Source organism: Electrophorus electricus, chromosome 17, assembly GCF_013358815.1.
Source record: "Electrophorus electricus isolate fEleEle1 chromosome 17, fEleEle1.pri, whole genome shotgun sequence".
Taxonomy (NCBI): Eukaryota; Metazoa; Chordata; class Actinopteri; order Gymnotiformes; family Gymnotidae; genus Electrophorus; species Electrophorus electricus.
The window spans coordinates 2,787,725-3,075,498 of NC_049551.1; the positions used below are offsets into that span (position 1 = coordinate 2,787,725).

Here is a 287,774-nt window from a genome sequence, read left to right on the forward strand (position 1 = left end):
ACAATGGATCTCTAATCATATTAAGGCCAGTAATGCTGAAATCTGATAGAGACCATGACAATCAGTCCTCGTTTTCATCTTTTCCTGAGCTCTGCTGGAGAATTGCAGATGGGCAACTTCTGAACTGCACCACAGTCTCCTGGGTAAATGGTTGTCTTTGTAGGCTTTTAATTACATTTTAAAAAATACATTAGTTCTTTAATGACACTATAAATATTGGCATCAATATTCCTCTGACATGTGTCGTGTTTTAATATTGAATACATTTTTAAATATTCTCAAAGTGGTAAGATACAAAGCCTATATAGAGAGTATCTCTGTCCTGGTCATGGAACAGCCCTGCCTTGTTCATATTTGAGCTCTTCTTCCCACAACACACCCAACATATTAGCTACATCGCTTAATGACTAAGAAACACTGGATTACATTATAGTAGCAAACAAAACATAAGAAAATTCATCATTGTTCAAAGACTAAAACAAACCCTTTCTGTGAATATTCTGCTTAATGGGTCACAGTCATTTTTTTATTATAGAAACTTTGTACAGTATATCCTGTTGACCAACGACATGTTCAAACCTTCTTAATGATTAGTCCTTCCTATCGTCTACTTTCTATGCCTATTGTTATATTGTTCATTTGTACAGTACTTTTGTTTCATTAATTCAGAAGCCATCTTGGGGTCAAACTCTAAATGTATTGTGTGGGTGTCTCATGCTGACTCATATCCCAGATTACAGATGTCCATGTTTTGTGCTTTTTTCATTGAGAGAGAAAGCAAAGATGAGCTAGGTTTTCCTTGAGAAAGAAAGCTAGGTTGAACGACGTTTTTCTTGGTGTATCATAAATAACTCAGCAGTGAACCCCCCCTCCTCCCCCTTCTCTTTTAAATCCTGTTAGGGGGAGCTTGTAGAAATTGGCACACTGCATTATACACTGATAAATAAAACATTGCCTGCCATTCTTGTAACAATGTATCACTGTATTGAGTAAAGTTTGATAGAATGAGTGATAAGCAGGAAAACATTTCTTCATAACTTTAAGCAGTACAGTGATGTATTAAAAACAGTGACCACAGTGGAGCCTTGTAAGCTGTGCCGAGCAGTTAGCCCTCTCTGCAATATCTGTTACACCATCTTCCACCTGTTTGCTCCCCCCCTCGTTTTAATCCGTCAAGGTGTTTCATTTACGCCTGTGGTGGAGGACTGTTTACAGAGCCTGGAGTAGGACCGCATCCACCTACTGCTTACTCACTGCCTCCAAACCCAATATGTTGGCAAGATGAAAACTGAAGTGGAATTAACTTGAGGCAAAGGAGGCCTTCAGCAGTCACAGGGTTGATTAAGAGTTCACTTATCATAGATAAGATACGCTAACGGATGATTCTGCCAGGCCGGACCGCAGACATCCATTAGGAGTGTTAACATCGGAGTCAGCCCTGCTCTTCAGCACGGTTAGCTCTTTTAATTAAACGTGGAGGATGTTCCGGGCGTATTTATTGCAGTGACTGGCACTGGAAACAGTGGGCTGTCATTGCTGTGCTCAACACTTTCCAGGAAAAAAGGAGGATAGATATATGCTCCAAACGTTTATTTCTGCCAGTCTTTCTCTCTCATAAGATTATGTAACCATGGGAACAACCATTTTACATAGAATAAAGTTTCACTATTATGATCACACTATAAGATATTTGATTATATATCACTTCCATTGGCCCAAGATTGCTTTAAAAGATAGGAACTGCATAAAAAATGATTATAGGTATATAAAAGTATATATTTCTGTGTGACTCTTTTAGATATTGGTCTTGCTTGTGCCATCTACCACAGGCCTGGAAGTTTGAGGGTGCGCAGAATATTTGCTGTTACTCGGATTAAATTCTTCTGGACTGAGAAAGATGTCATTTCTAGGATCTGTTCGAGTCACTCTTCAATCTTAGGGCTCACTCACAGCCCCAGGTACACCTACTACCACTGGGACAACCTTGATGTTAACCTTCCAGATTTCCTCACTATTAATTTTGTTCAGGTGTTGCAGGGTAAGTTTTGCTCATTCTTCTCTGATAAATTGCTCAAACTCTGCAAGATTTGAGTGTCAGCAGACAGCAGGCAGCTGACAATTTTGAGGTCCTGCAACAGTTATTAAGGTTGGGGTTCAGGTTGTGACCCTCAGTAGGCCACCCACAGATACAGCTTCTTCTTTTTAAGCTGTTCCAAGACTACACAGTGTGCTTTAAGTCACTGAAATGTGAACTTCCTTTCTGGAAGAAATGTTTTTATACAGATTATTTCTCTATTCCCTGACATTCATTTCCCCATCATTCCTGACCAGATTGTCTCGCTGCTGCTGAAAGTCATCCAGATAACATGATGCTACTACCACATTTTACACTGATGATGGTGTTTCATCGCTGATATGAAGTGTTAGATTGACACCACACACACTGCTTAGTATTCAAGACAGAAAGTTCTACTTGTCAGGGTTTCCCAGGGTTTCTTTCCCCTCCATGGTGTCTGCACTGTTTCTGTAGCTATGTGCCTCTTGTTTCTGCTTCGGTTCCTTTCTTCACACATTTGTCCTGCCGCTCACCTGTAATTTATCCCCTGCCCTAATACATCTTTTTAGCAGCTCTTCTTTCCCTGTGTCTGTGTACTACTTCCCAATTTTCTTTTGACATATGCCTGTGTCAGCTGTATTTTGTGTGCATTCTACTGTTATCTTCGATGGTGTGCTTGTTTGTTTTGGGTGTTCTTAGTGTAAGTGTACCTAGAAGTGTATGTAACCATGGGAACAAGTGTTAAGGGTGGCTTTTTATTTGTCCAAAGGCTGTTTTTTGTTTGTGTTCTTTTTGTGTCAGTACCTTGCTCTTCTATTCAAATGAGGATATGGACTTAAATAAAAGATTCTCACATGTATGTACCTCATCCTCATTTATGTTACTATCCCACTACTCCCATCTCACCACAAGACATCCTATGGAATATCTTTAAACTTATCATTCTGTAAATTCTTTAGAGCATGCTTTTTTTTTAAACAATGGCTTCTTTTTTTCTACTCTTACACTAAAAGACAGTTTGCAGTGCTCTTTCAATTCTTAAAGCACCTTGCAAATTGTTAATGCAGGAACACATACTCAGGTTTTAAATGGAGCTACTGACTTCTTTAGCTCAGTTGGAGTAGTAGAAGATGCTACTGTAGCAGCTCTAACAAGTGTCTTGACCTTGAGATGGTCTTGAATCTTTCAACAGATCTGTGTTTCTGTGTGATCATACCAGTCTTTTCAAACACTGCTTAATTTGCATTTCAGTTTGTGTGGTAGCTTGTATAACATACTGTGGTGCCGAAGGTACTTGACCTGTAATTAGAAGGTTGCTGGTTCAAGCCCCACCACTACTAAGTTGTGACTGTTGGGCCCCTGAGCAAGGCCCTTAATCCTCAATTGCTCAAGTTGTATTCAGTCATAATTGTAAGTTGCTTTGGATAAAAGTGTCTGCTAAATGCTGTAAATGTACTGTGGAGTCTTGCAAGATGGGCGATTTATCCTCATGAAGTAACTGAAAACAGATGATACAGCTATTGTTCATAGCAGATACGGCCATCTGCAAACTGAGTTAATCTCAATGCTTTTATTGATGAAATGGATTGGGCACTTTCTTTTGACATTGTTTTATGGAGGATTTGTTGAAAAAGGTGTAGTATATATATATATATATCTGTCCAGAAGATTGCCAGCCTCGGAACAGCTAAGACAATATGCAGGACCCGCAAGCTCCCAGGACTCTGGTAGAGGACCCGAGCTTGAAGGCAAAAGAGACTGCCCGAAGGAAAAAATCTAGAGATTCAAATTTGTATACAAGGTTTCCAGAGAAAAACCTTGCAGGACATTATATACATACATATATCCATGGCAGTAAACAGTGCTCAAATGCTATTTCATCTGGTTTAAATACTCTCAATAGAAGGCCAATAACCTATTCACACTGAGTTACCAGTGCGAATATGTAAATGATAGCATTGTAAATGATAGCAATGTATTTCATCACACATGTGTGAATGCATGGATATTTGCATGTGAACACATTAGTAAATGTCAAATGCTACCATTAAACTCTACAGCAGTGTATAAACTTCTCAAATCTGCCTGGCTGTTATTACATAACCTGCTAAAATGGACCTGGCTATTATCACTGCTGCACTACAATGCTGTGTTGTTTTCAGGCTGGATTTGTGATGGTATCGGATCAGTTTCCTCAAAAATGTATATACCAATATCTGATACAACATTTTTGCTGATATCGACCCAATTCTGACTCTGGGAAATGGATCGGTGCCATCTCTAATATAAATATTTCATTTTTAAATATCATGGTTATTGTCATCAAACACACACACACACGCACACAACTGCAGCCGAACACCACGCTGGTCCCATAATGAACATGTTTGGCAGTACAACATGGGCTATAATAGCAGACAACCAGTTCACGTGCTGTTGCTGTCTAAGGGAAATGGAAAGGCGAGACTCCAGTGAGCAAAGAGTGCAAAAATTGGATCACTGAGCAGTGGAAAACATCACCTGGTCAGAGGGGTCCAGATGTCTTGCACCATATTGATGGGTCAGAATTTAGCACAAGCAGCATGACTCAAAGAGCCCTTCTTGTCAGGTGTCAACAGTTCAGGAGAGTGAAGGTGGACTAATGGTGTGGGGAAGGTTTTCTTGGCACACCCTAGATCTTCTGATACCTTGACTGGACATTCAGATAGTAGAGCTGTCTCAGTACTGTGCAAAAGTCTTAGGCCACAATTAGATTTGTTGTTATAGCAATGGTATAAATACCATATCATTTCTCAGTATTTTTAACAAAATGCAAAACCCAGAACACAGAAAAAAACTGCTTCTATTGGCTACAGTGGCAAGTATTTACACTTATTATACTTGAGCAAAAGCAGGAACCTGGCTCTGCTAAACCTAAGTGGACTGGAACCTGAATAGAATGGTACCAGAAGATTACTTCAGAAAAATTCAGGACAGTCTTCACAAAAGAGTTCAAATTGTGCTTAGTGCCAAGGGAGGTCATACTGAATAATTTTGCCTGTATAAACCAAAAATTGTGGGTATTAAAAAATGTTGTGTACATATTTCATGTATTTGTTTGATAAACGAAACTACTCCTCTACTTGCATCAAATGTCCCTTGGTGTTAACCTTTCTCTCTGTTTCCTCCTTCAGTCCCTGGTATTTTTCCAACTTTTTGTATTCCTTCCCTTGGATGTTTCCATCACTTGGAATTTCCACATCTAAGACCTCTGCTGATTTCTGCATTTGGTCTGCAGGCATGTGGGAACATGTTTTAAGCATGTTGGCTGCCATCTGGGTGTGGAAGCTTGCATTTTTGGTATAAAGGTGCAAGCCAGAAAGTCTAGGTACAAGCTACATAAATTACCAGACACATAGAACCAAATACATAGAACTATAAATATAACTGTTAAAAAAATTAAAGAAACTAAATAAAAAATATACATCCAAGCAACCATGCAGGAAAAACCTTTGCTACTTTTTGCTACTTAAAATCAAGAACTGTGAACATTAATGTGTTTCAGTTTGGTCTTCAGCTAAAAATTAGTTTAATGAAACAGCAATATTTAATGTATCAGTCCTATTTTGATTGACTTTTGAAAATGTGTGAAAAATGATCAGTTATGTATAACTTATTTATTAAATGTAAAACTTTAAGGTTTTGTTTTACCAATACTGCTCTGTGAAGGATTCACAGTTTGCCAAGGGTGCGTGGTAACCATGTCATCTCTTGATGCTGCTGGCATCATTTACTTTTCTTTACTGTATCTATATGGCTAGATGGTTTAAGGAACAACTTCACTGGGAAGCTGCACATGCATGTTGGCAATGGAAATGGAGAACAGGTAAGTCATTAACTGAGATTTGAAAGATGTAAAAGTAGAACAGTCTCTGAGAATACTAGAGGATGGCAAACCTGTGCCACAGGACTAAATGCCATGCTACCCATAGAAGAAAGCCTAGTATGAGATACAGAGAGTTACTGCCAGAAGATCTAAGAGTGCAAGAAATATTATAAAGATGAAGGGCTTCATAAAGTTCAGCAGGAGCAAGATCGTGTAAAGCTTTGAATGTGAAAAAAAGGATTTTGTATTTAATACAGGAAGAGAGAGATAACCATCAGTTAACCAAATAACCATCATCATCATTGTAGCTGATGAACAGGAGAAAATCTCTTTGTGTCAGTTCTGTAGCAGCAGAGTTTTGAATGTATGTTGAAATATTTGCCAGATACACGTGAGCTGATGAAGGCATTGACCAGAGTTTTAGCATCACTGATATTCAGAAAAGGGCAAAGATGGGCAATATTGCAGAGATGAAAGAAGGCTTAAAAGTTTCACAGTGAGACCTTCAATTATAATATAAAAACTGGACAGATTGGAGACTTTAGATATGGGGGTTACTACCATAATCCCAGTTTATCTTTGTTTAATTTAAGATAAATCTCACTACTCCAGAGTTAACACTAAGATAAATCTCACTACTCCCATGTACCAGAGTGCTATTAGTAGAAGCACTGGGGATGGCAGTGGAATTGGCACTTAGATATAACTGAATGTCTGCACAACTGCACAACTAAGACCATGGTTATGGATAATTTGACCATTGGGCAATGTTTAAATAATAAACAGGAGGGGGCCAAGAACTGATCCTTGAGGCACACCTTTTGGCTTTTGTTACCTAAGGAGAAAAACTGCTTTCTGTCAGAAAGATAAGACCTAAACCAATCTAATGCAACTGCTTTAATACCAATAGAAAATAGACAGAAAATCAGTACATTGTGATTAAAAGTATCGATAGCCAAACTTAAGTCAAGTAGGAAGGGAATATTTAGCTGTAAATAATCAATAGACAGTAAAAGGTCATTCACAACTCTCAGAGGAGCATTTTCAGTACTGTGCAGAGTGAAAAGGCTCATAGACACTATTTTCAATGAGGAAACTTTCAAGTTGGATGGCCACCACTTTTCAAATAATCTATGAAAGGGAGTATGGATCTACTACTAGGATGGGTCAAGGCTGGGTTTCTTCAAAAATAGGTGAAACATCTATAAGCTACAATCAGAAGGAACAAAACTAGAAGACAGACTTATTTTTATCAATAGAGCAATTGGAGTAGAGATGGCATGCGCACAGGCCTTGAGAAAAGAGCTAAGGGCAGGGCCTAGCTAACATGAGCTCAGAGGCAGAAACAGTATCTGTGCTGTGAATGTCATGGCCTTATTGTGAGAGCTAATACTGCATGTGCAGCATTAAGGGCATATCTATAAACAAGTGTGTGATGACTGTACATTTGCACATGTACAGTAAAATTGCACGTGAACAGTAAATTTGCACATGTACCGTGAGGCCAGTTCAAGCATCTACATTTTTGTATAGAGTAGATAATCTGCATTAGTTGATAGGAAAAATGAATCAGTCCAAAATGACTGCAAATGGAAAACAAAATGTAGACCAGAGACATTCATCATCATGATTATTTATTGACCTATATTCAAAGACAGAAATCTGCAAACAATTGAAAAATGTTGAAGCACCATGTATCAAACTAAGCCACACTAGCCAAGCACCAGTTTTCCACACCTACCAGGCCAGTTTGAGTGCATTGAAGCAGCTAAGCAACCTACACAACAAACTAGCAATTACAGCTTAGCAAAAGAGTAAAAGCTCAATAAGAACGCATGCAATCACAAAAGATTCAGACAGACAGGAGAGTGCTCAGGCAGGTAAATAATCTGCAGAGAAGATCGAAGACAAGCGGATGGTATGTTTCTTGCCAACCCACATCCAGGACAGAAACACTCCAAAATCAATTAAACTCCACTAGTGCAGAAAACAAAAGAAGTTCAAAAAAGAAACTGCCAATGATGAGAAAAAGATGGAAAACATACACGCTCAGCATTCCCTCAAACCAGAAGTGACAGTTTTGCCAGCATTTCAATCAGTGAGTACAATCAGAATGACAAAAAAAGTATACAAGCAAACCCAGTTAATGATGATGCATATATGCAGGCATTTAGATTTAATAAGGGCCTTCAAAATAAAGGTCTTGCAACAATGACAGGCTCTACTGCAAGTCCCTATGCGAATCAACTTATCTAATTACCAGGATCGTATCAGCTATATAATCCTACCATCAGGAGAAATTATCCCAGATATATACAGAATAATAGGCTGAAAGGGTTAATTGTCAAAATGGCCACCAGTTCAGTGGTGGTTTTCAGATTACTTATTTGAGAAACCTAGGATAGCATTTACACTAAAGAGAAACATCGTCTACAAGTAACTCGATGTATCTGTGGTTATGTACAAAATGCCAGGCATGGGTGGTCATCCCATTTATTCTTGATTATGATTAGGTTACTCAACCCAGTTTGGGCTAATGTAACACACTAGCTAACATTCCAAGTACAGATATAGATATATGTTCAAGGTGGACTGTACCGTCCTGGATTGAACAGTGTGTGATTCTAAAAGCAAAAGAAGTACTCTAGTACACAAAAACTATGAATAGTTAAGTACCAATGAGTTACACTTCTCATTATTATGCATCCATGAACACAAACTTAGGCTAATGCTAATGTAGCAGTTAGATGCTAACATACTAATGCTAACTAGCTGTAAAGTGAGCATTGACTGTGGTCCTAAAATGAAAGTCAAGAATGACAAAGTTTACTTAGATACACCTCGATATATATGTACAAACAACCAAAAGGATAAACAAAGGGAAATGGCGGCATTGGGCCGCACTCTGAGCTAGCTACGTATCAAGGTCAAAGTAGTCCGTTCTCCAAATAAAATGTTTACTAATGTGTCTGATCAAAAAAATTAAAAACTAATGAGAACATATGGTACAAGGTGGCCCTTGTAACACGATAGTTAATCAGCTAAGCAGATTCACACAGGGTGACCTGAGGTATCCAGATTCTGCCATTAATACAAGACTTTTATTCTGATTGACCTTATTACATCTAAATGTCTTTTTATATGCACACACACACCACACACACACCACGCACACACACACACACACACACACACACAAAATAAATATATATATATATATATATATATTATTGGCAGTGACCACAATACACACTTCTGCACTGAGGAATGATGAAGCCACTAAGGAAACACTGTGGAGCATGTACATACTAAATAATAAAGCACCCAAAACAGAACCTTGCAGGACACTTTCTGTGGCATCAGTAGGAACTGCAATGCTGCCTGTCCATGAGACGTGATTTAAACCACTGGAGTACCACAGATGCTGAGACAAAACTGGAGATGTGACAGTAGGATATAGTGACCTCAGATCCAGAAAAAGGTAGAAGAATAATGAGAGTAGCGTCTGAGGAATTCAGTTTCTGTACAATTAATGTGATCGATGGCTCGACTAGAAAGGCTCTAACCGATTATTAGCGGACATTAAATGTTTGTAATTGGGAAGCTTCTAGCTTTTCTAGTGCCTTAGAGAGGAGTGGAAAAGAAATATGATTCTGTGTTAACAGATGCTGGTAGAGTCAGGAGTGGGTTATTTAAGGATAGATGTAACAACTACAGTACTCAGAGAACGAGGAAAATGATCAGAAGCATGTGAACAGTTTGTTATGTGGGAGATAGGAGCAGCAAGGACAGACAGACTTTTTATTTTAGAAGTGATGTATGTGCTTGTGAAAGTTTTGGATTTTGTGATGAGTTCATATATGTGTGCTAGGTCAGCAGGAGCAAAACTGCGAAAAGGAACATCAGTGGAGTAAATGCAGGTGAATACAAAGTCAGTGTGAGATGTGTTCACATAGATGAGTGCATCTTTTTTTTTAATAAAAATCTGTTGAAAGCCTTCAAACAAGTTGATGAACAAGACAGTGTGAAAGATGGAAGCTGGAGAAGCTAGCTTATGGTTCTGAAATGTTATTGGGTTGATTCGTACCTTCTTGTATGTTAGAAAGGTAGGCTGACCTGGAGGTGTTATTGGTGTCTCTATTTTTAAACTTTCTGTCAAACGTATTCAAGAAATAGTAAAATAAATCAAGGTTATATTTGTGGAGCACAGATGCAGCAAGTATGCCAGCTGGTGATGTGGAGGTAACGGAGGTTGTTTGCTGATGTCACACTGAGGCTATGTTCTGATGTGTCCCCCAGACTAGTAGCTGTTACACACTTGTTCTTGGGCCTCTGAAGACCCAATTAGGTCAGTTAGTCAGAAATGAACTTACAGGAGATTGATACTTAAAATCAAAATACTCCTCTAACTGGGGCTGAGGTATACCTCCACTGAAAATACATGAGGATTTGTTGCAATTAAATCTGTATTAGGCATGCTAAATGTCAAGAAAAGGCCAACTGAAAGTGAAAGAACTGCAAAACCAAAATGATGTTGCCAAATGCATTTATTTTGCTGTACCTGAACTTGGTTCTGGAAAGAAATTAAAAATCATGCCATCTTTAATTCATCATGACAGCACTTCATCAGGATCAGAATATTTTACAGTGGAACGCTCTTAAGAGTTTGAACGCATAATAAATTAAAAACGCATAGAAGAAGTCTCTGAGTGGTGGAAGGAGTGATAAAAGAGAGGACCAGATGCAGAAAAAGCTTCCATCTTACATGAATACCACTTAGTGCCAAAGTTAATAGTGTTTACGGTAAGAGGCAGGCATCTCAATCACTTAGGTAGGCTTTCTCCACAGTGAAGTGCTCAAGCAATGCCCCTCTGTCTTCCTCTCTGGAAAGATAAGAAGCAAGAAAAGAGGAAAAAAAACAGGAAAACAAAAGAGACAGTAAGCATATTGGGTAAAGAGACAGTAAGTATATTGGGTAAAGAGACAGTAAGCATATTGGGTAAAGTATTACTGCAATTATCTCACTTCCAATACCAGAAGAAGTTCTTTACAGAATTATAACTGTCATAAGTATCTTAAGAATCATAAATCATAAGTATCATAAGTTCAGTAATTAAAATCCACTTGCATTTGTACTTGCATTAAAATACAGCTAAATTGCCTAACAAAATTATAAGATACAAGACTGACATTTTTGTAAAAACAAATCCCACTGAAAACTGAAAAATACTATCTGCACATGGAATGTTGGTGTGTCTGCTGTGCAAACAGAATTAGTATTTAGCTGAGTAACTAATTTGTGAGTCATAGGTGATCTCCATTTGATGTTCACTCAAGTGTTTAAAATATTAGGGTCTAGAGTTGGCTAGGTCTCCAAAATTACAGTTGCTCTCATAATTATAGTGGAACAAGTCTTCTATAGTGTAAGAGAGGGCTCACGGAAGTACAAAAAAATGTACTTGTGCAAATTATTGTGCAGAATTATCAGTAAGGCCTCACGCCATCAAACAACATTATAGTATTACTGCCAGTCCGTATGGTATATGTGTCTGCAGACGTGCATTTGTTGTAAGGAAAGGGGAAGTATGAATGACAGTGCTGCACCATCCACAACAAAGTTTGTCTTCGGAAAGTGAGGAAAGTTGGCGTGTGCCGACAGAAGAGGGAACAGACTTCACTTAATGTTCTCTGCCATTAAACTGGAGTTCTCTCTTCTGGATCCAGTGAGTGGAAAATTCTCAATTATCCTGATATGATTACCCACCCCTGCACATCCTTAACAATTACACCATGCCTGTCTTCGTGAATGACCCGCCATATTCATAATGACACATCAACTTCCTCAAGCCTGGGACTACTGCTCACATGGGGTTGAGCAGACCACAGTGGATTTTATATTATATTATTGCTGCATTTTGTCCGGTACTAGGCCCTCAATTTTATCTCTACAATATAGACGAGCTTAATAAGGGCTTTGATAACTATTTGATTAATTGAATCAGGTATGTTAGAAGAGAACAGAGTTCCATGCAGTGTCACAGAAGTCAGACTGAGAGTAACTGCACTAGCAGAATCCACTCCTCTACATGGAGAAGAACAAAGATTGTAAACCACAGATGCATAATCAACAGTAGAGAAAGAAAAGTGAAACCAGAAGGCTGTACCTGCTATAACAGATAGTAAGTAGGATGCTCAGCACCTCTGTAGAAATTAACAAGATGCACTGCACCTCTTCAGTAATTAGACATGTGCTCAACTTCTGTAGTAATTAGTGAGATGCACTGCACCGCTGTAGTAATTTGTAAGATGCATTACACCTCTTCAGTAATTAGACATGCACTCCACTTCTGTACTAATTATTGAGATGCACTGCACCTCTGCAGTAATTAGCGAGATGCACAACACCTCTGTAGTAAATAGCAGGAAGCACTGAACCTCTGAAGTAATTAGCGAGATGCAATGTACCTCCGTAGTAATCAGTAGGATGTAATGCACCTCTGTGGTAATTAGCGAGATGCACTGCACCTCTGTAGTAATTAGCAGGATGCACTGCACCTCTGTAGTAATTAGCAGGATGCACTGCACCTTTGTAGTAATTAGCGACATGCACAACACCTCTGTAGTAATTAGCAGGATGCACTGCACCTCTGTAGTAATTAGCAGGATGCACTGCACTTCTGTAGTAATTAGCAGGATGCACTGCACCTTTGTAGTAATTAGCGACATGCACAACACCTCTGTAGTAAATAGCAGGATGCACTGCACCTTTGTAGTAATTAGCGACATGCACAACACCTCTGTAGTAATTAGCAGGATGCACTGCACTTCTGTAGTAATTAGCAGGATGCACTGCACCTTTGTAGTAATTAGCGACATGCACAACACCTCTGTAGTAAATAGCAGGATGCACTGCACCTCTGTAGTAATTAGCAGGATGCACTGCACCTTTGTAGTAATTAGCAGGATGCACTGCACCTCTGTAGTAATTAGCAGGATGCGCTGCACCTCTGTAGTAATTAGTAAGACGCTATGCACCTCTGAGCAAATGAGCTCTCATTGTGGACTACTCATTAATCACCTTGGTTAAGGTCAGAGGGGTCTGTGTCTGGTCCTGTGGGCGAACATATATCCTCAAACCATGTCAATAAGCAATGGTTCACAATTTATATTCATTCCTCCTGTGCTCAAACTGGCTCATCTGTGCAGTCACACAATGGAGAACTTAGCAGGCTGTCATTTAAATGCTCACTTATGCATGTTACACTGATACTCTATGTTCATTCCACACTCTGGGCATAACGATTCTCTCAGCAGAGTTCTGATACTCCAGTCTGAGGAACAATTATAATACTGAGTTTAACTCAAAATGGATGGTGCAAAATTCACCACAGCGTGGAACACTGTAAAGATTATGTTGATTTAGGGCTCAGCTTTAGAATCTTTACTTTCCTCTCTTTTCTTGTCTCTCATTCCTAACACAGCCATAAATTCCTCATCAGTATTGATCTGTTGTCTTTTTTCCTAAGTGTATGTGGGAAGAGTAAAAGTTTCCATTTAGTTCTTCAACTGTGTTTGTCCATTTCGTGAGTAGCCTTTTCTTTTCCTCCCTGTCATAATAGCTGTCATTTGGTGTGACGTTCCTGAAGGAAGTCACTCTCATGAGTTCCTTCAGCTCCTGCTCAGGCTTCAATTAGGCAACCCCGTGCAGAACTTATAAGCATTCCTGCGCTTGGAATGGTCTCAGGGCTGATGTCCAGGACTGGGCCTTTTTACCGGGGAGGTGCATCTGCCGGGCACTTAAGGGAATTACAGGAGAAGCAGACTCGATGAGGGCATCCGTTCGTTTAGAACAGAAAAGCACTGCTCATGTCATTAAAAGCACCTCAATTAAATGAGCACTTTAATGGCCCACAGAGCCACAGCAGGGAACACTCAGAGACTTACAGTGCACAGGATGATAATCCTGGTATTTTGTATTATGGTTCACTAGTTCTTGTTACTCATTTTAGATATCAAATCAGTCCCCCAGATAAGGGATCATTCATATAAAAGAGGTGCAGGATGTAGGCTTTCTCCATCACTCTGCTTCATCAGCATTACGTCCACGAGGTTCAAAGTGGGCTGTCGGCTCCATCTGATAGAGCTGTGTGAACTAGCATGCTCCCCTACCTTTTTCTGTATCGCTGGCATGGCTGTGTGTATGTTCAGTAGCCATGGAGGGAGCTTAATTGGCTTGTGAATAGATTCCTCATTACAAAACGCAGCAGGGGAAACCTCTACTCATGGCCTCTTCTTAACACATCAATCTACCTGATTAACAGAGCTAATAAGAGCTTGCCATGGTTCAGCCTGTCAGCAGTGGGGTGTCTCCACTCCTTCAATTATAGCAGACAGCAGTGGGATACAGGAAGCCTAAATAATCAAAAAGGTTTGAAATCACCTCACTTCATAAGCCCAAGACCAGAAAAAAAACAGGTTTTGCCTCATGTCACAAACATTTTATGTTTATAGAATGGGGGGGGGGGGGGGGGGGGGGGGGCAACGGAAATGAACATAGGTGAATGGATCTTTATAAACAATCACACACAGATAGGGCATGATATTAATGCCATTAATTCTTTCATTTCAATTCATTTCCTGTATTTGTTGAGGAATGTGTGCACAGTGTCCCCAAGATACTATAAAGAAAGACAGGACATTTACCAAAATCTCTTAGAAAAGCCTTTATGGAGCAGCTGCAGTGTCTGCATTCGGTTCGTTTGCTTTAACCTGAGAACTCAGGGGGAATGACTGATCGCATGTGACAACAAATCTTCTTGAAAATTCTTGAAAAGGGCAGCAGCCACATTAATGTTAGGACAGGAGCTCTAGCCTTAGTGGAGACACAATGCGATAAAGACAAGGTGTAGGAGGCATTTGAAATCACTGAAAATCAATGGAACTTGAAAGGCATATCAGAGTGCTCTACAGCTCTGTGGCTCATGGCACTGATATATCAGCGATGCCCCTTCTTCTCTTCCCACACCTCCCCATTAGGGCCGCTGCACCTGCAGGGTTGGGCCCCTCTACGCCCCATACTGTAATCCTAAATATGGACGGGCGCTCTGCTTCATAGACAGATGCCCAGAGCAACGTCATCCTATTGGTGCTGTAGGACTATGTGAATCTTCTTTTGTTTCTTTTTCTTTTCCAGGAGTTATTTCAGTGAGCAGGAACACGATGGATGTTGTTTGAAAAAGCCCCACAAGCAAACCTGGGACACATAGAGCATCTGGAGTGAAAGCAGGAGAATACTGGTATCCATCCGTAGGCCATGGTCCGTCTGCATTAGCTCAGCCTTCAGCGTTTCAGCACGCACAAAGCACATTCAGATCAAAGGTCATGAGCAACTCACTTTTACTTCACAACCCCTTTCTCCATACATGCCAAACTTCCTGACCCCTCTCATCTTTCCCACTGCTCCATAAAAAGCCTTTGTCTCAGACGTACAGCCTGGGCTAAGTCAGTAGCTGTTTCACTGAGTTGCAAATGCATTGGTGCGCAGTGGTGTGGGAGAGATGCAGTGGTGTGGAGTTGATGTAGTTCTGGCCTCTGTGTGCAGCAAATGGCACAGGAATGGCACCACCCGACCCCCACAGGCTACGTCCATTAGCAGTAATGTACTAATGTACTCCAGCGGTCTGCTAGCCTACCCAGAGAGCTGCCCCCACCCCAACACTTTGCCCTTCCTCTTTACACTGACTTACTGAGCTTCCTTCATCCCTCTTTCCATCAGACTCTCAAAGGAAGAGATGAAGGTCTTCCTTTTTGCTATGCAGAAAGAGATGAGGCAAACAGAGAGAGAAGGAAAGAGAGAGAAAGAGACAGAGGGAGAGAGAGAAAGAAAGACGGGCAGAGTGTTAAACAACACTTTTTTCAAACAATACGTTTAATAGACAGCAATACCTTAATATTCGATTTTTTTTTCCAACCAAGTTTTAAAAATGATAGAAATCGCAATCCATATCAGAGGAAATTCCAGTTTTGGCCTGACCTTAAAACATTGATTGTTTGAGACTTCTTCTCTATGATAATAATAACCAAAAATAAAAATGATTGGCAAAAACCTAATTAAGGACACCAAAATCGAACTTTGAATCTTATATAAAAAAAGACTGAGTCTGTAACAATGAGTAAAACAATGAAAGACTTTGCCTTTGAAAACAAAAGGACACTCATCACAGGATTTAAAATGGACACGAAAGCATTAAGAACAATTACACCATGCACATATCTACTGCAAATTCCCAGTAGACTTTGTCAATGATGGCTTGTAGAGTGCTGTTCAGCTCAGGTTTAACCTCACAGTTGAGTCCAAAGTGCACCCACTAGGGAGTATCTACCAGGCCTGACAGCTTGGCCTGGTTATGCACTTTAGCCAAAATATATGTCCTTTACATTAAATTAATCAAAATGGCCACCTTTTAAATTGCCAAGGGCCAATATACAATCACTGGCCACTTTATTAAGTCACCATGCTAGTACCAGGTTGGACCCCCTTTTGCCTTCAGAACAGCCTTAATTCTTCATAGCCTATATTCAACAAGATGCCAGAACCATTCCTCAGAGATTTTGGTGCATATTGACATGACAGCATCATGCAGTTGCTGCAGATTTATCAGCTACACACGCATAATGCAAATCTCCAGTTCCACCACATGCCAAAGGTGCTCTACTGGATTTAGATCTGGTGACTGTGGAGGCCATTTGAGGATAGTGCACTCATTATCACATGCAAGAAACCAGACTGAGATTATTTGAGCTTTATAAAATGGCATGTTATCCTGCTGGAGGTAGCCATCAGAAAATGGGAACACTGTGGTCATAAAGCGATGGACATGGTCAGTTACAAAACTCAGGTAGACTGTGGTGTTTAAATGCTCAATTGGTATTAAGGGGCCCAAAGTTTGCCAAGAAAATATCCCACCTGCAGCCTGAACAGTTGATAAAAGGAAGGATGGATCCAAGCTTTCATGTTCTCTATGCTAAATTATGACCCTACCATCCATATGGCGCAGAGGAAATTGAGACTCATCAGACCAGGTAACATTTTTCCAAACTTCTATTGTCCAATTTTGGTGAGTCCATGCAAATTGTAGCCTGAGTTGCTTGTTATTAGCTGACAGGACTGGAACCCCGGTGTGGTGTTCAATGCAACAGATAATATGGAAAAGGACCCAGTGTCTCCAATCCAGTAAACAGCAATAAATAAAAAAAAAAAACACTGAATAATCAATTTCAGAAAGTAAATTAATCAATACGTCTAGGTCTACAAAAGGCTATCTATTACCTTAGTCTAGGTAATAGTGGTTGGTTAAATCATCAGACCTCAAAGGAAGATTTGATCATTTGGGAACACTTGATGCACTTTCACAATGCTATACAAAACCCTTGTATTCAATTACATGAAGATGGCTATTTTCAAAGAAGAAACAAAAATAAAATGTTTCAGGCCTGATCATGGTTAGGGTATGTAAAACATTTAACCTGAAAAAAGCTTAATGTGGCTTAATGTACTAAATCAACAACCTAGGAACACCAAACTTCTCTCAGTTATTACTGCTCATAGGTACTCTCTACTACTGAAATGACAAATGTATGTACCAAAATTGTTTAGTTGTTGAAAGGTTTTGTGATGCAGAGAGAAAGTTTAAGTTGTTGCTGAATTATTATGACAAATTTTGTTTGTCTGCTCTCCTGAAGATGTGCTCAAATATCTAAACTTTGCAGTTGTATGCTAGGAGCAGTCTCATTGTATATTTATTATCTGTTGCTGACTGTTCTGTCCATCCATTCATTCCTATGGACAAAGGCATCTTTGAATGACTGGTGTATGAAGAATGTATGTTTATTTAGTCTCAGAAGCACAAGTATATTCTTTAGTTATAGGCTAAAGGTTTGGTGGTTCTGGCTCTGGGCAGTGAATAAATATATATCTTGAGAGTGTATAAAAAAAGGATAATAAATGAAGAAAAGAATGCTGGCATTGTCAAGCCATCTTAAGGATGATGGTAATTATTTTTCTTTTAGTGCTATTTTTGTCATTTTAATGATATTTCAATATTATTGCTAATGAATGACCATGGATTGATACACTACAATCATAGCCATTTCTCTTTTGTGGGACATTTACCACATCTGTATCTCTCGAGCCAGAAGCCTAAAGGTCTTCTGCAGCTGAGCTATACATGCAGTTCACAACTTTCGTGAGTCTTAGTGCAGCAGTTTTTACTGTTTCGCAACTGTGGAGAGAATTGAGAACAAAAGATTTCCCTGAAATTTACAATAGCAAGAAGCCAGTGACAACCAGTGCCTGAAATGTCTGTTGAAAGGTATTGACTTTGTCATAATTTAGAATCCGTTGTGCCACACAAAATTGCAAGATTGGATAAAAGTCCTCAACTGCTACCTGCTGGTAAATGTACATAGGCACACACAAACTAGACTCTGACACTTTTTCTTGCTGAATGAAAGCAGCAATGGCCTGCTCAATAGTTTCTCCCTCTAACCATGTCTTTGGAGACAAGCATTGGCTTCTGGGAGAGACGTTTGACCAGTCGGGGTTAATAGCATTGGCAATCATCCAAAGAGTAAAGGAAGAATCTGTTTTGATTAATTTGGATGCTTGTAGTGGTACTGCATATGGAGTAGCTTCATCTGGACACCCAGTATAAGAAGTTTAGAACTATAGGTTGTGATAGTATCTCAGGCAGAGCGGCTATATCAGGATACTGAATGTTCTTTGTAGTCCTTATTTTTAGAATCTGATGGGATTGGTGGAATGTTTGCCATGAGACCATCAGACATTGATGAGAGGAAGGAATCAGGAACTGGAGTGACCAAATAATCAAAATCCTTGGTTTGTGGCTTCTTTTGGCCAGATTTCTCACTTCCTCCTCCTCTCTTCCACAGGACTGAAAGGCTTTACATTGGCTTTATGGTAAAATGCAATCCAGTAGCCATTTCTACTAAAAGCATGTGATTGCATTTACCAGAGCTAGGACAGGTGCATTTTGCACCAATTGAGATATTTCACACTACGTCAACATTTTTATTTCAGGGGCTTTTTACCATAAACACTTTCAAGGAAGCCTTTAAAACTCACTAGACTCATCTCGATAACTGTCTTGGTCAAATATACCTGTGAGTTTAGACGTTTGGTGTTCTGAACTGGGCATGGTTTATTTTTGATAATGAATTTCATTTGATTGATTATATCCTTCTTCAAAGCAATACTGGCAGTGTCCTTGATAACATACAGTGGTGTGAAATAGTGTTTGCCCCCTTCCTGTTAAAACATAAATTAACTGGTTTATCACATCTTTGGAAAGCTTAGTTGAATGTCTCTAGCCACACCCAGGCCTGATTACTGCCACTCCTGTTCTCAATCAAGAAATCGCTTAAATAGGACCTGCCTGACAAAGTGAAGTAAACCAAAAGATTCTCAAAAGCTAGACATCATGCTGTGATCCAAAGAAATTCAGTAACAAATGAGATACAAAGTAATTGAGATCTATCAGTCTTGAAAAGGTTATAAAGCCATTTCTAAAGCTTTGGAACTCCTGCGAACCACAGTGAGAGCCATTATCCACAAATGGTGAAAATATGAAACAGTGGTAAACCTTCCTAGGAGTGGCTGGCCGACCAAAATTACCCCAAGAGCGCAGCGACGACTCATCCAAGAGGTCACAAAAGACCCCACAACAACATCCAAAGAACTGCAGGCCTCATTTGCCTCAGTTAAGGTCAGTAGTTCATGTCTCCACCATAAGAAAGAGACTGGGCAAAAATGGCCTGCATGGCAGAGTTCCAAGATGGAAACCACTGCTGAACATAAAGGCTCATCTCAGTTTTATCAGAAAACATCTTGATAATCTCCAAGATTTTTGGGAAAATACTCTGTGGACTGTTAAGACAAAAGGTTAACTTTTTGGAAGGTGTATGTCCCGTTACATCTGGTGTAAAAGTAACACAGCATTTCAGAAAAGGAACAACATACCAACAGTAAATATGGTGGTGGTAGTGTGATGGTCTGGGGTTGTTTTGCTGCTTCAGGACCTGCAAGATTTGCTGTGGTAAATTGAACCATGAATTCTGCTGTCTACCAAAAAATCCTGAAGCAGAATGTCCGGCCATCTGTTCGTGACCTAAAGCTGAAGAACACTTGGGTTTTGCAGCAGGACAATGATCCAAAACACACCAGCAAGGCCATCTCTGAATGGCTTAAGAAAAACAAAATGAAGACTTTGGAGTGGCCTAGTCAAAGTCCTGACCTGCATCCAAGGTAAAAAGGTGGTTCATGCTCGAAAACCTTCCAATATGGCTGAATTACAACAATTCTGCAAAGACGAGTGGGCCAAAATTCCTCCACAGTGCTGTAAAAGACTCATTGCCAGTTATCGCAAATGCTTGATTGCAGTTGTTGCTGCTAAGGGTGGCCCAAGCAGTTATTAGGTTTATGGGGGCAATCACTTTTTCACACAGGGCCATGTAGGTTTGGATTTTCTTTTTCCCTTAATAATAAAATCCTTAATTTAAAAACTGCATTTTGTGTTTACTTGTTATCTTTGTCTAATATTTAAATTTGTTTGAAACATTTAAGTGTGACAAACATGCAAAAAAATAAGATATCAGGAAGGGGGCAGACACATTTTCACACCACTGTAAATGCCCAAGCCGCATCTGGCTCTTAGAAATTCAAACAAGTAGGCTTGCATGTAGTATAGAGAGAATCATTGCGTCTGCTATGCATGTCATGGCTATGCATGTCTCCCCCCCCATGAGTCACGTGGTACAGCCCACCATGTGCAGGGGATTCACATGTGTATTATTTGTAACCACGCCCCTGGGATTGCACACACCTGCACAGGGTTCACTGTTGAATCTATCTATTTAAACCCCTGTCAGTGTGTGCACCCTTGTTGGTCATTGTGGCTACGTGTGTTAATTTCGCTCTCTGTAGCTGTAACGTTAGTTTGTGTAGTCCTGTGTTAGTGTATGTATTCTTTGTTTAATGTTGTGTAGAGTCATGTTTACTGTAAGTGAGTGCCACCTGTGTCGTATATGCTTAATGCTAATAAACGTCTTGCACCATTGAGGAAGTCTGTGTGTCCTGCCCTGTGCTTTGTTGCACTCAGGCCAGCTAAAGTTACATTGCAGTTCTAGCCACACATTTGTAGATTTTACCATATTGTTCATTCTCTCATTAATGTTGCTGGACTTTTGCTTTGAAATGCATAGTTGTTTTGTGTAGAATGCAGCTATGTTCTGTGATGTATCAGATTTCAGATGCTGATCAAAGTATCTGAGAAATCCCTGTGACCATCCCTGCACACACTTTTGGTAATGCACCACAAATTCCTCTGGACTATTTGAATCAATTAGCTGTTCATCTTTCAGGACCTTCACATCATCCCTCTTCCCACCCTTTTTCTTGACCCACAACTCAACATCTTGTAAATTGTGGTAGAACACAAGACAAATATCTGGAAAATTCCTCTTCAAGACACCAACAATTACTCTCTGTCAACAGTGAGAGGGATATTTTAAATCTTTTAAGATCCCATTTCAAGATTTCAAAGAATTTCCACCAGAAACTTTTCATGATGCTGCAGGAATTTGTGTAACAAGATTCCCAGTGTAGACAGGGTATTTCAATTAACTAGCACAGATACATAATCTCCCATCTCTAATGTCATAGCAAAGCTATGGCTGTTCCAAATTGGCACAGGCTAAATCAATAATGTCTGGCATGCCAGCAAAAATGATAAGGTCAGGGAAAGTTGTAATATGCCAAATGAAACCTGGCAGCTGTTACACCGGGTTATGTAGGCTGAACATTTCATCTTGAGAAATTCTTCTGTTGGCTCTATTTGCACACAGCATGTTCTGGACTTGCTTCAGGTTATGTGGGATGTCAACAGGTATTTTTTTTTCCTGAAAAGTGTTGCAGTCATTGGCCAAGACTGACTTATAAATACTAGAAGGGGCTTGCCCTTTGTCATGGAGAACTATGTCAGAGAATATACTTTTTTTGGAAGCAATAAAAAATTCTGTCAGTTTTGGCATCATCATGTATACATGGAACATGAGTAGTCTCATCTCACAAATAATGAATCAAAAAGATTCTATAAACACTCTTCCTGAAGACTAAGGACCATTTTTCACATTGAGTAGTTCTTATGTGATGATAATGCTTCAAGATTTTCCCCCCATATTTATTTATTTTTTTTACCCTTTCTGCTTGTCATTTGATCGAATCAAAAGTCCATGACTGGTCCGCCTGTGTTGTGTTTCTGAACACTACTGAGAATTGTCTCTGCGGCACAGAGGGAGCAAGAGATGAGGGTGAAAGACAGAGAGCTTTATTATCCATAAATCATACAACTGCAAAGCAGCGACAAAACAGAAAATGAAACAGGCGTTTGAAGTAGCGTTGTGTTCTGTCGTAGTAAGTAGCTCCGCGGTCAGCTAATATGCAACGCTGACATCAGGCACCTGTGAGTTTAAATAGCAAAGGAAGAAAACAAGGAACAGGTGAGGAAAGTTAACAGGTTGGTGACTCCAATTCAGATTCCAAAATGGGCACTTCTATACATGCTTATAGACAGTCACACACACACGTACGTACGTACGTACATACATACATATCTATACACACACTCACACATTGTTTTGCATCGGACTAGTGCCGAAGTCAAACCTCACACAAATAAACTATGCACTCCTGTTGCAGTCTTGCACATTATCCTACTTGCTGCTAGAGTACTGTACTAAACCAGCGCTGTACTCTGAACTGTTCTGGCTGCTACCGGTGACTGCTATGTTCAGGGTAGCATGTCACTGATTGCTATGCACAACTCGCTTTACATATGCCCAGTACTGTGTACTGTACTAAATTGCACTGTCTGCTCATTTTGTATTTTGTATTTGTCCTGTCCTGTATTTATTATTGTTCATTTAATGTTTATTTAATGACATTTTGCACTATATTGGACTGTTTGCACTTGTGTAGCATGTTGTCTGTTGCACTGTTGTTTTATGTTGCACCATGGTCCTGGAGGAACATTGTCTCGTTTTTGTTGTGTACTTGTATATAGCTGAAATGACAATAAAACCTCTTTGAACTTGAACTTGACTGGGAATGTGGCAGGTGTGCGGTGTGATCCTGCTGGATGACCGGCCAACCGTGGCCTTCTTTCATTGTAAATTCTACCTCTTTTTGCATCTAATTCATTTCTCCCATTTCACAGCTTTCACTTAATAGGTTTAAAATGGGAAAACAAAAGCTTAAAGTAAAAAGGATTGCTTTCCTTTTGGATCACAGATTTGTCATTTCAGCAGTAGAGAGTACCTATGAACAGTAAAAAGTTAGAGAGGTTTAGTGTTCCTATGCTGTCATTTTACGTTTATGGCATTTTTCGTACAACCATTTCACTGCGAGTTATACTGTGTATGACTATGTATGTGACGAATAAACTAAACTTGAACTTGAACAATTTTAGTACATTAAGCCATATTAAGCTTAGTATTTCTGTCCTACCAAGGTTTCACCTGGAGCACAGCCATGACAGAATGGCGTAGTAACCTGCCAAGGACAGACATGTTTACCCTCGCTACTTCAAATCCTCTTTCCATTGTGAATTCTCTAGACATCTGCATTAGCTCCATTCTTGAGCAGTAATTCTCTGACATTAGTATTAAGCTACACGGCCCAACATGGGGTAGTTGCTCTGAACTAAGGTTGTAGCTTACTCTACAGCACTTGCTAACTTTGTCGGGTTTTTTTAATTGGATGTAGTGGTTATCTATCGATTCCCTCAGAAACCCTGCTTCCTCAGCAGTCATTGCCTGTTTTAACCCTCTGTAGCATCCGTCTGGCAACTCTGATGAATCTCATGCTGAGTATCTGCATCACAGGCTCCGCATCGTCCAGTGCCACTCCAGCTGTCTCCCGCAGGTGAGAATGACCATTAATCCCCTCCGACAGGCATGGGGTCCCTCCTGCCGACAGCTGAGCCCCATGTACACAGACTCCCACAGAAGCCAGTAAAGAGCGTCAGTAGAGAAGTGTTTTTTTTTTTCTCAACATACAACCACCATGCCTTAAAAACACTTATTATTGAGTTTAAATTTAGGATGTGTCTGCATTATTTTTGGGACACTTGGCATGGGACACGTTTTCCTACTGGCAATGAAAGCTGACCTCAGTGAGGTTAAGAACCGGAGGCCTGTGAGCTTGTCATGTGTTCATTATAGAGTCCTCTCTAAAGTACTGGTTAACCGCATGTGGGAGGTGATCAGGCGGATCATTCATTAGGATCAGGTCTTCTGTGTACCTGGCACATCTGTTTTTGAGGTATTTTAGATGAGTCTGGATTAGAGCTCTGTTTAGGTCTCATCTCTTTTAATATTCTTTCAATGGTTATGGTCTTCTATGGTGACATTGAGAGTGTTTTGAAGGTCAGTGGTGGTTTGTGTGTCCTCTTTAAAGTGGGAAGGAGACTTAGGAAAAGTTGCTATTTGTCAGGGATGCTGTACACATTTGCCGCAAAGCTTTTGCTTAACTATCTGATAAAGGAACTTACACAGTGAAAATGTATGTTAGTATGTCTTTTAGCGGAAGGACAGCTAACATAGCTAACAATGTGATAGTGTCATCAGTTTTGGATCAGTTGTCCTCGAGACTCTTCAGTGGCCATAGACTGGCATTCAGGGTCTTCCTTCCCATAGCTAAACATGTCACTGTTGTCATGGCAAGAACAATGTAATCAAAACCATCAATCTTGAATTTTAACAAAAGTGTAATCAAAACACTAATATCACTCTTCAAGACCATAAATCCATGAGGAGATTTACAGCCTAATGGGATTTTCTCAAAGGCCGACAGATTTTGGCCACACCTAGAGATCACAGAACCTGCTTCATCTCTAATGAACGGCGAGACGTTGCTCAGCGTAACTTTCCTCACTGGATAGATGAGGGGAAACACCATAGCAAGTATCTTTCAATGCGGTACCATTCCCAACCAGAATATCTACTTTCTCAACATCATCAATTATGCTGGTTATCCTAGAGTCAGACTTCATGCGCCATCACCTCTTCTATCTCTAAACTACACTCCTCCACGCTGACAGAATCACCACCAACGCCACAGCTATGGCTGGCAGCCGAGGGAATGGGGGAAGACTCATCTCCCTATTTGTCAACGTCAAATTACACTGCAATTATTGTGTAGCTTTTCTACCATTGTCCACCATAAAATATCATTTGCATGCATTTTCTGTCAAAAATACATCTATTTAGGACCGTTTTAGCTTCTGTAGAGTACCTGCTGTAAGGGTTGAGGTTAAAAGTTATCAAGATAATTCTGTGATTTGACCAGCAGGAGGTGCACTTTGACATTACGTTTTAGGCATTTAGCTGATGCTTTTATCCAAAGTGACCTACAATTATGACTGAATACACCTTGAGTGACTGAGGGTTAAGGGCCCAACAGTGGCAACTTGTCATCGGTGGGGCTTGAAATACAACCTTCTGATAACTAGTGAATTATTTTAACATGGTGGTTCTTTGAATAGCACTTGTAACATCATCTATTTAGTCAAACAATTTAATAAGTTCTCTCTGACATATAATAGTATACATTTATATTAAAGTTGTTCTCATAGAATATCTTATAGGAACCATTCAGTATTAAATATCACATGACTAACACATGATTAATACAATACAGACAACTAAAACATACTTGCAGATTTTTTTGGGAACCTTTATTTATATCAACAATACGAATCAATGGCATATAACTAAAAATAAACTGAGAACATTCCATATGTCAGTGTTTTGGTTATAAACAGTATGACAAAATAACCCATAGTACTGATGTATATGCTGCACACATTCCCCGTGTGTTGGGCTAAGATTCACATTTAAACAATCAGCATTAGTAATTTATAGTAATAATATTTCTATATTATTACTACTACTAATGATATTTAACAGCTTATTTATTTGGCAGTGGTTTCAGCTTTGGTCTGAAACAGACAAAGCATTCAGACCAAGTCACACCTATTGCAAGGTGAGAATCACAAGCAGCTGTTCTTGGATCCATTTGTCATGGATGTGCCATCATACTGCTTGTTGCCTGGGGGATTAGAAGTGGGAGAGCTTGTAAGTGCAAACACATTGGGAAAGCATTTCTGTTAGCTTCCAAAAATAAATCCCATGTGGTCTGGAGGAAACATAAAGACTCACCTTTTGGATTTTGGTTTAGATTTTCTTTCTAGTTGACTAATCAGTTTTCTAACCCATTTCTTGGTGGGAGGTGGTGCACACAGTTTCTTGCCCTTCTTTGTGATAAACCTGTAGAAAACAGCAGATAAGAAAATCAGTAAGACAATAGGCTGCTTGCCTTCAGCCCACTTCCATACAGGTCCGTCACCATCCACATCAAACGCACATTTATATTTCTGGTATTTATAACATTTACGACGTAGTTCATGTTTCTTATTTCAGATACATCAGTTTATGGCTGGAGGGAAACTCCATAGAAAGAGAGACCTCATGGAGAGGCATTGCTGACCACTGAGTTACAGTAAGTACTGCCAGAGGAGGAAATCTCAAGGTGACTGGGATGGTGTGTAATATAACTCACACTGTGGCATGCTCTCTGCAGCCCAGTGCTTCTGTCTGGACGTAGTAGGACTTCACCAGGCTGGGTGGAATGCTCTTGTTCTTGGTTGTCAAACAGCAGTCAGCCGCTGTGTCGGTGGCTATGAGAGTCAGTGCACACTGTAATGAAGTATGCGTAACAATAATCGCACTAATCTCACAGTGAACATATGGACTTAAGATGAGTGCACTGGTTTCAAAAAGAAGTATTCACTATAAAGTTAAAATATTGTTAAAATGTACAGTGTTAATTCTAGAGTATTTATTGTTAGTGAACTCTACTAAAAGCTACATATAGTACCTCCACGGGTAGGCTGTGTGTTGACACATTAGTTTATACACAAAACAAAAAGTCTACAGCAGATTTTTAAAAAAGTTCAGTCTCTTAGAGGATCCACTGTAAATAGTTTACATAAAATAAACTTGTATATAAAATATAATGAACCATGTGGGTCTTGCAATATCTAATCTCAGAATAGCGCAAGTCTCACCTTCTGCACAGTTCCAGCTGAAGACCAAGAGCATCATCAAAAAAGTAGCTGCAAGCACAGTCACACTCTTACTCATCATTCTGCTTCAGTGTGTGTGTCCTCCGCGAGTGTCCAGAGCACACCAAGCACGACCACTATATATTCTTGCAATCATACTTTCACTTTCGCCTTCCCCAGATTTGACATAAATGAACCTGTTGTGCAAACAAATCAAATACATATTTTTACCAGAAATCAGAGATACCTGCCAACTGCCCTATTCATTAGAGCACAAAAGAAAACCCCGCCTCCAGTGTGATCCTGTAATGTGCTTATCAGTGTCACATCTCATGGGAAAAAAGTCTTGGCATGCAGTTGATATATCTTACCGTTAATGCTCTGTGGTCTCCTCCCAGTGAGACATCACCAAATTACTTTGAAAAATGATCTAGACTGTCATCAGCTCCTTAGACACTGTATGAAATGAATGCAGTGTCCATTTTAAAAAATGATATTAATACTTGTCATGTGACTGACATTGTAATCTCATGTTTAATTACAGATTGTGTTTGCTCACAATGTTAATCCTTCTCAAACTCATTATATTATAATATCATAATATTCAGTATGATTGTAACAAAAGCAAGAAATAAATCTAATTAGATGGGATATTTACAGCCAAAAATAAAACTTCATTTATATGTTCTCCCCTGATTTCATCTGATATTTGATACACAATGCGAGTTGTAGACCATACAGCAATATGAAGGCACCATAACTGTTCAGACTGAAGGTGAGAAGTTAATATTAAACCATACAACAGGATACGTGAACAGGTTTAACCATTCACAGTCTTTAGTTACACAGAGAAAAGTTTCCTACCATGTTAATCTGTAACTGCACTTAGACCATGTACATGTAGAAGTCACAACCAGTTCTCTCTTCGTGCAGTTTTGTAATAAAGCTTTAGTAGTAAAACTGGTAATATTAACTAGTACAGTAGTCCTAAGGAGATGAGAAGTTAAAGAGGGGAGGTAATGAGATAAGAAGGGGAGATGAGAAATTAAAGAGGGGACGTGGTGAGGTAGGGAGGGGAGATGAGAAGTTAAGGAGGGGAGATTAGGAGGTAGCGAGGAGAACTGGGTGAAGCAATTGTACTTGCACAGATGTATTGCCAATATAGCTACAGTTTGTCACAAGCTACAGGTGCCACGGGTCTACTCCTGACATTCCAGATGTTCCAGGTGCTCCACCTCCTCTGTGCACTTTCTTGTTTTTGTTTAATAAATCTCTCCATGCACAAGTGCTCTTATTCTGTCTGAGTTATAATATAAAGTTAGACACACACACTTGCACACAGGCCACAGGGTGGGTGTCTATCAAGGAGGGACGTGTATTCTGCAAATAATACATTTCAATATCCCTCATCACTGTCTTAGGGCTGAGCCAAGAAATAAGGTTTAGACAAGGTTCATATGTTAAATAATAATCTATTTAAACACCAAAGTTGGATAAGGAGTAGGCCAGTACAGTGCAAAAACAGCCCTAATCTCTCTGGAGTTACTGGAGCAATTTCAATAACAAAAGTTTACATACTGTGTTATTAAGTAATCCACCTTTTCAGGTGAAATCCCCTAGATTTACTTGAGGTTTTCTGTCTGAGCACACATCAGCATACAAGAGAGAATTTCTGTGAAGATCAAGATGAGAAAAGATGGCAAACTGTGTCATGTGGGAATGAGATGAAAAGACTTCTGAGAAGCAGAAAAAAAAAACAAAACCTAAAACAGTGATAACAAGAAAAAGATCCCTGATAATGATTGGTAAGACAAAGGTGTTGCAATGAATACAGAATTCACATAATTTGATGGAAATTATGACTCGTGCATTAAAGTGCATAGCAAGCAGAGAAAAATAATAGTAGTATTCTCATTTTTATTTTGTTAATACATGTAATGAATGTTAATAAGAACCAGTTTATTCTTGGTACGGTATTCACATTAATCAATGTACAGGTTTAATGTAATAATACATTCCACCCAGGGCAGGCATTTATCAAGCACCTGAATCTAACAGGGTGGTTTCCAGATCCACTCATGTGATATTAAATAAAAATGAACGGAGCTACGTTATGTTTCTCCAGGATGTGAGATTGAAAAGCCTGGTACTCAGTCTCTCACCAGATGACTTCAATCTATGCTCCATGGAGTATTTGAGCATGCACAGTGGGACACCTCCAGGCAGACAATGAAATTCCTCACCAGGTCCACAGCAGCATGCTGAACAGCCGGGACTGAACCTGTCTGTAGAGTGCACTTCTGGTAATATTCTGGTCAGGACTCAAGGTTTAACCTGATTAATAACAGCAACAATCTAGTTAGTATAATATGTCAGGATATTATTTCATTTATGGCATTTAGCTGACACATTTATCCAAAGCAACTCACATTTATGACTGAACACTATTTGAGCAATTGAGGGTGGTGGGGCTTGAACTGGCAACCTTCTGATTACTAGTCCTTTAATCACTGTGCTACTATAATCATCTCAACATGCCACATCACAACCAGGCCACTTATGTTTTAGAGCAGGGAAAACTCCAGCTGCTGGCTTATAAGTTTTAAGATCTCAGATAGGTAATCTTACAGTGTTTGCTGGTGATCTGTAAAGACTGGAAATGCTGTCGTGATCCAGCTTCCCTCTGCATTTACAGGAAACGGATTTAATGAGCTTGATTCCAAAGGGGTAAGTTCAGTTAAGGACCTATGCAATAAGATTAACCGCTCCAAAGACTTTTATTCAACTTTTTAAACACACTTACACTCATTGCACCAAGACTAGGACTTTTAGGAGCCCAGAATAGACTTCTATTTATTTTGTTCTTGTTGTGCTGTCCTTTGTCAAGGGGCAGTCTTAGTTTCTCTCATGGTTTCTTCCTCATGCTCTTAGCCAAAGCTGGCAAGAAAAAACCTACCTTTCTCGCTCGGGGCTTGGACCCAAACAGCTGTAAAGCTGCTCTGTGCCAACACCGGTTGTAAAATGCTCTGCATAAATATAGACTTGACTTGATTTTGCCTTATGTGTGAGGCACATGTTTCTGTTTCTTAGGTTCTTTTCATGTCCCTTAACTGCACCCTCTCCTTAACACATCAAATCACTTGATTGAAATCTCCTGCCATGATATAATGCCACTTCATACACATATGTGAACGTATGTGGTGTTATTCCTCTCTGCCGACCGAATGAGAGCATTTTTTCTTTCCTTTTCTGCGTGACTGATAATACCAAATAATCACCTTCTTTAAACCTGTGAGGCATTGGATTCCAAAGCAACCGTTTACCTCATGAAACGCAAGAGAACCATGTCTTGCCACACTGCTTTCCCAAATACAGCCAAATGTCGGTCTAATCTCTCTTCACCGGACAGACATTCAGGCCTACGAACCTGCCTACTGCCATTCTGATATTATTGTTAAGCCTTAGGCAAGCATCATGTGGCACCTTCATTTCAGCCACAATACATGTTCACTGACAGTTCACAATAAATCACTGCTTCTTTGACTGCCAAGTATTTGCACTCCCACAAAATTCTCATGAGGCCATGGAGGTCATTGTGGAATGTTTCTACACTAGCTTATCGTGGTGATGATAAGATTATCCGTTCTGTTCCCTATGGTCTTTGCTCCAAGGGAGAAGAAAATACATAAAAACAGCCACAGCTCTTCAATTCTCTTAGCTTTTGTTTCATTCTACTTCGGATGTTACATATTTACAGAATGTTTTAGATGGTAAACAATTAAGCACAGTCCAAGAAACAAACAAGGTGGTTGTTGTTTTTTTGCTCATTCTTTGTTCCATTTGGATGGCTGCCAGATTGTTGGAAACTCCCTCAGAGATGCCAAAGTATAAAAGGGGTGTGTCACTTTCCAGGAAGGAAAGGTGCTGTGTGCCAGGTGGGTATTTTGTCACTCATCTGCTGAAACCAATAGTAGATGTCCAAGATCAACAGACAGTAGCCAATCACCTGTACAGTCTCACAATACAATTGACTGATTCATTCACTGATTGACTGATAGCAAATAATAAAAATAACAATTAAAAAAAATTTGTCGTTAAAAAGACAAAAAATAAACTACTTCACCACGACAGTTCATCAGGACAGAGGTCTATAGCTGGCTAAGGCCACAGTGGCCACAGATAGCATGTAGTGAAAGGGTGGGGTTATTGGTTCAGTCCCAGAAGACTCCATGTGAAGTGGAGGACTAGCCCACAAACACTGCACCTAAAGTCTCCCTGCCCTCTACTGTCCGTGCAACGTGCAAACATACAGCTTACCAGGAAAACATGCAAGCTCCTGTTCATCGAGCACAGACTGACATTACAGCACACACCAATGGTGCATTCTGCCCCACCACCAGATCTGAGGAAAAATATATGACACAGTAGGTCCGCAGGTCTGCTAAATGCCTACATAAAGTGAAAAGTGACCAACCCTGTTCATCCCATTTTCATAAACCTATGCTGTGCTCTCAACCATCCCGCTAATATATAGTTAAGGAAATTATATGACCCCTTTGGAATTATCAGAATATCTGCATGAATAGCTCCTTAAATGTGATCTGAATTTGTTATTACTTAATATTTAAGTCTCACTTAACAAATAACACACAACAATTTACAGTGCCCCTTCATTAAATAAGCGTTTCAATCACTGAGGGGGAAAACATGTGAATCCATTTAACAGATAGTGGAACCCATGTCTATTAAATGGAGAAGGTCTAAGAACCAACAACAGAAATGAGGCAAACCACTGATCTTCACGAATTATGCGACAACTATGAAAAGGATAACCAACACCAAAAATAAAAGTACTAGTATCCATTCTAAGAGGAATAAATTAAATGCATCGCCACTAGTGTAGTGGGAAGTTGCCCAGGAAGAGGACACAAATATCATACACAAAGGGCAGGCTTCCATAGGAAAAAGTTAACAAAATGCCCCAAGGATCGGTAGGATCTTCTGGGCCTCAAAAAATGATTTTAGTGAGGCAATAACATGACACTACTAAAGATTAAGCTGACACCATGGTTAAAAAATATTGTGCCAAAGGTTTGTGTGTGCATGAGAAGACCCACAAACCTCTGAAGTCATGTCATCATACTGTTATCAGCCTCATGCTTTTATTCCCAAATAAAATACTCCGGGTCTAATTGATTAATGGGATTTTCAAAGATCATCTGTGTGGTAAGCAACATTTTCTCCCAAATATCAAATCAAACCAAATAAAATGTATTTACCTGGGGCTTTTTACAATACATGTTGTCACAAAGAAGCTTTACAAATGTCCAAGTCCAAGCCCCCAGTGAGCAAGCCAAGGGCAACAGAGGCATGGAAAAACTCCCTAGAACATGAGGAAGAAACCTTGAGAGGAACCAAAACTCAAAGGGGGCCCATCCTCCTCTGGCTGACAATGGTCTCCACAATAGTAACAATTTTTAAGAGAAACAAATAATAATAAAATGAAAAAATAAGCAATTAATGTCTAGGTTGGTTTTCTAGAGATCCTAGTCTTGTCCCGATGGTGTGCATGTATCCGAAACCCATCCCGCAAGACAACGTTCATCAAGGGCCATCAGAAGGTTGCCTGTTCAAGCCCCACCATCGCCAAGATGCCATTGTTGGGCCCCCGAGCAAGGCCCTTAACCCTCAATTGTTCAAATTAAGTCATAATTGTAAGTTCTGGATAAAGGCTTCAGCTCAATGCCATAAATATTCAGTCCTGCTGTGTATTGGTGTTTCTCTCACCAAGCATTCTGTGGGCTGGTCTCCCAAATATCACTGGATCATTTGATGTTGATCATGAGGTTGTTAAAGAGCTGAAAAACATAACAAGTAAGCTAATGCTACTGCACACCGAATACCGCTGATCCTCCTGTATCTCTTGGGAAAGACAGATAGACCATATGGCATGTTTGGAAATACAGCGCGCTTCAACTTATATCATTGTAATGAGCTGTAACTTTTAGTTTCAAAATTCAAGTCGTGTTTTGACTTCTTCGAAGTTCAGAGAATCCAATGACGTCTGGGGAGAACAACGTCGTTTTGTACGTAGAGCAAAAGGTTTTGGATTTAAATGTATTTATTTATCACAGTATGCGATTTTCCCTACCGCCATTCATTTTCCACATAGAAAAATACCTTTAGGCCCCGAGTTCCGGAAATGGGCAAGAAGCTTACTGGATAATGTGCACTTCAGTGACCTATTCATTCATAAATAAAAAAACAAACAAACAATAAAAAAAAAAGTAAACCAGCATTCGGGGAAAGCCCCATATGCTATTTCCAGTAGAGATAAGAGCCGCTACCACCATCCTGGTCAAGGGTAATTTGTTACATGCAAGATAAATTCCCCATAAAATTGACATCGTTTTTTTGTGCAGAATACAGTGCAGTTAGAGATAAGGAGAGACTATCACCATCAACAACCAGCATAAAACTAATTTCATTTGAGTGAAAGCAGAAGACAGGATTATTTCATTTGTTTGTTACAATGTGGTGTCATGCAACAAGTTAAGAGGCTTGACCTTAACTTGTTTAAATTTAAAAAATGGTATTTTTAAAACATGGTGACCATAAAAATGTGATCTCCATCTCAGCAGTGGTCTTGTCTTGACAGCCTAAACCATTCTTAGCAAGGATTTATTTTGTGGGAGTCTTGATCTCTCCAGTGGAGCACCAGAGCTCAGATGGACCCAAAAGCCAACAAATGACACAGTTCACATAAACTGTGAAATGTATAAAATATTTAATCAGTTTTTCCTCATTGCAACATTTAGTTTAAAACAATTTTAAAATAATAATAATTAAAAAAAAATTCTCACACCCTCTACATTTACCTGCTTCTGCCAGATGTTAGTGAAATCCAACAGTTCAGTAAAATATAATGCACTTGCCACCAGCAACATAAAAATGTCCAACACAGAACATACACTTCCACATACACCACAGCAGCAACACAACTATTTAATTGTACCCAAACTCTACCTGATATCATACTTCCCTTCACCCTTTCAATTCTCACCTTTCACTTTCATAAACAAAACAGGAAACATTAAATAAATTTCATTCATCAACAGGGACACAAACATGAAAAACAATAAATAACAGCCAATGCGTACTGAATAAACTAAACATTTCAATCAATTGCATCGCATGAGGCAGCTGTTAAGACCAATCCTCCTGTTACCTGCACCACACCTGGCCTTACCTGGTCTAAACAGCAAACGCAAAATTAATATTACTAACTAATATTATTTTACTGACTCTGAAACTGATAATAGGTGGTTATTGCTACAAAAGAGCTCGAGCAGCAAAGTTAGCACTAACCATAAACTGCTACAAAGTCAGAATGGACAAATAAAAGTAATTTCTCACACACACACACACACACACACACACACACCGGAGCTCACAGATTAATGGAAGCTGCTATGTAGATTGGCAGTCCAGTGCCCTGCTCCAGCATTTCCTGATCCCAGTCCAGGAAACCCCCCCTACATCCCACAGCAGTGTCAGCCCTGCTGTGAGCCAGTGGACTGGTCTACTTATGCTAATCAGTGCATGAAATCAGATGGATTATAGCAGGAAGAAGAATAAACCATCCAGAGCAAATGGTACATTAGAGTGTACTGTGTAAAGGTATTTACTTATTAGCAAGGTAACGGGGTTCATTTAAGGTAGTGTGAGCTAAGTCTTAAATTAAGCCAAACATTGTGTGTAAACCTACAAATTCAGATTCATGCATGAGATAAGGTATCACAGTTCTAAATAACTACCCCCTGGAGGCTGTTCCCCAGTTCTGAGTGTACAATGAGTGTGTACAAGTACAACCCTGCAGCCCCTGACTAAATGCCTTCAGTAGCCACGTGTCAGAGTGGTGTCTAGCAGTAGAAAGGCATCTCCCAACTGTCCTCAGCTACACAGAGGTGCCATGAGTGTCTGAGTCTCAACAAAATCAGTGCGAAATTCCAGCGCCTGTACATATTCGCCTGCCACGTCAGAGAGGTCAGGCCCTTTATGACCTCATCAGTCCAAGCTAGGTTGTAGCCTGTTCTTCCATCCTATTGGCAGTCGTGTCCGGGAAGTTCACCCCTATCGTCCTGCGGCAAGCAGCGTCGCTACCTGGAATTTTCCGGAAGGAGTCTGTGAAATAAGCACGCCACTGCCACATCCACCCTCAGGACCAGAGCGATTCCGAACAGCAGAAATACACTGCTGACAACAAACGCACTGGCTTCAAACATCAGCCTGTGCACACACACACACACACAAACCAAGATGAGTACACACATAGAAACACCCACAAACACAAATGTGTACATGCAAGCACACACACAGGGAAGAGAGATTAAATAAAGTCAGAAGAAATAAGATCAAAATGAAAAAATGGAAGAGTAGATGAGTGATGAACGTGTAAATGAATAAAAGTATGCAGAGTGTAAGTATGTGTGTGTATAATGGAGGGTCACAGAGAGAGAGACTGTGTGAGCACGCACGTGTGTGTGTGTGTGTGAGTATAAGGCAGGGGTTACTGAGAGACTGTCAGAGAGGGAGATTCTTCACTCACTTTGGTGCAAAAACTTTCCACACCATCAGGTGCCTCCTGAGGAAAGCTGCAGCACAGACCGAGGCCAACACCTGTAGACACCACAGAGTAACCGGTAAACACAGAGACACACACCTGTAGACCTACACACACACCCTGAAACAGACACCTGCAGGTACCTGAGCATGCACACACACAGACCATAACAAAATCCTATTGACAAAACAGTCCTAAGACAGGGTAGACACAGACAGACAGACAGACACACACACACACAGAAGCAAACACAGATTAAAACACAGCCCTGACCCAAAACCAACTCTAACCCTAATCCTCTGCCCCCAGTTTGGCATGTTGTGTGTGTGTGTATGTGTGTGTGTGTAGTGGGCACCTGAGCTCCACTGACGAGCAGATAGCGCACTGCAAGCTGCAGGAGTGCTGAACTGAACTGCTGTGGGTTTTCTCGCAGTTTCATCTCCATGGCAACATCATCTCCATCCTCCCCGGCAACTGAGCGACCAGACCGAGTCCTGCGCACCTCACACACCAGTGGCCAGAATAGCAGCAGTGGACATGCAACTGCTCTCACACACACACAAACACACACACACAGAGAGAGAGAGCAGGGCTGCACTAGTTACTCTTGAGCCTTGTATAACTATACTATACTTTCTGAAATTAACATGTACATGTGAACAAGTAGAAAATACACAAATATGGATTCAACATTAATTAAATGTTAAAAATGTATTATTTTTACTGCTTTGACATCTTAGTCAAATGTTTCATTAGGACTTCACTTTAATTATGAATGTGTCAGAATGTGGTCAAAGCTCTGTGGATGTGGTCAAGAATGTGGTCAAATCTGTATTTCAAAGCGAAAAAGTTATTAAAGAAATATTTTGGCATTTTTCAACCCAAACTGTATAAACTGCATTTGTAGCATTTGGTTGTTGGCCATATGTAATAATTCTGATATATTTCTTGGTACTTAAAAAAAACTAGAAATGCTTCTGATTGGGAACAAACTTAATGCTTGTTTACAAAATGTATCAAAATACATGCTGATGTAATGCAAATTCAAAACTACAACCAGTACACAGTCGAGGACTGTGCATATAAATGAAAGCCTAATTTACAAATGCTTTTGTCCTTAGAATTCATAAAAGTGTTTTACAAAAATGTTTTGCATAAATTGTCTGCCCCTAGGGTTCTGTTATGTGTTTTCACAGTCTGCGGGTTTTATTTCCGTCTCCAAGTAGAGGGAAATGTGTTTTTCATGATAACTAATGACACACTACAGCTGTGGCAGACAGAGATTGTAGTAGGAATGTTCCTTTAACCATTTATCACCTCAGTGATGATCTGCTGAAAACGATAAACTACACTATTAGTAATTATTGAACAGCCAAGCACAGGTGCCATCAAACTCCAAGTGCCAGTTTGTGCATAAAAGGCACCCCTGGAGCTCAGAGTCTACCTGCAAACAGGATGTGTGAGGTGAAGGTGTTGAGGGTGACGAGCGAAGCAGGCAGCACGGTGCCTGCATGGCCTTGCGGAAAGCCCACGAACGCAGCGCCCCATTGTATGGAGGGGAAGGTGGGCAGGTGACCTGTTGCGTGGAAGAACTGGGATGCGGCCAGTGACCACAGTACCACTGGAGTCCATGGCACAGAGAACCCACCTGAGAAGAGTCACGTGGAAATGAACACCATTAGTGGGGGACTACATTTCTAAATTTGTTTCTAAATTAGAAATACATTAAAAGACGTTGTCGTTAATCAACACAAATGGTTGTAATACCGCTTACATTACATTTCAGATTACATTAATTTTGGAAATGGTAGCATTCATTGATGAACAACATTAGCCTTTATGTTAACTCTGAGCTGTATAGTTTTCTTTAGCACCTTAGTTTTTTTATGGTAATTGAGCTCTTCAATGCTGTCGCTCATTTATTTATTTTAGGTATAGCATCGGTTTAGAGTGACAAAGTTCAGCTTTACTGGAGTGACTCTGAAGGCTGGAGAGGGTGCAGGTGGAGGCATGCAGGTGGAGCAGAGCTGTGGCCTGCAGCAGAAGCATCAGGAACGCCAGCGCCATGCCCTCAGGGTGGAGCAGAAGCAACATCAGGCCCAGGAGTCCACAGAGCAAGACAAGGGGTGCCGAGTACACTGTGCCCAGCCCGTAGGCCTCCACGGCGGGGCGGCCGTCTGACTCTGCCCCCAGTGCGCTGCCGTCTTCCAACGACTGGCGTATGCGCTGGTAAAGCTGCGGTACAAGGTGGTGCAGCTCCGCCTGTGGGCTGATGCCCGTACTCGCGCGGTACCTGGGCGGAGGCATGGGACCCCCGGAGCTGGGAGGTCCGCGGCTCTTCAGGTACACCATCAGCGGGTCCAACCACAGCAAGAGCAGCCCGAGGCCAAGCAGGCCAAAGCTCACCCGCGGCATCACCACCCGCGCCAGGCCGATAAGCTCTGCCAGGTTCCTGAAGCTGTCCTCCGGAGCGGCACTGACTGCCCAGTGCAGTCCCATGCAGACAGACGCCAGCGGGAGCAGGCAGCGGGCGGAGAACCTAGCCACGCCCGAGCCGTTCAGGTTCCCGTAGTGGCGGAGCCAGTGGTGCAGCAGGAAGGCCCAGGCAGAGAGGGCCACCAGAGACAGGACATAGTGCACGTTGCGCACACGGCTGTCCTGCAGGCGTGACAGCGGCATCAGGAAGGCCGAGGGCTGGCAGGAGCCCTGCTCCTCACGGCAGTTATGGAAGGAGAGAGAGAGGTAGAGGCAGGACACCAGCACGCTCAGGCAGACCAGCAGGAAGGTGCTCTCCCGGCGGACCGTGGAGGGTGGCACTGTGGGAGAGTGCAGCCCCGGGGGTTTCTGCGCATCAGCAGGGGGAGCAGGTACCAGGAAGCCATCCCAGTTCAGGCAGACTGGAACGTAGACTCCCAGCGTGAAGAGAAGGAAGGTGACCACGCGTCCCTCCGAGATGATGTAACTGTCTGACAGCAGGGAGGCACATCGCAGGAGGAGCAGGAGGAGCGGTGCCGTGAGGAGTCCCCGGGGAGAGAGCCTGCCACGGGGACACGCACGCCAGGTCCTCCACAGGAACAGCAGCTCCGACCCCAGTGCTGCAGCTCCCAAACCCCACGACGCTTCCGCGGAGCCCAGCGCGAAGAGCCGCACGGCAGCCACCGCCAGGCCCGCTGCCAGGCCGCCGAGCACCGCTGGCTTCAGTACACCGGCCCGCAGCACCACGGACGAGAGTTCCGACAGGACATAGCACACGGCACACGCACCACAAAGCACCAGCAGGCCACACGCCATTTTCACGGGGTTGAAGCGGGCCCAGGAGGCACGGCAGGTCTCCCTAACAGAGCTCAGGTACTCCTGCATGGAGACCACGAGAGCAGGGGGGAGAGGGGTACCGGTGTGCACGGAGCTGAGATACTGGGAGGACAACTGGGAGAAGTGGGCACGCAGGTGCCACAGACTGTCTGCCGGGATGTCTGTCGCCATGTTCGAGTAGGTCTCCAGAAAACGGTTTACCTGCAAGACAAAAAAGATTTTAGCCAATATTAACAAGCAGACCACATACAACAGGATATGCACCGCAAGTTTGGAATTTCTATGCATCTACCTATATTCTAATAGTGTTGACAGCTTACATACAAAATTGTTCTTTCTAACTGAAAAAAATTCTAAACTTCAGCGACTAGTGTACTTCTCGGTGTACTATTGGTAGGTTTATTTATCTCGTCATTCCTGGTCACCTGTTTGACATTAATCCACAGCGCCTCCTCCTGGCTGAGAGCCAAAGGTACACCCAGAGTGGTGTTGAGGGGGAAAAGGGGCAGTAGAACCTGGCCCATGCTGCTGTAGGGTATGGGCACTCCCAGTAGCAGTGCCAGCGTGGGCACCAGGTCGGTCTGCGGCACCACCTCTGGCTCTACCTGCACAGACTTCATAAAGATAGACCTTCTGCGATCTTCGAATCATTTGTTCCTCACAAATGCTGCATGTCACTGATCACTTGAGCTATACAAAATCTGCAAACACATGCATGTGAGACCAGAGCTACAGAACATATTGCTTATTAACATGTACTAGCTGGTGCACTACTGTTATCTTAGAAGGCTGAAATATGCAAATGTTCTATAATAGCTACTTTCAGGCACACAGTGTATCAAATTATTGTATTCTATGAGCATCCTGACAAATCCTATATATTCCAGATGCTGTGTGGGTGGTTTGGTGAATCATTGTATTCACATGGTCAAACACACAGACAAATTTAATCAAAATAAAACAGGCCAACCTATGATATTGATGTGTAAGACATTTTAGAACATATTGCTATTGCATTATATACCAGTACAATCACAATATGGTGGTTTTGTCCATATTGTTCAACCCTGTTGTGGAAGTAGTGGCATATAACATACTGTGGTACATTACCACGTTGCCTTGACTAATGGAATTCAGTTATGGGCATGCAGGAGGTGAGAAAACACGTACTGAAACGTAATGGAACACCTTTCACTGTCAGAAGTCAAAATGAGGCAGACAGATATTCTACTGTTTTAGATTCACAAGCATCACAAGCCTTGGCCCAGTTGACATACTGACTCTGTGGTAAATAACAGAACAACACCTCACCTGTATGCACTTGGTCATGCGCTGCCATGTAATAAGCGAACATGAATGCTACTAGTAACTAAGTGTGGGTGATATGATCATATTCTATGATTATTGTTACACATTATGATTTCTGAGCACATCAGCGGTATCATCAGTCCTTTTGGACCCTAACCAGCTATCAGCTGAACTCAGGAAAGCAAACTATTTTGAAATATTTCATGGACTGCACAAAGGGCCTCAGAATGCCTGATATTAAATCTTTGGCTTATCGCTCACCTCTTCTGCCCATCATCTACCATCACGTATCTGCGTTACAGCTGAGTAGGTTGGGGACCTTTAGTGGTGGGGCTGTCTAGTGTTTATAGCTTCAGCAGGTCACCTGTGAGCTGGGGGCCAGTAGCAGGCCGGAACTGCTGTAGAGAAACAGAGCTGCATCCGTCTCCTTCTGGCTCTCTCCTCCATGGTCACCCGTGTCGGTCATCCCGTGATCTCCCAGCACCACCAGCAGTGTGTCATTCTGTAGTCGCTGAATCACAGATCTGGAATCATCGACGGGTGGACACAAGACACCCTTAGTGCTTCTGCAGTACATTGTATTTTCCATGAGTAGTATGACCAATCAGCACGGCAGCTAATAATGACTAAAGGCTACAACAAAAATAATCCCAAACAGCACCGCACATTATGACATGCTAGTTGGTGGACACTAGTCTTAATTTAGCATTAGCATCTGCTTAATTTACTATTAGCAACGTTAGCATCGGGTGTGTTAGCTTAGCAGTGGATCTCCAGTAGCAGGGTACTTCGGGTTTAACCATTTTAACGCTGACCTGAAGACTCCATCCATCTGAGTAAGCTTTTCTGCCATGGCAGGGTGGTCAGGGCCGAATCTGTGGCCGCAGTGATCCACTCCCAGGAAGTGAGCGATCAGAACGTCCCAGTCATTTCCTTCCACTGTGGGGAGGACACTCGGCCGTTACATGTTCATCAATTCGGCTGGCTAAGCGTAGAATGCAATCAAGGTCTAATTTGTTCCGGACCCGCTGCTCAGCAGGTAATAACAACCTGAAAACCTAGGTGGAGTCAAATACCTCCGCTTTAAACGCCCTAGACACTCACAAATGGGGAAGATGTTCTGGAGGATTCCGTTGTCCACGGTGTGCAGATCCTTCACGTTGAAGGACGGGAAGGGCAGTGAGCGATGGAACCCTCCAGGGAACAGACTGACCCATGTGTCATCGCCCATGAACACTACTCGCTTGCCTTCAGACACAGGAAAAGAGGAGAGAAAGACAATTGTTAGCCTCAGTCACGTCTGGGTGGTCACATCTGACTTAAAAAACCTGTCTACTGTACGATTTGATGCAACACAGGTTAACCTGTCTCCTTAAGGTCCTCAAGTGGAATACCAGGATGTTTTATAACTCATTAAGCAATGGATGTGAGACACATGGCCCATTGTATCTTTACTTGGGGCAAAACATATCCAATTAGTTATCTGAAAAAGATATATGGATGTTAACATTGGGCTGAATTTTAATGAATCAACTGAACTGCAGCCAAAATCAGCTGACACTGACGACCTCCTACCCTAATGCTCGTGAAGTTGATATACGAAGCTGACCTCATGCTTTCATAGCATGGCTATACTCACCCGCTTGACCCAGCTGGCGGACCAGGTTGTCCTCCAGGATGGCGCTGGAGGCAAAGTTGTTCCCTACGTCGATGAAAGTTGGCAGTGACCCAGTGGTGAAGCCCTTGATCCTCTGCATGGTGGTGGTGGGCGGATCCGCCCTGAAGGTATAGAGCCTGGCATGGGACGGCCTCGACGATGCCATCTCATCTAGGACTGGCAGTTTGTTCTCAAACGGTCTGGGCAACGTGTTGCGCGGGTCATAGCGGGCGAAGTCGGCCTTGAGAGCGTCAACGATCAGGATGACAGCCCTACGGAAACGTGGCTCTTTCAGGCAGAAATCTCTGTTGCCTGATGTTCCTGGAGGTAAGACATCTGCACAGCTGCTGGTCCTGTTCACCTCCAGCCGCACAAGAAGGAAGCCCCCCACGAAGAGGAAGATTCCCACGTAAAACACAGAGCACAACCACAGGAGCAGGAGCAGGATTGGAAGCCTCTTCATTCTGGTGGTTGTGGAGATTGAAGCAGGGGATAAATTAACAGGCACTACGACAAGGGGAGGTGTCTTTGGAAACACTGTAAGAATGTTTTAGACTTTGTGCAATGTTAGGTAACGTAGTAGAACTTATTTATCGAAACAACCTCTTATCCTGTGGACTGTAGTGGAATATCCACTCAGTTAAACGGTACGTGAAACGCAAATAACAAGATCCTAGTACAGGTGTACGATTACCGCTGATAACTACAGCTCGTTACGGTTACTCGCCTACAAACTACTGACCTTGTAAAGCTCCGTTCGTCCTCTCTCAAAGGGTCAGTCGGGACTGGGAACGCGCCCGCAGCATACACGGCCAGAAGAACCTGGTGCCACAAGTGAATGCTGAATTACCCTCATCCGAACCCCAGTTCGGGCTTCAGGTCCGGACCAGTACCACACTCAACACGAGACAGCGAGCCTTGTTAATATTGGTCGCCTCGCTGCGCGGTTTCTACTTCCGTCGACACGCGAAAACCGGTAGCAACCTAGTGACTGTCAAAGTAAAAGTCACGTGTTGGTGTTTGTATTTGACACAGCTAGCGCACAACCAAAACAATGCAAACCGAATTTAGTTACCGACACAAATCAATTCTAACTTTTAGTGCTTATACAGTATAGCGACACTTCCTATTCCATTTTGTTCTTATCTTGCATGTGTTAGTTGCATCTGAAATTTACTCACAAGGGTGTAAAACACCAAAAGTGAACTCACTAAAATCTAATCCCTCCAGAACACATACTTGGCAGCATATTCTCTGCATGTCATGTGCAGTGCTAATAAAAGACCCGACATACATGTATTCTGAATTCTTTTCCCTGCATAGAGCAAAAGCACTTGCTTTTGCCTAAGGCACAAGCTATAACCAGTATGTAGACACACACACACACACACACACACACACACACACACACACACATACATACACACAGTTTAATTATGAATTTAATTATATTCAGTTCTAAATTTTAAATACAAGTGCTGTCAGAACATGGCATAATTTATTTTATCATCATTTGACTACATAGACACTAGCATATATTGTTTAAATTCCCAATGCTCACATCAAGGGGGAAAAAAAAAACAAACGTCTATGATGCAATTATGTTTTATAAATTCTGATAAACTTGGGTTTAAAGAAGTATGTTTCAGTTAACATTTATCATGTATTCCAACAAAAATATTTTTAAAATATGTAACACCTTCACCTACTCTTTCCCGGAGGGGAAAAAACAAAAAACAATGAAAAACTCCAGTTACTGACATCCTCAGTGGAATTATATGAATTATTCTCTTTTTCCTTTGCTCTCTTATTCTCTCTTCAGATGCCTGGTGTGCAGCCAGAGCTATAAGGCAGAATGGTTAGCCTGGATCTCTTCTTCGGCAGGTTGCTCAGCAGGGACAGGACACGCCCGTATCAGTCACACCCTGCCCCAGTGCCGGACGCAGACGCTGGGTTTGGGCGGTGGCCTCCTCATTGGGATGGACTGTGTGCTCTAAATGCTAGAGGTGTGCTCGGGAGCTGCAGGTTCAGGTGCTGGTGGGATCTCTAGAAAATCTTCTGGAGCTATAGGGGCCACCCCCTCACGCAAGCTTCGGCCTTGCGTCCTTCCTAAGCTCCCATATATAGCCATTGCCTAATGGGACAGGGATAAAAGGTATGAGCTTCACACACGAAGAACAGAGGACAAGACAACGTTCCTTAGAGAATACATAGAATAAGAGCACAGGACAAGACAAATGTTCCTTAGAGAATACAAAGAATAAGAGCACAGGACAAGACAAATGTTCCTTAGAGAATACAAAGAATAAGAGCACAGGACAAGACAATGTTCCTTAGAGAATACAAAGAATAAGCCAGTGTATGTTATAGAACACGGAATACGAGAATGTTATAGAATATACAGAATACACAAGATAAGAGATTCTGGTTTGGAAAAAAGGAGGCTACTGCAGGCCATGGCAGTTATAAGGAATACTCATTATAGGGAATAATTTTCCATACCAAAATAACTGAAGGACATTAGTCACGGAAGACTGACCTGGGTGACCATGCTGGAGATGTCTCCTGTGTTGGAGGGTAGGATGACGGTGTTTGACTCCTTGGCCAGGTTAGAAAAGGCAGAGACATACTGCTCCGCCACACTAAGAGACGCTGCGGCATTTCCGTTCTAAAGCACAGACAGTAGCACATCCCGCACTCAGCATATCTGTTTTCACGTGCTAATGAATTTCTTTCTGTGTGTACTGTTTCTTAACACACGTTCACAATGACACGAGTTCACAGAGACATGACGCAAAAGCTCAGACCTCCAGAGTGAGGGCTTCAGAGAGAAGTCCGATGGCCTTGGCTTTGGCTTCTGCTTTTGCCAGTACAGCATTCGCTTCACCTATTGGTGAAGGTACACATTAAACTTCACCTATTCAGTCAACCTACTGTACACAAACACACACAGCATCATAATAGCAGAAGTTCTATAAAACTTGTAAAAAGCACTTGGCATAGTAATGGAAGCTCTGAACCCACCTGCAGCTTTGTTGATCTGTTCAGCCTTCTCTCCCTCAGACGCCAGGATCTGAGCCTGCTTGCGTCCTTCTGCCACGTTAATGGCTGCCTCTCGTGTTCCCTCCGACTCCAGAACCATGGCTCTCTTTCTCCGCTCAGCCTCCACCTGTGCACGAGCAAATCATAGTCCTGAGGCCACACAGTGAACTGTCACGCCAGAGTTCGTTTCCATAGTCCCATGCAGGCCACCGTTGTCTTCAGTGTTTAATAATAATAAGGCTGTGAGCATTCTGCGTAAAGGTCTTACAACTTTTGACATTTTCTAGATTGTTCCCTTTTGCGCACCTGCATTTGCATGGATTCCTTAACCCGTGGGGGAACGTGAATGTCCTTAATCTCGTAGCGTAGACAGCGGATCCCCCACTCATCGGATGCCTGGTTGATGGAGTGCACGATGTTGGCATTCAGAGACTCCCTCTCCTATTGGAAAAGTGTAGAGTCGTAGCTCATGTTAGGGTAGCACTGCACTGTCAGTCAGGATCACACTGCTGTAGTTCCCATTGAGGATCACCAATAACACAAAAAGGGCTTGAATGCAACCTGAACTACTGACATTTATAGAAACCTTTAACTTGTTATCAAAATTATGTTGTTTTAAGTCATTATATCTTAAGCAGTGAAGTCTAACCATCTACAATACATGGATACCAAAAGACAAGACGGCTTCATATCTAAAAGCTTTTGAGCCTCAATACAGTGTGTTAATCTGCTAGTGCATGGCACTATTACAGTTATTGAAATGCTTTGTGGAGGAAGGTGGACAAGACTCCAATACCCTAAAAACTTTATCCAGCGTGAGTTTTCCTAATTCTGATCTCATAGTCGTTTGTGCAAGTTGGGTCACTGCATACTCTGGGTCCTCAACTCCATAGCTGGCCTGGAAACGGCAGGACATAACAGAATGCTATGAGCCCTGTGCCACAGATACAGAACTCTTTCACAATCCAGTGTATCGTTATGACCTTAAAGGGGTCAAGTATCCTGAGGTATAAAACTCCATCTATCTGCAACGTCACATTGTCTGAAACACAAAAGACACACTTATTAAGACAACAGAGTGAAACTAAAAATAATCCAGTTTAGTGAAGGTAAAATATATAAACAGTTGAGTTCTACTCACCAAGAGATACAGCAGACTGCTCAGGCACATCTATCACTATCTCTTTGAGGCTCTGTACATACCGGATTCTGTCCAGTACTGGAATTAAGAAGTTTAGCCCCTGCAGAAATTGGTGAACGTTAATTAGGGAACATAGTCTTTGAAGACTTTCAACCACTCTACATTTCCATTCTAGGTTAGGAATCAACTAGAGTAGCAGATAGGTCTAAAGCAGGGATATTACAACTCTGGACCAAATCCATTCCTGAATTTTGTAATCACTGGTAGTTAATAATCAGATGATGTAACTGACTGGCCAATTTGTCATCACACCTGACTCCAAAGTAAAAGGAAGGAGGTTGTAATATCTGTACATCAAGGGCTGTGATTGAAATACTTGCGTTATATCAATAAACTACCGAGGACTGCAAATTCCAGATCTGGACTGGAGGTCCAGGGATGCCACAATCTGCTCTACAGAGCGCTCACATACTGGCTCCAGGATGCGGTGGAAGCGACCCATCCTCTCCACCACCCAGGCCTCCTGCTGTGGTACAAACAGAACCACTGTGTTCATGGGGAGACTGGATGCCCATCGCTGCTGGATCCGAGTTCTCCACGACACTGGGACAGTCTGTTGCGAGTGCTAAACACACCCACACACACCAACACACACACACATCCTTTAGAAATATGACCGAATGCCTCTAAAAATAGGTTTCAATGACAAGAATACTGGACCAAAGTTTTAAATGCCCTTTGAAAATTACATGGAGCTTTCTTCACTGGTTTCGGGTTAGCTGATAGCAGTGAAGCATGGATCATATCAAAGCTTGTTGGGTCTGTGTAATGCCTCACCGAGATGTTCTAGGTATTGATCCGGATTAGTTTCAGATATTACCACCGCTGCTGTAGCTCTCGCTTATCATCACTATTGGACAGGGACCACGGCCCTGCAGGAACGTTACTATACTGATCATTTGGTAGCTAGCTACACTAGTCATCATCTCGAACATAGGCAAACTGAACACTTAAATATATTATAGTTAAAATATTTTAGATTTATACTAAATTATTATTTCAGATTCCTCGTCTATATTAGTCTTAATTATTTCGCTAAGTTACCTAAGATAGCTTGGATAGTTAACTAACTAACGCTAGGTTACTTAGCTGTCATGGCTACAGCAGTAAAGACAGAATGTCATTCACAAATAAAATTCCTTACCTTTAGAAGGCCACTACCGGCCCGCCATACTACAGTCCTTAGCATATCAAGATTAAATTACACACGTTACTGGGTAATTTTTCTGAGAAAACGGAAAGCTCCTCGCCAACCTTCCAGCCCGCTTTTCCAAACGTGACTCTTGCAGGTTAGAGATGCACGATTGCGCCACGATAGAACGTGCAACGCTGAAACTCATCCGTCCACTTGGTAGAAGCCTATAGCACCCATGTATCGTTCCGGGTTGTTAACGATGGTATTAAACGGTAGAGCCTACCTATTTTATAGCTCAGTTCCTTAACGCTACAAGTTCAATCGTTTTCTTATGGTATCGAATATTTCCAACATCACATTTAGTTATTGTTATCTCGTTACAGGTTTACAAATCCATCGTTTAGAGGCAGAGGCTCGCATTTGACATCTAACGTCAATTATCAAGGTCATGGACATATGTAATTTCTGATATTTCCTGATATATAATTCCAATCGTAACTTAGGCCTGCTTGTCCAGGAAAGTGTAAATAGGTTTCATGTTCTGTTCTCCTTTGACAACACCATCGTGTTCAGAAATCTACACTCAAATTTTCCACTAGGGGGGAGCTGTGGTGGAGTACGTTAAAATATCAGTTTCAAAAAGCCCAGTACTACCCAGTTTGATAATTATGATCAAAAGTAAAAAAAAATGATTCCAAAACTCTTATTTTTTTCCATAATTTTTTTCTTTTGAATGCAATTAAGTAGCCTAATCAACCCCCGCTACCCCCACCCCCACCCCCCAAAAAAAGACAAAGGGAAAAATAAATCGTGCACGATCAATAGATTCGTTTGCATAAAACTGTGCTATCACCTCTAATAGCATATTCCTCGTGTACCCAACAATGGCCTTACTAAACTGTTTAAGTAAACCATGTTCATCATATAGACCAATTTATTGCAAACAAAAAGCAACAGCTTCAATGATTTCTTCTCATACACATTCACATTTTCAGGAAAATATGGCAGGACAAATCATTTCAAACAATGAAAATTTCAAATAATGATACTATGATTACTATGATTTCAAACAATAAATTCAAATAAGAAAATACTGCTCAGCTACTCTCAGTGATTAAAATGTAGCGGCAGATAGTAGAATGGTGTTCCTTTCAAAAGCTTGTTTGCTCAACGTGAAAGCCCTCATAAATTTATCATAAATATAATATATTATTTAGTCTTTTTCAATATTATCCCATAATTATAAGTTTTAATAATACGTTTCTCATTATTATAAGATTATGATTATCTCTCACTGTTGATATATAAAGTCATAAATATTAGATTAAAAATTTAAATTAAGAAATGAAATGCCTTATTTTTTCATTAGACAGCTTCCACAAAAAAAAAAAAAAAATGTTACAAAGTCCCAATTTTTCCCGAGTACAGAATTACCTGTGTTACACTGCACTTAAAACTCCGTGCGTCACACCTGTTCGTACTACTTGTCTAGTCAACGATAGCAAACGCTTCTTTGCTCTCCATTGGCTATTAGACTTTGGTGCCCCGCCTTCTCAGGAATCATAGTTGTTGAATGGATAGTTGTTATGTCATGAAGATCTGGATGGTACCGCCCTCGACCCGTTCCGCTGATTTCTGCCTCCAGCTACCTTTTATCATGGCGAGGATTCGGACACTCAACGCGGCACCTGTAGAATAGTTGGAGAAAGTTCACCGCGCAGCATTAGTTTGCCAGACGTCCGTGTTTACGCACACAGTAAAGTGACTTGTGGTATCGTTTGCAATGTCACCGGACAGCAGTCGTCTCTTCTAAATCCCTTGATTTATACTAACCCAGGATTTACCCAACAGGAAAAAGATTGGCATGTCTCTTCTCTGTGTGAGAGGTGAGGTGTTTTCACTTTGAGTTTAATTAATTTAGATTCTTACGTGTCATTGTCGTAGCCTATGCTTTGTGTACAAAAGATAATACGCGCTTTACTTTGTTTAGATTTTTTTCGGAAAGTTGCGCCGGTCCCTCTTGTCCAATATACATAAGATACTATACCAGTTGCCATTTCAGTGCTGACTGTAACTAAGGTCTTTGTAATCTAGTTATCGCACTACTGTGTAAAGCTTCCCTTGACTGAATGATTCGAGCAGAATCTCTTGTTGGAACGGAAAGGATTGTTGAAAATAATAATGTAATTTGGCGTGTAAGACAACCACAACCTAGCAGCTGTTTCTCCCCGCCAGCGTGATGCCATTACTTTTGAGACTGGAATGTCCCAAAGTAAACAAATAGGTAGAGCCCACCAGTTCTACTGTTCAACAAAGCAAGTACTATCTCATTAACGAAGAACTGTCACTACATGCTGTATATTATTACGAATTCACACTGAATTAATACAGATTTTAATTTCTGTCGACATTAACATGTAGGCCCCTGTGCGGAAATTTAACCTGTTATGAATAATTAAATTAATTCATTAAATCCAACTCACTTATTGTTAACATTTATTCACTTAACATTAACTGATATTTGTTGCTGCTATAAAAACAACAATAGTATCACCATCATCATCATTATTTACTTTTGCTTATTATTTAGTCATGACATATGGTGTATATGGAAATAATTATAAGTACTCCAGTCTGATCCTGTGTGTTTGTGTGTGTGTGTGTGTGTGTGTGTGTGTGTGTGTGTGTGTATAAGGGGAGTTGCTCTAGAAATTCTACTTTCATCTGTGGCCACTGGCAAGTCACTGATCAACATTTCCCCTTTGCTTCCTTGTCTGGTTGGCAGTCAGCTGTCTTCTGGTTGCACGTTATGGGCACTCTGTCTCTCTCTCTCTCTCTCTCTCTCTCTCTCTCTCTCTCTCTCTCTCTCTCTCTCTCTCTCTCTCTCTCTCTCTCTCTCTCTCTCTGTTGAACTGCCTCTGTTTGTTTGTGTGGTATTGCTTTAGGGTGTAAGGCAATGGGGGGGGGGGGGGGGGTGCACACTGCTCATATGGCCTTTGTCTGTTATTACACAGATTGATTTGAATAGGGAGAAGCCCTGGTACTGATGAGACAGTCAATAAGACAGAAACACTTCTTAAAGACCTGTAAGCATGTTTGTGATCTTCATCTTTTTCTTGATGACAACTTTTAAAACATCTTATTTCTATGCAAATACATTTTGGAAAGTGTAATGTTAGAAGAAAGGAGATGGCAGGGATAATCTGTCTTTACCAAGGGTTGACAGATTTTTTTTTCAGGTCTCATACCAAAACCAATACAGATTATTGGCAATCAAGGACATTGGTAACTGATATTTGGGGCCTATATTCATTTGCCATAAATTTGATTGTTTGTATTTATGAGAATGCAACTTTTACTAACAATTCACATTAAATGAACACAATATTTAAAATTATGACACTGTAAAAAAAAAAAGAAACATTTTGAGCTTTAGGAGAATCTGGGATTTGCTGTACTTGGCACAGCACATCTGGTGTAAATTGGGATGTAGACACACACGTTCTGGATGCATTCAGTCTACAGAAGAAGCAGTATGGATCTGAATACCTTGTTGCTCCCATGACCAGAGACCTGTCTCTCACCAAACCCATGTGCTGTTGGGCAGGGGCATGTTTGTTTGGCTAGTGTGTAATTGACGAGGGTCATCATCTGAGTGTGTGCAAGAGTGCATTAGCGACATTATGATTGAATACAGGGTGCTTTTTGCCAACTCCTTTGTTTAACTCGCTCTTTTCTTTCCTCGGCTGGTTCACGTATTCCTCCAAACACCAAAAACGACATTTGATTGGATTTACTCGACACGTGGTCCTTATTTCTGCCAATCCAGTAGTGCTGTGAGTGCGGCATATAGACAGATTACAGAAATGTTTTTGTGTTGTACATCATCTATATTCAAGCTATCCAATAAGTGGACAGGACATTGGGTCACTTTACAGTTTTTGTTTTATCATAGTTGCATCAGATATGCACATTCATATGGTTTTTATTGTCAAAGAAATGAGTTCAGATTCCAGTTACCCAGGAAAAGTTGACCCCTAAGATGTGCTTGTTTTTGTTTTTGTTGTATATTTATCCAGCTTGTGCTGCTCTACTCTCTGCCCTCGTCTACCTACCCTGTGCTCCTCTACTCCATCTGCCCTCGTCTACCTACCCTGTGCTGCCCTATTCATTCTTTCACCGTTTCTCCAAGTACCCTCTGCTTCTCTGTCCACTCTGTGTTGAATCTATTCTCTGTGCTGATAGATACATACACACATACAACCTTGTCATTGAACACAGTATAAGTACAGGAGAATGAAATGCAGTTTTTCATATGCCAAAAAGGCAGATAAATCATGAAATTGTGCATCACAGTTGGTATTCTTATCTGAGCGGGAAAGAGAAGAATGTTGGCATACATGGTATGAGAAATAAATAAATACAGATGCAGTGCAGATTCAATGTTTAACTGGTGGGTAGCACGTGATATCAGTGATTATGGTCTGCGAGAATGTGAAGGGTCGATCTGCTCTTATCTGTGCTCCTCTGTCTATGCCCTTCTTCACTTGTGCTGTGCCAGAATTGGAATATGACTTACAACTATGCAAGAGATGTGCAAAAAATATCAATGATTCTGTACGCTGATATAAACTCAAAACCTGTTTGTGTGAGATCAGCAAATTGCAGTTTTTTTCAGAACGAGGAGAGATTTTGTGTAATGTACCAGTCTTCAAGCATGCAGAAAGCCATGTTGTTTGGATGAAAGTGTGTCTGAGGTGAAAAAATGTACTAACCAGTTGAACATTGAAGTCCTGCACGGTTAACTGACAGTGCTGTGTAGCTGCTGCCTCAAGTACGGGAGAAGCTGTGACTGCCTCGAAAAACGAGAGAAGATGTGACTGCCTCGAAAACGAGACAAGCTGTGACTGTAGCCTGCAGCTCTCAGAATGGAGACAAGTATTTTGTCACACATGCATAGTAATGACATAGTAATGTGTTATAAATCCACTTAAGTTAAGAGGACAAGGGCTAAAGGAAAAAAATGAATGCATTGGTTAAGTAAGCTGTAGTAACTGTGAATGTGGGTGTAGTATGTGTAGTCATTTTGAGAAGTTTATTTGATTTTTTTTGTAATTTTGATAGCAGTTGTAAGATTCAGTGATGGCTGCCATGAAGCATTCCCAACCCCAGCAATGACTTTTTTGTTGTTGATTCTTTGTTTTGGTATATGGTAACACCATATGACATTTACAATTAGGTTTTTCTTTGTTTGTTTGTTTGTTTGTTTTAACCTTGGTTCCTTTATTTTGTGCATGGTAGTAATCTGGTCACTGCAGTAGTCTGTTCTGCCTGTTGGGTTTACAGGTTTAAAAAACCTGAAGATACTGACTCCCATGTTGATCTCAGATTTACGAAATACTGACTATCTTCACTCGAAGAAATGATTTCTTTGTTATACTAGGGTCCATTGGGTAATTTCACAACTGCTGAAAGATAACTTGGGATCAGGTAACATGATTTTACTACACTTACTAGTTTTTATTAATTGGCAGTTAGCATTTTACAATAAATTTGACAGTACAACTGACAATTTGACAGTAAACTGACAAAAGGCTCAGTTTACAATGGGTTTACAATAAAGGCTCAGAAAAGGTAAGTATTTTGGGTCAGTTGTGTCTGAGGCTGTTTTAACAAAACGGTTGGGGAAAGATTTGATTGCACTGAACAGCTGTGAAATAAAATCACCAGAGAGACTGTAGCACAGAGATTAGCTACCATATGAGGCATGAAATAATGTTTATGCAACAGAAAAAGATTAATTACTTGGAGAATTTACCAAGAAAAATCCTGTCTGTGCATGCTGCAAAGATCTCCAAGAATCAGGCCCCAAAAATTAACCCAACAAAAATGGGAACAGACATTTCTCCTATTTGCCTTATTCCATAAACATGAGTTCTAATCTATGATAGGTATTACTATAGATATGGAAGAGGTCAGCATAACATTGACTGGCAGCTGCACAGGTGATTTCAGCGGTCTCTGTGTACTGAATGAAAACAGTCCTCCCTTGTAATTTCATCTTCTCATCAGCGTCATGCACCAGCTGCAGGGATTCTCACCATTCAAGTGTTAGTTTAGGCTTTGACTTCATCATGGACTTTGTCTGACACTTGCACTGAATGTCTAACAGAATTGCATGATATTGACAAAATCACATTGTGATTATATTACTACGTGTTGCTCCAGTAACTCCTGTGGCTCACCTGGTACAATAGGTAGAGCATGGTGCTGCTAGCACCTGGTAGAGCAGGTAGAGCATGGTGCTGCTAGCACCTGGTAGAGCAGGTAGAGCATGGTGCTGCTAGCACCTGGTAGAGCAGGTAGAGCATGGTGCTGCTAGCACCTGGTAGAGCAGGTAGAGCATGGTGCTGCTAGCACCTGGTAGAGCAGGTAGAGCATGGTGCTGCTAGCATCTGGTAGAGCAGGTAGAGCATGGTGCTGCTAGCACCTTGTAGAGCAGGTAGAGCATGGTGCTGCTAGCATCTGGTAGAGCAGGTAGAGCATGGTGCTGCTAGCATCTGGTAGAGCAGGTAGAGCATGGTGCTGCTAGCACCTTGTAGAGCAGGTAGAGCATGGTGCTGCTAACACCTGGTACACCTGGCGAAACATTCGTGAACTCTTAGTGTGACATGGTTTCAGACTGGTTTTCAGAATTGATAAATCCAACAGTCCACAGAACACTCATCAGGAGCATCTGAGTTTGGCCAGGAAGATCACTACACCCAGTCAAGCATTTAGAGAGTTTTAGAGGGCTCATTTACATAGTATGATCTCTTCATCACAAAGGGTGATGTCACAATATAGATCATGCTACATATAACTTCCTAATGTTTTTGGTCTATGAGCATCATTTCCGATTTTCCACAGTAGGCTGCAAAACTCACACCAAAATTCAGATTTATTTGTTGATGATAACTCACAAATATTGGACAGTTAAACCCGAGGTTTGAGAGTGTGTGTGTGTTTGTGTGAGACCAGTGGAACTGCTGCACATGACTGCCTTCTTCCTTGTCTTTTTGCAGTCACACTGCAATTTCTTTATTCAATTATTTCCCGCCAAAAGAGCCATCTCTATGGTGATGTCACGGCCAGTGTCTATGGTGAACGAGTGTCCACATGAGATCAAAAGATGGTGTGGTGAACCACATCAACTCAGCACCCTGCCCTGACCTCTCCCACCGCCCTGACTTGTCCCGTCTTCACGCTGCTGCTTCTCTAGATCAATGGAAAAGAAGCAATGCAGAGATCACACAGTGCATGTTTGACTTGAATACATTTTCATTAGTTCATATGATGTATTTTGAATTGCATGTCTGTAATGCTAACAGCAGGTATTGTGTGATATGTAAGAAACATCTGTACAGGGAGAGACAGGTAGGGTCCAGCCATGCCCATCAAAGCACTTAGGAGGTGAGGAAAGCATTCAGAATCAGATCTGTTTTAGCAGACGATTCTATTATAGCTGTTGTTATATATGTATCATTTTCAGTAGCTGTCTTATTGTGACGTTGTGGGAATGCGTTTGTGTTGCACAGAACATTGGTGAGCCTGTAGTTTGCATGAATGTATGGCACAAAGTAAAATCCTGGCACAGATATGCTGGAAAAGAAATTGATGTGCTTTAAAAATACTGAATGAGCTCAAAGTGGCCAAAGCACTATAATTAAAAAAAAAACTTGGTGTCGCAGTGTCCTTTTTGGGGGGGGGGGCTTCTGTTATTTAATATTTTAGTGTATATATGTCAGATAGAGGATAGAGAATTTAAAAAGCTTCTGTCTGTAAGAGGTAAGGCAGTCTGCAGTGAGTGACTGGCGTAGTTGGGGAGAGGGAGCGAGAAAAAGGGAGGGAGATTGAGAGGAAAGGAGAGATGGAGGGAAACTGGACGATAATCCTCTACCCATCTGCTGTGCTCCTTTGTCCGCTCGTCCAGCTGACTCTCAGGCCTCGCCGCGCTGACTCCACAGTGCCAAATGTAAACAGCAGGCACTGCAAAAGACACCAACCCCCCACTTCCTTTTTCCTGTTGCACACTTCCTGCCTACCTAGAGGGATTCACAGTTTCAGTCCTGGAAGGCTACATATCCCAGCTTTATAGACTTTCTCCCAGTACTAAGCCATGTATTTTATATCAAGTGCTTTCTGAGCTTAATCAGGTGTGATAATGTAGGGAAACACTACAATATACGGTGTAGAGTCCTAGCAGAGAGAATGATACAGGTGAATGACTCTCTCTGTCACATGACTCTCAGGATGGCTGTAATGTGACCTAAGATGCAGGCATCATCACTGGTAATCTACTTGGCAGATTCACAGATTCAGTTCACCAGAATATGGCCACTGGTCGCAGCAAAGATATATGTAGTGTCAATCTGGCTTTCTTTCTTTTACCTTTTGTTAGCAATTTTATATCTGATGTGAAGATACTTGATGGGTTTTTTTTTTACCTTCTGTAATAGCAAAACATTGGTCATGTGACTCTTACTTCTGCTACCAGAATATACTGTCCTGCTCTGCTGCCCCACTGAAACATGTTTAGTGTACAAGCTCACTATGGCTCATCAGCACCACAGATCCCCAGTGCAGTTGCTTGGATCATTCAGCCAGTCCATATTTCTACATTGTGAATGCTTTAATTGTCTGCTTCTGGAACTGATTTACAATGGAAACAATGACCCAGTTCTCATGACACAGGCCACATGTAAAGGAATAAGCAATTTCGAACTAGTTTTTGAGTATGTAGCATAGTTAAAAATGTTAATGAGTTGAGTATATATTCATGCTGCCAGCTGTTTTTTAGTATGGTTTGGATGGACACTATTGTCCCATAATGCAATGCAAAATGGAAAGGGAGGAGCTACTTATGTCTAGGGAATTTTGAATTTAGCTAGCCACAGTAGTCACCTAGCTCAGTGCTTGGCCTTTATAAGCTAATTATCTAACTAGATGATGGCAGCTAAATTTAGATAACTTATCCATATTTATAAGCGAGGTAAAAGATCAGGACTAAGTATTTTAGATTTTTATGTTAATACCCCTGTCAAAAGTAACTGTCACATCTTACAGTGATGCATGTTGGCATAGCAACGCTTCATCACTTTCTGTTATTACAAAACAAAGTAGTATGTTAATATTTTGTGTACTAACCTAACAAACCCATACTATTAAGATCAGTATATTGTATATATCTCATAGGATTAGTGTGTAGTATGTTATTGTGGTGCACTTTAAGATTCTGAGAGAATATGTGAACAACATTTTACATCTAGGAGCGAAACTGGGAAAGTTAAAATGTCATTAGGGTTTCTGAGAAAACCTGAATCTAAACTAACCGGAAGGATAAGCCTCAGTTTCCACTGAGACACTGAATGCTTACCCACTCTCCAGAGCCATAAGGAAACTGGGGAAAGGCACTTGCATACCTAATTTTTATTTTCCACTGCGTGTTCCTCTCTTGGCCTGCAATCTGCGGATGTTTTTGTTCTAATTTGCATGTCTTTGCATAAGCAATCATGCCTGCCACTTTACATTGCTTTGACTTGTGCTGATTTGTATCTGAAACTTTAATGTAGTCAAATGTCCTACAAGGAATTGACTTTTCTTAGTGATTTGCATATTTGACAGTGAGCTATCACATTAGCTGTCCAAGCCATACTCAGCCAGAGCAGCTTTGACTATACTGCTTATATGAAATAACCTAAAACTCACACTGTAGGATGTTACATACCAACTATACCTAGGTTAGATTACGTATAGGTTAGAATTTATATAATACAGTACACACTGTTATTGGAAGTGTTTATGTGGAATAATCCAGTGATGGCTGCTAGACATTTGGTCCTCTCATCTATCTGCCGCTGCAGCTGCTGTTATAATGCGGGCTACGGTAATCTCCCCCAAATCCACACTCAATCCCATAATAGTCATTGTGTCTATACAAAAGGAGCTTAACATTTTCATTTCTGTACTTCTAAAAATATTTTTATAGTTATAAATATAGTTATGAATAAAAGTTATATTTTAAACTGTTTGAAACAGGAAAAAGATTTTTTTAAGAGCAGTCAGTTTCTATGATCATTTGGAACATAGGTTGATTTCAAGCATTAAATTTTATTTTGTATCCAGAGTAAGTTTTTGTAGAAAAAACTGAGTGGAAAAAAACCCCAAAAACTGAGCTGCTCCGGGGTCCTCGCTGCTTTATTGATACAGTGGAACAGGAGATTATTGGCAACAATTTCCAAGTTTTATCCTTGAAGGATATTCTGTAAAATTAAAAACTCAGATCAAGTGCCTTGGTGTAACCCTTGAAGATTTTATCATGTGAGCAACATAGTCCTTACCAGCACAACAAAATCCTTTACATTGGCTGCCTACTAAGTTACATATTTATTGCAAAGGCTTGCTTTTGATGTGTAAAGCCCTTGGTGGATTTGCTTTGACATATCTTGCTGATCACTTCCGACCAAGTTCATAGAAGATGGTTTTCTTATAAAACTCCTAAACTTTGAACTAGATATTCAAAGAATACTAGGAATGTAAACCTTAAAGACATATAGCTGGACTATAAGTATTATTGTCATTTTTTATTTAAAAAAAATGTATTTATTAATATGTAAAATGTTTCATTAATGTACTGTCATGGACTTTGTTTAATCAAATAATTTTTTACTCTGTTTGAAGCATTCAGAGATTTTGGAATATGCTATATAAATGAACATGATTATTATTAGTCTCTCACTTTTTGCTCGTTGATGTAGTTAATATGCTCCACAATGCCACAAAGCCCAATGCCCCAGTAGTTTTGAACACAGGTCATGGCTGCAGTGCACAGGGCCTCTGAGAAGAAGGCAGCAGGATTAATGAATGAAGTCCAGCATCGAAGTGACAAAGGACACCATGAGAAATACCCTCTACCCTCTAAATCTATTCTGAATGGTGCCAATCTCAGTTACTTTTCATTGGGACTGCTCAATGTATTATATTGGCTTGTTTTACATTCTAACCATTCTCTCTCTTTCTCTCTCTCTTTCTCCTTTTGTTACTTTAGTAAAGAAAGCCAAACTTCAGGGCCCACGAGGTAAGTGCAGTATTGTTATTTCTTATCTAGTATATAATTTAAACCTATTTATTTAAATACTGCTCCTTTATCTGTGATGCATCTTAAGACAGGGCCTGACCTTTCTGTACATCTCCAGGGAAACAATATTTGGTTTGATCTACCCTACATGATATGACTCTGTAAAACAAAGGATACGGTTGTCAGGATTTCCTCTAGTTCTGACACTTAGTCCACTTTCCATAGTCCAGTTTATGCCATGGCCCACACTGCGAGAGGACATCTAGTCCTGGAGCCCCTCAGAACAGCAATTTTCCCTGTGCTATAACAATTGTCTCAACTCCTGAAAAGCCTGGTGATTGTGTTAGAGCAGCGAAGAAAGTAGCTCCACATCAGGATGACTTGTACCACCCCAAAACTACCCTAAACTACCCCAGACTACCTCTAAATTACTCCAGACTACCCCTAAACTACCTCTCACATTCCCTTAAAATACCTGTAAGCTACACTGCTTGCATGGGATTGCTTTATTACAAAATGCAACATGAAAATACGACACTAAAGTCATCAGCTCCTTCCTTCTCTTCTCCTGTGACGCATTCCATCGTGCTTATTGCTTGCTGATTTTTAGCTTCCTTGAATGATGTAATGGCTCAATTATCGTAGCCATTGCATGAAACTGGCATGGCATACAAGAACTGGGATGTCGCTGTGCTTCATGTCCTGGACAAACATGGGATCAGACAAGCAAGCTGTCGTGCTGACACTGGGCCTTTCTTTATGACTGACTGTAAACAGGCCTACCAATCTTGCCTCTATGGCTGGCTGTCGGCTCTTTTGTTTCCATGTAATCCAGTGTTTGCTTAGCTCTGTAAACGTTCACCCGGGGCCCTCCACGCCCACCCCACACCTATCTCAGCGGCATGGGTGTTCTCGTGCCAAACAATATGTGGCCTGCTCTGGGTGAAAGGAAATTAATTATGACAGGTCTTGATTTAATGGGCTTGATGATTGTCACTAATACAACAATTCATATCATTGCATTATTACCCTGGCTGTAATAATGCAATGATATGAATTGTTGTATCAGTGACAATCATACCTGAAATATTGTAAGTGAAGCGATCTTCCTATATATCCCTATGATTTTTACTTTTGCTGCATCTACTTGAAGAATAAAAGTTGAGAAAACATATAAACTGTTAAAAAAACATTTTTTTAAACAAAAAGAAAGAAAGAAAGAAACAAACAAAAGGTTACTCTGAGAAGTTAATTTGGAGCTTACTCTGGATACTGTATAAACATTAATCTTACATTAATCTCTGAGAAAGTCAGAGGGACATGTGGTGTTGTCTTGGAGTGGTTTGGTTTGGCTCTGAGAGAGGCTTTTACAGTTCATGATCTCGATCATTGTCTCTGCTGATCAATGCCGCTGCTTGGCAGTTCACATCAGTCATCATAGACATGACACACAAAAGATGCACTGCTGTTCGCTTTGACGGTGAACAGACTCCTCAGGGACAGAATTATCCTCCACATATATCAGACTGATCAACCACACACATCACCAGGGGCATTAGCTGTATATGTAAAGATTCTGGGCTCAATCTTGCAATGTACTTTTTTTTTTTTAATTGACTGTAGTGCTATTGTGCAGAAGGAAAAATTATTTGTGGGCGACATCGAAACATTTAGGGCTTTAGCCCCAAAGACTTATCCCTAATGACATCCCTGGATATCAGAACTATCTATAAAAACAACAGAACTATCCACCACAGACATTGAAGCTATCTGCACGTAGACATCAGAACTGTCCACCACAGGGATTGGCAATGTCTGCACACATCAGATTTATGTTCATGCATACATTGGAACTATTTCCCAGAGGCATCAGAACTTTCTGCACACAGGCATTGAAATGATTAGTACTACACACTAATTGGAATGATTAATACTATACACTAATTTGAATGATTAGTACTACACACTAATTGGATGGATGATACTAAGCACTCACATGTTCATTAGGAGATCAATGCAAAGCATTGGCTTCTAGATTCCAGGCTTTCTACACCTATCCATAAAAAATTAACAAGCATCAAAAATGAATAAAGAAACATTTGGTACACCACTGGTTGGTTAGCAAAGAAGCAACCTTCAAGAGTTTTTAAAGCTGAATTATTCATCTATAGTAAGGTTGAATTCTAACTCATCAGAAATGTAGTTCCCTGTTTTTGTCTTCCATCCAGTTTACTGCTTTTGTAGGATTATTGTAGTTGGTGCCTCAGCCTGGTTCTAGTGCTCCTGTGATTAATTAGCTCCTCCTCCATCTTCTCATCGCTTTTGTCTTCATACTCTTGTGCTGTTTACAAGTCGCAGCAGCAGTCATGGGAAATGCTGTGTAATCTGTTTGAGAAAGTAAAATGTGGTTTTGCAGAACCCGGCATAAGGTACAAGTGAACAGAGGTTTCCTGTCTCTCAGGACAACAGCGCTAATGGCTATCAGTCTACCTCCGCGACGCTAATAATACCTCAGCGATGACAATACTACCTTAGCGATACTAATGCTACCTCAGAGGAAAGGCTTTTCCAATTACAGTCAGAGTTCTCAACCAGTAGACTTTATTTATTTGTTTGTTTGTTTAATAGTTTTAATAGTTTCTTTAATGCTACTGCAGTTTATTAGGTGACGCTATTTTTGCAGTGCACAAAACAAAATGGTTGTTCTCTTTGCCATTATCTTTCCTGTTTAATCTTATGACAAAAGGCATTCATCGGCTTTTGGTTGGCAGTTGCAGAGACATGTTCTGGTTGAAGTAGGATACCTCCTTTTGTTATAGCAGCCTTTGAATTTGATATTTTTACAGGACCTTGTTTTTTAAAATGAACTGTTTTTGTTTGAATTTTTTTGTTTGTTTTGTTGACCTGTTGTCATGGGCAAAACCGCTTGCTTTTTAATCCCTATGGCAAAGAGCGAGACAATGGAGGACATTGAAGATCGGAGGATCTGTTTTATCAGCTGAGATTCTTCTCTGGTTCTATCACTAGCCATGCCCATTGCTGTCGATACACACATATATGTCTGTGTGCCTGTGATCATCCATAGTACCACTCCACTAGTGTGTGTGTGTGTGTGTGTGTTTGTGTGGTGTGTGTGTGTTTGTGTGGTGTGTGGTGTGTATGCGTGTGCGTGTGTGCGTGTGTGTGTGTGTGTGTGTGTGTTCTGTCCTCTTCTGTTACTGGGGTGGGAGAAGAGGACATGGTTGTGGAGGGGGCTGGTGAGGATGAAAGGGAGTGCTACTGGACCCATGTCACTCCCACAACGCACTCCTCTCTCAGAAAGAGCAGGAAATGAAGAGGCTTGATTGTCACCATGTCTGTAATCTCCCTGCGGCCTGCATGAGGCTTCCGTGAAATTACCAGAGCACGGTCAGACGGGGTCAGTGCACACAGCGTTAGGACAACGGACAGAGTGCAGGCCTCTGTCTCAGCCGCCTGCTAGAGGCACCTGTGCAGTTAGAGCGTCAATAGAGAGAGACGAAAAGTGAAACAGAATGGATATAAACAATCAAATCAAACTTACACAGCTGATGAAGGACCTGACTGAAAAATCCAGTATTTAAAAACGTTTTTTTACATTGAAGCTTTTACCTATGTGTGTGTGTTTGGTGTGTGTGTGTGTTTGGTGTGTGTGTGTGTTTGGTGTGTGTGTGTGTGTTGGGTGTGTGTGTGTGTGTGTTTGTGTGGTGTGTGTGTGTGTGTGTTCCTCATTCCTACTATTGTTTTTGTGTGTTTGTTTTTCTCAAGGCACTCAGCTTTCTGTTGTCCCTCCCCTTTTTATTCAGCTGTAGTATTCATTACTGAGTGAGCAGTATTTACTATTTACGTCTTTAGCCTCAGCATGGTGTGCTGGGCTTTCTCTTAGGCTCTTACTAATTTTTAATTTTCATAATTTCAATTTTGGGGTCTACTTGAATAGATTGTTCCCAAACACATTATTTTTCTCATACTTTACATATTTTCACTAAGTCTGAAATGCTTAGATTTGCATTTACATTTACATTTATGGCATTTAGCAGAAGCTCTTATCCAGAGTGACTTACAAAAGCACTTTGTCATTTGCTCATAGAACACATCCTAGTACAGTACAGCAGGTTAGAGTCCAACATACCAACGATCTAGAATACTGTAGAAATACCGGGATCGCTGCTGATGCCTAGAAGTACAAAATGCATAAAGTCTGTCTTAGACAATGATAAGTGCAATAAACAATAAGTGCTAGAGTTTGTTAAACAACAGTGTAATAAACAATAAGTACTAATTTAGTCAGTCAATATAGGAGCAGGGTCAGTTGTTATTTAAATATTCCACGAATAGATGGGTCTTCAGTCTGTGTTTGAAGACTGCAAGGGGCTCTGCTGTCTGGACAGGAAGTTCATTCCACCATCTTGGACCCAGGAGAGAAAATAGTCTCGATGCTTGTCTTCCATGAGATCGGAATCACAGTATTTCAAGCCGAGCCGTACTTGAGGTTCGAAGTACTCGAGGTACGGATCGGGCTTTTAAATCTGATGCGTGCAGCTACTGGAAGCCAACGAAGGGAGTGCAGCAGTGGAGTAACGTGTGAACTTTGGAAGACTGAAGACCAGTCGTGCTGCTGCATTTTGGACAAGTTGTAGAGGTCTGATGCCTCTTAGAGGAAGACCAGCAAGTAGCGAGTTGCAGTAGTCCAGCTATGAGATTACAAGAGACTACACAAGCACGTGGGTAGCTTCCTGCGAGAGAAAGGGCCAAATCCTTCGTATGTTACAAAGGAGAAATCTGCAAGACTGGGTTAGATTTGAAACATGAATTGAGAATGACAACAGGTTGTCCAAAGTTATGTCCATGCAGCTTCAGGAAGTTCTCGAAGGAAACTGTGAGGTCATGGTAAGCGTTGGGAGTACCTGGGATGTACAGAAGCTCAGTTTTACTGAGGTTGAGCTTCAAGTGGTGGGCTGTCATCCATGACGCAATGTCAGTCAAAGCATGCTGAGGTACGTTTGGAGACCTGCGTGTCAGAGGGTGGAAAAGAAAGAAATAATTGAGTGTCATTGGCATAGCAGTGGTAGCAGAAACCATAAGAAGATATTACAACACCAAGAGAAGAGAAGGGGGCCTAATACTGAGCCCTGTGGAACACCAGTGGAGAATCTACATGGTTTGGATGTGGATCCTCTCCATATTGCCTGATAGGACCATCCTTCCAGATAGGACTGAAACCATCTCCAAGCAGAGCCAGTCACACCAAGCCTGGAGAGAACAGAGAGAAGAATGTTGTGGTTCACTGTGTCAAAGGCTGCCAAAAGGTCTAGAAGAATCAAAACAGATGACAGTTTGGCTGCTTTAGCAGCATGAAGTTTCTACATCACTGCTATGAGGGCTGTTTCTGTAGAATGTGCCAGTTTGTAGCCAGACTGATTAGGATCATGCAGCTGGTTCTGGGTGAGGAAAAGAGACAATTGATTGTAAACTGCTCGTTCGAGGGCTTTTGAGAGGAAAGTGAGAAGTGATACTCGTCTGTAGTTGGTAACGTTGGAGCCATCGAGTATGGCTTTCTTGAGGATTGTTACCACCCTGGTGGTTTTGAATGCAGTTGGCATGTATCCAGAAGATAAGAAGTTGTTGATGATGACAGAGATGAAAGGAAGCAGATCTCTTGAGATTATCTGGAACAGAGTTGAAGGAATTGGATCCAGTGGACATGTAGTTGGATTGCTGGAAGTCAGGAGCTGAAGAATTTTCTCTGAGGAGAGAGGAGAAAAAGAAGTCAGAGAGTTGGATGTTGGGGAATGCACACTGGTTGGAAGAGGAGAGGATTTTGCAGGTATAGAGGAGAGAGGGCACAGAATATTCATTGATGAGCAAAGTGTAGAAATGAAAGACTTTGTAACTGTATCCAAAGAGAGAGAAGACAGAGTCAGTGTGAGGAAAGGTGGACACAATAGTAGAAATAAGGGAAGAGGGAGTTATGGAGTGCAGATTGCTACAGAAGGAGGAGGAACATGCTGGGGAGGACTGGATGGAAAGAGCAGGAAGGAGAGAGAGAAGGATAGAAAGTGATGGTCCGAGAGGTGGAGGACTGCGATGTCTGATGTTGTGGTTGTACAGGTGAAGATCAGGTCCAGAACACTGCCCACTTTGTGAGTTGGAGGAGAGTGGTTGAGGGTGAGGTCAAATGCTGTGAACAGTGGAAGGATGCAGGAGGAATGAAGCTTGTCTGGAAGGTTGGAGTCTCCAAGGAGATTGAGTGGATTTCTTTCAAAGGTAATTGACTCAGGAGAATGTCAGGATCATCAATGAAGTGATCTAGGGAACCTGGAGGGCATTAGATGACAATGATATGAAGTTTGGTGGGGAAAGACACTGTAATGGCATGGAATTCAGAAGAGGAGATGGAAAGAATAGCGAAGGAAAGTGGAATGAAATGCAACTCTCGAGACTATAGTAAACCCGTGCCATCAACCTGTGGTCAGCTTGCCCACTCTGTCCCTACATGTTCTGCCCTGTCGTGCAGTCTGCACACAGCACTTGAAAATGATGTACAAATATTTGTTAGGTTTATCAATGATTAAAAATGATACAAAGCTTATTACTGAAGAGGTTTTAGACTGAAAATTGGTATGCTTTTCTGTAGGTAAACTCTTTGCTTTCTTTTTAGGCACAATTTATATTCAAGCTGTACTTGCCCTTAGAACATTAGTGTCTGGTGGTTTCACAGATGTTCACAGTCCCACAACAGTAGATTAAAACCGTGAAATATTAGCACTTGTAATCATAAATCCACCTCCACACTTGAACACTGATTGACATATTTCCTCACAATTTTGGGTAAAAAGGAGCCTGCAGTTGATTATGAAATCAGACTATGTTAGCCTTGTTAGCTGAACGTTGTGTCTATCACTTAGCTGCAGGCAACCACTCCACACCTGAACATTTGTAGGAGCTATCCCATTTGGTTTAAACATCCCAAATCCACCAATAATAATGCATACCTGCAAGTTGTGTACCTGATTCTTCTGTTAGACCATGCAAAGTTGGAACTGCCCCATCCTTCAGGAGTATCAGATGTGAAAATTTAGCATCAAACTTCACACGGTTTTTGAAGCAGTCCTCCGTGATGTGCTGGGAACACAGTAAAATAATTGTAACAGTGGTAAAAATGAATTTCAACTACTGACTTCTTTGAGTTTCTGCCTTTGGCAGAGCATATGAAGGAGATTTCCCTTCACAATGAAGGACACAACATATTCCTGAAATGACTACAAAAATGAGCAAACTCTTCCTGGGCTCCAGTAGTTCCTATGTATGAAGGCGTGCCAAGCTTGCCAGTAGGCATCATCTTGTAACAAAGAAAATGGCTTATTTTCCAATGAGGCAACTGCAGATTTCAGGATTTATGCTTTTCAGGCAGCTGAAAAAAAGTCATTTATTTGAGAGTGTGTTACACACTTTGATGTGAATTTTGGGCTTTATAACTTTGCAGAATTTGAACATGCACAAAAAATTGTACAACATGCTAAAGGAAAGGGAAAAACTGGAAATGCCTTACAGGTCTCCTTTAGACTCAATAGCCTACACGACTGGAAGCCTCACACGGTATAAAGCCCTATATGTTGTGTCTGATTACTTCTTTCCGTGCATTACATATGCATTCTATAACACAGTGCTTTTAATTTTTACCTTGAAATTTTTAGTGATGTGTTTCTCTATTTCTGCCATATACTTTCTCATTAATTCTCACTATTCTGTTTTTATTACAGACAAATTCAACACCTACGTTACCCTGAAGGTGCAGAATGTGAAAAGCACAACAATTGCGGTACGGGGGGAGCAGCCTTGCTGGGAGCAAGACTTTATGTTGTGAGTTCACAATGCAGTATTTTTGACTTAACTGCTACCCTGCAAACATTGCTAATAATGAAGGAAACACAAAGGGGGCCAGTTAGCATGATGCAGATGAGGTCATGCTAAGTAGTCCCCTTTCATTTCCTTTCATTTTTTAGCAGCGTTAGCATTTGTTTGGTTGTTTTTCCTTCTACCCCTTTACAAAATGGGTGATGAGTTGGAGTTTAGTAGACCATGTTCTGGGAAAATTATGCCATATGAAGTGGTTGTGTTCAGGGTCAGGGCTAGGGTGGAGGATGGGATTATGGTCAAAATTGGGGAGATTTCTAAGAAATAAAAGACACCTGTGAATAAGGTGAAGGCTGGCTGGCATTGTGTGTGAGTGTGAATGTGTGTGTGTGCGCACGTGTGTGTGTCTGAGTCTGTGTGTATGTGTGTGTCTGTGTGTGTAGCCTTTATGGTCCAAACAGAATGAAGGTGAAAAGATTGGCTCTCAATGCTCTGACATAAAAATCACCTGACTAAAGTACGTAAACAGACATCAGGGATATTTGTGTGTGTTTAAGAAGCTGAGAGCCAATAAGAGTTGGTTGAAAGCAGATCAGAACTGGCACCATATCTGTGTGTTCAGAACCGGCACTGTGTCTGTGTCTGTGTGTTCAGAACCGGCACTGTGTCTGCGTGTTCAGAACCGGCACTGTGTCTGCGTGTTCAGAATCAGCTGTGTATTTACGATCATATTCAGAATTGGCTGTGTGGTCAGAATCGTGTGAACTCTCCTCAGCTGCTGCGGCTGTGCAGTTGTGTGCTTTCTCACTCAGCACTCCAGAAGCCAACATCTGCTTCCTCTCTTTCAGCACCACCAAACAGCCTATGTTTTGGATTCAGTTTGTTGTTTTTTATTCTGAAAGCTTCTTGTTTTTGTCGATGAAAGGTGGTCTGTTTATATGAGTGCCGGGGGGTGTGAAAACAACACCAGGAGACTTGCCAAACTGTCGCCCTCACATGGCTTGTCATCGCAGTTAAAATTCCCCTTTTTGATAGTCCAACCCATAGGAAGAGACACAGCCTTGTATGATGACTTCAACATCAACTGTATAGACTATCTGGGGCTCCATTTCTCACATATTCTTATTTCACCAGCAATTAGAACTGTATGAAGAATCAGAACACCTTATAGGTGGTTGAAAATTCTTCACCATCTCCTCAAATGTTGCTGCTGTTCGCTCGGTTGGCTAGTTGTACCTGCAAATCAACTATTTTTTATCCATTAACCTATGTGTTGCTAGTGTTTACTGCAAAGTCCCTGACATAACTGACGCAGCAAGAATCTGTGGGAGATGTACACACTTGGCTTGTATTTATAAATAGAGGCTTTTTGGGGGGTACCTTTACCATTGGTACCATTGTGTGTGAGAAAGAACTCTTTCAGAGGGCCTTAATGATGTTTTGTTGGCTATACACCACCTCAAAAATAGACTACTCCCAATTTCCATACAACTTATCAATTAGCTCCTATTCCTCTGATCTGTGTGTGTGTTTTGCCAAAAAAAGGTGAAAATAAATAAACAAATAGGTGTGTTCTTCATCATGAGGTTTTCGGTTTTGTCTTTGAGAATTGAGAGTATTCCAGCCCCCAGCAGTGTGTGTGTGTGTGTGTGTGTGTGTGTGTGTGTGTGTGTGTGAGTGTGTGTGTGAGTGTGTGTGTGAGTGTGTGTGTGTGTAATGTTGTTTTGTGTAATATGTATAATGTTGTTTTGTTTTCCCTTCTGTGTGATGCACCTGGTATCTTTGAAAGCTCAGAGACAAAAGAGCAGGAGCTTGCATTAATTAGCGCAGCTCTTTCATGCTGAGCTGTGAGCTCTTCTCCCACTCTCAGACCTCTTCCTTTGTCTGCAATCATTACATCTTCTGCTCTTCAGTGTTGCACGCAACATGTGCGGAGCTCTGACGCCTTAGGACCTGTAGAGCACTGGGTTTCAATTTTAGGATGCACTGAATGAGCATTTTGGGCATTAGAGCTATTTGGGGGGGGACTTCAAAACAGAGTAAAATAATTTCAATGCAAAGATATTTGCTAATGCTGAGATTAGAATTAGTCTGATTTATAGGTGACATGCAACAACATACTTGTTGTCTGAGTGTATATGTATTTCAAAAATCGCTTCCATGTTGGGCAACAAGTAGTTGATTACTGCAGATGGTGGTTAAAAAAGCATTCATTACTACCTGTTGCATTACTACATTTTCTTAAACTGTGTTTATTTTTTTTCTGAATTTTTATTACCCTCATGGACAACGCATAATGACACACTGAACCCGTGCTTGCTATTTGTATAATTGCTATTCGAATAAACAATTATGGGTAAAGAATAAATTAATAAACCACATCGATTCTCTTCCTTAGTGAGATCAACCGCTTGGACCTGGGTCTCATTGTAGAGGTGTGGAACAAAGGCCTTATCTGGGACACCTTGTTGGGGACAGCATGGGTCCCTCTCAAAAGCATACAGCATGCAGAGGAGGTGAGGAAACACACACACACACACACACTCTCAAGATGGAGAGCAGGATTAGGTAGAATACGTGTGAAGCCTTTTTAACTTGGCACTGTGTAGATTTTCAGTAATTTCATACACACATCAGAAAGAAACACTAATAACACACGTGTGAATGACTCTGATTTACATTAACATTGATTAACAGTGGTTCACTTTGGTTCATTTGGCATTTCCTCTTGTTCTACTCACATTTATATGACACTTTGCAGGGTTTGTGATAGAAGCACCGTGATTGTCTAGCACTTATTCACATTCCCAAATACCAACCTATCTTGTCAACCCTCTTCATTATGTTTTCTTGTTAAGCTATTCTCATCTCCTCAGGAAGGCCCTGGAGAATGGGCATTGCTGGACTCAGAGGTTTTAATGAAGGCTGACGAAATCTATGGCACGAAGAACCCTACGTCACACCGGATCCTACTGGACACACGCTTCGAGCTGCCATTTGGTGCGTTTCCTTCTTAAATGGGCAATGACTGTTATTTGTGCCCATTGTGCACAGAACCCACTGCATTGATGTTAAATTCACCCTCTTCAAACAATTATTCCAGATAACTCAATGTCTTTATATTAGCAGATTTCACCTGGACATAGTCACCATGACCAACATCGCCAACTGAGATTTACCACAATCGATCAGTTCCAGTTACTGATAAGCCATTCTTAAATCCTAATGTAGTTAACATGAGCATCCCAATTTAGCCCTGGAACAATTTGATCCTTTAACTTACTTATATAATCACAGTTATTTTCTAAAGAAGGTTATTGATGCAAAAGAAGGTATCAATACCACTCAGGTCTATAAAATCCATTTGCCTCCTAAAGAGTATAAACAGCCTTCGAAGGATCCATACTGAATTCATGCTAAATGCTATGATGGACTCATTAAAATCAGGAGCCCTGTAGTGTAGTGTGCATTTGATGCGCGCACACACAGCAGTGTTAACAGAGATGCTAAAAACTACAAATGTATAATCCTGTTTAAGGCAGCCAGCATGGTCATTTACCTCCTTGCATTAATAGCCACTGTTGCATTGATATCTTAGATTATAAATTCAGAGGGATTATACATTCAAATTTTGCTTGAGCATAATTTGTGTGGTAGGGGCATTGAGATATAAAAGCATTTTTCTTATTTTCTTTTAGTAAAATATATACATTACATCAATTCATAAAATACATAAAAAGTTGATTCGAGAGATATTTTATGAACACATTGACAGAACAACCTGTATAAAACAACCCTGCCAGCCCCAAAATAATTCAGTACCAGAATAGCGGGATGTGTTTTGGTGCTATTGGACCAATTATATATTGTAATGTACCTCTTATGTATTATCTTTGTTCTATTTGATTCTTGATTAAAAAGCCCAAAATTAAGAGAAGATGGAATGTAGAGCAGATATATGAACCTTGCTGATAGTTGGCACATCTGCTACATACTGGGCTGGTATTGGAAGGTCAGGTTTTACTGAAGCAGTGTGTTTTGGTTTGGTAACCCAGGCGCTGTTTGTGATTGATCCCATTCAGTCTGCCTGTTGCAGCTTTCATCTGCCGTCTTTGAAGCTACAGGGTTTTTGTTTTTGGTGGGTTTTTTTGCTCACCTGTACTCAGGGTCTTCTGTGGCTTCAAAGGTTGGTCATATGATTCAGGGACAAATGGATCTGCCCCAGATTTACTGGCCCTGGTTATTATGACTTGGTTACACATAGTGGGGTCTATTACTGAATGAGTAAACAAGATGCAATTGTGTTTGCCAATAGTGGTCAGGATTGGCTGTAGCCATCATAGTGCTGTTGTAGTTCCTGGCATGATTAACTCCTATTACCACCTACAATGACCAGGGTCTTTCTTTTACTTACAAAGTAAAACTGGACTTCAGGCTAGGAGCTGTATGTCTGTTTCTCTTTGTAGAATATGTCCCTTTCAGCTTTGGGGAATAATTTTAGCTTATGCCATCTTACTTACTCTACAGCAACCCTGGCCTGGGGGAAGGCCCAACCCCCAGCACAGACATAACAGGGATTTGGAGCGCCTAGTGGGAGCTGAGTGCCCTTGTGAACTTGACTCCGAAATGCTGGCCCTTGCCACTTACTGCTTCAAGATCTTTTTTGTTTGTTTCATTGCGTTTCTTCTTATGTACAGTTTTCAAACAGCCAGAACATGCAGTCTTAGCATGTCTGAGACAAATGGAGCCACATGACATCCTGATCTCTCTGTCTTCAACAGAAATCCCAGAGGAGGAAGCTTGCTACTGGTCCAGTAAACTGGAGCGCATCAACTCCCTGGGGATCCACAACGAGGTGAAGCATTTAACGTGACCTCACATTTGTTACATACCATGCAGGTCTGCTTCTCGTTACACATCATCATTTTCTAGTGTAAGGAGTTTCTTTATTTTTCTTTCTTATTTCGAAAAATGTTGATAAAACAGAAGCATGGGACAGAATGAAAAAAATAAAATAAAATAATAATAATAATAATAATAATAAATAATAATTAAAAATAAAAACATGTCCATTACTGAAGATTTGATTTAAATGAAATAATGACAAAATCAGTATAATGACTTTACCACAGTTGCACTGTTCAGACTGATTTTTAAATGTCATTCGTGACAGATGTTTAAACAGAAGTGCAGGCTAACCACAGGGTGCTATGAAGAAGTTGAAATAACAGAAAAAACATTAAAAAATTGCTCAGCAATGGTTCTGTAAGTGATCTTGTTCAATAACTTGCAGGCTGTGAATAGCCAAAATGAATAAAGAAGTTACTAACAACAGTGAAGATATTTGAGTGATGCTTGTAAAAACTCTTTCTACTTCTGACAGATCAAGGGCTATACCATGGCAACCATAAATCCACTGAAAAATCCCTTATATCATTCATAAAAGGCTGGATCAGATATCGGGAGAAACATTTTTAAGAAAATCTGATCCAATACAGTCACAGTCCTGCCTTAAAATGGCCCAGCAGAGCTTTGCTGGCAGCCTTGTACTGCAGGTTATGTGATCACAGCCAGGTTAGTCTGAGCACTGTATTTTTAGCCGCGACTGAAACTATTCTGTCCAAATGCAGATATTCCTGCACTCGCATGATGAGTTTCATTGCTATTGGAATGATAGTGAGAGCATTTAAATGAGACAAAATAGTGTTTTAGCATTGTTCACCACCATCCGTATTTGTTTATTAAGCCATTTGCAGTTTGACTATGAGGTAAAGCAAGTTGAGGAAAGAAGAAAGGTATCTCCTGATTATATCAGAGAGCCAGAGAGGAGAAACTCTAACTAAATGAGTAAAGCACTCTCCTCTAAATTCATGAAGTTAATTACTCTGTGGCTTTAGTATGTTCAAACCACATGACACGTCAGAGCTGCTAAGTTTGCTGAGTTTTAAGATGGACTGGAAATTTTGGAATTGTAATTATCATATTGCATTTCTTTTGGTTTTAATTCAGAGGTGCAGTAAGCCTCTCTCTGCCTGCTCATTTAGTGCCTAGTGTGTGTGGGTTTTGTAGAGGGTACCACTGAAATTTACAAGTAGAATCAAAACATTAATTTAACATTAACATTAATTTAAATTAAAATATTAATTTGAAGTGGAATTACAGTTGCATTCAATGAGGAAAACAATACAATCTATAATGTACATTTCAGGTTTCAGTGAGTTAAGTAGCAGAGAGAGAGAGAGTGAGAGTGTATCATCTTTCACAGAATTCCCCACCAATTCCCCCAGTTTCAACCAAAAAAGTATGACCATGGCTTGCATGTGCTGTGAGTGCTTGAAATGACAAAGCAAAATGTCCCCTGGACGCTGTGCAGAACACTTCAGACCACCATTACTGTGCAACGTCAGTTTGCACCAAGAATCCCCTTTAAACTAAACTGTTTGAAGTGACAATAGAATGCACTGATGCTGATTTTGTGTTGACCAGTGACTCACTGTGTTGCCTTTCTATGAAATGTTATTAATTTATGATCTATTATCATTTTTATCATCATATTATCATTGTTTGAATTTTGAGTTGTTCATTTCCTGGTTTGATGTGCCACTTTTGGCAAACCTTTACCAAAACATGGACAAAACACCTTTTGGTAACAAGCATAAGCTGTGGATTGAGAGTGTGGAGATATCTGTGAAATAAGGGGATGTTGTATTAGTTACAGTGACAACACCTCTTTTCTGTTTCCTGTTTATTCATGTCCTTCCCTGTCACATCAGTACCCACTCCAGGATGATGAAGAGACACACCCACTGCCTCTCGCAGCCTCCCAGTGCTGTGAGTACTTTTCCCCTTTTCACACTAGATGGCGCCATGTAGTCATTGCTGTAGCCTCTGGGCAACTCACCAGCAGGTCATACTCTTTCTGTACTTACCTGTGCACTGAAAACTCATTTGTCATGTGTCACTGTGTCATGCAGTCTGAGTTTGCTTGAGCCTAATTTATTTGCAGAGCTGTGAAAAGAAATGTTCCTCCCAGTAGAAAGAATTTGGGGAAAATAAGTCATTTCTGCCTTATCGTTCAACTGCTTCTCTGATGTTTGATTTACCAGGTGACTATTTTGGATGGGCCAACTTACAAAGTATGTAACTGTCATTTTACAATTATAAGTGCCCTGACCTTTTGCCCTTTCCCAAGGGTGGTACATTCCAGTAGGGTTCTTCATGCACACTTGATTCACCTAACTAGCAAGTTATTAAACCTTTTGTTGAGGTGAATCAGGTATGTTTGAGGGGGAAAAGCACTGAACTATGCAGTGCAGAACTGGAATCACATGCCCTGATGGCAAAAAATCATCTGCCCTGGTTCATCTTCCCTGGGTTCATCTTCCCTGGGTTCATCTGCCCTGGTTCATCTTCCCTGGGTTCATCTTCCCTGGGTTCATCTTCCCTGGGTTCATCTGCCCTGGGTTCATCTGCCCTGGGTTCATCTGCCCTGGGTTCATCTGCCCTGGGTTCATCTGCCCTGGGTTCATCTGCCCTGGGTTCATCTGCCCTGGGTTCATCTGCCCTGGTTCATCTTCCCTGGGTTCATCTTCCCTGGGTTCATCTGCCCTGGTTCATCTTCCCTGGGTTCATCTGCCCTGGTTCATCTTCCCTGGGTTCCTCCTCTGTAACCCTCAGTTTTCCCACCGTATGTGCATGTTGTCTGACTTATGAGCTCCTCCTCAGACATGAGTTATTTAAACAAAAAGAGTCTAGCAGCAATAGACAAACACACAAAGGCACATTCATCACACCACAACAGGGTTGCATCATTTATATGAACAGTTTAGGTGGGATGGAGAAACAGGGATTTGAATACTTTGTAGTACTTTGTTTACGTGAGTGAGTGGATGCACAAACGTCCTATCTGAGTCCATTTGATCCTTTCTGATTCTGAGTCCAGATGACTGTTTGTTGACAAAGTAATGAATATTGTCTCTGTGTGTGTGTGTGTGTGTGTGTGTGTGTGTGTGTGTTGAGTTTGTGTTTTCCTTTATAATTTAAAACGCGTTTTTTTTCTTGTGTGACTAGTTGTGAATGTTTGTTTATGTTGGCTACTGGGATGCTTGATGTATTGTGTATTGCCTTAATGAGGCTCACCCAGTAAAGGGTTATATATTATTATATCTCATATCAAATAAATACAGAATGAGTAGCATGATATCACGTTCAGTGTGAAAGTACATTTACACATGAAGCACAACTGCTTTATATTTTGTTCAAGGTATAGCCTAACTCAGATTCTAGTTTTGTAATGTGATATTCACTTGTCATTTTTGTTGCCTTGTTTGTCTGATTTGAACATGCTGCACTCCATTCCTGAGCTGTGTATCTCAACCCTACAGCGCTGGATGACATGGACAGTGTGGTAGATGATCGGGATAGTGACTACAGGAGCGAGACGAGCAACAGTCTTCCTCCCCGGTACCACAGCACGTCCCAGCCCAACTCTTCCCTACACCAGTACCCTCTGGGACCACGTTTCCAGCAGCAGACAGACTCCTGCACAGAATCGGTGCACAGTTTTGACCTGGACTACAGAGAGCACCATGCCAGCAGGTATATTATTTTCGTCACACCAGAACACGCTAGTTTGGCGTGACACAGAATAACACATATATGTTTCAGATGTCTTGAAAGTTCTTCAGGCACCAACCCGGCTTAAACCCAGTGTGGAAAGACCTTGTTGTTATTATAGGGGGTGTACTGCAACACTGGAACTGGAGGCATTAGTCCCATTGTCTGATGCTAGTCTTTAGAAAACAGCTTTACTCATCCAAACGTCCTGTTGTGGACTGTGAGATGCTCCCTTTGGTACAGCCCTGGCTGGTTTGGTTTAAAACCATCAAAAGCTTCGATGTAAGCACACAGTAGAGAAATGAGGACAGATATGTCACATATTACCACATGTACATTTTTACCCTGTGCACTGTAAAATTGCTTAGTTGGCAGACTATTTTCTAAGGAAACTTTAGGCTACAATTGTTTGTTTCTCTCTTTATTCAGACATTTATGCAGACATTCTTTTTGGGTCCTAATCCAGGTGTTCGCTGTTATGGTCCCTTATATTATTTCCCTAACATTACTTTTACTGGCCATGACATTCACAGATGTGACTTTGGTGTTCTCTTTGCAGTTGGCACATACACACTGGATGTGTGTAACCGTGATGCTACATTAGCTGTTTGTTCGTGATTGCTTTTCATTTGTCTCCTTGTCAATGGCTTTGACTTTTTGGCTTATGGCTGAACTTTAGATGTGTTTCGTTAATGGTCTTGTAGCCTCCCGGGTTTAGTAGTACTAAGATTAAGATTAAAAGGGGAAAGCAATTAGTTTACCTGAGATTCTGGCAAATATGAGTCTCTTGTGTGAACTGACTTGATCCGATAATGCTTTACAGATTCACACAAAATTCTGTAGGGTTTTTTTTTTTTTTTTGGTTTGGCAGTTCATCAAGTTTTAGTTACAGTTTGCGATCTTCTGGGTTTCTTATATCTGTATATTTTGTGTTTTAAATTGTTTTTCTCTTTTTCTTTCCTTTTTTACATTCCCACGTCCATCTTGTAACGAATTTATCTTATAGCAGAACTCTAAACCAGAGAGGAAGGGTCAGAATCATTCCCATAGATCCTGGTATGGGAGTGGAGGACTGGGAAGGGAAATACAAAATCAAGCATACAAGTTCCTTGAACAGTTTCTTTGATGAAGACTGTGATTGGGATGAAGAGAAAAGCAGATATAACGACGTCTACACAGCAAACACTGGCCATGACACTACACTCAGCCCACACCCAACAAAAACACAAGGGAAGAGCCCAGTGAAAGCTGCCTACCCAGAGGGCTATGACACCACTGGCCGAAGACCGAAGACAAGGATCTGGGATCTAGAGGGGTTTGTTCACACTGGCGAAGAATGCATGGAGGAAGACTGTTTCCCTCCTGATATTGCTCCCCTCCTTCAAAAAAGAGGAGAGTTGGTACTGCGTCAAGTGGCAGAAATGGAGGAAGAGGAGGAGAAGATGATGCATTGCCTGAGACCATACAAAAACAGCTTACTCTACCAAACTAAAATGTGGGCTCAAGACGACAAGTTAAAAAACACGTTAGAGATCCATGAATATCAGGAGAAAGAAGCAGGTGAAGTTTTGGCGAGTGCGGGCCTTAGTTCCAATAGCTCGGAGATACTGAATTCAGTAGGCTCTGAGGAGGAGTTGGAAGAAATTGCCTCTTTAGCTGAGGCATTCCTTTCTGAGGGCTGGCGGATTTATGATCACCGCAGGTATGTGTCACCTTATCGTGGCTGTAATGCAAAGCTTCAGTGTTGCTGTGATAAGACCACCCTAAAGGGTAGAAGCTGGGGTTGGGCACCAGAGGCCATGCTGTCCCCTGTGGAAGAACCCAGTGATGTGTATATTGATCCTATGGATGAGCTCCAGTGCCTGGTTAATACCGTGTCAGAATATCTGGCTGCAAAAGAAGAGGAGATCAGCAAGTATGGTTCTCTGCCCAAATCAAGTACGTCAAGGCGGGTATCTCATGGTACTGCAAGAACAGAATCACTCGGAGATGAACAAGGTATCACCTCTGAGGAGATGAGAGGAGAAAACTCTGTGCTGTCCAAAGCAAGAAATTCATCTGAAGAGGGAATATTAGGAGCGAAGAATACCATGAACTCATTCTTTAGCTCCTTCACTGATAAAGTTAATCCAAGTTCAAAACAAATGAGATCTAATTGTTTTAAACAGTCAGAAAGCTCAGTTAGTGCTGCTAGTAGTTTTGGGTTATCAAAATTATTTTCTTTTATGCAAACATCTCCAAGACCAGCAGCAGTAGCTGTGGTATCCCCTTCTCAAGAAACTTCCACTGATAGGAAGTTCCCTTCGCCATTTCATCCATCAGATGTCATGTCACAAGAGATAAATGGGCATACCACAGGCATAAATCAGACCCAGACCAAAAATAACAGTGGCATTACAAGTCAGCCACCCTCTTCTGTAAACTCTGCATTTTCCACTGAAAGTTTTTTTAAGAGCACTTGTAGAAGTTTTTTAAAAGATGGCTCTTTTGATATCAGCGAGCCAGATGGAGGTCATAAGCAATCAGGGGATGATTGCAGACCTGTAACCTGTATATCTGGAAGTGAATATCAGACTGTTGACACTGGAAAATCTAGAACAACTGTGTTTATGGAGACAAATGTACATATGGATACCATATTGCAACAATCCCATGAAGATTCTAATTTTTTCAGTCCTTTAAAAAAATCATTTGTTTCACTGATCTCCCCAGTACCTACTAGGCCTCCTCAATATCACACACAAACAGCTTTTCCTGTTTTCAGATCAGAAGAGAAAATGGAACACACAGAACACAAACTGACAGATATCTCATCACTTGAGGGCAAAACCATAGTTCCTTTTTTCCCTTCAGACACAGAATCTACCCAGCAGTCCCCAAAAGCAGAAGAGGGACTCTTAATATTTGCCTCTGGTGATGATATCAGTTCACCCAAGAGTTCAGCACAAAATCCAGTCAAACCAGATCAAAATGCATCTTCTAAAAGTAGTTTGTCATTCAGAGTTTCCCCTGTAAACTCGGACAGTGCCAGATCATGGCCACAAAACCTTGCTAAGCATGAAATAAAAAGTAAAGAGAATACAGAGACAGGCTGGTTTTCCAATTTATTTAGGACTGCACCAAAGGAAAATGTTGTGGCTGATGCACTGTGGAGCCAGAGGCCAGAGAACAAGAGCTCTCAGTCTCCAGTTGGGTCAAATCAGAGCATGGCAAGAGCTGAACAATGGAACCCTGTGAGGATAGTTAACCAGCAAACACAGAATAAGCAACAAAATCCAGGTCCAGCTGGAGTCTGTATTTCAGAACAACACAATTCTCAGGCAGAACCTCAGGACAGGTTTTCTAGTTTACTTAAATCTGCTTCTTCTGAGAATATATCAAGTTCCAGCGCATGTTCTAGTCAAATGCCCCAAGGAAATATGCTCTCTAGTATCGTGAAATTTGCCTCTGCCAGTGAAGTATTGATGGGTCACACGTACCCAAAGAAGCAGCCAGGTCAAACAACAAATTCATTGCAGATCCATCTGCAAAATCAGCCACAGCATGAACAGAGTATATCCAATCCATCTCAGTCACAAGGCTTTTTCTCAAGACTTTTAAGTCTTTCTTCTGATAATGTATCAACTAATGTACAACCTCAACAAAGAGAGTCAGATCCCACATATAGTCAAGGAGGTTTGTTGTCTGACCTGTTTCAACTGGATTCAAATGATAGTCTACCAAACACTCAGTCTAACTCACCCCAGCAGAAGCAACATGAATCAACACCTGCTCATCCTCATCAATCTTCCAAGCAAAACATGCAAAACACACAGAGACATTATCACCCTCAACAGCTGATGACCTCAAATAATCACTCAGATACTCAAACTGGCATGGTTGAGGGTTCTAGACAATGTCAACCTGTATCTACACAAGTAACCCCTCAGCAAGGTGGCCTCCTCTCTGGATTTTTGAAATTGGCTTCTTCAGATTCTGCTACTCAGTCTGCATTAACTCAACAAGCAGATTCATCCAACAGTCAGACAAACTTGCACCACATCAAAACTCAAAAAGTTACAGAACAAAACCAAAGTTCCTTTATGGAGAGTAAATGTACAATCTTGGGGATAAATCCTCCTCGAGGACAAGATACCAAATCAGGAATATTTTCTGGATCTAACAAGATAACAACTTCATTCGAGGAAGCACCACAGAGCAACTGGGTTCCACATGACCAGAAAGAAAACCAGCAAAATTTACAAAAAATGGTTTCTTCTCACAGCAGCCCATTATCTAGGCAGCTGCCTGAGGCACCATCCCCTAGTAAGGCTATAGCAAGACACCAAAAGTCCCCTGATCAGCAAGGTTTTGTATCTGGCATTTTCAGTCGGACTTTAAAAGATGTGTCTACATTAAAATCAGGGGATCAACCTATGCATTGCACAGATCAAAAGGAAAGCTCTAGTAACTCCCTAGGCTTCATGTCAAATATTTTAAAAATGAGTTCAAATGAAACCACCTTAGGGGCTAGCTTAGAAACACAAAAAGAAACAAAGGGGCATGGGCTCCTTGAAAGTCACACCATTCAACAGGAGGCTATCGCACATAATAAGCCTGTCTGCAGTGAAAACAATAGTTGGGACCTCAAGATATCTGCAAGTTATGCAAGATCGCAGCAAACTCCTGTAGCATATACTTTAAATAGCACCAGCTATTTTCCTCAGAACTGTTTCTATCAAAAGCCATCTCATTCAAGCAATGTAAAGAACATATCATATAGTGCCAAAAATCTTTGTGTGTTCCCTCCTAGTATCCCAGATCAAAGAATGACATCTCTGCAATATTTAGGACAGAGCTGTCATTCCTTACATGCTGTGCCAGGACAGAATGGCTGTCAAAATAGCACATTCTATACTAAACATGAACTTTCTCATAATTATGAACATTCCTGTATTCAAGACTCTCTTCTGTGGCAACAGCTGAATAATCAGTCATTGGGCTACTATGGAGGGGAATATGGGCAACCACCACATGGAGAGCCAGTACAAGAATCTTCTCAATCCTTAGGCAACATAAATATGGATGGAAATCAAAAGTACTGTGGCCCACAAGCCTTGACTGAATTACCCACTAACCAGGGACAGAGCTATAAGAAGCCAGAATATTGCAAGGATATAGTAAACAATTCAGTTGTGCAAAAAACATACCCCAGTTTGAATGGGATCAATTATCATGGGTACTGCACTGAAGAAGTAGGTGCTCTAAATTTAAGCACAAAAGACAATGATACATTTAGCAGTTCTCACATGTTTGAGAGCTGTCACAGTTTAAATAGTGTAGAATATCATGAGGGGTATTATGAGGAGCACCCACCAAATTTGGTGGACAAAAATGGAGAATATATGTATAATGGCACATCAGACTTTTACAGACGTGTTAGTAATGAAAGCCATCCAGATGTAACTGGTTATCCCAATGGCTGTAATCCTCCTTCTATAGCCAATGTGGATACAGAGGACTATGTATATCTTAAAGAGTCAGAGTGGTACCAACAATGGCTCTCACTTATGGAGCAAGGTATGTGGTGGCAAGCGGATGATGGAGATTGTGGCTACTTTATCTATACTGATTATGAGTATATATATGCCCTGCTGACCGATGGCACTGGCCAGTATGTCTATGCATGTACTCCAGAAGAAGAGATGATCACAAATGGGCAGATGACGAGCAGCTACCCTAGTGCCTGGCTCAACAATGAGATGGTTATTGTCTGTGGCTTCAAAATTCCTCTCTTCAATGAAGATGAAGTCCTCGGGCTTCCAGCGCAAGAAGAGAGTGAGGCTCAGCTCTTAAGTGCACCCTTAAACCTGTCTAAGGCATATAGGAAAGGTAATGAAATAATGAATCTGAACTTGGATCGTTTCTCTCAGTGGTTTGAGAGCTCTCTTTTTGCCCAAAAAGCACAAGCTAAGGCTCTTTCATCATATCAATTAAACAGGTTTAGATTGGATACAAGACAAATTCAGAACAGTGTTGCCACCCTGAAGCCTTTACAGGAAGCTGTTGATCTCACAGTAAATGGAGCCAAATACAATCACTCAGATTTAAATAGCAGAGGAAAGAAAGAACTCCTTGGACAGAAAGTGCTGATTTCTTTTTCCCCAACTGCAGAAACGTACTCTGCTGATACATGTGTTTACAGATGCTACCAGCCTCACCAGAGACGCCATTCAGATACTGGAATACAAATAAAGCATATAGATGACGCTTCAGAGGAAGAATGGCGAAAGAGAGTTCAGCCTGGAGAGATACTGCAAAATAAGTCCCTTAAGATATCCTCTTTACTGGCTTCAATTGTTGCAATAAGTCCAAAATCAGAATCAAACAATATAAGCTCCACAACAGATAGAGATGATACACATCCTATAGTGAAACAGGGAAATTTTTGTACGCGCTTAGTCTCTGCATACCAACATGACCAAAATGGCATTCTTTCAACAGGTATTCATAGTACAAAAACAAAACTCATAAAGGATGATGAGTCAGCTGCTATAACCCTATCACGAAGCAGGAATCTGGAAACATCAAAAACCGCTTCAGTGTCATCTAGAATCTTTCCCCAAATACCAGTAGGGCTTCCAACATCCTCTTCAAGTTCTCACTGTACAACTCTGAAGTCTAAACTAGCTGGACAAGCCACAATGCCTCAACAGTTAGCTTTTCCTATTACACCACCCATTGCTGTAGTTTCCACAAACTCAAGTCCACCTACAAAACCCACTCTTTCTCCAGATGCACAGAGTGATGAAATACCTTCTGATAAACCCCAGGGAAGTTTTCTAAACTTTTTCAAGAATGGAGCAGTGCTTAAAGAGCCAAAGCAAATGACTTCCCTATCCTCTCAAGCTGTTGCAACACAACCAGAGGAAAACAAATGTCTTCCTGGTGGATTTAAAGATTCAAACACAAAGAATGTGGGCACTGTAAAGTCCAGTCATTTTAGGTTAAAGGGAAACTCTTGCTCTCAGGCCACATCGAAGAAAACAGATTCACAAGTGTCCTCTTTACATCAACCTCTGTCCGCTGATTTGAGACATTATGCAAAAAAAGGTCATGATCAGCAAATTACGTCAAAGTCTGAAGGAATCCAGAAACAAGTGACAATGAATACATTTAGTTGTGATAGTCTATCAGATATGTCAGATATGCCTGATGCATCACAGATACCGCATGTCCAATTATCAAGTAAGACTAAATCACAAATATTTTCCCCCAATGCTAATGATGGACTACCAACATCTGGGCAAATAAAACCAGAACCTTCCAACAAACCAGGAACTGGATTTTTTGGCTTCTCCATTGGGGAAATAATTTCTGAGACCTTAGGAAGTAAAGATGAATCTCCAGGGAAAGGCTTCCTGTCTATGTTGAGTGGTTTTAGTCCACAACAGGCACCAACTCGGACTGTATCTTCTTCTCAAGTGGAAGGTAAACCTGCAAGAGCCACATCAGGCAAAAGCATCATCGGTGGTACCAGCACACAGCAGACACAAGAGGCTGCTTCCATAAGTCAAATTCCTGGAACTGCTTCTCCAAAAGAGACCACAGGCATAGGTTTTGTTTCAGTGTTCAGTGGCCCTAGTACTGAACAAACCAGCAAACAAACTGGACCCTTAAATCAAACTATAACATCTGCTTTTGGTGAAGTGTTAGGTGGATCATCAGTTATTAATGAGAGTAAAGCTAAAGGCTTGATTTCTATGTTGAAAGAAGTTGGTCCAAAACCACCAGCCAGTTTTCAATCAGCAACAGGGCCAACTCCAGGTACAGAAATTCCAAAAGTAGTACCACCCAAAGAGTCAAAGAAAGAGGGCAAAGGTATTTCTTTTGTATTTAGTGAATCCAGTCCTCAAAAGACTTCCCCACAAGCTCCTTCTGATGCAAGTAATCTTCAAGAAGTAGCCACTCAAAAAGAGCCCCCTGCAAAAGGTCGGTTCTCATTGTTCAGTGGTCCTGGTCCACAACAGAAAACGTCTCATTCAACATCCATTTTTGGTGGTATCGCAGCCAGATCTAGTGGTAATGAAGGGCCAGCAAAATTATTACTGTCAGTGTTTGATAGACAAAGTCTCCAGTCAAATGCTCACATGTGTCCTCAACCACATCAACAGACTGGTGCTCTGCGAAATGAGCAGGAGAGTTTAACCCCAGAGTCAGTTATTCCAGAAAATGAACCATCTAAAGACATAAGAGTCAAAAATGTATCCTCAGTATCCAGTGGTCCTTTTGCAGAACAACCAGACTCCAAGAACTTTACCATTCTTGACAGTAAACAGTCTGAAGAGTCACCAGCTAAAAGCTTGTTGTCCATGTTCAGCACCCTAACTCAGCAGCAAGGACCTTCTCAACCTCATTTTCTAAGTGGAACACTGTCCAGTACATCTGTGATAAATAAAACTTCAGGTAAAGGATTTATGTCAACGCTAAATGGATCTAGCCTTCAGGCCAGTGAAATGCAGCTTATACAAACTCCTGCTCCCACAGTAGGTACCTCAGCTGCTCAAAAGGAGGTTTCTCCAATCACAACCTCTGTATCTGCTAAATCAACTGTCAAATTAACCCATCCTTATGAAGGTTCAGCTCCTGAGGTAGACTCCCAGGGTGCTTTCCTACCTAAAGAAGGAGCGATATCAGGTTTATTGTCAATATTTAGTGGGTCAGGTTCCCTAGATACAGACCCTCTTCCAGTTACCTCAGGATATAAGGACATTCCTGGCCAGAGTTTTTTTGCTGGTGTTCAGAGCAGTTCAGGATCAGAGGATAATATTCCTGAAAATTCAGCTTCAGAACTACAAGGAAAAGGTTTGTTTTCTGTGTTTTTTGGGACAAGTGCCCAGCAGGCCACACCTCCTATTTCCTCATTATTTCGAGGTATTCTGCCTAGTTGCCATGCTGCAAAAGACGCTCCTGAGAGAAGTCTGCTGTCTGTGATTCTTGGAGTTAGTCCAGCTTCAACACCTGGTCAGACACGGACAACGTACAGACAATCTGAAAATAAGGGTGTTTTTAATGTTTCCTCATTATTTTCTCAAGGAGGTGATGCAGGGGATGATGAATCCAAAACAGAAGGATTGGGTCTCTTAAACAAGCCGCCGAAACATCAAGATACGTGTCCGGCACGTTTTGTAGAAGATCAAAAAACAGCTACATCACCTAACCATATGCCAGAAGAAATAATTAAAAAAACAAGTGTTGACATTGACGCAGTGACTATGCAAGCACAAACTGTAATGGCAGACACAGGAAAACAACTTGAGAGCATTTCTTACTCTCAGTACCTCACTAGATCTGAGAAGGCGACTGTTGATATACAATTTACGGTAGTTAGCCAAGACGTAAGTAAGCCTTATTGTTCTGGAGAAGTACCATACAATACTCAGCCATGCTCACAAAATGAGAATTCCTGTCCGATTCAAACTCAGCCTAAACAAGATGTGACTACTACACAGATCATAACTGCTGACAGAGAAGTTCAGCAAAAATATCCAGAAGCTGAGAGGTTTTTAATAGAAAACAAAAACAACAATGATCAGATTAACAAAGAATCAGCTTGGTTGAATAAGTCCACTGAAGACTCAGACAAAACACCTGCAGCTGTAAACCCATCTGATATTAGTCCATCAACTAGGACAGGAGATACTGAGAAAAACATAAAACATGATGCAATACATGAGAAGCCCACTGTCATTTTGGCAGAACCTGAAGATAAGATAGGATACAAGTCAGGACCTCCCAAAGACAGCATACCTAAACCAGCTCAATTGCCTTCATCAGATCCATCACAGTACATATTTGGCATGGCTGGTTTATTATCCCCAAAACTTGGTTTCACAGCAGGATCCAGAGATGCTGGAATGTCTTTTGGATCTTTCTTTTCCTCAGCACCCAGCATACCAAAAGGTTTTCCTGCAATGCTACAAGCAGATGGTGGTGGACTTCTGTCTGGATTTAAGTCACTTTCAACAGTTATTTTTCAAGAAGAAAAGCCAGCAGCATCAAAGGATACAATATCAACAGGTTCTTTGTTTGCAGAGCAGAGAGACTTTTTATGGCAAAGAGATACTCCAGCATCGACCACACAGGAGACTCCCACTGTTGTTACAACCCAATCCAAAGGCCAGGACAATAATGTAAACATTCCAGAAAGTGCCCAAGGAAACATAAAACCTAGCAGTGTAGAAAATGTCAACAAAGATGATGTTGAAATAAAACATGACATTTTTCCACACCCAGAAAACTCTGAGACAAAGGTCCAAATAAAAGGCCCCATAGGTAACTTGGCAAAAGCCCAGATTAGTGTCTTAACACCAGAAACAGATCCTCCATCCCAAAAACAGCAAGAGTCCCAGATTCATCCCCTACCCTCTGCAGCGCTCTCTTCAGGATTACAGCAGGAAAACAAGGAGCTTTTAAGTGCAAAAAGGCTAGTAGCATCATAAATGAAAAGAATTTATGATGAAATGTCTTCAACATTACCACATTAGCATCAAAAGCTAGTAGCTTCCTCTGTTATTATTGCCCTCAATCCTTTAGATCATCATTTTATGTTGTCTCCCTGTGTGTGGGTTTGTGGAGGTGTGGGGGAAGGGGGTGTTAGCATACTTTTGCTTTCCTGCTAAGACCTTAGCAGATCTTAGTAGTTTTTTCCTACCCCAAAGCTGAGTGCATTAACATGTTCCTGAAAAAAAAACAAAAAAACATTATTAAGAATTGTTACTATTATTTTATGATCATTTAAATCTATTTTGTGTCTTACAGTATTGTCTTTTTTTTCTTTCACACAAATCAGCCCAGGAGATTGTAGTCACTTTGGATCTTCAGGGAACATCAGCCAGGCCAGTTCTCCACTTAGTGAGATTGGCCATGAGAGTATTGTGTGTTCAGAACTGGAGCAGTCGCAGCACTCATTCCACAGTACAGGCTATCGCCCACCCACAAATGGACACCACACAGCCAATGGACAGTACACTGCCAAAGGACACTGTCCTGCCAATGTAAACACCTCTGTGGAGAAGGAAGGATTGAAGTCTTCTCAAAAGACTGAAAGGGGTAACAGCAGCTCCTTGGAAAAAGATGGTGTGCTCCAAGAGAAGAATCAGCCAGAGAAATCTGTATGGTATGATGACGATTTATATGCACTTTATGAGCTACTGTGTGTTCTCTGTTTGCTAAAGTGCTGGAATAAGTCTTTGTTCCAATGTAACAAGTGCAGGGTTTAACATTTCAAATGAAATAATATTAACTGTGCAGCCATATGCACTTGAGTATAATTGAGCACTGGTTAATTCCTGCTGCTGGTACTGCCACTGGACCCTTGAATAATGCTCAGTGCAACTAATTGATTGAGTGTACTAAGTCATAAATTTCTGAAAATGAGCTACTCTCAAAGCATATGCACCCATCTCAGTTCCCAGGATAATGGATCACCTCTGCCATTCTCCCCATCTCGACTTCGTTGGCTAAAGGCTGTCAACAGAGTGAGAGTTCAGCTTCAGGAGGTACAGTAGGGAGGCTACACCCTCCATCCCCTATGCCTCACATAAAACACCACAGAGAGCTGTTTTATCGCCGCCGTCTAGCCCTATTACCGACATCTTACCAATATACTTTATTAAAACTCCCACTTCAGCAGGCGGGTAAGTATGAATCACACTCTTTTATGAGGTTGACACATAAACATGTGTTTTAGATTGGTCAAATCTCACCACATTTTTTAGTGGGACATGTTGGCTTGTTCTGAAAAAGAGGGCTTTGCATTTTGCAATCTGTAGACGAATTAGTTTCTCTTGGAAATCAGTTTTTACTCCTTGCACGCTTTAAGTACTACAACAACAAATAATTTAAACAATACCATTTGCCTCATGAAGCCTTTAATGTGTGCATTTGCCCTGCTCTCAGGCACTAAACCCCAGTAATACTGGAACAGGTGCGATACTTTTTCAGCCCTTCAGCCCTGATTGGAGCGCCTGTATAGCATAGATCATCAGGTGTGGCTGGGAGAGTGATGTGTGGTCCTCGGTGCCAGTGTATGGCCGTTAATCTTCTACTCTAATATCAGGCAGGTAAAGGCTCATGAGATTCTGAGGATGCTTCCTCTTCAAACCCACAGCAGACCGCTAATCTGCTAAGGCCAAGGTCAGGCTCTCAGGAGACGCCATCCTGCCATCACTGATAAAGTCTAGAGGACTAATTAAAGAGCAAGAAACAGAGAGCTGTGTGTGTGTGTGTGTGTGTGTGTGTGTGTGTGTGCTTGCATCTAGAAATTAAATAAAAATGTTTTAAAGGTAACTACATGGAACATGGCAATGTTTCAGAAAGTAAATTGTTTGTCTAAAATGTGTATAGCTAATCCATACAGTTTAGTCCCTGTAAACCTGTCATTTTGGTAAATCCCATAATGATGAATGGTCTGGAATTTAATAGAACAAAAGGGAATGTGTTTGAAATCCTATATACACTAATGTATGTTCACAGGCTTTTCTGAAGGATCAAATAACGTATTCTATTGCCTGTTTATATCCATCAAAAATGAATCTGCTTGGAATGGCTCTGTATGCATTTATGTAGACTTATATTTCCATATAGTGCCATGGCATGTTCCCCTTATTCCAGTTTTATATGTTCATTTTTGTTTGATCACTGTTTCTCTGTCCTCTCTCCTCTTGCTCCTCATTTGTCTGAACAGGCTGTAACTGGGGGATCAGGTCTTTGCATATGTGTGTGTGTGTGTGTGATTTGTCAGGGGCTTTAATTAACCCTAAAGTGTGACTGCAACACTTGATTGACACTGAGCTTGTGAATGACATGGGATCATGAAAGGAAAGTGGAGTATGGGAACAGAAAATCCAGCTACAGAAGAGAACATAAAGATGTGTTGGGCAAGGGCTTTTCATTAGATTGATATACAAGTGCTCTGGCGTGGAGGGCATTTGATGCTAGATGGAGAGGTGTATGGAGTGAAGCATTCCATTAATAAAACTCAGTTAATGCTAATTAACTGCCCTCATACAGCGGCCCTGGCTCCAAGCTCCATTATGGCGATTGCTGTTAGGAAGGCTGTTGGAGATGTCTGCGTAAACGCCTACTAATCGAATAGAGTGGAAGTGAGGAGAGGCAAGGTTTGAGCACAGTGTACATTCATGTAAATGTCATGTTACAGAGGACAGGAGGAAGCGCTCAAAACACAAGTCTTAAAAGGCACTAATGAATTAAAGTTGGGCAAGATTCATTCCCTTCAGCATTCCGTCTCGGTACTGAAACACGTATGAATGCAGGACCGATTTATGTTGCTTTTTAGTTTCAGCAAAAAGCAGGGAAATGGAGCTCATGTTAGCTCATCCTTGCCATGTTCAAAGATGGTCATAGAGGTCCATTTTCATTTGAAAGTATTATCCTGGACAGTATTTTTACTGGTGACGTGCAGCTGACCATTTTTGCCATGAAAATTGCGCATATTTTTTGTTTGCTAACTTTGTAATGTTCATCTCTGTTTGATGTTTGTGCATGAGGGTCCTCACAGTAAGTATCTCCATATTGTTTTTATAGGAATGAAAGGCAGAGAGGGAGGAAGGGGGCCAGATAAGGAGAGAGAGAGAGAGGAAACACTGAGCTGGCATTTTGACAGCTTCAGATTAGCCTTGTGCTGGAATACACTGCCAGAGGACAGGGACAGATGCACAGGGAGGGAGGAAGAGAAATAAAGTGGTGGGGTTAGATGGAGGGATACAGAGCGTGGGGGGTTGGAGAGAGAGGTGGGGGTTGTCTGAGGCTAAGGAAGAATGGAGAGAGAGAGAGAGAGACAGAGAGAGACAGAGAGAGAGAGAGAGACAGAGAGAGAGAGAGAGAGAGAGAGAGAGAGAGAGAGAGACAGACAGAGAGAGAGAGAGAGAGAGACAGAGAGAGAGAGAGAGAGAGAGAGACGGAGAGACGGACAGTAGGGGGCTGGTTGTCTGAGGGAGAACCGCTAGTCTAATATAGTGTGATGCCAGGCTGGACTGTACCCCACTCAACCATGTCAGCCATAGAGAAAAGAAGGTTGTCAGTGCCTCTTCTCTGAAGTCTTGCTCCATTGCCAACAGTCAGCATTCCAATGACCCATGAGCCATTCACATCTGATGAAAACACTTGTAGTAATGGATTTTATATCTTGGGGATATTTTATTCACTTGTCAGCGTGATGAATCGGATAATTCCATCAAAGTGAAGCACAATTTTCTTCCGCTCGCCTGGGTCACCTCTGCAAGGTAAGATTACTCACTTTTTTGTGCATGTTTTTTTCTGTAACTATTATTTCAGTATTATAGCATATTACTTAAATTAAAGAAACCCAAACACAAGACTAAGTGTGCCAAGTTGCTCATTAAGCAGTATATTTCTTTCTCACTGGACTGTTGAAAATGTGTCACTTTTGTTGTGGAAAGTCATGTTGTGCAGTGCTGCTTGAAATGCATAAAAAAGAGAAAAAGGCACATATGAGTTTTTGGCTTTGCATAAGCAGTAACTGATGATCTATTGGTATCAGAGGGACCTCACTCATGCATGTGTTTGAAACGAGACAAAACAGCTCACACAGGAAGAGGAAATCACTATGTAGCAGGGTGCAGCAACATTTCCATCAAAAACAATCAAGATTTTCAGCAGCTGTTTCCACATTGAGGGGAGCAGAGACCTAACTGGATTAAACAGGTCATGGCCACCAAGACCCGATTAACTTGATTCCTCAAATGGCCCAGAGCCATCTTCCCTGGAGTAGCTTAACTTCTGCCAGAGTACAAGACTTTCTAATGAAGCTTAACAAACTGCTTCTCTGTGTCTGCATATGAGCGAAAAAATAAATAAATAAAATTATGATACTTCTGAAAGGGCCAGCTAAATGTAAAATGAATTGCTATATATAATGTAATCCTGGCTGTCTCCTCTAAGATTTTATATGCATATTATTGATAACCTCACTGGTCTTGCATGATTTCCTACAGAGTGTGTGATTTTTGTCATTTCTACTGGCTGTTCTATTATCATGCTAATGAACACATGCAGCTTCTGAGTGGCACTGGTTAGACGATAAGCTTCAGCTGGGATTAATGAATTTATTTGTATGGGGTCTGGCATTTTTATTGCTATGTTTTGTATATATGATTGAACACTGAGATGCTAGATAATAACTATATATAGAATGTGGTCTTGGACAAGATCCATGTTTTAAGACATTTTTTTCTGCTAGGCTGAACACACCCTGGTTAATAAGTTTAGTGATATCAGTTCATAAGTGCATTTTTGGCTTTTTTTTTCATAATTAAACAAAAGAATGAGCTTTTTTGTCAATATGACTTCAAATGCTGTATATATCTGATGGTGTATGTCTGGTAAAAATATAATCTGTAATGTCCCATTTAAAACTCCAGGCAAAAAGCCAATGCGTGCCCTTGAGTGCAACCACCTCAAACGCATATTGTTGGAGTTACAGTTACAATCATGTCGACCACTGAGTGCATTTAGAAGCTTAGTGGGACTGGCTCTGAATTTCAATGACCACCTTGTTGTGGAGTAACAGATATTAGCTGTGCTAAGAATGGTTATAAAAAAATGTATTCAACTTCTTGTTTCAGAAGATGACTCCCTGCTTATACTCACTAAGGTTCTGGCCAAACTCATGATCCATCATGAGCATGAACTGTCGAGCCTGCTGTTGAAAATTCTAATAGACTGAATAATAAATAAAATTTTACAGTCTGTCACTATGATCAGCTTTTAAAACTGGTTATGTGAGCAAGCAGACTTCCTGAGATTTTGCTTGTTTTTTTAATTACCTTAAATATATCTTAAATTTCTGGGGGAGGGGGTCAGTTATTCTGAAAAAGATGAGCTAAATGTGGTGTCATTCTGTCAGCCTGGGGAGATGGTAAAGCAGCTATTAGACACAGCAGGGATCTGGCCAACAGCTAAATGACACACGGTCCACACAGCTGGATGGAGGCAACAGTCGCACACACTGTGGGACATGCTGACTAAATACCACCCTGATTTTTAATAGGAACTTGTCCTTGCATGTGTCAAGCCTGCCATTCCTTCAAAGACTCAAGTATGTCGAGTGCAGTACGCACAAAGATAGTGTTGCTGGTTAAGAAATCATTTTTAGGAATTTGCTATTGTGGTCATGAGGTTTCAAACTGTGAGAAATTGATGAGCAAGTGAGTCCATTGTTTCTAACACATGCTAATACTGGCCACAGACAAGACAATAATGCTTAAAGGTCATCTTGTTGTCACTTGCATGCACAAATGTTCACTGCTTTAAGACCAGGCTTACAATGCTGTCATTACCTTCAAGTGACAGATGATTTGTTTAAGGTTTACTAGAGTAAGCGATAAAAACACTGAGCCTGTTCTGATGATGACTCATGACTATGTCAAATATTACTAAGGGTTTCCATCATAATTAGCTTGGATGGTAACTTATTTTACCACTGCATGCCAAAGTTTTTATCTTTTGTATTTCTGAGTTTTCTGTGGTGGCCTGTGAAATTGTGTATATTTATTCCGCATTGTGCTTACAGGGTATAATATTAACATGTTTAAGTATCCTCTGTGAAAGTCTCATTGATTTTATAGGAAATTGTTGGTGTAGTTGCTCAGTATATTGAATGTGTATTCAGATGTTGTTTGCTTTGACTTATAAATAGTTCACAAGAGCTGTTATTGCACACCAAGACATTTTATACTCTTTCTGTTATGGTATAACTACAATTAATGAATAGCAAAAGTGAAGTGTTTTGGTATGTGCAGTATTATAATTGAGAGGAACATTTCTGTTGTCATAGTAAATGATGTTTAGTGACATCTGTGAGTCTTTTTAATTTTTTTAAAACTTTCCTTATTTTTTGTCAAGTGCATTTCAGTCTGTGGTAGTCAGTTCTTCTGTGGTAATGTGGAACTGAACAGTTTCTTCATACATTACAGGTTGGATCTACAAGTGAGATGACCCTTTTTTGTGGCTTTACAAACTGTAGCTTCAAACTGCTGGTCACCATGTGAGGAACATCTGAGGAACACCTGACTGTATGGTGGGCAACAGCTAAGCACCACCTGATGCAAAGTAATGTTATCACACAATCAAGATGAAGAAGATGAAACAAGCGAAACAGGCATTTTTCATCAGAACTTGCCCAAGAGAGAAGAAGTGGACAAAAAAGTTGGCAAGAAAGCTCAGAGCCACAATGTCAGACGAGGCCTGTGCAAGAAGATCCAGAAACTTCTTCAGAGCTCAAGAGAACATGATACTTGTGGCTTTCATCACAATGCTCTGGAGGTGGAGGAAGACATGTTTATCTGTGGAATAAAACGAGGACCTTCTAGTCATGAACCTAGTGTCATCTCTCTGCCAAGTAGCAAAGGTCCAGTTAAAGGAGACAAGAAGCACCAACCTACTGAGTTACTCAGTGATGGCACCACTGGGATCCAGTGCCCTGCAACAGTTGGCAGAGTCTTAGCCAACTCTGAGTACACAGACAAAAAACCCAAAATGGAAGAGATGCACAAACCCACAAACAAGGAGGTAGAAGAAGGTGGAAACAAAGAAAGATGTTCTAGCACCATAGTGGAACACATCTTAAAAGAGCTTCAGGGCATTAATAAAATCCAAGAAGAGATCTCTGACTTGCGTCAGTATCTGATGTCTGTGAGTGGCTCAGTTAATGAGATGTCCTGCTGTGTAGATGCTGTGCTGATGGAAATTGAGGAGCTCTATACAACCGGTGCCATTGGTCATCCCTCACCTCAGAGAGTGGTGACTCGTCGCAAGAGCTTAGGCAGACAGAAAGGTGTCACAGCTATCAAGAGACATAATAAAAGTCCTTTATTAAAAAGACCTGTAAAGTCTGAAAAGAATGGAACATCTGCTTATTGCGATGTGTCAAGAAAATCCAAAATGCCTGACCCAGAGGTTTCAGAAAACTCGGATGAATCATCTTGCCGAGTGCGACCTTCTAAGTACCCCCATCATGACATGGCTTATGGCCAGGACTTCCCAAGCACTAGCACTTTGTCCTCATGTCACAGCTCCAAAAGCAGAGGGCAGAATGGTACTCTTCATTCCAGGGATGTAGATCCTCAAATGAGTGGATGGGAACCTTCACACATGACTCTAAGTGCAAGTGGAGAAGGAGGATGGAGTGGGGACACAGGGTGGAGTGAGGAAGATTGCTGCTCATGCCAGAATAGTGCAGATGAGGTAGAAGATGTAAGGAATCCTGATGCCTGGCACAGATACAATGGTGGGGAGACTAGTAGCACTCTAGACCACTCATCCGAAAGCAGTTCTGAGCACTTCTCCTTACTGTTTGGACACCACTACAACTCTCTCTCCAGTCTGTCAAGTGTTGCAGACTGGAAGCATACCAGAAAACAGGCGGTGTCTGATATAGAATGTGAATATGCACCAAATTGCCCATATTCCCGGAGTTCGGGTTACCACACTATGGATGCATATGCAGATGAGCCGTGTAGTGGTCCATCCAGAAGCCTTAGTTGTTCCACACTGGGACTAACAGATTATGATGATGGCTGCCAGGACTTGCACTCTTCTTGCGAACACTGCCTTTCCGTCAAGCACACAGGTATGGATTCTGCAGACAGCATGGAGAGGATGTGGCCTCACGGGGTTTATCCAAGCGTGACTGAAGAACAGGGTGGTCCAGATTGCTCTGACAATACTGTCACAGATGCCTCCCAGCCACCTAATGTTGCGATCGACGTGGTAAAAGTGAGCAGAGCCATGCTTACCTTTCGGTCTGCTCTTTGTGGAACTCTGAAGAGGCTTGAGGTGTCTGATTGTCAGTGTTCTGATGAGGAGAATATATCAGATGTAGCCTCCAGTCCAGACAACCACTCAAATGAGCTTTTGGATGTCGACTCAACTGTGGATAGTTATGGTTCCGCTCACATTATACCAGCCAGCAGCGAAGCTTTAGATCAATGCTCATCACCGCAAAAGACAGGTGATGCTTCTTTCCACAGAGAATATAATTTATGTAATTTGAAAGTAATCCAACCAACTGAATCTTTGCAGTTGTTTGATCCTCAGGGATCCACCTCTGGTACTGCATCACCCTTTTGTTCTCCAACTGAATACTATTCAATGCACAATTCATTCAGTGCAGAAAAATGTCTGTCAGACCAAGAACTTTCCAATGCAGATGGTTCTCCTGATCTAAGCCCAGAGAGGTTAGACCCCAATTCAGGGATAGTCAATAGTTGTCCTGAGGAGCTACTTCACATAGAAATAACTTCGACTGCCTGTGAAACCACTGAACCAAGATCTCTGGGCACAATCCCTGAAACGGAGACTGGATTAGATCAGACAGAGACTCAGGTAGACCCAGACAATGATGGCCCTGAACAACTAGATCCTCACCACCAGAAGTGCCTTGCCAATATCCAGCGTGTTCTCAAGGAGCAGAGACAAAGACACAGTTTGTGTAGGATTTCTAGTGGGTCAAAGCATACTTTTTCTCAGGAGGAATTCAATACAGGTATAAATTATATATAAGGCCACCAAAAATATTCCTAAAAAATTGCTTACTCACATATTTGCACTAAACTTATTGTGGCTGTTTTTATCCTAATCTATTTTGCAGAAGAAAGCAGACAGGATGATCAGGTCATTTTGATCAATTCCTTGATTTTTGTTTGATTAAAGTTGCATTCTCAGTGTCCATCTTGTTGTGTTACTGTTTCCGGGTGCTCATAACAAAATGCATGCTCTCACCACTGAATGTGAAATGCATAGGTGTTGTCTAAATAAGCGTTTTTGTGACCTCATTCTTTATTCTTTTTTGCTTTTTTACAAAAAATGAACGTGTTGAATAAATCAGAATGTCTGAGAGAGAGAGAGAAGGAGAGAGGGGGGGGGAGAGAGAGAGAGAGAGAGAGAGAGAGAGAGAGAGAGAGAGACCCTGTTACGGATACTGGAAGCATTGGCCACATATGATGAAGTAAAAAGCCTACAAGAGCATATCACTCTGCGTGTACCATGGGGTTCACTTCTTTTTCTTTTTTGCCTTTGCTGTTGTTGGCCTGCACAAGCACAGTATTGTGACACGTGTGCAGAATTGTAAGAGATCAATGCTTAAGATCAAGACTGTAAGAGCAAAAACAACCCTCCAACAACAGCAGACTTAAATGTACAAACATTATACTTAAGTACTACATCCAGAGATATTTCCATTTTGAATTTTTCAAGAACTTGCTTTCTGTATCATAGGTGACGTATATTTATCAACAAAACCAGAGGATAAATTATTTTACAATATGTATAACAAATATCTATACATTACAAACATTTATATTAAAATAATTTTGCTGAGTTTAATCTGCTCCTCAAACTTTCAGCCTACTTTCTCTATAAATAAAATAATAAAAAATAAAACAAATACTTATTTTTGGCAAGCGGCAACTTAAAAGTTAAGCTTTGATTTGTTATCAGATGTAACAGTTTTGTGCATTTCATCATATGAATTTCAATCTTTTAGAATAAAAAATGGTATTTCTTCGTCTCCCAGGTCGTCTTTGGTATTGCCCCTTTAAGTTTTGACTCTACCTTAAGAGTGGTGAGACTCGACCAATCACATGTCTGTCATTTATTTTAGGTCTTATTACCCATGCTTGTTTTTTGTTTTGTTTTGTTTTGTTTTGTTTGATGGAAGACGTATGTTTTTGCTTTGCTCTCATTAGTATATACCAAACATGATTGTCTTTGTGCCTGAAACAGAACCGGTGGAATGGAGAGAATTCCACACAAGCCTGGCTGAAATCAGGGTGGGTTCTCCTAACTGTACCCTAAACACAACCACGTGCCATTGTATATGCTGTATAGTAGCAGTAAAGGAAAGTGTTTACTGATCTAAAGAGAAGCAATGAAAATGAAAAATAAAATCAAGTACATTTTTTGGTGAAATAAGTGTGCAGACATGTGGAGGCATTTTTGAGCAGAATAAACCCCAGAAAAGGCCGAATGGCCTTGCAGTGCAGTTTTGGGCCATATCCAGATTCTTAAAAAGTGTTTTGTATCTTGTACCTTATTCCTTATTTCAAGAGCTTCCTTTTATATTTATTTTTGTTTTGTATTGTTTTTTGTTCATTTTATTAAGGATTATGGTTAGATGTAATTTGTTGTGTTATCCTTTGATATATGCTATCCTTTAGTAGCTTTAACTCTGATTCATAAGATTTCAGACCAACATACTATTGTGACTTTTGCTAAAGCTGTTCTGTTGCCAGCAGATTACCAGTAGCAGCTTATGGTAGACAAATAGAATTATGAGCATGTATCCTTATTTTGTTTGTTTAAATTTACATTTGTGTGTGTGTGTGGGTGTGTGTGTGGGTGCGCTTGCATGCACACTTCACTTGATAAGAAGTGGGAGTGGCCTGTTTGGGATTGACAGTATGCCAGACTTGAGGAAGAAGAAACCTGTCCCGCTGGTTAGTGATGTGGTAAGTGATGGGACTCTTCCATACAGCTCTGCCTGCCAGCAAAAGAAGCAATCATCACTTTTATTTGAACTGTTGGTGTCTAGTTTTTTAATGTTTTAAGGAGTTTTCCTCCTTTTAACAAATGTTAATTGCTGCATTTATTTTCCCTGTGGGAAGATTGTCTCTTGAATCCCTTTTTTTAAGGTAAACTAGTGAAATATTTTCTTGATTTTTATGCTTTAAAATTTGTTAGATATAAACTCAATAACCAACATTTATTAGCATAACTTGTTTTTTGTTTATTTTCTAAGCTTTATGGATGTGAGAAAATGATATAGATTCAAGCCAGCTCAAACATTCACATGAAAAACCTAGTTTACTGTCAACATGGATGACTAAATCCTAAGAAATCATCAGTTTTATTACCGTGGCTCATCAACTTGGCAACAGAGCTGCTATGACACTGTTTCCTCTCTCCCCAACTTGGAAAAACTTAAAACAAACCTGTACCTCTTTTGAATGCATTCACTCAATGTGGTCAGGCAATGGTAAGTTTAAAGAAATACCCCCTTTGCAGATATGAACGTTGGCTATCGTTTATGTTAAGTAGGACTGGACAGTACTGAATTTGTGGAATTAGTATTGCTTCAGTCTCATAATGTGCAAATACACCACAAATACACCATCCTCCTTTTTCATCGAAATTACAATTAATGAGATATTTTTCTTTACTAATGAAGTACATTTTCAGTACATTAGGTGAAAGTCTACTGTGCATTTCCTGCTATGTTTTTGCACATTACTTGGCATAAAGACATGGGAGTGATTGTTCACCTCCTCAACCACTGGTTTATTTTGGCTTTGTTTTACACCCTGCTTTACATTGGCAGCCAAATTAGGAATATCATGCAAATTAGGAATATCAAACCATGAATCGGTTTCATTTAGAATTGAATCCTGCAATGTGCATCTACTGAAAGGATTCAATTGCGGTCTGTTTGTGTTGCTTGGAATTCCCTTTGTTTTTACCAGACTTGGATATCATTAAGTGTTTCACTTTCCTTGGAGAATCTGTTGAAGTGTTTTCTGCTACCACCCACTAATGTCAGTTCTCTGTGGCACAGTCACTGGTACAGGCCAGGAAAGCAGGTATCACCTCTGCAATGTCCACACGTTCATCCATCAAAGATGAGGAACTTGTGAGTTTGCTGATCTTCCCGAAACCTAATACAGCTACAGATAATACCTAATACAATTTAAATAAGACAATGTAAATGTCCTTTTCATAGTGCGAGAACAGTAAGAGCTAATTTACTCTTCATGTATATTTGATGTTGTTACAAACATCAGGAGACATCTGGCATTCAATGTGTACCTCTCCTCTCACCCCCCACCACCACCTCCGTCTGCAGAAGAACCACGTGTATAAGAAGACCCTGCAGGCTCTGATCTACCCCATCTCCTGCACCACACCCCACAACTTTGAGGTGTGGACGGCCACCACGCCCACCTACTGCTACGAGTGCGAGGGTTTGCTGTGGGGCATCGCCCGGCAGGGCATGCGCTGCACTGAGTGCGGGGTCAAATGTCACGAGAAGTGCCAGGAGCTCCTCAATGCAGACTGCCTACAGCGTGAGTATGGGTGAATGGAGAGTATGGAGGTGATGAAGGATGTATGATGATTACTGTAGTGTGAGTATAGATGATGGGCACTGTATTGCAAGTATGAATGATGGGGACTGCAGTTTGACTGTACAGTGATGACTGCAGTGTGACTGTGTGCAGTGAGGACTGCAGTGTGACTGTACATTGGTGACTGCAGTGTGACTGTGTACAGTGGTGACTGCAGTGTGACTGTGTGCAGTGAGGACTGCAGTGTGACTTTGCGCAGTGATGACTGCAGTGTGACTGTGCGCAGTGATGACTGCAGTGTGACTGTGTGCAGTGATGACTGCAGTGTGACTGTGTGCAGTGATGACTGCAGTGTGACTGTGTGCAGTGAGGACTGCAGTGTGACTGTGTGCAGTGAGGACTGCAGTGTGACTGTGTGCAGTGATGACTGCAGTGTGACTGTATGCAGTGAGGACTGCAGTGTGACTGTGCAGTGAGGACTGCAGTGTGACTGTGTACATTGGTGACTGCAGTGTGACTGTGTGCAGTGATGACTGCAGTGTGACTGTGTGCAGTGAGGACTGCAGTGTGACTGTGTACAGTGGAGGAACATGATCTCCTAATAGAGCAGTTGTCACCAACCCTTCCTTAAGAACAGCTCCATTCCTATCAGAATGTAGCTCAGCTGGTCAGCTAATGAAGAAATTCAAAAAACATAATTTAGTAACATCAGGTGTGGTGAATTAGGGTGGTAGCTAAGCTCTATAGGAAGTGGTACAGGGTAGCATTGTAAATATAGTCTTCTGTATTAAATGAAAGTCATTAAGGTGCCATGTGTTGGGAACAGTTCAGATGTCAGAAATCTTGTTTACAACTCACTGATTTGTGGGTTCCATTATGACTGATGCCACTGTGCCCTTGTGAAAATCCTAAAGGAGACAGCTAATGTAATATAGAGTCAGACAGACAGAGAAACAAACACATGTCCATGGAAAGCAGCTTTCTCCAGCTTTTAACATAGACACCAAATAAGCTCTAAGAAGATTTGATTGGTTTATTGTTGCAGGGGACAGACTGTCTATGCCCTGTCATTATTACTTGCAAAATTTATATCTCAATATAAACTATTTGTATTCCATAGTTAGATTTTATCTGGGTTGCCCTTTTGATTTCTTTTTGAAAAAAAAAAAAATCCTTAGACCTTTGCTTCAAAAGTTAATCAGGTTTCAGCCTGGCAAAGTGCTTTGCAAAAACAGAAAAGATTTTCGTGTTTGGTCACAAATCAGCCTAGTTCTTCTCATCCTTTCTTGAACATGGTCTCTAAGGTCTGGCCTAGAGGTGCCCTAAATGTGATTTAGGTGTCCATCACAGGGCATGTGTATCCATTTTTAAGCAAGAGGGTAGTGGTTGCAGTGTTGGCCAACAGTGTTTATCCAAACGGGTATCTCATTGAGTAATTGAGTGGCAGCTTTATTAGCTTTCTGAGCTGACTTAAGGAAGAAGCAGAGTCCTGAATTATTAGCGTAATGTATTTCAGAGGCTTGGGTACCTGCAGGATTGATAGACTTGCCAGATCAAGTTTGTTTACTGCATATTAAAATTGGAATTAGTTTTAATTAAAGTTAGGGATCATATTTTCCAGGGTTTCTTGAAACAGTATATGGATCTCGATTTAAAATCTAATTCATAATGTCTATAAATCTGAAGCTCTCATAATGACTAGATGTGTTCACTACTGTAAAATTGCCTGTTTACTAGGAGGAGGAATAGAATAGAAAATGTATTGTTGGTCATATTGATCATGTATTTTGTTATGCCATTTGCAAAATGTAATGGTTTTACAATCTGTTTTGTGTGCACTGGTGTGTAACTGGTCTTTTCTTCCCGACACGTGCTACTTACACAGGTGCAGCAGAGAAGAGTTCAAAGCATGGAGCAGAGGACCGCACGCAGAACATCATCATGGCCATGAAGGATCGCATGAAGATCCGTGAGAGGAACAAACCTGAGATCTTTGAGGTCATCAGGGACGTGTTCATGGTCAGTAAGGCTGTCCATGCCCAGCAGATGAAGACCATCAAGCAGAGCGTGCTTGACGGCACCTCCAAGTGGTCGGCCAAGATCACCATTACAGGTATGAAGCAGTGAACGCATGCATTAACGTTCTATGCTGTGACAAATGCCATGCACTTCAGCTGGAACCAGTTATCTAAAGGGATTGTCGTTTTATGGATAACTATATTCTTTTGAGACCGAGTCTTTAAAGTGATGCCAGTCTTATGATCTAAGGGGATTCGCACATAGTTAAACTCAAGACACACTGACCCATCACTCTCCAAAAAAGTCCAAACGCTGGGTTGTCATATGCAGGTATGATTTGTGTTGGAGTTGCTGTAACGATCTAGCCAATTCACACTGAATAATTTGCATTGTCTTTCTTTATTCTGAACACTCCAAAGCCAGCTGCTAATTTCAGAATGTTTGTGTTGGATAGAAAATACTTTCTCAATATGTCTTCAGTTTGAGATTTTCCATTAATGAATGTTACTCTCATCTATGCTTGACTCAAAGACAGGCTGTTAAAAACAGCACAAGTGATTTTAAGGATTCACTCATTGGTCCCTTTATCTGCCTATCTGTGTGCTCCAGTGGTCTGTGCTCAGGGGCTGCAGGCTAAAGATAAGACGGGCTCCAGTGATCCCTACGTGACCGTTCAGGTGGGCAAGACTAAGAAGCGAACCAAGACCATCTATGGTAACCTCAACCCTGTTTGGGAGGAGAAGTTTCACTTGTGAGTGCCAAACAGACTGTGCCAGACCTTTCACACATTATTAAGCATTGTCTTTGTCACTGACAGCCCCTGGATTTGTGGTTTAAAATCCATCACACCTTTTCTTGAAGATTCAGTTCTTTTTGAGGGTGGAGTTACAGTACTATGAGAGTGTGCTAAATTTTATCCTGAGGAAGCACAGCTCTCCTGCTACAGGCCACTATTAATACAGGAGTTGGTTTCTGTCAGAGTAAAGAATCTGAATCATATACAAATACTTTAAAACCAGACACCTCTGCTTCAGTAAAGAGTTTTACTACAAACCCACGTTTTTCTGCTTCAGTAAGGAGTGTTACTATAAACCCACATTTTTCTGCTTCAGTAAGGGGCGTTACTATAAACCCATATATTTTTGCATCAGAAAAGAGTGATACTACAAACTCTAATGCTACTGTCTCAACGTTACTGAATTATTTGGAAACAAAACTTTAGACACACTTTTAGATCCAACTGGATAAGAAAAATGACCAATGACTGAATGTATTATGCAATTATAAGCTTTACCATAAATGACTGACTGCACTCCACAAGTTTATCAATTATATAGTTGTGTTGGTGAATAAGCATGTTGTTGCTTTCACATCCTGTGAGAGTCACACTAGTTAATTTGGTTCAACAACCAGGAGACAAAGAGCACTATCTGACACTTTCCTCTTTTTCTCCCAGTGAGTGCCACAACTCATCGGACCGCATTAAGGTGCGTGTGTGGGATGAGGATGATGACATTAAGTCACGTGTGAAGCAGAGGCTGAAGAGGGAGTCTGACGACTTCCTGGGTCAGAGCATCATCGAGGTCCGGACCCTCAGTGGAGAGATGGATGTCTGGTACAACCTGGGTAAGTTGTGTGTGTGTGTGTGTGTGTGTGTGCATTGCCTTTCTGAGAGGATCTGTAGTGTTATTAGTGTAAACTGTTACGTCGCACTGTGCACCCCTTCATTTGCTGATGATAACAAATGCAATTTGTGCAGCAGATATGTACACAATGCATGTCGGAGTCCTCCAACACTAAAAAAGAAAAATGTTACTATTAGTCTCTGACCAACTGCTTATCCGTGATATATGATCCGCCATTATTGCATGTATCACAGGTCAAATAGGCTGAAATGTTGTTTTATTCATGGGTTATTGATATGATGACCATATGCAGCTGTGACGTTGGCATGTATATGAACTGTATAAGCCCTGGTCGCCAGTCCCTATGTAGCTGATGTAAGAGGTTGCACAGTGCCTGTATTTCTGATGCCATGTGATACTGGTGCTGAAAACTGCTGTATCTTTGCCATGACTGATGGGCTGTTGAATATTCAGACCTACACATGATGTATGGGAAAAGCTGGCAGGAAGAAAACACTAATGTTCTCAAAAATCTCAATTGGGAGACCATGCAGGAGTGCAGGATTTGTGTGTGTGTGTGTGTGTGTGTGTGTGTGTCTGAACTCCATTACCTACATCTTCCTGCTCTAGGGAATGTGTCTTCCTGGACAGTTAAGCTCCGTGTGGATGCTGAGGCCCCCAAGCTGTCCCCTTCATCCCAGAAAAATACACACATACATACTAAATTCACACACATTCTAAATCATGCTCCAAATTCGCTGCTGAAGCCGCCTCCATCTCTCATTGTCCTCTCACTCCAATCCTTTTTCTGGCCCCCTCTCAGTCGTCTTTCTGTCTCTGCAACACTCGTTTTCTCTGTCTCCGTATGTGCATCTTCTCTGCTTAAGCTGTCCTGATTCCCTCATTATCTTTCACATTTCTTTGCTCTTCTAATTGCTCTTTTCTATAGCATTGGACTCCGCATGGGTTGTAACAATTACAGTCAATACCAGTAATTGAGCCTTACTTTCTCTCTCACACACACACACACACACACACACACACACACACACACACACACACACACACACACACACACAGTCTCGCTCTCTCTCTCTGTTCATCTTCCACTCCCACTCTCTCTGGCGTAAGCTGCCTTGATTATTACGTACCCCACTAACATCGGAAATCAACTGATCAGTAGACACGTACAAATTACCCCAATAATTTTCCTGTCAGAGGGGAAAAAAGAGTGTTCCTGGGATGAACGCCGTATCTCTGGAAAAAGGCTGTAGTGTTGTCTAGTCTGTTTTCTCCCTATCTACAGCCTGTTTTACATGAAATAAGAACGGAATAGATGCATTTATTCTACCGGCCCATTATGTTGATTTAAATAGCCTCTGGTATCCAGTCTTTTTCTTTCTCTCTCTCCCTGTGTGTGTGTTTGTGTGTGTATGTGCATCCCTCTTTCTGCAGAGAAAAGGACTGATAAGTCTGCGGTGTCTGGTGCCATTCGTCTTCAGATCAGTGTGGAAATTAAAGGAGAAGAAAAAGTAGCTCCTTACCATGTGCAGTACACTTGCCTACATGAGGTAAAACACATACACACACACACACATCTTTTTTTTATCCTGTGGCAGTAGTAGGACAAAATGATTGCATTATGTTGCTGGATTCTGGAAGTGTGAATGGGTGTGAAACTGCTGGCAATAAAGTTATGAATCATTTTAAAATAGTGATTAAACAAGTGGCCTTAAAACACACACTGACACTTCCAAATCCTATTCATGGTGTTAAAAAAATGGCTGAAAGACTGAAAACCCAAAAATCTTACTATGTGATTAATGTGTGTCATCTCTAACTTTTCCCCAGAATCTCTTCCACCACACGACAGACGTCCTTGGCCAGGGCGTGGTGAAGATCCCAGGTGCCCGTGGAGATGATGCTTGGAAGGTCTATTTTGATGACGTAGTGCAGGAGATAGTGGATGAGTTTGCAATGCGTTATGGGATTGAATCCATCTACCAGGCCATGACGTACGTACGCAAATGCCTCTGTCTCATTACGCAATCGTCTTTACCTAGTATGTAAACACATTTTTCTCGCTACAAGGAGCAGATCATCCCCCTTGCCCCCAAGGATGGCGTTCAGGGGACAGGTGTATGCCACTACAACAGGCAAAATGAAAACCGTAACCTGTAATATAAATGTTTTACCCACCAAACTTGGCACCTACTTGCACGTTGCCAGTAAGTCTGACATTGTACAGAAGGCATGAAATCCACCTTAACTTCTCTTCAAAAGGAAAGGATGTGCTGACCACTGAGAACTGAAGGAATTTTTTATTTTGGTATTTTCACACCATTAAAAAAAGCACCCTGACTGCCTAGAACTTGGAGCTCTGGCTTTGTGCTGTTAGCCGGCAGGCGAGAGCCTGGCAAACAGAAGTTACACGACCGCCGCTAAATGCTCATCCACATGTTAGGTGACGTGTTGAATAGATCATCGTTTTCCTCGAAGCTTGTGTAGTTGATTTAAAAACAGTATTTTGTTCAACATTAACCATGTTAGCTTGGTGGCTTTCCGTTTGTTCGTGCACCTCAGCCGTTTGTGAATTTTGCGGTGAAATCAAATGAATGTGACGCTTGCGGTTAAAAATTCAGCCATTTAAGCAGTCTGCTGCGACAAGTGACGAGACAGGGGCACTTCTGGAAAGAATAGTGTGGAAAGTCCATTCTTATTTTACACAACTGAAACATATGCTACCATCATTTTAAATTGAACCCTAAGTTTAGGCAAACAGGAAGGGAAAATGGAATAGTCCTGGTGGCACTTCACGTCTTCACACGGTAACGGCATGACATTCAGGTAGCGGCAGTGCGCTGTGATGCTCGGTAATGGGGTTCATTGGTTGAGCTGTCTAGCTGAATCTCTGGCCTCAGGCTGCAATGGTTCACTCAAGCTACTGGACCTCCAGCACATTCCATGCTGGGCATGGACAGCCTTACTGACCATGAACACGTCCCTGATGACTTCAGCACATTCCTCAGGCTCACAGACCCTGCAGGGCTGCCTTAGGATGTTGTTATGGCTAAATTCACTTTCTTGCTCTTTTATCCTTTGTTACCTGTTTTTATAGCTCTTCTTTTTCTCCCTTTTGCACTTTTTTCTCGCTCTCTTGCTGCTTTTCTTTCTCTCTCTCTCTCTCTCTCACCTGCAGGCATTTTGCCTGCCTCTCATCTAAGTACATGTGCCCCGGTGTGCCAGCCGTGATGAGCACTCTGCTGGCCAACATCAACGCTTTCTACGCCCACACCACAGCGTCCACCAACGTCTCCGCCTCTGACCGCTTCGCTGCCTCCAACTTTGGGGTACGGTGTTACGACCACTGCTCTAGAGGCCGCTACATAAAGGAAGACATTCTACACAACAAATGAGGTGTAAAAACGAAACAGTTTTTCTGAAAGGAAAGGCATTAAAGAAAAGTAAAACAGGTCAGAGTTGATCTATGTCAGGGTGAGCTTGTGGCAAAAAAAATAAACAAAAATAACAAACAAAACTGCTGATCAGCCCCCTAATACTAACCTCTTATAAAAGAAACAACAAATCAAACTAGAAATATCTGATCTCCCTGTTTAAAACAAGAAACAAAAGAGGCAAAAAAACAATAGGGTTGAAAATAAAAGGCGTTAACCCCCACAATGTCAATGTGACCAAAGCACAATTCAAACAAATCACTCTTTACAAAGTTGTACTCAGGCAGACGGTAAACTCGAGCCATCATGGACCCCGTGGCATCAAACAAACTTATTTCGTACGCCAGCCCATCGCAGCAAGCAACGGTGTAATCATGTCAGGCTACATCAAAACAGACAAAAGAGGAGACACCAACACACAGCAAACGAGCCACAAGGGGGCAGCATCATAGCCGTGTTGCAGGTGTGACAATTTGTCCACGGATGTAAAACAGATGCCCAAAATGACTCTTGGAAGTACGGACCCCCTATGGACCCATTCACACACCTACACCCAGAATCCACTCACTGTGTGTGTGTGTGTGTGTGTGTGTGTGTGTGTGTGTGTGTGTGTGTGTGTGTGTGTGTCACATTCGATGTGTATCAACTTGAGGCTGACGCAGAAGAAATGTTACTTTGCTTATGTTTGTGGTAGTTTTCTAAGGAAGATCAGATGTTACAGTAATGTGAGGAAGCTTTCACGCTCATCTCCTTTACCTCTGCCCGAAGCCAAAGCTCTGTAATGTGTACAATAAATGTCTTACTGTTGTTTATCCATAGACAACAGTAGTAATATACAAACACCAACAAAAACACAAAGCAAAATTACAGACAATAAACAGGCACTACAATGCTGTAGTTGTCTTCATTTTAGTATTTTTTCATATATTTATTGCAGAGCTCTTTAATTAAATATTTCTCATTTAAAAGAACAGCATTCTAAAAGGCTTGTTTAAAAAAAAGACTTGAGTTGCATTACTGTAATGACACTGCAGCATTGTGGCTCTGTGTGCAGACACACTGCAGCACTGTGGCTCTGTGTGCAGACACACTGCAGCACTGTGGCTCTGTGTGCAGACACACTGCAGCACTGTGGCTCTGTGTGCAGACACACTGCAGCACTGTGGCTCTGTGTGCAGACACACTGCAGCACTGTGGCTCTGTGTGCAGACACACTGCAGCACTGTGGCTCTGTGTGCAGACACACTGCACCAGTGTTTGTCTGTTTAGAGTAGATCAGCTGCAAGAGAATGGAGTTCCAGATTTTTGTATTTCTCTTTACCTCTGTCTCTGTGAAGTGTGGTGCCTCCATCAGTCAGAGAGGAGAAGAAACATATTTTACATTTCCATAGGACAGAAAGCCTTGCAAATGTAACTTTTTAAGGTAACCATTTAAGCAAGAAGCAAGTTGACAGTTGTGCTTTTAAGGAGTTACTGACAGAATAGTTAGATAAAATACACATGGCTGCACAGTCCAATGTAGCATCACAATACTCAGTCCAAATCATCCATTATGTTCTACTAACACCATCCATTATTTCACTGCTGTCAGTAGTGGCCATTGGACGTCTCATCACTTTAAAGACCGCCATCACTGAGCGTGTTCTTTATTCAGATCAAATGTGGACTGTTTGGTTTCTGTTCAGTGGATTGGAAGCTTGTTACTGCATTAATGCAGCAGAGTTCGTAGTTCATAGCTTCTATGACAGGAAAGCTTATGATCCACTCACAGGTCTATTTTCACTGTCTCACTTTCCATTGCAACTTCTCCCCCAACAGAAAGAGAGGTTTGTCAAGCTCTTGGACCAGCTTCACAACTCCTTACGCATTGATCTGTCCATGTACCGTGTAAGTCTTAGCAACCAGATCTCAAAAGAGAGTATTCCCATCCACACAGTATAACTGATGGCTAGCTGGTTTTATGTAGTGGACCATGTCACTGTCATTGGTGTACTTGGTAACAGATGGGCTACAGATTTTAATTTTGCATTTAGAAAATGGTGTGTGTAATAGTGACCAGTGAGTGTGGGTACGAGGAAGCTGTTCCAGTCAAGTGGTAGGCTAGTGCTGATTCTGCAGTACTGGTTAATGGCCGTTTCCTCCCCCTCTGCAGAATAATTTCCCTGCTAGCAGTAAGGAGCGTCTGCAGGACCTGAAGTCAACCGTGGACCTCCTCACCAGCATCACCTTCTTCAGGATGAAGGTACAGGGGTGGGGGGCACCGTGAGACTCTACAGCCACTGCCACGGGGTCCTGCTCGGGAAGACGATGCTATTTACTTCATAGTTCCTGAACCTTTACGGATGCGGTGCAATAGGCACACCCTTGAGCTCTGCTAGACACGTCATGGCCCAGTATGATGTTCTCATTGGTTATCGCCTCCTGTTGGACAGGTCCAGGAACTGCAGAGTCCGCCAAGAGCCAGTCAGGTGGTACGGGACTGTGTGAAAGCCTGCCTAAACTCCACTTACGATTACATCTTCAATAACTGCCAAGAGCTCTATAGCCGCCAGTACCAACCAGTAGGAGACCTGGTCAGTTCTTTTCAAAAGCTGTCATCATGCATAAATGTGGAATCTGATTAGTTCCATACATAATGAGCTGCATGTAGATTTACCAGAAAAATCTTGTTTTCACTCAGTATTAAATGTAAAAAACCCTGAAATTAAAGCTGATATTCTGTGCTTGAATCCTCATGTTCATTGTTTCTTTTCAAATCCAGTGTATAAACAATACAAAACAATACAAATCATATCAGACTGTCAGATTTCTTACTCTGATAATAGTCATTACACAATGAGGACAAATTTTGTGACATTTTCAGCAAAATGTGGTTGTTTTCCTAGTGGCCTTACTCCGGGTCCGTGTGTTTGTGCTCTGCCTCAGAGTAAAGATGAGTGCCCTCCAGAGGAACAAGGCCCCAGCATCAAGAACCTGGACTTCTGGCCCAAACTCATCACCCTTATTGTCTCCATCATAGAGGAGGATCGCAACTCCTACACCCCTGTGCTCAACCAGTGAGCATGGCAGTCTATCCACACGCACACACACACCTGTATACACACACACACACACACGAGCGTGCACATGCATGCACATATACACAACTGCACATGCAAACTCTCCTGCACATACACACATATAAACATATGTGCACACACACACACACACACTCTGTCTGTTCTCTGTGTGAAATGCTGTTGTGTCCCCTCATGCCGCTTTCTGCAGGTTTCCACAAGAGTTGAATGTGGGAAAGGTTTGTGCTGAAGTCATGTGGAACCAGTTCTCCCAGGACATGAAATATGCCATGGAAGGTGAGTTAAATTACAGAAATGATGTGTGTGTGTGTGTGTGTGTGTGTGTGTGTTTGTGTGTGTGTGCTGTGTCTAGCTGTCTTTGCATATGTCTAATAAGATTGAGCATTGCCATGGGGACATTGAATCACTCAAATCACTCAGAGGGGAGTAATTCCTTTGTGTGTGTGTGTGTGGAGAGAGTAATCCTAGTAAGATAATCCCCATTCCTGTCCCTTAAATACATTTCCCTCATCTGTTTTTCTGTAACCACTGGTCCTCCTCCTTTTGTGTCTTGTATCAATGTAAAAAAAAAATTTTTTAGCAAGATCAAACATGTCTGCTTGGTTCTGTCTGCTAGCTCTATTTTCTAATTATTTCTGAAAATGACTTCTAGGTGTATTTGGTTTCCAGTGTGTTTGGAAAGTCACCTGCTAGCTGAGTTTGTTTTCACAGCTGGGATCTCGGAGGGGGGCTGTCTGTGCTGTTGCCTAGGATATGCGTCTTGTGCTTCTGGAGGGGAGAGAGAGAGAGAGAGAGAGAGAGAGAGAGAGAGAGAGAGAGAGTCCCCCCACCCCCCCATCAGCCTGTCTCCACCTTTTTTCTATGATCACCCCATTTTGCACGTTTCTGCCCCCTTACTGCACACACCTCTGACATTGTGCGTGTGTGTGTGTGTGTGTGTGTGTGTGTGCGTGCGTCTTCTCAGAGCATGAGAAGCATTGTTTGTGTAGGAGTGCAGACTACATGAACCTGCACTTCAAGGTGAAGTGGCTGTACATTGAGTATGTGAAGGAGTTGCCTGCCTTCAGAGGAGTGGTGCCGGAGTATCCAGCGTGAGTGTCCCCAGCGCTGCACACAGCCTCTCTTCCCCGCTCCTGTACCAAACACACTTGGAATAAAATTGTCACGGCATTGCTAAAGAGCACAAAAGTGATTAAATGTCACAAATGTATTAAAGACATTAACGATATTAACAACGGATGTTGTTAGCAAAAGTGTTGCCATAGCGACTCTTGCGCATGTGCCTTTATTTAGGTGGTTTATGGTGTTCGTGCTGCACTGGCTGGATGAGAATGAGGATGTATCCATGGAGTTCATGCATGGGGCTCTGGAGAGAGATAAGAAAGATGGCGTGAGTTTCTCCCTTCGTCGTACCTGCTGTAAGCCGCGCTGTGGAAGGCGTAGCAAGCCTGCTCCTTAGCTAGCAAGGAAAAGCCTTTTTTTCACTGAAATATTGCACCTATCCAGGAATTCAACCTCTATGTGCAACATGACAGCTTCCTGTACTTCCTGACTCTTGTAAGCAACTTGTATATAACAGAAAACAGGCTTTGATGTGAATGCTATCATCTCAGTGTGAAAGTGATCGTCATAGTATGAATGTGATTGGATCGGTTGGGATGTGGTGGTCTCAGTGTGCACACGATCCTCTCGGTGTGGTCCCCTCTGTTGTTGGTGCAGTTCCAGCAGACGTCGGAGCATGCTCTGTTCTCCTGCTCTGTGGTAGATGTGTTCACGCAGCTCAACCAGAGCTGCGAGATCATCAGGAAACTGGAGTGTCCTGATCCCAGCATCATGGCCCACTACAGCCGTCGCTTTGCCCAGGTAAAACCTCCCAGCTCTGGGTCAGCCGCGCAAGGCCCTCTGCCCCATCCTGCCTGGGTTTAGGTCGTTTCATTTATTCAAATGGTGATATTTCGCCTGATATTTCCACTGATGCGTTACCGTCTGTGGTCAGAGAGAGCAGCCTGTCCCTACTTTGCCCTCTGCAAACAGCATCTCAGAGGAACAGCAACCGAGGGACTCCAATGCAATGGACATGTGGATCTGAAAAAGACTGAAATCCTTCTTTAATGAAATGAAACAGCAGAATGCAAGGGCATTGCTTCTGTGCGGAAATGGACATTTAGGGGATAATGACATGAGAGGAAGTGAAGGAATTCAAGCATTCTCATAGCTGCTCTCTTGAGAAGATGCTCCTTCAATGTTCAGATTTTATTGGTTATGAATCACCATATCAGATAACAATGTTTTCTCATCTCTCGTCCATGTTTTGTTCTTATCTTTTTTTCCCCGCCAGACCATCGCCAAAGTCCTTCTTCAGTACAGTGCCATTCTGAAAAAGAGATTTTCCTCCTACTGTGACAAAGAGAAGATTGTGAGTCTTGACGTCAGAGGCTGTTTCTTCCCTCATATTTCTTTGCCTGTTCTGTCGATGTTGATTTTCCGTGCCATGTCCTAATGCGAGCGCCCCTGCTCCTCCAGCCCTGCGTCCTGATGAATAATGCCCAGCAGCTCCGCGTTCAGCTCGAGAAGATGTTTGAGTCGATGGGTGGAAAACAGGTAGGGCGAAGCCGCCATGACCGATGACCTGGCGTTGGTGGGACTTGAACCGGCAACATTCCGATTACAAGTCAAGCACTTTGCATATGTTTTGAGTGAAGGTTGGTGAGGTGGGTGTTGTAACATGTAGCTTAGAGTGTCAGTACAGTTCCAGCAGTGAAGGACACTTAAGATAAATCCAGGTTCTCTAGTGTTATGGAGCCCTCTTGTATTATCAAATCAATATTAAAAACCTCAGTATGTAGAGAGTTCATATAACGTGCAGTAATGGATAAACTGCAGTGTGTATTTACAGTACACTTAGGTGATTTATAAATGTGTGTGAATTCATTTTCAAAAATTCATTTCAAAGACATGGAGAGAGACATTATTTGATCGATAATTTGTCCTTTATATGGACAACTAATAATCGTGCTTTAAATTAAACATTAAAACGGTTTCAGGCACACAGTCACCAAATACTACTCTCATCATCTTTTCACTGTCTGTAAGATGGACAACTCCTACTAACTGCCAAATCAAGTATTTAATCTCCATTAGTAGATGTTTTCCAGTTTCATTAAGAGAAGCTGTTCTATTAATCAGGCTGACCTTCCAAATAAGACCTAACATTCTCTGATGGACTTAACATGACTCTACGCAGGCTGAGTGCAAAGGAACTTACTGTGGCAATGGTGTTTTCAGCCAGTGACATGGCTTTTATGTGAATCAGCTATAGTGTTTCAGCATGCAAGAAGGCTCACTTGCAACAGCTCTATGAATGAATGAATGCATATATTAACCCTTGCTTACACAGCCCAATTTGCATGGGCTATTTGGGACTTTTGTTAAGATTTCACAGCCATGAAATGTAACTGCTGGCACTTGAAATTTTCCTGAACATTATCTTTATTTATCCCCAATTACAATGAAATCTGGATCCCAGTAATGTGGCAACAGAAGAGTTATTAAAACTGGCTTTATCTTTAATCCCCCTATAGAGGAGGAAACCAGTAGGATAAAGATGCCTTGAGCTGGTGTGTGTGTGTGTGTGTGTGTGTGTGTGTGTGTGTGTGTGTGTGTGTGTGTGTGTGTGTGTGTGTGTGTGTGTGTGTGTGTGTGTGTGTGTGTGTGTGTGTGTCTGCATTGAAGGCTTTCTCACTATAGATGTCTGATGTTGGTTTGGGGAGGGGGTATGTTCTATCACACTGTCATTTTGTGTTTACATTCTCTAATTTCTGTCATATAATGAATACAATAACACTGGATAAAAAATGACAGTCATTTTGGTATTGTGACTTCTTATAGACACACACTACTTATGTTGGTGGTTTAAGTGTGTGTGTGTGTGTGTGTGTGTGTGTGTGTGTGTGTGTGTGTGTGTGTGTGTGTGTGTGTGCACGCACGCAGATGGACACAGAAGCCAGCGACATTCTGAATGAACTGCAGGTCAAGCTGAATAATGTTCTGGATGAGTTGAGCTCCACATTTGCAAACACGTGAGTCAGTGGATCACTGTGTCACTCAGACATGTGAATCAATGGATCACTGTGACACTCAGACGTGTGTCAGTGGATCGGTGTCTCACTCGGACATGTTATTCAATGTGGATCACTGTGACACTCAGACATGTGTGTCAGTGGATCACTGTCCCACAGACACGTGAATCAGTGGATCACTGTGTCCCACAGACACATGAGTCAGTGCATCACTGTCACTCAAACATGCCACCACAGTCTTTGTGAGTCACGTGTGAGTCACTTTCATCTAGTCTTTTTGTGTTCTGCATGCAGTGTCGTATCTCTGTTTTAAGAATTATTTTAAAGTACGTATTTGCTACAGCTACAACTTTAGCAGGGATCTCACTGCTCTAATCCAGTGTTTGTATATCGCCACCTAGTGTTTCTCTCCTACTCTAACATGTCTGATCTCTGCGTCTGTGCAGATTTCAGAGTCGTATTGATGACTGCACGCGGCAGATGGCCAGCTTGCTATACCAGATCAAAGGGCCGGTCAACGCCAACAACCGCCACCAGGTGGAGGCAGATGCAGACAACACGCTCCGCCCCCTCATGGACTTCTTGGATGGGAAGTGAGTCAGCACTGCAAACCCAAACGTGCTTCTGCAGGGATGTCTGGATCTGGAACGTTCTGGAATTGAGTCATGCCAGAAAATAAGAAAATAAGAAGGCTGTAAATCGTGCATTTTCTCTGCGATTACATGATTTGCTAAGTGAAAATAACCAAGCAACCCCACCCCACCTTTTCCCTGACTCCATTATGGTGCTGCTGTTTGTCCAGGAATTAGTCACTTAAAATCCACTTTTTGGTGCCCTTAGAAATGCAATGTTGTGCGTGTTTGTGATTGTGTGTGCGCATGCGTGCCTCCAGCCTGATGCTGTTTGCATTGGTGTGTGAAAAGACGGTTCTGAAGCGCGTGCTGAAGGAGCTGTGGAGAACTGTCATGATCAGCCTGGAGAGGACCATCGTTCTGCCGCAGGGCAGTGACTCCTTCGTACGGCCTTTGCTCGCTCCCTCACACATACAGCTCCTAACCCGCCAGCACGACCACAGTCACGTCAGATTGTTACACTACTGCTGATCTTGCAAGGAACATGTTTTTTGATATTTATTTGTTTATTGCCTTATTCATTTATAAGTATTAATTTAGAAGTTGCACTGGCTAAGTAAATTATATCCATGATCACATTATATGATAATAATGAGATGCAAAGCAAAAGCAAACCTAGAAGTCATATGTGTGTTATTAGTATGTTTGTTATTGCTGTTATTAATGTGATGTTTAGTTTATTTATTTTAGTTTAGTTTATGTATTTTCAGCCAGTTCCTCTGTGTTTCTCTGCTCCTTCTCTCATAGGGCAACATATTTTCAGCTGCCAAAGATCTGGGTCAGCTCTCCAAGCTCAAGGTAGCCCAGACACCTTCACCTCCTGTACTCACCTTCTACTGCTTTCTTGTCTTTTCCTTAACAAATTTACAAACATCATTCAGGTGTACTGAAAGCTCCATCTTATCTGGGACTGTGGTCACGTGGTCATCAGATTAATCAGGTTGATTTAATATTGACTGCTTCACTCTGTCCGCAGGACCACATGTCTGGGGAGGCTAAAAACCTCACACCCAAGCAGTGTGCCATCATGGATGTGGCTCTGGACACAATAAAGGTATCAGAAGCATCTGGAACAAAGTACATTCATCAATGCAAAACTAAAATGCCCACAAGCACTGTCTGGGTGCAGCTGAAGTCTCTCCACTAGTGTGGCGTGGTGTTGGAGATCTCTGTCTTTTTCTGCTCTCTCTTCAGCAATATTTCCATGCTGGAGGGAATGGGCTGAAGAAGACCTTTCTGGAGAAGAGCCCTGAGCTGGCATCGCTCCGTCATGCCCTGTCCCTTTACACACAGACCACTGACACGCTCATCAAGATCTTTGTCACTACCCAGCATGCTCAGGGTAGGAGTCATGGGCCCGGAATATTGGAATTTAAACATCTACTGTTTGAAACAAATTTCTTTGACCTCCTACAACTTCCAAAGCACTTTGCTTGCACAGCTAAAGGAGCTCTGTATGAAATGTCCTGTTTCTCTGGAAACCTTCACTATCTCTGTGTATATACTAACTAAAATCATATTCAGAAAGAAAGACAGATAGCTAGATCTCTATATATCTATTACTATCTTTCTCTCTCTCTCTCACACCACACACGCACCAAAGCATGCTGCGTACTTAAACACAAACAGAAGGGTCCCAGCTAATGTATTCATGCTTTCCATACATTCAGAGTTTTGGGGATGTTTTGCAGTATGAGCTAGTGACCAGCAGAGGTCACTGAAGAGCATGTCCTTGGTATATCCAGAGGTGTCACTGACCCATTATGGTGCTTGTGAACTTCCTGCTGTAGGGGAAACCTTTGCTCTCTCTTTAGGTCTTTATTCTCCGCTTTGGTCTTCCGCTCTCTTGTGCTTTTGACTCGTCCTGTTGTTCTTTCTCTGTTTCTCTGCCTCCACCACTGTGCTCTGCTTTCTGCACCATCTTTCTGCCCCAGTGCATGGTGGGAAAGGGATGAGGATAACACATAGTGAGAAAACCCAGCCATCCAGGGGTAGGTTCCTCTGACCCCAGAACAGCTCCCCTCCAGGCCATCTTCCCTCTTCCCCTCGCTCACAATGTAACCCACAGGACCAAACCTGCAAATGTAAATGATAGGACAAGAAGTGTATGTAACCCCGCCCCCCACCCAATCCTTGAACGTTTGCTAGAAGGTTTCAGCCCCTCTCTCTGTGTGTGTGCGTGTGTGTGCGCGCATTTCCAGCCTCAGGTGTGGATAAGCCCATGGGAGAAGTGTCCATACAGATTGATCTATTCACCCATCCAGGCACAGGGGAGCACAAGGTGACTGTGAAAGGTGAGGTCCCCTGCAGCCTGAGCGAACGCTAGACGTTTATTGAGTTCCTGGGGCCGGTTGCACCAATGGCTCTTAAGTTAAATCATAAGCTACCTTTGGTTGTAACGTTCTGGCCATAACTTTAAGACTGTTGAACCGACCTGTCGCAAGCTGAATTTTCCCTAAGATGGGGCATAAAATTCATTCAAGTCAGAGAACTGCTGAAGGTGACTGTTTTTTAAATTTATTACACTGCTTTGTTTAGAGGTCATTGTCGCTCTGTGTAAACTAACCATATACTTCAATTCACTGTCGGCAAAATTACTTCTGCGGGTTGTTTTTTGCTCCGTAGCTGGTAGGCTAGTGGGAACCAGCAGACTTTTTTGCCACAGTAAGAATGAGTTGCAGTTTTGCTTAATAGTAGTGCAAGTTGCTTAGCAACTGTCATTGTTACAGATGTATGACGTGGATGCACACAGCTACAACTGGGCCTAGTTGCACCTAGGTGTAGCTTTACTTAGTGCACCAGCCGTAATCTCCTTTCTGGTAAATGGTCTTCACTATGACTAATTTACTGAGTAAGTCCGTCTTAGTTAAGCCTTGTTGGTGCAACCGCCCCGTGATGTTTTCATTAGTTACAGCCCATTCTACGACTGTCCCACTTTTTCCTGTTGAAAGCTTCAGTATTAATCCATGACATTAAACCAACGGACAGTTTGACTGGTAGACAGCTGATAAGGTGCAAATAAGACCATTCTAGCGTTTCTGAGTAAAGCTGATTTTCATCACGAATTAATCATCTGCAACCTGGGCTCAGTGGTGGCTGCAAATGACCTGAAGTGGCAAACATCCGGAATGTTCCGGCCTTTTGTGGAGATCACCATGATTGGCCCACACCTCAGTGACAAGAAACGCAAGTTCACCACCAAGTCCAAGAACAACAGCTGGGCACCGAAATTCAACGAGACCTTCCACTTGTGAGTAAAGGTTCCAGCAGACCAGATCAGATCTATCTATTTTACTCTATCTACTACTATTTTGCTATTGTATCTTTTTCTCTCTCTTGCACTCTCTCATTCTTTCCCTGTGTGTGTGTCTCTCTCTCTCTCTCTCTCTCTCTCTCTCTCTCTCTCTCTCTCTCTCTCTCTCTCTCTCACTGTCTGTTCCTCTTTTCTTTTACTGATGCTGACTATAAACAGAAGTCATGAACCAGAATTTGTTGCTTTCAAAACTGCAGTTATTTACAGCCAAACCTGGTTACACAAGTGTGTGTGCCTGTGTGTCTGTAGTAACTGTTTTTAAACTCTGCAATGTCAAACCATGCAATGATTTGTGTGTGTGTGTGTGTGTGTGTGTGTGTGTGTGTGTGAGACAGTATCCTAGGAAACGAGGATGGGCCAGAGTGCTACGAGCTGCAAGTGTGTGTGAAGGACTACTGCTTTGGACGGGCGGACCGCGTGGTGGGCGTCGCTGTCATCCAGCTGGGTGATGTTGCCCAGCGGGTGAGCTGTGCCTGCTGGTGCCCGCTGGGCACACAGGTGCACATGGATGACACCGGCCTCACTATCATGCGCATCCTGTCGCAGCGCTCGGGGGACGAGGTAGCCAAAGAGTTCGTCAAGCTAAAGTCCGAGACGCGCTCTGCGGAGGAGGGAAGGTGAAGAGAGAGAGAGAGAGAGAGAGAGAGCGAGTAGGCCTCTCTCTCTAACAACGGATGAAAAGTAGAAAGTGGGAAGGATGTGTGATTTGTTGGGAGGTGTCATGACATCTGTGCTGCTACTGGGAGCTGCCTGTGATCTGTGGATGAGGGTTCACTGGTGCACAGATGGGCGGAGCAGACTCGTGGGCGTGTCCTGGCCAGGTTCCTGTGTTATGGGGGAGGGGTTTGAATGCTGCACATGTGGGTGGAGGAGATGGAAAAATTGGGTTGTTCTCATTCTACTGCTGATTCAGAAGCTAATAGCTTTTCACTAGCAGAATGATTCTCTCTGTTGTGCCCTCTCTCTCCCTGTCTCTCTCACACCCTCTCACACACTCTCTCTCTCTTTCTCTCTCATACACACACCCTCTCTCTCTCTCTCACACACACACACCCTCTCTCTCTCTCTCACACACACACACCCCCTCTCTCTCTCTCTCTCTCCCTGTCTCTCACACCCTCTCACACACACTCTCTCTCTCTCTCTCTCTCTCTCACACACACACCCTCTCTCTCTCTTTCACACACCCTCTCTCTCTCTCTCTCTCTCTCTCTCTCTCTCATACACACACACCCGCTCTCTCTCTCTGTGTCTCTCTCTCTCTCTCTCTCTCTCTCCCTCTGCCGCCCCCCCCCCCCCCCCCCCCCCCCCCCCCCCCCGCCTCTGTATTTTTTTTGTCATGCTCAGGACTCACTCAGTCCTGTGATTAATCTGTCACTGTGAACTTGTTTGGCTACCATGTGTGTGCATGCGCATGTGCATGCGTGTGTGTGTGTGTGTGTACACGTGCACTTTTGACTACATTCGAGTGTATCGGATGAGGCTCAAACAGTAGAATATACACACAATTCTTAGATGTATTGTGCACTTTTTTGCAGTATCCCGTGTATTTGTCATGTGTATGTTTTGCACTGTGTATAAATGCCTTATTTTGTTGATGCAGTGAAGTAATTATGGTGTTTTGTTTTTGTTTTGTTTTTTTTCTTCTCGTACTAGTCACTATTTTAACTTTGTATTTCAGGTCCTATTGTCCTAGGTCTGTAAACAGTACAGCTCCATGACCACTCATACGTGACCTCCCTGTGACACTTAGTAAAGCCAAACATGATATATGTGACAGCCAGCTGTGTGCCTTCCACACTACAGTGCTTGTCGTCTGACCTGGTCAGCACTGGAGAGCGAGAGCGAGAGAGAGCGACCGACCGACCAAAAAACACATGGTTCCTGACCAGGAACACAGGATGGAATTTAGTCAAACTTCAACAAGGTTGTCTGGCTGGAAAACAGCTGGAACCAACCATGTTTTAATAGTCATGTGACTTTGATAAGAAAGTGAAAGCTAGGAAGCCAGAGTAAACTTCAGAATAAAAGTCCCGGCTAAAGAACCAACCATGCAAGGCTATGATAGGATGGTAGTGTAATGTGATGTTCCATGATGCCCAAGCCTGTGGGCTTACAGACAAGGAGTCAACATACAGCAATAAACAAAGCTCGAACACTGAAAATTAGAGTTTGAACAAAATTGTTCATGCAAACCAAATTGGAAGTTAGTAGCCACAAGCAGAGTAGTGTAAATTGCCTGATGTTAATTGATGCCTATTGTTTGTAGCATTATGGTTTTGGTTGGACAGTTAATTCAATCAGATCTGTGTCTCTAGTTTTGCGGTCAAGTAGAAGCCGAGGTGCTTACCTCCATTAAGATGTCCCAGACACCTCAGATCCCAGATGGCACTCAGACGCACGTAGATGTTGTTCTAGTTTCAGTTTTCATGGTGTGGTTTGTCGTTCGGGTCTATGTGACGTTTTAATCACTGTAGGTAAAGAATGTGTTGTACCATGAAGTGAATGAACCAGTATGAATTTGTATAAAGGTGCTATGGTAGTGTGGTGGTTGAGTCTGTATATACCCCTCAGGAGTCAAAGGTCAGATGATCACCAGAGTTGGTCAAAAAGTTCTACGTGTTTTTTCCTCACTGCTATGTGGCCTTACTTTAGTTGATCATTTCAAAACAAAAATGGAAGTTCAGTTGAATCTTGATTTGGTCGTTTTGACGTGGATTTCTCATCTTGTGAAGTAAATAGGAACGAGGTCTGTTCTGTTCTTTTCTCCTCTTTTGCCTATTTGCTGTAGTTTTTCTGAGTTTTTTTATGAATGGTTTATAAAAGCAATGTTTGTGTCCATGTTTCCATTATTAGAAGTAATTTTTCAGGTTGAAGATTTTGGTATTACTGTATGGGCTTGTCATGTGGCTTATTTCAGAATATCTGTATTTTCATCTGAAATGCTTACATGGAAAATCCAACACTGGCATCATGTTAAATGTATAAAACAACATTAAAATACTCACTGTAACATACTCACCATGTGAAGCTAAAACGTTGTCTCAGAGAATATTGGGTTTTTCATAAAACATTTTCTATGTTTAGAAAGCCTCATCATTTTGTCAGTGGTCATAGAAAACTATCAAATGTATTTATATACCTAGCACACCTGTATATTAGAGTCACCTTCACCCTGTATAAATATACTGTTAGTTACTGTGACCTTTAAAAGAGAGAGTGTGACCTCTGCTAAATACAAGCTCCTTGTGCCAATTTGTGCAGAATTTAGCTTTTGTTAGTCCTTTTTTAAACAATTCTTGCACTAATAACAGTGATTGATCAAACATGATGCAAGAAGTCTGTTGAAATCACATTTGAAATGTGAAAGTTTATTTATATTGTATGCTGTCACTGTGTTTGTGTAATCATTAAAACGTGTAAATCTACCATCCTGCAAATGACTTTGTGTATAAGGTATGTAAACAGTTGTACTGCACAGTAGCATTCTGTACACACATAGCTACCACCCTATTACACCAAAAACAATCTAAGTTGGAAAAAAATTAAAACTCACAAGAAAACAAAGAAACAGCTGGAAATACACACAAGCGCTGGGCCCTGTGCTGAAGTGCTATTCTCCACATGCGGTTTGTAGTTCCTCTGGGACAGTCTACGTCACGCATGCAGCCGGGGCTTTACTGGTCTGGCTGTACCCACCACAGTCCAAAGGTCAGGTACTGTTTGCGTTCCACCTGCCGCCCAGCTCCTGTCTTCTGTTGCTCTCTGTCGGTTCTCTCTACCTCTGTGTCTCCTCCACGCTGTTCTGCTTCCCTGAGTCGTTGACCTATTCCTCTGCTCTTAACCCCATGAGACCCTGCCCAGAGGTGTTACTTTCATGTGAAGCCCTCATCTGAACAATCCCCTACTTGGGACAAGTGGAGGGGTGTGCACTGTTGCATTGTGGGAATTGTAGTCCATCTTTTTGCTCTTCCTGTGATTGTGTGTGTGGGTGAGGCAGCGTGAGAGACGAGGCTCTGTCTTCAGGAACTTGGATGGAACTTCTCTTCTGATTCAGGTATGTGTCAACACTGGGCTATTTTGACCTTTAAATAAAGGGGTCTTTGTGCTGGGCTTCAGTCCTACTGGTGTTAAAGATTCTTGTGATATAAAGACATTTAAGGAAGGAACTAATTATTTGCGGCATGCCACGCATTGCCCTGACACAGAATTTACTCATCACCATGACAGCCTTGAAGGAAACACAAATGGTAGATATTTAGATATAATTTGTACAAAAAAAAGGAATGAGAGCCTTGCCCTGGTCCAAAGGTTACAGGTATTTTGGTGTAATTTCTAGGCGCTGTTAGGCATGAGTATAGGTAAGGATAAAGGTGGTTGTGTAACAGTTGTTTTACCAGTTTGACGGTGTGTTGGGGCGGTGGGGGTGATTGGGTCTAGACTGGCAGAGGTCACAGCATAGCTGTGGTCACTGACCTGTAACAAGTCACTGTGACCAACTCAGGGTTGTCAGGGCCGTTGTCGCACTGACCATGTTAAATGTTTCTTTTCTGAACCCCATATTCATATTGGCTTCTACTGTTCTGTTAAAGAAAAACTTCCTCTCCTGGCGGTCTGTCTGGTCTTAATTTAAGCACAGTTAATATGTCTGAACTAGATTACATCCTGTGAAACTCAGAAGGTTGTTCCTTTTGACTCAAACGTTTTGATTTTGTTTCATTCTTTTTTGTCGACCTTTTCCTTACTCCTGAGATGAGCTTGGCATCATGGCGGTTCAGCCAGCTGAAAGATAAGATAAATGATGTTAGGACTGTGTGAGAGAGAGAGAGAGAGAGAGAGAGAGAGAGAGAGAGTGTTTTTGGTCTAATGTACAGGGTTATGGCCTAGCTGTTATCACCACTGTAATTCACACTGATATCTAAGAGCTTAGTAGGTAAGGAAGTGCTGCTTGAAGCTTCAGGATGGGCTTTGTGCTGCGGCAGGTGGGCAGGGCAAGCAGGCGGGGCAAATGGTGTAGGTGTGGAAGGTGGAGTTAAGCAGGGTAGGCAGGCGGGGCAAATGGTGTAGGTGTGGAAGGTGGAGTTAAGCAGGGCAAGCAGGCGGGGCAAATGGTGTAGGTGTGGAAGGTGGAGTTAAGCAGGGCAAGCAGGCGGGGCAAATGGTGTAGGTGTGGAAGGTGGAGTTAAGCAGGGCAAGCAGGCGGGGCAAATGGTGTAGGTGTGGAAGGTGGAGTTAAGCAGGGTAGGCAGGCGGGGCAAATGGTGTAGGTGTGGAAGGTGGAGTTAAGCAGGGCAAGCAGGCGGGGCAAATGGTGTAGGTGTGGAAGGTGGAGTTAAGCAGGGTAGGCAGGCGGGGCAAATGGTGTAGGTGTGGAAGGTGGAGTTAAGCAGGGTAGGCAGGCGGGGCAAATGGTGTAGGTGTGGAAGGTGGAGTTAAGCAGGGTAGGCAGGCGGGGCAAATGGTGTAGGTGTGGAAGGTGGAGTTAAGCAGGGTAGGCAGGCGGGGCAAATGGTGTAGGTGTGGAAGGTGGAGTTAAGCAGGGTAGGCAGGCGGGGCAAATGGTGTAGGTGTGGAAGGTGGAGTTAAGCAGGGTAGGCAGGCGGGGCAGGGGGCGGGGCAGGCAAGATGCTTATCGGTTCTCCCTTGTTCTCTCTTTTTGAAATTACTCACAAGAGCACATAAGGATCCAACCTTCCTTCACAAATGTATCTTAGTTTGAACTGTATTGGACTCTATTGCACTACACTGGCAATATTGTCAATATCTTGTAATAAATAAATAAAATGGTTTCCCAAATGCTCCATATGGATCACGGCTTGATCACGGATAAAGGATCATGGACTCTGGTTAGGGTTTGATGACTTTAATAGCAGCTCTAATGTAAACAGTTTTTAAAATTAATAATTACGGGGGGGTTGGTGTAATGTAAATGCATCCCCATGTCCACAGCGTTGATAAGAGATACAACTGCAGAAAGCTTTCTGTATTTCCCCAGCCATGTCTGGTCGATTATTAACTACTCAGAGGCAGAAACACACCTGTAATCCACTAATTATCACACAACTCTGATACACAAACTGCACATACCTTATGTACATGGGATTGATGAAAGTGAAGTTTGTTGTGTATTGATCTTTTATGTCGTCATTTTGTTATTTTTATATTTTTATATTGTTTATATTATATATTTTATATTGTTATAATTATAATTCAACTGGAATTTTTCAGTGAGTCTTTTTTAATGTGAGCGCTGTTTGTTAGAGGTCATTGTTTTGCTTTATTCAGTACCACTGACCAGGTAATCGGTGACATTAATCGGGTCTTTTTTTATTCTGTTTCTTCTGCTCTGTTTCCAGTATGCTGCACGTTGTGTAGACTGGAAGATGGGATCTGTGCTGTCTGCGTGTGGTCTGACGTTCAGGAAAGACAAAGTACAAGGTAATCATGTCCCTCTGCAGGAATTGCATTGTGTAACGTTACTCCTTTGTCATTTTGTGAAAGTCTAACAGATGCTTTCATATGAATGCACAACAGAACACTTTAAAACAGTGCTTAAAGGTCTTTTCATTCTAAGTATACATTGTTCTCCTTCTGTTTGTAAGTGCTGGTTCTATTTTCTTCCACCACAGGAGAGAGGCATTTACGAGCCAACGATAGAGAATTCAATCTTTCCTTCAAATATGCTGTAAGGGCTGTTTTCGTGTGCTTGTGTGTGTGCGTGTATGTGTGTGTGTGTGCGTGTGCGTTTGTGTGCGTACATGAATATGTTCTACCCAGTTTCTCAGTACCTGCGGGTTCATCAGCATGTCTCGTGTATGCTCTCTACAGAACAATGCTATCAAGACCTCCAAGTACAACATCTTCACCTTCCTGCCCCTCAACCTGTTTGAGCAGTTCCAGAGGCTGGCCAATGCTTACTTCGTCTTCCTGCTTATCCTACAGGTGAAGGGACACCTCTGTGCTGTAGCACATACACACAGGCCTTTCTGAGGCCTGCACTACATTGCTGTCAGTCATCTATCATTGCTGTATTTTTTGCACAAATGCACTGGAGTTTCACCTAGAATAAGGTCCTTTTAAATCAAGTCCAGCCCAGTAGATCTTTTGTCATTATGGCTATTTCTCCTGGACCCAGGTACAAGACACATGGACAAATGTATGACAGAGATTGTGTTGGCAGACTAATACCGCCATGGCAACATCGTATTCGCCAGTGTATCTTCCAGTGTTAACAGCAGTGATCGGGCCAAATTCCACAAAAAGCTCTTAAGACATTTTCATCAGACCTCAATAACCTGAAATGTAAAACACATTAAGAATATTAAAAGCCAGAAAAAAATAATGTGAATCATACTGAATGGGTCTCTAATAGCATTTTGTCAGAATGCACGTGTAACATAAATGGATGTGTCTAAAGATGTGTATGTGGCGTCTGTGTGTTGCAGCTGATTCCAGCCATTTCCTCTCTCTCCTGGTTCACCACTGTGGTTCCTCTACTGTTGGTACTGTGCATGACCCTGGCTAAAGATGGCTCTGATGACATTGTGAGTGCAGTTTCTACAGCTGTGTGTGTGTGTGAGAGACAGAGCGAGAGTGAGCGCGAGCAAGAGGCAAAGGGAGAAGAGAGTGTGTACGAGTCTCTGATTACACTGACTACACTCTTAAGAATGAGCACTATTCTGTTTCTTTAATTTCCGTTAATTGAGTTTCAGATCAGCAGTTGAAGTCTCCCTTTAGCTCTGGTTTCTGTTCATATATGCCATACTCTCTTCCACTGTACCTTTATGGCTCTCTCTCTCTCTCTCTCTCTCTCTCTCTCTTTCTCTCTCGCTTTCTCTTTCTCTGCTTGTAGAATAGACACAAAAATGACAGACAGGTGAACAATCGCAGAGTGGATGTCCTCATTGATGGAAAGTGAGTTTCTTATCCAAAATACACCTGAAAACACACCTTCAAACATACCTTTAAGTTCTACATTTACTTCATGGGTGTTTTATGTCTAGGAGACTTGTAATGATGAATCACACTTTTATTAGAAGACTGATAGACAAAAGGTTGGAAATGGCTTCATTTAACTGAACTAGAAGTCAGCTCAAAGCCTCAACCTAAAATATTAATACCTAGCTAATAGTTCAAGGCTTTTTTTAGTTATAAATCCACACAATATATAAAATGAATGCAGAGGACTGATGGTGTAGATGTTACAGTTGTAGACCAGACCATAGTGGTGGCTTCAGTCTGACACGGTTAGTAAAGATGCTGTTAATAAAATGGGTACTAGTCGTCTGTCCAGTGCTGCATTCTATTACCTTCACCAGGTTGAAGAGTGAGAAATGGATGAACGTTCAAGTGGGGGACATCATTAAGTTGGAGAACAATCAGTTTGTTACGGTAAGGATGCTCTCTCACACACACACACACACACTCACCCACACACACACACACACACACACACACACACACACACACACACACATACACACACACACATAGCTCCTTCATAACCCCCTGCTTGCTCTGCCTGTGCAGGCTGACCTGCTCTTATTGTCCAGCAGTGAGCCTCTTAACCTGGTCTACATAGAGACTGCTGAGTTGGATGGGTGAGTAACTGCTCACAACAAACCTAGAGATCTTGCATAGCTCATTAAACTTCAGGACATTGTCATCCGCTCATTCTGCTTTATGCACTTCTCTTGTTGTGGCTCAGTGAGACCAACCTAAAGGTTAAACAGGCTCTGACAGTCACAGGTGATATGGGAGATGACATTGACACACTGGCAGCCTTTACAGGTGAGTCACACAAAAGACAAGAAGGTCCTATCTTTGGTCCTGTCTAGCTATGAGAATGAACACTAGTCATGACTGCAGCTGCTAAATTATTCTCCTCTGCTGCGTATGCTGGACCATGTGCATGGTCCAATACTCTTAGTGCAACTCGGAGACGTCTAATTTAGCTCATGAAGTGCTTGATAATGACCTGAATCTTCCCTGAATCATCTAATGAGCCGAAAGATGTGTGTTATTTCGGGGAAACTGAAAAGTGTGTCCCCTGACCCCTGACCACTTGTCCATGACTTATGCTACCTCAACCCTGCCCTCTGACCTCTTGTCCATGACCTGTGCTACCTGACCCCTGCCCTCTGACCCTTGCTGCATGACCTCGGCTCTCTTCTCTGTCACGCCATTGCTGTGCAGGGGAGGTGCACTGTGAAGCTCCCAACAACCGCCTGGATAAGTTCACAGGTACGCTGTCGGTGCAGGGGGCCGCGTACGCGCTGGACAACGAGAGGATCATTCTTCGAGGCTGCACCCTGCGCAACACGGAGTGGTGCTTCGGCCTGGTGCTCTTCGGAGGTGCGTGGGACACCCCTATGGTCACATTACATTCACACCTGCACTGCATTACCCTAACAGACAAGTGTAGACGGCGTGAGGCATACGTGATGTTTAAAAACTACGATTCCCAGTGTGTTTGCTCCTTTGAGTGGTTCTACAGGCTGTTGTGCGTGTAATATTGGTGGTTACAGCAGTGTGTGAATGCCATTAGGACCTGACACCAAGCTGATGCAGAACTCTGGGAAGTCTACATTCAAGCGCACAAGCATCGATCACCTGATGAACGTTCTGGTTCTGTTTGTGAGTGTCCAATCTAAGACCTCATATTACAATACATATGCAATGCTGTAAGGTACTCAGTGGGGTCTGTTCTTTGTCCGGGAGATTTTTGGCCTCCTGGCGTTAATGTGCACTGCCTTGGCCATCGGGAACTCGATCTGGGAGCATCAGGAGGGCACCTCTTTCACCGCCTTCCTCCCTCGTCAGGAGGGTGCAAACGCAGACTTCAGCAGCTTCCTCTCCTTCTGGTCCTACGTCATCATCCTGAATACGGTGGTGCCCATCTCCCTCTACGTCAGGTCAGTCTGCACAACCTCCAGGTGAGACGATCTCCACCTGTGGGGCATGCAGGAATCAGGATTATTTACATTTAGAATATATAAAAAAATATAATTGAAATACATATGGAATATATAATTGGGTAAAACATTTAAATCAGAAGTAGTATAAAATATCACTTATATTACATTAGTAATATTTAAGGATAGTGACTATGATCGTTGCTTTATAACTGTGTCCATATGTGATGGTTAGGATGCTCTCGTGAAAAGACAGTTCTGAGTGAGGAAGAGTTTGTAGACAGCTTTGAGATTGGTAAATTACACAACATAATTGTATAACAAACATTTGTATTTTGATTCCTTAATTGTTCAATTCTACTTGCAGGTCCATTTAGTATAAGAAACTGATTCTGTGGATCTCATCAATTCAGATTCAGACCTAGATTTAAGAACTGAACTCAAATTACACAGCAAATAAGCAACAACTTAGTCTACCATGCTGGTAGACTGCTGGTGTTTGTTTGATTTGACACCTACTCATGCTAATTAGAGTATACCAGTGATGCTCCTTAAAGTTTACTGCCAGTGATCTCGCTGACTTGTTCAGAACCTTTTACTCAAAGCAAGTTGTACCAGAGGACCTGGTTTAAAGTTGCACATGGTAACTAGGTTCCAGTAGGTAGTGTTTTATTAGATGGCACTTTGTTTGCAGTGTGGAGATCCTCCGGCTGGGAAACAGCTACTACATAGACTGGGACAGGAAAATGTACCACACTAAGAGTGATATTCCAGCCCAGGCGAGAACCACCACCCTCAACGAGGAGCTGGGGCAGATTAAATACATCTTCTCAGACAAGACGGGCACCTTGACTCAGAACATCATGGTCTTCAACAGGTGCTCCATCAATGGGAAGTCCTATGGTGAGAGCTTACAATATCTGGGCTTGTGTGGTCATTGTGCTCTGGACAGTTTAAGTAAGAACACAAACTAAGTTCAATACAGTGAGGCCTAGACTGGTGCAGTCAGTTTGAAGCTAATGATGTCATGCTAGGTGGTGTACATTGATTTTCATTCGGAGTTAGCATTAGCATTAGCATAGGAAAACTGTTCTACCCTTCCCATGTTGGCTCTGAATGCTTTTTTATGTCTCCAGGTGAAGTTGTGGACTTCTCTGGACAGAGGGTGGAGATTACTGAGGTTGGTAGTTAATTTAAACAATCTATATAAAGTTATTGTTATAGTCCTTTTGCCATTTCTCAAAGTTTCAAAGACTGTCAGTGTGCGAGAAAACATATGTTCACCATCATCTCTGTCTCTGTCTTGTGGGTAGAAAACAGAGAAGGTAGATTTTTCTTGGAACCCGCTAGCAGATCCAAAGTTCTGTTTCCATGACCACAGCCTGATAGAAGCAGTGAAGCAGGGTTCCAGGGAGGTGAAGGCCTTCTTTCGCCTGCTTGCTCTCTGCCACACTGTCATGCCTGAGGAGAAGAGAGAGGGTGAGTGATCCACAACTAATGAATGCCCTCTGAGTGTTTGTTCTGTATGAGCCACTCATCAGACAGTCTGAGAGCATGTCGTTAGTCTGCAATCCTGTAGACCTCCCTTAACCTGACTGGCTTTCTCTGTATTTTGCTCTATACATTTAGGTGTCCATTTCTCTGCCAGACAGGGTGTCCTTATCAGATAGATTGACTGTGGTTTCTTTATTCACATCCTGGTCCTCAATTTGGTTTAGTTCACGTTCAACTTCATTATGCACTGACCTATGACACTTCTAACAAAAACCTTGATTTTGACTATTTAATTGCCGAGCTCTTAACAAGTAAAACCTGTTGTGTTAGGAGGAGGCAAACCCCCCCAAATGAACAGTTATCACTTTATATTGGCCAACAGCTATAGGAATAATGTGAAATGTGTATATGTGTGTATATATATATATATATATATATATATATATATATATATATATATATATATATATATATATATATATGATCTATGCCTGGTATTTTCTATTTTCTTGGAAGTCCTACTATCTGATACCTCTCTAAACCTACAGGAGCAGTTCAAGGGTGGAGGTTTTGCAGTACACTAAAATTGTGCTACTGTTAGTCTTCTAGAAGTTACAACATTTAAATAACTAGTTATTAAGTTTTTAATCAGAGCTTTAGTTTTAATCTATAACCAACCTAAACTTTTGTAATTTGATGACCGAGTGAACTCCTTACTTCACCTTCACCTTTTACCATCTGTGCTAAAGTCCTGCTTGCTGGAGACCTAAATGTTCATGCTGCTCTGTGACTGCAGAGTTTCTGTCTTTAATAGCTTGTTTTGATTTACTGCAACATGTGGATTTTCCTACTAACAAACATGGACACATTGTCCACACTCTCTGTTCTGCTGATATGGACATCACTCATCCTTTGCGTTCCTTTTGGGTTCTCCTCAAATTAAATTTTGATGCTGAAGTAATCATGCATGAAAACTATCACATCTTATTACAAAGTAAAATTATTTTTCTCGTTTTCTTTCTGTACTGACTTTTATTCCAATTGTGATACTCTTATCTCAGACATTTAGATGCGCTCCCAGATAACCAGAGCTGTGCACTCTACCTATTCCTTCCCAACGTACATCCCTGAGCCCAGCTGCCGGTAGAGCTGGCCTCCCGGGTTACCTCATAGCTTTTTCTTACCATATCAAACAATACACAGATGCTCCTGAAGCCACAAAGTCAGCACATTCATGATGGAAGCAATAAACACAATTCAAAACAATCTGCAAACTTGCTCAGTCCCCATCTTCAGCACAGTCTGTTTCCACTATTTTATGTGAAATCTTTCTTCAGTTTAATGTTAACAATATCTACAAAGAGCTTCTACCTCATTCCACTATTTACACTCCAAGTGCTGATACTACTCAAGTTTTACTGCTGATACTTCAGTTTTGGTACAAATCAAATATCAAACATTACGGATGGGCAGCACTTCATTTGTATTAGCAAATTCAAATTCTACACTGTTCCATTTTATCGAGGTGTACCTCAAGGTTCACTTCTTGGTTGCCTTGCATTTGTCATCTTTGTTACCTCAGTGCTCATCCCACTGGCCCTTTTAACTCCAACTAACCTACTAAACTCTTTACAGAACATTAAACAATATATCAGATTTAGGTAGATCAGAAAGGTTTCAGATTTTGAACACTGACAAAATGGTGGTCATGCTGGTAGGTGGGCGCATAGTGGCCAATAGTGACAGATTCTGTCGAAAGATCTTGTAGGTCCTGGGTCCTCCCAAGGTGTCATGTTCGGTATGCTGGTCCTCTCTAAATGTACTCAGGTGTGTTCTGACCCTGTCCAGGTGAGCTGTTCTACCAGGCGCAGTCTCCAGATGAGGGCGCTCTGGTCACTGCGGCGCGGAACTTTGGCTTTGTGTTCAGAGGCCGCACCCCTGACACCATATCTGTGGTGGAGATGGGGATCAGCACCGCCTACCAGCTGCTGGCAGTGCTGGACTTCAACAACGTCCGCAAGAGGATGTCCGTCATCGGTCCGTAATGACTCCAGCATGACCTAAATGATGTGAAATACGGGGGCCAGATTAATTGTTTTTTATTGTGTTTTTTAGTTTTTATGTATGTTTAGTCAATAAATGAATAAATTATGGTGTGTGTGTGTGTGTGTGTGTGTGTGTGTGTGTGTGTGTGTGTGTGTGTGTGTGTGTGTGTGTGTTTCTTCAGTACGAAGTCCAGACGGCAGGCTGACGCTGTACTGTAAGGGTGCAGATACGATCATCTATGAGAGGCTCCACCCCTCCTGCTCTAAACTCATGGAGGTCACCACTGATCACCTCAATGTGAGGAGCCAACGTCACTTTGTGTGTGTGTGTGTGTGTGTGTGTGTGTGTGTGTGTGTGTGTGTGTGTGTGTGTGTTTGTGTGTGCAATATTGAAACAGCAGTGTTTTTATGGCCATTTGCTGCCTGTTCAGTTGCCACAAAAGTCCAACTCACCAGTCGAAACTGACGCTAATAAAACAGGGAATTATGGGATGCTGCCCTAGACAGCTTTTATGTTCTTTATCTGCCTTCTTCTGACCTTTACAACGGCTTTTAAATATTATGTAGTACAATATGGAGATGTCTTTAACAAATTCTCAACCAGATATGGCAGCACCTTCTGTCCTACTGCAGTGTCTGCTTACTTTTCCAAATAAGAGAGATTATTGCAGAAAAGTGAAAAGGGTTCAATGTCAGCACTCTTTAGGAAAGACTCTGATATGAAGCAAAGCTCACACAATAAACCTTCATCAGATGACACCACATGGTCTAGCTTGTTTACTTAAATTGAAAAACATTTATGCTGCTATATAAGTAGTCTGCCATTTACCCCACACATGTGCAGCCATAGTTCCACCCACAGCAGCACATTTACAATTACAGCATTTAGCTGACGCTTTTATTTAAAGCAACTTACACTTATGTCTGAATACAACTTGAGGGGCTTGAACCAGCAAATTACAAGTCAAGTACCTTATCTACTGAGCTACCACTGCCCCGATAGCCTTTTGAGTAACAACAGCTATCCTAATGCGCCCCCAAGTACCTGCGGTGTTGCTGTATGTAATTATTTCACAAAATATCAGTCTAAATGAATATGTATGTCATTCTCTTACACACTTGTATACTTTATTTGATCCCACATTCAGTACCAATATCAACAGGAAACTCCATTAACATTCCCTAATAGACACTCTCATTTTCTGTTTCGTGTGAAGAAAAATAGTTCAACATTTTGAATAAGGTAAAAATATATCTGATATAACAAAATATATTTGATGAAATTAAGCAGTTTGAATTTGATTAAATCATAAGGGGGTTTCCTGTTGATATTTGTATGTAATGGGGGATGAAATAAAATATACATGCATGTGTGTATATGAGTGTGCATGCGCATATGAGTGTTTATGTATGTATATCTGTGCATGTGTATGTATACCTATGTATGCACATATATCACCATCTTCACATTGTAGTGATACTATAACAAAGTAACAATAAACCAAACCCTAAACTCTCTAATAAATACAACATTAATTACATTTTGTATTTATAATAAATAAATTAAATGTGGACTATCGGCAGGACCTAACAAGCTGAATTTTGGATCTTTTGGTCCTTACAGGTAAAATAAGCAAATATATAGCAAAACGAGTAAATATGTGTCTGTGTGCATGTGTGCATGCGCACGCGTGTGTGTGTGTGTGTGTGTGTGTGTGCATGCATGTGTGTGTAGGAGTATGCTGGTGAAGGCTTGCGGACCCTGGCTCTGGCCTACAAGGACTTGGATGAAGCAGAGTTTGAGGTGTGGAAAGTACGGCACCATGAGGCCAGCACTACCATGGAGGACCGTGAGGCAAAGCTGGACGCCATATACGAGGACATCGAGAAGGACCTAATGGTAGGATACACTCTGTCCTCCTTAAACTTGGTTCCTTTTTGCAATAAATAATTTAATGTTTGAGCCTGAACGTGTGTGTTTGTGTGTGTATGTGTGCATGCCTGCATGTGTGTGTGCGTGCGTGCGCATGCAGCTCATAGGGGCGACTGCGGTGGAGGATAAGCTGCAGGATGGGGTGCCCCAGACCATTGAACAGCTCTCCAAGGCTGACATTAAGATCTGGGTGTTAACAGGAGACAAACAGGGTCAGACCAGATGCATTTTTTTCATTCTAGATGCATTTTTATTATACCTTTTTTTTTCTCAAAATTTAAACTATTTAATCTATTTAAAGTCAACGTCACAAAAAAGTGTCTAAATATCAGGGAATGCTAAGGGGGTGTCCAGACAACCAATTCACAGAATTAGGTTCTAACTGCATTTTAATTGCCTTACAGTGCCACTGCATTAAGTTGCTGGCTCGTTATAGAACTGCATAGTCTTGTCCTGAATGCTCCGTGTCATGCAGAGACGGCGGAGAACATCGGCTACTCCTGTAACATGCTGCAGGAGGAGATGACGGAGGTTTTCGTCGTCGCGGCGGACACGGCCGAGGGTGTGAGACAGGAGCTGGTGTGAGTCTCTTCGCTCCACTTCACGGAAACCCCGCAGGCCTGATACAGTCGACGCTGCTCTCTGAGTGAAGGGAAGAGCCATAGCAAAGTGAAAGGAGATTCTGTCCATCCCAGCGCTGCTACGTCCCTTTAGCTGTTGCTGCTACAAAAAAAAAACAACAAAATAAAACTTATTATTGTGTCCATCTTCCTCACCACAATAAAGGTTCTTTGTTCGTTGTTTGTGAAACATGCAGGAATGCCAGAAAGATGATGTCACCAGGTTCACCAGATGAGCCTCCCGTCCTAAAGAGTGGCATTATTGGTAAAAAGTCCGAGGAGGTTCTGGACGAGAAGGTGGAAGGAGAGTATGGCCTCGTTATAAATGGGCACAGCTTGGTGAGACACACCAGCAGGGGGAGCTATTCAAAGCCATAAAAGCCAAAACTGACTGCTTCAGTTCTTTTTTTATAACTGCCAACACTGAATGTTAAACAAACCAGTAAAACAGAGACATAAATAGCAAGTATGTTGCGAGCTAGTCTTGATTCAGCAATCATGGCGCGTGTGACTCCCGATGCATTTATCTGCACTATGAACACGCTTACTTGAAAATTTGTAATACTCTTTGGCTAATGTCCCTTTATCTCTGTCCCTGCTCGTCGTGTCTGGCTAGGCGTATGGTCTGCAGGAGGACCAGCAGCTGGAGCTGCTGAGGACTGCGTGTATGTGCCAGACAGTGATCTGCTGTAGAGTCACACCTCTGCAAAAAGCTCAGGTGGTGGAGCTGATCAAAAAGCACAAGAAAGCCGTGACCCTCGCCATCGGAGATGGAGCCAACGACGTCAGCATGATCAAAGGTGGGTGTGGCTGGACGGAGACGGCGAGGACCTGGAAGGAGGTGATTATTTAAAAGAGCAACAAAAAGAAGAATATTTTTTTAAATTTAAACTGTACGTCCTATTCTAGTGCAGAATTTTTATTTTTTATTTTATATGTCCTAATGGCTTTGTCCCTGAGAGACATTTCCTGCAAACAGGATATAAGGACACAACAGTAGCACGGCAGAGGAACCGTAACATCTCCGAATCATTTGACCAGGAATCATTTTCTTTTTCGTCTTTTCGTCCTCTCTCCCTCTGTTCCTCCTCTTCTCCTCTTTCCCTCCCTCTGTGCTTTCTTAGCTCTCTCTTTCTCTCTCTCCCTCTGTTCTTCTTCTATATCTGTTTCAATTTAGTTTTTAGTTCAAGTTTTATTGCTGTCACCGTATATATAATATATTTGTACCATTTTAAGAAATGAAGAATGTCTCTCTCCCCCATCTGTCCCCCTAGCTGCCCATATCGGAGTTGGCATCAGTGGGCAGGAGGGCATGCAGGCTGCTCTCTCCAGCGATTTCTCCTTCGCGCAGTTCCGTTACCTGCAGCGCCTCCTGCTGGTGCATGGCCGCTGGTCCTACCTGCGCATGTGCAGCTTCCTGCGCTACTTCTTTTACAAGAACTTCACCTTCACCTTCGTGCACTTGTGGTATGCCTTCTTCTGCGGCTTCTCCGCCCAGGTGAGGACACAGCACTGCCCAGGTGAAGTCATTTACCGCCTGGTTAAACACTCTGACTGCACTGCAGTTTTTTAAATGCCTCCGTGGAGCCTCTGCTGTGTAGGCCATGTGTGGAGAATCATATTTGATTAAAGTGTGTTCTTCTTTTTTAATCCATCTGTTTATCAATGTCTGTGTATTTGTTTTGAACACATTTTATTAGCATGTGTAGAATGAGATGGCCGAGAACTTCAGGGGTTGTTACTAGTTTGATGTTATGTGCTGACCAGCCCAGGTATTGGTTATATTTATGCGGCCTTGTTTCTCTGAGCTAGACGGTGTATGACGAGTGGTTCATCACCCTCTACAACCTGGTATACACAGCACTGCCTGTCATTGGCCTGGGTCTCTTTGATCAGGTTTGTGTCTCCCAGCCGATGTGGACATTCCATGCGTTCCATGAGTTCGACTAGTTATTATTGTTCGTGTGTGTGTGTGCACCTCACTTTCCAGGATGTGGATGACCGCTGGAGTTTCCGTTACCCCCAGCTATACGCCCCGGGGCAGCAGAACCTGTACTTCAATAAGATGGCCTTCGTCAGGATCCTTCTGCACAGCTCCTACAGTTCAATCATTCTCTTCTTCATCCCGTACGCCGCCATACAGGACACCGTGCGGGATGATGGCAAGGACATCGCTGACTACCAATCCTTTGCTCTGCTCGCCCAAACCTGCCTGCTCATCGCCGTTAATGTGCAGGTAGGGAACCACGGCAACCATACCGCACATACCACTGGCCACACCCTTACTGATGACATCACTAGAGTACATCTGCAGACTACACTGACCATAATACTCGGTGACTGTCAATTCACTAAGCCGCTGTGAGTGTGTGCGCGTGCGTGCGTGCGTGTTTGCGCGTGTGTGTGTATACTACCTTCCTTGGTTGTTGCTTATTAGCAGCTATTGGCTTCCATTTGTGACTAGCTGTGTTAGTAGCTAACTTCACTTCACTTACACTTCATCTAACACTTGCAAACCCTGCAGAACAGGTTTGGGGATTCAGATATGTACACACACGCACACACACAGACACACACACACACATGTAATTGCAGATGTTGTCTGGCTCTTGAAGCTTGGCTTGGATACGTCTTATTGGACAGCAGTGAACCAGTTCTTCCTTTGGGGGAGCCTGTCCGTGTATTTCGCTGTCACCTTCACCATGTACAGTAATGGCATGTTCCTCATCTTCACCTCCTCCTTCCCTTTCATCGGTGAGTCACTCCGCAATCATCGCCACTGCATGTGTGCTGTGTATGTTCATGCGCCTGTGTATAAGTGACATTTTAAGGCCTGCGCGCGTGTGTGTGTGTGTGTGTGTGTGTGTGTGTGTGTGTGTGTGTGTGTGTGTGTGTCAGGTACTGCAAGGAATTCTCTGAACCAGCCAAACGTGTGGCTGACGATCTTCCTCACCACCATCCTGTGTGTGCTGCCTGTGGTAGCCTTCCGATTCCTGCTCATTCAGCTCCGTCCAACCATGAACGACAAGGTGCAAGATCTATCCAATCACGTCTAACCAATTCAATCCAATCACATCTAAGCAATCACATCTGAGCTGTGGTCTTTTTCTATGTCATGTATGAAGAATGGAATAAAGTGATTCAGAAATCAAAAGATCAAAACAATGTGCATGCGTACAGGTCCACACACACACACACACACGCGCACATACATACAGAGAGAGAGTGTGTGTGTGTGAGAGAGAGAGAGAGAGAAAGACCAAGAAAATGATGTGTAGCATACTTTGTTTGGTGTGTGGGTGGGTGAGAGAGAGAGACATCTGGCTGTGTGTGAGTGTGGTCTGAGTGTGTGTGTGTGTGAGTGTGAGTGTGTGTGAGTGTGGTGTGAGTGTGTGTGTGAGTGAGAGTGTGCGGCAGAGAGCTGTAATGTAGGTTAATTACACTCACTGTCTCATGACCTGCACTCACTGATGACTAAGCATTTCTGTTTTTAGCTTTGTTTTAATTTCTTACACCCTCCTCCATTTTCATTCTCATTATCTTTTTTCTTTTTCTTTGTTTTCTTCTCATTTATTTTATGCCTCTTTCCTCTCCTATCCTCCCCTCCGTCTTCACTTCTCCTCCCCAATCTCTCCTCTCTTTTCCCCTACCTTTGTCACCAACCTCTCCTCCTCTCCCCTCCTCTCCCCCTCACCTCCCCTCTGCTCTCCCCTCAGGTGCGCTACAAAATGAGACAGGATAAAGCAGTTCTTCCTCCTCTTCCTCGCCGGTTCCCACGACGACGTATCAGCACCCGTCGCTCTGGCTACGCCTTCTCGCATGCTCGTGGCTACGGTGACCTGGTAACATCTGGACGCTTCCTGCGCAGGAATGTGAAGAGCAGGCCGACGCTCTTCCCTTTAGCAGAGTCACCTGTAGCCGAAAGCTCTCCACAGATCTACCGCAGCATCGATGGAACACAGAGCTCCAAACAGGCCTGACATCAGGGGGCGCCTTGGGGGAAAATTTCTATTTGGGCTTTTTTAGGGCACCTGTACGCCCTAGAAACCCATAGAATTAAACACCAGAATCCCATCCGTCACTGGCTGCTATTGCATTACTGGCCAGATTACCACTGCTGAAGGTTTTCAGCGGGTTTTTACCAGATGATATTACCCTTTCAGAGAGGCAAAGTAACTTCAAGCTGTGTATTTCAGGGAACTAACATATGCAATGCCTATTATATATATTCACTCCCCTTTAAAAGTCATCAGATTTGTCTGGATTACAAATGACTGATATTTTCTGTCTCGTATTTTATTTTAAAAGAAAGACCCTCGAAATGAATTAATATTAATTAAAAAATAAATTAATTGTCACTGCTAACTGTAAAATCCTGTTGGCGTAAGATTCGACTCCTGCACCATGGAAGCTCCAGGTTTGCACAGATGAAGGGTGTCAGCCTAGGATGTCAGTTAGATTACAGTTGGCCTCTACCTGTGGATAATTTAAAAAAAATTTTTTTGTTTTTTTCCGAATAAAAGACCCTCTTAATTTTAAATACCATTATTCACACTGAAGGAATCTAAAGGAAGCTGTAAAACATAAAACCAGAGAATTCTAAGGAAACTGGAGGTTAACTTGTAGATATTATCCAAGTTTGGATATCCCAGTGAGCACTGTTGGCTCAGTTACAAGGAGTCAGACACTGTTGGGTCAGGCGCTGCCTAGATGAGGCCGTCCCTCAAAACCCAACATCAGAGCAAGATGGGATCTGTGAGGGAAGCCCCAGGAGCTATAGAGTTCAGTGACTGAGACTGAAGAGAAGATGCACCTGTCAGAGATAACAAGACCTCCGCATACAACTGGACGAAATGCCAGGGCTAGATAATACTGGGAAAAAGAACATGTGGCATTTGCTAGAAAGCATCATAGTGACCCAGCTGAAATATGGGATGTAGTTTTGTGTTCTGATGAGACAAAAATAGAGGGTTTTTAGCCAAATCTCAACATTCTATGTGTGTTGCAAACACTGCCCATTCCTCACAGACACCATCCCAGCAGTGAAGTATGGGGTGTGTGGGATGGCATCATGTTGTGGGAATGCAGTTGTTCACTGGGGACTGGGCACCTTGCTGAAATTCATCGACAGATAGATTGTTCAGAATACACTGAGATGCATCAAGACCACCTGCTCCAGTTTGAAGAGAAAATGGGAAGAAAAATGTCACCTTCTGCAAGACAAAACTCCAAAACTAATGGCTGGAGAGCATTGTGCCACGAAGAATGGGCATCACTCCCAAGCAGTCTCCAGACTTCAGGCTCTCACTGCAGCAAAAAGTGGATCTTTCAAGTATTGATCTAAAGGGGTAGCATACGTCCACAAGCTCTGCTGACAAAGAATATTGGCTTTGATTTGTGTAGGTGTCATTTGTAATCCAGAGGGTTGAATACTTTTAAAGGCATTGTAGATCAAAGATTTATTCCAGACCTTGAATCAAAACCCAGTCCAGGATATTAGTTTGTTGATGTCATAGTACATTGGTTTTCAAAGCAGAGCTCTTGAGGTTTAAAGTAAAAATGTAAAAACAGGAAAGGCAGCGTTGTTACCCAATATGCTAGACCAAGCAGCAAGACACCAGAGGGAGTGATGGTGTCCAATCACTAATGTTATCTGTTCAATTAACTACCAGTGATTATAAAATCCAGGACCAGAAACTGGCTTTGAAAGTGTGGAAGAGCTTTGATATGGATGTTAACAAATGTTAATGAACATAATTAATGAAACTGCAGCCTAGTTAGAACTACGTTAAAATGCTGTCATGCTCTGCTGCTTTACTGGAATGTTTGCTGTTTGAAGTGGCTTTCAGTAATTGAAAGTCATGAATTTCTTTTTTACTGAAGTTCGTATGTGCCTTTAAAAGGGTTTCCTTTGTTAAATGTAAAGTAATTGAAATGTAGTGAGGCTGTGAATTTAATTCAGAATTTTTTTTAAAGGGCCAGGTTATATAAGCAGGTATGAACAACTAATAGAAGTCAGAACTGTCATTGATGTTGTTTCTGTTAGGGACTTGCAGTACTTTATAAATAGCAAGATTGTCGAGGTCTTTTAATGGGTGGAGTTGGAGGGGTGTGTTTATGTAAAAGTGTAGCATTCCAAACAATGGTTGAGATTTGTCCTTTCATTACACATGGGATTTGCTGTCAGTTTATTATGTTTATAACGTTACATGATGTCATGGATATATAGACCACGTGTCAAACCTGACACACCCACTCAAACTCCCTAACAATCCAATCCTTTGCACCTTGATTCAGGTGTGTTGGAGCAACGAAGCCCTGCTGAGCTGAGCCCTCCCAGGAATGCAAATGAACACTAAATATTGTAGAACTACAGTGTCACTGAAATTAGATATTATACCAATTTCTTAATGCATTGAAATTATTTTGAATTTAATTTAGTTTTGGTCATTCTTAGGAAATGTGTGGTTGTTTGTTTTTTCTTAAGATGTTCTATACTTTTGTATATTAATCAGTGTCAATAAATTGATTGCAAGATTTTCATGACATAATTGTTTTTGCATTGTGTTAGTCTTCATTTCCTAGTCAGAGATGTGGCCCTGTTTATTGTTAGCTGTATGAATGATCATGAATCAGCAATGCAGGCAATAGATAGAACAAGTCAGTGAGCTAAGGCCAGGACACATGGCTAAATGTGAAGAGCGCATGTGTGCAGTGATGACTGGTTTATCCATCCTCGGTTTTCAGACAGAAGGAATTATGACAAATATCTTTTTGAACCTGATTTGGAAGCAAGCCACAGCTGGAAAAACAACCACGAATGTGAAGGTAAAAAATGAAGCCATTGAGGATGGCTTCTTATAGACGAGCATGTTTTCTTATAGAGACCTTCCATCTGCGAGTGATTTTTTCAGCTGTCATGTTTTCTTTGTATTTCTATAATACAAAGAAAACATGACATTTTCTTTGTATTTCTTAGTAATGGCCAGAGTTCATTTTGAGGTCATCAGTCCGTGTGCCTGGGCACCTCTGGGCTCCACACACTGTGTGAGGATGAAGGACAAACCAAAATCCTCAGCATAGTACGGTTCTGTTTATCAAAATTCCAAATATGGTTTTAGACCACCATGCTACTGTTTTCTGAATTAACAAACTATATATGAACTGGCTCTGAATCATAAGATTTCCAATGCATGTATTATTATTATTGTGTAGTTGGACTGTGTAAGGTAATGTCTGACCTAAAACGGTACTATCCTGCTCAAATAACAAATACTATAAAGGCCTTTTGTAATTCCTGAAGAAACAAGCAAATAGCATGTAAGACCTTTCAGTATTTTTCTGTTGTCATTCAGTGGTCTTATAAATTTCCAGTGTATTGTTGTGTCTTTTTACACTTTACCAAAGTATTATCTGTATAATCTCTAAGGTTCAGAATTTACTTGAGCTACTTCTGTACTGTGCCTGTATATGTACTTTACTACTGTGTTACTCTGCGTGTATGTGTACTTTAGTACTGTGTTAGTGTTACTGTTCCTGTAGGGGTACTTTACTACTGTGTTATTGTGCCTGTTGGCATACTTTACTACTGTGTTACTGTACCTGTAGGTGTACTTTACTACTGTGTTACTGAACCTGTAGGGGTACTTTACTACTATGTTACTGTACCTGTAGGTGTACTTTACTACTGTGTTACTGTGCCTGTAGGTGTACTTTACTATTGTGTTACTGAGCCTGTAGGCGTACTTTACTACTGTGTTACTGAGCCTGTATGGGTACTTTACTGTGTTACTGAGCCTGTATGGGTACTTTACTACTGTGTTACTGAGCCTGTATGGGTACTTTACTACTGTGTTATTGTGCCTGTTGGCATACTTTACTACTGTGTTACTGTACCTGTAGGTGTACTTTACTATTGTGTTACTGAGCCTGTATGGGTACTTTACTACTGTGTTATTGTGCCTGTTGGCATACTTTACTACTGTGTTACTGTACCTGTAGGTGTACTTTACTATTGTGTTACTGAGCCTGTATGGGTACTTTACTGTGTTACTGAGCCTGTATGGGTACTTTACTACTGTGTTACTGAGCCTGTATGGGTACTTTACTACTGTGTTATTGTGCCTGTTGGCATACTTTACTACTGTGTTACTGTACCTGTAGGTGTACTTTACTATTGTGTTACTGAGCCTGTATGGGTACTTTACTGTGTTACTGAGCCTGTAGCTGTGCTTAACTTTAACTTTAATAATTCAGTTTTGAGCAACATTACCTTATGCCACACCTTATTACCTGATGGAAAATATCTACTTTATTTAAAAAAAAACTTTTTCAAAAACACATTGTTATGCTCTTGTAGAGGAAAAAACAAAACAATAAAAACATATATTTTAGCCTGTAAAATTTTTAAATGAGAGAAACTTCTTTTTCGCATATAGAAAGTCTATCAACCCCCAGCCGGTAATTAGAGTGTCTTTCACAGCACTTGCTAAAAATATGGAGGCGGTGTCCACAGTGTTCCATGGTATCTTTCCATGCAACTAGTATGTACATGTACACTTTTCTGTGAATCTTTCTGGATTTTTTGGATGCCTCTAAGCCCATCAAAACAGATTTGTGTCTAGAATTCTTAAAGACAGTAATACCTAGTCAGGCAGTGCTATCTAGTCTTAAGTCAGAAAGCAATGACCAATGTGTCAAAGTAAACCTAATTTGAACTATGCTCACTTTTACTAAAAGAGATTTTTAAGATAAGCTGTGCCCTGTTTTGTTTTTTTTTCCTGCTTCTTTTTCTTTGTGTTCAGAACCCACACCTGTTGACTGAGAGGAGGGCGATGATGTCTCCCTCCCACGAGGGCACGAAGCCAAAGATTGCCGTGTTTCGCTTGAGGCACTCCGAGCTTGTTCTCTCAGGTCCTGTGGTCTAGCCTGTGTGTGAGTCAGCATCCAGCAGCTCCTCCCCGCTGGGAACAGAGCAAGCTCTGCCTCCTTCACCTGCCCGCTGCATCACTGAGCATGCTCAGAGGCACTGCTGATGCTCTTGCCATAGGACTGCGCAGGGCTCCAAACGGCTGGACCGGGAACGAGACAGAGGGTGGGCAGATAAAAGGGAGACTTGAGGGGGAGAGATGGTGAGAAGGGGAAAAACAAAATCAAAACAAAGGAGGCTAAGCTGAGAAAATGGCTTTGCTTTTGCCTTCTGGTCAGGCTTTGCTTTTTGGCTTTTCCCTGCTGGTAAGTGTACATTTCAATATGAAGAAATTCTATGTGTGAGTGCAGATCGTGTGTGAGAGAGTGTGTGTTGTGGGCTGTAGAGTTGTGGGTGGAGTATTATGCATGGGTAATCCTTTGGCTCTGTAGACCTTTTTAATGGTTTGACCTTGGTGGGCTAGTTTTGTCATTTAAACTTAGAATTCAGAGTTTGATCCTGTTTTGTGTTCTTAGAGCAGAAATAAATAAATTATGGTATGTTTAAAAATACCAACAGTGATGAGCTGTTTGTTTTTATGCATTTAATGAAATGTCCTGTAATGTGAAGTTAAGGATATGAATGGATATCCAAAAGTCGTGAAGAGGTAGCAGAGGGATATCACTGCAGGTGACACTGTATGTTCCTCTCTTTCACCAGGTCTGTTTTTTATGATGGAGGTGGAACGTTATATAGTTATGGGAGTTAACTTCTGAGCTATTCAGTCTCAACGCTCTGTTCCTTCCCTGATTAAATTTCATACTGGAAAAATGGCTGCTTCTGTTAAGCTGCCAGGGGAGGCCCTAACTGTAAGCTGTCAGCTATACAGTTCAGTCCAGGGACCCAGAAACCCCTCGTCTCTTAGCCTGAACCCCAGTATCACGCTGCCTGAGGTGGACTGCAACTACCAGAGCCACAGAAGAAACTCAAGCTCCAATAATGAGGTCAAAAACACAAATCATGCTGTTGAAAACACTAGACGACACAAGTCCTCCCAAACCTCCCAGTTAAACCTCTACCAAAGCAGGGATACCCCACAATTGCAAAAAGATTTATTCCCTGAATCAGAAGGAAATGATAATGAGAGAGATGATTATTTGGATGGAGATGACCTGAATAATTACGAAGACTCCTCTTTTGAGCTTCATGGGACCTCAAATATCACCCAGAATAGAGCCTTGCAGAACACCACTAAGCCTAGGATTTTCAACAGCAACCACTGCAGTGGGAGTAGCCCAGTATGCAACCTGAAGGCCAAGATGATGCACCAAGATATGTACCTGTATGGGAACAGCAAAGAAGATGACCAGGTCAGAAGCCTGTTAGACTCAGGGCCTCAACACTGTAGGGACAACAATAGCACCCGAATATTAATGGACTTTGAGGAGCAAGAAAATGAGGATGAAGAGGACTATAATGAAAATGTTTCTAAAGCCTTCTCAGATTGTGAGTCCTCTACTCAAAACCAGACAGATTATGTCAGTGACTCTTCAAGAAAAAGCTCTGAGGGAGTGCTTGATAACTTCACTGCCATTCAGAGCATAGCCAATAATGCTGTATTTTCTATGCTAGCTGACCTTGACTCTCCTGCCAAGAAGTCCCATTGGCCTGCTTCCATGTCCCAGGATGATGATGTCAAGCCCATTCTCTGCTTGTCTCCTTGTGGAGTAGATCCAAACTGTAACAACCACCCACTAGACTTTGATCCTTTGTCTCTCGAGATTCCTAATGGCATTGCTAGGCTACAAAGCCAAAACCATCTAATGACATCTGCCCAAAATTATTACAAGCTGGTGGCTTGTGACCTTTCACCCTTGTCCTTTCCGAGTCCAGTATCGTCATCATTGAACATGGCTCACAGCCGTGGACGTGTGACCCCACCCGGTGAATACTACCTCTTCAAACAGCCAGAGGAAGAAAGGCGGGTCCTTGAGGAGGACCTCCAGGTACTGTAGCAGCAGTATAGCATCTAGGCTAATGATTGTATTATAGTTATTTCTGCTGTAGTCTTTAAGATGTAAAGTAATTTTTAAAGCCAATATTGTTGTTATTATGATACCTTTCTGAGTGTCTTCTTTCCCAGGGTGATGGGAATACTCAGCCGAACAGGGTCCAGACAGTCATCAAGAACCTGCCAAAAGGAGCAAGAGAAAAAAAGTCACACAATGAGACATGGCACCAAAATTCCCAAGATCCAGAACTTAATAGCCAAGAACACACTGCTCAGCCTCAAAGCAGAGTTGAGGTTAAAGAGTGCCAGAACTCACCAAATCAGGAAGCCCAGCTACATGTGGCAAGACATCCAATGCAAACAGACATAAACCTGTCCTCATGTGAGCCAAGAAGTCTAAGCCACACAGACACAGATGTGTCCTCACATGATTCAAAGCAACAAGTCACCTCATTTGTGACACTTGCTTGCAGCAGAATGGGTGACAAGGATTCACTTTTAGTGAAAAACAGTGTGAACACCAAGAGCACTTCCCGCAGTGAGAGAACAGTTCAACTGGGACCAAATGTAACTGCAATCTCAAACCATACTGCCAAGATGTCACCAAACTCTGCAACCTCTGTAATCTGCAGTACTCCATCTACATTCGAGGGTGAGCAAACTAGCATTATGTAGCATTATGAAATGTTCATTAGACAATTTGCCTTAAATGGGTCTTTATTTCCAAATTATCCTAATAAAAAAAAATTAAGATAAAAATGATTTCATAAGCAATGAATTATAATGGAAATCATCTGGTTTTCATTATCAATATTTTTGGCATTTTTGGAATGGTGGCTTTTTCATTTGGTTTAATACATCCTTTTCTCATCATTGTCATATGTAGGACCTTGTGCCTCATCCCCAGAGGTGATACGCTACACTAAAGCCCAGAGACCCACCTCTTTACCCATCCAGCCCTTTATTCTTCAGCCTCCATCAGGACAGCAGCACAAAAAGGACCTGGGCTCACTTCTGAGCCAGTACATCAGCCATTTACATGAAAAGACTGGCACATCCAAAAACACAGGCAAATGCACACAGCTGGCTGGCCACCTGGGAGCTTCTCCTCTGGGGAATTACTACTCCATCCATCTGGAGTCCAGCTCAGACGTCTGTTCGACCTGCAGCCTTAGTCCGGTTCAGTCCCACTTTTCACCTCACTGGGTCCAGACCCATACCCACCATGAATCAGATCACAAGACCCTAGAACCCAAGGTGCCTGAAAAGAGCCCTGGTCAAATTTGTCTGGACCAAAACCATATAATCCCTAAACAGTGTTGTGCTGGTCAGCCACTGGCTTCTGTCAAGCAGTTTCTGAGTATCGACTCTTTACAGTCCGCTCTTCCTACACAGGTATCCTCACTTCAGATTCCTCATGAATTGGGAGAGGAGATTCTAACCTCAAGACCAGGCAGCCAAGAAGAGTGTGAGCTCTCTCTTCATAGTCCCTGTCCAGCCATTCCCTCATGGACCTCCCTGACCTCTGAGATGTCCCTCATATCTGTATCTGGTGCTGGGCGAAGACCTCCATGGCCCCCAGATGCAGCTTTTTGGGCCCAAATAAGTAAGAATCTCTACTGGCCACCCAGAGAGTTGCCCTGCATCACATCTTTAAGCTTCTTCAGTGTGGAATCAGTCTGTTTCTTTAAGATTGAATGCTAATGATTATTCAGATGCAGACTAAAGACCCACCTCTTCAAGAAGCACTTGAATGATCCCTTGGGTTAATTATTTAATAGTTCATTTCATAATTAATTCATTTATTAATGATTCATTAATTAATAATTCATTCTAAACTGACTTCTTTACACACATGCATGTGTACTTTACTGCAATTTTGGGTTGTTTAAGTTGTTTTAAGTTGTTGTAAACATGTATTTTCTTTGCGTGTAAAGTTGGAGGGGGTTTCAGGGGAGGTTTCTTGGGCTCTCTGTCTGTCAGAATGAGACACCCTGTCAAGGTAGCGTTTGCATCAGCAGCCCTGCAAGCCCCTCACAGAACACACCTCCACATTTACACGTACAGCTTCTAGCAGACGCTCGTGTCCAGGGTAACATGAAATCAAGGATTAAGGATAGCATTAAGACAGAGCTGTGACAGAGCACCAGAAGCCGCCCCTGAATCTCTCTCCATCAGTCTGCTGTGTGATATTTCGATTTTCATGTCTGTGCAGCACAAAGGATCAAGTCAGACACATTTATCTCTGCAGCTTCTAGCACCCTGCAGGGGTTTGCTTTGAATTGTGACGTATTTTTTAATCCCTCTCTCTCTTTGTGTGTGTGTGTGTGTGTGTGTGTGTGTGTTAGAACATTTTAATTCAAGTAATTTTTCTAGAATGGATTACTTCTTTGCAGTTTTTTTCATGCCTTTTAGACATTTGATTAGTCAGGTACTGCACAATGTGCAAATACTATTTATAGTATTCTAAAAGTATTATTACATCCAGTGCATGCAACTAATGTATCTGACGCAGACAGGGAGAGAGAAAAATATATCATATACCATAATCATAAACCATTTCTCTCTCTCTCTCTCTCGCTCTCTCTCTCACTCTCTCTCTCGCTCTCTCTCTCTCTCTCTCTCTCTCGCTCTCTCTCTCTCTCTGTGTGTTTTATGCCACTGAGGTCTGCTGAAAACTGTGAGCTCGGCAGTGGATTTGATTACAGCCCATTTCAGCTCCTACAGAGATCTGGAGGAGAAGGTGGGATTAGGAGACAACCTAATTCAAAGAATACAGTGTATATAACAATGTAAAGTGGGGCAACTTTCTCCCCCAGATTCAACACGAAGCCAGCTGTAGCAGGTCCAATTAGAACAAGTTTAGGAATAAAAGTAGCAGGATTTGGGCTAGTGTTCCAATGTAGCTTTTAAAGACATTTCTGACCACTTAGGGAGACTTTACTGACTGTGCTACAATCTGATCTCAGATCAGACTGGGCAACAGCTTGCTGTGTCCCAGCATCAGTAAGCTAGTCCTGGGACAGCTTTGCCCCGCAATCCGGAACATTCTGCAGGATGGGCTGAAAGCCTTCAAGCATGACTTGGTTGTTGGACAGCAGCATAATAAACCATGGAGCGTGGTGGAGGCATCTTCACAGCCAGGTTGGGGGAATCCGGAATCCTGGTTCATGATTCAAATTTAGCATTTGGTACTGATGTTGGTATTACATCCTTGTGGTTATTGTAGTTTTGTGCATGTGTGATTCTTTTGTTTCAGGCCCATCTACCCGTGTTCTCCACAGTCTGGTTTCAGTTGTTAGGAAGTGCTCACAGTTAACCAGTCACAATTTGAGGCTTAATGCTTTCTTCTTAGGTCTCCTGAAGTAGGTTCCAGTTTTAAAGCAATTTAGAAAGCAATTTAGACAACATAAACTATTCTATAATAATAGTATTATTGTTCCACAGCTTGCGTGCTTTGGAGGCGTGGTTTCATCACTTACACACCTGTGCAGGTAAGCAGTGGTGTTTCACACTAACACTTCTCTCATCACCACTGCTGGTGTCATTGAAATGTCAATTCACATTACTCACCTCACCAGTTCACTCTAATTCAATGGTGCTTTATTGGCATGACAAATATTCACACCTGTATGACCTAATCTTTAAAAAAAATTAAATTTAATAATGCTGAATGGTAAACAAAAAGGTAAAATAGATTTAAATATTGTATTGGCACATAGCAGGTAGACATTATTATAGTAAAAACACTACTACTAATAATAACATCTACAGCAACAGTACTCCTCCTACTACTACAACAGAGATGATTACTACCATTATTACTTCTACCACTACTGCTATCACTACTACTATTAATAATCTCTCTTTTGCTCTTTACATCTCTCCCTCCCTCTCTCTCAGGTGTGGTAACTGAGTACTACCACCCCTGGGCTTTCCTTACTCTATCTCAAGGCCCAGCATGTGGGTCTCTGTTCCAGGAGCTTCTCCTTCTGCTGCAGCCGCTGTCCCATCTACCCTTTGACCTCCACCTCCTCTCTGAGCTCAGGCTCCAGAGCAGGCCAGAGCAGCGTCCGATACCCACCTCGGGACCTCTTCCCCTGTCTGCCTGCACGTTCCTGCAGATATCCCCCAACCCGAGGAGGGTCAGCTCTCCAGAAAGGCCTAGAGAGAAGGAGGAAAACGCACTACACACTCTGGCCCAGGCTGAGAGTCACGCAGCCTGTAGCACACACATGACTAAGAAGCTCACAGGCTGTGTGGGTAGGTTCTGTAAGCTTCCCAAGCTGCTCTCTGCAGGACAGCGACAGAATTCTGTGTCTCCTGTGTGCTCTAGAAGAGAGAGAGCCGGATGGTGGCTTGCTGAGATGGACATCTGCTCCCATAGCCCTCCCCAAGCAGGAGGTGTAGAGCTGATAGTGGAAAACAGGGAGAGTAGAACAGGGAGGGTCTCGGCGACGTCTCCAGGCAGCAAGGCCACTGGAGAGCTGTACTGGGCTTGGTTATTTGGCTCGGGGATCAGCACTCCAGTGGCAATGGACAGCACACAAAAAAGAAGCATGCCAACCAAGAGAAGCAGGTCAGTACAGAGAAGAGAGCCAGCACTGCTGGTCGCCCTCTAGTGCTCGCAAGTCTGCGGGTTCCTGAGTGATTTTCCTTCCAGTAGAGTAATACACCTCTCTCAATTTGTCAAGTTGTACTTATCATCAGGCAAGACTTCACATATTTTAATTAGGCATATTTCTAATGAGTTGATGCAGAAGCCTGAATTCATAGCTGCCCTCTATGAATAGGACAGAGAACTGGGACTGTATGAAGAGGAATGGGAACATGCAGTTTAGTGTTTTCAAGTTTTAATGCAGAAGTGCTTCAGTGTACAAACTAACTGTCAAGGTCTTCATGAGCTAAATCAAGTTATAGGTTTTGTCTTTTGTCTTCATTCAGGCTACCGTCACAATGGCTCAAGATGGGAGCATCAAAGGTGGAATTGCTGGTCCAGTCGGTCTGGGCTGGTAAGACGGACAGGCTGTGGAACAAAAGAACAATCCGTCCACAGCCACAGCTGCATTCCTGATCGACTGCTATTAATACTGAATATTAAGTGCTCAGTTTTCTAAAGATGCCAGGATGAGTTTGTCCATTTTTTAAACAATAATGAAAGTATGCCCTGCTGAAAACTGTCATTTTCTGAGTGAAATGTAAACAAGTCATCGACCCACACACACTTGCATTTCTCCATCGTGCCCAGAACACCTTAGCGAGACAGAAACGGACCCATGTAAGCCACTCTAGACTCTTTTTAAGGGTCAGATGAATAACCTTGGGCACGGATTAAGCCAAAAGTAAGGTAGCATTTCAATTGAATTCAATTGAAAAGTACAAAGATTGTTTATGGCATTTTGTTTATAAGTCTGAACTACTTTTAATCGATATATTTGCTACTATTGACTTCCACTACTGAGGTTCAGTGTTCTCTGTGCTCCCAGTTAACATAAGATTTATTGCATGACAATAAACTACTATTTCTGTAAAGCACTTAATCTTCAGTTAGTTTAAATGAGTCTTTGTAGTAAAATGCATGCAAAGTTAACTGACTGATAAAATGTAGTGTAGGTTCAGCATCAGGAGGTGGTGACGGTGTTTTCCTGTGAATGGAGATGTACTATGCAGAGTCTGGTCCCGCCTCAGGCACAGTCCTTTAAAGCAGTGGTAGCTCACTGGTTAAGGTGCTTGACTTGTAATTGGAAGGTTACCGGTTCAAGTCCCGCCACTGTTGGGCCCCTGAGCACGACCCTTAAACATCAATTGCTTAAGTTGTACTCACTCATAATTGTAAGTCGTTTTAAATGTAAAGCAGTTTAGGTTACACATCTGATGTTGTGATTCCCCTCTTTCCCCACTAACTTTCACAATAAAGGTTTGTCTAACCATATTTACAATTTGGACATTTCATGTATTATGTGCCAAGTTAAACAATTCTTCAAAAAGAATTTGAGAATCCACTTTTGATGTTTTAATAAAAAACATTCTATAGAAAGACAAAATGATCAACATAATATTTCTAGAGTGCTTTACTAGTCATTTTATACATATTTTATAATTATGTGATATATTGAACATTAATTTTTTTTTACCATCTTAAAATTGCCAAGTAAAAACAATATGTCAATCACATTTTAAGTAGATTTAGAATGTACTTTTAGAACAGTTCCCTATGCAAACCTACAGGTTTCCATTCAAAACCAAGTCTTGTTGTGTTTTAGCCAACACAGATTCCTTTAATTGCAGTTGGAGGCCCAGACCTGCTGGCACGGTCCAGCTAGAGGTCCAGGACTCCTGTCCTGCTCTTCTTCTCTCCGCGGGTACCGCTGAATGCTTCGCTGGTGAGCTGTCCAAACGGGTGGCCATATCGAAATTTGTACCCTGTTGGCATAAAAACAAGATCAGCTCTGCTTTGGCAACACAGCTAAAAAATAACATCCCATTTCCTAAAAAAGTGAAAATTAAAATTACATTTAACCTGCCAAAGCACCACAGCTGAAAACTTCTGCTACCAAGTTTTTTTAATAGTAGCTATTTTCACAGTAGGCACTGCCACAGGTTATTCTACAGAAAGGAAATGCACTGGTCCTACATCAGTGAACTTCAAGGAAGAAAAAGAAAGTGCTTTGCTACCTGGCACATGGCCTGTGTACGAGGGCATCAGGCCTTGGTGGGAGGGGTAGATAGTGTGGACCTGGGGCAGATTCTCAGCCGCTTCTCTCTCCAGGCTGAGGGCATTGTAACCAGCCTTCATCTCCTTACCAAACTGTATCAGTGCCTTGTTGGTGGTGACTGGGTAGCTGGTTCCAATCAGGAATCGGGCTTTAGGCACATAACCAGTAAACCCTGCAGGAACAGTACCGCAATATTCTCACTCACTCACAGGCATCTCATTCATCAGCTGATGCTAACGAGACAGCACTGCCAATCAGTGGGCACTACGTGCGCCTCCCCCACTGTGGGTCATGCGGGCCTCCCACACGGTGGGTCACGTGCGCCTCCCATACTGTGGGGTCACGTGGGTCATGTACTGCAGAGTGTGCAGCAGGGCACAAAGGTCTTAATCCACTACCCAGGACTGCTTTTATTTCATCATTTATCAAAAAATAATAAAACATTTTACTCAGCTTATATTTAGCCAAGAATATGTTAATTAAATTTGAGACAGATTTAGCGTAGCTTTTTTAAACGTCCAAGCCATATTTCATTAAAATGGTAACAACAAAAGTGCTGGAATAATGTGAATTCTCAAATTTCGCAGACACATTTAGATTCCATGCCAGAAAGAACAGGGGCTGTGATAACTGGACAATATACCAACTGAGAGTGAGTAAATAAACTTTTTTTTGGTAACTTATTTTAATTAAAAATATTTGTATACATATTTTTTGCAAGCATATATACAAAAACACTAGTTTTCACTTATATTTCTGGTAACCCTGCACAGCACAGTTAGGGGTTCTCCAGTTAAATCTATGTTAGGGCAGGACAAACACTAAACTGTGTAGTACTGGGGCATCTGGCCCTGAGAGCCCCTGACACAGTATGTGCATGTCAGACATGGTTAGTGGACACTCTCACATTCTGTCATTGTGTCTTGTGCGACTTGCCTGAGATGAAGTATTTATGTGGACTGCTGTCTTCTATGAAGTATGGAGAGCCTTGTGGCTTCCATCGGTCCACAGCTTTATAAGAAACAGGCTCTTTACAGATGGCTGTCAGAGGCGTGTTCAGCTTCTGTGGCTAAAAAACCAGAACAACAAAAAACATGATTATCCAGGCATGATCTGCCCTTCTCCTGGACACATATTGCCCAGAGGTCAGTAATCTGACAGGGGTCATTAATCTGACAGTGGTTTCCACCTCCAGTTTCAAGTGCTTAATGGATCATGTGTGGCAGAGCCAAGTATGCTGGCAATTGTACAAGACAATAATTTCCTCCCGAGATCATTTCCCATGGGATCAGTAAGGTTCTACCACATAATCACTCAATCAGTCAACTTGCCAAACCTTAGAGCTCCAGGAATGGGAATATCTGATGAACCCTACAAGAGTGTACAATTTTACGAGCAGATCTAAAATGATCTTAACTGAGCTCACACAGACCTGCCCCATACAGACCAGCCCCACATGGATCTGCCCCTTAAGACCTACTCCATACAGACCTGCTCCATACAGACCAGATTCACTGACTGCCGAGGGACTAAATTCCCAGTGGAAGAAGGAAGGACTGTGGCTGTGGTTGAGGTCAGACTCTCAGATGGACATACTTACCATCTCAGTATTACAACTTAACGTGTGACATGATATCATCCACGGAAAAACCTTTTCTGAAGTTCGGAAACCTCACAGATACATTTGGAACATGTGAGAGGGATGAGGTTAAGCTTTGGGTTTGGTGCCTGTGGTAAGAGAGACTGGATCCCGGCAGTTCAGGAGATGCGTGACATGAGATGAACAGAGACTATGCGCTCTGAGGTTACAGTGACGGCACTGTTGGAGATGGTTTCCACTGGTATATCTTACAGAGCACACACTATGTGACCTGAACTCCACTGCATTCATATTTAACCAGGAGCTGCTCAACACCGGGGGCTCACAGCGGAGGCAGAGGGTGAATTGGTATCTATGATTTTTACTTAACCTCATGAAACACTGACATTTTAAAATTGTTAGGTGAATCTAATCACTTTGTCCTCTCAAGAGACTATTTTTTATCCACACACTACTCCTTGTCTGAAGACATTGCTTAGTTTCTGTAGTTGTCAGGTGGTTTACCAGGTGTTAGGAGAAATTAAAAATGCATCATCAACATAGTCTGGGTCTCAGTAGGGTAAAACTTCAGTGTGTGTGCATACGTGCCTAGGTGTGTATCTTACTTTAAAGTCAGGGAGTGTATAGGTGATTGTGGGCTCATTCTCTTCAGGATCCAGCTGAACTCTCCTCCTTTGATCAGAGTCAAACTCTCTCAGGGCCTCTCGACAAGTCTCTGCGTACGTCTTTGAGAAGTAGTTCTGACTTTTAGGAACGAAACCTTAAGAGTAACAAACACACACACACACACACACACACACACACACACACACACACACTATATATATATAAAGACAAGACAAAAACATCAAAGACATGCTCATCAAGAGTGAGATAAATGATCATTCAAATAATGGCTGTAGCACTGTAGCCTGCAACTGCTCTCGATGTGCTGCATGTAAATATAAATCACAACCACTAAATTAACTGGCACTAAAGTATTAACCGTCATCACCTACTCCTCCTCATGCATCACTGCAGTAGTTGTCTACTGCAAGAGATGTAATCTGCTTTATATTGGAGAAACCAAGGGAAGGCTTAAAGATCGGTTTGTTGAACCCCTTCGGACCATAAGAATTAAGGACTTGTCATTTCCAGTGGCAAGACATTTTAATAGTAATGGACCCTGCATTAATGACAAATCTGTTTACATTGCCAGTTGTTTATATGGTAGCAATTAAATTAGGAAACCCAAAGAAAAAGAACTGATCTACACTCTTGGAACTTTAGACCCCATGGAATGAATGTTATGAATTAAACATCTACAGTTTCATATATAAACATGTTCCTCCTGTCCTGCTGCTGATTCAGAAGCACTTTGCGTATACAGCTGATGAAGGACCTCTGTCTGAAACGTCCTGTTTTTCTGAAAACTCTGTGTACTTTACTACAATTTTGAAATCATTCTCTCTCTCTCTCTGTGTCTGGGTCTCTGTGTGTGTGTGAGTGAAGCTTTAACCCGTGTAGCCTGGTATCATTCTCTGCAGCTGCCTGCCATGTGCTGTGTGACGTCTCCAGATCTCAGCGCGCAGCTGCATGGGCGTCTCCGTGGACGTGGACTGCAGCACTAGTCTGCGAGAGTGGGAGATATCCGGACAGGTGAGGAGCTTGGCCGTCAGCTTTCCGTACGTCTCCCCCAGGTGGTATTTCAGCTGTGGGCAGTAGCCTGCGTACCTGTGTAGCAAATACTAGAGTGTTAGAATTATCATTATTATTATGGCAGTGTTTTATACAGAGTAAATGCATGCTGGTGTATTGTGTGTTTTGACTTTGCTTAAGTTCACGCAACAAAAAAAAAGTAATAGTGAAGTGTTTGGCGGTTCCTCCGTGTGCACAAACTACCCTGCTCTTCCAGTTCTTTTTACAAGAGGAAGCGAGGTTTCCCTGGGTAACTTCTGCAACTACACAGCCCCTACCACAACTCGCTGTGTTTAGCGTTTCAGTGTTCGTAGGCTACTAGTCTATTCTAACGGTGAAAGAAAGAAATAAAGAGGTCTGCACGACCACTACAATATACCCCCCCCCCCCCCCCCCCACACACACACACACACACACACACACAAACAAACAAACAAAACCATGTTGTTCATAGTCGACAGTAACGTTTTAAGATGCCAAACGCTTTTCCTGTTGTACTTACCCTGGTGTGTAATGAGGGTCGGGGGTGACCAACACCTTGCTAAATTTGGGGGGAAACTGCTCCATGCAGGCGCTCCTTTGCTCGTTGGCAGCGTCCGGGGAGCAGCCAGACGGCACCGGTACTGTGTCGGTCGCCGGTGTGTTTTCACGGTTGCCGTAGTGACGAGTTAAAGACGTTAGCAGCGAACGCGCAGGTGTTTCAGCCCGGTGGGGCTTCACTAGTCCAGCGGTTTGTCACTAATAAACTGGCCTCAAGTGATGATATTTATTACTGAGCTTTGGATATTGTAATAGTACTGCGCCAAACATCTACTAGGCCAATTACTGGCAGATCTGCAGTAATAAATGCATCATAGCTGAAACCTCCAGGCTACTGTGTGTTTTGAGGACGTACAATTTTAAAATCCCAATTTCAACGCGCATTTTTGTACGCTATTTATTAATATAGCTACAGTCTGTTAACCCTCTTAGAATAAAACAGGCTAAACTTACATAAATAGCCTAACAGCTACAAAAAATGCTGTTTTTCTAGAGCAAAAGCATTTAAATGATTCAAGGTCCTCCTCTACATGAGTTTAAACGAAGTCTAGAAATTGTAAAGTGGCGCGTTACAAATTTTACTGACACCTGTTCTCTGCGCTGCTGCGCCAACCCGAGGCGTTCATATATGGTGGCCTGGCGCCCTCGTGTGGACAGTTTCAGAACTACCAGTCTTGTTTTGTCCTGAACACCAGAAGCGTTAGCTTTTCTCTTTGCTTGCTTGTTTTGCAAAGAGTATACGTAGTTACTAAGCTACTAACAGAATTACTGAAATATAATAATGTTGCTTTCTTACACACAGTAACATCAGTGCTAAAGAATGGTCAAAACGCCCCCCCGGGTCACATACCAGTGCCGGTGTGGTGGTGGTGGTGGGGGGGGGGGGGGGGGAAAGAAAGGAATTTGGGGCATTTGAATGAGAGCAAGTGTTTATGTGGAGATTCAGTTGAAGAGAAGGTACTAATGTAGTTTGAAATGCAATGAGAGCTTTGGATGGCTTAAGGACATGGGAAGGAAATCATTTTAATTTCATTACTTTAGGTTTACAACCAAAAAGGCACAAAACAAACATAAGGACAACTAAATTACAGTAACCAAATACGCATTATAGCTGTAAGAACACAGCGACCATTTCAGTTTTGCCACATAAGAATTCTGGTTTGGTAATAACAGTTAACACGCTGTGAAAGCAGGGGACTGAAGAGAATGGCCGTCTCTCTGATAAGGTGCACCATCTCCTCATCTCAACATGCAGGAATGCATACCTTATCAGACCTTATCAGACTGCAGGAATGCTTTTCTGCCAAGTTACTGCCTTGAATGCTCTGCATAAAGTACTATACAAAAGTGTAACTCCAGCTAAGAAAGTCGTGTTTTTAAGCTTATCTGTGTTTATTTGCTCAAAGATTTGGCCACATGGTAATTTCATCCAAGTTGCATCTTTTCATTTTAGTATTTCCCCCCAAAAGATATCACTTTTTTTTTTTTTTTGGAAAGCATAACTTCTTGTTACTTTTTTATTTTAATGTTAATTAATTGAATTGTATTAGTGTTTATACACACTAGCATTTACGTAGCATAGAATGTCCTGTGAGGCCCAAGACGTTTACACAGTAAAGTGTCTGATGGTGGTGAAATGAATGATATTATAGGAGTTCCTACTGTCTACTCCATCCACATATCTAGGCAACAGACAGAGTATTAATCTTCATTACCAATGGAAGTATCTGATATGTTTGTTGACAGGTAGATCTGAGTTGATAGACTGGACTAAATATTGGATAGATTATGCTACTTGTGACCAGTATACCAATGAAATTGGAGTTACCCAGAAATGTTCACTTTTGAGTTTCGGTACGCTTGGCTTTCCACGTACTCCCAGTTTCTGTGTTCTTTGCTCCAGGAATTCTGGCACAGAGCTCTCAGGTTCTGACATGTCGGGGCAGACAGACAGGCAGGGAGAATGACAGTGGAAGCGCGAGAAGACAAGTGTCACAATTCCACTCCAAGATGCCGTAGAAAGGAATGTGGGCAGTCCTTTTGGGATTCCTTGATTTCAGTGTCACAACCTTCAAACCTACTTCCTGCTAGCTGCAGTCAGTTAGCACCTCTCAGGTGGAATTGGTGTCTGTTCGGCACACAGGAAGGTACATGTGGAGCGAGCAAACTTCTCTAGCCAGGGTAGAGGACGGGGGTACAGGAGAGAGGCTGGGCAGCGTAGGAGAAGGCCGGGAGAGCGAGGCAGAGACAGACCTGTGGAATAATGAATCTGTATAGGAGTTTCGGGTGTCTGCTAGAGACCTGGGTCGCAGAGGGATACCCAGCCGCAGCTTTCCTTGGTGGGGGTTCGGAGAGTCGCCTAGATACTAACGGCAGTTACTCCACATCCACAGACACCGTGAGGTTCCCGGGAATCACGCTTCGGTCGGAGTCTGAGGACTCTGGCGTGGAGCTGCCGTCAGTGGCCAGCGCCCAGACCCCACTGTCCAGCACACCCATACAGACCACCGAAGATACGCCACCCTCCTCTTCCTCCCTAGGTCCATCTCGGTGCTCCTCCTCCTTGTCGTGGCTCTCCAGAGGAGCTGAGGGGTATGTGGAGTCAACCACAGCCAAGGGAGGGCCAGTGGAGCAGGCTTTGGACAGAGCTAAGCCAGCCTGGAGACAGGATACAAGGAAGAGCTCCCCAGAGCCAGGCGTGGACGAGGGTACCCGCCGGCGCGCTCACACAGTCTCCAGCTTCCGAGTGTGCCATTGCGCAGGAGAAGCTTACCAACAGCCCACCCATCAACAGGGTTCGGCAGAAAACCACCAACGAACACACACAGCACAGCCGCACGCCCTCAGTACCACAGACTTGGCAGAGGTACAGTACTCTTTGGCTCCTGCTTATAAGCTACTGCACACTGGTAATGTTGCAATGGACCCAGTTATTGTCTCCACCAAACAAAAGCACTGTACTAACATTGGTGACATTAACAAAAGATCTACACAAAAAGTTTAAAAACAGGCATATTCTAATGGAATGGTTGTAATTCTAAATAACTTGCTAATTACTTCACAGAAAGTGTTGTTTGGAACTGTTTCATTTCCTACTATGTTCGGCTCATTCACACGTTTGTGTAGATGCACAAGTGGAAACACGTGCGTGAATACATGACTGGTGGCTGAACGTGATTTCTCTTCCCCCTGGTCTGTATGCAACGCAACTTTGTCTGTTCTGGCCGAGCATACGGCTCAGTTAGCATTCCACCATCAGATTTTAGTTCACATTTACTTCAAACGTTGTGTTCTTACCTTTCCGGTCGTTATTTATGCCCTGTAACACACCCACTTTACAGTATAGACAAAAAGCATGCAGAGCCCCTGTTGGCTGGATGTTTGGGGTCACAGCCCAGCAGTGGCAGCGTCATGAACATAAACCTGCTAGCCAGACTACTACAGAGCTCTTAAGAATGTGGCTCGCCATCCAGATCTTATCTGGCCATATCTCACGTGCTACAGTCTCTAACGGGACGCCTAGAAAATGCATAGGACAGATATAGCTAGTAAAGTGACTAGCCAATGCAAAGTAGCTGTTGGGGTGATGGAGAAGGAAGGGCACGTGAGTTAACAAAAGGAAGCGTCTACCATGTTTACTTTAACTGGGCTATATACAATCACAAAAAAAAATATGTATCTGATTTTGGCAAATGTAGACTAATCATCTAAGACCAAAATCATTTAATTTGTCAACAGGACGTAAATAAAACAAGGCCCCGTGATGCCTGAACTTCATACCATATCACATTTATTGGTCTGCAAATGGCCAATTTCATAGTTTCTTTTATGACAAAGTCAGATAATTAGACGTTCACCTCTCACATACCTGAGTGAGGCAATAATCACACGTTTATTTAAAGACGTTCGCGTGCACTGTGTGCGCTGTGTGCCACGGTCGACGCTGCTGTTTCTGCAAACCGGTCGGTTCAGGTGAGGCATGACTGGAATGGGTCCAAGGCAGAGAGGTTCAGCAGGAATGCGGGGGTGTCTAGAATGCGCTCGCAGATTGCAGTGAGTGCAGGACGTGTGTGAGAGCTTTCGCATATGTGAGAGGTTAAAGAACGCAACATTTTATAGCTATTTTGTTGTCTAATCAGATTTTATACGTTCTTGGCATTTGGCTGGCAAAGGCTTGTTATCTTTTGAAATGTAAGGTGTGTTCAAATGAATGAGAAGGCACTTTTTAGCTGATTTGTTTTGGAGGTAAAAAAGTGGAGTTAGATGGCAATTCTGTCAGTTGCAACATATTAGTTTATTTAACAAAATTAGTTTTCTACCAGCACAATATAGTATCAGAAGCATTAAGGTGCAGGATTGCACTACAGAGGGCAGAAGTGCACTGTAGAGAGGTCAAAGGGCACCTTATAGGGGATGACATGTGCACCGTGCATAGCACAGGACTGGAAGCTTTGAATTCCCAGTCTCTCTTATTGATGGGGATGTGTATATGTGCGTGCGGTTGGGTGTGTATCAGCAGGCTGAAGGCAACACAGAGACGGGGCTGTCTCCTGGCCTTCTCTACCTGGAGCAGGTGTGCCAGGTGATGCAGGAGATGGCCAGGCTGCAGAAGATGAACCGGAGACTGCAGGCGGAGGTCGAGACTCTCCGAGACTGCCGGCGGGAGACTGAGAGGAAGGTGAGACAAAGTCCCTGCAGTAGATAGATGGGTCTATAGAGTCAGTCACACATCCTCAATGAGGACAGAAATTCCAAGATAAGTCCAGTTATTTGAATGGGTGCCTCTAGGTGATATATATTCAGATTGTTAATATCCCACTGAAACAAATGTAATAAATTCTCTGCGTTATAAGGTTAGGTTGAGTTGAAGGTTACTTTTAGGGTTTTATATTTAGCTAGTTGGAAGTTAGTTTTGTCTAAAAACAAGCCAAACATTTGTGCCTTAAAATTGTGTCCAGGATGACTGTAATACCTCTGTAAAATATTAGCAGATCTCTGTCTTCCTACCTGTCCTGGGTTGCCAGAGGTCATGCTGGTTTATCAGTCTCGGTTCCTATGGATGCTGCGTCTCATGGTCTCCTGTGATGAGTTCAGTGGGCTCAGGGCACCTGCTTTGTGACTATATCTGCTGTGACAGTGTCTGCCCTGAAAAGCACTAAACGAGTAGATTGAAGTGGTTGGCATGAATTATAAAACCTCTCAGCTCACTTTAGGCTCCCGGAAAAGTCTGGAACGAGACAAGAATAAAGTGCATAAAGCAGTTACGATTATAGCAAAGCCATTTGCTTTGCGCAGCATTTGTGCTGACTGTGTGCTTGATGTGCTTCTATTACCCACAGTTTTGATATGCAGTATTAACCAAAGTGAGTTGGCTTGTGCAGTATTTATCTTAGCCTAAGTGTGTTTATGCAGTATTTGTCTTAACCTGAGTGGGTTTGTGCAGTATTTGTCTTAACCTGAGTGGGTTTGTGCAGTATTTGTCTTAACCTGAGTGGGTTTGTGCAGTATTTGTCTTAATCTGAGTGGGTTTGTGCAGTATTTGTCTTAACCTGAGTGGGTTTGTGCAGTATTTGTCTTAACCTAAGTGGGTTGGCTTGTGCAGTATTTGTGTCAGCATGGCTTTTCGTTTGTGCAGTATTTGTATAATGTGATTTTTCTTTGGTATTTTTGTTAACCTGGCTGGTTTGTATCCTTTATTGGATGCTTTATTGGATATGCATGTTAAACTCTATTGGTTTGTGTGTATTTGTCATTTGACTTAAATGTTTGGATTTCTGCAGTCTTTTTGTTCATAAGTCATTTGAATGTTCATAAGTCATCTGAATGTTTCGGGGCTGTGGAGTATTTGGATTAATCTAATTGCTTTGTATTTTTTTTTGCAGTCTGTTTGTTCGCAGCAAGGTGCAATTAACTGTGCAGACGGAGAAAGGCCGGAGCTCTGGGGTCTGGAAGAACCGCCTGACTTCTTGTCTCATGCCTTCCGCCGCAGGACTGTGTCTGACACACGAGCTTTTCTCCAGCAGCAGAGTGAGTCGCAATATTTCCCCACCACAGCAACAGAACAAGAGCTTAAGGAACATAATTGTGTGTGCTGTCGTTACAATAAATGATATGGTTATGCAGCAGTAATGTAGAAGTAAATGTTTTCTTGATCTCTGTGCCAGCACTTGTGAAGATACTGTGGCAAATTCTAAGGAACCGTTTAAGTCCAGTTCAGCCATGAATCTCCTACTCCTGTTCCTACCTATTGGAGCAGTGATGAATGGGGTTGTTCTGTGTCTCACGCAGACCGAGCTAAATCCTCCAAAGGTGGACAGTTCATGTCCACAGATGTCTTACTAGAGGAACCCGAGAACATCCGGCCGGTAAGAAAAGTGCATGTGCGCTCTTTAGCAGTTTGTTTCCAAAGTCACCAGGATACACACCGAGCAAAACTGGTTATGTGTGTGTTGATCCAACATGTTGTAACGTGAGATCAGTTTGGAATGTAAATTTATTGTTGAAATGCAATTTGAGATTACCACAAAATGTAAAAAAAAAAAAAAAATGCAGTTGAACTGTTGATTGATTTACTAAAACGTCAACGTAACCTATTTTCACATAACTTTCCTATTGTAGTAATTAGTTACCCTATACGTTCCAAAGAAAAATTACCAGACTAATAACCAAACAACCAAATGACAATCACCAGATTAATATCTTAACTGAAATAATATTTTTTACTCAGCAAGATTACTTCAAAATTACAGTTCTGTAATTTAATAATTGTCCTTGTGTGTCATGTTGCCGTTCAGTGTCCTAACACTAGTATGAGGATGTGTGTCTTGAGTTTTGTTGTTGAATGAACTAGCTTGGATTAATTGTTTGCATTTGTTTATCCAGGCAGAGGAAACTAAGACAAGAAAGTTTAGTAGAAGCCTGAAGCTACAGATTACCTCACTGGGAAGGAATGAGAAGTCAAAACGCTCTGTGACAGGTGACAGGTGAGACTATGGCATGCTGGGTTAGGGTTAGCACTCATGAGAAGTCAAAATGCTCTGGGAGTGACCAGTGAGACTATGGCATGCTGGGTTAGCACTCATGAGAAGTCAAAATGCTCTGGGAGTGACCAGTGAGATTATGGCATGCTGGGTTAGCACTCATGAGAAGTCAAAATGCTCTGGGAGTGACCGGTGAGACTATGGCATGCTGGGTTAGCACTCATGAGAAGTCAAAACGCTCTGGGAGTGACCGGTGAGACTATGGTATGCTGGGTTAGCACTCATGAGAAGTCAAAATGCTCTGGGAGTGACCGGTGAGACTATGGCATGCTGGGTTAGCACTCATGAGAAGTCAAAATGCTCTGGGAGTGACTGGTGAGACTATAGCATGCTGGGTTAGCACTCATGAGCTAAGCATTAACCAACAATAGTACTAAATTCTTCACTTCAGAATGGGTACAGTTCATGATGATGTTAAAAATATATATGTTTTAAATTAATTAACTAAATTAATTGGTTACTTTAATTAAGTAATTAATTACAGTAAAAATAAATCCCTTCAGTTTGTCATATCTAAGACTTTTAATAACCTCATTCAACTAAATTGATTCCATATTGATCACTGTCCTAATCTGAAAGCACTTTCATGGTGGTGGTGGTGTTAATTCACTCTTCCTTTGGCTAATCTCATCCTAAAGCTCCAGTAGTGAGAAGACAACGTCACTAAGACAGCTGTTCAGAAGCAGGAGAAGGACCACTCGACTGTGAGAGTCTCACAGTGCCTTTAATGCAAGATCAACTGGCGGAAGACCCATAGCAGAAATGAACCTAGGGTACACTGTAAAGGAGTCAGCCCTGGAAAACAGCTCTTGTTAAAATTATTTTGTGTTTTTTACACAGATTCCAACGTCTCGAATTAAAGTTGCACCCACACACCTAGTGCTCACTCAGAGTCTCCACTGACAGCAGGATTTTGTTCGGCGGGGCTTTAATCTGTGATTAGGATACCAGGCCTGAATTATGGGATTACTTCAGGTGTTACAGCAAGTGTTCAAATTGCATCAGCATTGGTATGGCAAGACCTAATTCCTGGGTGAGGTTAGATGTGAGTTAGGTCAGTAATACAGACTGGATCCAGCCAGTTTGTTCCTGTCCCGTGTGTCACCGTGATTCAGTGTGATCTGAATTGATGTGTTAGAACTGCTTATGAAAGCACTTATAATGCCACACACCTATGGTATACCACTGCATAAGAATTATGACAGTGGAAAGAGTACCTGTTAAGATAGTAAGTTTCTCCTTACTCTCGTATTTTGCCTGTTGTCAGGACTCATTTTTACAGCTTAGGTTAAAGAATATGGATGTTACATTCTTAAAACCCAGAGCAATCTCAGTGTGCTTAAGGAAATGTAACATGTGTTGCAATATTTTGTATGTGTATTCCAAAAATCTAAGCAGAATATATTGTATGATATATTTAATATGTACCATTTTTGTCTGCTGCTAAAATAATGCCAAGATGAGAAGACAGAGAGGAGTTGTAGGTGCTTCTCTGTCAGCACGTTTCCATGACTGTGAGGTGTTCTCTCTGTGAGATGTTCTCTCTGTGAGGTGTTCTCTCTGTGAGATGTTCTCTCTGTGAGGTGTTCTCTCTGTGAGATGTTCTCTCTGTCAGATGTTCGATATGTTATGTGTTCACTTTGGAATGACTAGTTTCTTTCATGTTAAGATATTCAGTGTAAACATTCCTTTCTCTTCCTCTCAAAATAACAAAATAATCACTGATCCTTGTATTTTCAAAACATTTGCATATAATTTGTAGTGTTTATATTGTATTTATGTAATTTCTGTGTGCTTACTTTTTAATGACTGTAGTGTTATGAATATACATAGCTATATTTAATAAACAACTTTTGTCTTAATATGATTTCATTAGAACTTTTAGTTTGTCCCTGATGTGAAATGAACTGGTCTGGTGTGTTATTCGTTAGTCACTTTAGCAACCTTACGGAAGACTGAGCTAAAGTTTCAGGTTCAGACCAAGCCATTGTTTTGACATTATTCATTTATTTGCTTTATTTTACCCAGGAGGAAGGAGACAAGGTCTCCTTGGCATTCCCATGTTAAGAGATGACAAACACATCCAAACAAGAAAGACAGGGCTCTAGTTAGAGGGCGTGACCAGTTCGTACATAAAATACATTTACTCTGATATTTCATTTCTCTTTTGGCTCCTTGCACAAGTGTCTCTTTCACTTAAAAGTCCAGACAGCAACCGTCTGTGCTATTAGATCTATAGATACATCTGTGTGTGTGGGCAGGTGGGGTTGAGTGTTGGTGTTTTGGCTCAAACAGTGCCACGTAGTGGTCTGTTTTGGAACTACATGATGCCACAGGATGACAGAGGGTTGGAGATGTGGCAGGTGCAAGCCGACTGGCAGTACTGGCGCACCGTCTGGTAGCAGCTGCGCTCGGCGTCGCCGCCCCACTGCATGGTGCCACCGGGGTCGGAGGGCAGCCGGCTCAGGATGCTGGTATTGATGGCCAGCGCAGCCAGGCCATAGTCGGTGAAGAGCACTGTCTCCCGGCGGCATGTGGGGCAAGAGATGAACTTGTACTTGGGGCAGGACTCGTACAGAATCTGCAGGCACTCTTCACACACCGAGTGCAGGCAGGACAGAATCCGTGGACGCTTGCCGGCAAAGTTATAGGTGTGCCCGCACGTTGGGCAGTCCAGGGGCTCACATGGCATCACTGGCCCCGAGGACGTCGAGGAAGAGGAGGAGGAGGAGGTGGACGAAGAGCGCAGCACGTACTGGTTCACGATGACGTCGTCCATCTTGTAGTGGAACTGGTGGTAACAGATCTCGGTGTTGCTGGCCTTGCGCTGGGCCAAGTAGGCCGCTTCACGCCGGAGGACCGGTGCCGGGGGTGTTACCAGCGGACGGGCGTTGACCACGGTGTTACCATTGACCTCCAGGTCACTGCAGGCCTGGTTAGCAATGACCTCTCCTTCGCCACCACCATCCCAGGCCACCCGGGGGGGCGGAGCAAAGCGAGGCTGCGTGACAGGCACAGGGCATTCCCGAGGAAACTTCTCTGATTGGATGATCTTGACTGTATCCATTGGGATTGTCACAGTCTGCCGCCGGAGACAGGACATTCGCTCGAGGGAAGGGCGTGGTCTCTGCAGGTGTGTGTGTCTCTGCAGGTGTGTGTGTCTCTGCAGGTGTGTGTGGTCACAGCCCTGTGGATGGTATCCACAGTATTCTCAGCCAACACTCAGCCATTGCAGGGGACATGAGGGCGAATGGTTTTGTCCATTGTTCCAATAGAGTCTCTTACTGGTCACACCACAGTATGTCTTGCTGTCTAGATGTTCTAAATGTTTTGAGATGTTCAGTCTACAGCTCTGAGACTCCTCTATCAGAGGCTCCTGTCCTGCCTTAGAACAAGCTGCAGTGTTCAGATGTCTGCAAAGTCAGTAATGCGCAATGTTTAGTAGTTCAGTATATACAGTAGTTCACTATATACAGTAGTTTCCAGTGTGATGACGTGCACCCTGTTTATTAAAACTTCACTAACGCGCAAACTCTAAATCAGTTTTACAAATGAATGGCTTAAGACAGCATAGCACGTAATAGCTAATTTCAAATATATGTATATGTAATATTCAAGCTAATACTGTATATTCCTACTTATAAGTAACAGATACAATAAGCACCAACAAAGAAAGTCCCTTTAAGAGGGCCTTATAGAGGGAAATTTCAAGCTTTGTGTTGTTGCGTACGGTCCTGGTAGGATGTCAGGTTCTAAATGTAAGTGATGTCATGTGTATTGGGAGGTTGCATGGACACCACTGGCACAACCAACTTCACGTCCTTCCACTTTCAGAGTGAAGCACTGGAGAGTCTGAGATAACACTTCGCCCACCGGGGTGTGATAAGCAGCAACTTTTTTGGGAAAAGGAAGCAAAGCAAAGTTCTGGAAGATTCTCTGGTGCAATACAGCTTGTAATTCCTTAAGAAGTGTGTCTGTGTATGTGTGTTTGTGTGTATTCTGGTCTAAGAAGGTGTGTCTCCACTAATGTTAGGTGTGTTATGAGTGTCCGAGGAGTCTAGCCAGGTCTCATTTGTCCGCGCGGCTGATGCATCCTTTTCTGGTGAGAAAGAGAAAAGAACCCAAGAGATAAGAAATCAAAATGATAAAATGACAAAGCAAAACTATTTCAAACTACGTTTATGCCTGCAGTGACCATCTGCAGTACACAGTGTTGTGATGATTTACAGCAGGAAAACATTTTTAAAAAAGCCCGCAATCACAAGTCAGTAGAGGCAATGTGAGTTCATACAGCACAGTTGGAACTGCCGCTAGGTGTGCGGTGGTAGCTGGGAGCAGACAGCACTCCCCAGTAGTCCCAGTACTCCCAGAACTCCACAGGCCAGCACACCATCAGCCGTCCTGCAGGGAACGCTGGGCCCCACGGAGCCAGAGACTGACCTGGCTACAGTACGGCCAGCTCCAACACTACACAGCGCACTCTGCAGACTCAGTTCATGCAGTTTGTAGCAGAAGCTCATGGACCAAGCACACAATGAATGTTGTGAATGTTGTTGTGTAGGTTTGTGGTGAGTCACAACCATATGAACAGCTCACGAACAAATGGTATTTAGTCTGTGGTATGAAATCTAAGATTTAGTCATCTGTGAAACCTAGAGAATGTGTCATTTGTGTGTGTGTGTGTGTATGTTGTGTTTGCTGAGAATAGAAAAAGGTATGCGGGTATGACACATTTGGAATGGACAGGGAGCAAGAGATGGAGAAGACAGGGAACAATAGAGACAGAGAGAGGTGACCTAGATGATGCTCAGGGAGTTTGTTTGGGCAGGGGGACACACAGAGAGTTGTTTTAGTTAGAGTTGCTATTTTTGAGCTCTTTATCTCTCCAGTTTTACAGGCGTCTCTCCCCATACACACAAAACACAAACTTATCGAGTCTGGGTGTGTGGTGATTTGGAGGCATTATGTGTATATAATGTAATCGACTCTCCGTATTAAAAACCTCTACTTCTCCAAACCATCCACATGGGCAAAACACAGGCACATTATTCTTATAGCACGTTTCACAAAAAACGGCCATTTCAGGTGTAACGTATTCATCGCTATCCCTTCACGTTCTCAGCTGACCTAGCCGGGTTTCTCAGATGTCCAGCTGTGCTTAGTCAACCGCACTATCAGAGCATACATGCAGCCATTGGTCTAACATGCCTTCAAGTGCGTCGGGGTGTTGGGAGTATATGCGGTGCACTGTCGTGCATTTGCTAGTTGCCTGCGAGTCTTAAAGCCTCGAGCTGCCGCCACTCACGTCTGCTCTCGCCGCGTTGCGCGGTACCGGAGGGCCGCTAACTCTGGAAAAAACCGCACACGCGCGCACACATATGACAGACGGAGGAGTGCATCAGCTGGTGTACAGGCGTCAGAGCGGGTAAGAAGGGGCAGCGAAATGCAAAATGACCCTTCAGTTGTTCTTGCAATTATCTCTATAAAAAGCTGGAAAATGGATCTCATATATATATATATATATATATGTAAAACATTCTAATACAAAGCCTGATACCCACACAGGCTACTGTATAATTATGTATTAATAAACCAAAGTGAAATTATTATTGTTGTTGTTGATGTTGATTAAAAAAAATTTAATAATATGAAGGTAGCTAAGCCACCATTGGTAAGCACAAAGTGGAGTCTTACCATTTGATGGCTAATTATATAGCAGAAGCAGGCTAGTGTTCTAGGGTCCCCGGATATGGACGCCGGGCTGGTAATCAATGTCTAGTGCTGGCCAGAGGTGGCTCAGCTATGATCAGAAGGCGACTGGTAATGAAACATACTGTGCACGTAAGATGTGAGAATGCGGGGGAATGAAGGGTTTTATAATGGCCTGTAGGACACGCACTAATCACCACACACAAGTCTGCAAGACACACACTAATCAACACATACAGATCTATATGCCAAAACATGTCCACAGGACATGTCCACAGTATTCACCACACACATGGGCTACAGTGCACACTATCACCTTGTTTCTACACTGAACTGTGCACACCAGTCCCCAGAGGAACACTCATCCAGCGCATTCACTTCCCAGCCGGAGATGCCTGCCTGTACTGGCGGACTTATTTACGCTTGCTTGATGTTTACTTTTTTCTTTTTTTATTCACTCGCTCAGGTAAATAAAACTTCTTTGTTTTCAACTGCACTCACGCTTTGCTCTTTCTCATATATATATATGTGTGTGTGTGTGTGTGTGTGTGTGTGTGTGAGTAAACAACACACGCACTTACATTGTCTGCCTACTCCACCTTGAGGTTAATTAAGCCTTCAATAACTGCACACACTCAAGACTCTCTTGCAATTCTAGAACATTCTTGGTCACATTCCCCATTCACTCCCACAATCACACACCACACATATGTACAGAAAACAAAAATAACACACATATACACACATACACCTCCCAGAACATTCCTCAACTTCATCCTCCTCTCTGTCTCCTCCATCTGTGCCTCTCCCCTCTCTAGCTTTCTCTGTCTGGGTTTACATGTGAAAAAGTGTGTGTGTATGTGTGTTTCTGTTTGTTTGTGAAAGATGCATTCCACCTGCGCACTGAGACAGTCAGAGAGAGAGCAACATGTCTCATGTGAGATGCTATCAGTTACGTGCCTCCATCTCTCCATTTCTGAACATGTTACGGGGCTTGTCCTCGGAGCCCAGCTCAGACCACGCTGACCCACCCGATACACGCAGTGATTAGAGATATTTCTATCAGGACTGTTGGACTGACTCTGAGATGAGTCACTTGCCCACAGTGGGCAGCTACCTGACGTTCATGACAACAGGACACTTGCTTTGCTTTTCTCTGTGTGGTGACACACTGTAAATAAAAGAATCCCATATTACAGTGACCATGATTACAATATTGTTAATATGTCCAGAATGTTAATATATTCAAAAGATGTAGCTTCTGTTGTAATGTTGGGGATACACACTCATTAGCTGTGTGCTGGACTGTAATTTCATATCTGGGTTAAGTTATTCCGGTTTTGTTATTTCTGGGTTGTGTTATTTCATACTGTGTGTGTGTGTGTGTGTGTGTGTGTGTGTGTGTGTGTGTGTGAGTGTGTGTGTGTGTGTGTGTGTGTGTGTGAGTGTGTGTGTGTGTGTGTGTGTGTGTGTGTGTGTGAGTGTGTGTGTGTGTGTGTGTGTGTGTGTAAGGCACAGGTCGTGCTAGTTGTGGGGGAAGGCTGTGGCTTTTAATAATTCAGTGCTCGTCATTGAGAGCAAGCGTCAGCCATTTTGCCTACAGTTCAGTGAGAACGAGAGGAGATGCATTCTTTGTTCTGACTGCATGTGTTGTCAGTGCAGCTCCAGTTCACAGTGTCCTTAACAACATACATTCACCTCTACAACACTAACACCCACCTTTACAACACCAACACTCACCTCTACAACACTAACACCCACCTTTACAACACCAACACCCACCTTTACAACACCAACACTCACCTCTACAACACTAACACCCACTTTTACAACACAAACACTGACCTCTATAATACTAATACCCACCTCTACAACACTAACACCCACTTTTACAACACTCACAGCTACAATACTAACACTCACATCTATAATACTAACACCCACTTTTACAACATTAACACTCACCTCTACAATACTAACACTCACCTCTTCAATACTACCACCTACCTTTACAACATAAACACCCTCCTCTAAAACACCAACACTCACCTCTATAATACTAACGCCTAGTTTTACAATATTAACACTCAACTCTACAACACCAACACTCACCTCTATAATATTAACACCCACTTTTACAATACTAACACTCACCTCTACAACACTAGCACCTCTACAAAACTAACACCCACCTCTACAACACAAACTCGCACCAATACAGCAATATCACCCAACTTAACACTATCAGCACATACTTGGCTTCGTATCTTTGTCATCACATCACTAACACTCAACTCTGCAGCACTAACTCCCACCATAATAAAAATAACACCCACTTCTACCACACTAACGCACGTTTGCAACACTAACACACAACTTCACAACATAAACATGCCTATAGAATGATGACAGTTATATCAACACTCAACACTCACCTTTCTCACACTAACAGTTAACAATACAACACAACTCACCTCTACAACACTAACCCCCACCTTTACAACACCCACCTCTCCAATACTAACATACAATTTCACAATATAAACACTCATGTTTAGAATGCTAACACTTGCCTTTATAACACTAACACCCATCTTTTCAGCAATAACACTCACCTCTACAACACAATCAACCTTTACTAATACAATATTGACAGTCACATTTTCAGCACAAAAATTCACTTTTATAATACTAACACTCAACCTTACAACAATAACAATATAATTCTTGAAGCCACAGATACAACACTGACATAACACCAGCACGAGCATACCTTAACAATCATAATAACGACATGATACTACTAACAATAATACTTGAACAATCTCATTTTTACAAGAGATATTAAGGATATCATAACAAGAAACATTAGTTATTATATCACTCTGTCAAATAATACTCTTACTGGGAAAAAAGCAAACAAAAACAACAACCACAATGCATTCATCTTCACAATAATGGCATTTATGATGCTTTTACTGAAATCTCTGTTGTCAGTTCAGTTAGATTAATACTCACCAACACCCTGAACAACAACAAAGAATGGACTATATTAACAACACAACCACAAATAACTGCAGCCAGCACTGACGCTTACTCAAAACCTCGTTACCCAAAACCTCGTAATAACAAACCACAATGATTATAGAGCCATTGCAACCACCCATTATTCAACAGAAGGGATAAATTACCACTGACTTTAATTAAAGCACATTACCCAGCTTAGATCTTCAGCAGGTGTTTGGGAATGATGCCACTCACAACCCTCCACACACCCAGGGGAGTGCCACCAGGGGCTGCCAGGGCTGGATGAGCTGACTGATCAAGGCTATTGATTGGGAAGGTTTTGTGAGAGGTGTGTGCCGGGGAAGTGCTGGGGTCAGTGGTACAGGCTGCTGGGGGTTTGTGGCTGGGACAGAGTTGTGTGTGTGTGTTTGTGTGTGTGTGTGTGTGTGTGTGTGTGTGTGCCTTTGTGCCTGTGTGTGGGGGTTATGCAATAGGAGCAATGCATAAGCAGGATGGACTGCAGCAGGCAAGCATGGTCAAAATGGAACTTCACACACACACACACACACACACACACACACACACACACACACACACACACACACACACAGATCTCTTTCTGTCACCCTGTACATCACCATGTGTCAGCCAAAATCAGATTCTGTAAGATGACTGTGCACATCCCATGAGTTATTGATGTAGTGTGTGCGTGTGTGTTGCACTAATTTCAGTGTGCTCAACGTGGCTGTACTGAAGCAATCACCTGAAGACAATCGCAGATCCACACACACACTCACATACCCACACACACATACACAGCTACATAAACATGAATGCAGTATCACACACCTGAAGATTCAAAATGACCTGCAATATCATCTAAATACAGAAATGAGGCAAATTCCTTTGGAATTGGTGAAACTAATCAGACCTAATGAGACCTTCAATAAAAACAGTAAACACACAAACATATACATATCATACTACAAGAAATAACCCAAAACAGATACACACCTCTCTTCCTATGTTGCTGTACCTCTGTGCTTGGTGTGTGCGTGTGTGTGTGTGTGTGTGTGTGTTTCTCTTCGGTCGGTCCAGTTGGTATCCGTGTTCAGTAGTTGGCAGTGTTATACAGTGGACAGCTCTGCGTATCCTTCCTTCCTGAACATGCTATGCCAGTGAGGATGATGAGGGTAACCGCAGTCTTGGATTCTGAAGAAGGTCGCCTGGCTCCTGTCGCCACAGTCAAGGTTACTCTTCCATGTCGTCCAGCAGAGCAGAAGCCCGGTTACGGAAGGTGGGCGGCGAGAACGCGAGTGACAGAGCTCATGCGTTTCTGGGAGAGGAGGTGGAGAACAGGGTGGAGGATGTGAGAGATGGAGGAGGATGTGCTGGCGGAGGAAGGATACGCCACAGTGCCACACACACAGCCAGCCGCACACGCACGCACACAGAAGGCCGATGGCCGAGTCCTGCCGCTTTGCTTTCTTCTCTTCCCTCTCTTCTCTTCTCGTTCTCCTGTTTACAGTCTCCCTCTACCCATCCCTGTAGTCCTCTGTTTGGTCAGTCTGTCACTCTTCTGTCTGTCTGTCTGTCTGTCTCACTGTCCTTCTCTCCTGCAGTCTGCTCTGGCTCTACGCTTCTGTTCTCAGAAGCCGTTTGTCTCTACAGTGCCTTCCCCCACACACACACGCTCGCTCTCTCTCTCGCTCTCTCGTTCTCCCTCCTGTCAATGGTTCTCTGTGAGTGTGCACAACCTCACACACACACACACACACACACAAACACACGGGCGGGCACACTCTCACACACCCCCTCTCACACACCCCTCTTGGTTTCATCCATGTGTGCACATCTCTCTCTCCCCCCTCCTTGACTGTTTCCTCTAGCCTTCACTCATTTACTGCTTCTCCCTGCTCTCTCTCTCTTTCGTTCTCTCTATCTCCCACCCCCTTTCTCACTCATTCCCTCCCTCGTTCTTACTCACTCCTACCCTCTTCCCTCTCTCTCTGAATATCTCACCCTCCCCCTCACTCTGACTCAGCCTCTCTCTCTTTCATTTTCTCTCTGTGTCTCTCTCTCTCTCTCTCTCTCTCTCTCTGCAGTCTTCTTCGCTGCAGTGCCTCTGCAGACCAGATCACGTTTTCCTCATCTCCAGTGAAAAATCCAAGCCAATCAGAGTCCTGCCCTACTTCCCCCCCGCCCCATAAACACACACAGACACACACACGTACACATGCCATATTCAGAGCTTGCATTCATTCTATATCACCTATCTTCCTTTGTTGTGATGTGCAGAGTAGTTCCAACAGTGACACCAACCTGTCAGTACAACAGTCATCTTAATAGGGTCCCTCAGGAGCAGTAAAGCACTAACCAAATGACCTACAATAAAGAACACTCCTTAGAAAACCTGAATACACACTAGATTCACCAGAAATATGAAACATACTTTACTGACAAGTGCATAAGGACATTTCTAGTTATTGTGTCTGTGTGCTGAATGACAACATTTGACTGCAGCTGAGAAATCTAGCATAAATTCTCAGGCATGCTGTCATTTCTGAGCACCTGGTTCCTCTCTGAAGCCATGCGCAGTCTCAGGCTGGGTGAGCCTCCATTACATAATTATGGAATTTTGTTTTCAGTTTTGGATGTGCACATTAACATGCTGACCAACAGATAATCCACCATAACTGAGAGGGAGCACAACTGTGTACACACACACACACACACACACACACACAGAGCTTGTGAGAGCTTTACATCATGTCTCAGAATAAAGACATCCATTGCTGGCTGTCATACTCGTTTTCTCTGGCTTGTGTGTGCTGCAATCTAATATTCACACACACACATGCACAAATCCACCTGGTTGTGTTATCTGTGGGTCTTTCATATTTAAATACACAGACATACATAAACACACAAATGTGTGCACAAACACACCCAGATGTGTTATCTGTGGGTCATTCAGATTTAAATGCACACACACACATACACACACACACACACACACACACACACGTGGCAACACACATACAGACATTCCCAGACCAACACAGGCTTCCATTCATCCCTGGTACTACAGGAGGGCTTCAGTCTGCCCCCGACACCCAAATCACATGGTCTGAGATCAGGAAATACAGCGAAAATATAATTTATATAATTAGCAAATACAGCCTCCAGCGTGTTTTGGATGTGTTGTAGCTTTTAAATCTTTATTTATCCAAAAACTAAAGTAATATAACACCAAAGTGATATCAACTTTTGTATTCGTGTGCTTTTATATATGAATACATCAGTCATATCTTAAAAAATAAACAATGTGTCATGTTTTTACTACACTGATCAAGATTAGGCTTAATTTATTCACTCACAAATCTCTAAATAGATGACACCTTTGTTTACACAGTTTCGAGGAAGTTAACCACAGCGTTACTCATTATAGCCTAAAACACAAAAACTCCTGGACTTTGATTTCAGGCATGTAAATACAGTTAGATTGTAAAGCTTAACAGGCTGTGTTCATAACACACTTTACAACACACTAAAGCATGGAAGAGTAATAGTGTAATTATGGAAAACATGTTCATGAATAGGACTGCTGACAGAAAGAATACACACAGTTTAAATATGAAATAGTTACGTATTTAGTATTTACTTTTTCTTTTTATTACATATTACAAGTTGCACATGGAAAATATATATTATACTCATTCACAAATGAGTGTAAAATGTATATAATCAAAAAGAGGTTGTAATTCATAAATACAACCTTTACTCATATGATATAGACTCTGATGGAAGTATTAATTATTTTTAAGTTCAAAAGAAAAGTATAAGGATTGCTGATTTTATCAAGGTCTAAAAAAGAAACCACTGCTGTTCAGGACTTGGTAGATGACAGAAGTGAAGTGTTCAAACACAATACTTTGGTAGGATCTCGGATGAGGTCAGTCAGCAATCGCACAGGGAACGGGAGGAAGGCGAGATTAGCACCGTGGCTATGCACCATGGCCAGAATTACCCAAACACCTTTTTTTTAATGTTACAAGGATACAGATGAAGCAAACAGTTTCGCTTGTGTTTTTTTTTAAAACATTTATGATTAAAATAATAACGGTAAAAAGAAAAAAAAATAAAACAGCAAAAGCTGAATAAAATACTTTCAGATTAATAACTGGTTCAAGTAAATGAAAATCAAAGTATGCTTAATGGGAAAAACTACTGGAAGTGAACAACAGATGTTAGAAGATGATGACAAACCCTGATCTGACTCTGTGTAAACATGCCAATTTAAAATACTACACACACAGCCCTTAGTTACCCTCTCTGCACTGTACGCCTGGCATGCAGTCCTCCTTCATATGGGCCAATGAATAATATTAACTTAAAATATATTCCTACATTCATCTAAAGATCAGTGGATCAATGGCAGCTGGTTAGCCAAAGAAGCCGTGGAAGAAGACACAAACAGTGAGAAGGATGATAGCGTTGGCATTCACCACATTCCTCCACAGGGGCTTCTCCCATGTGTCCGTCAGCTTCCTCTTCAGCTCGGCCTCCTCCTCTGCGGAGAGCTGCGGAGCTTTCTTCTGCTCAAATCCACAGAACCAGTTATAGGCGTTCTTCCAGCAGCTGGGCTCTAACTCAGGCTCTGCAGGGTTAAATGGTGAAGAGGTCGCACACACACGCACACACACACACACACAAACACACACACACACACACACGTACACAGACGCACACATACACAGACACACATGTACACACAGACACACACGCACAGACACACACACACACACACATACACACAGACACAGACACACACACACACAGCTATTGTCTTGCAACTTTGGTAGATGAATCAACGTTCACCTCCAGGTCCTCCTATAGTTGTAGGCATTTTAATGGTGTGTGGTGCGTTACAATTGTCCAGTGACGGGACATAAGTTTAAGTAAAAATCATAGTAGCCTGTGACACTTGAGCAACGGTTTCTCCCCCAACCCTGTCAGTGAGGTGGGCTTTGAAGATCTGTGTGTTGTGAGGTATTATTCTGAATAAGGGTGCAGTCCTGTGATGTGCAGTGTAGTTCTGCACTATGATAAATGACTTACCGTCCACATTCATAGAACTAGATTTCTCTTCCTCAATCCAGTCATCTGCCTCTATATCGATTCGCTCCTCCTTACTATTCCTCAAACTCCAGCACAGCCTGTGAAGCTACAATATATACACGGATCAGTTACACACAGCACTGCTCAGGGAAATGGAGTCCAGTTACACACAGAACTGCACAGGGAAATGGAGTCCAGTTACACACAGCACTGCACAGGGAAATGGAGTCCAGTTACACACAGTACTGCTCAGGGAAATGGAGTCCAGTTACACACAGCACTGCACAGGGAAATGGAGTCCAGTTACACACAGTACTGCACAGGGAAATGGAGTCCAGTTACACACAGCACTGCACAGGGAAATGGAGTCCAGTTACACACAGCACTGCACAGGGAAATGGAGTCCAGTTATACACAGCACTGCACAGGGAAATGGGGACCAGTTACGCACAGCACTACACAGGGAAATGGGGACCTGTTACGCACAGCACTGCACAGGGAAATGGGGACCAGTTACACACAGCACTGCGCAGGGAAATGGGGACCAGTTACACACAGCACTGCGCAGGGAAATGGGGACCAGTTACACACAGCACTGCGCAGGGAAATGGGGACCAGTTACACACAGCACTGCGCAGGGAAATGGGGACCAGTTATACACAGCACTGCACAGGGAAATGGGGACCTGTTACAGGCATTAGCAAGCGGCCTTTGTGCGATATGCTGAGAATTAGCTCAGAGATAGTGGATGGCATTCTGAGAATGCAAGAGGCAGCCATTGGAAACCAGAAAAAGGTGTGCTCATATTTGTGTGTCTGTGTGTGTGTGTGTGTGTGTATGTGTGTGTGTGTGTGTGTGTGTGTGTGTGTGTGTGTGTGTGTGTGTGTGTGTGTGTGTGTGTCTTACATGCTTGTCATCAATGGGTTTGGTCATTAGGGAGATCCCCAACACCAGCAGACAGGAGATGGCAAACAGGATGAGGCCGAAATAAAGGTAGTGCACCCCGCAAATGATGGTGGGACAGTCACTAGGATTCGCACAGCTTCCTGTACCATACGCAAACTCAGCTATCATGCGGGACAAGCCGATAAGCAGCCCAATCACCATGCCGTAGAATGCCCCCTGGGGGAGAGCAACAAAACCAGCACATTAGGCCCAAACAGAGCCTGAGGATGCTTATATGTTATTGTTTGTGTTTACAGGTTTTATGCAACTGTACGTCATATACACAGAAAGAAACATAGACAGAGAGAGAGAGAGAGAGAGAGAGAGAGAGAGAATAAGTGACAGACGTGAAGCAGGTGGTGTGAAGGTGAACAGACTCACCGGCTCATTGACTCTCTTACAGAAGATTCCGAGTGTGAAGACAGCAGCGATAGGCGGAGCCAAGTAGCTGGTGATCGACTGAATGTAGTCAAAGAGCTGACCGCTCTGGGCTGTCTGGATAATGGGGATCCAGGCTATGCTGATGCCGATCAGAACCAAGATAAACAGCCTATGCACACACACACACACACAATTTATGTGCTTTTATTAAAGGAAATACATAATTATTAAAGGAAATGCATAATAATGCTTTTTGTTCCCATTTACACTATTTACTATTTATAATTTAGTTTCTGTCTGTAACCTTAACCCTAACTCTAACCTGTCTGTAAAATGAGAAAAAGAAATATTTCAGTTTTGGCAGGTTTGTCGTCTTATGCTGTAGTCCTGAGGCCATCTGGTACTCATGGAAGTTTAAGATAAGGTTAGGATTAGGATTAGAGCCAGGCACACTCACCTTCCAGCAATCATGAGCTCCTTCTCGGAGGCTCTGCGTCGGAACTTGGCGTAAATGTCCATGGTGAAGAGGGTGCTGGAGCTGTTAAAGATGGACGTTAGGGAACTCATCAGGGAGGCCAGCATGACTGAGAGCATCAGGCCCCTGAGACCTACACACACACACACACACACACACACACACACAAGCACACACAGAAAAACAGATGCATGTATGCATACAAATGTATTCAGACACAAACACAAACACACAGGTACACACAACAGAGATTAAGCATTAGTGAAAATCACAGTAGCTTTGTGTGGCCTGATTGTTGAGCTGTGAGGTCTAGAGTGACCAGCCAGATCTTTACGTATACGCTACAGTAAATAACGTGTAATACACCATGTGGTGGAGACAGGCAGATCTTTACGTATACGCTACAGCAAATAACGTGTAATACACCATGTGGTGCAGACAGGCAGATCTTTACGTATACGCTACAGCAAATAACGTGTAATACACCATGTGGTGCAGACAGGCAGATCTTTACGTATACTCTACAGTAAATAACGTGTAATACACCATGTGGTGGAGACAGGCAGATCTTTACGTATACGCTACAGTAAATAACGTGTAATACACCATGTGGTGGAGACAGGCAGATCTTTACGTATACGCTACAGTAAATAACGTGTAATACACCATGTGGTGGAGACAGGCAGATCTTTACGTATACGCTACAGTAAATAACGTGTAATACACCATGTGGTGGAGACAGGCAGATCTTTACGTATACGCTACAGTAAATAACGTGTAATACACCATGTGGTGGAGACAGGCAGATCTTTACGTATACGCTACAGTAAATAACGTGTAATACACCATGTGGTGCAGACAGGCAGATCTTTACGTATACGCTACAGTAAATAACGTGTAATACACCATGTGGTGCAGACAGGCAGATCTTTACGTATACGCTACAGTAAATAACGTGTAATACACCATGTGGTGCAGACAGGCAGATCTTTACGTATACGCTACAGTAAATAACGTGTAATACACCATGTGGTGGAGACAGGCAAATCTTTACGTATACGCTACAGTAAATAACGTGTAATACACCATGTGGTGCAGACATTGGTGCCAATGCATAAGGTCTTACAGGCTTAAACATGAGCCACAGTGTCTGCTGAACGAGGCCCGGCAGTGCCAAAGCCCGCGGGGCCGCGGCGGGGGCTCACCGTTGGGCATCAGGTCCACCACCAGTTTGGGGTAGGCGATGTTGGTACAGCCCACCTCAGTTCCACAGAACTCCTTACATTCCTCCGGGATCACACATGCCACCTCATCTGTGCAGTGACAATTCATGAGTGGGAGGATGTTGCTTTCATTCACACACACACACACACACACACACACACACACACCTGCAAACACACACACACCTGCAAACACACACACACACACAAACAAATATATGGACATGCATACACACGCATCTTCAAACACACCCACATACGTGACTCTGCATACACAGACACCTGCATGCACACACATCGCACACACACACGCACACACACAGAACCAGTAGAATACCTGGATAAAGAATCCTGCTAATCATGCCAGGCATCACCATAAGGAACATGGGTAACAGTTTGAGGTAGCCACACAGGATGCAACCAGCCTTCACGTGGGACATGTTCTTAGCAGACAAGCAGCGCTGGACGATCACCTGACAGCACATTAGGCCATTAGACTCTGCTGGCATAAATGCCACCCCCTGCACTCATTTTCATCCAGAATGTTCTGTTGTGCTCACTCCTGATTGGCTGTTGCATGAAGGCTTTGGTTACCGTGACAATCTTTCATGGTGTGAAGTGCTGAATGACTGCATGTGATAGTGTCAAAGGAAGGAGAACGTTAAATTCTTCCTCCATCTTTTGCAGTACAGTGAATAGGCACTTTAATCACTGCTGCTTGAGTATCACAGAGCAGGCTGCTATATACAGCCAGCCAATCAGACAGAGCAGGCTGCTATATACAGCCAGCCAATCAGACAGAGCAGGCTGCTATATACAGCCAGCCAATCAGACAGGACCCCAAGAACTAGATATTACTGCTAATAGCCTGTGTGTCTGTGTGTGTGTAGTCAAGTGAAATGTGTTTATATAGTGCGTTTTACAGCAGCTGCTGTCACAGCTTTACAGATTTCTGGGTCCAAGGACCCTGTGAGCAAGCCAAAGGGGTCATTGGCAAGGACAAACTCCCTGAGAGCAAGAGGAAGAAACTTTGAGAGGAACCAAGACTCAAGGGGGGGGGGGGGGTGCACAAGTGTTTGGAAGTGTGTGCATCTCTCTCTCTCTCTCTCTCTCTCTCTCTGGAACATCTTGGTCTTTCCCTGAAGCAGGTCTTGGTGCTCTAGGCTGTTTATTTTATCTCACTTTGCATAAACTTGTTTGTGTTGGAGGGGAAAGTGGGGGCACCATCGAAGTTTGAGACTTTACACGAGTTTAAGTCTTTACACTGTCTGGAGCTATTAGTACTGCTCAGCCACAAAGAGAACACAGAAAGAGGGCAGAGAGCAGTGTGTGTGGGTGGCGTGTGGCGTGTATATTCTTTAACATATAGGTTATGGTTTCAGAACAAAAAAGGACATAATTAGGCATGAAAGTGATTGTAAGTATGCCACATGTGCATGTGTATGTGTGTGGGTGAGTGGGTGTGTCTATAAGAGAGTACTCTATTTATCTCTCTACCCTAACTCACGTGTGAGTGTGACTGGTTTTTATGTGCGTGTGGTTCTATAAGAGGTTACTGTAGTGATCATGTGTGTGGGGGGGGGGCACGTGTGTGGGTACTCTAATGAACACTTGTGCAGCAGTACCTGGTCTGTGCACCAGTACCAGGCCGCCTGGATGGTGAGTCCGAAGATGAGGCCGGGCCACGGCATGTCGCCGGTTATTGGGTCCCTGAAGATGTGGAATGAGTCTGGCCGGGGCGTGTAGCACTCTGCACTGATGTTCATGCCCACCCGCGATGGTATGGCGTTCATATAGAGCTCCTGGAAGTTCTCATAACCTCCTACCTCATTGAAAGCTAAGGACAAAGTTAAGGCAACTTAAGGAAAAGGCTTGAACTACAGAGAGACAGTGGAAGAGGCACAGGACAAAGAGACACTGATTAAAGGAAAGGCGTGTAGAGGAAGCAGACATCATCTATACTTACCAAAACCCATAAGAATGAAGGATCCCACCACCATGATAATGGTCTGTAGCGTGTCTGTGTAGATAACTGCAGCGAGGCCCCCTACAGGTGGGAGGAGAACACAAACGTTCTAGAACTGGTTAGAAACAACAGAAACAGCACCAACAGACTTCCACGGTAAACACAGACGGTGTGCATGTTTAAAGACGCAGTAAAATGACACCCTTCTGATGCTGTAGTAAACCTGGCCTGCAGAGCAGCAGTTTCTGACCAGGGGATTAATGTCCTGGGGGAATCCCAGTGGTCAGAGAACTGTTCTGTTACCGAGGCCATCGTGTCTCTCTAACACTGTGCCCTCTGCCCTAGAGCAAGGCTCCACACCGTGAGTGAATTGTCTGCCATCTGGTAATGTTTTTTATTTAGGGCAAAAGCATCAGATGAGATTGGTGTCTGAAAAAAAAAGACAAAGCTGTAGCTTTGAATGATCATACAAACTAGACCACGTTGCCCTCTAGAGCTGGAAGGACAAAATGCGCCTGTAATCAAAGATTCACTTCAGGCTTCTGATATCAAGGACACCTGCTCTTCCATGCAAAATGGACAGATACAATACAGGCTCTTATTTAGAGGCATCTATGTCACGACCTACACGGATCCCTATTGGCAGAGGAGAGATTGTTGGGTAACCAAGCTGCCAGCTAACCAGGTAATTATCCTGCTGGTGATATGAAAAGCAAGATGTCAGGCATATTACAGTGGTCTGTGTGACAGTGAGCTTATCAGAGCACATGGGTAATTACCCACAATGCCTCAAATATGCTGTGACAACAGTCCACTTTTCTTGCAAAAAGCTTGTCTCCTGAAAATGGAAATGTTATCAGATATACAAAGTGTGTACTTTACTCTCAGTGCTCTGAGCACTTCAGATCTGGTGTTGTGTTTACGATTCCATGGAATCAGGAACATTTACGGAGATACAGTTAATGTTCCAGTTAAATTAATGACTTAAAACTGCTTAAAAAAGTGTAATTAATGTCAACCATTTGAAATGGCTGAAGTGAAATTGGTCAATTTGAAACTGAATTGATGACAACAACTGGTGCTGGTCTTACAGCGAGTGTAAGTGTGCTAATGTATCATTGCACTGTTTAAGTCAAGCACCTGTTTGAACTGGTAATCCTCTAACACAACCGATCCAATCCATCAGCTAATTATCAAAGCACTGGTGAGCCGAAGCAGGCAGAGAGCAGTAAAGAGGCCAACGTCAGAGAGGCAGGGGAAGCGCCCTGGAGGAGGTTCCAGGAGGAGGACCTGGTCCTGTTTCTCCGGAAGAGACACACACCTGTCACTGTGTACAGAGCTGTGATCGCCAGCAGCATAACAACAGCCAAATAGATGTTCATTTTCATGGCCTGGTTAATGAAGATGGCTCCAGAGAACATGTCAGCCTGAAAGAGAGAGAGCGAGAGAGAGAGAGAGAGAGAGCGATATATACCAACATGCTCCACATTTTTTTTTACTGCAGCTCTTCTGGCATTGAGAACCCTGGATTCTCTGTGCAAGTGAACTGAAAGCAGAACAAATAAGTGGTCTGTTCCCTGTGACCAGTGGTCACCGACTCAATCCTGGAGATCTGGAGATCCACCACGCTGCAGTCTGTAGCTCATTAATTGGCCATTCCTGATCTGATTCCATGAGATCAGCCTTGTTTGTCTGGGTGGCATGTTAGCTTTGGGTTGCATGTGCTTTAGGCCCATTTTAAAGCCCAGTTGTGTGTTGAAGGCTCCTCGTCTTCCACCACTGCACACCCTGTGCCGCTCACACAGGTGCACTAAAGCAGAGGAACAACCCTAAACCCGAAGTCTTAAAATCACCTGGCCCTGACAGTTCACTGAAGCCTTAAGGGAAAGGTTGAATGTGCAGGACTGGGACATTCAAGGCCAGTAGTTGAATTCCTCTATACTAAACTGGGCTGTGCTGTGTTTCTAGAGTACCTGCATTCTACAGGAAACACTATACAGTGTCTTTATTTTAAGTGGTCTTCTTTATTTATCGCAGCCATTCCATCTGTTTAAAAACAAGGGTGTCCACAGTCCACACACTGTGCTGGACTGCTCCCCTTCAGAGCTGGAGTTGGCGACTTCATGTGAAATGCTATGACTGTGGAAGCTGTTAGATTCATTTTATGTCCCTCTATCTCTGCATTCCTACAGGTTCAAAGTAGGTTGTTTAGCATGTAGATGGGTTATACATTTGAAAGGCTCTCTGCCAGTTGAAGAACTAATCTCCAAAGGTCAAGCTCAGAGGGGTGTGGCGCAGGGAGCCACTCACGGAGATCTTGGTGAAGATATAGAGGAAGAGAGAGAGCACGGAGAGGTAGATCCGGATGCGGTGACCTCCGAAACGCTTCTTAAGATACTCTGGCATGGTGACCACCTGCACACAGACAGAAAACCAGAGTGAGCTAGGTATGCAAATGAGAGCTACACGCTGTTCTCTTCTGAACCAGACACACACATGCTCAAGTCCTGTGATGTAGTCCTCACGCGATGCTTTAATCTGTCAGTCGTACAGTTTGAAATTGATAGTCGCTCATACTCTGCTCATACAGTTCCCTGATCTATAATATTGATCGGTTTTACAGTCTGGTGTACATCTTTCATGGTCTCAGCAGTGTTGGAGCATAACAGAGTGCACTTGTGATGGAACAGGGGAATTGGAGAGAACAGGGCACGTAGAGAGCTGCTGTTCCACAGAGCTCCTGAGGCACACTGACAATTCCTGAATCTCGTTACACAAACCAACAAATAAAAATAGAAGCGTTCCAAAGGAACTTCCTACCCCAGCCTTGATGTAGATAGGAACAAAGAGCCATCCTAGAAGGAGCACAACAAAAAGAGCCTGAAAGAAAAGAAAGAAGAGGAGAGGATTAGCTTTCTGCATGCTCTGCAAACACACGGCTTTCTCCCGCATTCAAGCGGACCTCCATGGAACCAGAGATCATTATTAGCGATTAGTCAACGCCCCCTCTGCAGTCCATCGTCAGAGAGACCACATTCCCCACTCACGTTCCATTCAAACCCTCCGATGGCGATTCCTGCTGCAGCGCCGGTTCCAGCCAGGCCCACAAAATGCCCGCTGCCGATGTTACTGGCGAACAGGGACGCTCCGATCTGAACCGAAGACGCAGCCAGTTACCAATTACAGAAGGAGTGGCACTTTACACACCTAGTTAAAATCATTACATCAGCAGAACCAAAGCATTAACAGGGAAAATGAAGTATTAATGGATAACCACAGGCCTGGCATGATGTCAAATGAACAAAATCAACCAAGCATTTTTCGACTGCATATCTTAACCACCTGACTGATTAGAAATGAAAGATTTAAGGCTTATAAGAGCTAATGTATGTAATTAAATGTAATTAAACAGTAAATGGGTTTACTGAAGTGGGGGTGGTTTGTGAAGTGAATTTGATTTACTTTTTGCCTTGATTATTAGACTGAAAACATGATACAATTGCACGTCTTTATTGCTTAATAAAGACCATAATTTAAACACAATAGATAGGACATATCAGAGAGTTTATTGTTCATATCTCTGATATATTCAGAATCACATCTAGCATGTGCTTATTATGGCCCTGTAAAATAGTTTTTTCTCCCCTTGTGAAGAGTTTACGTGTTTCGGTGAAAACACGCGTGTCTGAGCTGGAGAAGTATGTTCACTGTCATTCACTCTAAAAAAAAACTTTAATCTGAAGCTCTCAGATGAAATACACCTAGACTTTGTCACATAGTGGTTTGTCTACTTTTTAATTTCATCGCATTTTCAGGCAACAGACTCACCTTGGGTTAAATTACATCGTCTTATATAAAAGTCTCCATTTTATGTTCTTGTTTATTTTTTATCTTGTAAATTCTCTGCGTGTACAACTTACTGGCCACCACACCATGCTCCTACCCGCCAGGAAGAACCCTCCGACAGTGGAGCGGTTTGTCCTCACCATGGCCTACACAGGGGGAGGAATCAGGGTATGTTTCCTCATTCACCAGTGGCGTAGGTTTCATTTTAACTCTGGGGGAGACACTGCTCACACCACCCAAACTAACACACACTAAACACTATTTTATAAATCTATGTCTAGTAGAAACCTGTCAAAGCACAAAACAAATAAACAGAGAAATATATATATATATATATATATATATATATATATATATATATATATATATTCTTTTTTAATAATGTATATATCAGCATGAATGACTGCATTCAGCGCAAAGCGAATAAAAACTGTCAAGCAGAAAATATTGATTTAATATGATTGACTTCACTCTCATGATTACTGCTTCACAAATTTTTGTTTAAAATTGCACAGTACATTTTCTACTCTATAATCTGTAATCTCCAGATGCCACTCCAGTTTGGTTTTTTTTGGGGTTTTTTTGTTGAAATAAGGTTAACAATTCACAAGCGCCGGTCGATGAAGGTAAAAAGAAAAAATAACAAAACCCATACAGACTTATGCAAACTGAGTTCTCTCACCCATAGTCCAACAGCCAGGACCACCACGAAGTAAATCACGATGACAGAAATGTCTGCTGGATTATTGATGGCTATGTCGTTGGATGCATTTCTCGCGACGTTCCGGAGCAGAGAGAACCCAAAGTAATCCCAAGTCATTTTGTGGCTGTTACAGAGGCGTCAAGATACGGACGCCTGAGGTTTGTACCTGACTGCCACGGCCGTCACACTGACGGCACCTACCTTTATGCTAGGCGTGAAATACCGAGTGATTGATTTACCTGAGCACGTGTGAGCACGTACATGCATCATCACCTCCAAGATCTTTGTGTGCATGCATACTGAGTTTCTCGCTGTGCACACGTATGGGAAGGATGATGGGTGGTTCTACTTAGGGTTAATTATAAAAGGCAGTGTTTCTCAGGGATGCAAGAAATCAGGGATTGTGGATTCAAGTGAACAGAAAATCTATTAATGATAAACTCACAAGGAAGAAAAAAATCTGAATGTATTTTCCTAAGAAGCCAATCCCTTCTTATTTCCTGTCTGCTGTCTAACGTGCAAATATTGATAAGTAACTGATTAGTGATGCAGTAGATGTTATTGTTCTTAAGGGAAGATACTTTGATTTGAACGGTTTTGCTGGGCCCTGGTGGTTCTGTACACGATCGCTTCCGCGGCCCGCCCTTGTGTATCTCACTTCAGTTTGTTGATCTGCTGTTTGAATTTATATTGTCGTGTGTTTATTCCAGCTACAGCAATGAGTAAAGAAAATCTGACCTGCTAAGAAACAAGAGCTCTTACTGGAGCAGTTTAACAACCTGCTTACTTTTCAATGCAAGTTCCTCAATGGAGGATGCTGACATGACCATAGAGGCACTCTCCAAACAGCAGTTTCTCACTGCTGGTTCTGCAGAACTCTAAAGGAGTCAGGTCAACATTCAGGAATGTTACTGCACAAGAAGGGTGACTTGGACTCACTTCCTACCCTTGGAGGGCATTTCTTTACCAGAGCAACTTCATGCTAAAATTAACTGGTTAATTTTTTCAGTAATCACTAAAAACAGCAAAATCTTAAGAGTAGCTCTGGTGAGAGGTAAAAACGATGCATTTCTTTCTTTTGCTCAACCAAACTGCCAGCTGTGTATATCCTGTGTGAGCCAGCATGACCCGTGCGTGTTACTCTGGTGAATGATGTCGTAACCAGAGTCCAAACAGAGAGACGAAGCTGACAACAACCTGAACATGACCCTAAGCTAAAAGAGTTCTCTATCACTCTTCACAACCCTGAACTTTACCAGTCAGGTTATAACTATCAAAGCTTATCAAACCCCAACCCTCCGGCAACACACTGCAACCTAATCATAATGCACATTCTGCAGTTATATATCAGTACCACCACATGCGTAATCTTTATTAATTATAAGAACAAATGAGTAATCCTCACCGTATATGTGGAAGACTACACCCTTATATGGTCATTAAAGAAACATTTCCGTAGCAATGAATGTAAAACCTTAAGAGTAAACCCAACAGCACTTTAAAAGTTAACATAAAAAAAAGAATTTATCCATCTTCATTCAGATGGAACATGCACACCTTTTTAGCAGTCAGCTTCCATCATGCTAGATGGAAGCTGACTGTTAAAAAGGTGTGCATGTTCCATCTGTGTTCCATGTGTTGTGTGTGTGAGTGAGAGGGAAGCAAAACAAGATAACATTTAACCACTCAAATGCATGAACTAACTAAAGTGGATAAAGCACTAGACGTGGAGGCGGGTGTCGGAGCTCCCCCGGCAGGCGATGGTCTTTAATGGTGTTCTTTCACTCATCGCATGTGTAACCTTAAACAAAGGCTCTCATGCCCCACAGACTCCAGCCAGTGACCTGCCCACGACTGGCGGCAGGTGACTGACCAGTTAGCTGCGGGCAAACACAGTGCACAGGACTAGCAGCGTTCACAACAATGCAGTGTCAAAGAGAAGACAGATTCACACACGTCTAAGCACATGATAAGAGATACAGAGGAGAGGCGCACGAGGAGGTTACAACCACACAACCTGGCCGCAAGTCGGAGCGGCTGCACCAGACAGTGCTGCGGATAGTACTCAGATTTCCTCATCGCATAATCTAGCATTGATTTAGAGTCCCCATGGAGAGTCCTAAAGAGAACACACTAAGTAAATGTCACTTGGAGAGCAGTAGGCTAATTATCAGCTCATCATGGGAGGAGGAGAGGAGCGGCCTATGGGAACGGGGCTGCAGGAACCGCAAGACAGGGAAAGAGGGTAAAGTCGAAGAGAGAACGAGCGAGAGAGCAACACTTAGAGGTAAAAGGGTTTTTGGAAAGCAAAAACACCAAAAGACAGGCTGCCAAGGTCCACAAGGCAAAAGCAACCCTGGTGAAAGCAAAGAAAAGCAAATGGATATCGAGAACAGAGGGGGTTGTGGACTACGATAGCTAGCATAAGTGCAGACCAGGTAGGGACTCAGTTATTGGGCTCGCCGCCCTCACTGTCCTGCTGGTCACTGGTCCAGAGGGTCAGGTTGTCCCTCAGGAGCTGCATAATGAGCGTGGAGTCCTTGTACGAGTCCTCGTTCAGATTGTCTAGGTGGCCGATGGCCTCGTCGAACGCCTCCTTGGCCAGCTGGCAGGCCTGCTCCGGCGTGTTCTGGATCTCGTAGTAGAAGACGGAGAAGTTGAGCGCCAGGCCCAGGCGGATGGGGTGCGTGGCTGGCATGCTCTTGCATACGTCGAACGCCTCTTTGTAGGCGCCCTCCGAGGACTCGACGGCGGAGGCGCGCTTCTCGCCCGTGGCCACCTCGGCCAGGTAGCGGTAGTAGTCGCCCTTCATCTTCAGGTAGAAGACCTTGCTCTCCAGCTGGCTGTCGTCGCAGTTCTTGATGAGGTAGCGATCGAGGAGGCCCAGCACGTCCTGGCACACGGCTTCCAGCTCCTTCTCAATGGTCTCACGGTAGGCTTGCACCAGCTCCAGCTTCTTCTCGCTGCCGTTGACGGCCGTCTTCTGCTCGATGCTGGAGACGACGCGCCAGGACGAGCGCCGCGCCCCCACCACATTCTTGTAGGCGACGGACAGCAGGTTCCGGTCCTCGCTGGACAGAAGCTCATTCAGTTCCGTCACCTGGCGGGAGAGAAGAGGAGCTGAGGACCACGCACTGGCCTAAAAACATGCCTCAACTCGCTGAGAACGGCCGTGTTCGGGAAGAAAACATTTCCCTTCAAAATCTGCAGAAGTGCTCGGACATCTTTTACTCGTTTTTATTTTAATGGATATTTCAACACTGAAATATAAACACTCAAAAAAGTTGCATGTAGCATAACATTTCTTTAAAAAGAAAAACCACAGTGAAGTTGGTAATTGGGATAATAGGATGTGCTTGGTGATGCAGATGGCAGTGTGGTTTGTGTCTCCTTCTGTATACTGTAGACCTCTCTCCAGTCAGTGAGGAATCTCTACACGTGTTGGGTCAAAAATCAGGAAAACCACAATAAATAATGTCATGCTTAAACTGCTGACCAGAACTTTAAGACGGGCAGACTCTTGTATCAATCGATTAATCGATTCTGGAGCCGAGAAGCTATACTGACTGACACGACTGGTCAACATCCTTTGTGCACAGATGTCAGTTCTGGCGGATAATGTTGCATCGATGGATTCGGGAATGCGCATGTTCTCACCGTACAGGCGATCACGGGCTGTGGCAATAACCTAAGGCTGTTCAATATTTTTAATATAGCTCTTTTGTGCGAGGGCGCACAGCGGGTTGGCCAGCGACGCCTCAGCATCGCTACTCGCTAAATGTGCGGACGTTTGTAAGCGCCGCCCTCTGCGCCAACTCTGCGCCTCTGCCCAGTAGCGCCCAGTTTACCGATCGGACCGATATTCTAAAGATCGGACCGTTACTGTGCATCTGCGTTCACATGTCAGTGGCAGGCTTAAAACACCGACTCACCGTCTCTCCCCGTCCCTCGTTTGGGAGGGAGGAAGAGCCCAAATCGGGGTTATTGTATCACAAACAGGTCCTTCAACCACGACAAAGAGACCACAGTCTCCTTATTGCGGCTCGGTTCCAACGTGCTAGCCGCGCACTCGCAATGCTCCCGGTTCATGGCTCGAGTGCAAATCTGCGCGGTTCATGCGGCGCTCACCAGTTTCATCGCGGAGGCCATGTCATCGTAGCGCTCCGCCTGCTCCGCCAGTCGTGCTCGCTGGATGAGTTGCTCGCGGTCTGCCATGTTCTCCCCTGCTGTCTGGGCACGAGGTGTGCGGTCCTCGGAACAAACCCCCGGACTCGTCGGCGACTTAAAAAGGACTTTTGTCCCGTCTAGGCTTATCGGTACTACGCGCGTTCCGCCCAAGGTCGGTTGCACGCAAAGCGCGCAGGACAAAACGCGGACAAGCGCGAGCGGAATGTAAGGGCAGGCGCGCACGTGCCTGTGCAGCAGGTTTGCAGCCCGATGGGGAAGGTTGCGCTTGCTTCTCCTCTCCTGACCGACCGACCGACCGATCGACCGACCCGCTCTCCTCCGAGCCTCGCACGACTCTTTCAGCGACCGAGAGCTGGAGCTGGAGCTGGAGCTGGAGCTGCTGCAACCGTCCTGTCACTCCTGGCGAACAGGGTGGAGGGGGCGGGGGCACGCGCTCGTTTGTATTTCAGGGTGACGTAATTTTCTAAAAATAGACACGCGCGCTGCAAGCTCGCGGCTGCGCAGTGCGGCGTGCAGCGTGCTGCATTCTTCGGTGCAGCAGCTCAGTGCGCCTGCGCGTGTTGGAAGGCTCTTCCGCATGCTAGATGATTGAATTCCACCAATAGCAGCGTCGCTTATAGAGAAATGGGCTGAATAGACGCAATACGCCCGTACTAATTGTCCTTGTGTAAAACGCGCAGTGTTGCAAAGCCCATAACACCATGGCCAAACATGTGATTATATCAAGATTTTATGTTCAGATTTAGATATTCCTTCACACCTGTGTTCAGGTTATTCTGACCATTGGGGCTAAGTTTTCAATACTTTTATCTCTTGTACTTTTAATAACATTTATTACACCACATTTATTATTAGCCATTATTAAAATATGGCCCTTCAGTAGACTGAAGCTTGCATTACTTTAGCATGTTTTACACACACACACACACACACACACACAAAACAGCGTGTTACTCCGCATGTGTCACATTACAGACTACATACACCACTGCTGTCACAGTGAACTCCAACTTCAAAGATGTTCAATTAGTTCTTTATTTTTCTAGGCGGTACTTTAGATATTAAAGCGGCACTCGTGAACTCACATACTGACTGAGGCCACTCCTGATTGGTCCCCACAGCCAGCCTGTTAGCCATTATCTCATTATTAAGAGAAACAGAGATCCGTGCACCGGGACCTCACACACGTCCCTACGGAGGAGTTAAGCCAACAGCAGCAGTTCTCAACCAAAGCAAAACTCTGTCCTCATACCAAGTCCCAAGCCCCTGCAGTGTGCCTTTCCATCACTCCCCTCCCCGCCTCCTCTCTTGGTAGCTCTGTCAGGGGGCACTGGAGTTCATTTTCTCCACACAGCTGTCCCAGAAGGCAACCAGGCGGTTGTCCTTGTTGGAGCAGAAGTCGGTGAAGTCTCGGAGGAGGCGATCAGCCAGCTTCTCGTCGCCCAGCAGGCTGGTGCGCCACGCTTTTGTCAGCATGGTGTTGTAGGCCCAGTAGTAGCCCACCCTCTCCTCACCGCCAAACAGGCCCTGGCAGGCCGACGAGCCAGAGTTCCGGCGTCTGCGCTGCTGACTGCTTGAGTACTTCCTCTTAGAATAGGGCAACTGCAAGAAGACCGTCCCTGTGGGGAGAGGGGGTTCTGCTTCAATGAACCTTCTTTACAGACCGTTTTTAAACATCATTTGACAGATAGACTTGCTGAGAATCATTCTTGCCCTTTGCTTATGCTGTACATTTAAAGCTACATCCATTCACACACCATCCACTCTCATGTCAGCCTTTGAACACCTGATATCACATTACAGAGTGGCAGGAACAGAGGGCATAACAGACAGGAGAGAAGGGAGAGTAAACAAGTTCCTTTCAGGACATTCTTTGGACTAAAAAATACAAAATGCAAATGTCCTGCACCTGTGACATGAATGGGCTGTGTGTTGTAAATGTGATTTCCTGCACCTGTGACATGAATGTACTGTGGCTTGTTTTCAGCAGGGAAGTTGAAGTTTGATGCAGAAAACTTGTCCTGGACAAACCCAAACCTGTGGAAGGGAAAGAGAACTGTGTGAGGATTGTGATCTTATGCACTGTGATATTATACAGTGTGATCTTATACAGTGTGATCTTATATAGTGTTCTTATAGTGTGATATACAGTGTGATCTTATAGAGTGTAATCTTATGTAGGGGGATCTTATACAGTGTGATCTTATACAGTGTGATCTTATACAGTGTGATCTTATATAGTGTTCTTATAGTGTGATATACAGTGTGATCTTATACAGTGATATGTAGTGTGATCTTATACAGTGTGATCTTATATAGTGTTCTTATAGTGTGATATACAGTGTGATCTTATAGAGTGTAATCTTATGTAGGGGGATCTTATACAGTGTGATCTTATACAGTGATATGTAGTGTGATCTTATACAGTGTGATCTTATATAGTGTTCTTATAGTGTGATATACAGTGTGATCTTATAGAGTGTAATCTTATGTAGGGGGATCTTATACAGTGTGATCTTATGTAGTGTGATGTTATACACAGTGATCTTATACAGTGTGATCTTATATAGTGTGTTCTTATAGTGTGATATACAGTGTGATCTTATACAGTGTGATCTTATACAGTGTGATCTTATACAGTGTGATCTTATATAGTGTTCTTATAGTGTGATATACAGTGTGATCTTATAGAGTGTAATCTTATGTAGGGGGATCTTATACAGTGTGATCTTATGTAGTGTGATGTTATACACAGTGATCTTATACAGTGTGATCTTATATAGTGTGTTCTTATAGTGTGATATACAGTGTGATCTTATACAGTGTGATCTTATACAGTGTGATCTTATATAGTGTTCTTATAGTGTGATATACAGTGTGATCTTATAGAGTGTAATCTTATGTAGGGGGATCTTATACAGTGTGATCTTATACAGTGTGATCTTATACAGTGTTCTTATAGTGTGATATACAGTGTGATCTTATACAGTGTAATCTTATGTAGTGTGATCTTATACAGTGTGATCTTATACAGTGTGATCTTATATAGTGTTCTTATAGTGTGATATACAGTGTGATCTTATAGAGTGTAATCTTATGTAGGGGGATCTTATACAGTGTGATCTTATGTAGTGTGATGTTATACACAGTGATCTTATACAGTGTGATCTTATATAGTGTGTTCTTATAGTGTGATAAACAGTGTAATCTTATGTAGTGGGACCTTATACAGTGTGATCTTATACAGTGTGATCTTATACAGTGTGATCTTATACAGTCCACCTGTAGAGAATAGCCTCCTGGAAGAGCTGCATCCTGTCCCAGTATGTCTCCGGTTCAAACCCTGGTGGAAGCACACAAAGACATCAGTATCTGACATCAGTGACCCTGGCAGGTTACACAGTTCCAGCTCACACTAATTACATCAGTTTCTGGGGTAGGAAGGATGAACAGAGCAGTAGTCTGAGCAGGACGTGCAGTGCCTCTGTTTCTCAAAAGCATCATAGTATTAAGCACATCTTAAATGAGAGAGAGAGAGTGTTCAGTGTAATACTCGCTCTTCCATTTGAATGTAATCTTTGTGTTAGGACGCTTTTCAGGAAGCCCTGTATTCAGAGCCACTGTCGGACCAAACGAACAGAGCCTTTTTCTTTGTGCCCACCTTCGAAGAGGTTGTCGGTGGCCTCGCGGAGCAGACTCTGGATGTTCAGGGGGATGAAGAGCTGAGCGCGCAGAGGGTCACCATACAGGTAGGAGGGTAGAGCAAACGGCACCTCCAGCACAGGCACCAGGAGGAAACCACACGACGCCGCCTTCCTGTGCCAGCCCTGGACCTGCCATGATAAAAGAGTCATGCACGCACACACGCACGCACGCACACACAGAGAGAGACAGAATGTAGGAGCCAGTGTCAGAATGAGGAGGAAGGAGTGTGTGTGTGTGTGTGTGTGTGTGTGTGTGTGTGTGTGTGTGTGTGTGTGTGTGTGTGTGTGTGTGTGTGTGTGTGTGCATGCGCACGCGCAGGACCTCTATTCAGTTTTATTTCAACAGAACAGTGATTGAAGCATTTGTCATCAATCACGGCCTGCAGCACAGCGCATGTGCGTGTTTCCTAAGTGATTGGCTCCATCTGTTCCCTGGTGTGCAGTTGTGCACTGACCATCTCGAAGAGCACAGCTGCTGTGACAGCCATCCAGTGCAGTTTGATTTCAAAAGATGAGTTGAGTGAGAAGTTGCCGTGGTAATAGCAGCTACACCATTCTGTGCGGTCGCTGCGGTTGTTGACGTCCACATCCAAGGTGACCGTCTTCTGCTCAGGAACTGAAGAGGCTTGGAAATGGAAGCCAGGGAGAGAGATACACAAACGGATGGATGGATGGATGGATCAAAAAAATTAAAAGGAAAGAAATAAGAGCAAATAAAAGGATAGAAGAATTGGAAAGAGGGATGATAAATGTGATGATGTCAGTTTGGGGCCCCTACATTATTTTTTATACTTTCATGTCCTCTTTATGAAGAACACCAGATGGTTGTTAACATATGATGTAACATTAGAGTAAACAGGGTTTTTGGGAAAATGCGCATATCATCAATAATTATTGATCATTAGTCACTGCTATTTTACCTTCATATTTTACTAGCTGTGGAAGAATTTTCTGCCTGAGGTATTTATATTAAAACAAGTAATGATTGTTCATTACTTGTTTTAATATAAATTAATCTGTGTTGGCAGGAAAAAGCTAAAGTGAGTGAAGCAGCTTGTGGGCAGAGACAGCTTAAGAGTGGGTTAGGGGCAGCGAAAAGCTGGAGGACAGCGAGGCAATGCCACATGCACACACACTCGCACACACTCGCACACACTCGCGTGTGGCACTGCATGCACACGCGCCACTATAGCTACAGCCGAGCCACCACAGGGTCAACAGGGCAATCAGTTCATAAGGCCGGCCTCTGATTGGATATCCAACACTGTGGCTTACTTAATTATTGTTGTGGTTGGACAGAGCAGATGTCTGAATGCACACCATCACAACAGTTATTGGATTAACAGATAGTAGAACTGACTCACTTGTCCACATTGTGAATATCTACAGATTGATTCGATCACAGGAGGGTTTATGAACTCTGGAGACACTAACAAAGGACAGGTGTAGGTGAGACGGGGCTGGTTCTTCTACAGACTGCTAACCCACTACTGTCAGCATGCAGTGCTGCAGAGCAGGAGGAGAGACCAGGCGCACACAGAGTCCATATAAGCGTGGACACTGCACAGCAGCCTGGGGCTTTGGCCTGTGAGAGGATGCCAATTCCCGGTTAAATATCCACACGCGACACTCTCTAGTGCAGGGTGTCCAAGTGCAGGCTCTAAGCTGCAGCACCCACCTCACAGATTAGTGTTTTCCCCAGCTCCAACACACCCCATTTAGGTCAGAGTAGGAAAGGAATACGTCAACACGAACCCTCGAAAACGGGGGGGGGGGGGGGGGGGGGGGGGGGGGGGGTGGGAAGAAAAAAGAAAATACCCACATAATATTTTTCTAGCAATTATGGCAATTTACATTTTTACTGTTTTTATTTGTCCAACACTTAGTTTTAGAGTATATACAGGGCAGAATGATGAGGGATTGCTTTTAGAAACTCTAACATGCTAACTGCTAATATAGCAACACTGACAAATGTTTGTGTGTGATTAAAATGTCATGCTGTTAGCTGATCCTGTAACTGTAACTAAGGAGTCAAACAACTTTCATAAAACTGGAGCCAGGCTAGTAGTCGTGCAAGTTGCTAAGATAGCTGTAATTATTTATAATTATTAACATACCTATTATAATTCACATTTTTATAGACATTATGACACTAAAATGTTTTTATGCTTATGGTTATAAATAACTGAATAATAGATTATGTCCATGGAAGTATTTGAGAGGACAAACACTTTAAAACCATTTTAAATTATACTGAATGCTTAAAAATAAGGCTTTGGAGGTTTATTGCCGGAATATTCCTTTATGAGCATGAAAAATGCACATTTACAAGAGGCTACACTTCTCCAGAGTCTGAATTTGGGAACGACACTACGGTTTGATGAAAACAGTTTACAGGGACGCTTGTTTATTTTTGTCAAACTTAAATGGCTGATTTCTTTCATTTAACCAAAGCAGAGGTAAAAGAATGCTACAGGAGAATAGGAGCGCAGCCTACTAATATTCCTAAAACCTCCGCTTTACGTACACAACTCTGCAGATTACAATAACCAGCCAAATGTAGACAAATGTGCCTTTTCTAACTTTTCCGGCATCATACTCGACACTTACTTGGAACCCTTCTGAATGGCCTCCTCCATTAGAACTGAGCTCTATGTCAGCGTAATGATTTAGTATAATGAAACTGCTTATGGACTCTGTGTGACGGCCATCTTTCTCTCCCTCCACACGTGTCCAGGACTCTGAGGGGGCGTGTCATGCTGGTGGGATGGGGCGGAGCTGGAGTTGCTCTGGGGGGCGGGGCTGAGCTGGCGGTACCTAGCAGGGCGGCGGCCTGGCTGCGTCCTCCGAAGCTGCGGCTGAAGGAGCTGTGCCTACTTGCGTACGATGCCGGCCGGCTGGGTAGCCATGGCAACAGGAACGACGGCAGGTCGCAGGGCCGCCGCTCCTCCACCACAAATGCCACCTCGAACCACTTCCTCTGGAAGAGCGCGAAGTCCTCCAGCGCCGCGGTCGACCACACGCTAGTGCCCCCTGGTGGCAGCTGGGCGGTGGGGCCTGAGGAAGGTGGGCAGAAGGGCACCACACTTTTTTCTCCATTACAACATACAAAATCTCAAATGGTCCATGAACGTTCGCACTGAACAGCCCCACTGCAGGATTATTTTTTTTGTAACCTGTTAACCCTTCGGCGGCCAGTGCCAAGCAGGACTCTTCTGAGTCCACATCTTTGCTCTGTACCAGCTCCAAACACACCTGAGTGTGGTGTTCTACAGACCTTCATCACCTGCGTCAGGTGTGTTAGGGGCTGGACTGGACCAACGCTCTGAACTGGCTGATGGTCTCTGAGGTCTGGGCTGTGGTAAAGATCTCAGAGGGGGCTCAGGGTGAATCAGGGCTCAGATCCAGGTCTGTTGCGCTCTGTGTCGTCACAGGCTGATCAAACAGCCATAATAAATACAAGAAGCAGGTCCCAGCACTGAGTCTCACCCTTCTCACTCTCCTTGTCTACAATCCGGTAGAGGTAGAAACCATAGATGAAGGTTCGCATGGCGTCACCTGACGCGTGAGAAATCAGACCTTCATCCTGCATTTTCTACAGGAATACAAAAACACACACACACACACCAGCATCACCCATATGAACATCATAAAACTCTTTAACTAGAACGAACACAAACACACAAAAATACACCCCACCTACAACAATTCACAAGAAAACCAATAAAATACACAACACACATATGCATGCTTAAGTGCCCCATTTATATTAATTAATCAGAATGTACAGAAATTCAAGATGGAAAAATAATACAGACCAAATACAGACCCAGATGCTTAGCACAGAGATACGGAGAGATAGTGAGAAGCCAAGCTTTCACGTGTGCCTGTGCAGTACCTGCATGATCTCCACGGCAACACCCTGCGTGGACACATTCTCCACTGTGTGCACCAGCCAGTGTACCACATCAGAGCTTATGAAACAGCTGGGTGGCAGACCCTTGTGCTCCGACAACAACTGCACTCCAGTGCTGCGCACACACACACACACACACACACACACACACACACACACACACACACACACACACACACACACACACACAAACACACACACACACGTGAACAAATAGCACAATGCCAGTCCAATACAGATAGGACTATCACACTGCACTGTTTCTGTAATCTTCTGAGATCTTCAGTCATTATAAAGACACTAAAAGGAATTTTAGGGGTATCTGAGGACTTTGGTTATATGAGTTAAATACGTTACTACTTGGAGTTAATTAACAAATTTAAAAAGCAGAGTAGAAAATGTCCTGTGCCAGACTCCTCTTTTAGTTTAGCTAAAATCCTGGCTGTACTATTCAGGTAATTCCTGAAGGTCCCGAGGAACTGTGTGTTAGGTGTGTTAAACTCTGTAGGGTGTGGTCAGAATCCACTGCTTCAAGGATGGTTTACGACACACAGACTCTTACACTGGGTGTTTGATGGCCTCCAGAATCTCCAGCAGAGTGGAAGACGATGACAGACTCGGACAGCCCTGCTGTCCCCTGCAGCAACAGGACAGTCAGACCCATTTATGTTAACATTCCTGGTCATTTGTCAAAATACATTTGATTTTACCTAATGGCAGTATACTGGGTTAAACTGCAGCCTAAAGTTTATCCTACCCTGTCAAGCACCCACCCCTTACCCTGTGTCAGTGGTACTGGCCAAGCCTGGGTCTCCTGTAGCTCCACCCCCAGCTGTCCTCTCACTTGGTTGGCTCCCTCCTTTGTCCATTAACCCAGAATCAGCAGGATTGGCAACAGGTAACTCAGCAAGCATCTAGAAGAACCAATCAGAGCTTACAGGTTATTAACATTATTAACATTAACCATCGTCCCCATGACACATCAGCTGCTAAGTACAACTCCAACATGTGGTACAGTACCAGTATTTGTATCAGATAGTGATGTGATAGCTGGTTACTGACAATGGCCAACATACATGTTTATCATATGCAAGAACCAGACCAAACAAGCATACATGTCCACAAGACATGCACGTGCCATACATACACAGGGGAGGGAGGGAGAGAGAGAGAGAGAGAGAGAGAGAGAGAGAGAGAGAGAGAGAGACAGAGAGACAGAGAGACAGAGACAGAGACAGAGAGTGTCAGGGGCTTTACTGACCTGAGAGGAACGAGGGCTACGAATAAAATCCAACATGAAGGCAGCTTCCTGTCAGCATGGAGGAGGAAAACACCAGGTGGGTGGGAGGGAGAGAGAGAGAGGGAGAGAGAGAACCCAGAAAGGATCACCATAGCTAGAAGGGCCTGGAGGGAGTCAGCACTGCACAGTTCAGTCTGTCATACACGTACACGTACTGCCTGCGAGCTGCTACAGTACGCTAAGCCTAGCTGGGTGTTAGAAGACAGTGCAGCTCGGTGGCCCTGCAGAGACAGGCAAGAACAAAGTACAGGAACACCAGACCCTGCGCCCACGAAACACATCTGAAAGCACCGACACTAAGCGCAATGCAGAAAAAGGCCAAGCACTGACAAACCCAACCAAAAACACGTCACAAAACATGTCCACAAGCACAGGGGAAACGTTCAGACACCTTATTCCCTGCTATACCCCCTTACTTCCTCTGCCTTCATTTCACAGAGGACTCACCTTCCGAGGACTGTCTACGCAGGTGGTTGCCATGGCAACGGTGGCAGCGTCGCTGAAGGGGGTGCCAGGTTTACCCACCCCATGCTGAGCCACAACCTGCTCCTCCAAAGATCTGGATAGAGAGAGAGAGAGAGAGAGAGAGAGAGAGAGAGAGAGAAAAAAAGAGAAAGAGAGAAACAGACAAACAGGGAGGGAAACAGACAGAGACAGAATGTGAGAGAGAGACAGAGAGAGAGAGACCATGAAAGAATTGGGGGGGGGGGGTATTTTTTACTGTAGTTCTCATTATTTCATTGTCGTCATAACTGCCATACTGAAATAGGTGTGTGGGGGGGGGGGGGGGTGTATACATTCACCCATACGTGCACACATCTCTAAATAGCATGACAAGACACTGAAGACGTTTTATAGTACTGAGTGGAGTCTCCTCTAGGGCCACGACATGGTGCACCTCACCCAAACGTCTGTTCAGGTAAACAAGTGTTTGTGTTCCGCTGAGTGAGCGGATCGGTGCACTCCAGGGATCCATTGCAACTCACTTGTTGGTCTGGTCCAGCTCCAGCAGTGTGGAGAGGGCTGAAGCACCCTTCTTGACCAGGGGGGGCGCTATAGGCTCTGGGGTGTAAGGAGACAGTGGGCCCGTCACCTGCAGGCCTTTCATACTCGCGCTTTTCTGTAACCGTGACGAACAGCAACTGTAAGACGAAGGCAATGCCTCTGTGTGGCTGGGGTTTCTTCCATCATCTCAGTATCAGAGCAGTATCAGATTTAGTCACAAGGTGACAGAAATGAACACCACACACTTGTCCGAAACCATCTGTTAAACATGCCAGTGAACTTTAACACTGAGCCAACGTTCAAAAAATCAGTTCAACTAAAAAGACTGAAACGGAAGTTTATCTAAATGAACTAAGCTGGGACAGATGCCAACATTCCCACTTGGAGTAATATCCAGTATTATGTTTTCTGGATGGTTCCACCTCCGGTAATGTGTTCCCCTGACTTTCCTGCTTACTCACCCGGATAATGCGATCAGATCGATGCCGTCTGCGGATCCTGTTCAGTCCCTCCAGGAAGCGGATGAACCCATCAAGAAGGGTGCACTCCGATGATCCATCTCGACCCGCCCCCGGCCCGTCCCCATACACGTCCCAGTGGCCCTCACCATCTGCCACTCGCTTGGCCCCGCCCACGGGCAGCAACAGGAAGCGGGTGCGCCAAAACTTCAGTGAGTCGATAAGACTACAGAAGGTTTAAAAGACGATAAATAAATATGGATAAGACTTAAAAATACATCAGGTACAGTAAACCTGCACATAAACTCAGGTGGTTAAAACCCAGCAGAAAAAGCAGGAAATATTCCAAGTTATTAGCAAATGGCCTTCCCTCAATGGCCCCGCCCCCAAATAACTCCATATAATCCTACACCACAGATTAAAGATAAAGATAAAAACAAAGATGTGAAAGTAGATTTAATTTAATTCATTAATTAAAGGTTCATAGCTCATAAATACCTCCACAGCTTGCCTGTGTTTAGCATAGTTAGCTATCCTTGCTAGCATGTTTGGTAATGTTGTTTTTCTCATCATGCTCTATGATGAAGTCGGCCTGATATAGCTCACAAAACGCTTGGTGTCTGCTGGAAGCATTAAAGGGACGGTCTCATCCTCAAGTGAACTGAAATTTAAACCTGCATTTCTTTTTCTCTGGAACCGTTTCATCCATTTTCATTGGCAAACTCAAACATGGCAAACTTCACAAGCGTCACAAGTCAGGCAGAAACGTTTTCACCTGCTCATATTTGCTTCTAGATTGGGTTGCCAGGTACCACCCCACACAGCCCACACAGAAACCGAGAAACACACATTTAATTTACATTGCTATCAAATAGGAGTTTAACAGTATTGAACACCGCGGGACAAAGGGCTAAAAATAGGGAGGCTCCCAGGAAAATCGGGAGCGCTGGTTGGTATGCTAATCGCCCTTCAGGATCATGTGAGCATGAGAACTGGATGTGTTCATGCACGTAAACTGTGGATCTAGCAAACATTTTATGAAAGCTGGTGAGAACTGACAAAATCGTTCCATCTTTTGGGAGAGAAACAGTGTTAAGGTTTGTGCACCTAAAGTCCTCCGAGCCGGCAGAGCAGATGTACTGGTCCAGGTAGTTCCACTTGTACTCCTCCAGACGCTCATGACTGAACTCCACCCAGCATGGCAGGAAGCAGCCGCCGGCGTGGGGGGGGCACAGACTGTAACTGTACTGGATCTGTGTTGACTCATATGGATACCTGACACACACACACACACACACACACACACACACACACACACATATATACACACACATATACATATATATACACACACACGCACACACACACACACACACACACACACACACACACACATATATATATATATACATACACACACACGCACACACACACACACACACACACATAAATAATGCCAACAAAGCAGTTCCTTCAAAGCCACCAGGTCATCTTAGTGAAGACAATGTAATCCAACCTAGAAGTATAGCTAGGTAAGTAATTAAATCACTAATTATAACTAACACTATAACTAACAACAATGTGTTTACAGTTATTATCATTAATAATATCAAAATATTAATAATCCTCAAAATATTAAACACATTACATAGCCTTACTAACCTAGCTGCTTAGTGTGCTGTTGGACCCCAGTGCCAAAATTCCAACAACAGAACTTAGTCAGTAAACAAAAATGCTTCTAAGCTGGCTGGCACACGGAGTACATTGGCTAAATAAAGGCACAGATGGACCACCAGTCCCATATTGTAGTGACACCAGTCCCATAATGAATCATTCTTGAGCAAGAAAAGTAAGATCTGGAGTTTTGTAAGAATGTGTTAGTGTTAAGACCAATATGTGTTAGTGTGAGTGTAAACAAGTGTGTTTGTGTGAGTGTAGACGAGAATGTAGACGAGTGTATTGGCGTGAGCGTAGAGGGGTGTGTTGGTTAGCGCGTAGAGGAGTGTGTTGGTGTGAGTGTAGAGGAGTGTGTTGGTTAGCGCGTAGAGGGGTGTGTTGGCGTGAGCGTAGAGGAGTGTGTTGGTTAGCGCGTAGAGGGGTGTGTTGGCGTGAGCGTAGAGGAGTGTGTTGGTTAGCGCGTAGAGGGGTGTGTTGGCGTGAGCGTAGAGGAGTGTGTTGGTTAGCGCGTAGAGGGGTGTGTAGGCGTGAGCGTAGAGGAGTGTGTTGGTTAGCGCGCAGAGGGGTGTGTTGGCGTGAGCGCAGAGGGGTGTGTTGGCGTGAGCGTAGAGGGGTGTGTTGGCGTGAGCGTAGAGGGGTGTGTTGGTTAATGCGTAGAGGAGTGTGTTGGTTAGCGCGTAGAGGGGTGTGTAGGCGTGAGCGTAGAGGAGTGTGTTGGCGTGAGCGCAGAGGGGTGTGTTGGCGTGAGCGCAGAGGGGTGTGTTGGCGTGAGCGTAGAGGGGTGTGTTGGTTAGCGCGTAGACGAGTGTGTTGGCGTGAGCGTAGAGGGGTGTGTTGGCGTGAGCGCAGAGGGGTGTGTTGGCGTGAGCGTAGAGGGGTGTGTTGGTTAATGCGTAGAGGAATGTGTTGGTGTGAGTGTAGAGGAGTGTGTTGGTTAGCGCGTAGAGGGGTGTGTAGGCGTGAGCGTAGAGGAGTGTGTTGGTTAGCGCGCAGAGGGGTGTGTTGGCGTGAGCGCAGAGGGGTGTGTAGGCGTGAGCGCAGAAGGGTGTGTAGGCGTGAGCGCAGAAGGGTGTGTAGGCGTGAGCGCAGAAGGGTGTGTTGGTTAGAGCGTAGAGGAGTGTGTTGGTTAATGCGTAGAGGAATGTGTTGGCATGAGCGTAGAGGAATGTGTTGGCATGAGCGTAGAGGAATGTGTTGGTGTGTGTGTAGAGTGTGTGTGAGTGTAGAGGAGTGTGTTTATGAGTGTAGAGGAGTGTGTTGGTGAGTGTATAGAGGAGTGTGTTGGTGAGTGTATAGAGGAGTGTGTTGGTGAGTGTATAGAGGAGTGTGTTGGTGAGTGTATAGAGGAGTGTGTTGGTGAGTGTATAGAGGAGTGTGTTGGTGAGTGTATAGAGGAGTGTGTTGGTGAGTGTGTAGAGGAGTGTGTGTGTAGAGAAGTGTGTTGGTGTGTGTAGAGGAGTGTGTGTGTAGAGAAGTGTGTTGGTGTGTGTGTAGAGGAGTGTGTTGGTGTGTGTGTAGAGGAGTGTGTTGGTGTGTGTGTGTAGAGGAGTGTGTTGGTGTGTGTGTAGAGGAGTGTGTTGGTGTGTGTGTGTGTGTGTGTAGAGGAGTGTGTTGGCGTGTGTGTAGAGGAGTGTGTTGGCGTGTGTGTAGAGGAGTGTGTGTGTAGAGGAGTGTGTTGGCGTGTGTGTGTAGAGGAGTGTGTTGGCGTGTGTGTGTAGAGGAGTGTGTTGGCGTGTGTGTAGAGGAGTGTGTTGGCGTGTGTGTGTAGAGGAGTGTGTTGGCGTGTGTGTAGAGGAGTGTGTTGGCGTGTGTGTAGAGGAGTGTGTTGGCGTGTGTGTAGAGGAGTGTGTTGGCGTGTGTGTAGAGGAGTGTATTGGCATGTGTGTAGATGAGTGTGTGTGTAGAGGAGTGTGTTGGCGTGTGTGTAGAGGAGTGTGTTGGCGTGTGTGTAGAGGAGTGTGTTGGCGTGTGTGTGTAGAGGAGTGTGTTGGCGTGTGTGTGTAGAGGAGTGTGTTGGCGTGTGTGTAGAGGAGTGTGTTGGCGTGTGTGTAGAGGAGTGTGTTGGCGTGTGTGTAGAGGAGTGTATTGGCATGTGTGTAGATGAGTGTGTGTGTAGAGGAGTGTGTTGGCGTGTGTGTAGAGGAGTGTGTTGGCGTGTGTGTAGAGGAGTGTGTTGGCGTGTGTGTAGAGGAGTGTGTTGGCATGTGTGTAGATGAGTGTGTGTGTAGAGGAGCGTGTTGGCATGTGTGTAGATGAGTGTGTGTGTGTAGAGGAGTGTGTTGGCGTGTGTGTAGAGGAGTGTGTTGGTGTGTGTGTAGAGGAGTGTGTTGGTGTGTGTGTAGATGAGTGTGTGTGTAGAGGAGTGTGTTGGCGTGTGTGTAGAGGAGTGTGTTGGCGTGTGTGTAGAGGAGTGTGTTGGCGTGTGTGTAGATGAGTGTGTGTAGAGGAGTGTGTTGGCGTGTGTGTAGAGGAGTGTGTTTGTGTGTGTGTAGAGGAGTGTGTTTGTGTGTGTGTAGAGGAGTGTGTTGGCGTGTGTGTAGAGGAGTGTGTGTGTAGAGGAGTGTGTTGGCGTGTGTGTAGAGGAGTGTGTTGGTGTGTGTGTAGAGGAGTGTGTTGGCGTGTGTAGAGGAGTGTGTTGGCGTGTGTGTAGAGGAGTGCAATACTGACTTGGGCAGGTAACGGGTGACGGTGATGATCTTGTCTTTCAGACAGACTTTATGGAAGGTTCGGCCCATGCTCAACCAGTACAGACTCTCCTCCTCTTCTGCTTTCCGCCTAGCCACCAGGCCTGGGGGGGGAGAGAGAGAGAGAGAGAGAGAGAGAGAGGGAGAGAGAGAGAGCGAGAGAGAGAGACAGAGGGAGAGAGAGAGAGAGAGAGAGGGAGGGAGACAGAGGGAGAGAGAGAGGGAGACAGAGGGAGAGAGAGACAGAGAGAGAGAGAGGGAGAGGGGGAGAGAGAGGGGGGGAGAGAGAGAGAGGGGGAGAGAGAGAGGGAGAGAGAGAGAGAGAGAGAGAGAGAGAGAGAGAGAGAGAGAGAGGGAGAGAGAGAGAGAGAGAACAACAACGGCACAAAAAGAAGGAGAAAAATAAAACGTGAGAAAGGGTTGAGGACCCATTTGGGGCACGAGAACACAAACAACCTCCTTATTTCTTTGATTTCATGCACTTTATTTATTATTGATTATTGATTTTTACTGATTTGATTTTATTAATCATGATTGTTTTCATTTTATTTCTTTAAATAAACTGTATTTAACTCTTTTTGGCAAAACCTTTCCCAAGGTGATAGATCTCAGGATGTAATAAACTTATTGTTCTTTTATGCCTTTTGCGATGCACTTTGAATTGCTGCTGTGTATGAAAAGTGCTACACAAATAAACTGATCTTGCCCCGTTTCTGCCTGAATACTGCAGTGCATTTACAACAGTGTACAGTGCCCATAATAAACTCATGGGCTAAACAGGTAAGTGAGCATAGGAGGGACACACTAAACTGTGCAGGGACGTGCCACAGCCGACCCTTACCTCGGGAATAGAGGGGGCTACTGCTAAGAGGCGGGGGCTACGGTGGGCGGGGGCTTTCCTGTTGTTGGGCTGGACGATGATTTGATAGCCCTGCATCAGCCTCTGACAGATGAACTCCTCAAACACGCGCGGCGCAGTCATTATGGGAGCGTCATCATCACGCCTGACACGCACAAACACGCACAGAGAGGGAGCTGTTAAGATCAAAGGACTCAGGAACAGAACCTGTGCTCTCATTGTTACAAAACAGCCTGTGCTCTTCTCGTACAGCCTGTGCTCTCAGTGTTACAAAACAGAGCCTGTGCTCTTCTGGTACAGCCTGTGCTCTCAGTGTTACAAAACAGAGCCTGTGCTCTTCTGGTATAGCCTGTGCTCTCTGTGTTCTGGAACAGAGCCTGTGCTCTTCTGGTACAGCCTGTGCTCTCTGTGTTCTGGAACAGAGCCTGTGCTCTTCTGGTACAGTCTGTGCTCTCTGTGTTCTGGAACAGAGCCTGTGCTCTTCTGATACAGCCAGTGCTCTCTGTGTTCCAGGACAGAGCCTGTGCTCTTCAGCCTGTCCTCTCTGTGTTCTCTCTGTTGCAGTCATGTAAAGGCTCCACACAGAAACACATGGGCTCGAAGGCACGGTGAAGCCCAAAGCGTGAAGGACTTTAGCTGTTGTACTGTTATGTGCATGAATGTGTGACAACAGTGCTGGGTTTAAAACCAGGTCACTGCAGAGTGAGACTGTGTGTGTAAGCGAGAGAAAGACCGAGAGTAGGTGTGTGTGTGTGTGAGAGAGGCGATGTGTGGGCTGAATCGTGCGTGTACCTCTCCAGGTCTGTGTGGGGGAGCAGGTCATAGCAGCCCTCTGTGTAGTCATTCTGCAGGGCCTGCCGGTCGGGGAAGTAGTCGGTGGTGAGAGGGAGACAGGCAGGCGTGGTCAGAGACTTCCAGTCCACCCCAACCGTACAGCAGAAACTAGGCACTGTCGGGGGTGCAGACAGCTGCAGGACTTCAGGGCCGCGCGCGCACGCACACACACACACACACAGGCATGCGCGCGTTGCCCCAGTGTGTACACGCACACATACACACACACACACGTCACGCCCCAGTGTAGGCACACGCACACATACACAGATACACCCCCCCCCCGCCGATGGTGCATGTACAAAATCCCATTCACACATAGCACATGGGAAGAGGAAAGCAGAAAGACAGCAGGGGGAGACAGAGTTCAGATATCCAGGAGAGAGAGAGAGAGAGAGGGAGGGAGAGAGAGAGAGAGAGAGAGAGGGAGGGAGAGAAGAGAAAAAAAAATTAAATGTGTTACTGTCATTGTCTTCTTTGCACCTGATGTTGCAGTGTAGCGCGTGCTCAATTACACATGCACTGTGGGGTTAGAGAGAGATCTGTGAGTTCCACAAGCCTCACACACACCCACCCGTGTGATACAGTACACGCATGCGGACATCCACGAATGCTGAGGGAGAGGAGAAAATAGAGAGACTAGTCCCATCGCTGCAGGCCATGCGTAACAGCTCAGCGGGGCGAGACACACCAAGTGCAGAGATTAACCCGTCATTATCCAGAAAAAAGGATGAAACATATTAATCAGAGAAGTGACAGTGAAAAATAAAGAGACAAGAGGATGGAAGTAATGAGAACGTCAAAAAGATCTCCGAAATGACTTATTAAAATCGTAAACAAAGAGCCAAGATCAGGCCGGTGGAGGGAGAGAGAGCTCAGCACCACAGATCAAAGAGGAGGACGAGGAAGGAACGTTTACTCATCACGTTTTCACCCCACACTCCACCATGAACGCCAGGGGACTCTGCCTGAGGTTCCTGAACCCTACTAGCACTGTCTAGAACCTTCTACAACCTTCTGGACAGGGGAAAGAAAGCGAGGGCAGGGAGTTTCTTTACAAACAGCCTGATTGGAAATGTTTGTAATCAGAGGTCTGAGGGTAGAGTGGAAAACAGACACTCCTCCACATCACCAAATCATCCATCTGCAATCCGTCCCACCCAGAGCCGAACACTAAGCCCCGCCCACAGCCCCACCCATGGCCCCCCCCGGACGCCCACCCAGAGCTACACCCATCTCATGCTCATACCAAACAATGAGCGGGCACTACAAATGCCACATCTAAGGACACGTGTGGTTGTGAACAGGAGTACAAGACATAACATGCACATCTACGGGTGTGTGTGGGTGGGCACTCACTTGGGTCTGGGCTACTAGAATATTCTTCGGAAGAGCTACGGTTCATGGGTGTACCTGTGAAGTTATTAACAGCAATATCTCCGTTCATTCAAACTATTTTATAAAATACTACAATACAAGAGGTGCTTTAGGATTTAATCTACTTTAAAAAACTGTACCTGTGTGACAGGTGTGTGTGTGAGGTACCTGTGTGACGCACGTGTGTCTGTGTGAGGTACCTGTGTGACGCGCGTGTGTCTGTGTGAGGTACCTGTGTGACGCGCGTGTGTCTGTGTGAGGTACCTGTGTGACGCGCGTGTGTCTGTGTGAGGTACCTGTGTGACGCGCGTGTGTCTGTGTGAGGTACCTGTGTGACGCGCGTGTGTCTGTGAGGTACCTGTGTGACGCGCGTGTGTCTGTGAGGTACCTGTGTGACGCGCGTGTGTCTGTGAGGTACCTGTGTGACGCACGTGTGTCTGTGAGGTACCTGTGTGACGCGCGTGTGTCTGTGAGGTACCTGTGTGACGCGCGTGTGTCTGTGAGGTACCTGTGTGACGCGCGTGTGTCTGTGAGGTACCTGTGTGACGCGCGTGTGTCTGTGAGGTACCTGTGTGACGCGCGTGTGTCTGTGAGGTACCTGTGTGACGCGTGTGTGTCTGTGAGGTACCTGTGTGACGCGCGTGTGTCTGTGAGGTACCTGTTTGACTTGCGTGTGTTATCTGTGTGACGTGTGTGGGTGTGTGAGGTACTTGTGTGATGGGAGAGTGTGGTACCTGTACTATTGCTGCTGGCTGGACTACCAGAGAGGTCGTCGGGCCCTCCGCTAATATACAGCCCATTCTCTCCAGTCTGACGCAAGGCTGTTCGCCTAAAACACACACACACTCTTAACTTAATCTTTAAATTCCCAGACTGCAACGGGGTTTACTACGATCTCCTACTGCGGCCTGAAGCCCCATCTGAGAGCTCCTCCGTCATGCTCAGCACCCTTAACAGGACTAAGGGTGGATCTCACATCTCCAGCCAGTGACCCACAAACCTAAACCAGAAACCTAACACACTCTGCCATTTTTAAGGACTTATCAGGGGAACTGAGGAGAAGACAGAGGAGGCTTGCACGCGTGTCCTATATGGAGTTACAGCGGTGGAAGACTTTTATTATGCTAGCGCGTTACGCAGGCCTGCTGTAAAACATCACCTCCACACTGTGTTTTGTTTTAAACTTTGTTTAGCATTTTCCATTTTTGGTTTCATAATGATACAGTAATTTAGCTTTTCATGTTTGACACGTTTGTAAGAGTACAAATGATGTCCTTCTGAGTTCCATTCTGCGTGTACATGTTGTATCAGAACTGTAACGTGAGTGTGTGAATAAAATAGCGCCTATGAGTATCGGCAGTGACAGATGATATAGCTGGGCATCGCACCGCCAACGAGTGATGTCACAAGTAAGTAATGTCGTTCAGCGTGGTTTCCTCTGAGGGAGGAGCTAAGGCGCGAGGAAAGGTGGTATGGCAAGGAAACCAGGATGATCGGTTATAGTTACAAGATCCACCCTATATACTACATACTCCCAAACACTTCCTTCATGTGGGCGTGTCTAACCTGCCTGTGGCCTCGTGATAGGCCAGTTCCAGCAGTTCTGCTGAGGTGTGGGCAGGGTCTCGTCGCTCGCTGCCCTGCAGTTCGGCCATGTTCTGCCGGGTCTGGTGATGGATCTGGATGGCCTCGCCGGACGGGCCTGACACCAACCACACCCCACACACACCCACACACACCCACACGCCACACCCACCACACACACACACCACACCCACACCGCACACATGCCGCACACACACACACACACACATGCCATACCCACCACACCCACACACACACACACACCACACCCACAGTTCAGGTTCACAATATAAAAGTCTTTCTCAGGACTTTGGTTAAACTGCCAGCCAGCAGGATGAGGTTAAAAAAAACAATTGGGTGATAAGAATTCATGGCTGCAATTTTAAACTTTTTAAACTGTGTTCATTCATTAAAGGACCAGACATATCGCTTTTTACTGATCTTTTTATGTTTACACTCCTCTATACTCACGCCATACACACTATTAAGACAATAAGTATACACAAAATATACATTAAGAAACAAATATGCAGTGTTTTTTGTGTGTCTATCTGTGTGTGTCTGCGCGCGCTCCACTCACCCACAGGGAATGTGTGCATCCATCGGCGGCGGTTGGACGTGAGCTTCATGGGCATACGTGACGGGGTGAAGGGGTTGATGAGTGCCCTCTGGGGCGTGTAGCCCCCGGGCCGCACATGCAGGCTAGACTCAGCACTGCCCACCGTGAACCGGCCCGGGGCGCTCGAGTCCCGCTGGGACCCCACCATCCTCTCCAACAGCTCTGCCATGTGCAGAAAACACGCGCACACACACACACACACACACACACACACACACACACACACACACACACACACACACACACACACACAGACACACAGACACACACACAGATCAGCCAAAGGAGAGAGCATACACCTAAAACACGCCATTTACAACAGGCACATAAAACCATAAATTAAACACACATTATAAACCACACGTTATAAACCACACGTTAACAACGTGCTTGACGCACACATTAAAAACCACACATTAATTACATGAGCTTACCACCTGCTCATCATCTGCTTAACACGTTTAAAACGCTTTCACAAGCATACATTTATAACCTGCCTTGACACTATGTTTATAACACACATTTAAATACCATTAGAAACAATCAAACGCGCATTAGCTCAGCAAGAAGAGTGGATGGAAGCTAGTCTTGGTGGGCCGCGTACCTCTGGTGCAGCTGGTGTAGCCAAGGGAGCTGCTGACCTCGTACTGGCCCTGTGCCTGCACCTGTCGTGGGATGGGCAGGATGTTGGAGACGTGGCCCAGGCTGTCATCGGACGCCAGACTCCGCTGCTCCTCGCTGCCCCCTGCTGGACGCACAGGGGGAGAGCAGCCGGCAGCCGTCCCGCTCACCTCTGCTGAGCCCCAGCTTTTCCTGGTGGCCGCATCCCTGTCTCTCCCTGACCTGGAGAACGCGGCAGGAAAACAAAGGAACTGATGCGTAAGGCGTGAGACACTGCCAGGTTTTCTAAAACATTCCAGTGGCAGACAAAATTAAAAGTTAAATTGTTATGTTCAACAATATATCATTAAGTAAAGGTTTAAAAGTAAGTCTGTGTTGATGGTATGGATACGGATGTCTGATGTGTGTGCTACCTGAAGTTGGTGCTCCTCTGGGCTCTTGACGGTCCAGGAAGTCTGAAGACCTGCGCGTCGTGGGCATCGTAGTCCACCTGGATGGGAAGGCTGTTCTCAGAATCCTTGGGAGCCCCAAGAGCTTAAAAAAAAAAAAAAAAAAAAAATCAATGAAAACATTGTGCCAAGCTCATGAGATACTCATAAAACACAAAAGAAAACCAGAACAGAAATAAAACACATTTATAAGCAAGTTTATATAAATACATACAGTGATCTTTGCTGTTCTTCTCAGCATGAACCTTGGAATAGTGATATGACAAGAAAAAGGTCGATTTTTACAGATAGATACAAGAACACGTGAATTTATGAGAGGAGAAATTTGTGTCGACAAACCAAAGATAAGAAATGCACTTGTGCTTGGATAACACCTTAGATCAATAGAATTATGACTTTGTCTCAGTATGTGCAGTGAAATAAGAATATGTATTAATTGATATTGATAGGTCAGGCACAGTAAGGATGATTCTCCCAGTCTCGGTCATAGCCACGCCCATTACAGCGGCACGCCACTAATCCGTCACAGCGCTGTGTGAATAGTTAATCAGATATCCACTCTGCCAATAATTACACGAATAAAGAGTCCCACTCACCTTTCGACTGGCGAGTTTGATTCGAGGAGTGAAACTGTTGCATAAGCCCTGGCTCTTCGATGTGTAGAAGCTGCAAAATTCAATTCAGTAGAGTTTTAAGTCCACACTTTCACAGACCAGATGACAGAGAGCAATATCCCAGAGCCGCATGAGCAAACAGAGGCCAGCCTTAACGGTAACCATGGAAATGAGAGAGCAGGCCAGGATGAGGCAGGAAGGGTCAGACAAGCTAACAGACCCAGACATGCCTAACTCAAGACATGCACCTGGTCATTAGCAATACAAATTAAAATGTTCTTAATTATCTACTCCTGGACACGTCTTAGCATCAATAAGTAATGATTCACAAAAAAAAAAAAAAAGGAAGATGAGCCCATACAGGAAGGTGTTACTCAACATACTGGACAAAGTCCCTGAGCTTATCTTTGTCTGTGGTTCTTAAGGAAGTTAACCAGAAAGGAAGTCATGGCTGTCTGGGCCTCCTTCAGGCTCACCTGTGGTTGATCCAGTGGGGCAGGTTGTAGTCGTCTAGCCTTGAGTCTCCAGGTAGGGAGCGGTTGTGCAGCTGAGGAGATACAGAACCCAACAGAGCTCCGTCACCAAGCAACAGAGCTCCATCGCTAAGCAACAGAGCTCCATCGCTAAGCAACAGAGCTCCATCGCTAAACTCGTGGCAACACATGGAACAAAACCTCCAAGGATTTCATGGCCTGTGGAGAACTCTGTGTCAGGGCCCTGGATTCAGCCACAAACCTTAAAGAGTGGAACAGCGTGGAGGGGCTGTTCTCCCATACACACCAGGTCCACACCAATACCTGTCGATCATAAACACAAGCCGCTGAAATTACACACCCGCCTCCCCTTAGGCTAAACAGGCCTCCGTTCTGTGGTGAGTCTAGGTAACCAAATCACCTGACGCCAAGCAGACTAAAATGACGGGGCCTACCCAGGCCATTCCTAAGTGAGTGCCTTCTGACCCCAGAGCCAGGATCATGTCGCAATACAGCAGCGACCCGTCTTTGGCTATCTGGGCCGTTACAAGCTCTCTGCCTCAAGGCCCACGGTACTGAAACTCAGGTGTCAATTTGTGCTCACCGTTGTCAATCATGCGCTGCTTGGTGAGGATCATGAGAAGGCGGTCCACCTCGAACACGCCCACTCCTGGTGTGATGACCACCGACATTTGGCCAGTGCGGTCAAAGTTGCGGTTGATGTAATGCTTGTCAAAGACTGCAGCACAAACAAAGTGAACGTCATCGTTCTGAACAGCTGAACTCACTCTCTCGCTCCCTTATGTGGTGCGTGTGTGTGTGTATATGTACACTTGGACTGCACAGGTGGTGAAGGACCTCTATCCAATATGTCCTGTTTCTCTGGAAACTCTGTGTAGATTTTAACACCTTTACATCTTCTACGAGAACAGTGTGGTTTCTCCTGGAATCTTCTTTGGATAACAGTACAGGCCGATCTTTATTCATATCACAAACAGTTTATACACGTCTTCTTATACTGGACAGCACAGCACAATCACATAATGTATCAAAATAATCTTTTTACCCTAAATATATACAGTTACATTATTTACAAACACAAATAACCATACATAGGCTACGTTCACGTTACACGCCAGATTTGCCTATACTGATGGTTCACATTCATAATTGGAGGTGTCTGTAATGTAAACTGTCCTCCAATCCACAGACTGATGCACACGCATCCACATCCACACACTGATGCACACGCATCCACAGCCACACACTGATGCACACGCATCCACAGCCACACACTGATGCACACGCATCCACAGCCACACACTGATGCACACGCATCCACAGCCACACACTGATGCACACGCATCCACAGCCACACACTGATGCACACGCATCCACAGCCACACACTGATGCACACGCATCCACACACTGATGCACACGCATCCACACACTGATACACACGCATCCACACACTGATACACACGCATCCACACACTGATACACACGCATCCACACACTGATACACACGCACCCACATTCACACACTGATACACACGCATCCACAGCCACACACTGATTCGCACGCATCCACATCCACACACTGATACACACACATCCACATCCACATACTGATACACACACATCCACATCCACACACTGATACACACACATCCACACACTGATGCACACACATATTTTTTTGCACTTGCATCACCAATAACAAAAACACCATATTTGTGAGATGCGAGACATTAAACCTGGCACATCTGACTAGACACGCTGGTACTATGTACTGTACTGCATCACACTTTGCTCTGGAGAACAACTAACAGTTTGTCACCTGTACATGTTTAAGTTGAGAGAGCCGGACAACTAGCTTTAGCTGTTTTCATAGCTACTGTTGCCACGGCTGTTGCCCTCATCCACTGTTGCTTTGACGACCACGGTGCTAAGCGCATGCTTAAAGGCAAACGATCTCAATCAAGTCGCACAGTAATGAATTGGATGTGATCTCAGGACCACATTAGAAAGTGACTCAAATCTGCAAAAGAGTGGATTTGTGTCCACATAGTCCAGAAAAAATCAGATTTGTGTCACATTAAGGGAAAAAAATCGGATTTGAATCAATTCAGTTTGGTAATCGGAACATAGCCAAATGATACATTTTTGCTAATAAACTTTGGACTGCACATACCGTTAAAGGACAGGTTGATGGCTTCCAGATAGTTCCCCTGAGCAGCAGTGGAGTTCTGGCCACAGGGAAAACCATCTGCCAAACACAGAAGAGCAGTCAGGCATAGCCAGGGGCATTTGCTGGGGGCAGGTGTGCAGTCGGGAGGTGTGCTGAGGGCAGACGGCCTGCCATACTGGGGCAGGTGGGGGTGTACCTGCTCCTTTAAGGTGCACCAGCACAGGGTACTGAATGAAGAGCTTTTTGATGGTAACCAGCAGAGACGTCCACTCTTCACGTCTCTCGTTCTGTGCCACGACCCTGAGATCAAAGCGCACCATGGAGAAAGGGAGACAAGACTCGGTGACCCGACGCTGAAACAGTGAACTTTGAAACAAACTGTCTGTACTATGGCCACGCCACATTTACAAAGGATTGCTGTTCTGTGTCTGGCAGACTGATTTACTGAAAGAAATCTGTATACGAATAATGAAACACCATGCACAGAGCAATACATATACCTCTGCGGTAGTGGTACATTAATAACATTATTGCCACTAAAATGGACTGTAGATGAGACATGGAGTCGTGTTCTGACCGGTAGAAATCCTCATAGAAGCGTCCCTCATGATCCTGCCGAACTGACCCCCTCTGGCTCTCAGGAAACTCATCTGATAGGATGAAGAGGAAAAGTTCAATACTACAATCACACGAAACAAAAGAGGAAAATTTAAGTTCAAGTTCAAGTTCAAGTTGGGTTTATTCGTCACATACATAGTCATACACAGTATAACACGCAGTGAAATGGTGGAGAGTGCTCTGTCCAAACTGAGGAAGAGAACCAGGGGTGCATAGAGAAAAAAAATATATATATATGCAGATAAATATATATATTCTATGTATGTACAAAAATATATTAACAATGTATGTACAATATATGTATATTATGATTATATACACAATGTACAATGTATATGGTTGGGTATATATGTACACAATCTACAGAATGTACAGATCCATTTTGTATAATACCATATCTACAGTTGTTGTGTAACAGGAGGTGTTCAATATTTAAAGTGTTCAATATTAATGGATGACTAACAAACACTTAGATATTCAAAAGGAAAGTTTGATGACTATTCTTCTTTGGATGAACCATATTTAGACAAAAACAAGAAAAAGAAAAAAGAACAATTTGGAAAAAGGACCTAGCTGTGTGAAATGGGGAAAGAGCGTTGCAGAGCCTCACCCAGAGATTTAGCGGTGTAGAAGGTACGTGAGAACAACACCACTGTCACCTCATGGCTGCAGTTTCTCTCCTGCAACAAACCCCATGACATCAGCACAGCTGAAATGATCTTCTACGTGGTCAACACACGCACAAAATGGTGCAATGCCGATCTAAACTGTCAATGAAGAATTAAGGAAAGCAATACTTACTTTCCACTTAGCAAACAGATCTGAGAGGAATCCATTAACGGCTTTTTCAAAATAGAGGTCGCCTTTACACACACACAAAACACAAACACAAACAAAAGAGTTTCATGACATCGCTGAGCCAAAGAGTTCCACACTTGCATCAAAAAGGTCACTGGCTTCTCATCTCTGGAAACGACATGTACTGCATGTACCCTGGCATAACCTCATGATCTCCACTGACGAGGAGAGAAAGTGTGTGGAGTTACCATAGATATCAAAGTCCCACATCTCACAGCTCATCTGGATGAAGATGTAGACCATAGCTGAGGTGGAGCGGAACACCACCTACAGGGCAGGAAGCGCAATTTCATCAGATCAACTACTGAGCAGAGTAATGGACATGCAACACTGAAAGACGTCAGCTTCCAGGAAGGTTTTGTACAATGTGTGGGATGGTGCTGAGTGTCCAGAGAAGCAGCTGACCCGTGTGTCCTCGCTGATGTAGCCACATGTGACCTTTTCCCCTTTCACCCACAGCTCACTCGCCTGGGCCCTGACGGGTGGATCAAAGAGGCAGAGTGAGAGAACACACATGGGTACACAAATACACACTAATGATACACACGCAGTCAATGTTTTTACATTTACAGCGTTTAGCTGACGCTTTTATCCAAAGCGACTTACAATTATGACTGAGTACAACTTGAGCAATTGGGGGTTAAGGGCCTTGCTCAGGGGCCCCAACAGTGGCAACTTGGCAGCAGAGGGGCTTGAATCAACAACCTTCCGATTACACGTCAAGCATCTTAACCACTGAGCTACCACTGTCCTTTTTTTTTTACCTGATCCCTGCAAACTCCACTTTCTGTGTCACATATGCACATGTGCTCACCTGCAGAAGGAGACAAATACTCCAAATATCAATACCAGAACAAACACCTCAATACCAATATCAGAACAAATACTCCAAATACCAAAATTAGAACAAATACTCCAGCTACCAATACCAGAACAAATACTCCAAATGCCAAAGGTAGAACAAATACTCCAAAAACCAACAAATACTTACAGATTTATATACCTAAACCACCACTGTATCAACACTCAGCCTTATCAAACATTCCGCACAATCACACAAACATGGCTTTAAACCTACAACTAAACAATTCCATTTTAAAATAGCGTGTAAATCTCACCAGGCTCTTCTTGAGTCTCCACATGTCTCCTCGCCCGATGTACTGGTCTTTGAAGGTGAGCTCCACAAGATCAAGGGTCACATCCTGCCGAGCAAACAGAAGTTATTTTTCACTGCAAAAACAAAATCCAAAGAAAACTAGAGTCCCCTTGGTTCTAATATTAGTATTTGGAGTATTTACGTCCCCTAAAACCTTTACACTGCAAATTCCCAGTTCAGAAACTTGACTTTTGTCAAAGGAATAAAACACCATTCACCAGTCTTGTTACTCTTACCTTAGCACAATTATAGCTGAAAGGAGTTTAGCACACAGAACAAATTACTTAAAATAATTGGCTGTGCTGTAGATTATAGTCTAGGGAATTCAGTCAATGATTGTTTACTGTCTTAGGGCACCTTAGGGTCCACGATGTTAATAATGACGTCCTGATATGCGCGCAACTTGAAGGCCTGAGCAACAGTCTGGTCCACACTGATCGTCTCTACAGGGCAAAGGAAACCGTGATTGCTATTCCAACACCAGCTGACATCAGCACGATCTGCTCAGCGAATCCATGCTAAAGGCCATACCTTTCTGCAAGTCTTCCTTCAAACTTCTGACTTGGAGAAGAAGAGGGCTGATCAAAAAAAAATATAGCACAGAAATCAGTCACTTACCGTAATAGTTTACAAGAAGAGCTGTGTAATGAGATGTATGATGAAAACCTGGCACTGTCAGTTACTAAACTCTGCTTTCTCCAAGACACAAAGTAGTGCTAAAATCTTTCAATACAGTAGTGAAGGAGCCATGGGAATCCATTCCTTCTCACCTGTATTCATTGTTGGGGTGCGCAATCTCGATGATGTCACCCAGTTTAACCTGAGGGAACACCTTTAGGTTCATCATCAGCTCATCATCTAGGAAAGACATACCACGCATCAAACGCTTATGTAACGGTTAGCATTTTTCACATTTTAAAGTGTTTGTTTATGTAGATCATCAATAGCATCAAATGTAGGCTGCGTTTACAGAAAGGGGTCAAATGCCCTGTGTTGACTTCCCATCCTGGGTGCGTTTTTCTATCATTCCCTTACAATATGGAAACGCAGACATTTTTTTGCTTTCATTAATGTACAGAGCGCAATTTGGGTGTTAATAGCTTTGCGGCGCATGAATTTGGGATTTGTTTCATGTGAACAAGAGATTTGTTAGTCACAAAAACAAGATTTTTTTCACTGTTTTAACAAGATTTACTTTTCGTGGATACGGTATTTGTTTCATATGATTTTATACATGTTAAGTAAAAATTATGTTTCTTTTGTGTTTGTTGATGAGAAACGGTAGATTACTGGAGTTCAAATAGCAAGTCACTGATGCCGAATTTCTTTCATGTTATATCCCACAAAAGTTCAGACCATCTCCAGCGTATCCTCTAATTATAATACGGTGGGAATGAAAATCCCGCATTACGATCCGATTTTCAAGATATGCCCTTTTCACTACTCTAGTACTACGCAATTACTTACTTGTGAACTCCTATCGCATGAGTTTTTAAATTAGTATATTCCAACAAAACGCCACAGGTTGGATATGAAGAACAGTTTTCACCAACCCTCCCAATCCCGTTTATATTGGGTTATTCATTAATAAAAAGTGAATAAATAAATTAACTTAACCACACGTACCACTCCCTCCAAAGCCCTTCTTGTGGACTACAAGCTTGTAGGTTTTTGTCTTCGTGGTAACCGTCATTTTAGCTACAGGATGCAAACCTTTACCAGACCTCCCAGCTAATGATCAGATAAATGCTTTAAATGTAATGACCAGCATCAGAACTTAGTGATCACAGTCTGTTTACAGAACACAAGTCTCTGCGGCCCAGGAAGATTGCACACTGCTACATAACAATCTAAGTAAAGCTGCACCGCTCTCATACAACATGTACGAAATAACAACTACTCGCCGTTATGAAAACACTTAAACGTGAACTCCGGGTTAATCGGCCCGAAGTCTGCAGGGCTCCGCAGCTACAGCGAACTAGCCAACACCAGCAGATACACGAAGCTGCTGCCTTCGCTACACACGTCAAGCGCCACTTTGCTTCAGCTAAGCCTAGTTTATCCTAACATCTATCCCAAAACGGCTTACTGGGACCCCATTGCACATTTATACTGGTACTCCAGTTTTCAGGCTACTCCGTCCACTCGGCAAATCCGATAATAACATCGTCTTCTTCTGGCTATGGAGGATACGCCATACCAGGTCCAAGCGCCACCAACTGGTGCGGAGCCGGAAACCCCGGTATGCTCCAGACTGGTTGATAAATGTGTAGTACAACCGAACAGCGTTGAAAAACTACTCTGAAAAATAGACCCTAGTGTTCCTATCGTTTCATTTCTCCCACCGAGTGTGGATATGTAAGACCCAATAACGCCCACTGTAAATGTAAAGCTGTCTCCACGTTAACCGTACAGGCCCAGACCGACTAGTCCGATCTAGCTCTAAATGTGTACCTGCTACGAGCATCTCCTAATGGCCTAAAGGAGTCATTAGGGTCACAGTGGCTACTAGCTTAGTGCATATATTTTAAAACTAGTTTACTATGTCGTAAGTCAGGGAAAGGTTATTAAAACTACTAAATGTGTGACTGGTATTGTTGTAACAATGTTATTATTGTTGATTCTTGGTGCTTTTAGAAAACCTTCATTCCTGTGCTTACGGACATTATATATATATATATATATATATATATATATATATATATATATATATATATATATATATATATATATATAATATGGACACATACACACACACACACGCACACGCAGTTATGGGGGCTAAAAAACTATGCCATCACAACGCACAATCAGTGGAACCCCTTGATCTAATTTGCGATCTAATTTAAGACCCATGCCGTATTTTCGTTTTCTCCGTCCCTCGTTTCTAGCCTTAAATTCATGTATTTAAACCCTGTCGTATTGGCTGTTCATTGTTTGGTTGTAATGAATGTATATCTGACTCTCTGTAACCCTGAACGTATGCAAGTCGTGTTTATTTGTCCTAGCCTATATGTTAATTCTCGCCTTCGTTTACTCAAGCCTCCGTGTTTAGTTGTTCGTGTGTTCTAGCCCTTGGTCTTGTCGCGTATCCTCGTACTCTCCGTGTTGGCTCTATGACCCTGGATTATAGTAACGACTACGACTCCGGATTTGCCCCTAATAAATCTCGCTTCTCTCCGCACTTGCGTCCGCCTCCTTACCGCTCACCGTTACATCCATATATAGTTATATAGAGTAATAATCATAATAACAATAATGAAACCCCGCAAAAGGTGTAACAGAATATGTACTGTATTTTATATTTTAAAAAATGTTACAGAGTAACATTTCATTCATGACATTTCATAACTTTTTATTCAAAGTAATTTAAATACAATGAATTGTAATTGAAATACAAATTGAATGAAATACATAATCTTTTAAAAATTGTAACCCAGTGATAATAATGGGCAAATAATCATGCATTTAAAAAATACTGGATTCAATTTCAATTTCAGTCTGACATTGAACTAATGCTGAAAAGTTCAAACCAAAGTTCATATCTCCAAGACTCAATGTTAGACTACTATAAAATGATACAAAGCATTTATATAATGGCAGTAGTTTAACCAGCACAATACTGAGGCCATAAAACACCATAAGCATTCTTGTTCAGGAAGTCCTGGGGAATTCATCGGCGATGTTCCTCAAATAAGCTGCATCTTCAAACACTGCAGCCATCCACAAACAAGGCCTACCTTCACAGACCCATGGCATGGAACCAGTCTATTGTAGCATGGTTTGTTTGCTTGTGAGTGGGTTTGTTTATTGAGAGGTAATTCTCCCAGGTTGGTTCCTCGACTGGTTGCAGGTTGCGGAACCTTCAGCAGGTCAACAGCAGGTCTTCCTCGCCGCATGAACCTCAGAGTCCTGCTGGGCTGTGTCACCTTCTGTGGAGGAAGAAGCCACTTTGTCACTAGCAGGAATACATGCAGCTACCTACTGCATCTATTTCACCTATTTAACCTTGCCGGTCTAAATGATATCTATTTTTTCTCTCATGCTTTTTCACCTTCTGAAAATCTGTTCTCCTCTTCAGAGCAGGCAGTTCATCAGAGGAGAACAGACGAAGATGTAAAGGGCTAAAGCAGGGGATGAGTAAAGTGGGGGTTGGGTAAAGCAGGGGATGAGTAAAGTGGGGGTTGGGTAAAGTGGGGGATGAGTAAAGTGGGGGTTGGGTAAAGTGGGGGATGAGTAAAGTGGGGGTTGGGTAAAGTGGGGGATGAGTAAAGTGGGGGTTGGGTAAAGTGGGGGATGAGTAAAGTGGGGGTTGGGTAAAGAAGGGGATTAGTAAAGTGGGGGTTGGGTAAAGAAGAGGATGAGTAAAGTGGGGGTTGGGTAAAGCAGGGGATGAGTAAAGTAGTGGATGGGTAAAGCGGGGGATGGCTTACTGAGAATGCCTCCATCTCCGATCTTAACACTGCAGTTCCCCAGCTCCATGTCTTTCAGGACAGCATCTTCAAAGGCGAGTGCAGCCACTCGAAAGAAGAACTCCTGCACATTCTCCCCTGTGAAATACACCCACATAGACACACACATATACATAAGCACACACACACGCAACGATCAACCTCACAATCACACACAGTACCGTAATAATATGGCTCAGAACTTGCACACTTGAAAATACCCTACACTAACATGAATAGAGCACAGCAAGTCAATATAAGGTCTTATATGAAGGTCTCAGTCCAGCATGACAGTCTCAGTACATATTGTCTGATATGACGGCACCAGTGTAAAATGTCTGATGCAACAATAATAGCGCAGCAAGTCTGATATGACAGTAGCAGTGTAATATGTCTGACTGATATGACAGTATTAGTGCTGCAGGACAGATATGACAATATCAGCTTTGCATGTACCTGTTTTGGATGAGACAGACCAGAACTCAGCGTTCATCTCAGATGCCATCTTCACTGCGTCTCTCTCTGTCCTCTGGCATTCTTCTGCAGACTGAGGACAGTCACAATAACACAAAACTATAGAAATCACATGTGCGTTTCTGTGAAAGTGTCATTTGTACATTAAAGATTTTTATGCCCACAATTCCTTTAAGGGTTGTTCCTTTCTTGGGATGTCTAACTGAAGGATATGTCAGTGTGATAGTGAAGAGATGGTGTAATCATTCTCACCAAGAGGTCTCTCTTGGTACCAACCAAGAACATAAAGCAGGTATTTGGTTCATTCTCTCCCAGAGCTTCCATCAGCCACTGCCTGTGACACACACAAACGCATCATTCCCAATATGCTATAGGGAAACTAGCCATCTACTGGACTGCCCTTTGCCTGTAACAGCATGCCTGCGATCCCAGTCAGATCGCTGGAAATCTGCTGCCTTGCCCAGTCAATGTGTTCACCCTGATTTATACATTTCACGTGGCTCATGAACAGTGAATGGGTAAGTTCAGTTAGCAGTGCTGGATGAGGAAAACACAACACTGCAGAGCACTGGTTTAGCAGGGACTGGGATATGCTATAACTGCACAAAGTTAAATCACCAGCATCACATCAAAAAACACTTTATTTTATAGGTGTGGGTTTGTAATCCATTGGATAACCTGCACAAGTTAACAGAGCACTCTGTAACATCTACTGCATAAAAGTTTCAATTGTCTTTTTAATTATAATTATACTCTTAATATTCATTTTCATCTACAAAATTAAAAGGTTCATGCAGTCCAGGTGTCAGTGGGTTGTAAAACCTACGTTAACCTAAATGTTCTCTCTCTAATTAGGTTGTTTTGTTCTTCTGGGCACACAATGTATATACAGAAAATGTGTCATGTGAATATCATTCCAAAGTCCAGTAAATGATCAGTTTATTTTGTCAAATTTCTACCCTGTAAAATGGGTGGTCCTGATGTTGGGTCTAGTCTATGTAAAGGTACCAGTTGTGTAGAATCCCCATACTACGATCAGTCCCTTCCATGTTCCGTGTTTTCCATGTCTTGTGTTTTGTTCCGTTCCATAGTTTCGTTTTGTCCTCACATTGATTGCTTACACCTGTCCCTCGTTTCTAGTTTTGTGAATGTCATGTATTTAAACCTTCTTGTGTGCCTTGCTCGTGGCTGTTCATTGTTTGTTTGTATGTTCGACTGTTTGAATTATTGTTTGAATGTGTTTTGTTATGGTTGTTTCTTTGTACCCAGTGCCTTTGTGTTTATCTTAGCCTTCATGTTTCCTAGCCTTTGTTATAGCCTGATTCCCCTGTTTGCTTTCGTGTGGTTTTTGTTTTGTTTACTCACGTATCCCCGTACTCTCCATGTTGGCTGTATGACCCTGGACAACTCCAGCCACTACGACTCTGGATTTGCCCCTAATAAATCTCGCTCTTCTCCACACATGCGTCCGCCTCCTTACCGCTCACTGTTACACCCTGTCACGGTACGTCCCCTCCTCCCAAGTGTCCCCATGTTTGTTTGTTTGTGTGTGTGTTTGTCCGTGTGGCCACGTCCCCCATGTGTCACACCTGTTTATAATTGCTTGTCATTTATGTGTGTATATAAACCCCTATGGTTCTGTTGTCGGTGTTTGATGTTACATTAGCTTCATTGCTATGTTGTACTTGTTTCTGTGTAAATAAACATGCGTTTGTTTAACGTGCCTCGTCCCCACATCCTGTTTAGCCTCCACTCGTTACAATCCCAAGTTAATTCTAATTGTATGGTAGTCAATTGTGTCTAATTCTATAGATCAATTTTCATAATGAAAACATATCAGTATCCATAAACAAAGCTTGTCTAGTGCTGTAAGTTCAAAATGATTTGCAAAACCTCGAAAGCTCCCCCCTTTTGCACTCTTTACATTCAGCCCTGTCAGTCAGACAGCCCTGCTCATTGGACTGTCAGGACCACGCCAAGTCCCAAACTCAGCTAGGACTGCTAAGACCATTTAGCTGGTTTTTTAATGGTATCATATTATATTATGACATATCATATGATGTTTTTTATATCAGAAATTTGATTCATTTTTAATAACTAACCATAGTTTAGTATCATACAAACATTTCTTTGATATATTCCCTGGGTCTTCGAGAAAGGTCCATGTGCGCCACTCACCGTGTGTGCTCCAGGGTCTTAATGTCTGCCATGTCAAAGACAGTGATGATCACTGGAAAAGAAACAAAATGCACCTTCATTCTGGGTGCCTATCTGAACTGAGGAGCCTACATAAGGATCTTGCACGAAGGCCTACCCACCCTGGGCTCCTCTGTAGTAAGCAGAAGCAATGCATTTGAATTTCTCTTGGCCAGCCGTGTCCCAGCTAGGACGGTGATAAATATAACACAACAATCAGCCACTGCACTTACTGAAACACTTATACGGTCACAGCTTGTCTGTGTTGCAAAAAAGTGTGAAAATTAACAGATGCCACTCACATTTGCAGGGAGTACGGAAGCCCAGAGAGTTCAAATCTCTCAATTTCAAAGTCAACTCCAATGGTGGCCTTGTAGTCCCTGTTAAAAACATCTTTGCAGAATCTAGAACATTAATGTATAACACCAGATAACACATATAATAACCAATAAGACACAAACATTACATGTAATCCATTATATTAATACACATTAACATTGATTTCAATGTTGTCAACAACGAACCTGTTAATTAAGCATGTCTTCCCTACGTTTAGGTCTCCTACTACTACTGCTTTTGACATCTTCAATCTGTCCAGTCTAAAACAGGAAAAAAGGTGAAAATATAAGTCACAGATTTCCATTAAAAGGAATCAACTGAGTATCATGTTTGCATGTAAACACCCCTTGTGATTAAAAAAACATAATCACTACTGTTAAACTAAGGCCTGTTGTGTACAGTTGCTGTAATTGGAGACAGCTAAAACTGACCATAAACAACTTGATTTTTATTTTACTTTCAGAGGAGTTCTTTACATCATTGACAAGATAAATAACCAAGATAAACATTCTTTAAAATTACAGTTGTTACAAGTTTTAGTCAGTAGCCTCCATGCTGATGACAACTGATTTAAATATTTCAATGTTCTCTTGAAAATAAATTTTAAAAAAAACCTAGCTCTGCGCACTGAACATTTAACATATAACCGCAGCAGAATATCTCACAAAGCCAATGTAAGCGGAACCTGTCACCGGTAAAAGTGTTTGGATTGATAAGGTAAGTTGGATTCATGCATGAAACATTACACACTACCTCCTTTTGTCCATAACTTTCAAACAAACATTCAATCTGTCGAACCAATGAAAGCAAGTGTCCAGCTAAAGCCCTTTCAGCTTGTAGCCACTCACCCCTGCTGCCTGGTGGAGCGATCACGGCAAGCCAGTTTAGCTTTAGAGCTCCAGTCCTCCTTCATCTGCAGACAGGCTTGTGGATTATAACACTGCAAGGCACCGGCAAAGCAAGAGACACTGATCCACACCGACTCAGGCGCCAATACTGTCCATGAGGGTTTAGCACAATAACCTCTCCTGGTTAACCCACTAAGTGAGATATATATCCTTCACCTCTCCTCCTCTAGCTGTACAGTGTTGGTTTCTGCCTAAATAAAATACTTATACTCAATTTATACCAGCTTATATAATCACAAGAAACTGAATGAAGAAATATGACAAAATACATAAATAAAAACTGCAGTGTAAGTCTAATTTGACATATTTGCTTGCAGCTGTGGAAACTATCATAGCTTTTGCTTTGGACATTTAGGCCGTGTTTAGGATGACTAATCATTTCTGGGTGTAAAGATACACGTCAGCACACTAGTTTAATGCAGATAGAAAGAAATAACGTCTTTCTGTTTAGGAGACCCGTTTTCAGACTGGAGCAGGTTGGTATAATGTGGCCAGAATTAGCTGAAGTCCTGTGACTCTGCAGTTTAATTCCATAACCAGAATTATTCTGAGCCTGTCTGTGAATGTCGCATTTCAATAGCAAATTATGCAGCCCATTACATTACCAGGAATTTGATGGTAAACAAACAAACAAACAAAACCGCAAAACATCAACAAGAACAACAAAACCAGGGCGGACTAGGCTTCCTCTAATGTAAAGAATCGCAATGAACTTTATCATTAACAACATGGTAATAAATCAAAATAACGGATATCAAGAAATTGTCAAGAATCTAATATGATTTCCTTTAGGAAATAGTCATTATTACAAATATATAATCCTGTTTATTTCCACTACTTGTGTATGGGAGACTCGTGAAGGCCACCTTGGGGAAGGTGGATATGATCCTGTTTCTGCTGACGGGTGGAGCGAAGTGCATCCTTGCGTCTGACAGCAGGCAGTGGAGAGCGAGTCGCCCTGGGGGAGGAACACGGTGGAGGCTCAGCCGAGAGGATCCCCGTCGCAGGGAAACGCTAGGGCTGGCTCGCCTAGCTACACGGCGTTAGCGGGAGGCCTTACACGTCTCGGGGACACTTTTAATCACTGCGCTCGTATTTGGTTCGCGTGTAATATTAGGGCATGTCATCCTAATTTACAAATTGGCCTGGAATTACTTGCGTCAGAGACAAACAACGGTTTAAAGAATTAGATGAGGGTATCGTTTTCTCTCCACGACAAAGAAACATGTATTAATTTGTAGATTCCAAACATTCTGAATGATACCTAACCTGGCTTACTAGTCCCAGGTTAGCTAACCTAGCTAGCTAGGCTTAGCGAGATAACTAGTAACCTAGATAGGATAACTAGCTAAAAAGCACGATCATCGCCCCTTAGGCGGACATAAGTGGTCTCGACTAGTTAAGACAGGAGATTGTTCATACTCACTAATACTGGTGTTTATTGTGCTGTTTCTTGTGATGACCGTGTTGGTGATACCTGCCGTCGTCTAGCGCTCCGCTCTGTGCATCTCAGTCAACCCAAATCTCCATAGCAACCACGCCGCCTGCAGATGCCACGTGATCTCGCCAAGACGAATTCCGTTTTGTTTGTTTGTCTGTTTTTGTTTTGTTGTTTTTTGTTGTTTGACACTAAAACACTTGCGTAAACCCGCATGATGTTAAAATTAAACTGTAAAATAACCCCAATAATGCAATAGAATAGAACAGAATAACCTCCAGTGGCCAGGGACGGATCATGTTCATCGGAACAAACATTCCCTTCATTTAAAGTTTAACTACACACAAAGAAATTATGAAATTATGCAGTAACTCAATCATTCAGAATCTCAATTAAATGCACAACTTACTCCATATCTGCCCTGTCCAGACAATGTGCTGATATTCAGTATCATGGCAGAACCAATACGAAAAATAACCCCTGCATTGAGGGACCTGAGGACACATTACATTTCTTTTTTAAATGCATTTATTTAGCGATTTGTACATAATCCAGGGATCTAATTTCTACATCTGCAGTGGTACTTCTGCCGTCTTGAATCTGTTCCAGGCCTTGTGATCTGAGGCCCACCCATGCATTCAGACCCCAGGACCCCTGGCCTGGTCAGTAATCCATCCTTGCTAATAGCAAAGGCCTTCACAGGTTAAACCTGCAACGCCACAGATTATTATTATTTTAATCGAATAAACTTTATTATATTTAGAAAACAACAGTCACATCGTCTATGCATAGTTGAGCAGCCTTCATGTTCTACTTTTGAAGTGGATGTAAGCAATAAAAAAAACCTTTGGCAAGTCGATGTAACATCCTGATTGCCAATATATAAATTAAAAAGTAGCAGTAAAAAGAGGAGGAACAGTCTGTGACTTTCCTGGGCCCCATAATTGCAAATGGCAAATTTCCAAAACAGGGTGTAGCTGTGTTAACTAATCTGAAACTGTAGGATATCTACAAACCTCCTTACCTGTCAGTTGTTTGTTTGGACACGTGGAAGGAGGGCACGAGAGTGTGGATGTCTGGTGAAAGATGGCAAGAGCAGTGAACATACTTATGGCAGCTTTAAGATCAGGTAGCACTAGAACAGTCACTGAAATTAAAACTATTGTGAGGACTAACGCTCTAGTCCCACACGCAGGGCGGGTCATTCACCAGCAGATGTCACTCTTACATTTCATTAACTTGACTGACATAGCGTAATGTTATTTTACGCAGTGCTTTAATAATTAAGTTTAAGTAATGAATCGTTAATTAAGATAATAAACAGAACAACTAAACAATCAATGCGATTATTTGGCATGGGCTAATTCAATATGTTTAATAAGAATTTACATTAATGAGACGGTGTAAGTGTGGTTCAACACAAATGGCAACAGAGGTTGAGGCATCTTGACTAGTTCACATTGTTGTAGTGCCAAACACTTTACATTGCGCTCTATGTACACTCACACACATTTGAATTTTTATTTGTAAGTATGAAAAACATTTTTCTGTGCAACTGCTAATTTCTAAAACCATGAGAATAGACTCATCTAGGGCCCGTTGATCTCATAGAGAGAAAGAGGGAGAACCCGACACTGACTCGGTGGGTTTGGATAATGGTGTGTTTGTGTATTTGTGCTAAGCACCTCTCATTTTAATGGAAAGCCCAGTGTCCGTAACATAATTGCTCTGCCTCATTCGTGGTGTTATTCTAATTTGTTTTATGATAGACCTGAGCCTAGATAGATTCATTATGGCCATGACTGCATGACCTGTTTAGGAACAATAATCATATTGTGAGAATATTTTTTGTGCGAGCTGATTCATACTTCGATTGGTAAACCCAACACAGGCACCAGTAGGCCTAGGCCTAGAAGTGGGAGGTGGGAGTCATTTCTAAGCAAGTAGCAATTATCATTTCTAAGAAAGACCTTTGATGTTACTCGTATTTTCCGTCAAATTTCTTTGAAAGAGAACACAAATGTATCAAAATATGTCTCAGTAGGAATGATTTGATGTTTTACGTTTTTGTACGATGCATTCACTGATGGCCTGTTTCCAGAAGCAAACCCTGTTTGTTTCTGCGGCTATGGCAGGCCGCAGGCGCAGTTTTGTGTTGTTTTTAGAGATGGTTGCAGGGCTGATATCTGCATACATCTTACAGCAAACATTCCCAGTATGAAAGCTTGCTACTTGAAAATCATATCGATCAAATTATTTCACCCAACCTATAGGTTTTCTTCCCAAATGTCACTCATGTGGTCGTTCTTATGTAGCAAGGTCGATTTTTATATTTCATACTATTAGTCATGTCACCGAACATCAATGAGGCAAGAAGAGAGAATCTGACATAAACACCCCGACTATGCAAGCCAACATGTTAAACTCTTATCCAGCACTCATTTGTAACTCGTAATTTTAAAGGAAACGCTTTAGGTGTGCTGCTGTCACCACGCCATCCAAATGATGGCGGATAACAGTAGAGACGTGAAAAGCGCAGGACAAACGCACTGGTGGGTCTCGAACTTGCTATCCTCGCCCAGGCCTGTCTTTACAATGCCCTGTGACTGTAAGCCCTGTTGGGGTTTTTTCCTTAGTGGACGGCGGTCCTCCACCATTACTATATTACTATTACAGCTCTAATAACAAAATGGGACTTAACACAACACAGATGTCATTCAGCCTCCTACATTCTGGTGTTGGTTTACTTTGAACTATCACTGATGACTCTTTACAGTAATGCTTAGAGGTAGCAAACCACAGCTAGAAAATGACCTGAAAGGCTTTTTACCTTAATAATAAGAATTTTAGATTTTAAAGCAGGACTGTACAACGTGGACTATATGGCTGTAAAAGTTCTGCATGTTTGTTGTTGTTGTTTTTTTTATTTGTGTTTATTTTTTTTAAAAGGACAAAAGCAGACAAAAATGATTGTGGCTTAGCTTCGTTTGTGCATTGCGGCCTTCTTGTGCAGTTGTATTCCAGATGCTTCAGGATAACGATAGCATCCTGAAGTTTTACGCATAACAAAGAAGGAACTGGGTCATTGATCCAATATCCTGTCATGGTGTCATTGTTTTTCTTGATTTTCTCACTTACCTAATCTCACAAAAAAAATAACTCAAACTGTGTGTGTTTGTGCATCTGTGTGTATTTGCAGTCTCTTTCTTTCTGCTCATGACAGTCACAAGGTTGTGCCCAAGCTGGCGTCATTGCTCAGCCCTCTGCGCTGCATTCATTCATTTATTTTTATTGTCACAACAAACATTTGCCCTCTTTCCACTCACTGTGGTCCGTGTGCTTGTCGTCTTCTCTGTGTGAAAGACCACAGATGGCTCCGACCTGTTTACTGAACCTCTCAGAGATCTGGGAGATAGGTGGAGAGTGTGGCAACCTGGCAATTAGGAACCTGCATTTGTCTAAGAATATATAAATATATATTTATTGCAGTGGATGGAATAAGCCCTGCATGCCAGGCTGTAGCTCCTGCAGTGGCAAATTCAATCACAACAAAAGCAATTTATAGGCCAGTTCAGTTATCTTGAATTTTAGCAATTTTAGTATAACATGACACAAGATTTACTATTCAGAGCCAATTGCATTTGTTGAAAATTTTACATTTTACGCTTCTTAGAAAAACTATGAACTCAGAGAAAATGCAGAAATGCTACCTCGGAACTGTATGAAACAGGGAACTGTGTTCATTAGTATGGGAACCCTCACTCTAACAGTGATAACTATCGGCCTGGAAGCCATGCGCACTGATCCTGCTCAAATGCTGTAGGGTGTTTCGGTCCTTGGAGTCTGCTGTACTGCATCAATCAGTGTATCCCCTGTTCTAACACATTTTGTTCAAGTAATTAGCAGTCAAGCACTTTATGAATTGATTTAGCAGTTTTAGCCTGAGAAGCACTAAACTACGCCATGTTATGGTCTTTCTGGGGCCATGAATCTCTGGATAAGAATGTTTTATAGTGTGTGACTGCTTCCATGGCAACCACAGCTGTGGTTGTGTAGGGTTTTCATGTGATGTGCAAGAGTGATGTCACTAAGGTCCCTCCTACAATGCCGAAGAAAGTACAAATATTGCAGACTTCAGAAAGAAGTGGCATTTAGTTTCAGTTTGACTCGGATCCTGTTTTTTTGTTTTAGATTGATGGTCAAAAATCAACTTCATCAGGTAATTTCTGTAATAATAGTGAAAATAACTGACAACAGAGAAATGTCCCAAAGAGAGGCAAATTGTGACCCAATGTCCATTTATGCATAAAACTACTTAATGGTTTGTGTGTTTGTGAAGATATGAATCTCTTATTGTTCACCCAAGTAGACAAATATATCTCTCTTAAATATATCTCTCTTAAATATATCTCTCTTAGAAGGAAAGAGCAGTCAGTCAGAGGCAGTGGGGAGAGATGGGCAGAGGTAGCGAGGAGAGACGGACAGAGGTAGCGAGGAGAGACGGGCAGAGGTAGCGAGGAGAGACGGGCAGAGCTAGCGAGGAGATAGCAAGGAGAGACGGGCAGAGCTAGCGAGGAGATAGCAAGGAGAGACGGGCAGAGGTAGCGAGGAGAGATGGGCAGAGCTAGCGAGGAGATAGCAAGGAGAGACGGGCAGAGGTAGCGAGGAGAGATGGGCAGAGGTAGCGAGGAGAGACGGGCAGAGGTAGCGAGGAGAGACGGGCGGAGGTAGCGAGGAGAGACGGACGGAGGTAGCGAGGAGAGATGGGCAGAGCTAGCGAGGAGATAGCAAGGAGAGACGGGCAGAGGTAGCGAGGAGAGACGGGCAGAGGTAGCGAGGAGAGACGGGCAGAGGTAGTGAGGAGAGACGGACGGAGGTAGCGAGGAGAGACGGGCAGAGCTAGCGAGGAGATAGCAAGGAGAGACGGGCAGAGCTAGCGAGGAGATAGCAAGGAGAGACGGGCAGAGGTAGCGAGGAGAGATGGGCAGAGCTAGCGAGGAGATAGCAAGGAGAGACGGGCAGAGGTAGCGAGGAGAGATGGGCAGAGGTAGCGAGGAGAGACGGGCAGAGGTAGCGAGGAGAGACGGGCGGAGGTAGCGAGGAGAGACGGACGGAGGTAGCGAGGAGAGATGGGCAGAGCTAGCGAGGAGATAGCAAGGAGAGACGGGCAGAGGTAGCGAGGAGAGACGGGCAGAGGTAGCGAGGAGAGACGGGCAGAGGTAGTGAGGAGAGACGGACGGAGGTAGCGAGGAGAGACGGGCAGAGCTAGCGAGGAGATAGCAAGGAGAGACGGACGGAGGTAGCGAGGAGAGACGGGCAGAGCTAGCGAGGAGATAGCAAGGAGAGACGGGCAGAGGTAGCGAGGAGAGATGGGCAGAGGTAGCGAGGAGAGACGGGCAGAGGTAGTGAGGAGAGACGGACGGAGGTAGCGAGGAGAGACGGGCAGAGCTAGCGAGGAGAGACGGACGGAGGTAGCGAGGAGAGACGGGCGGAGGTAGCGAGGAGAGACGGGCAGAGGTAGCAAGGAGAGACGGACGGAGGTAGCGAGGAGAGACGGGCAGAGCTAGCGAGGAGATAGCAAGGAGAGACGGACGGAGGTAGCGAGGAGAGACGGGCAGAGCTAGCGAGGAGATAGCAAGGAGAGACGGACGGAGGTAGCGAGGAGAGACGGGCAGAGGTAGCGGGGAGAGAAAGTAACAGAGATGGACTCTGGACATTAATAGGCATGAAATGTGTATCCATACCAGCCATCTTCTTTCTCTTTCCCCCTTGCTCTGTATCACACACACAGAGAGAGAGAGAGAGAGAGAGAGCTGTGTATAACACTGACAAACTCTCTGTAGACATAAATCAATTTCAGAATAATTTAATTGCACACTTAATTAGTGTGTTGCTTGTTTGGCTCTTGTGGCCAGTCAGATTTCAAGGATGCCAAGAGTGGACTGAGCAAAGGCAGACAGATAGACAGAGTAAGAGAGAGACAGGAAGAGAGAGAGAGAGAGACAGGAAGAGAGAGAGAGAGACAGACTGAAAGAACCAGGCAGAGAGAAAGAGTGAGTGTGTGTTGCTAGATTACAGCAGCAATCATTGGGACTTCCCACAATGAGAAGAGTTTCATAATTACTGGCAGTGGTAGCAAAGAAGCCATTTTCTCTTGGGTCCCTGCCTGCAGCTAGCCGTGTGCCACGGCTCCAAGCAGGTCATGGAAACACTTCCATTCCATGTCATTCAGGTGTCAAGCCGATTAAATAGGAAACATATTTTGGAAGGTTTTTCACACACACAATAGATCATGGCCTAGTTTACACTGACATTGGCAAAAAAAAGTTTGTCAGTGAAAACCTTTTTGGGCACAAACCTAGGTTTGATCTAAACATTGAACATCAGCCCTGAACAGGACAACACTAAGCCTAAAATATACTTTTTTTGTTACAAGTGTCATGAATAGATTTAAACCTTAAAAAAATTTTAAAAATGTAAACGGTAAAAATAGTAATTATCTGTGACATTTCCAGATATAACATGGCTGTCCAGTAACGTGGATATCTGCAACTCTTGGCAAAGCGGAGGCTTATGTGACATTCACTGAATCACCTGTTAAATTTCACTAAACATTTAGGATCTTCAGAGCAACATTTGTGAAATACAAGTGAGTGGATAACACCTCTGAAATCTGCTCCCACCCCACCTAGAATCACCTCACAAAAACATCTCCAGCACAAGAAACAATTTGCATAATCATTTTTATTCAGTTATTGTTCTTTTATACTTTTTTTTAAATTTAAATATTCCTCTGTTTGTTTTCAATAGACATCTTGTAGTCAAAGCCAGAAGCCCTTAGCTGGGGAAGGCTGCACAGGATCAGAGCTGGAGGGGGCGGAGACAGGAGAAAGGGGGCGTGGCCCTGTCTGTCTGCCAAACACCCCCATGCCTTTAAATGTAAGTGAATTCTTTTTTCTTTTCTCACAAAGAATGCACCTCACATACTATTTACACATCATACCGACAACAATGTCCACTCAAAATGATAGCAAAATAAAAAAGAATGTTTTCTTTTTCTCATGTGAGATTATTTGATTTTTTTCATGAGGTTTTGTTTTTTTTTTAAATATATTTGTTAGTTTTCTTATTAACTGTTTTGTTTTTCTTTTGTTTTGTTTTTTTGTTTTGTTTTGCAGTCGCCAGCATCCTCTTTGCTTATGTCCCCATGCTGGGCTTGAGTTTGAGGTGAATATGAGTATTTTTTTTACAGTCCTCTTTCCAATAAATACATCTCAGAAAACTGCTGTACACAGTGTTTGACTTTTATATATATATATATATATATATATATATATATATATATATATATATATATATATATATATTTGGGAGTATATTAATAAAATCAAAAATATAATAAAACAAATGAAGCTATAATTTATCAAAACTCCAAAATAAGAAAATCATGCATATTAGAATGACTCAGCATTTTATTCTTAATAAAAACCAAAAGGTTTTGGACGGGTCTGTTTCTTATTTACATTTATATTGGCACTATTTACGTTTCTTTTGGAAAGTAAAATGATATTTATGAAACACTTAATGCTCAGTTCAGTGTAACACTCTTGGAAAATAAGATGTTTTTTCTAAAACAGGGTATTAAAGTACATACTGTTTTAGACAAAAAAAGAAAAAATAAAACAGCATTTTTGATGGGTCAGACAGCCAAAAGAAAAACAACTGTAAATGTGTGTAAAAGCCATATTATTATATCAGCATTGTACTATGGCAGTTTCTGCCTTTGGAAGGAAGCCAGTCCTTTTTCCTGATAGGTTCCCAGGATTAAGCAGGCCAGTCCATACTCTATCCATACTCTAAGACCTGTCTCCTCTCAGAGAATAAACTCTTTTAAGACTCTTTTCTTTCAGTTTTCTCCCAAAGCAGCAATACTCACACAAGGTGAGTGGGAGCTTCTGACAGGATGGAGCAGGGCGAGAGACTGACTGTGACGAGTGGGGTACCAGGATTCAGGAGGCCAGAGAACACAGGGAACCCACCGCTCTCTGAAGTTACCAGTGTGCCAGTCTCAAACGTGTCTGATCATTGATTCCATGTCCTTTGAGAGTGAAGTTAAACCTAAGGATGTGTAGGAAAGTGTGTGTGTGTGTGTGTGTGTGTGTGAGTGAGTGTGTGTGTGTGTGTGTGTGTGAGTGTGTGTGTGTGTGTGAGTGTGTGTGAGTGTGTGTGTGTGTGTGTGTGTGTGTGTGTGTGTGAGAGACAGAGAAAGAGCGAGGGAGAGAGACAGAGAGACAGACAGAGAGTGTCTTTATACTCATAAATTCAGTGCAAACACATTTATACCAATGTCAAAAAGTCTCTCGCCACCATTAACTTCTCATTATTAATAACTTGAGCAAAGATGGCAGCATTTAGCGACCCCCCCCCCCCCCACCTCCCCATGCAGCTCATCCAGGTCCCCATGGTAACTAGCAGGAGAGGCAGACCCGAAGGAGTCACCTGTCAGATATACCCCGCTTCCTGTGGAGGGTAGCTCCTCCCCTGCCCCTGGTCCTAGCACAGGCCAATGTACTTGAGATTATTTTGGATAATCACGTCCGTGACGGCGTCAAACACAAACTGGATGTTGCTGGTGTCGGTGGCGCAGGTGAAGTGGGAGTAGATTTCCTTGGTCTCTTTGTTGCGATTGAGGTCCTCGAACTGGCGCTGCACGTACACGGCTGCCTCCTCGTAGGTGTTCTGGCCCTTGTAGTCGGCGAAGCAGACGGTGAGAGGGATGCGCTTGATCTTCTCTGCCAGCAGGTCCTTCTTGTTGAGGAAGAGGATGAGTGACGTGTTGGTGAACCAATTGTTGTTGCAGATGGAGTCGAACAGACGCAAGCTCTCTGCCATACGACTCTGGGGACGAGAGGAAGAGTGGAGAGAGTGAGTGAGTGAGAGAGAGAAAGAAAGAAGAGAGAACGTGAACTTGAGCTAGCGAAAACACCTGGATGGGAACACGGATGTCCCTAGATGTTAAAACATACAAAAGACCAATTGAGGAAACCTCAAAGATCACTCCATAATCCTCCTTCAAAAGCATTAGTCCTGATCTTGTAAATGAAACTGTACCCAGAGTTTAGTGTGGCACTGGACAGGTCACAGGCCTGCAGGTCAACGCTATTGTATACCACAACACTCTACATACTTCTGCATGCATGGTTCAGCTTGTCTTGCAATGTGTACATCAGTGATAGTCCTCCTGCTCTGACCCGGTATAAAACAAGCTCTCGTCCACCTGCTCTGACTCGGTAATTAACCACACGTCTGCCTCTATACTAAGGTGCACATCTGTCAGCACCTGGAAGAATGTCAAAAGAAAAGACCCTGCAAGTTATGTTTTCTTTCAAATGTGTTAGTTCTGCTATTTAAACTACCGACTCAGGTGTGTTCTTGTGTTCTCTCCTAAACAAATGTATAAAACAAAAGCATGCTTTTCAATAAGCCATGAATTGACTGGTCTGTGTTTTGTATGAATCTGCTTAATGAATGGAGGACAAAGAGTCGTGAAGGTGTCAGTACGTCTGCATCTCTCAGCGTCAGAATGTATCTAAGGAGGAATGTATTTGAGCATGCTGTATTTTTCAGGGTATAGATTAACCAGCCAAATCAAGTGGGGGAGAGCATGTGATTCACTAAAAGGAGAGAGTCTGATTCACAGACGACAGAGGAGAGTGTCTGATTCACCAAGGAAGGCAGAGAGTGTCTGATTCATAGAGCATGGGAGAGAACGCGTACTTCACCAAGGACAGGGGATAGTGTCTGATTTACAGAGGGTTCCCAATAACGTTCTTTCAACTATGAGCACATAAAATCATTACTAGTGTCTAGAATGAGCTTTCTCAAATGTACCAGCGTCTCCATGACAGAGTCCCAAAACCAACAGCAAGGAAACGACGGGAAACGCAACAAACCCACATAGCGTGTCTGAGGAACGCAGTTTGCCCATTGAATCATCTACATTTTAACAAGCACTGGTCAGCATATTAACCTCTGTTTCTGTTGGTCTGTTCATGGCCCTGTCTAATCCAATTAGTCACCTGCCCATGTGCAATTACCTCACTATGTTTGTCAAGCCAATGACCACAGTAATAGTGACAGAGGCCAAGATTAGAAAAACATCTGTGAAATACACAGAATCGTTCTGCTTCACCCTGCCCCACTCTGGTGTCAGACAGAGCAACAGAACTGATATCTGAGCTTGACAGAGTTGCGTCTGTGGCAGCGTGTGGCTTGCATTGCTTCCCTTTGGTTTATGTTGGAAAGGACTGAACACGCTGCATTATTTTGTCCGTTAGCTGAACCCAGTACTATATTTCACCATGTGGGTGTGTTTATAGGCTGGCTGTACCTCGAAAACAGCAGTTGCACCAGCACTGCGGCTATGGGAAGGCAGGACAGCGGAGACGTGCACGCTGACCGCAGCGTTTGGGATCTCATCATTGGCTCGCCCATAGCTCCTCCTACTAGCCCCACCCCACACCCTGTTGTGCTCAATCACTGGCTAATGCTGGATTCTGGAGAACATTCTAGAATGCCTTCCAAGTTTTGTGGCTATGACATGGAAGATTTGATTTTAACATGGCATGACTGTGACATATTTGTTTCCTGCGTCCACAACTCAAAAGCATGGCAGTGTAGCCTGGAGGGGCCAGTAGCATCTGACAGTGACGCCTTCACCGAGAAGCTGCAACTCAAACTCAGGCCACCACACCTGATTGCTAAAGCCAGAAGAACACTTGCATTTTCTCTCTCTACAGTTGAATTCAGTTGAATACTGTTAAATAAGAGTACGCAATCAAATACAATCACATCTTGTTTTCTACCAAATCATTGCTTCTGCATATTTGGAAATAATCTTGCTGAGAGTACAAGGACCTTTAAAAAAACATGTTCAAATATGTACATTTATAATATGCAAGCTATGGTTCTGTAATTACTATAGTGTTTTTCTATATAATTAATTTAGTTGAGTTAATTAAGGGTTATCGTGTGTGGGGGGGGGTAGGATCTGTAGAGTGTGTGTGTGATCTAGGGACTATAGAGTTTAGGTGAGGTAGGGGCTGCAGAAGTCATGTATGAGGTAGCATCTATAGTGTGTGTGTGTGTGTGTGTGTGTGTGTGTGTGTGTGTGTGTGTGTGTGTGTGTGTGTGTGTCTGTGCGTGCAAGGGGCTGTGGGCATGTGGTGAGTAGCCGTGGCTTGTGACTGGAGAAGGAGGAGTTAGCGATGAAGACTGGGCAGATGTTAAACAGACCATGGTGCTAGGAGAAAATCACAAGATCTGCTGCAGCAGAGAGAGAGAGAGAGAGAGAGAGAGGGAGAGAGGGAGGGAGAGAGGGAGAGAGGGAGAGAGAGAGAGAGGGAGAGAGAGGGAGAGAGAGAGAGAGGGAGGGAGAGAGAGAGAGGGAGAGAGAGGAAGAGAGAGAGAGGGAGAGAGAGGGAGAGAGAGAGAGCGGGAGAGAGGGAGAGAGAGAGCGAGAGAGAGAGAGAGAGGGAGAGAGAGAGGGAGAGAGGAAGAGAGAGAGAGGGAGAGAGAGCGGGAGAGAGGGAGAGAGAGAGCGAGACAGAGAGAGAGAGGGAGAGAGAGAGAGAGAGATGGTGAGGCAGTCAAATGGAGAAGCAGAAGTGACAGAACCGGAACAGATAGATGAATAACCAGCACTATAAGAGTCTTCTGAGGAAGACTTCCCAGAGACGTAGCTTGGTGTGGGCAGGGTAGACCATTCTGCTCATTCTGCTGTGGTCCAGTACACCGTGGTATCTCACAGCCTTGATGAATCTAAAAATATGTCCTCATCAATCTCACCATAACAACGACGCTAATATCATTTTCACAAGAGAAAATGAAAATACACACTTTTGACACAAAACATTATATATAACTGAGTCAATATAAGACCCAAACACTATTACTGAACTGCACAAGAGCAGTGTGGAACCTAGAGAGGGAGGGAGGGATTTGTACTGCTGTTGATCTGTTATGATGTGCATGTCTTTCTGTGCTGAATTCAAAGGTGAGTTTGTACCTGAGCTTTGAAACAGTGCAGCCTGCTGCAGGGGACCAGCATCCCACAGTGTACTGAGGCCTGCAAAGCTCATGTACAAGAAATCACATTTTTAAGGCAAAGATTCTAATGTCTAAAAATCTGTCCAGATGATTGAAAAGGGTATCCTCCATGAAAGAGCGACTCGGGGGCTTCTGGGAAAACAGGAAGCACAGCGAGAGAGAAAGACATCCAGAGATACAGGCAATGCACGAGAAACAGACTAAGCGTTCTCTCTCACTCTCGCTCTCTTTCTGTGGGTGGGGGTGTGTGTGTGCGTGCGTGCGTGTGTGTGGTGTGTTCGTGTTGCTGAGCTGGTTAGAAACACTTCCACAGGCCCAGTGTTTGAAGCCCTCAGAGAGTGTGTGGTCAGGAGAGTGGCTTCACCCCACTGTAGCTCAGTGTGTCTGTAACCACCATCACCTCAAAAAACATTGCAGCATAAGTAGCAGAGAGAGAGAGAGATAGAGAGAGGGATAAGGAAGGAATGAAAAATGCCTCCACACCACCTACTGTGCACCAGAGCCCAGCATACAGCCCTCACACAGAAGACTCCCCTCCCCCCCAGAGCTGCACACACAAGCTTTAATTAAGCTTTAGACGTAATGAGGACAAACAGCAGAATGATAATTATTTGTTTCCAGCAAATAGACATAGCCGGCATGGGGAGACATCCCAGCCTCTGGAACAATCCTACTGACTTCAATCCACTATAAATGACTCTTCTAATCGTGCTGCGGTTTACACACACAGAGAGAGAGAGAGAGAGAGAGAGAGCTTGGTGTTTCACCTGATCACCATCAAAGTGTTCTGTTTTTGAAGAAAAGACAGAGAATCAGTGAAAAAAGCGTAGCGTGATCCCATAATACTAGTCAACCTCAGACTGACCTAAAATTTATTGGATGACCATTATTGACCTTACGTACCTGATATGGTTTTTAAATATCAAGAAAGGGGTGATATTGAGGTTGTGCAGCCACAGGCTAATCCATTGCTCTCTCGCTCTCTCTCTCTTTCTCTCTCTCTCTCTCACTCTCTTGCTTTCTCACTCTGTCTCAAGCTGAAAATTACAAATGTCATTCCCCTTTTTTTTTGTTTAACCCCAGTGACTTTATAGTGTTTTCTTTAAAATATCTTTTTATGAAAATGTCCAGTATTACATGCCTAAATTATGACATGGTTTGTCTTTGCCTTAAAAGGCCATAAGTAGTCCAACATCTCATAACAACATACCCAGAGTAGATTATGTCACTGTTTGTCTTATTGACACCCATGCAAAATATTGGAAATGTGTGTGTTTGTGCTGTTTGTATGTGTGCGTGTGCGCATGTATGCATTTGTGAATGTGAGAGTGTGAGTGTGTGTGTGTGTGTGTGTGTGTGCGTGTATGTGTGTGTGTGTGTGTGTGCGTGTATGTGTGTGTGTGTGTGCGAATGTGTGCATGTGCGTGTGTGTCTGTGGGCGTGTGCCTGTGTGCGTGTGCACGTGTGTGTGCGTGTGTATATGGGTGTGTATGTGTGACTGACAGTGGTGGTGTGCGTGTGTACGTGTGTTTGTGTACGAGGGCATGTGTGTGTGCTTTTGGGTGTGTGCGTATACTTCCCCAAGCGCTACGCAACCTAATTTCGCTTATGGTTGCACAAAAACACAGGATGTTGCGAAGACTACAGTAGCCTTGGATGCACCCTCCTCTCTCTGACGCAACCGCCTGTGTTGAAATCCGTGCTCAGCCACCGGTGGCGATGGGCTCCATTCCGGTCACAGTGCGGCTCGGTGCAGCTGGATGTCATTGCAGTAACACAATTCCACACCGTTGCAGTAACATAGCAGTAACGTTGCAGTAACGTCAGAGCGATGTTGTAGTAATGCCGCAAGCCCTCAGTGACACAGAGCTGCCTGTCTGCCACAGATTTCAGGCCTTGGACATCCACAAAATCAAGAAGGAAATTGTATCTGACGAGATATATTGCGCAAGAAGAATTACGGGGAATCTGTGAATATAGTTTAGTAGTTTGAGGCTTAGTTCTTATCACCAGATAAGAAAGGCAAAATCCAGCATAGAGCGCTGCCTGAGCTGGAGCAGCTGCCGTTTATTAGGGGGGAGGGAAGCTGCTCTTCCGTGACTGAGCCCTCTGCCAGAGCCCAACGCGGCCCAAGCTAAACCCTCTGCCAGAGCCCAACGCGACCCAAGCTAAACCCTCTGCCAGAGCCAATCGCGGCCCAAGCTGAACCCTCTGCCAGAGCCAATCGCGACCCAAGCTGAACCCTCTGCCAGAGCCAATCGCGACCCAAGCTGAACCCTCTGCCAGAGCCAATCGCGGCCCAAGCTAAACCCTCTGCCAGAGCCAATCGCGGCCCAAGCTGAACGCGGCCTCCCAAGATGCCTGTGCATTTTTCTCCCATGACCCAACTGTGGCTGCTTCACCTCACCCAGGCAGCAGGGAGCCTGTGTGTCCTCTCTCTCTCTCCGTAGGGCTCAACTCAGTGACCTGCAGCCGGATGTGCTGCCCACAGCCAACCCTGCCCAGCGCAAAATGGACACGTACCAACAACTCTGTCACACACACATACACACTCAGGCACACCTAAATACACACACTCTATCACTCTCAGTCACGCACGTGCACACACACACACGCATGCACGCACACACACACACCACACACAGACGCACGCACACACAAACACACACACACACAAACATATACACACAATCACACAGACACACAATCAGACACTCATGCATGTGCGTACACATACACAGACACACAAACACACATATAACATACACACACACGTACACAAACAAATATACAAACACACACACGCAAACAAACAAACACACACAAACTCACACACACACACACACACACACACACACAAAGACAATCTCTCTTTCCCCTGCTTGTGTCACAGCTCATTGTGAGTAGCCCAGGATTAGGAGCGTTGGACTGCTCTGTTGCCAGGCAACAGTTGCTGTAGCGACCTGTTTTTTAAGGGAGGGATGGGTCAGAAAAAGACAATTGACAAAAGGATGTAGAAGGGGGTAACTGGAGAAAGAAAATGAGAGAAACAGAATGATAGAGAGGAAAGGAGAATACAGTGAGAATGTCAAAGCATATCCACCCTCTCTGGTCACAGGTGAAACCCTTTTTACACAGGAAGCTCCAACAGAAGGGCTGTTCTGCCACGCCCAGCAGGCTTGCTTCTCCCAGGTTGCACCTTGGTGCTGAGGTGTGTCTTTCTGCTGGATGCTATGCAATAGAGAACTACAGAGCAGTGACACTAGCAGTCCTCTAAAAACCTTATTACTCTCTGTTACTATTACTCTGTTTTACGATAGTAAGATTTCAACCTGCAGTCTCAGGGCTAATGACTTAAAGGTCTGCTTTTTCTACAACAAACAGCCTCTACGCACCTGTAAATATCAACCTTACTGCTGTATGAACATGATTCTACAGAAAACAAAGTAATTATAAAGAGTCATTTAGAAGAAACACCGTTTTAATGATTAAATGGGGCTTCCATCATTCCACAACCCAATTAAGAACCTATTAAAAGTAACTTTTAAATGTGTATTCTGTTGTAGGTAATTAAGATTACAAGCCTACACTATTAAAAGCCAGATCTGAAGGCCGCTTCATGTCGAGCCATTACGGTCACCAGTTAGCACAGCAGCACAGCCAAGGACAAGAAATTCATCATGTTCAGCTTGCAGGCCTACATCTGTGTTGCTTTACTATTCCAGATGTGTGTGTGTGTGTGTGTGTGTGTGTGTATGTTTATGTGTACTTGCTTCCTGTCAGGGCTGACCTTGGCTGACCTTGGACTCCAGCCAGTTCGAGCCCATGCAGGCATGTCTGGCCATCTGTCCCCAACCCCTCAGCTTTTGACCCATGCACGGTCCAGTGAAACACCAGCACGTTGGACCAGCCGCTCTGAACATGTGCTGGCAACATCATCCACACCACGGCCACAGAAGACCTGTGCGTTGCTGGCTTTTGCAAGATCTGAACTATGTGCAAGTGTACCCCCACATCATATTTACCTGGGACTCCATCTAAACTAAAGAGAGAAGTGTGTGTGTGTGTGTGTGTGTGTGTGTGTGGGTGGGTGTGTGTGCATGCATATGTGTGTGTGTGTGTGTGTGTACGTGTGTGCATGTGCGTGTTTGTGTGTGTACGCGCGTGTGCGTGTGTGTGTGTGTCGTTCAGTGTGCTGTGTGCCTTCGTCCTCTCAACTGCTTGCTCCAGGATGTACTTGAGTGCACTCCTCAAATGCAGGAGTTCATTCAGCACTGGGAGTTTTCCTCTGCGCTGACTCGTATCTGAAGAAGGTGCTTTCAAACTGCTCAAGTGCTCATTGGTGAGGGCATCCAGTGTGGTACCACTGTGGAAGACAGACTGGGCTGCTTCACACACCCTCACACACGGTCCACCTATAGTGCCCACCATCTCTCAACTTCCTCTGCTTGTAATTTCCTTATGCTTTCTATTCCCCCCCACACACACAGAGTTCATTTTGGGCTATTGAAAACTTCACATCAGCGTTTCCCTCAGTGCCTAGGCTGCTAATTCTCACAGGTACACCCTAACACCTTGCACTGTGAACTCAATTATCACTTGTGTTCCTGACCCCCTTCCTATGCCTGACGACACTTTTATTTTTAACTCTAAATCGCTAATTAATACTTCAGGCAAATATGTTGTTTTTGCTTTATCGTTGCGCTGATAGATAAATAAATAAATAAATAAATAAATGGGAAATTTAGAAATCATATTTGAAATCATCAGTTAGCAGTTCCTTTTGCAGGAGAGCCAGAGGTAACTACACAAAGTGCAAAACAGATCCTATCTGGAATACGCCTGTATTAGAGCGTAGCAGGTCTGGCAGAAATGTCATATGCACATTGGCGAGCAGGTAGAGTAGCATGAGCCGTGGCCAGAGTGAGAGCGGAGCGAGAAATGTGAAGATAACGCTGTGGCCGCGTGGAACACGAGCAGCAGGACAGATTTACACGACGGCGCACAGCACTGATAACGGCGGGCTTGTGGGACTCTGTTTGCATTATCTGCACACCTCAATTTCCAGTTCCCACCGCAGGGCTGACTCGCCCCCACACCTCCCCAACCAACACACACACACACACCAACCTGGGTGTTTTCTCCCAGACTTATCCTAGGCATATTGATTAGCTTTGCAATGTGGTAGCATTATTTCCCTAACGCTGTTGTATGTTTCCACCTGATAGCCTGAGTTTAGACTGCTGCTGTGTTAGACTCCTGTAATACCGTACCTACGCTTTAGTAGAGTGCAAGTTGTAAATATAATCCAGAATGACAAGGCTGCCTGTGGTTCTTACCGTCTGGTTGTCTTCATACAACTTCAGGTCATAGCCGCTCAGTTCCACGCAGAAGATGATGGCAGTGACACCCTCGAAACAATGAATCCACTTCTTCCTCTCTGAGCGCTGGCCTCCCACGTCCACCATTTTGAAGGTGAGCTCCTTGAAGGTGAACTTGTTCTCCACGATGCCGGTGGTCATATCTCGGGAGCGCAGGATGTCCTCCACGGTGGGGATGTACTCGGGCGCCGAGATCCTGTCCAGGTCGTTCAGGTAGTAGGCAGTGTTGTCTTCCAGGTGGTACTCGTTGGAGCGCTGGAAGCACTCCTGCACCCCCGCATCGCCCCACAGACGCTTCATGACGCCCAGCAGCTCAGGTGTGATCTCACCCTTGCTCTCTGCGGGACCCGTCAGGGCGAAGAGCTGCACGGCGTCGTAGGCCCGGTCGGGGTTGCGGAAGTCGATCTTGAGCGTGGCGAGTGCTCGGATGATGCGCGTGAGCGAGTCGATGGCGTTGTAGAGGATCAGGGGCTTGTACTCCTTGCAGGCCTCCAGGTTGAACCCTCCGCTGTGGATGATCTTCATCTGTTTGACGATGGTGCTCTTGCCCGAGTTGCTGGTTCCGAGCAGGAGCAGCTTGATCTCACGCCGCTGCCGCTGGCTCTCGGAGCGAAGGTGCCGGTCGATCCGCCGCGATCGGCGCGCAGCCTCCTTTTCCTCTGAACTCTGCCGGCACCCCATGCTTGACGACGGCTTACACACGCGCGCGCACGCTCTCCACAACACCACAAAAGTGCAGAGTCACACCGATACCAAAGTGTGAGGCAAAAGGGGAAATAAACAGTGAAGTGTGGAAACTAGAGTAACATCTACTGCATGAGGCAGATCTTATTTAGACCCCAGCCCAATCCAAAGTAGAGGCCCAGTAAGCAACAAGGTGGACTTAGACTGCTTGCATTATCCAAGCTCGGCCTCAAACCAAGTTAAGCAGTTTCTTAGCAAACAGCTACAAAGGATTCATCACCAGTGGAACATGGTGGAGGCAAACCCACTCCAGCGCACATTCAGCACTTTGGCTTCCGTTGTAGCTCCCAAAGAGTGGGGAAGGGAGGATCGAAGCAGCGGTCAGAGGAGCGTTCACCCGCCGCCAGGCAGTGATGGTCAGGAAGAAGCGGTCAGTGCTGTGGGCAAGCGTAGGGAACAAGCAAGCAGCCCTCTGTGACCACACTCATGTTCGAGAGTGCACACGGCTCAGACGTCTTGCTCGGTCTGTCTCAGACTTGCACCCTCTGCTGCTGATGGGGCTTCAACCTCTGGCCACCAGGTCAAAACGCCTTTTCTGTGCTTCATACACCGGTGGTTTGCGGGGTCAGTTTCTTTGGCTGAAATAAAGAAGCACATATTAGGTTTCGTAATAGATATGCATGCAGTAAAGAACAATAATTGTAATTTTAAAAAAAAACAACTTACAGACTGCGTATGGACCTGCTCACGATCAGCTATGTCCTTTTAATACAATTGGCATTAAACTTTGTCTTTGCTGTGTAAAGTTGAAATTTGCTTCTGAAATGTTTCTCTAGCAACCACTGTTTTCCCCTTTATTGATTTAATTTTCTCTGAACTACGAGTCTCAGTTAATATTTACTAGCAAACGTCCTGCTGGATTCAGAATGCAGTCTGGAGTCTAGGAACCCTCGGTTAAATCCAGTGGATTTTAACAAGTAATAGAATCAAGTCTACCTAAATGCAAAGAGTGTAAAATCTAAACATAAACTCAAATACAGAGGAATGTGTATGACCAGGCTGGAAACACACTCCCCTACATACCCCCCAGTGTCTGCTAGTGGGCTCTTTCCCAGCAATGACACTCCAATTACATAAGTAGAATAAACAGACAGATACTAATGGGTTTGTGCACAAACTTCCCAAACAAATCCAGGGTTGTCGGACACACACACACACACACAAATGCACAAACTCAAATGCACACAGTAACAATACTCATGCACTCACATGCATAGACTACTTCAAACACACAAACACACAAACCCACACGCACTGAAATACGCACAAACACACATGCATATGCACACACTCACAATGTCCACAATACTCACACACACAGAACAACACCTGCACTCAATAACATAGACTGCCATAAACACACACAAACCCTCAAACACACGTGCGCAAACCCTCAAAGACACACACATGCAAAACGCTCAAACGCACATATACACACACATATGCACATTCGCACACATACATGCACAAACCCACACAAGCGCGCACACATGCACAAAACGCTCACGAGGGCAGGCGGTGTGTGAAATGAAAGCAGATGTGAGATGATCATTCTTCCCCATACCTATAATTACTCCATGTCTCTCCACCCTCCCCGCTGTTCTCACCAGCACACACTGCGCTAACAGAGTCATTAGGCCCGTGCGAGAAGCTAACTGAGCTGAGTTCGGCAGAGGACCCGTCCTCAGAGCCAGGGAGAGTGGGCCAACGTTTCGTCCAGGACGGTGTGCCCACTGCTTCGTATGCGGGCTACTCAGTTACAGTGGAAGATAACAGACTCGGAAACGCAGGCGACTGCTCACTGCAACATGCCAGCGCGAGCGCTTAATCAACATTATCTCCTGCTCTGACTGGTGAGAAAACTACAGAAGAGCATCAGCGTGTCCCCAGTTCTAGATTACAGTCACTTATGTAATTGAGGCTAAGAGTAGGAAGCGGATGACAAATGACACTTTAAAAAATGGATTTGTTTGGAGTATTGTTGGATGGTTATGAAATCCCTCCTCCACACTCACACACACACACACACACACACACACACACACACACACACACATACACACACACACACACACATGACCAGCCCACAAACACACCCCACCCAACTCCTGCTTCTGTCCCCAGCTTAACTACTGCTGTTCTGCACAAGACAGGAACTATAACCATGTCTTCTGGCTAATTTTTATGTAAGCCTTCATTCATCTGTCTGAGAGCATTTCAGTGCATTAAATCATGTCCTTATGAAAAAAAAAAAAAGATAAAAAATGATTAAACACTCCTGTATTCAGCTCCTGGTTCCTAGCACTATTAAGATTAAAAAATCTGTATGCAGTAGTGGAATGGATGAATGGTGAAGGTGATCTGTTAGCCTGGCAGGCCTGACCAATGAGAACAGGGGCTACATTGATGATCTGTTAGCCTAGCAGGCCTGACCAGTGGACTACATAGATGCTCTTCGTGACAGGTCTTATGCTATTGGCTGCAAGGGCCATATTGATCAGCGTGTACACTCACACTCCTGTACACCAATACATCCACACACCCGGGCTCAGGCACACTCACACTCCTGTACACCAATACATCCACACACCCGGGCTCAGGCACACCACACTGCAGCCTGGCCCATCCTACATAAGTATTTCAATCTCTAACCCACTAACACCAATCCTTTGAGCACATTTTCTTCATTTACCAAAACAAAAACTCTTTTGGCAATACTTTAGGCAACAGTTCACTTAAACACCCAATATCTCTTATCTCTCATCACAAAGCACAGTTAATGAAAATACAGAAAGCAGAGTCATTCAATGCACAAAACAGCAGTGGCTACAGCAAAACACGCAGATAGCCTTCTTTATGCTCCAACAAGCATTCCTCTTCACGTGTAACGCTTCTAACGGTTCCAATGAGAATTCATAACATAAAAAACAAAAAAAAGAATCCAGGCTAGCTCTCGGCTATGCGTGATGAACGGAAAGCAACAAGCTTGTCTCTAATAATTGAGACAGAATATAACACAGCACATCTAGTGATATTTCTCAGTGCTCCTGTGCGTGCTTCTTACATTCTTATTTAGAGTATCAGGTTTCATCATGGCATTCAGGGTCATGAATAATACAGTTACAGTCCACAGTGCTCAAATGTCTTCCTTCCACCTCTTTCTCCTTATTGAGAAGTAGGTTTTTGACCAAGAAAGACACGTCATGTGATGTAGATGAAGTTATATGGTCCAAGCCCAGAGCAGGTGTACTGAGGCACAATAAACTAACATTTTGATTTCAGCCCCAAATATGTGTACTTCCTGTATGTATACTCTCTTCTGTATACTTTTTAAAAATGTTATACCACGCTGTTTCTTTCACACTTTACTTTTGACGAGGCTTTCACCAACATGCATTTTTATAACTTTTTAATTTTGCGAAATTCATTAAAGTTTTCCCAATAACTTACATATTTCTGAAAACCAAACTATGCTCAGACACTGAAGCGTACCGTTACCTTCAAAAAAACGTGCATACTACGTGGCTTCCACTGAAAACACTGTTTTTGCGGCATCCCAGATCGGGTACCAGCAGTCCACATTCAAATTCTGCAAATCTATCTCCCAGAGAATCTTTTTCTGGAACCTGTAGTTGGTAGTAAACGGTATACAGTATCAAATGGCATATCGAAATAACAACATAAGTCATTAAAATATGAAATATTGGCCATTAATATGATTATTACCTATGCTGAATAAAATGTGAAATAACTAATCTATGTAAGGCTACCCAAAAGGTATTTGTGCCACACACGAAAAAAAAGAGAACCAATGGCACCTAGAGCAACTCACAGGATATGACGGAATATATACACACATGTCCATTCAAGTGGGATTATTATAACCTGGGGTTCTTTCATGGCTCGTTTTCCAAATTCAGGAGGGCGCAGTCGGTAAAATAACTGACATGACTAAAATCACTGAGAAACGCTTGTAATATTTACATCCGCCCACCTCCCCATGTAAAACTAATGTCGATTTGAATAGAGTTTAAGAAAATTAGATGTATTTATAGATGTAAGCTATACATAAAGAATACACTGTGTAGACCTGCTAACTAAGCAAGACAACATGCCACGAGCACCCAGGAATAAAGAGTAAGTTACAGTAAGAGACAGTATAGCAGCTACTCTCAGAGCTCAGTGGTCTTAAGAGACATTTAAGAAGAGGGGCAGAGGAAGAGGATGAGGAGTAAGATGAAGGCCAATTACATGAAATTCAGGCTACGAAAATGTCATCAAGACTAGTTTGAACATGGGAGCCAAGCTCATGCTACTTTACAGTAGTTTGAGAAATATGAGCTTTTAGAAATAAACAGAGCCTTCTCTGTGCTCTGTAGTGTAGAACTGTACCTCAAGTCTTACTTAAAGTAAATAAATGCACCTGTTGTGGGAAAACAACTGCCTGAACTGATTAGCGAATGGTAGAATGGTACTGAGCTCACACCATCAGCAGACTCAGCAGATACATTTTAATTTTAGTGGTTCCAGATGTACGTTAACATGCATGTACGTTTACTGTCGCTACTGTACAGACTTCCAGCATGTTTTCAGGAGCTGTTCACTGTAACAAACCCCAAACCCACTTAAACACACACTGATCCACTGAGGATTCTCTCATCCCGCTGCACAGGACCTGCCTGTGTCACATACGATTAAGCCGATGTTTTGTTTTAATTTGGCAAATATGTACCAGTTCAGTGAGGAGGGTTTTTTTCCAGTAGTGATTCTTTTTGTCACACTGATCTAAGACTGGCTTTCCCTACAAAAATCCCTCACCTGAATTTAAAGACAAAACTCTGAACTGACTTTAGATCAGAGCAGGTCAAAAGCAAACTGTCTTCAAGAGTCCCATTCCCACAGCCTGTGGGTCCTAACACAGTTGTACCCACCCTAACCCCAGGCTCCGGAACAAGCTCCGCTTTGTGCAATAAATAGGTTGTTATATAAGTCCTGATGAGTGCAATAGCATTTCTGTCTTATTGATGAATGCTAGAGTTACATAAGGCTTCACGTTGCGATATCGTCCCATCCCCTGCTTTGGTCATGTTTGACAAATTATACACAAGTGTTCTCCAAAGAGCAGGGACACTGCGTGTGTGTGTGTGTGTGTGTATATGTATGTACATATATGTGTGTGTGTGAGTGCATGAATCTAATTGAATGAATCACTAACTATGTCAGGAATGCATTAAATCAAAAACGCAAGACCACAGCTAGATAGTGATTCAAGATTAAAAATAGCAGCTTCACGGTTTTTGTTTTTTTTCTTTTTTTTTTGTTGAAGAAAACTTTCAGATGAATTATGATGAATTATGAATTTTGATCATGAGTTTGCTCCCAAGGGCTCCTGCAGGCAAATCTATTACAAACTCCCTGAAATAGACTTTTTAGCATAATGACCTTTCCTTGAGGCTGTAAACAACATTTACATGACTAACAGACTCTAAGCTCTCACTCCAAGTCAAAGGCCGTGCTGTTAAAGGTGTAGCTGCTGATAATGACACATCTGTTTCTGGAAACACTACAGCCGAGGCCCTCAAACTATTACCATAACAACACCTTCAGCAACAACACAAGACCACACCCACCGCACGGCAACCTGTGGCTTTATCTGTGGATTTAGAGCCCTAGGGATGGGAGAAGTCCTGTTTTCACTTTATATTACTAACTGGGACATGAATTTCTGATTAACAATCCAAATATACACATAAACAAATAAACAAGTGCTGCGGTTCAAGGATAGAATAAAGCCCTCTGCCCTTGTACTGCTAGGCCTTCTTCCACTTCCTCTCTGCTCAGGTGAGGCTCTCATATCCTCTCGTTCTTAGATGTGATCTTTCGAACATATCACGCCAAAAATCAGCTGCAGATCCTCTAACACAGAGGAAGGAGCTGCTCAGGTAGTCTAATGGTCTCTGGACCTGCACTAAACAGGAACCTGAAATAGCAGAATCATTCCTGTCTCTACTATATATATCCGCCAACTGAATATAATCAGTCATGGTTCAGCAGAGTCTGGTCTCAGGTAGAACAGAAGCACACGCCGAATTCTCAGCCTCTGGTCGACACCTTGTCTCTGGGTGAGTCCGTGCCCTGCATTCGGATGCTGTTCTTGGTATCGGTTTGTTTGTTACATGTTCCACCCGTGTAGCTGGTGACCTGTGCACAGGTAGCAGAACGACATAGCGTCACATGACCAGTGCCATCTCGACATTGAAATATTTACTACTTTCGACCAGTTGCTCTTGTTTTTTTTCCACAAATGGTTATAAGAATTCTACAGTTGTGCACACACACTGCCATGCACCCTCTCACTGCAGTTTGTCCTCGCGTGCCTACAAGCCAAAGTAAACATCAGAGCCAAGCACTGGGTTCACTCACAGTTGAGGCCTGTCCCCACTTACTGCACAGTGCCGATGTCACCCACCATCCCCCAACCCGCCCCCGCGTATTCTGGGAAATTATTTTCCAAGGGGTGGGATGCAGATGAGGGTGGGGTCACCATCTCATTACCATATCCTACAGCCCCACCCTATAGCATGGGCTGGCTGCGCCATAGAACAGGCAGCGATTGGTTACTGGGCGCAATGGTTTGAGACTCATTACCCCGACACCACTGCTGGTTTGCACACTGAGTGAAATGGTCCCAGAGGTCTCACATGTTGGAGCGCTCTCTCTCTTCCCGGGCACTGGGACATTGACACAGAGACATACAGTGGTCAAATTAATCCACCACTTCAGGCTTGTGTACAAGTAACCAAAATTGGCGTTTTTACTCTTGAAAAAGGAAAGAAAGCAACAAACACGTTTTTCAGCAGCTTCCTGATGTCAGTCACTGGAAGCACTGAAGCCAGTTTTTGGTAGAGATATATATATAAAAAAAATTAAAGATTGAAATAAGTTTATTTGTGTGTCCTTAAACAGGCTTTTATATGATCATGGTGTTTTTGATGTATTTATTTAAAAGAGAAAACCTTTTTACACAACCAGATTTTACTCATTGAAAGAAGTGGAGTGTTTGCATGCCTTATGTCCTCAACTAAATGGCTGCAGATTCAAAGAGAAGGGGTCTGGGATCAGAAGGGGCTAGGATAAAAAGGGTTTGGGTTCAGAAGGGTCTGGGTTCAGCTGGGTTTGGGTTCAGAGCATCAAAAAGGTACACAAATCTGGAACTACAAAACGTACTAAATAATAACCTGAGTACTTTAATAAAATGATCTAACAAGCACATACACAAAAATGTCATCAGTTCAATGTTGGATGCATAACCCTTCTGTGTAATGACATATTAAAAGTCAGCCATAACAAGGTAAAGATCTCTGCATCTTACAGAGATCTACACTCACACTCTCTCCCTACAGAAGGAAGAACTGCAATTGGATGATGGTGTGTGTACGTGCGCACGTGTGTGTGTGTGTGTGTGTGTGTGTGTATGAGATAGAGAGATTAAATGTGACTGTGCAAGTGTGTGTGCTGTAAATACCATAAATACGAGTGTGTTAGTGGGCGAAAACACAAACAGTCAGTACAGCCAGGTCCCTCTGACACCCATAAAATGAAAGTAATATTCTGTAGTTGAATATAACTCTGTTGTAGATAACACCCTCCTATTTCTCATTATGGTCTTGCCATAAAACCTAAGACCAAGTATTGCTACCATTCTAAATGGGGTTTGGGGGGGAAACAAAGTGATGACAAACCTCAAATGGTTGTCCGCATGTCATCACTTTCAGTTTTAGAGAGTTTTCTGTTTTACAGGAATATGCAGCTTTACTGCTAGCTGCCACAACCCATCCTCCACTCAGCTTTTTAGTGTTGTATTAGAGATACAAGTTTTCAATCTGACCAAGCGCAGAGCCAAGAACTCTGAACTGCACTGTGACATCAGTAAATGTAATAGAACACACGTGACTCAAATCAGCCATTTAATGGTTCCAGTGAGTTCCAGCACTGTGGATCCTTAGTATCCGTGGCCGGCTGGATGAGGGAGATTGCAGAGGGAGACAGAGAGGGGCTAAAACTCCTCTGAACAGGCAGAGAGCCCAACGTGCTAAGCCTCCCAACCTGTTTGATGCAGTAATTGTTAAGCATTATGTGCAGTATATGAGCTACAACCTGGCTATGATCCATGAATCAGGGTTTATGAAGAGTTATGATCTGCACCTTCCAAAAGCAGTCTTATACAACAAAATAACAGTATTATACAACACAATACTCCCAGTCTTATATAACACATTACTACCAGTTTTATACAACACAGTACTACCAGGCTTATACAACACAGTACTACCAGTCTAATACAACACAGTACTACCAGGCTTATACAACACAGTACTACCAGTCTAATACAACACAGTGCTACCAGGCTTATACAACACAGTAATACCAGGCTTATACAACACAGTAATAGCAGGCTTCTATAGCACAGTACTATCAGGCCTATACAGCATAATACATCCAGGCATGTATAGCACAATACTACCAGGCCCATATAGTACAATACTAGCAGACACATATAGTATGATACTAGCAGGCACATATAGTACAATACAAGCAGGCTTCTATAGCACAATACTAGCAGGCTTGGGTATAGCAGAACAGAGGCAGCTAAGTAGAGCTCACATCTGACATAGTATTTGACACAGTGAAAAACAGCATATCAGCAACACAAAAGCCCCATTATGTGCAAACCCATCACACTGTTACACTATTGCACAGGCCAAAATAAATGCAAAGCTGAAAATGTGTTGTCAAATCTGGCTGGCGCACCAATCATAACGCTCTGCCCCGCTCATGCAATCTGACAGAACGTTTACACCGAACCCCACACAGTTCTCCACAAAGAGGGTCAGTAGATGTCAGATTTGGGCCATGTTGGGTTGGACTGTTTTGCCATCATAACTGAAAATATAATGGATTTTGCTGCAATATGACAGCACAGCACATCTCTGATTAGCTTACCCAACAACAAAATTAGTTTAGTGTCAGATTGACTAAATGAAGTTAAAAATAATTTATCCCCACAACTGTCAAACTCCAGAACACAAGAGAGCTTTAACACAGCAAACTCCATAATGGAATGGAGAACCCTAAACCAAAAATCCAGCGAGGACAGAACATCAAAAATGTCCCCAGTCCCACCATGTACTCATCTTCATACCAAAATAAAAGCAAGACTGCCTTTACACATTAAACCTGAATTACTTCACCCAGATAATCTGACACATTTGCTGACTAAAGACCTTAAAGGTAAAAATACGTATCAGCTGGGCATTTATCAGACTGAAAACAGTGTTTAATAAAACACAAATGGGTAGTTGGAACAGGAAATGTGAAAATATTACACTTCCATTTCCTTCAAAAGCCTGTAAGTTGTCCATTCCAAATGCAGTTTCAAAGGTCTACAACAATTAGACTTCAAAGAACGGCATGACAGTGCCTTCAGTTGTCCTTTCAAAAGACCTTTTCAAATGACAACTTTGCGTTTTCCTAATTCTAACATGGCTGATATGACTTTGAATACAAAATCAAATCAAATCATGTTTTTAAGCCAGGCTGAGGGGCAAAGTAAATGTCAGTACAGTATGGGGAATGTTTTCCTCTGCCTTGGCTATAAGTAAAGTCTCACATGCTTTACTTTAGACTGCAGTGTCTTTTGGAGTCATACTGTTAAACCATATTCAGCCCAGTCACTACCTCTGATTTCAGTCTGTTTCTAGCCATGTGAAGGTCTGACTAGCTTATCGCTTAGATGCTGCTAATGGTAACCATGTCCTGTGTGATTAAGTCTGACCACAAAGGAGCAAAACGGTTGTGAGAAGTGACTGGATGTGCACTATGCTGGGAACTAATAGTGATCTGCATCACAGCTGAACCACATCTGGACTTTTTCATGCTGTCTTAACATTTGCACCCAAAAATGCAGACATAATGCTCACAATGACAGGAATAGTGACACTGAAGGATCAAAAAGTGACGTTGCTATGAACGCTTGGCTGCCACAAGCCATATACATATTTTAAAAAAAAACAGTCTCACAAAGGACAAAAAAACACCATGGAAACCACCCGCAATGCAGTGGTCAAATACCACGGAAACGGACAAAGTTGTCTTCCCTTTTCTGATGCAAACAAGATGTGAGAAGTGAAAAAGAGGACAAAGAAAAGACCACAGGTGTGGAATCAGCACCCACAGCGTACGAGCCAGATCCAGCCCTCAGTTAACACGACGCTCCATGTTACCAAACGCCCAGATCCTCAGGGGGGCGGATTTATCGGGCAGGAGGCTGGGCCACAGGAGAAGGTGTCCACGCAGAGCCGTGCTTGGGGGCGGGACCCCTGTGTCCTCGTTCAGCTATTGTTGAGTCATTGGTGTTCTGCCAGAGCCCATCTGTGTCAGCGGCGAGAGGGAGACATGTAGGGCACTGAGGGAGAGGCTGGGCGTGGTCCAAACATTCATTATGCAAGAGGCTGGGCGTGGTCCAAACATTCACTATGCAAGAGGCTGGGCGTGGTCCAAACATTCATTATGCAAGAGGCTGGGCGTGGTCCAAACATTCACTATGCAAGAGGCTGGGCGTGGTCCAAACATTCATTATGCAAGAGGCTGGGCGTGGTCCAAACATTCACTATGCAAGAGGCTGGGCGTGGTCCAAACATTCATTATGCAAGAGGCTGGGCGTGGTCCAAACATTCATTATGCAAGAGGCTGGGCGTGGTCCAAACATTCATTATGCAAGAGACTGGGCGTGGTCCAAACATTCATTATGCAAGAGGCTGGGCGTGGTCCAAACATTCATTATGCAAGAGGCTGGGCGTGGTCCAAACATTCACTATGCAAGAGGCTGGGCGTGGTCCAAACATTCATTATGCAAGAGACTGGGCGTGGTCCAAACATTCATTATGCAAGAGGCTGGGCGTGGTCCAAACATTCATTATGCAAGAGGCTGGGCGTGGTCCAAACATTCATTATGCAAGAGGCTGGGCGTGGTCCAAACATTCATTATGCAAGAGGCTGGGCGTGGTCCAAACATTCACTATGCAAGAGGCTGGGCGTGGTCCAAACATTCATTATGCAAGAGACTGGGCGTGGTCCAAACATTCATTATGCAAGAGGCTGGGCGTGGTCCAAACATTCACTATGCAAGAGGCTGGGCGTGGTCCAAACATTCATTATGCAAGAGGCTGGGCGTGGTCCAAACATTCATTATGCAAGAGGCTGGGCGTGGTCCAAACATTCATTATGCAAGAGGCTGGGCGTGGTCCAAACATTCACTATGCAAGAGGCTGGGCGTGGTCCAAACATTCATTATGCAAGAGGCTGGGCGTGGTCCAAACATTCACTATGCAAGAGGCTGGGCGTGGTCCAAACATTCATTATGCAAGAGACTGGGCGTGGTCCAAACATTCATTATGCAAGAGGCTGGGCGTGGTCCAAACATTCACTATGCAAGAGGCTGGGCGTGGTCCAAACATTCATCATGCAAGAGGCTGGGCGTGGTCCAAACATTCACTATGCAAGAGGCTGGGCGTGGTCCAAACATTCATCATGCAAGAGGCTGGGCGTGCTCCAAACATTCATTATGCAAGAGGCTGGGCGTGGTCCAAACATTCATTATGCAAGAGGCTGGGCGTGGTCCAAACATTCATTATGCAAAAGGATGGGCGTGGTCCAAACATTCATTATGCAAGAGGCTGGGCGTGGTCCAAACATTCATTATGCAAGAGGCTGGGCGTGGTCCAAACATTCATTATGCAAGAGGCTGGGCGTGGTCCAAACATTCATTATGCAAGAGGCTGGGCGTGGTCCAAACATTCATTATGCAAGAGGCTGGGCGTGGTCCAAACATTCATTATGCAAGAGGCTGGGCGTGGTCCAAACAATCATTATGCAAGAGGCTGGGCGTGGTCCAAACATTCATTATGCAAGAGGCTGGGCGTGCTCCAAACATTTATTATGCAAGAGGCTGGGCATGGTCCAAACATTCATTATGCAAGAGGCTGGGTGTGGTCCAAACAATCATTATGCAAAAGAATGCGTGTGGTCCAAGCAATCATTATGCAAGAGGCTGGGGGTGGTCCAAACCCTCATTATGCAACCAGTTGGGTGTGGTCTAAATAATCATTATGCAAGAGACTAGACCTTGTGTAGTTATTTATCTAGTTATTTGTCCAGTTATTATGTTATAATCTGGGCATGGTCCAAATAATCATTATGCAGAAGAACGGGCGTGGTCCCTGCTGGACTTCTGCCAGACTGACCCAGATTTCCATTCTTGCTGTTATAGAGTTATGACCTGGTAATACTCTTTATATTTGGTTGGTTTGCTTGATTGTATGTTTGTTTGTTTTAAATGAAATTAATGTGTTTTAACAAGGAACATCCAGTGCACGTCTTTCACATAGGAGTCGTTCCACCACCTGTACACTTACAGGAGAGGGTTGAGTGCGCTGCGAGACTGGAAAAACAGGAAACACTTAAGTCACAAACTACAGCATCTCTGAGCATCTCTGTGCATCTCTGTGCATCTCTGTGCATCTCTCAACATCTCTGAGCATCTCTGTGCATCTCTCAGCATCTCTGTGCATCTCTCAGCATCTCTCAACATATCTGTGCATCTCTCAACATATCTGTGCATCTCTCAACATATCTGTGCATCTCTGTGCATCTCTGAGCATCTCTGAGCATCTCTGAGCATCTCTCTGCATCTCTCAGCATCTCTGTGCATCTCTCAGCATCTCTCAGCATCTCTCAACATCTCTCAACATCTCTCAACATCTCTGTGCATCTCTCAACATCTCTGTGCATCTCTGTGCATCTCTCAACATCTCTGAGCATCTCTGAGCATCTCTGTGCATCTCTCAACATCTCTGTGCATCTCTCAACATCTCTGAGCATCTCTGTGCATCTCTGTGCATCTCTGAGCATCTCTCAACATCTCTGTGCATCTCTGTGCATCTCTGAGCATCTCTGTGCATCTCTGTGCATCTCTGTGCATCTCTCAACATCATTGTGCATCTCCCAACATCAGTGCTGAGGGTACAAAAATTATTTTTTTCTTTAACAAAGTAATGTAATGCTTTACAGTTTAATTAGTCTTGTAATCAAATTACAATTACTAACTTTAAAAAATTACGTTACTAGCATGGTTTCCACTGTGGCATAATGGTTCCTATAACACCATGTGCCATGTGGTTTTCTTTCATTTCCCTAGATTGGCCTGTATATTCCTACTGTGTCCTGTCCCTGTTGTTGTTACTGGTTGTGGATTTCATGGCGTTATCTCAATGTTTTGTTTCATGTTCTTGGTTTTACTTTTGTTTCAAGTTTTGATATGTATTCAGGTCACATGTCATTGTCTCTCAGGTCTTTGACTATGACTTGCTCAGAGTTGAACAATTGTGTAATTAAGATCCAAAACATAAAACATTTACAAAACTGTTTTCTGTGTAATTTGTGCATGCACCCACACCCTGACTGCACAAACTGTCACAACTGACCACACTGTCACATGACTGTGAATGTGATAAGCAATAGCAAAGAAGGAGACTGAATGTTTCCACAAATGCAGACATTCTCATTACTTCGAATTTGTTTCACGCAAACACAAAAACATTACCACGACGCATACGTTAACTGCTGCAAAGAATTTCATTGGACTATATATTTCTATTGCATAAATGTATTATGCTCAGAGCAACTAGACTTGTTAAAGAACAGTGACATTTAATTTAAATCATGTTTATGCGTTTACTGTTGCTACTTCTGCTATTTGTTTCCAAAATAAACTATTGAAAGGTCTATTGTTGATCATCCATGTCCTTTCCAGTTGGTACAGATATGTTTGAAGATTTGATTCCAGTGTATTTGTATGGGATTTAGGATACAACTTAGAAGTAATGAGATTACATTTCCCAGGAACTAGTGAGTAAAGTAATCCTATTAAAGTTTTAAAGAATTAATGAATAATCAGTAATGGAATAATTTTTTGAATAACTACCTCAACAATACTGTGCATCTTTTTGCATAGATGAGCATCTCTGAGCATCTGTGAACATCTCCAAGCATCTCTGAACATCACTGAGCATCACTGAACATCTCTGAACATCTCCAAGCATCTCTGAACATCTCTGAGTATCTCTGAACATCTCTGAACATCTCTGAACATCTCCGATCATCTCTGAGCATCTCTGTGTTTCTCACCAACCCAGAGAGGCACCTTGCACAGACCACCAAGCTGCTGTCTGAAGAGAGCCTGAGAGACAGGTGAGCCTCTTCAGAAAAGCCTTACCTGCAAGTAAAGAGTTTTAAAGCACGAGGATTGGAGATTCTCCTGAAGACCTCTGTGGAAGCCGAAGTGCAGGAGTATGAACGGCTGGTGCTAAATTTGGACTTTGCTAAGAGAGAACACATGGAGGGGACACAAGACTCCATGTAATCAGGATGAAGTCAGCTATTATTACCATGAACTCCTTAAAGTGAATCGTCGGATCTCACTAGTGTGGTAGTGGTGTGATGGTGCTCTACTGCAAGGATTCCCAGTTAGAAATGGAATGCATGTAAATATATACATAGTCACACTGATGTGAACAAACACTGAAACATGTGAAACCTATTGAACATATATATACATATATAACTGGTGGTTTAGGAAATGTAGTTTTTGTTAACAGATGTAGATTTGGAAAATAAAAAAGACTGAGGGTGTTACTCCATCTAAATATTTGGTTGGGCAAAAAGGGCATCAAATAATGAACTTCAAACAACCATATGTTCAAGACTTTATGTCCCGGGGCCCAGTTCCCACCCTGGAGCCCCTCCTCACAGGCCAGTGCCGTGCTGATGCCGTGCAAACAATAAGCGCCAGTGTCTGGGCCCACGGAGCCCCGCACGCAGGCCACGGTGGCGGAGCAGTGCAGGCTCCTTGTGGCTGGCTACATACTGGGCCTTTTTGTGGTAACGGGGCAGTCTGGCTCTCGTATCCCCTGAGGGTTTGGGAGCAGTGCGCCTCTTCTACAGAGTCGGTCCCAGTCACATGAGCGCACCGTGACAATGGAGAGATTGTGTATGTGTGAGTGCGGAAACACAAACAGGCCTGGCTTGCTGGACGATTGAATGCGGGCTGTATAATTGAACTGAAATGTTCCTAATATCAGTCGGGTGGGGAATTCAACAGAACCGGCAGCTACGAGACCACACCTAGTAAAACAGCATACATGTGCACTCAGTCCAAACCATTTCTGCTGTTTCAGCAGCCCCTAATTAGCACTCTAATGCAACAATTCTTGCCAAACTGCAACAGCCTTTAAGGAGGATTGTCCAGTACGCTTCCTCTTTTATCCTCTTCCTCACCCCTTGGCGGCACTGACGTATGCCAGGGTGGTAAACTGGTTCACTTGGGAGGAACTGCAAATACTGTGCATTCGGAGGTATCACCTCAACACATTTTTTAAAGCTTTGTTTAAAAATTCCAGGATGGTAATGCTATAGGAGAAAGCACTAAAGTGCATACAGCAGCACTCATTCTGTGCAAAGTCCATATTCCGAGTGCAATAACACACGAGCTGTGTTGGGTAGAAGCAGCTGGCCTCTGTGAGGAAGGGGCCTGTTCATTTCAGCTCTAACACTCAGCGTCACACTCGGCCGGGGGTGTGATTTCATTACCGTCTCCGAGTGCGGCCAGAGAGAGAGGCCGTGGGAGCTGCAGCAGACACACACACACAAGGACAAGCATCCAGCACCTCAGCGCAGAGCTTTCTCGCTGGATGCCGAGGCTTTCAACAACACATACTCAGTGCGCTCCAAATTTGTGCGTGCATGTGTAGGTGTGTGTGTGTGTGTGTGTGTGTGTGTCTGTTGTTCTCCGTTACTTCAAGTACCCTCACTCAGAGACCAGTTATGCATTCCACAATATTTCACAACATTTTGTAGCAGACGGTGTCCAGAGTTCTGCTGGCTCCTCTGTAACGCTTCTCAGCACCACACACTGCACTGTTCAGGATTTTGATGTCACTTTAACGCGCCTCACTCGGGCCACAAAGGTCCTAATAATTTGTGGATGAGACGAATGAAGCTTGTGGAGGAGGGCAAAGCGCATGGATGCGGGGAGCATGGGCTCCACGTGCCTGGGGTGGAGAAGCACCACCCTGCCGCCTGCTGCCAGCAGCTCTCCGGGGAACTCCACGCCTCTATGGGCCCTTGTGGAGAGGGTGCCAGGGCAGAGGCTGTTGAGCAGAGACAGGCCCCTCATAAAGCAGCCTGCTACACCCTCCCTCATCGCCGCCACCCGCATAACACCCCACCCGACATCATATGAGCACTGGAGCAGTGGAGAGGAATACAAAGATTCCCTGTGTGCTTGTGGGTACAGAACACAGGATAGAGAGCGTGATCCGCTCATCTTTGCACGCTCTCCCCCTCACACACACACACACACACACACACACACACACACACAGATATGCTTATATACATACATACACACACACACACACACACACACAAACACAGAGATATGCTTTTACACTCACACACATACATGCATACAGTTGTGCAGAATGGTTAGCCAGACTAGTTATGGGAAGGAACAGAGACTTTGCAGATCAAAGAGTGAAAATACATGAATCCTCCCCCTACGAGTACCGTCTCTTCCTCTCTCTGCCTGCATAGACTCCTCTCAATCTGATCTCTTTATGCACAGGGGAATTCTGTCTTGACAAACGAAAATATGGCAGTGCTATCAGCCATATTTCTGAGTTCCCAGGGCTTGGAAGAGACCAAAGAGCTTATTGTTTGTGGCATTAGCCCTTATAATTTTAATTAAAGGACATATTAAAATCACACACACAGATAAACTCTGCTGTTCTATAGATTTTTTTTAGCTTGTGTATCTTTTAAGAGCATACGCGCACATACACACACACACACACACACACACACACACACACATGCATCCGAATATCTCTTTGATCTGCCAACCTATAAAGGTCTCACTCCTATGTGGAGAGAGCGGAGAGGAAAAGCAGAAAAGGAGAGATGAGATGGAGGGAGAGAAAGAAGCAGATGATCGGGGAGAGAAGGGGCCTAAATGCCCCTCCCTGCTCGTGCCCGTCTCCCCAGACCCATACCTGAGTACTCAGAAGAACGCTTGCCAAGGACACTCATTATTCCAGACAAACAAAGTCCTGGGAATAACAAACTCTAAATGAATATAAATAAAGCAGGAACACAGAGGGAGGAAATCAAGCTCACACCAGGAGAATATTCAACACCGGCCTCAAAATTCACACTAATGAAGCTCGTATCATTGCTTTGTTTATGCGCATCTTGATATGTAAATGTGAAGTATAGCCAATGAAATAGGCCAGGCATTAATGCAGTGCAGTGTACTTATCTGCATGAATGTTGCTTTGGCTTTGTGAACAAGGCTGTGAACAGAGGCTAGCAGAGCACAGAGTTCAGTTGCTAGCAGTAACATGGACTTAAGGGTCATCGCTGCGTTTGTTTAAACGCGCCGAAAAGGCAGTTTGAGTTTATTTATTCCTTTGAAATTGATTATTTCCCTCAGGAAGAGACCATTTGCTATCACTGGTAGTGTTTCGAGTCTGTTGGTATCTCAGATGTTAAAAGATTCAGAACTGTGTTGTCTTGAAAAGCCACTGCACTTCAGAGTTTAGTTTTGGGGTATTTTGTAAAGATTTACTTACTGATTTCTAGATTTATGTCCTATTTAAAAAACTCTTACTTTACTTCTATGCTACTCACTAAACCCCCAAAGATTTGTTACAATTGGAAAACCACTTCTCCTTTTAGTATTTTAGAAAAGAGAAATGAATCCATCACAGTAAACATCATATTACAAAGACATCGGTTTAGCCAACGGTTTCGTAGCATACTGCCTGATTAAATGGTTTGTCGGATTCCTAATCGATCATAGCGTGGAAAGCTGTTTCAAAGTTGCACATAGCTTTCCTTCAAGTAATGTTTTTATTTTTATATGCAATGTATTCCATGTAATTAATATTTCCAACTTAGAGATATTACTTTGTGCCACACTGCCTCCAACACTGCTTCACACCAGGACTGGCTCGATGGAATATCTGATGGGTGAATGACTTGTATTAACTTTAGGGAACCCCATTACAGAGCGATGGCTGGGCATAACTGCAGTTTGAGCTAAACAAAGACAAATGCTGACTCATCAGAACCACCTAACCCCAAGTGGGGGATGTGCTGCAGAGAGAAATGGCAAGAGGTAGGGAAAGTGGATGAGGTTTAAGCAGTGAGCAAGACTGGAAGCCCAGTAGGTCTGGGTCAGTTGGAGGTCTGGGTTTACTGGAGGTCTGGATTGGTTTTTGGGGTGTTGGGTTGATTTTTCAGCCTGCTAACAGCTTCAGAAGGTTAATGTGGAGTTCACACATAGACCAGGCAGTGCCAGCTGGTATCGACCTCCTGCTCTAGTATCATGACTAGGTCTGTTTTTCAAAGTGGAATCAGTTATAGAGCACTGACAGAAATGTCTGAACAGCTGCAATAGCCCCTGACCCAACACCTACAATAGCTCCTGACAAAACACCTGGAATAGCCCCTGCCCCAACACCTGGAACAGCCATGCCTGAATTCCCCATTAGTCTCCTTCAACACATCTGCTCACACATCTGTTCACAGATGAGTTTAACATTTTATTTTTTCCAGATATTATATACAACAATATCACAGAAGAGTCTGAAAATATAAAACTTTAAAAACTTTATAAAGATTAAATTGGAAAAAATCTAGCATTAAAGTGTGAAAAAGATCTAACATTAGACAACCCGCTGACTCTTGGCAAACCCCTTTGCCACAAACATTAATACAGTTTACAATCGTTACCTCACCAAATTTTGTCTTATGAACTGAGGACCCATGATTTAATCCAGGTTGCATGATGTAATCCGGTCCTGAAACTAAAGTCTCATCAGATAAATTTTGGAAAACTAGTTCCTAGTCTGGTGACCTCACCAGTATAGAGGAGTCATTCTTCCAGTATGAGGTAAATTTGGACTCCTCTCTCCTTGCTGGCTGTAATCTAAATGCTAAACTTCCTTTTAAACTCTCCCATGAGTCTTCTTTGGTTTCTGTCCAAACTAATTGTACCTGCTGTGTCCTGCATAGCTAACACGCAGGATTATGGGCTGGCTCCATCGCCAGGGCCGCTTCGTTACTGCTAATGAAACGTTCCAGACTGACGTGCGCCGAGCTCCGTGGGCACCATCTCTCTCAGCAGGGGAGCCAGGGTGCTTGCTGACCTCTTGACCTGCAACTTGTCAGAATGTTGGGGCTTTCCAAGCTCGCTATCCCCATGACCCTTCCACAACAAGCTCTCAGACTTCCGCTGGTGTTTCATAACATGAAGTCAAAATCTGTAGCACACCTCATGTTTGTGTGAAGTTGGGAAAAAAACCAGTTCTGAGGCATTAAGGGAGCAAAGAAGACATCTCAGCTCCGCCGCCTCTCCGCCAATCGGCTACTTCAGAAGGAGTTTGACTGGTCTAGGCTCTGGTGTCAGGCCAGACACAGTTAACTCTCAGGCTGTAGAAACATGGGCACCTCCTTAGTGAGAGAACCGTCTTGTCATCGTGTCTCGTGTGAGGTTGTTTGCGGCTGAAGTGCTTTTCACTGCCTATGAGGATGCAATTGCTACGGTAACAACCATTAAAATCCTGCTGGGTTACAAATTCAAGTGGAAATGTTTTGTGCTGCTTCTGTGCCATATGTGTGACTCAGTGTTTTGGAAATTCAACCTCAAGACTCTGAATTACTTACTTTGCCAATTTTACACAAAATGTGAAAAGATAATATCATTGTTATTTAGTCTATGATTCAGGTTGCATAACTAGCTGTAGGTGAGTGGTAGGTTGACGTTACATGGCTCTTTGCATTGTGTCAGAGAGCTGGAGCACACACCAAGGACCCCAGTGCAGTTTGTTCCAGTGCCTGCACAAAATACTCAGAGTCCACATGCACACACCATACTGCTGATCTGGGAGGGAAACTGAGAGACACTTTATTATTACTGTGTGAATAAAAAGAAAAATCTGAAGAATATCACCAGAGCTTCCACTTAATTACTGTTACAAAGCTTCCAAAAACTGTCATAAGACTGAAGGATAAACACACATGCCAACGTGTGACTATCTACACAGACAGCATGTGATTGGTTGGCTTGACATTTTGAAACAGGCATGTGAGTAAGTCAAACGAGTAAGTCAAACTTGCCCTTGGCAATAGACCCTCAATATCTGGTCATCTTGCTTAACACTGAGATACGCCTTGTGCCCACACACACACACACACACACACACACACATTATACTCACATAGCCACTATCCCTCTCCTAACACACACACACACACATTATTCTCCTACAGCCACTAGTGCTATAACGCACACACACACACATTATACTCCCATAGTTACTCACCCTCTCCTAACACACATATACTCACACATTACTATATTCCCAAACCCTCTCCTCTAACACTTCCTCACACACAAAGGCACAGACTCACACATTCATACACACATACACAAGATCCTGACCCGGTTCCACCACCCACTGTTTGCCCCATTAACAATCCCAGGAATTTTAGATCCAGAAAAAATATCTAACGAGCCCTACAGTCTGAGCCAGAGAAGAGAACATCGAACCACCACCAACACACCCATGTACAGACACACACACACACACATACATACGTACACACACACACACACACATGTCAATAGTGGGTGTTGTTATTGTTGCAGAGAGAGATCAGCAGGAGACTGATGGTTGAACACTGAGACCAAAAGCTCATTGCCTACAGAAACATCACCTCAGTCTTGCTATCTCTCCTTCTCTCTCTTTTCATCTCTTTCTCGCTCCCTCTTGCACTCTCGTTCCATGGGTTTTGTGCCTCCTTAAGCTACATTCACACTCATTAGCCAGTAAAGCGTGGTAAGAACATGCTACACCCAGTGCAATGTGATTAAACTCTCACTTATCTACCTCTCGCTACCGCTTTCACTCGTCCTCATCCACTCTCACTCTCTCGCTCTTTCTCCATGTTAGAATCATAAGAAGGCAGATGACACATTAAAAAAGCAAAAACGTTTTGATCCTGCCCGAGTGGGTCATCACTGACAGTCCATATTGTCTCAGTGTCTAATCCAGGCCCGAGAGGGAGGGGTGTGTCTGAACGTCCCCTCTCGCCATGCAGAAAAACGCCATCCTGTTTCCCCCGATGCCCAGCCGAATGCCTCCGCGGCCCGGAGCCCAGAGCGCGCCGAGGGCAATTAAAACGCCGTCTAACCTTGCCAAAATGTTGGTGTGTGTGCGTGCGTGTGTGGGGGAAGAGGAAAGGGGATAAAGAGCTGCCTCACCGTTTCAGCGCTTTCTCCATCCGCTCGGTGGGTGCACTGCAGCGTTTGCTGAGCGAGAGGGAGTACACAAGCCTTCCCCCGAAACCAGTACCATCCTCACATCAGTCTGCTTATCTCCTCCCTCTCGCCGTCTCTCTACCTCTGACACGCACACACACACACGCACTCACACACACAGACAGACGCTCCTTCACAAACCGCTCTTGCTTTGCGTCTTTTTTTTTTTTTTTAGTCTCCCCGCCTGCTACTGTCAGCGCATTGCTCTTTCCTGCTCCAAGTCAGTTAAGAGACACTGCAGTGGCAGGGGGGAGGGTGTGTGTGTGTGTGTGTGTGTGTGTTTGTGTGCGCACACACGCATGTGCAGTGCTCTGTGAGTGTGCGCGCGTGAGAGAGCGCGCGGGAGAGAGAGAGAGAGAGAGAGAGAGAGAGAGAGAGAGAGAGAGAGAGAGAGAGAGAGAGAAAGAGGGAGAGAGAGGCTGTGGGAGGAGACAGGCAGGGATAGAAGAAGACAGAAAACAGCCAGGATTAAACCATGAGAAAAAAAAAGAGAGGGGGGGGGGGGGGGAAATAAAGAGAGAGCAAAAGAGAGGATGAAATTGAGCTGCTGAGATACCCAGAGAAAAATCCGAGCTGTGGCAAATTTAATTCCAGCTGTTAAAAAAAAGCAGCTGAAATGGGAGCAGAGGGAGGGAGGGAGGGTGGGTGGGTGTGGGTGTGGGTGTGTGTGTGTGTGTGTTTACAGATGTATGCCACTCCTGATGTTCTCCTCTTTATGAAAGCCAGTTTACAGCAGTCTCAGTTGTGACTTCATTGATAGCTGAAAGAGCCTATTACAGACGGAGAAACAGAGAGAGATAGAGAGAAACGGAGGGAGAGAGGGAGGAAGGGAGAGAGAGAAAAAAAAGGAGAAGAGGAAGGCGCGTCGTGGACGATAGCAGGCTGCTGGGAGGGGGTTGGAGAATAGTGCAATATACTGTTTCCGTGCCAACTGCTTCTATGTCTGAAGGGGCACTTCCTTTACAGGCGCTGTTTCTCTCCATGTGCTAACAAATCAAATATCCTGCTCCCCTCAGCCCCACCCCCATGGAGGGCGGGGCACCAATGAGCTCCAGAGCAGGGCGGAGAGATGCTGTGTGCTCACTGCTAGCACTCTGCTTCTCCCACCACTCCGTGGTTCGGTCTTTATTTCTTGGTTTTCCATTAAAAATAAACAAATGCCTAAAGAAAAATGAAAACTACCCGATATAAAACTGCACGTCATGCTAATTGTGTGTGTGTGTGTGTGTGTGTGTGGCATCACCCTCTAAAGGTGGCATCACCCTCCGAAGGTGACATCACCCTCTGAAGCTGGCATCACATGCCAAAGCTGGCGGATCATTTTTCTGAATTTAATGTCATTTTTTCCCCATTGTTCCTAGAACTACCATCAACACTAATCAAAAGCCCTGAAAATATTATTAAGCAAAACGCTAAAAGCAGTGGATAATTCAATCAATAAAGGTCCAGCATAGAATTCTGTTCCATCCACCGGGATTTAGTCATTAGGTAATAAAAGCAGAATTAATTGCTCCAAAACCAACTGTATGATACAAAGTAATGGCAGGACATTTATTTATTTGAAACTGGATTTATTCCATTCTCACCAGAAGCTAAAACGTACCTCCATAATTTTAGTTAATAGAAGATAAAATAAATGTCTAAAAATAGATCGCCGTTCACTTATGTAACACCAAGATGCCTCAGTATTCGTGGGACACTAACCTTCCAGTGAGATCGCTGATGAAACTTAAGTTCGGCCGAAGGTGTTTCGTTTTCTGTGGTATCTGGTGTGTAAGTGAAGTGTTAGCGCATGGTAAGGCTTGGGTGGCACTGGTGCCATGTTAAATAAGGATGGGAAGAACCATGAGTCAGAGCATTTGCCAGGACTGCTCAGAGCCCTGTTTTGCTCAGCTTGTCTGCGTAGGGAGTATTAAATTTGTCTGGGTTTGTTGACCTTGTCAGGGGTTTTGGGGTTGTCTGGGATTTCATAGAGTTTAGTTAATGTCTCCCAATCTGTCTCCCAAAAGAAGCAGCACTTACACACATTTAGGGAAGTATGATCAGTATTTAGAACCACATCAGTATTCTGTTTAAAGTGTGTTTACAGTGACGCAGTTCAATTCACCATTTTATTTAGTCATTACCAATGAGTCAAATACTGACTCAGGAATCTGTTATTGTCATGCTAGTATTACCATTCTGACTGAAGCATTATCAGAAAATCTCTAAAGAGAAAAACCATGTCCTGTCCCAGTCTGCGCTTTCAACAACAGGTCTACAGTTGATGCAACAACCGCAACTGATCTCAAAGGCCCAGCATCCAGACGAGGCTGTTTTCTGATTTAATTTACCTGGGCTGGGACTGTAGGCTTTTTTCAGTATAACACAGATCCAGTTTTGTTTCATGCAAAGTTTTCTTTTCACTCACTCCCTCACTCCCTCAATCACTCACTCACTCCCTCACTCCCTCACTCCTTCACTCACTGATTCACTGATCCCCTCACTCACTCCCTCCCTCCCTCCCTCCCTCCCTCCCTCCCTCCCTCCCTCCCTCACTTCGTAGCTCCTTCACTCACTCCCTCCCTCACTTTGTAACTCCTTCACTCACTCCCTCCCTCCCTCACTTCGTAACTCCTTCACTCCCTCACTCCCTCCCTCTCTCCCTCCCTTCGTAACTCCTTCACTCCCTCACTCCCTCCCTCTCTCCCTCCCTTCGTAACTCCTTCACTCACTCCCTCCCTCCCTCCCTTCGTAACTCCCTCCCTCCCTCCCTTCGTAACTCCTTCACTCACTCCCTCCCTCCCTCCCTTCGTATCTCCCTTACTCCCTCCCTCCCTTCGTAACTCCTTCACTCACTCCCTCCCTCCCTCCCTTCGTATCTCCCTTACTCCCTCCCTCACTTCGTAACTCCTTCACTCACTCCCTCCCTCCCTCCCTTCGTAACTCCCTCCCTCCCTCCCTCCCTTCGTAACTCCTTCACTCCCTCCCTCCCTCCCTCCCTCCCTCCCTCCCTCACTCCCTCCCTCCCTCCCTTCGTAACTCCTTCACTCCCTCCCTCCCTTCCTCCCTTCGTAACTCCTTCACTCCCTCCCTCCCTTCATAACTCCCTCACTCCCTCCCTCCCTCCCTCCCTCACTTCGTAACTCCTTCACTCCCTCCCTCACTCCCTCCCTCCCTTCGTAACTCCCTCACTCCCTCCCTCCCTTCGTAACTCCTTCACTCACTCCCTCCCTCCCTCCCTTCGTATCTCCCTTACTCCCTCCCTCCCTTCGTAACTCCTTCACTCACTCCCTCGCTCCCTCACTTCATAACTCCTTCACTCCCTCCCTCCCTCCCTTCGTAACTCCTTCACTCACTCCCTCCCTCCCTCCCTTCGTAACTCCCTCCCTCCCTCCCTTCGTAACTCCTTCACTCCCTCCCTCCCTCCCTCCCTCCCTCACTCCCTCCCTCACTCCCTCCCTTCGTAACTCCTTCACTCCCTCCCTCCCTCCCTCCCTTCGTAACTCCTTCACTCCCTCCCTCCCTTCATAACTCCCTCACTCCCTCCCTCCCTCCCTCCCTCACTTCGTAACTCCTTCACTCCCTCCCTCACTCCCTCCCTCCCTTCGTAACTCCCTCACTCCCTCCCTCCCTTCGTAACTCCTTCACTCCCTCCCTCCCTCCCTCCCTCCCTCCCTTTGTAACTCCTTCACTCCCTCCCTCCCTCCCTCACTCCCTCCCTCCCTCCCTCCCTCCCTCACTTCGTAACTCCTTCACTCTCTCCTCCCTCCCTCCCTCACTTCGTAACTCCCTCCCTCCCTCCCTCCCTCACTTCGTAACTCCCTCACTCCCTCCCTCCCTCCCTCACTTCGTAACTCCTTCACTCCCTCCTCACTCCCTCCCTCCCTTCGTAACTCCCTCACTCCCTCCCTCCCTCACTTCGTAACTCCTTCACTCCCTCCTCACTCCCTCCCTCCCTTCGTATCTCCCTCACTCCCTCCCTCACTTCGTAACTCCCTCACTCCCTCCCTCACTTCGTAACTCCCTCACTCCCTCCCTCACTTCGTAACTCCCTCACTCCCTCCCTCCCTTCGTAACTCCCTCACTCCCTCCCTCCCTTCGTAACTCCCTCACTCCCTCCCTCCCTCCCTCCCTCCCTCCCTCACTTCGTAACTCCTTCACTCCCTCCTCACTCCCTCCCTCCCTTCGTATCTCCCTCACTCCCTCCCTCACTTCGTAACTCCCTCACTCCCTCCCTCCCTCCCTCCCTTTTCTTTCCTTCCCTCCGCTGCTCTTTCCCATCTCCCTTTCAAAGAGGCTCTGCTCCTCCCTGTGTCCTGTCTACCTAATCCTTAATCCTGCACTGATCTGTCAGATGGATCGGCTTTGATCATGTGCTGGTTACTGGTGTTGGCGCACCTGGATCCATCCGCACCCAGGAACTCTCAGTGCATTTCCACCATGACTGTGTTAGCCAAAACATCAGCTTAACAGCACATCAGCCCCAATTCTCCCTGCGAGGCGGAACGGACAGTGTTAAAGACATTGACTTTTGCACTAAGTGTAAGTTCTAATACTGCTTTATGTTTAATAATCTAATATTCTTCTTCTTGTGTTGTTACAGTATAAAACACACACACACACACACACACACACACACACACACACACACACACACACACACACACACACACACACACACACACATACATACATACGTACATACATACATATCTATACACACTCACACATTGTTTTGCATCGGACTAGTGCCGAAGTCAAACCTCACACAAATAAACTATGCACTCCTGTTGCAGTCTTGCACATTATCCTACTTGCTGCTAGAGTACTGTACTAAACCAGCGCTGTACTCTGAACTGTTCTGGCTGCTACCAGTGACTGCTATGTTCAGGGTATCTGATTCATGTCACTGAATCCTATGCACAACTCGCTTTACATATGCCCAGGACTGTGTACTGGACTAAATAATTGCACTGTCTACTCATTTTGTATTTGTCCTGTCCTGTATTTATTATTGTCTATCTAATGTTTATGACATTTTGCACTATATTGGACTGTTTGTACTTGTGTAGCATGTTGTCTGTTGTACTGTTGTTTTGTGTTGCACCATGGTCCTGGAGGAACATTGTCTCATTTTTGTTGTGTACTTGTATATAGCTGAAATGACAATAAAACCTCTTTGAACTTGAACTTGAACTTGAACAACGTCAAGTCAAGTCAAATTATATAGCGTTTTTATAACAGTTGTTTTCACAAAGCAGCTTTACAAATGTCCGAGTCCAAGCCCCCAGTGAGCAAGCCAAGACAGTGGCAAGGAAAAACGCCTTAAAGCATGAGGAAGAAACCTTGAGAGAAACCAACACTCAAAGACTTAGTGTATTTGTTTGTAATGGAAACGTAGTGTTTCTTATTATTAATTAATAATATATGTTTAATAGTTATTACCATATTTAAACTGTGCTCCATTCATTTGCTTTGCCCAAAACACATACGGTTGTGTTTGTGCTGAATATACATGGGTTGTTTTCTACATGTTGCTCGCACTGGAAAATGAATTCAGGAACACTTCACAAGTCAGAACCTTTATGGCCTGCTGAGTAGCAGTTTATCTTGGGATAAGATCTTAATCAGCTGCTATACTAGTTAGTAGAGGAAACTGCACTCAGGTGGTGTAGCTCGAGGCTGTGTGACCTAGCCAGAGTTCCTGTGCTCTTCTACTGAATAACGAACAACAGTTAATAGTTAATAGTTCATTTATATTAATAAACATTACTAGCAGTGACTGGGTACTACGAAAATAATGCACTTATTGTCAGAGATAAAAAGGGTATTCCTATAGGCTGTAATATTAACGTTTTTTATTTGACAGTTTTGCGGGTTTTGATCATTAAAAATGAAAATTTTATTACTGTATCAGTGTCATATAATTTGGATTTGCCACAATTCTTGTAATATTTACATGAATCATGTTTGTATACCAGGGCTCCTTGTGCTCTGTGTGTGTGGTGTGGAATGGTTCACCCAGGGGAAGTACATTTTCCATTTCCTGTGTAGTGCTGTGACTAAACCCTTATTGGCAAGTTGAGCGCTTCATCCAGTGCCTACAGGAACCCTGCACCCAGGAGAGGTCATGCCAGCCTGTGCCACACAGACGGCCCCTGGAGCCAGGAACTATGGCAAAGCTTGTTATGCGTCCAAAGGTTGTCTGTGTGATATGAACAATACCAGACCTGGGTCCCTCTGGGTTCTAGATCTTCTGACATTTCATTTTCAACCCTAAAGCTTAAACTGGGGCAAGATCATCTTTCAGACAGCACCAAAAGCTCTGCTGGGGATGGAGTCACACTCATCGAAACCAGAACGCTCTTTGCATGCGGGGCAAACAGGCAGCGAGCAGCTGAGATTGTGTTGTCCTCCGCATTTTCCCTGATGGGCCAAATCTGATCTCTGCCGAGTCCGGAGGACAGACCTCTGCGCCAAGCAGATGATTTAAACCTTCAAGAAGCACGGACATGCTCACAAAAGGAGGAATTTCAACGGGTCGCCAGGACATCAGCACATGGAAAAAATATTCTGCGCAAAGACACAAATACACACACACACGTACACTTTGTTATGATCTTAACAGAGAACGCAACTCTTAAGATGGTGCTGATAATGAGGTGCTCTGAATCAAGTGCTCACGGAGGTTACGATCACAGGATGTGCTGCATCTGATAAAGGCTGTTAAGGTCTTCTCTTCCTGCCAGCTTTCCACCAGACACCCCGTGTCCTTCAGAAGTCTGTCCTGCAGGCCTAACAGTCTCCTTTAAGGGCTGGGGCTCAGAATCACAGCTCTGGTCAAACATACATGCTTTCCCCATAAAGGCTCCACTTACCCATCGCTGGTTTGGATGAATAAGCGGACCAGGCAGGGCACTGTCCCCGTTTTCCTGCACTGCCCTTTTTCTCTTCTGCGCTCTGTTCTCTCTTCTAAATTTTTCACAGTAAAGGGGAAAGCGCATCTCTGTCCCAGTCTCATCTGTCAGGCAGCGAACATTTATGCTCTCCTCTTTAGCAGCCTGGTCTTTCTGTGTCGGCCCTTTTCTGTAGCTGTAGCTTGTTCACTGAGCCTGTGCTTGGTTAAGAGCTGTCACTGTTTTGGATCTCTGACAGTAAGGAGCTGCTCTGAAAATTCATGCCGTCTGTTGAGTAAATTAGAGTGTTCCTAGTATCAAAATGTTTCAAATAGTTCTTTTTATTTTTCTATACAATATGCTTTACTTTTAGATTTGGTGCTGGTGAGAGGCTATTCAGTGTTAGTAGTAGTTACAGGGTTAATGAGCCTCAGAACCAGCTGACTAAGAAGATTCTTGTTGGGGATCAATTCTTGGGTCTGTAGTACCTTTAAATGCAGTGTCTCTCTGGCACTGGTCTTTAAATGCAGTGTTTCAATACGATTGGTCTTTAAATGGAGTGTCTCTCTGGGAGTGGTCTTTAAATGCAGTGTTTCCCTAGGATTGGTCTTTAAATGGATTGTTTCCCTGGACTGGTATTTAAATGCAGTGTCTCTCTGGGACTGTGACTGGTCTTTAAATGGAGTGTTTCTCTGGGACTCGTCTTTAAATGCAGTGTCTCTCTGGGACTGGTCTTTAAATGGAGTGTTCCCCTGGACTGGTCTTTAAATGCATCCAGAAAGATAGGGATCTTTTTGTACGTTGATTGGTAGTGGAACGCTACCTACTTCTGCCCAGCATGCATTGTTGGGCATTTCCTTTGGGTTTTTAGAATTATTCATCAACATTCTGCATGTAGGGTGTCTAATGGATGCTTATCCCATGTAGTGTAGCTGTGATGACTGAGTGGACCCCATACCTCACTTCCATCCAGCGCAATGGGCTGTATTACACTATCAAATCATATGGACCAAACTGAAATTGGAATATCGGGGCTGTAGTATTTCCTTTTTATTGCATATAGCCCTGTGAGCTCTTTGCTTAAGTGTGCACTGTCTTGATGCGACTCCCTGATGCAGTAATCAGGCTGAGGTAACTGTACTGCATCGTGTGTTCTAAGGCTGTGTTGTCTAGAGTGTCACTCTGTCACTCTTCTCTCTCTTTCTCTCTCTCTCTCTCTCTCTCTCTCTCTCTCTCTCTCTCTCCCATTCAATATTTTGAGTTTTCTGCCACGCACATTGTTGAACCCGTTTACACAACCCATGATCATGCTCAGCGTCTAAATGTCAAAGGGAGGAAAATATAGTAGAAATGATCTACTCTGCAATAAAAGACAAAAAAATGTGCACACTGGACAACGACTTAGTTACTGCATCAACGGAGCTTCTTACAGAATACTTGAAATAAATACATTACATTTTTCCGTTAAACGATTCCTTTTGCTTGCCAAGTTTGCCGCATAGTGGTCAGAATTGATACTACAACTATGCCGTGAGCACAGGATTGAGCATTTGGGTTTAAATGATCAGAGACATTCTATTAAAAAGGAGAACTTTAGTATGTGTGATTGGGAGCTACTGTAGTGTAAAATATGAAATGGTGTTTTTGTATTCATCATGGGTGCATTCCTAAACAAACACTACAGCTGATATGAAGCAAAACTGTGGAAAATATTTGCATTCACCAGTATTATTTTTTCAAGGAACAAAAGGTGGACTGATTGATCAAATTCTTATTCTACAGAAACCAAACTATTGTTCATATCTACATATTAGGCAGCACACATTTAAAACACAGTGAACAGAGCAAGACACACGAAACAGCAACAATGCAGCGACCAGCAACGCTATGCGATGCTCGTTCGCTTAAGATGTGTGATATACACCAACAACTGACAGCTGGACCATAGGCGTTTAAATACATATGTTAATAAGAAAAACAACTACAAACAGGCGTGACAGGGACAGTTAACACGGCAGGGGCGTGATGACACACACACCAGGAGGAGTCTAGGAGAGGGAGCTATGCCGTGACATCAGGAGCCCATGGTGTAAGGAAAAACTCAGGTCAGACATGGCTGAACCAACACAGTGGCGACCCAGGAGACACACAGCAGCGTGGAAGATGGCACAGCTTGATAGTGTTTTAGAGTAGTGTTCAGGCCAGGCCTCTGGACCCAGAAGCCAGCCAATGGTTTTGCTCTAACCGTCCTCTCAGTGCAATTAAACCAGGTATGTAGTTGTTTTTTTTTTATATTTAAAAGGTTTGTTTTCTTTTTCCACTTGGATGGTGGTGCACAGACAGAAGTAATTACATTTTTGAAAGTTTGAATCTGTAATTTAATCAAAATTATCTTCTACGTTACCGATATACAGGTAAACAATGCAAAGATATAGAAGTAAAATGCAATAAAGGGGTCACAGAAAGGTTTTCTCATCCTATAGGCTCCCGTGTCCATAGAAATCAAGTTCAAGAAGTTACATTTGAAAATGTGAAGCAGATGGACTCTATATAACCACATACTGAGGGGGTGTGATTACAGCCACATATTCAGTGGGTGTGATTACAGCCACATACTCAGTGGGTTTGATTACAGCCATATACTCAGTGGGTTTGATTATAGCCACAAACTCAGTGGGTGTAATTACAGCCACATACTCAGTGGGTTTGATTATAGCCACATACTCAGTGGCTTTGATTACAGCCACATACTCAGTGGGTGTGATTACAGCCACATACTCAGTGGCTTTGATTACAGCCACATACTCAGTGGGTGTGATTACAGCCACATACTCAGTGGGTTTGATTATAGCCACATACTCAGTGGGTGTAATTACAGCCATATACTCAGTGGGTTTGATTATAGCCACAAACTCAGTGGGTGTAATTACAGCCACATACTCAGTGGGTTTGATTATAGCCACATACTCAGTGGGTTTGATTACAGCCACATACTCAGTGGGTGTGATTACAGCCACATACTCAGTGGCTTTGATTACAGCCACATACTCAGTGGGTGTGATTACAGCCACATACTCAGTGGGTTTGATTATAGCCACATACTCAGTGGGTTTGATTATAGCCACATACTCAGTGGGTGTAATTACAGCCATATACTCAGTGGGTTTGATTATAGCCACATACTCAGTGGGTTTGATTATAGCCACAAACTCAGTGGGTGTAATTACAGCCACATACTCAGTGGGTTTGATTATAGCCACATACTCAGTGGGTTTGATTACAGCCACATACTCAGTGGGTGTGATTACAGCCACATACTCAGTGGCTTTGATTACAGCCACATACTCAGTGGGTGTGATTACAGCCACATACTCAGTGGGTTTGATTATAGCCACATACTCAGTGGGTTTGATTATAGCCACATACTCAGTGGGTGTAATTACAGCCATATACTCAGTGGGTTTGATTATAGCCACATACTCAGTGGGTTTGATTATAGCCACAAACTCAGTGGGTGTAATTACAGCCACATACTCAGTGGCTTTGATTACAGCCACATACTCAGTGGGTGTGATTACAGCCACATACTCAGTGGGTGTGATTACAGCCACATACTCAGTGGGTCTCTATATAGCTGTTTCCACAGTTCCCCCACTATTCACATTGCTTCAGCCTAGAACATTTGTTTATGTGAACTACAAATGATCTGAGTACTGATAAAGGGGCCCTACTATTCCACCCTTGCACAAGTGAAGGCAGTGACCTGTGTGTCTATTGTTGACATGCTTTGCTGAAAATACCTCAAGGATCATGTACCACAGCACCATTCTCACCCTGTTAAAACAGGTTTGTACAGAATGGCCAGTCTGAGTTCCTGCTCATTAAAATGCCCATGAGCCTCTGCTCACCCCAGCACACTCGTCTGTGGGGTGTGCTGACACAAACTCAGCTTTGCGCAACTGTAGTGCAACATCCCTGGGAGAAGCATGTCTGCAGGGAAAAAGTGCATCTGTATGTGTCCAAACTGGAAGCAGAGCTTGCGTTTGCGCTAGCATGACGTGCCAACATTACTAACTCCTCACTTCCTGAGTGGAACTTTTACTCTCATGTTGTTCATGTGCTGATGAGGTAATGCTTCCAGGCATTCAGCTAGCAAGCTGATAGCAGTCATGGTATTTTAGATCCTGCAGCAAGTAATGCCAATAACTTTATAGAAAATACATCTAATATAATAATACAACTTTTAGTGTCAACTAGTGCTAAAAGGTGAAATAAACAAATACCACATTTCCCTCGTCTGCAGTTTGGCCTTAGTCAGTTGCTGATCCCTTTTTTGGTCAAAGTTTCATTGCCAGTCCTATGTTGTAAAAGCAGTCAGACACAAAGTGGTTAGCACAGGTTACATTTGGCAGACACTCTTACCCAGAGTGACTCTCAGTTCTCATGTAAGAGAGGGAGAGAGGCAGATGTAGTGTTCAAGTCTTGCCCAATGTAGGGTGTTAACCCCAGGCTCTCATGGGAGAGGCAACATTGTTAGCCATTAGATAACACCAACCTCCACGTCACAAGTATGTGTCAAGTGTAGCTGGGATGGTGCCATCAAAAATAAACCAAAAATTATCCACTCAGCTCTTCTGTCTTCTGTCTTCTGAGGCTGACATAATGTGTCGTGCTGATCTGTGCTGCCAACAGCAAAGCAGTCCCCATGCTTGGCGCTTAACTTCAGCATAACACTAGTGTAATAAAGTGTAGGCGCTTGCGAGGAAAAATGGCACTCCCTTCTCAAAGGGACTTCTCAAGTCGTAGGTGGAGACACTCAGATGGAGGGGTGGTATAATCCTAATGACTCCCTTGGCTTGTTTTAAGGCATGCTTCCCGATGTAGGCGGCCCACAAGAAGCTGACTGGGCTGTCTTATTTCAGTCTGCGGGTTGTTAGGCAGATCAGATATCCAAATGTATGTGCACAGAGTGAGTTTCTCACAATATGTCCCCTTTAAAAGAGAAATGCTTGTAAATGCATCATCAAAAAGACATTAAAACAAACAAAAAGCAATGAACCTTTGGAATCTAATCCATTACTTTTACTGTTTACAAAGGTGAAAGGGAAAAATCAATAAAAAGAAGTCTGGGGTGCACCGTACGGGTACGAGTGGCCAGTGATTTATAAGAAGGTAAGTGGATAATAGGTACACAGTACTACTTAGTATCTACTGAGCAGACTGAGTAGATAAATAAGACATAGTGGTGTAGAATAGGCAGTACGTGTAAAGCCTGCAGTCTCTGTAAACATAACAGATTGGTCATAATCTCTAGGAACAGAAGGTGCTGACAGATGTTTGTAAGCCATGCTGTTGTTATGTGAGAGGGAATGTCCAGACCCTGTTCTGGCTCCTTACATAAATACTCTCCAATACTTTAAAACAAGCATCATGTGTGCTCACAGAGCTTTATGGCTCAAAAGAGATGTCTATGTACTATAGTTACTGTCTAAAGGGATTCATCAGGTATATGACATTAGTGGTAGCCAATCAAACACTAGACTAAACTGAAAAGGCTGCTTAGTCCAGAATCGTTGGTATTAAGATGCTATATGGCTATAGGATATATACTAAATCTACTGAATCTACTAAAATCTTAACAGTTTAGTACACTGAATGATCACACATCAGGCACACAGAATACTTTATATTTTACTATCAATTGTAAGTTGTATTTCACCTCTACTGTTGTGCTCTGAAATCAGCTGACTGATGGACTATCCTTTGCCCTGTGCATGCTGGGTCAACCTTTATTAATCTCTTATGTGAGTGATCTTATTTTGACAAAAGGGCAGATGTTAGTTCAACGTCTGTAGAAAAGTTACCACCTACCTTTTTAGTACATAGAATATACTCAAGTTATCTAACTTTTGAGGGCACAGAATGTACTCAAGTCACCTAAGTTTTTAATACATAGAATTGATCCAAGAGAACTGGTGAGTGCAGCCATGCAGCAGGTGAATCTAATAAACTCGAAACTCAGTGTATATAATGAATGAAATATAGGTTACATTAAATATGAAATGGTTGAATAAAAATCTGAACAGAAAGAGAATCAGAGTGCACATAATAAACCCCAGAATGAGATGGAAGTGTGATTTGGTACTGTAAAGAAAGCACAATTTTATTTTCTAAAATACAGAATTACCAGATTCATAGAAAAGCCTTGGGAGCAGGGAAGGGCTACTCATGTTATACATGAGAAAACAGCGCCATGTGCTTTGGGCTTTGTTGTTGGGTCGTTTGGTTTTTGGTTTTTTGTTTGTTTTGTTTTTCTTCTTTCTTTTTTTTACATTTTCAGAGGCAGAAGCTTAGTTTCTGCATGTTGTCCCACCTGCTGACCGTGCTCCAGTTTGACCTTACTAAAGAAGATTGCAATTTATGAAAATTACTCAGCGGTGCTTATTGGTTCTTCTATTGATTTCTCTGGTGATGGGGCAGTGTAGTCTACACCTTAGAGGACTCGTCACACCACACCGTAACTCAAAGCAGACGAGAGCTGGGTCAGAGGGCCTCTGCTCTGATAACCTTTCTTCATCCCTCAAATTGCACAAAATGCCATACTAACCCACATATGGATAGCCAACAGGAGCGAGAGAATTAGTTATATATATATATATATATATATATATATATATATATATATATATATATATATATATATGTGTGTGTGTGTGTGTGTGTGTTCTCCAGCCATGTCCATCTATGGTTTGTTCCAGTAGCCTACTTGCCATGAAATTGTCCTGGTTACTCAATATTCTACACACCTTGAGCCAGCAAGGTCTGTTCGTGTTCTCATGTTTCTGAGGTATGCAAAATAGACCACGAGGAATCTTGCCCAAGACCTCTTAATGGAGTTAGTAGTGATGTTTGCCTGACTCAAGCTTCAAGCTCCAGTCTTCTGCATGCAGATCAAGTGACTTAGCCACAGCACAAGATCAAGTACTAAGCATTGGGTCAATCAAAGCAATGGCGTATCACACTAGAGAAGAGCCAAGATAGAGACTGATCAAAAGAGTCTGAGACAGTCCAACACCAAGTAACAGGATGCAAGATAACAGGAAAAGCAAATAGACTGAGAGACACAACCAAGTGGCAGGGATCATGTACATGTTGTTAATTAGGCCTCATTTTCTGAATAATCCATCTTTTTTAAAAATTAGACAACTCTTGATATTTTGCATTGTTTAAATATGGTATAACAATAAAATTGTAGTTATATAATAGTAGGTCAGAATCTTGGACAAAAATACTATATTGCAGCTACATTGATAAATATGACAATTAGAATATGCCTTACAACAGGGGTGCCCAAATCCAGTACTGGAGATCTACCACATTGCATAGTTTAGTTACAACCCTATTCAAGCACACAGGCTCACATATCAAAGGAGCATCTAATCATCTTTACCACCAAAAAGTAGAAAACAATATTTATGAAAATAATTATATTTTATTTTCCTTTATATAAAGTTAAGCTCATACGAGATGAAGAATCAAATTGCCTTGTAGTCCTCAAATGAACCCATTTGTGGTCCATAAAACAAGTCCCGCGCATGGAGACGACCGTGTTTAAAATACATGTAGTACAGAACCAATTACACATACAGGCCACTAGGTGTCAGTATAATAGCTGTTTCATAACGTGAAGAAGAATCGACGTAAAATGAGTTATTGCTCCTGTAAGATGTTACTAAAGGACTTCATTAACTGGATCGGGTGTATTGGAATAGATTTGCTAAGCTATGCAGGGACGTAAATATCCAGGTCCGGACCTGGGCATCCCGCACTAGAATATATTAAAAGTACATTAATTAACCCTTGTAACCTGTGTGACGTTGTCCAAGATTGCGTTAGTCTAACCAAAGGTCTGTAGGTTTGCTACAGAACATAGACTGTGATAGATACAGCACACAGTCTATTTTTAAAAAAAACCGTGATTTGACAGGGGGCCTTGTTGCATATCGCAGCCTTGTACGATATCAGTACATGTCTATGGACACGTAGGGAGACCCTAGAAAGGTCCCCTCATTTAAACCAAGCCGATGCCTCTCATGCGTCCTCAGTTCATATATAATGACTGAAACAGCGTAATACCACGAGGCTTGGTAGATAATTCATACATCAAAGGCCACCGTAAATTCGCTTCTGCATCAGTCGACCAAGTTTCCCTTGCGCGGAGCCTCCCGGGAGAACGGCAACGTATGTTCAATTTATGTTCAAATGTTCAAATGCTTAACTCATTACATTAACCCGTGACCATGGATGAAACCCCTTATAGTGACTAGTTAGAGTTAGATTTCAGCGATCATTACGCTACTCGAAAATGGATGTAAATGTTTTTAAAATACTTTATTACGATCAATGCCACGAGGACAATCGCAGTTTATTATGCGCGGGGGCTGAAATGCTCTCGGCCACCGGACGGTTGAGCCTAAATCTCTATACCATTGATCCCTGTACCGGTTCTGTAGTCCACAGACGCGGTTCGCAAACATTTCTGGCAAGGGCGACGCTGCGCGCTCCCGCGACGACACTGCGCGTTCTCGCGGCCCTCGCCATAGAAAACAAAGCGATCTGCGCGGCCGAACGAACGTACCGTGCCTCCGTATGCAGACCGAAAATTACACCTCGACAATGGATTTACAGATCGCGTAAGGGGCCTTTCACGTCGAGGCCTGTTTTGACGGAGGTAAAACGACAGGCAGTCGCTGAGCTGACAAAATAGTTGTTTTTCCTCCGGAGTGCTTTTGTCTTGTCCGGCTAAAGCTAGCAAAAGCCATCATTGTCATTTCTGTTGTAAGCTATCCAGCTAGTCTCTGCTAGCTGAGTACGCCACGGCAGACATCGCCATGTTGTTATCAGAAGGGCTTTGGTAAGAAGGTGAACACTGAAACTGTGGAGGAGATATAATCCCCCGTCGGGCTTCGCCGTTTTGCTCCAGGGAACCCGGACCTGTGCTCGCTACAGTCGCGGAGCCCACCGACTGTTGTCCTCGGCGACATGGCGGAGCAGAGCTACTCCTGGTGAGTGCGCATAGCCGTGGTGTGAGGCTTGGCTTTGCTTATCTTAGCGGCTCTCTGTTTCTTTAGAAACGCCCCATCCGTTTAAAAAAGCGCCCGAGTGTTGCCACAATCAAATGTATTATCCGCACAATTTTCTACACATCCGTGCCCGCGGTGAGCTCGCGTCAAGGTTCGAGGTGTGTTTCATCCAGCTAACATCCAGCTCATGAACGAAGTGCGGCGAGACGATGCACTCAGAGACAGTTCCGCTGTCACAAAGTGCGAAAGCAAGTGTTTAGATGCTCATCCCGTCCCTCTCGGCCCCAGTGCCGTGACTTGACCTGTTATACAGCGCCATATTAACGAATTCGCATTAGCTGAGCTGAGCTAACCCAAGTTAGCCGCCGAGCTACTAACAAAGAAGGTTTCTTCAGCTAGCTGCATGCTAGCGTACGTTTGGGCTCGTTGCAGGCGACGTGAGGTTCTGCTTATCTGTGATGACATTTAGTTTCTTAACTTGTCTTTCTAAGCAGCTAGGTTGGGTAGTTGTGCCGTTTTAATGGGCATTTGGAGCTGCGTAACTAACTAACATTACAATGCTAACAGTTGCTTTTAGTTTGCTGTTTTAGCTAACCTGGCTTGCTCGCAGTGCAAAAATTGCGGGTTTGGCTCATTAACTTGACTGGACTGGTTTGTCCCTCTTTACATAGTAATGAATGCACGCATTGCATTAATGTGTTCTGATTTTAAGTGGTGGAAGATTCAGTCTTGGTGTCTCATCACAATAATCGCTTAATTCAGTAGATAGCTGTTTTTTTTCCCCTAAGGTTTCCCATTTACTGTATCTTAGGACTGTACATTTGAGGCCCCCGTTTAGTAATTACAGCTGTGGAACTGGAAGATTTGGTCCCACCACGGATTTTAACTTCTTGATGAACATGACTGCATGTGGACTTCTCTGTTGTAAATAGATTAGCTAAACTTATACACACTGGCAATACCACACGTATTGGATGCGTTGGAGATTTCGTGTTTGGTAAGGCCAGACAGGTGAATTACCCACCCACCAGTAACTATTACACCTTGGGTCATAACACTTGAAGAAATTGTTGAGCATACCTGAAAAATATTTCATATTGCTGCTCTGACTTTCTAAACAGAGTTGCAGAGGTGTCACATTTACTCACTCTTAGTTTTTTAGAAAAAAACTTGGTCTTGCTTGGTGTAATCATGTCACTGTAAGAAAATTAAATATGTAGAATGTTTCAGACTACTAGATCTCCTGCACAATGTATGTTTCATGATTTTAGATTGTCATCTCTCATATATAATTATTGTCTGCATTTTAAATGCCATATCAAGGTGTGCCACTATGCCTCATTGTTTGTCTGCTTTTAGTTGCCCATTCATTCATTTGTATCTGTTGTTCTAAGCAGCCTTGCATTCACTGAGATGTACTTTGTCATCGTTGAAGTGTTTACCAGCTGCTTGGCAGGGTTCAGATTAAATCTGGGTTAGTTCCATTCTGTCTGGGAGATTTTAAAGGAGGCTTACTATTAACAAGTCTAATGTAGAATTGGCCTTGCAGTGTGTTGTAAAAACCAGCCCAGTAGGTTTTAGCTGTTGAGACATAAATGTTTGTAGTGTAATCTAGGCCAGTATTCTTTCAGTGCATTACTCAAAGGCAACTGTACATTATCATGTTTTTCATACTCATAAAAAGATGCTTCAGATTATCAGATAATTAAGTCCCTAACCAACTGAATTGCTGGATTTAACCCACAGACAACACTAAACTGTCTTTCTTTGGCCCTTCATAGAGGTATACTGTGAAACTAGATTTCTTGATTTGACTGAGTGCCATCAGGATCTTTTTTGTAGTAGAAACAGGCAGGTCTTGACTTTTGGCTAGAAGGAAAATTTTAAAAATTAAGAATTACTATTTTGAGAAGTAAATGGTCATTCAGACTGGATTTAAAAAGCAGATTTTTAGAGAAATGTAACAAATCTGAATATGTGACAGTAAGAGGCACTAGGATCTGAATTGTTGATATATTTAGGACTTAAAATCTTCCTCGTGGCAAGTTATCACTGCAGATGAGAAGAACTGATATGTTCAAGACTGTTTTACTATAGTTTTGTGCTCATCTTTTTATCATGCAGCATAATATTTTGTATAAATCAGTACATTTCAGGACAGGCATGCAGATCCAGATTTACCACCATTGTACCATTATTAATATTATGCATAAGAACTCAGGCACCTGTAGCTTCACTGGTAGTTTGGGGCGCCTGGTTCTATGTCATACACATTTGTAAATAGGTAAGACTCTGAAAGTTTCTAGAATAGAAAAACATTTCTTCAAAATGGCTTGGCAAAGTTTGTTTATATGTTCACAAGTTAGCAAGTTATGCTCAAATGATGGCAAAAACATGGGGGAATTCCAGTTTCTGCGTAATTGCGAAATCCTACCATGTGAAGAATACCCATATCCATTGGCGATATGAGTTAGGATTGTGAGATGTGTACAGAATACTATATTGCTATTTATTGTGGTTAGTGTGCCTTGCAAGGATGCCAGAAACCCTTGCATTCCTACAATGATAGTGCTGTCATTTGCTTTTGGAACACATTGGAATACATTTATTTTTGACCTAAACTTTTCCTCTCAGCCTGATCAGCCTGAATTACACCTGTGTTAACTTGACCCAAGATTTTCTTGTTAGTTGGATGATATGAATCTGAATGATCTGAGATTGATTAGGATGTCCACAGCATCTGGTAAAAACAAGTGTTACTTGAACATGTATTCGTGTAACACTTTTCTCATTATGTAAGATCATTCTATGAATATCTAGTGTTGTATTTATAGTCTCAGAGTATCCATACTGATATTTCCAAAAGCTTGGAAGAGATGCTGGATTAGTTCAGTGTTTTCCTCTTAGTTTTCAGCTGCTTTCCTTTTCAACTGCTCCTGGCAGTGACCGAGCACTGATCATTTAACATCCGAGGTGGTACGTGTATGTAGAACTGAGCTTCTGGCTGTTGTGTAGCAATCCAGCAGCAGTTATATGGCAACTAACTGCTTAATATTAAGCAGATGTTGATCCAAATGCTTCTGACCTCTTGATTGAACTGTTTGGGACTAGCCTTTTTAAAAATTGTATTTTTACAGGTACAATTTTAGCATTTTTACATCCTGCTATAACCTTTTTTCAAATAACTAATATATTAGACAACTTCCTGCTTATAGAAGTATCTCAATCCTGTAAGTCTACTGGTATTCTCTGTAGAAATTAATTGAAAAAATTGTGGAGTGCGAGTTGCCTCTTAGAGAGCTTTGATGGTCTCACATTATACACAGTTCCAGTGTCTGTCAGTAAGGTATTTCAGGTCACTTTGCAAATGACTGAAACCCAAGCACCATGATCAAATCCTACATGAGAAGACAGAAGACAGTAATGAATGGAAATCTTTGTCAAAGTGTCAAGTGTTGATGCAGAATAGGTGGTTTTAAACTATAGAAAGAAGTCTTTTAAAAACAGTTGCCTAAATGCAGTATGTGGCAGTGTAGTTATGAATGGTAGAACCATGATAAAAAATGGATGAAAAAGCAGCCTAATTTGTATGAAATTGCTCCTATCTTAAAGCTTTGAGGTTCCACCAGAAAACCTATATTGTTGTGCTGATTATTTTTCATTGTGAAGATATTTAAGATGAAATATTGTAGTGGATAATACTGTCATAATGGCATTTTTAAAACTGCCACTCATCTGCCTTTTATGCAGGCGTGAAATTTTTGTTGGTTTAATCTACAACTTCTTGTGCGACATCAGTACCCAGAGAGAAAACCGAGACATTCCTTTATGTGAATGAGGATGCCCAGTAGGAATTGACTACTTGCTGTAGTGTAGTTTGCGTGAGTTGACCTAGCCGTTAAATTGTCATTTAATTTTGTAGTAAAATGGTAAATATCCACTTTGTTTCCGCACAGTTATGCTCAATAAAACATCTGCAGTGTGCCATGTGCTAACTATTCTTACAGATTCTGCACAAAAAAAAACCACAAACGCAACAGAAGCTGTTTCTTGGGTTTCGTTTTGGGTTCACTTGCAGATTGATGATTAAACATGCATGTTTATTCAGTTCATTGGCCATTAACCTGTACAAATTGAAGTTCCAGGCCTTTATGGCTGGGGAATATAATTAGGCATTTTGAGGATGCTGTGAAAATGACCTTCAATCTCTTATTATATTCAGCCACTGACGCATCACGTTGCCCCAGTCAGGTATAGGCCTAGTAATTGTAAATAAATGGTATCAGTTATTGCTTTCTAATATGTCCATTAGGTTAGCAGGGCTGGGCAATATTTATTTAAATTTTAATTGTGATATGATCATATTGCCGTTACACTTCCCTTCCCCGGTGCACCTGTGTGAGCCCAAGAATTTCTCTTTTCATTTTAGTTTATATTTTTATTATGCTAAATAGTATACCGTGTGTTGGTAATTACCCATCAACACCATTACTGCCAGCTCCCTCTACCATAGCAAAAAGCTAATATTACCTTTGCTGTTTAGCCATTTTTAACTGATTTAAAAGCTCAAAAATCAAATACTGCCATTGCAAAATGTGAAATTAAAGGAATAAAACCATCCGTCACAGAAATGATGCCATCTTTGATTTAACAGGTATGAAAATGGCTGATGTTACATTGGTTACTATGAAAGGCGCTGTGGCTATCATTTTGCAGTATTTGTCGTTTAAACAAAAGGAAACTAGTTCTGCCTTTTATAGAAAAAAAGGACTAAAGCCCCAGACATCAAACCTCTGCTCCCATATCCAAGTGTGACCAGCTCCTTGAGCTGGTATTTAGCATAACAAGACACCTTGTCTCTCTTACAGTTTGAGAACTGGAGATAACTGGACAAGATAAACATTCTCTTCTTTCTTTTTAAAAACTTGCAGTTGAGTAGGCCTAACAGCTTCTTAGCTACAGTAAAAATGTTTGTCCTTTAGTTTTGTTCTATTCAACAAATTATTTACAATTGGCTTAGTTATTTTATACTTGCTCTTACGGTTTATTCTTATGGCTGATGGCAGACTATCAGGAGGCTAAACTAACATTTAATTTGCACGTGTTTTAATTTGAAATGTTTAGAACTGACAATATGATCTCCTTGTGTTAAGAGCATAGGCAGTTTGATCTTTGTTCTCTTCTGTAGTCTGTTAGCCTGGTATTCTACTGTTTTAAACATATAGGGACCCTTTCTATTTGTCAAGATGGAGTTCTTTCAAATCTGAAGTTATTACAAGGGACGTGTCATGTTGTCATGGTTACAGTGGTGTGGCAATTTTTTTTATTATTTTATTTTATTTCTTCTCCTCGTGCACAATGCAGCACATTTCCATGTAGAACGCCACAGTCTCTGCATTTGTTCTCACTGTGCCACATGGGTGATTATCGCATTAGGCGTCGGCATTGGTCACGTGTCCTTTATCGTCTGTATCGGAGTGTATGGTGCAGGCCTAGCTTAGAGTCCACACCAGAGGAGGCTCATTGAGAGTTGTGGTGCAGTGGGTCCACACACCCTCAACCTGTTATTGATCAGATGTAAAAGGAAAAGTTGGTAAGTTGTTGGCACTTGCTGTGGAATTATCCCAAAGTGTTAATAATACGATTAATACTCTGTCGTTTCCCAGTTTTTTCTGTTATCTCTAGTTAAGTTTATGATCTCTGTGGATATAGGGATAAAAAATCATGATGAACATGTGAATGTTTTCTTCCTGGTTGTGGGTACATGTGAGGATGCTACGTACAGCTGATTGCATGTTTTAGACATGCTGTTTCTCTGAGGTAGCCCTCATCAATAAGGGGCAGTCAATGGTCTTGGTCCACCTCACACCTGTGTTTTGGGTTAGACAAGTTCACATCTAGTTCTTTCTCATGCTTTAGGCTGGAAGAAACAGCAGCTCAGATTCATATGGTCTCTTCCTTTGAGTGTGCTTTGGCCTTGCAGTTGTGTTGATCTGACACAGACTCTCGCAAACAAGAATTGCGCATCGGTTTAGAATTGGCCTTTAAGAATTAGACAGCTCTAACATGCTGTTTTGGTTTTTAATCCCATTTCTTCCTTTCCATTTTGTCCTCCTGTGACTCCTGTTCTCCTATCAGTCCTGCGCAGCAAAACCTAAAATTAGTTTTTCTGTACACAGTAAAAATTTTTAGATGAGTTGGCTGTCTGTTCTTATCGTGCATATGTTTTCTTTCTGCATTGAACTTGATCTTTTAATATTAAGTTAATATTAAGAAACCATTGAAAAATACTGTCTGGCCTATTTTTGTAATTTACAGCATCTCTAATATCACAGAGAGTGTCCATCTGTCTATACATTCATATTTCCACCTATCCAAAATGACACACATTATTTAGCCAGGAGTGTGAATGGGTTTGGTTTTTTCTTTTCGATTCTAACCTACTAGATCAGCTTTGAGTGCAACTCTTAACAAACCGAATAAAGTCTTAGGTGTCTAAATGTAATAATAATCTTAGGAAATGACCACCCGTGTTACAAAATGGACATATGGGATCATTCCCTGTTTTGTGGACCATAGCCTATCCTTGCATCTTCTAACCCATTAAAAAATCTCACACTTATAATTCAAGTACTTTAGTTTTGCTTCCCCCTTTTCAGACTGTGCAAAAGTATTACACAAACCATGAGGTTGGGGGAGGTTCAGTGCTACGTCTGATTTTGCTTATGATATTATTTTCTGATCAAGGTGCCAAACATTCCAACTGCAAATGTGCCACTCTCTGCACAATATCTAGCTTTTTGTTTTGTAAAGCAGGACTGGCCGAGCTCCGTTGTCCTTTAATTGCCTACAGACTCACATTACCA

At 43.1% G+C, this 287,774-nt stretch overlaps 15 protein-coding genes and 1 long non-coding RNA gene across 19 annotated transcripts in view; 6 read left to right on the forward strand and 10 right to left on the reverse strand.

Annotated features, from left to right (window-relative positions):
- Window positions 1-25,710: 25,710 nt before the first annotated feature.
- Window positions 25,711-27,404, reverse strand: LOC113575139 (C-C motif chemokine 3-like). The gene is made up of 4 exons (XM_027006467.2): window positions 27,125-27,404; window positions 26,617-26,734; window positions 26,217-26,324; window positions 25,711-26,106 (listed from the first exon to the last, which is right to left on the reverse strand). Exons 1-4 carry the CDS (start codon window positions 27,201-27,203, stop codon window positions 26,091-26,093), a joined length of 321 nt encoding a protein of 106 aa, XP_026862268.2. The 5' UTR covers window positions 27,204-27,404; the 3' UTR covers window positions 25,711-26,090.
- Window positions 27,405-33,889: 6,485 nt separating this feature from the next.
- Window positions 33,890-43,107, reverse strand: pigo (phosphatidylinositol glycan anchor biosynthesis, class O). The gene is made up of 11 exons (XM_027006468.2): window positions 42,764-43,107; window positions 42,004-42,485; window positions 41,469-41,612; window positions 41,180-41,303; window positions 40,729-40,888; window positions 39,482-39,670; window positions 37,715-39,257; window positions 37,189-37,392; window positions 36,100-36,287; window positions 35,730-35,800; window positions 33,890-35,410 (listed from the first exon to the last, which is right to left on the reverse strand). Exons 2-11 carry the CDS (start codon window positions 42,482-42,484, stop codon window positions 35,281-35,283), a joined length of 3,234 nt encoding a protein of 1,077 aa, XP_026862269.2. The 5' UTR covers window position 42,485; window positions 42,764-43,107; the 3' UTR covers window positions 33,890-35,280.
- Window positions 43,108-43,500: 393 nt separating this feature from the next.
- stoml2 (stomatin (EPB72)-like 2) lies at window positions 43,501-47,587 on the reverse strand. Its single transcript, XM_027006462.2, has 10 exons — window positions 47,409-47,587; window positions 46,677-46,829; window positions 46,205-46,304; window positions 46,047-46,105; window positions 45,860-45,961; window positions 45,370-45,504; window positions 45,046-45,190; window positions 44,829-44,908; window positions 44,561-44,689; window positions 43,501-44,155 (listed from the first exon to the last, which is right to left on the reverse strand). Exons 1-10 carry the CDS (start codon window positions 47,451-47,453, stop codon window positions 44,015-44,017), a joined length of 1,089 nt encoding a protein of 362 aa, XP_026862263.2. The 5' UTR covers window positions 47,454-47,587; the 3' UTR covers window positions 43,501-44,014.
- Window positions 47,588-49,066: 1,479 nt separating this feature from the next.
- On the forward strand, window positions 49,067-117,359 carry unc13bb (unc-13 homolog Bb (C. elegans)). Of its 2 annotated transcripts, XM_035535896.1 has the most exons (40): window positions 49,067-49,285; window positions 58,486-58,515; window positions 66,297-66,396; window positions 68,789-68,906; window positions 69,267-69,390; window positions 71,172-71,245; window positions 73,164-73,221; window positions 74,775-74,988; window positions 85,838-86,164; window positions 86,456-86,546; window positions 95,812-95,858; window positions 96,458-96,536; window positions 97,640-97,714; window positions 97,928-98,147; window positions 100,033-100,260; window positions 100,776-100,917; window positions 101,623-101,792; window positions 103,247-103,362; window positions 103,643-103,806; window positions 104,991-105,141; window positions 107,065-107,133; window positions 107,399-107,488; window positions 107,679-107,819; window positions 108,172-108,302; window positions 108,514-108,599; window positions 109,288-109,414; window positions 109,617-109,713; window positions 110,043-110,186; window positions 110,662-110,739; window positions 110,847-110,924; window positions 112,314-112,402; window positions 112,849-112,995; window positions 113,295-113,418; window positions 113,782-113,832; window positions 114,011-114,088; window positions 114,229-114,376; window positions 114,969-115,025; window positions 115,236-115,328; window positions 116,125-116,284; window positions 116,683-117,359. In XM_035535896.1, exons 1-40 carry the CDS (start codon window positions 49,264-49,266, stop codon window positions 116,966-116,968), a joined length of 4,824 nt encoding a protein of 1,607 aa, XP_035391789.1. In that variant the 5' UTR covers window positions 49,067-49,263; the 3' UTR covers window positions 116,969-117,359. The 2 variants fall into 2 exon arrangements, with proteins under 2 accessions (XP_035391789.1, XP_035391788.1); XM_035535895.1 differs by lacking the exon at window positions 114,969-115,025.
- A 2,921-nt stretch (window positions 117,360-120,280) lies between these two features.
- LOC118242816 lies at window positions 120,281-122,999 on the forward strand. Its single transcript, XR_004777052.1, has 3 exons — window positions 120,281-120,404; window positions 122,704-122,785; window positions 122,977-122,999. It is a non-coding gene; the product is annotated as an uncharacterized LOC118242816 (long non-coding RNA).
- Window positions 123,000-123,151: 152 nt separating this feature from the next.
- atp8b5b (ATPase phospholipid transporting 8B5b) lies at window positions 123,152-140,711 on the forward strand. The gene is made up of 25 exons (XM_027006449.2): window positions 123,152-123,289; window positions 123,793-123,891; window positions 124,200-124,261; window positions 124,666-124,738; window positions 124,877-124,947; window positions 125,055-125,137; window positions 125,543-125,701; window positions 125,895-125,983; window positions 126,068-126,261; window positions 126,956-127,164; window positions 127,398-127,441; window positions 127,575-127,740; window positions 129,604-129,792; window positions 129,983-130,098; window positions 131,536-131,700; window positions 131,834-131,945; window positions 132,209-132,314; window positions 132,551-132,692; window positions 132,970-133,153; window positions 133,628-133,851; window positions 134,166-134,249; window positions 134,344-134,589; window positions 134,969-135,107; window positions 135,252-135,382; window positions 136,070-140,711. Exons 1-25 carry the CDS (start codon window positions 123,152-123,154, stop codon window positions 136,331-136,333), a joined length of 3,489 nt encoding a protein of 1,162 aa, XP_026862250.2. The 3' UTR covers window positions 136,334-140,711.
- Window positions 140,712-141,397: 686 nt separating this feature from the next.
- On the forward strand, window positions 141,398-149,050 carry LOC113575106 (iporin). The gene is made up of 11 exons (XM_027006429.2): window positions 141,398-141,587; window positions 141,982-143,267; window positions 143,405-143,924; window positions 144,159-144,529; window positions 144,668-144,878; window positions 145,939-146,015; window positions 146,242-146,416; window positions 146,532-146,637; window positions 146,720-146,766; window positions 147,176-147,851; window positions 148,217-149,050. The coding sequence occupies exons 2-11, from the start codon at window positions 142,092-142,094 to the stop codon at window positions 148,344-148,346; spliced, it is 3,489 nt and encodes a 1,162-aa protein (XP_026862230.2). The 5' UTR covers window positions 141,398-141,587; window positions 141,982-142,091; the 3' UTR covers window positions 148,347-149,050.
- A 275-nt stretch (window positions 149,051-149,325) lies between these two features.
- Window positions 149,326-154,324, reverse strand: fam166b (family with sequence similarity 166 member B). Its single transcript, XM_027006499.2, has 6 exons — window positions 153,768-154,324; window positions 153,087-153,301; window positions 152,194-152,348; window positions 150,925-151,057; window positions 149,948-150,160; window positions 149,326-149,695 (listed from the first exon to the last, which is right to left on the reverse strand). Exons 1-6 carry the CDS (start codon window positions 153,830-153,832, stop codon window positions 149,592-149,594), a joined length of 885 nt encoding a protein of 294 aa, XP_026862300.2. The 5' UTR covers window positions 153,833-154,324; the 3' UTR covers window positions 149,326-149,591.
- A 1,744-nt stretch (window positions 154,325-156,068) lies between these two features.
- On the forward strand, window positions 156,069-162,571 carry si:dkey-106l3.7. Its single transcript, XM_027006450.2, has 6 exons — window positions 156,069-156,671; window positions 158,325-158,483; window positions 159,688-159,832; window positions 160,094-160,170; window positions 160,688-160,788; window positions 161,484-162,571. Exons 1-6 carry the CDS (start codon window positions 156,069-156,071, stop codon window positions 161,551-161,553), a joined length of 1,155 nt encoding a protein of 384 aa, XP_026862251.2. The 3' UTR covers window positions 161,554-162,571.
- A 267-nt stretch (window positions 162,572-162,838) lies between these two features.
- rnf208 (ring finger protein 208) lies at window positions 162,839-171,307 on the reverse strand. The gene is made up of 2 exons (XM_035535247.1): window positions 170,575-171,307; window positions 162,839-164,944 (listed from the first exon to the last, which is right to left on the reverse strand). Exon 2 carries the CDS (start codon window positions 163,946-163,948, stop codon window positions 163,166-163,168), a length of 783 nt encoding a protein of 260 aa, XP_035391140.1. The 5' UTR covers window positions 163,949-164,944; window positions 170,575-171,307; the 3' UTR covers window positions 162,839-163,165.
- A 1,957-nt stretch (window positions 171,308-173,264) lies between these two features.
- slc5a1 (solute carrier family 5 member 1) lies at window positions 173,265-182,831 on the reverse strand. Its single transcript, XM_027006460.2, has 13 exons — window positions 182,719-182,831; window positions 182,492-182,551; window positions 181,982-182,086; window positions 180,993-181,098; window positions 179,672-179,752; window positions 179,331-179,542; window positions 178,043-178,178; window positions 177,688-177,795; window positions 176,465-176,615; window positions 176,008-176,176; window positions 175,588-175,803; window positions 174,682-174,787; window positions 173,265-174,220 (listed from the first exon to the last, which is right to left on the reverse strand). Exons 3-13 carry the CDS (start codon window positions 182,075-182,077, stop codon window positions 174,006-174,008), a joined length of 1,596 nt encoding a protein of 531 aa, XP_026862261.2. The 5' UTR covers window positions 182,078-182,086; window positions 182,492-182,551; window positions 182,719-182,831; the 3' UTR covers window positions 173,265-174,005.
- A 2,736-nt stretch (window positions 182,832-185,567) lies between these two features.
- Window positions 185,568-188,830, reverse strand: ywhah (tyrosine 3-monooxygenase/tryptophan 5-monooxygenase activation protein, eta polypeptide). The gene is made up of 2 exons (XM_027006458.2): window positions 188,349-188,830; window positions 185,568-187,320 (listed from the first exon to the last, which is right to left on the reverse strand). Exons 1-2 carry the CDS (start codon window positions 188,433-188,435, stop codon window positions 186,667-186,669), a joined length of 741 nt encoding a protein of 246 aa, XP_026862259.1. The 5' UTR covers window positions 188,436-188,830; the 3' UTR covers window positions 185,568-186,666.
- A 595-nt stretch (window positions 188,831-189,425) lies between these two features.
- On the reverse strand, window positions 189,426-217,572 carry depdc5 (DEP domain containing 5, GATOR1 subcomplex subunit). The gene is given in 43 exon segments (XM_035535386.1): window positions 189,426-190,027; window positions 190,363-190,445; window positions 191,691-191,751; window positions 192,070-192,241; window positions 192,568-192,737; window positions 194,930-195,169; window positions 195,602-195,707; window positions 196,011-196,143; window positions 196,591-196,665; window positions 196,809-196,942; window positions 197,290-197,337; window positions 197,776-197,887; window positions 198,315-198,448; window positions 198,795-199,017; window positions 199,899-200,066; window positions 203,136-203,256; window positions 203,994-204,039; window positions 204,042-204,156; window positions 204,804-204,987; window positions 206,205-206,258; window positions 206,957-207,051; window positions 207,789-207,924; window positions 208,387-208,587; window positions 209,030-209,268; window positions 209,460-209,580; window positions 209,710-209,740; window positions 210,092-210,161; window positions 210,586-210,656; window positions 210,845-210,906; window positions 211,187-211,321; window positions 212,778-212,852; window positions 212,971-213,074; window positions 213,352-213,424; window positions 214,003-214,072; window positions 214,194-214,255; window positions 214,439-214,517; window positions 214,656-214,725; window positions 215,015-215,064; window positions 215,369-215,452; window positions 215,764-215,849; window positions 215,938-215,984; window positions 216,177-216,264; window positions 217,033-217,572. Coding segments are annotated over 43 exon segments (4,794 nt in total). The 5' UTR covers window positions 217,100-217,572; the 3' UTR covers window positions 189,426-189,728.
- A 1,155-nt stretch (window positions 217,573-218,727) lies between these two features.
- rab36 (RAB36, member RAS oncogene family) lies at window positions 218,728-225,287 on the reverse strand. Of its 2 annotated transcripts, none has more exons than XM_027006481.2 (11): window positions 225,201-225,287; window positions 224,641-224,732; window positions 223,715-223,779; window positions 223,052-223,126; window positions 222,830-222,931; window positions 222,650-222,714; window positions 222,510-222,561; window positions 220,584-220,665; window positions 220,314-220,404; window positions 219,840-219,956; window positions 218,728-219,338 (listed from the first exon to the last, which is right to left on the reverse strand). In XM_027006481.2, exons 2-11 carry the CDS (start codon window positions 224,692-224,694, stop codon window positions 219,280-219,282), a joined length of 762 nt encoding a protein of 253 aa, XP_026862282.1. In that variant the 5' UTR covers window positions 224,695-224,732; window positions 225,201-225,287; the 3' UTR covers window positions 218,728-219,279. The 2 variants fall into 2 exon arrangements, with proteins under 2 accessions (XP_026862282.1, XP_026862281.1); XM_027006480.2 differs by having other exon boundaries at window positions 218,729-219,338; window positions 223,715-223,806.
- A 7,379-nt stretch (window positions 225,288-232,666) lies between these two features.
- gnaz (guanine nucleotide binding protein (G protein), alpha z polypeptide) lies at window positions 232,667-265,193 on the reverse strand. 2 transcript variants are annotated; one of them, XM_027006482.2, is made up of 4 exons: window positions 264,891-265,193; window positions 242,660-244,023; window positions 233,712-234,110; window positions 232,667-233,330 (listed from the first exon to the last, which is right to left on the reverse strand). In XM_027006482.2, the coding sequence occupies exons 2-3, from the start codon at window positions 243,380-243,382 to the stop codon at window positions 233,766-233,768; spliced, it is 1,068 nt and encodes a 355-aa protein (XP_026862283.1). In that variant the 5' UTR covers window positions 243,383-244,023; window positions 264,891-265,193; the 3' UTR covers window positions 232,667-233,330; window positions 233,712-233,765. The 2 variants fall into 2 exon arrangements, with proteins under 2 accessions (XP_026862283.1, XP_026862284.1); XM_027006483.2 differs by lacking the exon at window positions 264,891-265,193 and adding an exon at window positions 244,112-244,442.
- A 15,117-nt stretch (window positions 265,194-280,310) lies between these two features.
- The window catches only part of sppl3 (signal peptide peptidase 3), a 24,578-nt gene continuing 17,114 nt past the window's right edge, over window positions 280,311-287,774 (forward strand). The window contains exons 1-2 of the mRNA XM_035535646.1: window positions 280,311-280,556; window positions 280,809-280,890. Coding sequence (XP_035391539.1) covers window positions 280,868-280,890 — 23 coding nt within the window. The 5' untranslated portion in view covers window positions 280,311-280,556; window positions 280,809-280,867. The remainder of the gene's footprint in view (window positions 280,557-280,808; window positions 280,891-287,774) is intronic.

Excerpts from the sequence above, each read along its gene's own strand:
- stoml2 (XM_027006462.2), bottom strand. The coding sequence starts at position 47,453 with ATGCTAAGGACTGTAGTATGGCGGGCCGGTAGTGGCCTTCTAAAG. Across the intron at positions 46,106-46,204 it reads GCAGTCTGCTGTATCTCTTG|ACAATGTGACGTTGCAGATA; the intron begins GTGAGTAGAACT and ends TTTGTGTTTCAG. Across the intron at positions 45,191-45,369 it reads AGGAATCCATGCAAATGCAG|GTGGAGGCTGAGCGGAGAAA; the intron begins GTGCGCAAAAGG and ends GCTCGTGCACAG.
- slc5a1 (XM_027006460.2), bottom strand. The coding sequence starts at position 182,077 with ATGCCAGAGTATCTTAAGAAGCGTTTCGGAGGTCACCGCATCCGGATC. Across the intron at positions 177,796-178,042 it reads TAGCAGGATTCTTTATCCAG|ATGAGGTGGCATGTGTGATC; the intron begins GTATTCTACTGG and ends GTCACTGCACAG. Across the intron at positions 174,788-175,587 it reads AACCCATTGATGACAAGCAT|CTTCACAGGCTGTGCTGGAG; the intron begins GTAAGACACACA and ends TATATATTGTAG.
- atp8b5b (XM_027006449.2), top strand. The coding sequence starts at position 123,152 with ATGTCTCGTGTATGCTCTCTACAGAACAATGCTATCAAGACCTCCAAG. Across the intron at positions 131,946-132,208 it reads GTTAACAGGAGACAAACAGG|AGACGGCGGAGAACATCGGC; the intron begins GTCAGACCAGAT and ends CGTGTCATGCAG. Across the intron at positions 134,250-134,343 it reads GCCTGGGTCTCTTTGATCAG|GATGTGGATGACCGCTGGAG; the intron begins GTTTGTGTCTCC and ends CTCACTTTCCAG.
- pigo (XM_027006468.2), bottom strand. The coding sequence starts at position 42,484 with ATGAAGAGGCTTCCAATCCTGCTCCTGCTCCTGTGGTTGTGCTCTGTG. Across the intron at positions 40,889-41,179 it reads CAGATGGATGGAGTCTTCAG|ATCTGTGATTCAGCGACTAC; the intron begins GTCAGCGTTAAA and ends CGATGATTCCAG. Across the intron at positions 39,671-40,728 it reads TACTGGCCCCCAGCTCACAG|TCTGTGCAGGTAGAGCCAGA; the intron begins GTGACCTGCTGA and ends ATCTTTATGAAG.
- LOC113575139 (XM_027006467.2), bottom strand. The coding sequence starts at position 27,203 with ATGATGAGTAAGAGTGTGACTGTGCTTGCAGCTACTTTTTTGATGATG. Across the intron at positions 26,735-27,124 it reads CAGCTGGAACTGTGCAGAAG|CCACCGACACAGCGGCTGAC; the intron begins GTGAGACTTGCG and ends TGACTCTCATAG. Across the intron at positions 26,325-26,616 it reads TGCAGAGAGCATGCCACAGT|GTTTATCACAAAGAAGGGCA; the intron begins GTGAGTTATATT and ends TGTTTTCTACAG.
- rab36 (XM_027006480.2), bottom strand. The coding sequence starts at position 224,694 with ATGCACTTCGCTCCACCCGTCAGCAGAAACAGGATCATATCCACCTTC. Across the intron at positions 223,807-224,640 it reads TCATATCCACCTTCCCCAAG|TGTTATAATCCACAAGCCTG; the intron begins GTGGCCTTCACG and ends GGTGCCTTGCAG. Across the intron at positions 222,932-223,051 it reads AAGACATGCTTAATTAACAG|ATTCTGCAAAGATGTTTTTA; the intron begins GTTCGTTGTTGA and ends TTAATGTTCTAG.
- rnf208 (XM_035535247.1), bottom strand. The coding sequence starts at position 163,948 with ATGTCCTGTCTCCGGCGGCAGACTGTGACAATCCCAATGGATACAGTC.
- si:dkey-106l3.7 (XM_027006450.2), top strand. The coding sequence starts at position 156,069 with ATGAATCTGTATAGGAGTTTCGGGTGTCTGCTAGAGACCTGGGTCGCA. Across the intron at positions 156,672-158,324 it reads GTACCACAGACTTGGCAGAG|GCTGAAGGCAACACAGAGAC; the intron begins GTACAGTACTCT and ends GTGTATCAGCAG. Across the intron at positions 160,789-161,483 it reads CGCTCTGTGACAGGTGACAG|CTCCAGTAGTGAGAAGACAA; the intron begins GTGAGACTATGG and ends CTCATCCTAAAG.
- LOC113575106 (XM_027006429.2), top strand. The coding sequence starts at position 142,092 with ATGGCTGCTTCTGTTAAGCTGCCAGGGGAGGCCCTAACTGTAAGCTGT. Across the intron at positions 144,879-145,938 it reads AGCTTTTTGGGCCCAAATAA|GTCTGCTGAAAACTGTGAGC; the intron begins GTAAGAATCTCT and ends TATGCCACTGAG. Across the intron at positions 146,638-146,719 it reads TTCTTCTTAGGTCTCCTGAA|CTTGCGTGCTTTGGAGGCGT; the intron begins GTAGGTTCCAGT and ends ATTGTTCCACAG.
- ywhah (XM_027006458.2), bottom strand. The coding sequence starts at position 188,435 with ATGGCAGACCGCGAGCAACTCATCCAGCGAGCACGACTGGCGGAGCAG. Across the intron at positions 187,321-188,348 it reads TGGCCTCCGCGATGAAACTG|GTGACGGAACTGAATGAGCT; the intron begins GTGAGCGCCGCA and ends CTCTCCCGCCAG.
- gnaz (XM_027006482.2), bottom strand. The coding sequence starts at position 243,382 with ATGGGGTGCCGGCAGAGTTCAGAGGAAAAGGAGGCTGCGCGCCGATCG. Across the intron at positions 234,111-242,659 it reads TGTATGAAGACAACCAGACG|AGTCGTATGGCAGAGAGCTT; the intron begins GTAAGAACCACA and ends TCTCGTCCCCAG.
- fam166b (XM_027006499.2), bottom strand. The coding sequence starts at position 153,832 with ATGGAGCAGTTTCCCCCCAAATTTAGCAAGGTGTTGGTCACCCCCGAC. Across the intron at positions 152,349-153,086 it reads AATGATACCAGGCTACACGG|GTTTCGTTCCTAAAAGTCAG; the intron begins GTTAAAGCTTCA and ends GTTACTCTTAAG. Across the intron at positions 151,058-152,193 it reads ATACACTCCCTGACTTTAAA|CCACAGAAGCTGAACACGCC; the intron begins GTAAGATACACA and ends CTGGTTTTTTAG.
- unc13bb (XM_035535896.1), top strand. The coding sequence starts at position 49,264 with ATGTCTCTTCTCTGTGTGAGAG. Across the intron at positions 100,261-100,775 it reads GGCCAAGATCACCATTACAG|TGGTCTGTGCTCAGGGGCTG; the intron begins GTATGAAGCAGT and ends TGTGTGCTCCAG. Across the intron at positions 101,793-103,246 it reads GGATGTCTGGTACAACCTGG|AGAAAAGGACTGATAAGTCT; the intron begins GTAAGTTGTGTG and ends CTCTTTCTGCAG.